The following is a 275,509-nucleotide window of genomic DNA, read 5'->3' as shown; positions in this document are numbered from 1 at the left end:
TCAGCAATATTTAATCTACTTCCAGATGAGATAGACAGCTAAAATTTTGACACGCTCTTGTTGTTGATAACATTGCATTGTGATATAAAAAATTTCTTTTATATTAAACATTTCTTTCATAATAATGGAGATTCAAACAATCACACATCAGTACAAAAAATTTTGATGCAGTGCTAATAAACTGTTTTCTGCTACACAAGAAAATGAACTGCCAATAATGTGAAGATGGGTTTATATGGATAGCTGTAAACTAGTGCCAGCGAATCACACACAGATTTATGCAGAAATGTGTTTGAGCCAGTTATTCAGTTTGCTACATCATTATGTTTCAGGAGAAATTCATCTACGACTGTATTTAATCGTGAAGAATATAATTTATAACATATGTTTGAAAGTAATAAAATTAACACATCTCCCTGAGAGTGTATCCAAGAAGTTTCATAATAATACACAGACTAATTATAATAGTAATTTTTTTTTTAGTCCAACTGAGTTTAAATCTTTTTTTTCTTTTATTCCCATTCAGAATAATCAGTGCCATCTTTTTATCTAGGATTAACAAGTCAGAATAAAATAACTTTAAGGGAAAAATAATTTTCAATTCATCATTAACAATAGTTAAAATGTTATCAGAGCCATAATTTCTCCACATTAGCAGCAGATACAAGTGAACATGGTGCATCTAATGCTGGAAAACCCAGCATCAGATTCATGATACTAGTTCCTGTCTGCCAGTCTGCGAATGGTTTGTGATCATCATTTAACAAATTTAATGTACATAAATTTATTTTTGGATTAAATTTCTGTTTTACAGAATTAATTTTTGTTAAAAAATAGAGCAATAAATAAATAAATTCTGTTCAATTATTTTAAAATCAAAACAGTTGTACCTTGTAAACGTTATATTATAAAGTTAAATCATTCAACGATATTTAAAAGCACTTTGTCAACTTTTTTACTTGAGAACTACTAAGAACAACATAAGGCTAAAAAAATTCCTAAACAAAATAAGAAAAAAAAATAATAGTACACAAGCATTTTTGGATTTCATCAAAAGAGTAGAAAATTTTAACCGATTACAAACAAAGATTCATCAGATATAATACACATAAATCATAAATCTAAGAGGAAAAAATTATTATTATTCTGAGTAGGAATAAAAGAAAAACCATCTTTACTGTCTTCATATGATGACACACTTTATCTTCTACCTATTTACTTTCAACATTTTTAAATGTAAGTGAAAAACAGGGTGATTCAAAGAAACAGAAAATTTTGAAAGTTGTGTTGGTAGCCGTGGGCGATTGGTAACACTTGATAAGTAGCGCCAGCCTCTCTAACCTAACCTGCCATTTAGTTGTCATGGATCCTTGGAGTGGTGCGCAACGTGCATTTGTTATCAAAACAATGACAGTGTGGAGGGAGCGCGTAGAGAATTTCGCCGTCATTTTAATCTGGGACGGCACGACCGTGTTCCATCAGCACATGCAATTAAAACATGGATATCTAATTTTGAGGAAACTGGTTCGGCAATGAAAAAGAAACCTCCAGGCCGTGAGCGAACCGTCCGTACACCACAGAATGTTCAAGCTTTACAAGATGCTGTCACATGAAGTCCACATCGGTCATCTGTCGTCTCTTAACATCTTTACAATTGCATAATTCAAGTGTTCGAAGAATGTTAGTGAAGGACTTGAAATACCATCCATACAAGTTGCAGATCGTCCAGGAATTGAAACCGAACGATGCAGTTGTGCGAGCACAATTCTGTAATGTAATGCTTCAGAAGATAAATGATAACGAAGAGTTATCATTTCCACCTCAGTGGATTTGTTAACAAGCAACATTTCAGATATTGGGCACAAGAAACTCCTACGCAGCTACACCAGCATCCGTTGCACAGCCAGAAAGTGACCGTGTGGTGTGCTATGTCATCTTACGGTGTTATAGGCCCTTATTTTTTTGAGGATGACAACGGTCTTGCGATTACAGTGACGTTGGCTCGTTACGTAGCCGTGCTTGAAACCTTTGTTGTGGAACAACAAAAGAGATTTCAACCAATTCTTAACACAGCCTGGTTTCAATAAGACGGAGCAACGTCACATACTGCGTGAATATCGATGGCAGCTGTACACCGATTGTTTGGACAACGTGTCATTTCACGAAATGGTGACATTAGATGGCCTCCCAGACCGCCTGATCTCTCAGCTTGCGATTACTTTTTGTGGGGGTCACCTTAAAATCAAAGTGTTCCACAGTGGACCTGCTACAACGGAGGAACTGAAGGCAAAGATCCGAGAAGAAATTGCAGAAATTCCAGTTGTGATGTTACATCAAACCATGAACAAATTAACGAAGAGACTTCGTGAGTGTTTACGTAGAAGAGGAGGTCACCTGCAAGATGTCATCTTTAAAAAATAAACTAAAATGAATGTATCCTAAAATGGCAACATTTGTACAATTACATGAAATAAAATTCATTTTCTAAAAAAAGTTTTGCATTAACGTTATTTCATTTTTTAAATTTCCTGTTACATTGAATTACTCTGTATTTACCAATACGATTGGGAATGCCATCCATATATAGAGCCTGTACTTTTGCAGGCTCTTATACTTGCACAAAAACCACTCTCAGAATACAATGAATCTGACCCTAGAAATGGCTGTCAAGTTTTAATATATATCAAAATGTAAACAAATTGTAATTCATGAATATTTCAATATTTTATTTTCAGATTAACAAAACTGCAAGCATGCAGTAAAACACTACTCTCTTTCATATGAGAGAAATTAGGATTACATTATATAAAAACTAGGACTAATCCGGTAAAAAATGGAGATGAGGTACGCATTTTAGTTATTAAAACTCATAAAAAGGAGCTTTAATTGTTAATAAAGGAAGCAAAGTACTGCAATAAAACTTTGTACAAGCTGGAATATCACACCACATTTCATACTCAATACTGAGCAATAACAGCCTTGTTCCTGCTATTCTTTCTTCAAGATATTATTGTTTTAAGCGATACTATTTTAACCCACAATTAAGTATAATTTCACTGCAAAACTAAACCAAATATAGGTATTACCCTACAGACCGGTTATGAAATTAAATACATTTTTTACTTTCCCAGCTAGATTTACCATTGCTGAAACAGCATAACTATAAAGGTTAAGAACAGTGACAACCAAAATTATGGGTCATCAAAATCTTTATAATGTCAATGTTTCATGACCCCCTTTTGTTGTCTGTATGTGTAAGTACATATGTGTGTTGGCTGATATATATCGATTAATACCTTTGGACTGGGCCAATACAAATTTTTCAAAAACAGTAAAAATGTTTCTATTCAAGGGGCAAGGAAGCATTTAATTTTAGATCAAATTAAAATGGAAAGGGATAGTTCTTACTATTCTTAATTTGATGTAGAGGTCTGATATTTTTTCAGTTAAATTTTAGAGGTCTGATATTTTTTCAGTTAAATTTTAATTATCCTTTATAACAAGTAATATTTCATTAAGGCAGCAATTTTATGTACAGTGAAATACCAATTACTTGGACTGATCTTTGCAAGGCCAAATCCAGCTTGCCAAAAAATCCGGTTAATTGGAAAATTAATCATAGGTACTGGACAGATCATTTTAAAGTGTAAAGGATATCATACTTAATAAGATGAAAATAAAACAAAAATTAATGTATTTCAGTAAAATTAAAAAGATATATAGAACACACAGTGTAATAAAAAAAAGATATATAAATTTATTACCCCTCTTTTAAAAAAATGCCACTTCAAAAACTTAAAAACATATTGAGAAACTGAGTTGTTGTGTTACAAAAATACAATTTCTTCAAAATTACAGTACATTTAACGGAACAAAACTTAGCAAGTAAATAATCAAAATATACCTTTAATAATACTATTTCTTCATAAAAAAAGAAGGTATAATCTGTAGTTTCTTTAATGTTAATTTTTGTTTGCAAGCTGCAATACAATTGTTTTAAAAAAGAATTGTGTAGAACTGCGTTCTTTTGTTGCTCTAACTACTTAATAGTGATAGTCAAACATTCTGAGCTTTTACATGTGGTGGTCCTAGATCAATTCATTCTTTTCTTCAGCTGTTAGCTGATGATCTATAATCTCATAGTCACTCAAAATTTGGTATCCTGTATCATTGTGATCAATGATAATTCATTCAACGATACTATCAAAGTCAGTCTGTACAGCAGGGTATTTCTTCTACAAACTTCCTTATATTTTCTACATCTTTAAGATGTGTTTCATCAGTCTCACTGGACATTTTTATTTCACATTTTTGCCAATGTCTTTTGACAGAATCCATGCATCATCACCCACCATAACAAAGGAACCTTTTTTAAATTAATGTCCTGATTGTCAAGATACTTCATCAGCCAAAAAATTTCTTTTCATTAATTCTTTGTGATCAGGGAAACTATAACCCCTTGATCCATTGGTTTTAAAATTTATTAACTCTTTGCGCTAAGTAACCATTACTATAGGTTGGATGCACAGATCGGGTGGCCAGCACGGTTGGCCGCAACTCAGAATTATTTTTCATGCATATGCGCTCGTAGCTTGGATGGCCAACATTAGATTACTCGAACACTCGGGAAGCCACCGGTGCTGGCCACGAAAATAAAGAGCATTTATAAATAGCGTAGCGTCTCGGCCTTTCACCCCGGAGGTCCTGGGTTCGAATCCCGGTCAGGCATGGCATTTTTTCATACGCTACATTTCCATATCCCACGCACAGGCTTCAAGCTTACTGTGGTGATCTCATCAGACAACCAAAAAAAAAAATAATATGTTTTTAAATTTCAGCTGTTATAAACCTACTTGGTACAATGTCTGGTATGTGATGCAACCTATGGAGTAGAAAGTGATCTAAATAACCATATGATTGTAAAACGAGCGCCGAATAAAGAGTTAGTTATTTTATCAATTAAAAGTGATTGTGGTTTTGTTTATTGTATATATATTGGTGAAGAATTTAAGTCGTTTTTCTTATGTAAGTGTATATATATTTAAGTGATTTTTTACGTAAATATTTTAACCTAAGAATGAATAGCGATTTTGATCTACCATCTGATACTGTGAGAGAGTTATTGTGTGAATCAGACAGTGATGAAGATTTTCTAGTCGATTCTGATCATGAAAGTGATATACAATCAGATGTATGTGAGGAGTTTGACAATGAAACCCAAGGCGACATATTGGACAATAATATAGACATTATTGACAACAGTGAGGATACTTTTGAAGATGAAGTGGAGGAAGAAGAGACAAACAGCGATAACACAAATGATTCTGGTTCTGATTGGAAAGAATGGAAGGAAGGCGATCAAGACTTCTGAAAGTATAACTGATCACAGGTTAGTCAATTTAAGCCACCAATTGGTGAAATTCCACAAACCCCTTTACAATTCTTTCAACTATTCTTCAGATACTTTATTTACTGAAATAACCAATGAAACCAATAGGTATGCCCATGAAAAAATACATATCCTTGTTGTGGAAAGACACCAACTTAGCAATATTAAGTACTCTATATGCTGATGGATCGACAAAGACAATCAGACGTATACGAAAGGTTGGTAAGGAAGAAGAGGTAAAAAAAGCCTAGGGTGGTCTGCGAGTATAATAAATTCATGGCTGGCATGGATGTGGCAGATGAATATATAGCTAGCTATTCTTTCACGAGAAAATCCATCAAATGGACCTTCAGATGTAGCAGACGAAGAGGGACCGAATGGCAAATTACATCTTCCGTACTCTCTTGAAGAAAGAAAAACCAGATTGTGCAGTGTGCAGCGATCGCACACCTGGACAGCAAAAAAACGAAGCAAATTTTTTTGTATTCTGCCAATCCAGGACTATATATTGGTATGTGCTTTGAATTAATCACTCACAAAAAGATTTTTAATTCACTCACATTGCAGCAATTTTTGTATTTATAATAAAAGTAAGTTATGTTAACAATTTTTTGTAACTATAAAAAACTGTAAAAGTATATTTCTGTTTATCTATTTCAACTATAAAGCTTTGTAAAAATAAAATATGATTAATTAAGATATAATTTTTATTTGTCATTCTTTCATCCTATGTACAAATATCAGCGAATGCTCTAAAATTAATTCCCAGCTGGTGCGACAGAGCGGTCAATATGGCTGCAGACCTAGCACAGAAAGTTTATGCGGCCAGCCCTGCTGGCTGTCCGAGCTGCGTGCTCAACGGCATCATAAATAATTCTGAGTAGACTCACAGAAGTACGTGGCAAGCAGTGCTCTGGCCTGACGAGCGCAAAGGGTTAACATTTGGAGGTAGAACAGAATTCTGAATTTTTCATCTTCCCTTTTTAAGCAGCCTGCTGAAGGATAAGTGCATTATTTAATATAAAAAACACTTTCCCATTTTTTACCCATAATTCACTGGTATTTTTTTAACCTCCAGTATGAAATAATTATCACACTAATCTGGAAAAATATCATATAAGTTATCCCTGCTTTCTTTTGATTTTTGTAAATAAATGGAAGATTCCAGACACCTTTAATAGTATGTGGTCGTTTTGATCTGTCAATTGGCATACGATTTTATGTGTCTCCAGTTTTATTATCACCAATCGACAATGTCACATTTTCTAGTCGGGTGCAGATTCTTGGCAATTAAAAAAAAAGAGCTTACAAAGAGCCTGTTCTATTCAAGGCCTATTTTGTTGCCTTTACAAAGGATTCGTCATCTTTCAAAAATCATTAATTTTTTAATAAATTCATTTACTGCTGGGACATTTAACAGAATTTTTTCTCTTGAATTAAGTTGCCGAATTTCATGATGTTTAAAATTTCAAAGCCCACCCCATACTTGTTTAAAAATTTTCATCTCTTGCAGTTTCCCATTAAAAATAATGGTTTTCTTTAATAAACTGATTCAGAAATTGGGTTTCAAGAGATCGCTTTTGAACAAATCATCAGAAAAAATCCACTTCTTCCTGGAAAAACTTTGTTCTTCATTTTCATGTTGTGACACGTAATTCATAATGGTGTTTTAATTTTTCTTAACATCTGAAATAGTTGACATTTCTATATCGATCTGCTAACTATTTACCACATCAATTTTTCTATGATGATCTACTTTTTCTTTCAATAATAAAATAATATGATGTTTTGTTGCAGACATGATGTCAAAAACCCTTAATATCAGTACAACAAAATTAACACAACAAAAATTAAATTAATTATGCCTACAGGACTTTTAAGATCAGTGAATTTATAGAGGTTTAAAAATGGTACAAAATTAAAATATCCTAGTTATGAAAATTAAAGTTCTGACTACCACACACACACACACGGCCTGTAAATAAAGTAATGATACTGGTTCAGAAAAACATTTTATTTACAATCCATTATATATGGTCTCTTTATCACCGTCAAAATAGTTCCCTTGGGAAGCTATCCCACGCTTCAAATGGTCTTCCCATTCTTCATAGCAGTGTTGGAACTCAGAAACCGAAATATCCTTGAGAAGGCTGGTTCATTTTTTTTTCTGCTGTTCCAAAATGGTGTTGCCTTTTGGGTGTCAGGAACAGGAAAAAGTCGCAGGGACTCAAGTCAAGTGAATAAGGTGGTTGAGGAACTACAGCAATGTTTCTCTTGGCAAAAAACTCATTAATTGAGAGTGCAATATGACAAGATGCAACATCCAGTTAGCTTTGATATTTGTTTATGTCTCACATGGCAATAATAGACTAAAAATATTAATACCTAATATAAATCAGCTGTTCATATAACCATATGTTTACTAGTAACTTTACAGTGTTGCCACTTTGGCTGGCAAAAAAACTACTCTACTTTATTTACAGACCTTGCGTATTAACTTAGAAAAATCAAATCTTGTTATTGTATTTGTACATATTCCCCTCTGTACTAATTATGTCAGACAAAAGTATAAAGTTTACCACCAAGAGTACAGAATTCAATAATCCCTCTTACCTTATTCTTATTATATAAAAGCACTTAGGATTTTCCTCATCATCAGTTAATAAAACATTCTTTTTTAAAAATTACACATTAAAACTTAAAATTGTAAACAGTCATAAAAGTTAAAAAGATTAAACAATTTTTTATATGTGGCTAGCCAGACACAGTAGAAGTATTGTACTATATGCATGGCTAGCCACATATAAAAAATCTTTAATCTTTTTAACTTTTACGACTTAACTAAGATTAACTTTTAATGTTTACAATTTTAAATGTGTGATTTTAAAAAAAAGAATGTTTTATTAACTGATGATGAGGGAAAACCCTCAAAAGCACTTTTATATAATAATGACAATCACAAGGTAAGATGCATTATTGAATTCTGAACTCTTGGTGGTAAACTTATAATTTTGTCTTTGATATATATATATTACAGGGTAATTCAGGAGGATAAGGCAATACTTTGACAACTCATTCTAGAGGCTAAAGAATAAAAACAAACATTACAGCATAGTTCATGCTCGACCAATTAATGTATTAAATCTTTTCAGAAGTGAATTTTATAATTAGTCTAACAGGCCTAAATTAATGTATGTTTATACAATCACAAGAAAGTCAGTTACAAAACTCAATAAAAAAAATCAATAAATTTACATTTCCTGTTGAAGTAAATCTTTATTTAAATATAATATTCTAGACTCTTTTAAGTCTAATAATTTGTTATTACATTATTTATCTTGATTTACATCTGTCCAGTGAGGATGTATGCAATTCAGATAATCAAGACATTTGGATAATCTGCGTACTACTGTACTGTTGAAATGTTAGTATTTTACAATTAATTGAAAAATGAATTTTTCTAGGAATTAATTTTTTTAACATGCCATATTAGAATTTTGATAATACATAAACTGCTGCCTTGATTAAGTTTAATATATGACCTAATTAAAGAATCTACTGAAGATTTATTATGGTATTGTGCTTCGTATTTATAGTAAAAATACAAAAGCACTTTAACTGTTTATTTGGTTTATTAAAAAATGTATTTAACAATTTTTTAAATTCAGTTATACCAATTATTCTGTAAGGAATTTTCAAAAAGGTTAAGATCAAAAATCTTCAACAGCAACATGGTAGTGGTAGACATATTTATGTAAAAGTACAAAAATTATCTTTTAATCAAACATGCATGTACTTCCCTCCTATTTGTTTTAGAACATATTTTTATAAATATAAAAACAGATCAATAAATTAGTTAAAAAACCTGTTTCCCCTTCATCTCAGAACTTCACATTAAATCTTGCCTTACAAGACCATGCAGCAGATTTTAATATAAATTCAGGATGTTGAGTAATATCTCAGTAGTTTAGGCTGTCATTCTGTCACTCCCATGTGCAACTGCAATTATTGGTTTGAGTATAATACTGTATTGTAAGCTATCACTTGTCTGTTCGCTGTAGCATGCCAATGATAAGCAATTAAAAAGTTTGTTGAGTCTTTGTTATTGATAACATCAATTGTAATGCTTCACAAATTATTCAGTTGAGTGAAAAAAAGTATTTCAGTTATATTACTCTCTAAGGTACAATACAGTTTAATGATTTTGTGAAGAGGATATAAGACAATTTATTATCTAGATGAAACTTGGGTTAATGCCGTGCATACTAAAAGGCATGGATGGATAATGAAATAAAGAGCACAAAAGATGCTTTTATGAAAGGTTTACAACTTGCATTAAGTTATTTTAACTTCATTTTTAAGTTACAAGTAAAAAGAAGTGGTTTTTTCTCAAAAGGATTGCGCTAAATTAAATTAGAATCATCATGCTGTTGTTTTGGTTTACTGCATGGTTTCGCAGTCTGGTGACTTCTATTTGCGGTCTGATTAACCACACACAAAAGTTTTTCATGAGTTTGTTATCAGAGCCATGATTTCTCCAGTTTTAGCAAACATAACAGAGAAGTAATCATGTTAAAGCTAACACTGGAGAACCCAGTATCACTTTCATGATACTAATGTGTATTTGCTAGTCTGCGAATGGTTTGTGATCATCATATAACAAACATAATTCAATAAATAATAAAAAAACAATATTAATTATCATGGTAAAATCATTTCTTTATCTCATAAACATAATTTAGTTTCAATTTATTTATTCAATAGTTAAACTATAAGTAATGTATGATATTTTACTTATAAGAATTTTGTCACATTTCTTCATGCTATAAAACTATGCGATACTAATAACAATACTCTTTAGAATGAAGAAAGAATAAAGGAGATTTTTGGCACTGCTGAAGGCATCTTCAGTTTACAGGGAATTTAATTTTTCTTCAAGGCTTTTAGAACTAACCTAGAAATTCTGTAATTTGCTGTTTCTAACACTAGTTCATCTGCTTAGGATCTCACATATGTTTGGCAGTATCAAAGGCGTTAATTTAATACGAAAAAGTAAACAGCAAGACTGTAGATTTTTAATTATTTAATCTAGTTATTATTTATTAACAAGATTTAAAATTTATATAAGTTAAGAAGATAATATTTAATGTATTATAAAGAAATTTCTATATAATTTTATAATGAACTAAACAAACTTTAAAGTAACTGAACAAAATACTTGCCTTTGACGGATGAATACCAACATATACACTAGCACCATTAGCTTTTTCTCTCTGGATTCTTTCAATATAAATTACAAATTTTTTTCTGTAAACCTGCACAACTTTACCAACTTGTTGGCCCTTGTAATGTCCACGGACTACCTAGTTTTTTTATTTAAAAAAAAAACAAAGTTAACAATGAACAAAGCATAAAAAAATAATTTTAAAATTAGATCCTAGTAAAGTTTAAAAAAAATATCGAATGAACCATCTCTTTTTGTAATTTGTGAAGAAAAAACTTTTTTAATTTTCTAAACAAAGGTTCAAAAATTTTTTTCTTTCAAATTCATGTAAATTAATGTTTTGAATAATCAACAGGGGTTTACAGCCGACATATTCTGTAAATATTTGACAAAAATGTTTTTTTTCTCATTATCTGCAAATTTCCATTATGGATCACAGATCTTGTAGCAATACCACGAAATGGAACTTTGCTATATTAACAATTCAATGAGAATATCACAAGCGTTGAACTGATCATAATCAGAAACTTAGAAGACCCTTTTAAAATAGTGTATTATATAGGTAGAGAGTACCACAAGTTCTAGGAAAGTCCTAGGCCTTTCATAAAACCTATTCTCATGAAAATGGAAAAAGTTCATATAAAAATATGTACTAAAATGCTTAGTTTGCGAATTATAGCTAGTGAAAGATTTCGCTTGAATTTCAGCTATCCCAGTGAAATGAGGTTGTACTGAAATTTTTGTGACATTAAAAAAAACTTGTCATTTCTTATAGACCTGAAAAACAGAATAAAATAGGTCTTGATTTCACATAACAGTAACAACTGATCACAATTCACCAAGGTCACATATGATGAGTGTCAAACAAGAATGGGGTCAATTGCTAGATATTGTTTTCTAAATTTAAAGTGTTTACCCTTTCAAAGTATAACACAGCATTGCTAAATCATACATAATTAAAGGTTCATTTTATAAATTTAAATCCTGAATTACTTTTTATAAATAGTTAACTTTTAATTGTCCAACAAATTTATGTTCAAAAACAGATGGAACATTTGAGATCACTAGAAATGATTATGAAAGAAATTATTTGCTTCTTACTTAAGAAGTGATACTCATCCACACAAATATATATATATATATATATATATATATATTACAGCTGACACAGTTTCAATTTTTAATTCATTACATATAAAACTTATTCTATTATTGTGCCCAATTGAGTATTATGATGTGCACAATAAAATGATCGTACTGTATAAATATGGCATCGATACTGAAATTTTAATGCAAGGAGAGAATGTCCATAATGATAAACGAACAGGTCACCTACCTCAATACAAGAGATTTATGTTAAAAATAAATATTGTTTGTTTCTGGTATTATTATCCATGGCATTGTCATAATTCATCTCTTGTACTGAAAAAGTTCTTGCAAGTTAGGTATGACAAAAAAAACCATATAGGTGCTTGTAACTGAATTACTATGCAAGATAGTGATGCATTCCTAACACATTTGATGGGGAAAAAACAGGGCTTTGTATGCTATGCCAGAAAGTAAATATCAGTCTATGAAATTGCATTGCCCGTGTTCACCATCCAAACCAGAAAAATTTCAGCAGGCTGGGTAATTATATACAATTAAGGAGTCGCCTCCAATTAAGATAAAATTTGGAATATATCTCATTGATCCAAGTTGTTCATTACAATTGAAATTTTTATGTACCAGAGTTATGTCCCTTGTAAGTTACGTAGTACAGCCACCAAAAATTACATAATTCAGCACTGTATATAAGTTATATACTTTATTTTATGGCTAAATAATTGATTATTGAATATAATTATGGACACAGCCTAACAATCAGCCAATTTAATATTATGGATAATCAGAATAGATTAGCAAGTAGGGGGAAGCGTTAGGTTATGTTGATAACATATGAAGTTCAGTATACTGAATTAGTTACCTAACCTAACTAAACTGAATTTCACTAAAATCAACTGGGCATTATTTACTCTGTAAATAATGGATGTCCCAAAAAATATATATAAAAGACTTAAATTTACAAAATGAGCCTTTATTTATACACAAATTGGCAAAGTTGTGATTTACTTTATTTAATTTTGTGGCAAAAATATATTTTTTTTGTTGTTTAATCTTGTGTAATGTCTGTTAAAAGTCTATTCCAACTTTAAACTAGTCATGTCATTGATAATAAAATATACTTTATTATTTCAGTCTAGCATGACATTTATTTGGTATAGTATGACAGTCTAGTGATGTATGTTTTTTTTTTTGTATCTTGTACAAAGCTCTTTTACATATACTTTTGGGGGTTTAATGGATAATCCATTAAACCTTATTACCATAACCTTAGAATATACCTTGTTCATTCAATCATGTTTTTCTTATATAACAATGTTTGTTGTATCTAATGAATTACTTAAAATTAAACTGCATAGAATAAGGATATGACAGAAATTGGTTCTCTACATAGAAAACGTCAGTATAAATTCAATACATTATTAATAAATATGAAACTATGTTATCAAAGCAATGTGTACCTGCACTTCATCGTCTTTCCTAATAGGCATTGTACGAACGTTATACTTTTGTCGTAATTCTTTAGATAGTGGTGCAGACATCAAACGTCTTCGTATATGTGACGGTGCAGTAAAATGCCTCTTGCGGTTTTTCCGCCGTGATGAAGTAACCAACTTATTGAGCTTCATTATAAACTAACCTAAAAGTAAGAAAAATAAGTAGTTATACAACTACAAAAAAAGAAACATTTATAAAGCTAACCATAAACCTACACTGTAAATATTCATTTCACATACACCTGATGAAAGTAATCACCAGAAATCTAAACACTATTTACTTTCAAATAAAACACATGATTCAAAGTCCTACGTGGGACGTAATGCAATCCAAAATCATCGGAGTTGGAAGATTTCAAATCTTACAAACAAATAATCAGTAATAATAAACAGCCTACTAAGGCCTTGTTTTTAAAATGAAAGAAAACTTAAGCATAATTTTAATTAAATATATTCCATCACAGCTTACCCGAGTTAACACGAAAACCGAGACACTCGCATCCGGAAAAAGGAAACGTTGTCAGTCCAGGTAGCCCAACATGACTAACAATATATCTCAAAATAATAAATGTTAGGAAATACACAATTTTAAATTTCTAAAAATGAAATTTATTTTGAGTATACTTTAAACACTAAAGTCTGTTTATTATAAACGATTAGTTGAAATATAATGAACGCATTTTCTCTAATAGTAGTTAAATATTTATTTGTAATCGCATAATATAAAAAGTAAATGAGATTTTACACTGAATCAAGTACATAAATAAAATTATTAACTCGCTAACTTATTCAGGATCAATTACTTCAGTAAAATATAGTTTTTATAATTTTATCTAATTTAAAACATAGGTTAGTATAATAAGCAACATTTTAGTGTCATCCTTATTCACTGGCTTCTTAAACCAAAGAAAATAACTGTCATTAAGAAATATTGAGAAATTGTAAAATAAGATGAGAACCGTGTTTACAGAAATTGGCATCGATTTTTCTAATACCTACAAATTTAATTTTATGTTGGCATTCCTGAACATTTAATAGAGATTTGAATTTTATTTAGATTAAAAGTCAATTTTACAAAGTTAATTTTTTATATGTACTACTAAATAAAAACTTCATGCTTCATTCTTAAAATAATAATTATATAATCAAAATGTTAATCTATACTTTAGATACCCTACTTGTATATCTGTAAGCAAAATTACATAAAATACTGTCCAAAATAAAAAAAAAAGTGTTTTTATTACTTTCATACACAGATTGTAACTTAGAAATTTAGGTCATGGTAATGTAAATTGTTTAGCTGTAACTATTATTAGAATACCCACATAATTTCATTTTATTAATGAAAAAGTATTTATTTTTTATCATCGGAGATGATTATAGTTTTTAACAGATTTTCATTACTGATTAAAGTTATCACATTTACGCCATTGTTGATGACCAGAAGATTCACTTCTAGATTGCAAAATGTACATTTAAGTTCTAAAACACACTTCTGCTGTACTATTAGATGCATCTTATTTAATAACATAGTACATCTTAATTGTATAGAATGTTAGTATAAGTATACCTAACTAATATATCTAACGTTAATATTTCTTATTAATCAGATGATGGTGAACAATCACTTTTCCAATCCAAGACTGCTTTATATTTAAATGCTGTCTCCAAGAAATTTATCAAGATATGGGATTAAGATATTTACACATTAAAGTAATTATAATTTTGTCACAGTCTGAGTGTAGTATGACTTCTCAATCAAGACCTGAATTTTTTCTGATAAAAATGTGTTTTCTACATGATGGTCTTCTGTAAAAATAGACAATCAATTATTACAATAAGAAACAAAAAGCTGGAAAAATACTGTCGCATGTTCACAGCTTAATCATGATATTGAGAGATTAACAGTTTGAAGTGTTTATATAATTACAATTTATTAGTTTATGAACATAAATAAAATAAGACAAATCAATAACAATGACAAAAAAAATAATAAACGACAATAATATACAACTCACAATAATAATCAGAATAAAACAATAATGAAAATAGCAAACAATAATAATCATAGTAATCACACCCACAACAACAATAATAATAATAAATGTCAATAACAATAAAAAAAAACTGTGATTACATACAAAACAGAATTTAAAGTAAAGATCAGGATTTACTTACAGGTAGTTAAATGTTGAAAACCAGAATTCAGTCCTACTGACAAAAGACATTAGCATGACCGCTAATCTTAAATAATTTTTAACCGCTAGTCTTGTATTAACAATAATATAATAGATAAGACAAGTATAAGTTCTTTAACTGCAAATACCTTTACTGTTCACAAATAAAACTAGCCTAAACATTTATGAATGAAATTTATTACATTATCTCTTTCACTTACAGTTTAACATAAACTCACTGAACTAGTTCTTGTTTTCATGTACTGGAATTACTTGTGACATCACCTTAATCACGTTGAATTTGTACGCACTAGAAATTTGTTCCTGACCTTCTTACAGAGTACTATCGCTTCAAACTCGCATAATAACTCCTCATTTAGAACTCTTGCAGAATTAATTTTCAACTTGTCTTCCCTGGAGTATTTATACTCCTATCCTCTTGACCTGCAGGATCAGACCCCAGCTGATCATGAGAACAATCAACCAGGCCCTCTCCTTTTCCCATGCATTGCTACTCTGGGTCCAGTAACTCTTCTCACGGAACAACATATGTTTAGTTGTGTCAGCAGGCAGTATTACAAAGGATGATTGTTAAACGGACCTGATAACTTTACTAAAAGGTTCCTTTTAGCCCCTTTCTGGATTCTTCCCATTATTATATTTTCTACTACCTTCCTCTTAATTGGCAGGAATCTGTTACTTAGGTCAGTTATACCAGTCTTGTTACAATACTTTATGAAATATTTTAAGGTTAGGAAGAGATAATATTTATTAATCACTAGGATTTCACATTTCAATTTATTAATAAAACAAAATAATTTATAAAATTAAGAGGTAAGGACAACAGTTGTTTTTTATTTCACAGATACACCAAGCATGCACGGCTCTACAGATACAAACATCCTAGCATGAACTTAGCAAATCAAACCAACACAATACCCACAAAACCAAAATGTGAAAGAGGGACTAGTGATGGAAAGGATGATGATCTTCTCTGTGGTTCACAGCATCAATCAAACAATCCACTTAGAGCAAAACAATCCATCCAGGTAGGGGCATTCATCCTACCCATAATCCCTTGGGAGATCAGGGTATTTTTCTATTGATGTTACTATTCAATAATTTTTTCTGGTCCAGTTTAAATATGAGCACATACTGCAACAAAAATCGCTTCAGGAAAAGAACCATTTGAGTTCAGGAACAGTATTCTAAGGAACAACCTCACCAACTTCTGGAATTATCCATCTGAATTATAAATCATTCATTCAAACCTCCATGTCAGCTAAATGTAGTGGATAAGTTACACAATTTGTAAGTACAGGTTGGAGACTGATTCAGTGACCAAAGCTACAAATAAGATGACTGACTCATTTTGTCTCATCTTTACATACAATTTTCATGTTGTTGAGCACAAACACCAGTAGTAATTTTGGTATGCAGAAGTGGATTCAATGGATTGAGGCATGCTTACGTGTTCTTTGTAATATTGTTCATCATTGATCCAATTCATCTTATGTACAACTTAATACTGGTTCGCTGCACAAGTTTATTTATCCCATATAAATCAAATCTTTTTAACGGTTTATGTATGAGAGTTCTGACAATGAATATTTTTGTTTTATTAATAAATCTATGTAGTGTTTTAACCTGCTTTATTAGACTAGTAGGACATTTTTTTCAGTACACTTAATGAAACAGAACAGAAAACAAATGTGTTCTACTACCCTACTTATTCCGCAGCCTGGATATCTTTCCCTTGCTGCTGAATCTTTCTAATTAATTGGCAATTATACATTTTTACTAAAATAAAATATATTAATAAAGTTATGTTTAAGTTGTTTTTAAGATGTACAGAGTTTGGGATTGCAATCTAATCCTGTTTTTTTGGATTGTGAGTTTGATAAGAATTATTTGGAGTTATTCCTTGGAAGATTTGCAAACTTCTTGTGTACTTTTCCTGAAGCAGTTCCCCTTAAATTCATCCTCAGAAGGTCTTTCGGTGCTACTAACTCTGGACTGGGTGGGGCCCTCGTATTGTGGAGGATGTAATGCACTCCCTTTATGAAAAGTTGCATAAGTTGTCTGGAGGTGGTTGCTTGCCTAATTGTATTTTAACGTGAAGTGTGATTGTTGATATAATTTGAATGTTATGAGTTTGTTATTACTGTCAATCCTAATCTGTATTTTCTTATTCATTCTGAAATTTTAATAGGAATTTTATATAAAGTCAAATGCAGCAAAAAGGTTTTATACCTTTTTCCAAAATTTATTGTAGTCAATTTTCAAAAATGTCCTATATTTAATGAATTGAAAAACAATGTCAGCAAATTTTAACATCTTTATTAATATTTCTTGATTTATATATTTCTTTTATTTTATTTGTTAATCTTCTCTTCTATAAGTCAAAAAGCAACAATGATATATATCACTGACAAATTCCTTTCCACATTAAAACTTGCCTTACTTTGTATTCTAATCTTTAAAAAACATTTGTAATGAACTAGGTTTTTAATAATCCTAAAAGCATGCAACAGACTAAAATTCAAGTCCTATAAGCTTGTGCTAAAGAAGAGTTTAGTAAGGAAGGCGTTCAGCCTCTAGACTTATATACAAATGGATAAATCCCATATACAATATTCATAAATATAACAATTGGCTATTGTTAGCTATCGCTGTTAAAACATTTTATTAACAGTGTTCATCCAGTAAAATCCTTCTAGACAGCTAAATAGTATACCATGTTCTGTAATTTACTATTACATTTTTAATGCTTTAATGGGTTAAGTGAACAAATCTTACGTAGCATCCAATTTTTCATCTGTTATTATGTAACTTATATGAGATTTTCATGAGTTTTTCCAATACTTACATGTTGGGGATGAAAGATTCACATCTGTACCCAGGCTTACTACTCAATTGCCCAGCTCCGTTTGTGTTCCTACTGTAACACCTCTTTCTAAACTTTATAGTTTAATTAAACAGCACTGTTTTAACTTTTTTTTAATAATTAATCATATGTTACAGTGCAGTTTACCACCATAAAGAACTTATTAAAAGTATACTACTGATTTAAGTTATCATATTTAGCCGACCTCCGTATTTTACAGTACAGACCATCTACAATATTCAACTCAAATGGGTATATGTGTGTGTGTATAAACTTATATACACACACATACATGAGTATGTATTGTGTATATAATGAGTATGTGTGTGTATACATGAGTTCAGCCACAAGCTCGAGCATGGGCATAAGCACAGATCTATTTATTATAAGCTTTAGCATATAGAGTGTGTTAGAACTATAGAAACCGCTAAATTAGCTAGTGCATGCTTAGTGTATCTGTGAAAATGAAAAACAATCGTCCTTACCGCTTCATTTTTTTCTTATTTAACAACTTATTTAGTTTTAATAAATTGATCTTTTGATGAGAAATAGAATTTCATCCCCTTTTTTGGGGCTGGGCCAGTAGTTGTAACTCAGATATTTTAAATGGTAACACCATTTGTGACAGATAGATTTTTAAAACAAAAAAATGGTATAAATAAAAAGTTGGTATGATGTCTGTAACCAAAATGGTGGTGGGATAAAGTTAGGATTTTGAAAATTACTAAATTTACTAACTTCACATAATAAAAAAATTATACTTAATTAAATTAAAATTTAATTTAGCTAAAATTTATTTTAAAAGTTAAATTTAAATTTTAAATGTTTATTTTGAATCATAAACAATTGTTTATTTATGTAATCATGCTGATCATTGATGATGGGCACTTATCACTGTTGTGTAATATTCCATTTAGAGTGTTTCATTATTACTACACTGTTACTTTCTTATGAGAATTCATTGTGATTGGTTGGCTAATTCATTTTGTCTACCTTTTGTCACTGAACAAAGCTATTGTACTAAAAGCCTAAAAAAATTTGTTTTTTGACACTGAATTTTGTGTTTTATGTCAGATAACTTAAAAAATACTGTATTTACAGTTCTTGGACCTGTTTTATCCTACTTCCCAGCTCAAATTGTATAAGAAACCATCCCTTTTGCTACTTAATTTGGGTCCCAAAAATTTCAGTAGGGCTTCTTTTTATTAGAAGAGCTGAAATCCGGGCGAAATCTTTCACTAGCTGTAACTTGGAAAAAAGCATTTCCAGACCTATGTTTCTATGAACTTTTTTCATTATTTTCACGAGTAGAACATATTCTGAAAGTTTCAATGTTTCTTCATTGAATACTTTGTGTAAAAATAATTTTACAAAATATTGTGACTGTGGAAAAGCACTAATAACAATGAAATCAGTACAAAAAATTGTCATGGTTCGTTTCATAATTCTTTTCTATTAACAGGTAAACATTTGAGTCTTGGTACCCCAAATTTCTTTTTAGACTGTCTATATTTTTTACCCTTTTTTGGCCTGACCCCTCATCCTAACATCTTCTGTTTTAACCAATTCTTCTTTTTTCAGAATAAATCCCAGTCAGTTAGTTCTCTTTTTTAATTTTTCTGATTAAGTTTCTAATCTTGTAAAAACTCTCCTCATTACTTTATTTTTCAGCCCATTTATTCATTTACAGATATTTCAAATTCTTTTAACCTTTTTCCCCCATTTTCCTAGAGTCCATGTTTCATATGCATATGGAAGTAAATACAAAAGATACTTCATCAACCAGCTCACTACATAATAACTATCTATTTTTGTTAAATGTTTTCTTACCTACTGCTGTTCTTTTTTTTGTTTCATTTTCACTTTTGCAATCCTTTGTTGATACCATACCTAAGTAATCAGAACTGTTTTACTTGTTCAATCCTTTTTTTTTGTGCAAAGGATTTATTGGCTTATTGTCTCCTAACTTCATTACTTTTGTTTTCTTAGCATCCATTTTCATTTTCTACTCTGCAGTAATGTATGATAATTTTGAATAACATGTGCTTCATCTCCAAAATAAAGAAAAAATGCACACAATTATTGTAAACATTTTACAATTTATTCTCCTTTTCCTATACTTATTCTTTCATCATATCTTCAACTAAATTTTAAATAAAGGTAGTAGCAACTTGCCTTATTCTCTTCCTAGATTAAACTATTCAATTTGAGCATCCTTTAATTTCATAACCAATTTCTGATTCAGTTGCAACTTTGCAAATCTTGTATCATTGGATTTCTATTCTTTAGCTTTTAATTATTACCATTAGTTCTTTTATTTTACACTGTAGACTTATTCCTTTACCTCTTGCTACATGCGTCACCAATAATTTTGATTAGTCTAATCATACCTATAATGCATCTACACTCCCCCCACCATATTCCATATTGTTCTTTTACCTGTTTGCTTCCTTTTATTCTTTTTGTTACTCTTCTGCTGAAGAGAAGATTAAAACAACACACTTCTTAGGAAATGCAATCGTGAATGTTTTAAGAAACTCTGACTACATTCCACTACTGCAAATCCAGTTTTGTTACATTCAGAAATCCTACTTTAAGACTAATCAATTCTTTTGACACTGATGTTAAAACTTCCAATTTTTTGTTTTGCTGCTCCTACTTCGTGTTTTTTTTAATTTTATTCCAGCCTTTGTAAGAACATCATTTGGCTTTCTCTTGAGCAACATAATTTTTCTATATGTTCATTCCACCTTTTTCCTCTTCTTAACACTACCATTTTTCAATTTCTTTAGAGCTTGTACCTTTTCTCTACTTATCCCATGTTACTGTTTTTACTTTTTTTGCATATAAGTTCATACCATTACACATTAGTTATTAATTTTCTATGTTTATATAAACTTTTTTTATTTTCATGAGTAGAATAGGTTATGAAAGTCCCAGGAGAACATCTTGATACATTCTGTGTGATATATATATATATATATACACACACACATTTTTTTTTTTTAAAGCATATATATATATATATATATATATATATATATATGTGTGTGTATGTGTGTGTATGTGCTCAAAAATTTCAAAGTTAACACTTAAAATTGTTATTTTATTGTATCCTAAAGTACTGATTGAAGATATTGATGAATTATTTTCAATAAACTATAATAGAATATAAATAATTAACAGTGGTTTGATGCAAATATTTTATTTTTCTTACTGTAGATAATATTAAGGATAAATAATGTTTTTAATGATAAGACTGTTGTTTTTTTATGGGCAGATATTTTAAGATTAAATAATATGCACTGCAAAACACTGTCATTTTTGCAATATGTTTTTGAAATAGTTAATTTTATTAGTTAATAGTAAAAATGATTAGTTGATACAAATAATTTATTAAAGAAAATTTAAGACACCCTAACTAAAATAAAATGAGAAGTCCAATGACATTATAGGTATTTAGAGAGATTAAAAAACTAGATAATTATTAATTGAATATTGTAACACTGATGTTTAGTTGGCTTGAAGCAAATTACTTCATTTTTGGTAACAGCCTGAGTTACACATTTAATGTTGTAAAACGATAAGTACAATTAGGGTAATAAATACGTAAAATTTAATAATAAATTTTATAGACTAATAAGCTTCATTAACTAAAAACAGCTCATTTGGGATATTAAGCACTCAGACATAATAACTGACTCAAAAGGTAAAAATAATCTAAAAATGAATCAAATACAATAAATATGATTTTAAAACATAGCTTTATCAATATAACTGAAGCAGTTAAACAAATTTCATGAAATCAGAAAAATATATTAAGTTGTTTATTCTTTCAATAGACATAAGATGATAGTTTATATCTAAATATTTGTGAAATATGGTAAAATGCTGTAATAGTAGAATATGAAATGTTTACCGAATTGCAGATCCCAAAACAATTAGCACAACCTTTTGCAATCAAGTTCACTACCTAGTATTCCTAACAGCTATGAACAATCTATTCAACAACACTGTTATTGAATTATAGATGCGGTTTGAAAAATTTGATTTTTATTTAGAAACAGTAGAAACTTTATATAGAAACTGAGGTGAATTATATGTACCAGGTTATAATAACTGTTCGGAAATGAGTCTGATCCATTTCTATGAGATATGATGATTTAAGCGAGTGCAAACGGCACAAGATAACTATGGAAGCGCACCATGGTGCTGGAAGTATACTTTGCGTCTTGCCGCTAGAGGCAAGAGGCCCTCAAGCAGCTGTGGCAATTCTTCTTGTTGAAAGTGCAAGTAGAGTCAACATTTAACTGGCTAGTTAAATTTTAACACAGCATTTAACATGAAGGATCCAAACAGCTAATTATGAAGGATGCACCAAACATTGAAGCTAAATCGGTGTTGAAAACTGCCTTACACTGTTTCATAAGGATTTACTTCTGCCCATGTATGCTCATTGCATACATTGTTGAGGGCATCTTGAGTGAAATTTACCTCGTCAATAAACAAAACATAATTGTTGAGTTGTCGATTTGTATTCCACCAATTGCAGAACTCCAAGCGATGTGGACCGTCTCCTGGGTGTAGATGTTGAACTGGCTGTTTATGATAAGGATAAAACCTGTTTTAAGGGTCCTCCAAACCATCGAATGAAAAATTCCGATCCGCTTAGAAAGACATTGTGTACTGATGCCTGAACTGCGCTAAACTGCATCGATAATATTTTCATCAATAACTGCACCGTGTAGGGCAGATGGTTAGCAGCTGGTAATAATACTAGATAGTGAACATGTTTCCCGAAGATTGCGGATAAGTCGCGCTAATTGTTTTGGGATCTGGAATCTTGCGATTCGGAAAACGTATTTCATATTCTACTCGGCAGCTATGGCATTACCATTACACATGCCCAAAATGAATACCATATCAGCGTATTCCTCTGGTGTAAATAAGTACGGCACTACTTCAATGACAAATCGATCACGTTCACACTAAAATTCACAGAAAACCGCTAACGACAGCTCAGTACACAATACTCGATATGCTTAATTTACCGTACAGAATGATAAAAACACATACAGTACTGCGCTTTGTTGATAAATTATTATTTTATTGCCAACTTTGAAAACAATTTTTCAAATAATTTATTCTATTTTTGCCATTAATAAAAAAAAATATCATCTAAGTAATTTATTTATTTTACAATTGTTAGGTAATTCCCTTTTTTATAAATTTTTTAATAAGAATTTTTAACAGTTAATTTTTTTACAATTTTTTTCACATCACCAAACAAAAATTTGGTTTTTGTTTACGGTAAGTAACTTTTCTGACAAATATAGTTAAGAACTGTTTCTAAGTAAAATTGGAATTTTTCTAACTTTTATTTACTCACTTATCTTGCTCTATTTTGTTCAGAATTAAATTCTCAAAAAGATTTTTTGTAAAAGTTTTACGTGTTTATTATCTACTTAACAAAGTTATTTTGTACGTCAAACATAAAAACAGGATTTTTTACCCCAATTTATTGATTTTCATCCAAATTTCTCAAAAACTACTTCAGATACGGTTCTGGAACTTATTTTATTCGATTTATCAGGTAGAAAACAAAAAAAAAATCACTAATTCTGACTCCCTAACTACCTAAAAATTTCAGTCGACCTCATTTCACCGGGATAGCTGAACCCGAGCGAAATCTTTATTTCATTAGCAAAGCTTTTTTTCCACCTCCGGGACCACAGCTATTTCACTAGCAGTAATTCACCAACGAAGCATTTTATGACATATGTTTAAATGAACTTTTTCCATTATTTCCACGAGTAGAATAGGTTATGTAAGTTGAAGGGGAGAACTTCGTAATATACTATATATATTCATATGATAATCAAAAAGATTATTTATCTTGATTAAAAGTTAAAGGAAAATTATTATTTCCTTTTTTTGTTGTTGACAAATACTGATCTCTGTTGGGAGACAGTAAACAAAACATTAACATTACACATTAGTGTAGGGTATTATGGCCCTGAAGCTTGGTAATTGGTAGAGTCCCATTCAATTCGAACCTTTTCTGAATTTTTAATATTATTCAATAAACACATTTTTATTTCATATAAAATAAGAATATAACTCTGCTTATTGCTGTAATTTATTTTTATTGTTATCCCAGATAACATTATTTGTTAATTATCTGTTTAATGAAAGTTCAAATAATTGTTTGTAGATTTCATACAGTGACAATGTTTTAAACAGACTGAAAATATTAATGACCTTTTACTTTTAACACATATCCTACCTTATAAGAATGATTAATGGTGAATGTGTGATCAACACGTGATGAAGCAAGTTTGTCTTATTCTCAAAAATATAATGTTTATAAGTTAAATACTACATAAACTGAAACAGAATATTGTAGAATTAATTAAAGCATGTTAAAACATGTTTTAAATATTTAAAAGCAAAAGCTATTCAAATTGTAATAAAACTAAATCTAATTATTTATGAATGATATCGACAATATATTATCACCTCCAACTCATGATCATAATTATGAGTTGGGGGTCATTACAAATAGAAGGTTACTTACAGATAATTTTAACTTAAATCATCAAGACAATTATTATTATTCAGAATTATATTGCCTCATTGAAGACTATACTGGTTTAAAGATTTAATCAACGTCTCTAGTCTAAGAAGTAATAGTCCTGAGATAATGCTGTTAGAGCAAAACAATAAAAGGACATGTATTATGCACAATAAAATTACATTAGATGCATATCAATCAATCATTCATCCTGCTACTAATTTGGATCTTAACTTTGGGTAATTACTCATTAATGAAAACCAAACGTTATAAAAACAACCAAACATCAGTTTTTGTATCTAAACCAAAAAATAATTATAAAACCAGAAATACACCTAAAGGTATTTTACTAGAAGCACACAAATCAGTTTTTAAGAAATTTTACATATGTAGTTTAAATATTTACTACTCTAAGATTGATAAAACAGGTTAATTTGTCTACAGTCTGTGTTTTCCATGTGTATTCTCTAACCAAAATATTTATTTAGTTAATTTCCAGTGGGAAATTTTATTGAAGTCATATATTTTTCAAAGATTAGATCAAAATTTAATTCTCCCTTACTTACCAAAAACATAAGATTCCCTTCTGATGAAGGTTCTATATTGTTAATGTTAGATGTATCTTCCATAATTTAAAAAAAAAAAAATTGCACAGAAAATTATCATAACCTACTTTTATTATTATATTTCTTATAAAAAACAAGTGTAGAAATTATCTCATAGTTGGATCTTAATATTCTTCAACCAGTAGGATTACTTCTGCAAATTGATTCACCTAACTCTTCCAAAATACTGTATTAATTTTTAGCACATTCAGTGAGAAAATGCCATTATGTTATAGCAAGTTCTCAGACATACAGAAGTTGTCGTGTAACTGAAGTTTTATGCATTTTTTCAATGATTCATGATGATCTTTAAACACAATAATCATTCCATGAAATAACATATGTACACATAGATTTCCCAGATATCCCATGGCATCTGCGAATTGATGTCTGTCTCTTCAACATCTTTCAACAGTCTTTGTTTGTTTCTTTCAAATAAAACTTTTTTTTTGTCTGTACTTTTTTGGACTTGCACGACTACCAAGAAATGTGAATGTTGAAAGTTTCATCACCTTCAAGTGCTAGAAAAATAAAGGACCATTATTCAGAGCACATGTGTATATACCCGGTATAACATAATATATCTAGATAACCATAGTTCTCAAAGCAATAATTCAGGCCTACTCCTTAGCATAATAATTCACACCTTAGGTTACAATTATACTTTGAAACACAACACAATGACTATGATATGTATGAAGGAGAAAACATTATTTGTTGTATTCATTGTACTGAGTATAATTCTGCTGTAGAGTAAATGTTTCGTGTCAGTGTAACTGTAGCCTGTAGAATAGTAACTGTTTATCAAACAAAAAATACAATGAAATTGTAAACTGTATGGTAAGAGTCTCACAGATATATTTTCTTCCGCTGAAAAAAAAAAAGATTTCTGTAATATAAATAAAACTTTTGTAACAAATTATTATTTTTTTTTGCGTATTAAATGGAACACATAAACACTGTTTATTATCTATTATTGTACACCTATTGTCTATTATATATGTTTAACATGTATTTTTTTAAAGAAAACTAAATAACAAATTTTGATAACAGAAATATATTGTCTTACCTTTTTTGATATCAGTATCATTTTGTTAAAAATAGTTTTATTTATATTACAGAAATCCTTTTTTTTTTTCAGCAGAAGAAATGATATCTGCGACATGCTTACCATAAGGTTTACAATTCATTGTATTTTTTTTTGATATCACAATGTTTTGTTAGATATTCTTTTATTTTTTTTTATTAATCACTGATTGTTATCTTGGATTTATTATTAAAATTTATTGCCATTCCAGAACTAACAAAAATACATTTTTTGAATTTCATGGCAATTTTTTTTAAGTTTTTAATAAAACTAGTACCTTCACAAATCGACGATCCATGATGTAATATTGGACTTATTACTTTGTAGGTGTAACACTCGATTTTTATCGTATCTGTGGACACACTTTTTATATTGTTACTAGCTGATCCAGCAATGCTTCACTATTGCTAGATTTGAGTATATACAAAGTGATTCAAAGAAACGGAAATTTAAAAAATTAAATAACGTTAATGAAAAATTTTTTTTAGAAAATGAATTTTATTTCATGTAATTGTACAAATGTTGCCATTTTAAGATACATACATTTTAGTTTATTTTTTAAAGATGACATCTTGCAGGTGACCTCCTTTTCTACGTAAACACTCTCGAAGTCTCTTCGTTAATTTGTTCAAGGTCTGACGTTACATCTCAACTGGAATTTCCGCAATTGCTTCTCGGATCTTTGCCTTCATTTCTTCCGTTGTAGCAGGTCTACTGTGGAACACTTTTTTTCAGGTGACCCCACAAAAAGTAATCGCAAGCTGAGAGATCAGGCGATCTGAGAGGCCATCTAATGTCACCATTTCGTGAAATGACACGTTGTCCAAACAATCGGCGTACAGCTGCCATCGATATTCGTGCAGTATGTGACGTTGCTCCGTCTTATTGAAACCAAGCTGTGTTAAGAATTGGTTGAAATCTCTTTTGTTGTTCCACAACAAAAGATTTCAAGCATGGCTACGTAACGAGCCGACGTCACTAATCGCAAGACCGTTGTTATCCTCAAAAAAATAAGGGCCTATAACACCGTAAGATGATATAGCACACCACACGGTCACTTTCTGGCTGTGCAACGGACGCTGGTGTAGCTGCGTAGGATTTTCTCGTGCCCAGTATCTGAAATTTTGCTTGTTAACAAATCCACTGAGGTGGAAATGCGCTTCGTCTGACATCCACAGTTCGTGAACAAACTCTTCGTTATCATTTATCTTCTGAAGCATTACATTACAGAATTGTGCTCACGCAACTGCATCGTTCGGTTTCAATTCCTGGACGATCTGCAACTGTATGGATGGAATTGCAAGTCCTTCACTAACATCCTTCGAACACTTGAACTATGCGATTTTTAAAGATGCTGAGAGACGACGGATTGACCGATGTGGACTTCGTGTGACAGCATCTTGTAAAGCTTGAACATTCTGTGGTATACGGACGGTTCGCTCACGGCCTGGAGGTTTCTTTTTCATTGCCGAACCAGTTTCCTCAAAATTAGATATCCATGTTTTAATTGCATGTGCTGATGGAACACGGTCGTGCCGTCCCAGATTAAAATGACGGCGAAATTCTCTACGCGCTCCCTCCACACTGTCACTGTTTTTGTAAAACGCTTTGATAGCAAATGCACGTTGCGCAGCACTCCAAGGATCCATGACAACTAAATGGCAGATTAGGTTAAAGAGGCTAGCACCACTTATCAAGTGTACCAATCGCCCACGGCTTCCAACACAACTTTCAAAATTTCCAGTTTCTTTGAATCACTCCTTATATATATATATATATATATATATATATATATATATATATATATATATATATATATATATATATATATATATATAAATTAAATGAACACAAACAAAAGTTTGGTAAAACATTACGGAACATCCCAAAATTTAACCATTCCCTTTTTCCCTTCCCATCTTCACCTTTTACCCTTTTTCCAATTCTCATTTTTCCCTTTTTAGCAAAAATAATTATTTTTATATAACTAATTTATATTCTGAATATTAGCCAATTTGGACCATAAATCAATTTTTAGAAATATCTCGACTGCAGCGCCACTTAGCGGGTCCATTTTTTGAAAAAAATATTTATTTTCATGTAACTAATACATATTCTGAACATGTGCCAAATCGGACCATAAATACAATTTTTTGAAATATCTTGTCACCAATACCACCTAGCGGGTCCATTTTTTGCTAAAATTTTCTTTTCACGTAAATAATATATATTCTGAATATGTTAAACAACTGAATATATTCTTCAACAATTAAAGAAACGAGTACTGGTTCTGCTGGCCAGGAGATATAAATATTGCCACAGACCAGTGGAGAGTTAGTAGTTCGGCGAGGCTGTGTTCAGTGCAGTCGTGATAACAAGTAATAACAGTGAGTAGTTCTAAGAGTCCATGTTCGGTACATTTGTGATAACTACAATATCAGTAAGTGTGTGGTAACAATCAGTGAAGAGTATGTCACGAGTATTCCAGTGTGGACAGTGGACTTGTGAATACAAGAAGTTTTTTGGCGAGTTGTTAGTAAACAGTAGTGAAAGTGACAGTATTATAATCATTCAAAAAGTGTTGGGTAGTTCTTTTATAAACTTTTCTTTTAAACTTTTATAAACTTTGGGTAGTTCTTAATAAATATTATTATTGCAGTAATAATATTTGCAGATAGTGAATAGCATGAATTTTATACTTTTCTATTATTTTGTTGTTAACACAATTTTAGTTTCCAGTGGTCATTATAAAGTTTTCAGTAAATTTGACTATATTTTGGTATTTATTAATTTAACTGTCATTAAATAAATTTTACCTTTTCATTTTAATTACTATTTTATATATGTATTGTCATTATTGTTATTTCTTTTTTTTGTTGAGGTTTTAGAAGCATCAAAGCCAATTTCCACATCAAAGAAAAAAAATTTCTTTTCCTTCCCATTAATTTACTAGGAATATAGACAGCAGACTCTTTTCTATCTTCCTAAAGGCCTCGACGTCAAATTTCAAGGTGTCCACAGCCTCAAAGATGTAATCATTCGATCCTCCACAGTAAAACACAGAGGATGTTTTGTTACAGGCATCAGATGATACCAGCTCAGATTCTGTGGTCAGTAGTGCATCAGAATTAAGACTCAATGCACTCCCCGCTAATGCTTGTGAGGTGGCTGAAATCCTCACCCTCTCAGTCCATACTTTTGGGGGCTCCATTTTTGTTTTTCCTAAATCTTCTTTTTCTAATATTATAATGTCTATTTTCTCAGTTCCCTGCACAGGGATTTTTGCAATTTCTACTTTGGCTTCAGGCTTCTTCTCTATTCTGCAGTCATTGTCCTTCAGCTTGGAACTGGTCGAAGGTTCATTCCTCAAAGGAGATGAACTCTTTTGTTTAATAGCTAGTTTGTTTTCCCGTTCTGGGCTGCCTTATCTGGTTCAATGATTTCCAAGTTTTTTATTAACAATACATTCAACCATACTTGCTAAAGCTGGTATTAGCTCTGCAATTACATCCATTATTTTGAAAGGGGCTGCGAAGTTGAAGCAGACTGTCCATATGACATTACCCTTTGGCAATATATTTTTAATGATTTTCTTTGCTTTGAAGTAACTCACTTTTTGAATTGTCTTAACTTCCTGGATTGCAACATCCTCTTTATAAATCATCAGACAGTTTCTTGATCTTGTTGAATGATTATTGTGACAGTTAATGCAGACAGATGGATCTCTGCATGGAACATCAGGATTCAGTGGTTCACCACAAACACAGTTCTGTTTCTTTGAGCAATGTGCTACTGTATGTCCAACCTCTGACATCCAAAGCAACACAATGGTGTCAGGATGAACAGGTCTAGTCTGTGAAAGCCAGTCATAATCTTTTCTGGACATTTTGGCTTGTTAAATGTCAAAACACGTGAAGCGGAGGGTAAAACATCTCCCTTGTGTTGGATATTCAATTGTCAAGATGCTACAACTCCTTGTTCATTCAGTTCCTTCATGATTTCCTCTTCAGTGCAGTTCAGCACACAACTACACCCGATTTCTCAGTATTCAAGAACTCAACACTCTTGCTCCTCTTTGCCTGTGAAGACGGAGGCTCTCCAAGACAAGGGTTTATACATGGGGACCCTCTGCCACAGAATTTGTGGATGTTGGTCTCCAGAAGCTATATTTTCACCAGTCAATATGTCACAAGATGCAAGCAGAGAGACGGTTGGGTGTTCTCAGATCATTGATCCTACCTGGGTTTCCCCAGTCAGTCATCCCCCACAAATTATACTTGGGTTGGAGAGTCAGATACTGCCTGATTTAAGATACCAACATCCCAGAGTTCGCACACAGCAGTAAGGTTTCTGATACTCTTACCCATGGGACAATCCCTGCCAAGGACCAAAGTAACTGACTCATACTGGGCAGCACAAGACTTCGGCGGAGCAAGCTCACAGTAGCCTATCCTCAACCTGGCTCCACAACCAGGGAGAGGAATGATCACTCCCTATCAGCACTCTGCCCAGCATCAGCAAAAACAGATCCGGTCATGTCTCCTGCCTGCCCATCAATCCTGCACTCCACAGGGAGCTCCTGAGCAAAACCATTGCCCCGTTGACCGACAAAAGTGAAGGTATTGAGGTACCATGTCGTTGCTCGCCCCAGATGTATGTATGTATGTTATTGCGTGAACATGGGGTTGGGTTTGTCCGGGGCATTTATTTTTTTTTTTGGTTTTAGGGGCATCAACTACTACAATAATAACTACAAAGTATCATAAGTGTATTGTAAGTAATACAGAGACGATAAAGTATTGTAAGTAATGATTAAAGGGGCTAATGAGCCCCTTTCCACATCAAAAAAAGAAAGTTTTTCTTTCCCCCCTGATAAAAACTACTAGCCTCATAGTCGGAAGACTAGTCTTGTCAAAAAAGGTCATCTAATAAATAGACTTGTGAAAGGTTTGGAAACCCCAAAAAAACACAAGATGACAAGTGTATAAATGAGTTTTGCCACTTAAAACATTAAAAATACTTCAAAAACACTTAAAACCCACAAACCATACTTGTCGAAATGTCAACAAAAAAAATCAAAGTAAATTAAAACATTCAATAATTAATCAAAAACACACAATAACTAGCTTCTTAAGTTCTATCACCTAGATTTACCCTTAGACCATCCTTTCTTGCTTCCTTTTTCCTCAATGTCAAGTTCAAAAAATTCTGATGCCTCAGATTCTCTTCAATAAATTATGGAGGATGTCTTTCTATCAACATTAGATGATAATGGCTTAGATGGTGGGGTCTGGATTTCATCAGAATCAAGACTCAATGCACTCCCCACTAAAGCATGTGGGGCAGCTGAAGTACTCACCCTCTCATTTAAAGGCCTCTGAGTTTTCGGAGGCTCCATAGTGTGTCATCCTACATCTTCATTTTCTAGTATTTTAATTCCCTTTTTTCATTTTCCTGAACAGGGATTTTTTCAATTTTCACCTTGGCTTCAGATTCTTTTGCAGTTTCCTTCGCCTCTGAAGGCTCATTCATCAGTGGAGAATTACTGTTTTGTTTTATCATGTCTGCTTTAATCCTTGATGGCTTTGGGCTGCTATCCCTATTTGTTCGATTCTTCATCTTTTGATCAATGATCCATTCTACTAAGTTTGCTAAGGCTGGCGCTAGTTCTGATATCACATCCTTTGGTTTAAAAGCTGCAAGAGCAGCAACAATCTGTGCATACAACGTGGTCTTTCACATCTAATTTTCCTCGCTTCAAAGTAGCTGACCTTCTTAATGGCCTTTATCTCCTGTACTGCTACTTCTTCCTTATATTTGAGACAGTTTCATGATCTTGCACAGTGATATCCATTACAATTAACAGAAATCAGTGAGTCCCTGGACGGATCATCTGGGTGCAACAGGTCGCCAGAAGTGCAAATTTGTTTTCTCATGCTTCTCACTAGTGTGTGTCTGAATTTCTGATATCGAAAAAAATGCAATTGTGTTGGTATGAACGAACATACATCTAACCTATGAAATCCAGCCTTTATTTTTAAGGACATTTAGGTTTATTAAATGTGAAGACGGGTGTCAAGGAGGTATGACTTATCATTGTATATTCAATTGTCAACATGCAACAACTCCTTTTCGACAGAATTCTACAGTTTCATCTTCTGTGAAGTTCAACAAATCCCTGCTCACAACCTACTCATTAGGAAGTGTTTAGTGTACCATATATGGTACAACCTCAACGTCAATGAGGTCCTACATTCTTCGTTTTCAGTAACCGAGACGACTGTGTCACTGATGGTCTCAACAAACAATCCCATCGCAGTCTTCCTTGTTTCTTTAAGAGGTGCTCCTGCAGCTTCTGAGACCCCTCGAGCGATCACAAAAGGACTGATCTTGGAAAAATCCCCTTCAGTTTTTTAATCACCAAATATTTTGGCATCACGCTGGCCCACGGGGTGGGGGGTGGGGGTCAACTATTACCTGATCCACAATACTGACATTCCAGGGGCCATATGTAGCAATAACAGCTTCGATACCCTTATCTATGGGACAATAGGCCTGCCAAGGGGCAAAGTAACTTTCACACTTGATGGTGCAAGACTTTGGCAGAGTAAGCTCACAGCAGCTCATCCACAACCCAGCTCACAACCGGCAAAAGGGATGAGCACTCCACCCAGCATAGGCAAAAACAAATCACGGTCATGTCTCCAATCCAGTGCAAACAGTGAAACAGAGAAGCTCCCTGCAACCAGCTCGGAAGCGTCAATCCTGTACTCCACAGGGGAGCTCCTGAGCATAACCATTAAACCTGTTGGCTGACATAAGTGATGAATACCAAAGTTCCATGTCATTGTCCTGAACATGTGTGTAGATATTGTTGCATGGATGTGAGGTTGGAGTTTGTCCGGGGCATTATTATTATAATAAAAAAGAGCATTCAACATTTAATTTAAATTATTCTGCTATTGCCAAAATTTAAAATCTGAGTATGGATGAATTTTTGAGTTTCCCCCAGTGGTAGTAAGAGAATTGAAAAAATAAAATCTAATAAAAAAAGGAAACCAGAATCACAGATTTCATAAAAAAAGGTGATAGGATAGAAATACTTCTTTTAAAAAATGATTGTTTTATTAATTTTATATGAAACTACCCTAACACATAACCTTACTTTCATCATGGTACACATAATATATAAATATATATATTTATATATATATAAAAACTAAACAGCATTAATACACCAATAAAGACAATAAATTAGGGTTCCTGGTAAATTCAACTACTCATTTTCTTCCAAACATAATGAATACATTAAAGAAGGTATCTTTTAAAAATAAGTAGAATTACATGGATACAAATCTATTTTTAGAAAAAAATACTACTTAATTTAAAAGAAATGATTACCAGTAATTAGGATTTATTTTACTCAATCTTATAAAATGAAATCAGCATTTCTATATATACAAATGCACATAAATACAAACCGCAAAAAATATTTCTTTTGATCAATAAGGATATAAAGCTTACAATAAAATATACTACTGCTCAAAATAAAAGTAAGGAAAATTTTAATAAGAAAAGATTATTAATCCTTTTAACTTGTTATCGTAAAATTTACATGTTAATTTTAATATCACAATAGTTTAAAGAAATTTTTTTCTTGTTCACGATATGTTTATTAAATATATAAAAGAAATCTAATTTATTAAAAAATAATAACTACAGCATTACTCTCTTCATGATTTAAAATGAAATAGTATATCAATTATTACCATAGTTTTTCCAAATATAGTGTTCACAACTTGCTGCTACTATTTTGTTTAGAAACATAAAACTTTATTGGGTTTTTTTTATTGACTGCAGAATTTCTTGTTATCACTTTACAAACAATCCCAACTGAATAAAGTTGGGTCATGCAATATGAATTTTATGTACAAGTATATATAAATATATATATAATTACTGTTCGTTATACACACATTACCAATGATTATTTTATCATATATAATTTTTAAAGTTTTATTTATACATATTCAACAAATGGAATTTGTGCAACACATTGAGCATACGTTTTATCTTTCTATCATACATTTTATTTCATACAGTTTTGCATTTTTTTTTTTAATTTAAAGTAATGTTAAAAAAAATAGCCAATCAACAGCTTAAATGTGATTATATTGCAAACTTCTGTTATAATGCTAAGACATTTATAAATTAATATACAAAACTGCAAAGGAACTGATTTCTTTCACAACAATGCTACCATCAGCTATCGAGGAAAGCCTAAGTCCCACTGTTGAAATGAACTGAACCATGATGAGTAAATAGGGTGCATAGGGCCAGTCTTTTTTCAGAGCTGAACTGTATATTATTGTATAATAACCAATCAAATATGTACACAATATTAATGTACCTCCAGCAACATGAAATAACCAGATATTATTGGTCATTTAGCAGTACAGATAAAAAAGTAGATAATTGTTTTAGGCATATAATAATAATATGCAAAAGGATTAACTTCAAATACATAAGTAAAAACAAAATGATTTAATAGGGAATAGATATTCTCAACTGTAAAATCAAAGAAATCTTAAATTACAAGACTTCAGACATACAATCATTTATTGTAATAAAATAAGCATTGTAATGAAGAACAAGCCTGTATTAAAACTAAGTATTTTTCAATTTAATTCCTAAGATGCATTATTCACGTACAACTTAATATACATTATATGATGTAATAACCAGCAAAATTTTTCACTACTTTTTTCCAATATTACAACTTTGGACATACTATGTACATAAGGAATGAAATGCATGAAATACTTGAAAAAATGCTAGACATAGCCAGAAATTGAATTGAAGACCAGCTGATCTAGCTAACCACTAAACTAATTAACCTATCAAGTCTTTCCAAAGATATAAAATCAAATTTACGACTTAACAATATATATATATATATTTCTGTCTACCTATGAAATGCTGTTTTTAATATCAAAGAGAGATTTTGAATAATACAAAACTTCTATACAATGTTATATTAAAGAGAAAAAATATATTATTAATGTAATAATATTTTTTTTATAAATAATTTTAGAAAAATAAATTCAAATGCAACTAGTGACATAATTGTATTCTTATTCTTATTTAATTTCTTATAAAAATAAGAGTATAGCAAAAATTTTTCTTCATGTAGGTTTTTCGGGGGAAAAACAGTAGGACTAATTTTATAAATAAAATAAAAATAATACCAAGGAACCCTCAACTCTTATCAGTAATATAATGTATTATTTAAAACAAAAAATATATATAAATGTAATTACATTTGACAGATACTTGAATTACTCATACATTTTTAAAGTTAATAAGTATCACATGGCAACAAAATAAATTTATAATAAATAAAAAAAATAACAAATGATTTTTTAATAATAATAATAAAAATATATTTAAATATTGCTTTGCTAGTAATGAATTCTGAATTTATATTTTTTCCACATTCTTATTTCAAATATTGTTATTACTTTTTTATGTGGCACATCATAAAAAGGAATTCTACTGAAATAACCTCATCGTAAAAAAAAGAATTATTTTTTACTTTATTTAATTATTAAAAAAAAATATACAAATATATTTACAAATAAAACTACATAAGTTAATTAATTTTACTAATATTTTTCTTTTTACACATTGTGCAATAATAACATAACAATGAGATCGCAAATTATGCATACTATGGTAATTAATATTACATAATTTATTATAATCCATTTTAAAAATTTGGCCCCTAAACTGTTCAAGATTAAAAAATTATAATTAAATGTAATATAACAAAAGAAAAAAGGAAAGATATACTTAAATTAAGTCAATTTTAGACTTAATATTAATTTTAAATTAATATTGTTTGTATATATATTAAGAAAGAAAAATAAAAATATTTCTAAATAATCATAAGCTTAAAAATAATAACATTAACAAATTTACTGAACTTAACTAAATAATTAATTATATGTTAACAAAATAAAAACTGATGAAGATGAACGTGGTAAACTTATAAATTACTATTTCACATTTACAAACAATTACTAGTAATAATAAATTATGATAAAAAAAAAATTTATATTAATAAAATACACAGATAAAATAATAATAAACAAAGTTTGAACTGTATTTTATTTATTGAATATTTTATTTATAGAATAATGTTTAATATTTCATTATTATAATACTGATAATAGGACTTTTTTTCTTTTTTTTCTGATAATAGGAAAATTGTTGTCATATGTGACCAAAAATGACAATACAGTATTAGATAGTGATGATCGCTTATGTCCAAATGTTTCATTCTACTTTTCTTCCGACGCCAAAGGTCACGTTCCAAGACCTGATGTCTGTAATTTAATGATAAATATAACCTTAAAATCAAAATATGCTTTTTCTCTTTAACAAGAATGGCAATTTGCTGGTTTGTTCTATGCACTCACATTTTTATTTTGAATGAAGCACTACCATCTAGCAGAAAAAATTGAGGAACTGTATAATAAATTATATTGTGTACTACAGACAGTAAGTTGTTTACATTTATATTTATTATAATTTTTTTTACATTTTGTTAAAAAAAAGCTATTGTACACATAAGTTTTTTGAAATTTTATAAAAATAAATAAGTATAGAATAAATGTTAACGTAAACAACATGCTGTTTGTAGTAAAAATACATTTTATTATACAGTTGTTAGTTCAATTTTTTGTCATTATTTTTCATTTTGATTTTTTTTTTGTATGGTAATGTTTTTATTATTTAATAAAAACATTATTTATGAACGATATAAAATTAAAGGAACTGATCCAGCATTTGCCTAGCTGCATTAGGAGAAACCACAATAAAACCATGATAAGAGCAGCACCATAAAACACTTAATCCTCCTGTATTATAAAATGGTAAGAAAAATGCTGAAAACTGCAGTAATTTGTGACCTAATTGATCTACTGGTATGGGCAGTGGCTAAAACACTTGGATAATCAAGTCACATCTAATGAGGTTTCACCCAAACTTTTTTGTTTACTAAAGAGAGCACTTGTCTTCATGCATGAACTAGTGAACAGGAGAAAAACATCATACCCCAGCACAATTAACAGAGGTAAAAAATTTTAAATTCCTGAGTAAAATAATTTTTTCAATTAAATCAGATCGACCAAATAGATTTTTATAATCTACAGAGTATTAGATATAATAAACATTCCCTATATTCCTCTGAATAACTAGACGTATAATCATTTCAGTCTCAATTTTTTTATTAGATGATAAATTTAATAAAAGGAAAGAATGTTTTTATTAACATAAAATAAAATATTTATGATCAGCAACAAAAAAATTTATAATAATTTTTTTTATAATCTTTTAAATTAAATAAAATTTTATCAAATGTTTTCTCTGTTATATAATCAAAGATAAAACAAAAATAAAATTAAAAACACAAAACCCACCCAAACAATAGGAAAAGAACACACAAATTGAAAATTGTTTTTATTGATTGAAATATAAAACCAATGTTTTAAATATAAATATTTCTCAGTATGTAAGGTTATGCTAAATGAAGAACATAACTTTCTTATCATTTATAAATAAGAAAATCATATTCAAAATCAAGACATTATAATATACCAATCTATATTTAAGGAAATTATTTCAAGAATTTACAGGATTATTAGATGATTATACACCCCAAAAACTATTTTTGTAATTCTAAAAGGAGAAATATTTTTTTCTTGTTTTGGAATTTATTTTATAATTTAATAGGACTTTTTTCTTTTTCTGTTTAGCCTCCAGAACTACCATAAGGTATTACTTCAGAAGATGAATTAGGGTGACATGAATGAATGAATGTAAATGAAGTGTAATCTTGTACAGTCTCAGGTCGACAATTCCTGAGATGTGTGGTTAATTGAAACCCAACCACCAAAGAACACTGGTATCCATGATCTAGTAATCAAATCCATATAAAAATAAAGGCCTTTACTAGGATTTGAACAATAGAACTCTCAACTTCAAAATCAGCTGATTTGCGATTCACCATCACGAACCCTTACCACCACCATTAGACCAACTCGCTGGGTTTAGGTAATCTATACCTGCCGTCAAACTTCAGTATAGCTAAATGCTTACAAAAATTAAAACTGATGTATACTACAATTTCTTAGCAAGGCAATTTATTAGAAGGAAAATCAATTGTATTGTTTAATTATTCCACCGAAAGGAAAAACTTTAAAGTGGAATACTTAAAATGGGTTCATGGACTACTTTTAATAAAATGTTAAATAACAAAAACTAATGTGTTAAAATCAATCAGAAAAGTTGATAAAAGTGTAATAGTTAACAAAATGTTTACTATTTTCCCATTTTACAGTTTTCTAATGCAAAAGAAAGCCCAAATAACATACCCCAGCAGAAAAAAAGTCCTGTTTATAATAACATTTTTTTAATATAATAATATTATGGCACAATAAAAATAAAATTCAGTTAAAATTTTGTTATGTAAGTTGATAAATAGTTACATACTTTTGATAAAAACACAATTGATAATTATAACAAAAAATATACATACAATTAACATCAGTATAACAATTGTTGAATAATCAAACAAAAATATAAATAAAAATGGTATCATTTTCATTGTATTTAACGTATTAACAGGAATTGATAATTAAATAAAAATTGATCTTCAGGTTTCATATAGTTATGCTTAAGTATCACACAATCCAGTGCTTAGATCAGCAAAACAAAGTAAAAGTGATAGAAAGATTATTCATAACCTTTAGCAATTATGCATTTCAATATTCAATGACTACTAAAATTAAAACTAGGATTTTCATATAATCATCATATTTTCAAAACAATTTTTTACTTTTTTTCATTTCATTTTTCATTTCATGAAAACTTCAAATCAGAAATATAGTATGTAAATATCATTTGAAAGTTAATGGAGAGACATTAATTAAATGAAATCCATAATCCATTATCTACTCAAAATAATATACTGTGCAATCTCAGTATAAGTTTGCACATAATGAAAGGTGTTAGTAAGCACAGACATTATGTTAATAAAAATATAAAAGAAATTATTTTTTCATAGAAGATAGCAGCAGTACTGTTTGATAGGGTTTGGATAACAGGTAAAGCATATAAAATCTTAATTGCAGCAACATTCCGCTTAGAATATCTACTTTAATTGTCCATCTCAATTCCAAATAGTGCTGTCAAAAGGAAGATATATTTAGACTTTTGATCTATTTTTATAAAAGGAGAAATTATTTCTGAAATTTATAGCCAATTAGTATACGTTAAACAGTAAATATATTATGAATCTATAAAACAAACATTGAAGAATCTGTCTAAGCAATAATGCTTGTCAAACACCGTTTGTCTTAGACATTACTGCAGGTCAAGCAGGAAGCTTAGGCCATCTTCCACACAACCAGGGCATGCAATAAGCAAACTTGTTATGGTTGCTTGCCAATATGCTCATAATAATGCGGTTACAAGGCAGAAAAATTATATGATTTTGGAATCAAAAAACTTATTCTAATGCCCACTAAAATCCATTGGCGTCCATGGTGACTATTAAAAATTAATCAAGACAGTTGTAATTGCATATTACAACTCAATACCATAATAAAATAGTTTTAAAATATTTTCTAGCCTTTGCATCTTTACTATGTAAATATCAGTCTAATAATCATATAAACATTAATAAAAAAAATAAATAATTAAAATAAAAAATAAAGAAAACAATAATAATAATTAATTCTTTGTTCAACAAAAATTTTACCAATTTAATATTAGCTGCACACATTTTTACAACCTCTCAAATAAAATAAAAATTTTAGCAACTTTCATAAAGGTAAAAGAAGTTTACAACAAGAAAAAGGAGAGTCTAATATGAAATTCTGAGTTCAACACTGAACATTACTTCTCATAATAAAATCCTGCAATAGCTTCATCATAATGTACAAAATGAATAACTAATATGTATAACATATATATAAATATATTAGATAAATGTTACAATTTTGAATGTATCTGCTATGCAGAATAAATCCTACATGTTAAGTCATATACGTTAAATATTAGGTTCCATCTAGATATTATAGGCTTGATAATGAAACTGTTGTAATCAGTTATTATATGCTTCTATTATGACATTAAAAAATCTAATTTTCATTACATGAGAGTTGACTGTAATTTAATTTTTTTTGGACAGAATTAGAATTTATGCCAAAATTATAAAACTTAAATGTGAAACCTTGTTGAGTATTATCAAACACGGATTTTTTATTTATAACAGTTATGCATTCAGTAAATAATAAACAATTATTAATAGAATGCATTAATTTAATATAATTTATTTATAACAGTTATGCATTCAGTAAATAATAAACAATTATTAATAGAATGCATTAATTTAATATAAAATTAATATTTCATGAAAAAGAAATATTACAAAGCAAACAATACTCAATTCAGAAATATTTCAATTATTACTACACTTTGAACTTCACACAGAACTTTATTATTACCACTTTTACATCAAATTTTAATCGGTTTCTTTCAAGAATTTTTTCTGAATGTATGGTAATTAATTTCAGCCAAAATCAAAATTAATTTTCAAAAAGTAAAAGAAAGTAGCTGATTATAAATAATTGGCGTATTTATTAATAAATAAAAGAAGATTCATTATATTTATCAAATAACAGCTGTAATAATAAATATTGAGCTAATGAGGCAGTCATTTATAACACACATATAAATATGGTGGATTAAAATGCAGATGAATTTAGCATTTAGTAGGATTTCATACATTCAATGTCAATCATACGTTATACCATACAAGAAATTCTTGATCGTTAGCCAATACCAAAGACCAGAAGAAGGCACAAGCAACAGTTACTATGTCAAAACCTACCTATCAGTAACAAATGGGGTGGTAACATTTATTTAGTTTATCTTGTTAACTGAATAATTTATTAACTATTGTATATCAATAATAATTAATTTTTAAAAAAAGAAATATATACATATACAAACTTTTTACTTTAAAAATGATTTTTAAAGTAAAAAGGTACAAACTTATTGAAAAAAATTATATTTTAATAAAATAATATCTAATATATACAACATAATTTATAAATGCTTTAAGCCATCATAAAGAAGGGCTCATTTACTGTATTATGAATGCCAGGAGAAAACAACATTTTTATGCATAAACTACATAATTACTTTTCTTTTTTTTTAAATAAGTAACTTATAAAATCACTACAAATCAATAAATAAGTCATGCACATTATAAATGTAATTCAATAGAACTAAATTAAAAAAAAAGAAGTAAATTCATATATTCTACCACAACATACATTAATTTAATTAAATTCATTGCATAAATAAATTAAATTATTTAATTGAGAAAATATCACCTATAACTATTTTGCAATATTATTTCATTGTTTGTAAAAAAAAATATTGACTACTTATATTAATAAAAAAGAGAAACACAACTAGTACCAAACATTTTTCTTTTTTTTTCTTTTTGCGATAAATTTCTAATTCCCTCCTGCACATAATTCCTATAATACAATGACTTGGAAGAATTGCAGGATTTTCCAAAAAATGAAAGAAGAAAAACATTATTTTAAAAACTGAAAAACAGTTTATTACAAAATATAACCTTTTTTTCTTTTTAATATTGAAAACCTTGACATAGATGTCAGAAATGTGCAAGAGTAAAAAAAGCAATAAAATTTATTAAAAGGGTAATATTTATAAAAAGGTAATTTATTTCTTAAAAGTAAAAAGTAAATAAAATCAGACAGACAGTTAAATTTGAAATTAAAAATGGCAATGTTATTGATACAGTTATTTAATTACTATATATTTAGTCAAAAAAAAAAAAAAAAAATTGAAAAAATATTCTTGAAAGATCCTGCAATAAAACTTATAAGTACAGCTTGCCTACAAATAACAATAAAAAAAAAATCTACACATATACTTAATACAAAATTAATCCTGTGAACACAGTTTTGATATTTTTTAATTGTCTAACTAATTAATGATTATTAAGTCTTTATTTTTATAAACAAGTCACTCCACTGTTACACCAAAAATTATAAATATTATGTAAATTTCACTTTTAACGCAAGGAGTCACTACAAAGAAGCACTTACATTAACATACATACATACGCACATACATGCAAATAATTTTATTTCATACACAGCACCAGTACGTACACATTTACAATTAATAATTACTACGTTTTCCATTTTAATATAAAGACAACATTTTTTTCAGTCAAAAATGTACATGATTTGACATCACAGTAACTTTCAATACACAACTAATTATATATTACAATACAATATAAAAAAGAATATTATTGTTAATATTATTAAAAATAAATACATCTAAACATTACCAAAAACATAAAAAAATTTATCTTTGGTATGTATGTATCAATTAGAAAAATGTATGACTTAAGAAAAAAATAAATAAAATTAAGTCCTTTGTCAAGACAGGAAGTGGCAATGTTCACAAAAAATGTTGTTTGAGAACTTATAAAAATATAAAATCATTTAATTTTAATTTTGTTTTTTTTTACATTTTACCACATTAGGTCAATAATTATGCTTCTAGTTAAAAAAAAGGTATACAAAATGAATAAATATGTAGTAATTACAATTATTTTGTGCAAAACATTCATTTCTAAACTGCTATATTTAATTTATAAAAATAATAAATTTTTTAAAAATGTTTATTATACTCAATCGATGAGCTCAGTCAATATTAACTATAAACATGTATTTTTATTACACATTTTTCATTCACATACTGTTTTGATTCATATTAATAACAATGAACAAAAAAGTCTCAGTAACATATTTCAGCCACTTCACAAGCTGTCTACAACATGTACATGTCTGTAGTTAATGGTAGCAACATTAAACAAATTCCATTGCATCTTCATTAATGTAATTTGCTAATTTAACAGCTAACTAAAGAGCTAACATGTATATACAACATATTTTTAATAAATTTCACATTAAGTAAAATAATCAGTATGTTTCACAACTGTTCAATAATAGTTTTAAATATCATTATTAGGCAAATATCTTTTACAAAAACGAAAAGATTTGCTTTAATTTTATAATTGGAATGTCTTTCATGTCTAATAGTTGATATTTAAAATCAGTTATCAACATATTTAATGGCAGTATTTGAATTTATCTTTTATTTAGATTACAAAAGAAAAAAGAAGTAATTTTGAACATAATTAAATTAATGTTCTTTTTTATATTAAAAAAGGCATTAAATTTAACAATAAAAAAATGAGTTGCTAGCTTTTTTTCTAAAAAAATAATTAAGTTGTTAACTGATTTCTTTTTATTCGCATAATATAAGTTTAAACTCAACACCATGATTCAGATGCTGCATTGTGATAATTATCCTCTTCATCACTAGGATCTTCTCCATACATATCAGCTAATTTACGAAATCTTGGGCCAAAATTGGATAAATAATCAAAATTGAGATCTGCTTCATCAGTACCTATAAAAATTAATAAATAATAATTAACATAAGAAAAATTAATAAAAATGAGTTTTAATAGAGCTTTATTAAATGGTTAAAATTATTATTATTATTAAACGGTTAAAATTAAACATTTTAAGGTTTACTGCACTCAGTGATTACAATTGTAATTGTAAACAATTTTTCATTTCATTTTGAGTAGGAACTCACAGGTATTTATCTATTTAAAACAGTCTTCACTTATTAAGTCAATTACTCAAAATCAATATCATTTTCAAAAGGATATTTTTAACTCTTGTACAATTCCAGTACTAAATTATAGGATGAGCTTTAATATGAATACATGATAATAAAACCAGAATACAAAAAAGTAAAATAAAATATTATAAAATGAAGTAGAGCAAGAAATGATAAGACTAGTAGAAATTGAGTTTCTTCAGAAGAGAAGGGAGTTTACTGAAGTATATTGGGCAAATATACTTCAGTAAACTCCCATTGAGAGTGGTAAGGAAAGCCTTAAATCATAATTTCTCTGAGAAATGATGATTTAATGGTTGTGGAGATCCACATTATTGGCCACCAAGATCACCTTATCTAACAAGTTCTGTTTAAAAGTTTTCTCTGTTTATTACCCATTTAACAAAGATACTGAATGTCAAACATAAAAACAGAGTCTTTTATCCCAATTTATTGGTTTTCACCCTCAATTTCTCAAAAACTACTGCTGATATGGTTTTGGAACCTATTTTATTCAATTTTTCAAGTTAAAAACCATAAGAATCACTAATTCTGTCCCTTAATTAATGTTCTAAAAAATTTCAGTACATTCTGATTTCACTGGGGTAGCTGAAATCTGAGCAAAATCTTTCACTAGCCATAATCACAAACAAAGCATTTTTGACATGTTTGCATGAACTTTCTCCATTATTTTCACAAGTAGAATAGGTTATGAAAATCCTGGGAGAACTTCTCGTTACATCCTATGGATGCAATATAATATTTTTTTCTAACATTATGTACCCCTGCATTAAATAATTATTAACAAATAAATATTTAAATTCACAGATACCGTTCAATAAAAGAACACTCGCTGCTAATCTGTCTGCAGTACTTTCAGAGCTTAACTCCATCACCAACAGATCAATCTTTATAAGATACACATAATTATAAATAAAATATAGTTATTATTTTTTTTTTTAAATATTGTTAAAAATTTTTAAATCGTTTGTATATATTAAAAACTTCCTATATCCACAATGGTTAGAATTAAAAATAGAATTTATCAAATTATTCAGTCTACCAATTTAATCATTTATCATCAAATTCAATTTTTTTTTTTAATTAATAAGTTTATACTTATTAATATAACATTTCTCCAATATATCAAATTCTTTATTGTTATTACTTATACCTAAAATTTCTAAATTATCATTGATGTCTATATAATTTGAAAATTTAATATAACCCTTCTTGTAATTATTATAGTGCTCTGGCAACTTTTTTTTCCTCTCTCTATATATATATATATATATAAGAAAAATATCATATGTGTGTGTGTGTGTGTGTGTGTGTGTATATATTTACATACATATCATTGCATTTGTTAACAATTGATTTTATAAATTATATTGTATTGATTTAACAGACATATAAGCAACTTTATCTCCTTTTTTATTAAATATATTCGTATTTATAGTACTGTTGTAAAATGAAATACATTTATTATGTGTGATATGTTTATGCTGTTAACAGCATTTATTTTATGGTTAAATTTCATTTTATAAAAAAAGTAAACTTAAAACAAACTATTGTAAAAAAACCAAACACAAGCAAAACATTTTTTTGTTTGCCATACTTACCGGAAGCAAGTGATGACAAAGAACCTGTTGTGTTACCATCACCTTCATATGCATAATGGCGTACATCATCAAATGGATTAGTTTCTGGATCATTATCAACAGTCTGTTTCTTAACATCGAGAAAGCCATGTATGTCAGGTACTTCATCAGGACCTAAAAATAATAAAATTAAATAAACAAACTGTATATAATCTACGTATATCAGATGGTGTAACCAAAGATTCATGAAACTGATGTGGCCATTTTCGAAGCAAACATTCAATATCAAATAGTAAGAAATAAAGTGGTTTCCTTTTGCCTTCATAACTGAGCCAAATATGGTATTGGACATCAGGATGCCAATCCCACTGAAAAGGAGTGTTCAGTATTCAGCAATGAAAGTCACACCTTCACTTAAATAAATAAATATTTTATTCTTATCCATATATAATAATACATTACATAGATCAAGTCACTAAGATAAAATACAAATAAATTAAATAATGTTAAAGTAATAAATCAAATTCAAAAGAATTACTACAAAATAATTCAAAATTCAAGTGTTGAAAATTATTTTGAGTACATATTTATGTACTCAAAAATTGGATGCACAAATATCAGTTTTTAACCATTTTTTTTTTTTAAATTAGCATTATTTAATTATTCATAGACACAGTAACAAGTTTTCTACAAAGGAAAAAAGATTTAATTATATTTTAAATAAACTGATAGAAAAAGTTTTCAAATGATTCAGCAATTTATTAAAAATGGCAATGGAAGCAAAGTAAGGTATTTCTCTTAAGCCAAATTATTGAGTTGAGTTATAAAAAAATTATTATTCTAAGAGAAAGAAATTCTTGACTAATTTTTTTTTCTACCTAAGTGCTTTACATGTATCATAGTCATAATAAAGAGCAAGATGGGCAGAAACTATGCATTATATAAACTGCCTTTACTCAGTAGCAATACACATATTAATTTATTAAAAATATAAATAATCACTAATAATAGAATAGAATATTAAGATTCCATACATCCGTATTGTTACAAAAAATGTTTTGGAGCATAGAATACAAATTACATAAGTACTGAAAAATTAACAAAATATTTTGAAGAAACATAAATAATAACATTATGTGTTTCGATTATCAATTTTAAAATAATGTATGAGAGATCAGCTTCAATTAACTTCTAATAAAGTATACTACTGACATATTTTTAGTGATGTAACTAGTTATCGTTAAATAGTTACACTTATTTCTCAATTCAATTAACTTTATTTTAATTTCTTACAAAACTAGTTTTACTTTACCTTTTTTTAATGTCTGTTATAAACAGACATTACTGATAGGTTTATAACGAACAGATATAAGTTACGGAACTTGATTTTTTCATATTTTCAGGTATTAAATCTATTAATAAAAATATAACATTCACCAAACACTTTATTCTCTAGGATGAAAAAGTTAAAAGAAAGTTCTGAAATTGAATAGTCAGAGATTTTAATATTATTCATATTGAAATGGAAAAATTCTAACGAATAATATAGAAAAAAATATTTCAAATGTATAATAAAACTAAACTTTATACTAAATATAGTAAAATAATTACCTGGTCTCATTATTAGATGGGTTCCAGGAGGTTGTTGTTTCTCAGACAAAGGTTCATCATAAGGACCTACAAGTCTTAAAACATTAAGATCATAAGCTGTATCACCTTCACCACCACCTTCATCTTCATAATTAATAATATTCTCTCTAATATCATCTGTGTCTTTGTATAAGTCTTCAGTTTTTCTTCTATGTACCAAAACTGCCAAAAGAAGAACTATAAAAGAAAAGAAAAAAAATGTTAAAGAGCCTTGTAAGTAATGAAAACTTAGAGACTAAAACTTGTGAGTTACAAGTGTAATAATGCTGAAAACAGCATTATTACACTTTAGATGTATTTTTTAATAAATACATCTAAAGTTACAATATAGATTTAAACAACCAGACATAAAACTAGAATGACAAACAGCTACGCATAGAAAGGAGAGAGTCTGAAATGACAGAAATCAGGTGGTGGAAGAAGAAAATAGGTTACAAAAACAAGAAATAATACTGAAGGGAAGAAAGGTTTCATCAATTAAATAATTTCCTATACAGCATAATAATAAATGATCTTATCTTCCTGTAAAGGAAGGCTTACTGCCTTCAGTCTCTAACTCATGTGATCTTAGTATGCCCAGCTTTGGGGAGGAATTTTTTTATATTTATGGTTCTGCTAAACAGGAAATGATACAATGATGTGATAAATATGAGTTCATCATCATAGAAAATAAAATAAACACAACTATTGTAATTGAATACCAGCTTATAAACGCTAAATTAAATAATCAATAATCTAATAAATACATAATGAAATACAAAAATGTATAAAAGATTTCTCTGAGAACTAATCTTTTGCAGTAGAACAGCTCTACTGTTCGATAAATTTTAAATCTTAAAAAAATTTTGTATTAATCTCAATTTTTAAGCAAATAATGCTTATGACTCTCTCACCTTTTATCCAATTTTAAAATATAGACCACATCAGTTGTGGATTAAGCTGCATGTAGCTTTGGATTATTATTATTATTAATAAAAGATGAGTCATTAGCTTTATTTTGGCAAAGCAAGTTATGTGTACACGTTTATGCGGTTATGATGTAAACAAAGAAAGACTTGAAGATTTAATATTATTAAAGTGAAGAAATATAAAAATTAATTTATCAAAATAATAATCATAAACATTTTTAAAAAGTAGTACAAAAATTGACTTATATAACCAATAAAAAATGTATTTCCCACATTAACAGATTACAGAGATCTAAACAATATTGTCTTAACAAAACTACAACAATAAAAAAGAACCATAAACATATTACTCACTTAATAATATCAAAAGACATATGAATATTGCAACCAAGAAACTTGGGTCAATACCAAACGTTACAGCAACTGCCATACCTCGATTACATCCAAGATCTACATTCTTCGATAAACTAGGCATTCCTAAATTATAGAGCTGAAAAAATTTATTCATGATTATTAAAATAAATTAGAATATGATTATAAACAAAAATAAGTTTAATAAGAGTACAACTTTAAAAATAAATAGCAAAGTAATACTACAAAATACTATATTCATTCAATTGTAAAAACTTCATTAATTATTTTTATCTGAATCACCAATCTAAAACTTCACAAGCTTTTAACTTTATAAAAAAATGATAATCTTTAAAATAATTAATTATTCTTTTCAAAGTTAATAAAATTGGGGGAGGGAAGAAATAGGCTTCTAAGAACTCTTAACCTAGTATATCAAGCTGCTGCTTAAGTAAGGGAATTGATGGTAGTGTTGGAGAGCAAACCTCTTTGGTTAGAAAACACATATATAAAATTACACAATTTACAAGTAACAATAACAATGTGTGCTGATAGTTTTACCTATTTTGAAACAATCAGGCACACAGATATTTAATACAAAACCTTAATAACAATCGTTATTAAAGTAATTATTTTGTAGATTTCATTCCAGTTGGAGGAAACTTTATAATAATTTATTTATATATTAACAACAGGTTTATGCCCACATACAGTTACTGATGGATGATAAATGAATTCTGTAACATGTGAAAAATGCCACTGGGATTCAAACCCAATGCAAGTTTTTGCTATTATACTCAAATTGATTTAATAAGTTCTTAACTTGTAAAAAAGTATTAGCATTTTTTACAAATAAATTGACAAAGTTTTATTTATCTTTAAGTAAACATAATTATCCAGACACCAACTGAGCCTCTATGTTGAGCTCCTTGTTTAGTGTTTATCCAAAACACTAAACAAAATTGCTCATCACAACCAGGGCCAAGGGTTTTCAAAGATTTTTTTTAAAAGTGGTCTTACAATATACTTATACCTAGTATTTTCTTCCCAAATGGAGAATTAAATCCTCTTCTTACAAACTTTCTCAATAGTTTTAGTACAAAATATGTTTTATTTTTATTAAGAGAAAATACAAAAAAAGTAAATCTAAAATTATTTTTTGAAATTAAGCATTCAATTCATCCAAGGTATGAAGTTTTTAAATATCTAAAAATAAATAATTAAAAATATGATGTTAATCTTACCTGTTGTAACAAAATATTCTAAATAAAATGTGCTTAATAATGAAAAACTGATAAGTTGCTTTACTATTTTATTGTTATTACTATTATTTATACTATTATAAACCTTGATATGATTTGAAAAGATAATAAATTAGACGACTTAGTCATGATAACACCAAAACATTATAAACAAAGTTTATCTAATTTTCATTAAACAATATCAAAAGTAAATCATTCTTTATGGCAGTCTTTAAGAAAATACAAATAACCATTAAATTTTTAAAAAAAGTAAAAAATTTTTTTTCTTACTAGTAATTTTTAATTTAACTGATGTTACCCAATTAATTAATTTCACCTTTCAAACTAATGTTACTCTACATGTTCAATATAGATTTATCAATATGAAGTTTGCCTTTAATAAAATAATGCCAAAGAATCAAAAGTATACATTATTTTCTAGTGAGTTAAATTAATCAGATCTTTCAATATTCCACTTTTAAGATATTTTTTGTGGTTTCAAAACACTTATCACACATTAATTTTAATTAATTTTTTTTTTCAGGAATATGGAAACATAGCCAACATTGCAATGAATTATTCAGATTAAAGTTATCCAGCCAATACACTGAATTTTCAAAAAACATGCTGTACTGTACACTTCTTTGAAGCTGCGTGCATTACTGTTTAAAAGAAATTCCACTTATTAATTGAAGGTAATAAGCTGTAAGTTGTAGCAGTTAAAGATATGATTTTTACTTGATCTAAACAAATTTTTTTTAAGCTATGTACAAGTAACATAATTTTAATAATTCAAAGTGAATGTACATAATTTGTTAAATATCATTAAGGATCACCTCAAATTATCAAAAATGTTTATTATAAGAAAAAATAAAGGAATATAAACATACAAGAATAAAAAAGGACTATTAAAAGTTGGTTTAACTTGTACTTTATATTTAGTTTTTAAATAATGAAATAAACAGAAATAAATTAAATCCATTTTTAAAAATATTCAAATATCTCTTATTTGTCTTAATTTTTTCTGGCTGTAATATCACATAATCAATTTATTAATATCAATTACATTAATATTTGTTTGCTTTTCCATATTCTGAAGTGAAATTCTGTAGCTTCTGACCCAATACTGAGTAGAATTTTCTTGTTTCAAGGTCAGCTGTTTCTTTTAAATCAGCTTTAGTATTTTTGCTGTTCATGTATCTCCTCAGAAACGTTGAATACCGACTATTTTATACTCACTAACAACATTTCATTTGTTATTACATCTCATAACTCAATTAATAAGACTTATTAAATTCCTCATCTTTTTCTTCACCCTTGTGACTCATCATTTAGCAAAATGTTTCATTTTGCTTTTACTCTGGGAAGACATTGGGACAGAGACAGAGTCAACTATACTTGACTTTGTCTAATGTTCGAGACTGTAAGTACTAATAATGCTGAATTAGAATTTTTGTTTATTTATTCTGACTATACCTACAGTTTTTTTTCTTTTTAATATTTGAAAGTCTAGCTTTAACAGGAATTCAGAATATTAGGACTAACTGTGTGAATTAAAAGAAATATTAATAGTTTTATAACATTACTGTATTTGTAACTGTTGAAAACACCAAAGATATGAAAAATAAAATATTGATAAGACATCAATCACACAGATGCAAAATTTCTTTTAAGGTAAACTCCAGTTAAAACCACACAATAGATTAAAAAAAAAAATTCTATTTAACTTACCTTATTATTAAATGTTAAATTTTGTACACATCCATCAAATCCAATATGTCTTGGTTTATGAGTCCAATTCATACCACTAGCAATAAATCCTAGATCAACATGAGTACCACCAACTTGTAATGGTCCATTTACATTAAGGAATTTATTAGAACCAACAGGAATTGCCAATGTTAAACAATTTTGTCGTTTACAGTTATCAACTTGTAACTCAATACTCTGGAAAAAATTCAAATTATAAATGCGTAAATACAACTGACCCAATGTCTAAATATTCTTAATATAGATATATACTTTCATATATTTTTTTATGAATACCAAAATTAAATTGTGGTAATCCAAATTCAAAATTAAAGAAAAGTATTTTTTTTTTAATGCATTACACATATAATATTATGTGTTACAATATAAACATGTTTATATTACAATATAAACATAATATACAGATCACTTTTCCTAGAACAAAGAAGAAACAGAGAAAATTAGTCTGAAGCTAATTTAATTAATCTGAAGCAGAGATTAGTCTCCTTTCATGATAAATCAATTCATAAAAGAATTTGTAAAACAATAGCTTATGAATTTATATAGAACAGAAGATAATTATGAATTATGTTAATGATAATAATAGTTTTATTTATTAATTTTAAGAATCTAATGTTTCACAGCTAAATCCAGTGATAGTCTGGCAGACTCTGTCTAGGCTCAGACTGATCAATATGTGAAAGTAATAACTCTTCTGACCTCTAGGGCAGAATAGTAGTATATATCTTTTATCTGAAAGACTGGTTTAAATCCCAATTTGATTTGGGTTTTTTTATATACTACAAATTCATCTTTCATAAAAAAAAGAAAGGTTAATTGCGAACATAAAAGACTAATTACACTATCACACCAACTGATTGAACTATTCAATGAAACCAGTAATTTTATTTAAAGAATATTAAGGGAGAACATTTTTATAAAAATTACTTTAATTTTTAAAAAAATTTAAAATTTTGTTTTTTTTGTAATGGCATTACATTACAAATGGCAAATCTTTTAGCACAATGTTCAGATAAATGACAATTTGAAAAATTAACTTCACAAGGCAAATTTAAAAATCAAATAATATTAGCATATTTTCGTTTCATATAAACTAACAAATTTTAATTTATATTTCTTATTTTTAAAGACAGTATGAAATTTGAGTTACAATTTAGACTTACAGCATTAGTCCAAATAATATCAATTCTATGTGTTTCACCATCTGTTAATCTGATTTGTTTCTGTTCAACTCTAGCAGTACCAGTTCCAAAATCAACTAACAAAACTGGGTAACCACCCTGTAGTTCTAATGACATGAAATCTAAAAAAAAAAAAAATGTATTAAAAAAATGCCTATCAATAAGATGCAAGATAAAAAAGAGATTAAAATAAAAATCTCTTTTTATAAATAAAAATAAAGATTCAAAAGAATTTACTATCATCTATACTACTACTACTTCTATACTATCATCCCCTTCAAAGTAGTCCCTGAGAGATGCAACACACTTATGCTACCATTTCTTCCAATCCTCAAAACATTAGTGGAAAACATCTTTTGATGTAGTCATAAGTTCACTTAGCAATTTTTTCTTTATTTTATCTATCACAAATCATTATCCTTTTATGTTCTCTTAGTCAGTGAAAACAAGAAAAAATCACAGGATGTGATATGTCCAGAGAATATGCATCAGTACAGGTGTTACTTTTGGCTAAATAATCATGAATTAGTGAAACTGTGAGCTGGAGTATTATTTCTATGCAAAATTAAAGAACTGTTTGCCTACTTTGTGATTGTTTTCTTTGGATTCCCTCATGTTAACGGTATAGATTGCTAAGTAATACTTTTTTTGACTGTACAACCTTGTGGTAAGAATTCATAATTGATTATAATCAAAAAAAAAATGATTAGGAGAGAATCTTAACATTCTACTGAATGCAGTGTGCTTTTTTGGTCTTGTTTCTTCAGTAACCTTTCATAAGGATAATTCGACCTTCATTTCAATATCACAACCATACATGTACATTTTGTCACCTGTTGTGTTACATTTAAGTAATTATAAGTCGTTAGTGATATCAGCTAACAATTATTCTGCAATGATTTTGTGCTGTTGCTTTTGTTGAAATTCAATAGTGTCAGGACAAAGGCTGCTGTTACTCATTTTACACAAGAAATATCAGTCAAAACTGTTTCACATGAGCCATAAGAGACACTTTCCTTTTTAGCAAATTTTCTAATAGCGATTTGACGATTGCTGGTCAAAATGGCCTTTATTTTATCAATATTTTTATCAACTGTTAATGTATTAGGATATCCAAGAATTTTGTAATCTTTATAGCGTTCTTAAAAACCATATCTGGACCACTCATAAACCCTTGGGGTCAATATAACATCCTTACAAAAGACTTCTCTAACATCATTGCTTTATTGCAGTTGATTTAAACTTTAACACAAGATTTAATGCATATCCTTCATTCCACCATTTTCAATCAAAATAAATTACTACTCATTTTTACTTTCTTGTACGAAGTAAAGGAAGTATTGTATTGTAGAGAAAGTATTGATCATGAAAAATTTCAGTTTTCAGATTTCAACAGAAATATCCATTTTGATCATCCCTGAATCCATTTTAACTAGTTACAGCATGATGTCTGTATGTATGTCAGTATCTCGCATAACTCAAAAACGATTAGCTGTAGGATGTTGAAATTTTGGATATAGGACTGTTATAATATCTAGTTGTGCATCTCCCCTTTTGAATGCAATCGACTGGACCAAAAGTGACCAAAAAAGTCCAGAATAAAAAAAAATGGATTTTGAACTTTTTCTTAACTGCAGTAATAAGCCCTCATTGAGAGCTTTTCAACAATATATCATAAGTTATACTTATTTTCATTGGTTCCAGAATTATAGCCAAATAAAATTTTAATTAATGAAATATTTGGGGTTTACAAGGGGAAGACACATCGGTTCAAATTCGACTTCATCCTCCTTTTTTTAATTTTAATATATTGATTTATTAATAATTATTAACCTTGGATTGTAAAAGCATTTTTACGATAAATAATAATTCAATAATTACAATAAAATAAAGTAAAAAATATCAGAAGTTATTAATGAAATAAAATTTTATGTACTTTTCATTTTACAAAAATGTGTATATGTAATTTAATAGGCGTACAAGGAAGTCATGTGACTTCAGATTTTTTTTTAGTTCTGAATTACAATAACTTCGTAAATAACTAATAAATGCGTAAATTTTATTATAAAATCTTATAAAAAATTTTAATTTTGAGAAAATTGATAAGAAAAACATGATTTGAATCAATGTTCAAATCAGACTTCATCTCTTCTTTTTTTAACTTTTTTTTTTTTAATTTTAAATATATTGATTCATTAATAATTATTATCCTCGATTGTAAAAAATTGTTTACAATAAATAATACAATAATAACAAAAAAAAAAAAAAAAAAAAAATGAAAAAATATCAGAAGTTATTAATGAAATAAAATTTTATGTACTTTTCATTTTAAAAAAAATGTATATGTACAATTTAATAGCTGTACAAAGAAGTCATGTGGAGTCCACATAATTTTTTTAAATAAGTTCTAATTACACAGCTGCTGTACAACAGTGCTATTATCATGTGGGATAAAGATGAACTCAGCTGAACAGACAAAATGTGCAAAATTAAACAATTCCTTTATTTTTTTTATCACACCTTGCATTTTGACATTATATACCACACATAATACATTACACATCCTGAACATCACATTACATTGCTTTTGTGTATATTCTAATTTTGAATATAAAAATCCTTCACTAGATGCAGAGTTCTCTGAAATACCACAATTATGAAACTAGATAATCAAATGGAAAAAAGGTTATTACAACATATAATGATACTTACTAAAAATAGAATATGTGCTCAGATTTGAAAATTATATTTTTCATAATTTTTAAGCTATTTTACAGAACGAATAAACAAAACTGCACAAAAGATCTTTGAATATCAAAGCATTACTGGATTTACAAAATTAAAAATGCTATCCATGTACATGCTTTGAAACATGAAATGAAAATGGATAATTCATTCTTTAAATAACTGAGTGCAACCTCTTACCTTGTACTGGAAGAGGAAGTTTATTAGTAGTTGGTCCGATATAAAATACTAAACCATCTGGTTTGTTTGAACGTAGCTGCAGAGAAAGGTGAGAATCAAGACACGATGGTAAAGGTGGATACAGTGCCCATCCTTCACCCCAGAATCCAATTCCTAAAATTTCACAATGAGGTCCCTCAAATCCTTCAGGACATTCACACCTATAAAAACAAATAAATTATGAAGTATTCTAAATAAGAGTAAATACAGAAAATAGAAAATTACTTCATAATTATTAAATACATTATTTCATTTTACAGTAACTCATATAAATATTATACAAATATACATAGCATCTAGAAATATATATATATATATATATATATATATATATATATATTGTCACATGTTATAGGTTCAACAAGGATGCTCAGAGATAACAAAATTAAACTCTTATAAATTCAATTTATTTACTATTAAACAACTTACTATGTTCAAAATAAGTAACTTATAAGTCACAAATACAATTCTGATTCTATTATGAAATTTACAGTGAGTAATAAAAATAAGCAAGTGATTATGACAGTGAAGTAACAATAATAAAATCAATAACAAGAACTATTTACTTTTAATAGTTACAAAAGGAAACTACCTTACACTTTTATCAATGAATAATATCACTTTATCCCCTGTTCACAATGAACAGTTTCTCATTCTTAAATGCAGACTGCCCCAAAAAGAATATTTTGATGCGCACTCTTCACTCATACACTTGACTGTTATCAGACATTCTTCAAATTTTATTATACACTGTTTAAAATATTCCCTGGTCCTTGGCAATATTTAAACCTTTGGACATAAAGTTAGACCTGTTGTAATAGCAACCAACCCACCCTTCTGTAAGTGAAACTGCTTCTATTGTCTAACCTTCTACACTATTCTAGAAATTCTTTCTATTGCACCTGTTTGTGTTATTTCTGAATTATTCTTTTTAAATCTGTTTATCAATTTACATTCTTTATTTGTCGCATGTTATAGGTTCAACAAGGATGTTCAGAGATAACAAAATTAAACTCTTATAAATTCAATTTATTTACTATTAAACAACTTACTATGTTCAAAATAAGTAACTTATAATTGAACACTTACTCTCACACTTTCCATAACAAGAAGCTTCTCTACCTATTACAATATATATATATAAACCAATTATTATGTATAAAATTTGAAGAAGCATTTGAGAAATATTATGTTTGGAGTCTTCTTCTCTATAAATATGAAAAATGGACATTAAGTAAAAGGAAAAAACTGAAGGTATTTACTATTTGATTATGAAGGAGAATGAAGTAAAAAATATGGACAGGCAAAGAGAAAATTTTTAAATAAATAGTTGGATGAACAAGAAAGGCTTAAGATCAGGAAGAACTAAGAATAGGAAACCTAACTGAATGAGTAATATTATGAGAGGGATTGAATAAGACAGAACTATAAAGACCAGTAGAAGTAGGAAAGCAGATAGAATAGAAATTACAAAAATTATAGATAATCTAAAAGGAAATGGGAGTTATTAGAAATTCAAAAGTTTAGCTAGAAATGGAGAAGAATGGAGACAACAGGCTGCCAGCAGAGTAACCATATGATAATGGCAACTTAAATATCTTACTGTATGTAAATAATTAAAATGAAAATGTGATAGAAAATAATAATTATGAAACTATATACAACAAGCACATTTACACATTTGAGAGGAAAGTTGGTAATGGTTTGATAAAATATTGTTACTAAAGAAATAAATATAGCCAACATTTATGAATTTAAAAAAATACTTGTTACAATGACAATAAAAATTCTAGTCACTGTTTAAAATCATTGGGAAAGGTAAACATTCATGTCACAGACTTAAGTAAATAAGTCAGTAGATATTTATTGGTGTATTTGACATATTTTGCAAGCCTGCACAGCAATGAGTGAAAACATTGCACATGGCTATTAGAAATAGCCATGAAAGTTAAATAAATAATTCTAATGATTTTAAATCATACTTTTTTTAGGCCTACAATATTATTGTAGGATAAATTATTACACAACTTAATATTTTGAACAATTAAAACTAATAAACTGACATAACTCACATTCAATCTGAGTTTGTTTTTAAATATGAGGAATGATAAAAAAAAAAACCAAACGTTTTAATTACGTGCCAATGCAGATATTTAGTGAATGTGGTTGGCAGTACTGTGTTCCGCATAACCTCCTCTGTTACCACATGTTCTTGGATTGCTGATATCTCATTTCATTTTCATTTTATTGTTATTTAAGTGCAACAAGTTTTAGTAGCAATTTTTTGGTGATTGAACTTTTGTCTCAATGTTGTAGCCAAACCCAGCTTTCGTCTCCCATTATGATCCTTTACATGAATGTTTCATTGTCATTGGCTCGTTCAAGGAATTGTCAGCAATTGTCCACTCAATGTTCTTTCTGCTGTTTGGTCATCAAACAAGGAACAAACTTTGCTGCAACTTGATGCATGTTCAATTTTTCAGTCAAATTTCATGGCATGATCCAATCGAGATGTTAACTCTTTCTGCAAGTTCTTTGACAGTCAATCAGCGATTTGCATGCACATCAGATTGTTGATTTTCTGAATTTATGTGTCATCAGTTGAAGTGAAGGCCTTCTTGGTTGAGGTCATCTTTAACTGACTGATGACCACTTTGAAATTGTGTAAACCATTCGTAGCATTACATACGACCTAGAGCATCATCTCTGTAAGCTTATTTCAAAACTTGAAAAGTTTCTGTGAAAGTTTTCCTCAGTTTCACGCAAAATTTTTCATTTATTGTTGCTCCTGAAAAACGCTCATTAAAAAACTGCTACTAATACTTAAACATGTTGCAATCAAATAACAATAATACGAAAACTAAACGAGATATCAATTCAAGAACATGTGGTCACAGAAGAGGTTATGTGGAACACAATGCTGCCAACTGTACATCACTAAATATCTCTGATGGTGTGTAATTACAAATATTTGATCTTTTTTTAACAAACCTCGTAGCATAAATTTTTATCAAACTATAGCCTTTGCTTTAAGTTACAAAAAAATGCATAATACTTCATTCATAGTATAAAATAAAGGATCACCAAATGAGTGAGTATGCAAAATGATAAATTATCACAATTATTTTACTAAAATGAAGAAAATATTTTTATGGGCACAGAAATAAATTCCATATATTTAAATTAACTCAGTGAGGTATTTTAATCAATGAAGATATTTCTCAATAGTGAGAGTATCTATTTTCTCTTTTACACTCATTATCAAAACAAGATGTTTTTTGTAAATAAAAATGTAAACCGTCACTAGACTATCCATTGTGTGTATAACTTTTCAAATATTTTCTTTAATATTTTTGTTCATAATCAAAAACGTGTGTTTATTATAAAGTGAAAAGATTTCATATATATTTTTACTTCAATTATTTATATCATAATTGTGATAATAGAACAATTGCACAATGTATTATTCTACAGTTGCGTAATGAATCAATAAATTGAAAATGAAAGCATCTGTTCAGGCACTAGTTGGGTTTAATCCTTATTCATACTTTCACTGTACAGTATTTAACATACACTCAAAATCACCTTCAAAAATGTTTTTCTTTCTCCATTACTTAAATCATTTTATTAGAAAATTAATAAGAATACAATTAATAGTCATAAAACTTTTAAAATTTTTTGTTAAATTTAAAAAGTAATTTTTATTGATGTTTTATTTTTCACTATTTTTATATGCTACATATGTTTTATGGTGTAACTATTCTAGACATGTAATGTTTTACAGTTCAATTGATAAATCAATTGCTGCTTATTACATGAAAATCAAGGTAGCCATTCTTAAGTACAATCTCATTGCAAACAAACATTGCATACTTACATGTATGTACATTGCATATTGCATATATACATATATGCAATAAAAACTATTCAAGTTATCTGATTTTTACAAAACTTTCTGAAGGAGGTTTAGAAGACCTTTCTTTAAACCTCAACAATTCATAAAAAGATGTTACTGAAGAAGCATCCTTTAATCTGCAGTATTTAGATGAAGCCAGATATAAGAAAAATAAATTGAATCTCACAGGATCATTCATCCATCATCATTTCATGCCATCACATGAAACAGCAGATACAGTGAAATATAAAACTAAATTACAAATACAAATTTTAAACAAAATTTAACTTACACTTCACCGACAGGTGTACCACCATTGTAACAAACAGTATTCTTCTTTATTATTCTACAGTTGCATAATGGATCAATAATTGCTCGAACACCAACAAATGATGTTGTATTAGTATAAACAGGACTTGGTACATTACTTTTATTCAAAAAATTTGTACAATCTGCTTCACAGTACTGTTTTTCCAACATGCATTCATCTATATTTACCATTAAAATCTTAGCACCTAGCGCTTTTTCAAGCTGTAACAATATAAAAACAATCAATACATATACTACACATATTTATAATAAAGGTTATCAAGATACATATTTCTTTTATCCTTGTCATTGTTTTCAGTGGTTAGATTTATCTGGAACAATTAATTTTTAATGATAAAGCAAACTAAATTCACCTCAAATTAATTTTTTTTGTCTGTTCATTGTTATCACAGTATCTTCTAGAGTTGTACACAGTAATGTTAACTAGTCATGGGTTCAATTCTTGACATGGATCTGATATGTTTCTTAAAATATTTGTAACACATCTGAGGTCAAAAAGTAATAATAATTTAGCATATCAGAATTGTGTTTTTGAATATTTTTTTTTAATGTATGATCTTTAAAATGTATTTTATAAATGAGTGTGTAAGGCGAGGAAAGTCCATTTATGAGTGCTCAATATTTTAGTGTTGAATTTTTTTATCTTCAGGTAACATGGTGTACAAAGTAGTAAATGAATCATGTACTGCAAGCCTAAATTTTGTAAGATACAATTTAAATGTTAATCACATAACTGTCAAACTACAAAGTTTACTTTATCAGGTTAATTTACTTTTTTAAGTTCTAACTTAAACCTAGTATTATTATTATTACTAATATTAAAAAGTCACAAGAACCATTGAAAGTGTTATGCAAATATATGTGTATATAAGGTACAGAACTGACCTCAGAGTGCTTCATACTAATTTAATCATTAAAAGCAACTCTTTTGGTATTCTATAGTTTATTATTAGAGAAATATATAATAAAGTAAAAATGTAAATATAGATAATGAATAGTAATAAGAAAATAAATAAGAATAAAGAACATAACAATAAAAACAAAGCATGCCAATAGAAAATCACTTAATTTTCTTTTACTTACTTCATTTTGATGTTCTGTTATGGCAGCATTTATTCTTTCGGGTTCATAATATGGTGATCCATGGGCAGAAAATCTAACATCTAATTGCCTTTGGTTTACGTTATGTGGTGAATGAAGTACAGTGAATACATCCACATTATCAATACTTGTATTTAAAAGTTTTGATAAGTGCCATTTTAGCACATTGTGTTTACTAATACCCTTCTGAAATTAAAACAAAATAATTATAACTTTCACAAACATACAAAAAGTATAAATTTAATAAAACAAAAAGCAATTTAAAATAAAATATTAATAGAAAAACGTGATTTTATTTATCCTAATAACAAAAGTATTTTTTTAAGAACAACCAAATGAACTCTTGGGGAAAAAATTACAATAAATAATGGATTTACACAGATTATACATGAGTGTAGTAGTTGATGAAAAACAATGGAACCCACAAACAACGAGCTCGCTTGTAACAAGTAAAATTCCAGGATTTGTTTGATTTTTTATCTCATTAATGATAAATTAACTTGCTTTTAGCGAGGTATCGACGCATCATAAATTTGGTTATTACGAGCATTTTCATTTTTTTAAATACTGTAATTCAAAAAAAGTTAAATAACCAAATGATCTCAACACAAGGGAAATTCCATTTTTTCATTTACAAAATATACAATTATGATTTATATGTAAAGATTTGGATTTGGAATTGCAAAAAAAAAACAGAAAAATTATATTATTGATTGATAATTGCCCTGCTCATTCATCACTGCACAACTTAAAAAATATAAATCTTGTGTTTATACCACCTAATACCACAACAAAACTGCAACTGATGGATCAGAGGGTTGTTCACAGTTTTAAAGTTCATTACAGATGGTTAATGCTTTTAAAAATTATTGAGAATATGGGAAAAAAAAGAATTCCAAATGATGGTTTTAGATGCTATCAGATTTAAGAAGCGAGCTTTGTGTAACATATCACAAGTTACAATTCGAAACAGTTTTAAGATATCCAATCTCATTCCATGCCATATTTTGTCGGAAGATTACCATGATGAAGATAATATACCACTCTCAGAATGGAGTCAAACTCTTAATTTGACAAAAAAATCAGGCTTTCCAGAATATTCAATAGATGACTAAGAACACCCAATGATGATGTACATACTACAGAAATTCAGACTGATGAAGACATTATTACTGAAGTAACTCATAGTTGTGAAGGTGATAGTGAAGATGAATCTACTGCTCTCCCAGTCATATCAATGACTGACGCCAAAGAATGTTTTAAAAAATTAACAGTTTAGACTAATAATGTAAATGATGAATTTGTGGAGTACTTGAATAAACTACAAACTGTCTTGATGATTACAGGTATAATATTATTAAACAAACAAAATTAAATGATTATTTTAAAGCTAATTAGTTTGTATGTGCAATTAAGTTTTGATGTATTTTGTTAGAATGAAGAAAAAATAATTAGAATTATTTTTTAGATTTAATAAATACAGTTTGTACGAAAGAACATGACATAAAAAGTTTTGTGTGGTGTTCATTTGTTACTTTCCTCGATGATTTTGTTAAGTCTTACTGCACACTTGTTACCAATTTTTTTGCTAATTCACTGAACGCTAACAATTTTGGTTAAAAGTAAAACGTATTAGAGTGTCTAAACATTGTATTACATCTAAATTTTATTTGTTAGTCTATAATACAAAAAAATCAATATTTTATTTTAAAATAGCTTCTTCTTAGATGTACAATGTATTTCTTATATTAATAATAGATAATGTATTATAATAGACAATGACAATGTAAAAATTTATGGTTACAAGGTGGCAACTTGGAAGTACTGAGCACTCAGCTGTAACGAGCATATTTGATCAGCCCCTTAAATCTCATTATAACCAAGTTTTACTGTATTTATAAGATGTTATCTTTAATACCAGTAAAATATTACTTTAAAACCTAGACAGTTATTTAGAATCAAATTTAACTTTTCAACTTATAGAAAACAAACATACAGCTATTTTAATAAATGAAAGTCTTAGATTTAAAAATATATAACATGTGTAGTGTACACTTTTGTCAATACTTACAGAATCTGGTGATACAAATTCTTCAGCAGTTATATCAGAAAACCGAATAGAACCTGATTTATCTACAGCTTCTTCAGGAATAATTTTTATTGTGACATTTACTACAGCATCAACTGTGTGTCTTGGAATTAGAAGAGCTTCTTCTGTAACCTTTAAAAATAATTGATTGTATAAACAAATAATGTTACAATATCGCAATTATGGAATAATAAATCTTCAGTTACTATTACAATAATTATAATAACACAACTGTAGGTAATTAACATAATTTAAAACATAAACAAGTAATAAACCGTAAGATATAATGTGATCAATAAGATTCTTAATTGTGATCACAGTATTACATTTTACATAAATTATTAAATCATTTTAAAACTATACTTTAACAAATAAATGTAATATGCAAAAGTGTAAGTAAATGAATCAAAGATATTTTATTAATGTATTAGCAGACATTTTTATTAATGTGTTAATAAAAATGTTAAAGCAGTGGGGTTGGATATGAGTCTAAGCAGTAGCTGCTGAGAAGCATATAAAAGGGCTCCAAGAGCTGTTGTTACTCTGTTTATGTTTAAACAGAGCTTATTACTTTAGTTAGAGGGTTGGTGTATATTGAGCATTGACAGTTAGAAGTTAAGTGACTTGTGGTTTCTTTCCATCATCACTGTTTTTGTCACATACAGCTTTAGCAACCACACACTTGTATGGTTGCCACACACAATTCTAAACCCTGTTATTACTATATTAAACAAGTTCAGTTTGAAATCTACTGCAAATTAGACGATATTTCTTGTGTCTAATCAGAAAATATTATGTGAATTGAGGTTCTCATTTGTTTTTTAATGTTTAACTTATATTTTTTTTTGTGTGGTGGTTTGTATATACAAAATTTACAGTTTTACTTTTTGTATTTGAAATGTGTTACTATTTTGCTAATAATTGTAATCATTGTGATGATCAACTAGAACTGATAGCTGCAGTAAAAGTGACTCACTGAGAAAGGATTCTGAAAGTAAGAACAAATATCCTGAACTCAGTATCATTACATCAAGTGCTACATTACATCAATGCTACATCATGGAAAACAAACTGTTAGTTCTATTTACTGAGGAAAATTGAACTATAGGTTGATTTTTACTACTGTTAAAAGTTGTATTTCTTGAGTACATGCTTTAGAGCTTTACTGTGACCCCAGAACTAGTGAATAACCCCTTATCACTCAGTGGAAATACATTGATGTCCCAGAACTAAAGATACTTATAACTCTGTTATTGCACATGAGAATTATAAAGCCAGGCTCCAGAATTATTCGAAAACATTTAGGATGTTTAAAGCTTCTCTTCTTTAAACAGTATATGAGATTTTTGTTAACTCTTAAGATTTTTAGAGTACTTTCACCAACAGATCTTCAGCCTTTAGAAAATTGATTGCTAGTCTTTATATCAGGCAGCTCATCCCACATTACAAATGGCTTGCTTCTAAAGCACAAGAAATGGCAACAACATTAATAACACCAAAATAGAATTATTTTGTTCTTTGGGTGAGATACATTACCAGAGCAGGTGAAAAGTCCTGGGCTTCACACAGAGATGGCATTAGTACCCTTAATTTCTCGACGGCATCGCACGATTCCATTTTTCATTAGTTTATAATAAGATTTTCTAGTTGCTGCATCACTTAGTGTAGTGTTTACAATTAATCAGGGCGAGAGAATTAGGGAGTTTTTTTTTAAATGGAGAAACTGGAAATTCAAGCAGTGATTTAATTCTTTTTTCTGTAAGGTTTAATTGCAAAGGAAATTAAAGAAGAGCTTGATACGTCATTGGGAGACTCTGCCATCAAATACAACAGTTAAAACATTGGGTTGCAGAGTTTAAAATGAGTTGAACATGAGCCATGCAGTGGATGCTCTTCTGAAGTGACAATGCCAGAAATGTAGAACATAAAATCATTTTGGTAGCTTGATGAGTGACACTGAACAAGTTAGCAGAGTCTGTAGGCATGTCAGCATAATGTGTGTGCAATATTTTGTATGAACATTTGGGCTATAAACAAGTTGTGCACTAGATGGGTGCTGCATTTGCTCACACCCGACCAAAAACAGTACTGAAAAAACATTTCAAGCGATTATCTTGAGCTCTTTCACGCAATCAGAGGAATTTTTACATCAATTTGTGTTCGTTGATAAGACTGACCTGGCTACCAGTGACTATCACTTGTTTCCTAACCTAAAAATATGGCTTGCAGGTATGAAATCTTTGACCACTAATGAAGTAATTGCCACCATAGATGGTTATTTTAAGGAGTTGGATAAATCGATGTACCAAACTGGGATAAGTGCTCTTGTGGAATGGTGGGCTAAGTGCATAGACCTTAATGGTGAATAAATTGAAAAATAAATCAAAATGTACCCAGAAAAATATTGTTTTCTTATTCAGGCTTGGAAATTTTCAATCCCACCCTCGTATTTAGAAGATTACCACACTTATAGCAAACTTTTTAAATCAAAATTTATAATTTAATATCTTTGATCATCTTAGTAACTTTGCAATAATAAGTACTGTGTTAAACTTGTATTAAAATTAATAAAAATAAGTACCTTAAATGTTAATAAGTAAGACTGCTCCATAATCCCTTGTCGCATAGTAATCATTCCTGTATCATGATTAAGATCAAAATTTGGATGAGAATCAATAGCCCAATCAAAGGATTTATCACCAACATCCCAATCATCTGGGTCATCAACATAAACTCTACCGATTTCAGTGTCTGGAGCTTCTCCCTGCAAAAAAAATATATTTGTAAGTTAATATCAAATTAATTATTAGTGTGGTTCAAATTTAAATGAAAAATCATAACACTTAATTATCGTAAAACATTCACATTACAAATGTAAGTTCTAAGTATTGCCTACCAGTTTTTGATTTGTATGGAACCTAACTGAGCAATTTTTAAACTAGACAAATAAAAAATGACACGTATCTTATACTAACAGTTGCTGCAATCACAGCTCTTAAAAATAAGTATTTAGGCTTATAATAATTTTTAAAAATACAGGAGCTATTCACAGTTAGTATAATAATTTGGTAATATATATTTCACAGTTAACTTATTGGCTCAAATAATATTTATAAATAAATTAGTACAGTGGCTTATGCAAACAGTTCATAAAATCAGCATGGGGCATAGAAAAGAATGGTATTATTCAGAGAAAATGAGAAGCTTTTTAAGTACAGGCAATAAGAAAGATAATAAGTATATGAAATAGTAAACAGTATAAATTATTTTTCCCAACCAAAAAAAAAAAAAAAAAAAAAAAAACTTTTAATTCTGTTAAAAATTGCATCAAACAGAATTGCTCATTTGAACCCTCTTGTCATACATAATTTTTAATAACAGTCACAAATTAAATAACAAAGAATGGATAAGAAATTATAAAAGATTCAAAAAAATGTTTAAAATCTTAAGTTGGATCACACTGAACTCCCTTTTTTAACAAGTTCACCGACATTTTTACTAGATACTACAGATTTTCCATTTTGAAAATTGAAGTTTAAAAAAATTGATATTTTAAGTATGGGTCCCATTCAGCTCCCTTGTTTTTCAGTGCTTAAGAGTATTTATTAGAGGAATTATCTATCTCAATAAGTTGGCAATATTATTTAACAAGGCTAAAAAAAATTGTTTCCTAGAAAAAAATATAGGTACTGTGATGTCCGACGGAGTCAGAAATCAGGCCAAAACTAGGATTATATGAAGCCAAGGCAAATATTTATGCCAAATTTCAACTTTTTAGTCTATGTGTTTTGAAATAATAGGACAAAAACTGTTTAGAGATAATTTTAAACATCCCCATTTCTAAATCTAATCAACTTAAAACTTTGGAATTTTAAAAACTTGATTAAGTACTTTCGTTATACACAAACTCAATTTTCTATCACCAATACACAAAAAATTAAATTCCAAAAATTTAATTAAGTAAATTAAAAAAGGAATTTTTTAATTTACATCAGACATTTAGGCATACAGAGATTCAAAGCTGTTTTTGAGGAATTTATGTTTTATGTTGAGAATTTATTCTGATATTAACTCAGGATGGCCAACATATACCTTTACATACATTTTCCAGAAATTTTTGTAACTTTTTGTTTTTTGATCAAGGGGATCTTGCAAAAACGCCAATATTCAAATTTTGGCTGAACACTATACTTTCCCTTCATAGATATGCTGCTGGAATAGCAAGACTGATAGAATTATAGCTAGGAAAGTAAAAATATGTAATTTATTATAAATCAAAATAGACCTAAAAAAGATAAAGAATTCAATAAATAACAAAATCTAATAATTATTTAATAGAACTAACTTAAATCAGATCACTGGAATTGTACAATCTTTTGAAACTTAAAATTATTACTAAAAATAGGGAAAAGAGACCAGATCTCAAGAAGTTATGGAGTAAATTAATAAATGTCATTTTATATACATGACAGTACATAATAGTTTGCCTAGTTTATCAGATTAATAAAACATAAAATAAATTACTTCATATTTTCTATTTTGCCACAGCATGTCAGATCATGGTGAGCTTGTTTTTAAGCATGGCTATTCCACTTTCAGAAATATGTAGTGTCTCAGATAAGGTTGCTGGCAACTATTGTAGTTATGGCACAACAGATATATTATGTAAAGATACATTAAATAAAAGTGTTATAAAATAAACTAATTCTAAGTAAATGTTTACTCTATAATAAAACAAATATTAAAAAAAAAAAAATACCTTATAATTATAAATAAAAATTGAACTTTCACCAGCTTTCATTTTATTGTCATTAACATCACCAATCACAACAAGTAGAGTGCTTGTTCCAGTCATAGGAGGATGGCCACTGTCAGTAATAGCAATTGGAATATTATACGATTTCTTTTCTTCTCTATCAAATGTAACAAGGGCCATCAACTGTTCACCTGTTTAAATCACATGAAAAAGAATGAATAAAATTTAAAAAAAGTAACTTGTTATTATAATTATTATCACACCAAAAAATAATCAGTTAACAAACTGATTTTTGTTTTTTAAAAATTATTTTTAAATTTCACAATTTTAAAATTGTACATTTTAAATTTAGTATTAAAGATATAATTTTACTGTTTTATAAAATAAGCTTATTGATTTAGTCAGGTATCGGGTTATAGATCTTGAATTAATGGAAATTTAAAACAATAAAAAAAGATCTCTATAAAATAGCACACATAACAATTCAATTAAATATTTCATAAAGTTTTTCTACATAAAAATTTAAAAGTAATTTTTTTTTCAATTATTTACACATTTTGTATATGTTAGCTATTAGAATAGATTCTTCTAAAAATACATAAAAAAATTTGAGTTATACAAACCATTTACGCCAAATTTAGATTGTATCTCAGAACTAGCAGATGATGCAATAGAAAATGAAAAAGGTGGACCATTTTCTGGGCCATCATAATCCTTTGCAACAAGTTTTGTTATAGGGCCCGGGTGTTGATTTTCTCTCCATATAACAGGCTGCACCTGAACAAACACAGATCACATGTTAAATAAAACTACTGTTTAATAATCTATTCACATCAGTTTATGTATGCTCACTATATATTACAGGTAAATAATGTTTGTTAATATTTTATTCATATGATATGCAATAACTAAAATTGAATATAATTCTTATTTTTATTCATTATCTTTATATAAAAATCATAATTTTTATGTTTAATGATGAAAACGAAAAATTTTTATTTAAAAAAATTAATCATTAAAAACAAAATTTGAGATTGAAAAATAACACACTTTTTCTTTAAATTATAAGATTTTACTTTTAAAAAAATATATATATATGTTCTTTACATCGCAGTTTGTTTCTCTTACCAACAGAAAAGTAGATCTAATTAAAGAATACTTTCTTGTTTAAACTTGGATTTCCTCTTTTTTAAGTAAAAGTAATTAAAACTGCAAGTACCTTTTATATCATCAAGCAATTTTCTGCATCTTAACACATTTTCTTTTAATGGATTGCTTTAAAATTGATGTCAACAAATTCAAATACAATATTAACAACTATAAAATATTAACTTACTATTAAAAATATTAACTACAATTGAGTAAAAATTAACTACTACTGAGTAATTATTTTTTAAATATTATAATTATAAACTAACAATAAATTATTACTTAAATTACCAAACTTAATTTTTTTTTCCAAGCTTTAACTTCATCAAGTAATAACAATCAACAACATATGCCTAAACAGACCTTTTTCATATTTCTTATCATTGTAACAATTATATAAAAAGCTAATTTTAAAAAGAATATAAAAACTCCATTATTAATACTTTTTTTGTCTGCTGAATAATCAACAGATAAAACATTTTATTTCAAATAATAATATATTAATTTGTTAAATTAACATTCTTAAGGTATTTACAATTTTTTTAATCTATTGCCTCTAACTCCAATAAAAGAAGTAATTACTTTTATATTACTTCTTTTATCTTAGAATTTATTTATAAAAGATATATTTACATGATATATAATAACACACACAAAACTGTTTTTTACCAGATACTTAAGTCTATCTCTATATTAATATTTAAAATACTTCCGTGTTTTTTGTAAATCCACATTTATGTTATAACATGTTTGCATCCATGTTCATTTTTTTTTTTATTTACCACCATAATTTCATTTTAGAATAAGGATTTATAAATATATACACATATATTTACCATATCAAGGAATGGAGCATTATCATTAATATCAGTCAATGTTATAACAACTTCTGTACTTCCACGTAAACTGGATGGACCTCCATCTTCATCACTTGCAGCAACTAAAACCTGCCAAATCTCAAAACCATTTGGTTGGTCTCTATCCAAAGGCTGTAAAATAATATAAGAGTCAATTAAATAAATAAATATATATTTAGATTCTATTAAATATGAATCTTAAAAATATTAATTTTAGTATATATATATATATATACATTTTTTCCTTTAAATTATAAGATTTTACTTTTAAAAAAAAATATATATATATGTTATATAAAATATAACATATATATATATATGTTATATATATATAACATATAATGTATAATGTATTGCTACATAAAATTAGAATTATGTTAATCTATTTCCTTAAACTATCTGTCTGTCTTTCTTGTGGTTGTGAATATACAAGTATGTGAGTTATAAGAGGCAAAGTTTCTTTGTATGAAAATAATGATAGTCACTATATGGAGAGTATGTATGATTATTAGGGTGGAGTGTCACTTGCAGGGCTGAATAGCACATACATTTCAATGGGTTTGCATGGTAATAGAGAACAGTATATTTGAATCTGTGAAAAAAGCAACAGAAAATCACTTCTCAGTTGACCTATTAAGCCTGGAGTGAGATATTACATTAAGGATGTGAGATCATTATGGAACACAAACACGCGCACGCGCACGAAGTGTATACATTAATTCATAAGTATATAATTTTGCTAACAGTATATAACTAAATTAAGACACTAACCAAACGAAGGATTGTCATCACAGTTTATGTTCTTTACACATAGATTACAGTAGATTATGAGATAATTAATAAAACTTTAGTCAGTTTCAGTTAAGCTCTCATGTGTGAAGGTTATGTATACATCTCTTTCAAATCTGTCACTAACAGAGCTGTAATTGATAGGAAGTTATGTAATCTTCAGTTGCAGCTCAATTTAAATGATAAAAGTCAGAATTGTTAATTATGTTTCACACCTGGAATTTTTATTTCATTGGGATCCTTAAATACAAGTATCAAGACAATATTTTTCATCAAAATGCCAATAAATTTATTATCTCAGCAATCTAACTCTTTTATATGTTTATCATCTTAAATGTTTAGCAAAAGTTACTTCTCTGTCTTTAACTTTAATTTCATTAACAATTTATGTTTTTGCTTTTGAAAAGTGTAACAAAATCTATGGATAGACATAAATTGAACTACATGCAAAACAATTTAACATAATAATATAATACACCATCTTTAAAATTATCGAGTAATAAAGCCACATTTATTAAACACAATAATAATAAAATTACTTTAATATTTAAGAGGAATGAATGAATAAAAAAAACAAAAACTTATTAAATAAATTAAAAATTATACCTTGATTAGTGATAAGCATCCATTCTTGTCAATTGTTAACAGTTTCTGCTGATCTTGTTTAACAACAAAATAAACAATACGCTGAGGAGCAGATCTATCAGGTATATCAGGATCATAAGCTTCAAGCTACAAAAAATACAAAATAAAACAGTGGTTAGTACTGAAAATCAAATAATTTTAAAACTATCAAAACTATAATATGAAACATGAAAAATTAAAACCTCTGTCTTCATAACTAAAATATGAAAAAATTTAATTTTCCAAAAAAATATTTGGTTCAAATATAAAAACTTATGAACAGCATAAGATTTTTCCTTTTATCTGAGTATCCTTGTCCTTATATCTGAGCACAGAATAGAAACAAAAAGAGATATTTTGAAGATATGGAATTACTTATAAAAAAATCATGGAAAAATCTACAAAAAAAAAGTATTTTAAGAATCAATAAATTTAATATTGAAAATGAAATGTAGCATTTATTATTAAATAACTGCTGATCTTAGAACACAATGGTTTTTTTGTAATTTAAAATATACATATATCAAAGCATATATTACATATGTTGGTTCTACTTTAATTAATTTTTTTTTAACTGCTTAATAAAGATAACATGATGTAAATATATCCTTATCACAAATAAAACCACCAATGGACTGTCTTTTGTGATTTATATGAGGAAACTATTTTCAGAAGTTTATAACTAAAATGTGATATTCAGTGAAAAAATGATATTTATTTGACTGAATATTTAAAAAAAAAAAAAAAAATAGTTTAAAAATTCAGGTGTCTGAATTATGTGATGACATGAATTACAGTATTAACAAAAATCATCTATGAACATACCAAAATAGCTAACTAAATTTACCACCAATTAATATATATATTTTTTAAATCCACAGATTAATGATCAATTAGAAAATACTACATCAAGTAATGTATTTCACATAAAAATTGAAGTTGTTGTGACCAGTAATTATATTAAATACTGTTTACAACTTTACTTATTTCTTTTTCTTCAATTTAGTTGTTTATGACAAGAATCCAATAGTATTACATGCAACAATAGTGATAACAATGTAAAACCTGTATTTTAAAACTAATTGTAAATTCAAAAATCAAAAGGCTCTTCTAAAAATTTATAATTATATAGTATATAGTTTTTAAGTATATCATAATGCTTTATTTCCTACAGAAAAATTACATTTAAATTCAAAATTAATAAAATTAAGAGTTTTATAACAGATATTAAAAAATAAGGTGAAATGTCATTTTATTTAAAAATTTACAAATTTATTATTTATTACGTAATTAAAAATATTGAAAACAACTAAAGTTACAAATAATGATGAGAGATAAATTTCATACCATGCAAAGAATAATAAGCCAATAAGGATTTGAATCCATTAATTTTCAGAATAAAAGTTAAAGATGCTTTTTAAAATAATAATAATATTTAAAATAGATAGACATAATAAATACCTGAACAATACAACCAGGTATCAGTTTTTCTTCTTCAATGGTAAAATTATTCTGGTAATTTAAGAATACTGGAGGATTATCATTAACATTCTCAATTTTTATCTCTACACGGCAAAAATCTTCATAGGCTCCATCAAATGCTCTCACTCTCAATGTATACTGAAAATAAAAATCAAATAAATAAAATATTTAACAATAATTATTTTTAACACGTTTTGGGTGAAATTAAACCATACATTTGATTAATAACAATATTATTATTAACACATATTATACATAAATATCAATTACATTATAGTGCAATAATAATTTCAGTATACAATAAATTATTTTATAACATTATAATTAATGCAATATTATTATTATATCCTTCATTTTTAAAAAGTATCATTAAATATATAAATAAATGTACTAACATTATACACCTTGGTATCCAGTTGACAGCTGGAAAACTGCAGCATTTCATGATACAGAAATGTAATCTACGAAGGCTACCCAGAAAGTAATTTATATTTTGCTGTTGTCAGCAAAGGAGTGGGAATACTGCTGCCATCTTGGCGGTCACTGCTAGCCTGATTCACACATTAATGTGCAATACATGAAGGACTATAAGAAAATAGTCCTTCCTTGTGTGCCACTATAGAAAATCCCACCAGTTGTGAAGTGAGATCAGTTATAAGATTTCTTTTTTTGGCAAAAAAAATTGCCAAAGATTTCATATAGTCTTTTGCATGAAGTTGTGATATAACAGTTTGGTTACCATAAGTTTTGCACTTGATGGGTTCCAAAACTTCTTTCAGAACAACAGAAACTACAGAGTATAGTATTTGCTTTGACTTTTCTTGAAATCTATGACATGGAAGGTGAGGTACTACATGATCAGTTAGTGGCAGGTCTTGGTGACAGGAACTTGGGTCTCATACATAAATGTTGAAACAAAACAGTCTATAAATTGGGGTCAAACACACTCTCCAAAAAACCTGTGAAAATACCGGAAAACACAATCAGTAAGAAAATTGATGGCATCAGATTTCTGAGACAGAAAAGAGGTAATCTTTGTTAAATAAATGGAGACCCTAAAAAAGTGTTTTGCTACAAAGAATAATCTAAAATAAGTGACACAGCATGGTGATTTCTGGGATCTTCTTCATCCATGCCAATATACTCATTGTACTCAAGAAATTTTGGGTGAGTTTGGATGGGAAATTTTTTATCATCCTTGGTAAAGCTCAGATGACAATGAAGGACTCTAGGAAGGTCCTTCAGGAAGAAGTAATAAACTTCTTCCAGCTTTTTTTTTATTCCAAAATATAAGTTATTTTCTGGATAGCCCTTGTATATAAATACAATGTACAAACATTATTCAATTTAATATCCTCTTGACAGTTAGAAAAGTAAAGCATTTCATGAAACAGAAGTTAATGTAAATTCATAATTGCTTATTTAACATAAATAAATAAAAGAATATATACATACACTACTCAATTCAACAAATAGTTTTAAAGAACAGAAATAAAATTTAGTTCGTAGATAAAAATATTACTTACACTAGTAATATTTTCATAATCCAAATGACTGTTAACTCTAATTTTCCCAGTTTTAGGTTCAATCAGAAATGCATTACCAGTATTTCCTTCAACTATACTGTAAGTGACAGGTGAAGCTGAAAAAAAGAACACCAATAATTATTAAATAATCAAACAAACAGAGAAATTCTTCTTCATATAATAACTTCAAGTATTGCTACATATATTTAATTTAAAAAAATTACTTTAAAATTAATTTTGAAATGTTACAACTACTGAAAGGGATAAATACTTAAAAACTATTATTACTTGCAAAAAATGAATATAAAAGTTATGCTGTTTTGAGTATAAATAGCTGGAAAAATTGAAAAATATCTTCACTAATATTATTATTGCATTTGTTCAGATCTGGTTTTCACCCAATGTAATTTTAATAATGCTAAATGTTAGGTGCCAAAACCATAATGATTGTGGATGATCTGACACGAATCAAGTCACTCTTGAAAAACACATAGACATAATCAAAAGTAACTTGCATTGTATACGAAGCTTAATAAGTAAAATGAAGAGTGAAGTAGTTCCTTGTTGCATTCATCACCAAATCAAATATATGGTTGGATATCAGCATGCTAAGCCTACAAAAATTCAGATGAAATTCATTGCTAAAAGTGATTCTTTCACTGAATTCAACACAAGGACTGACATCATTACTCTCAGAAAAAAACAGCTCTGATTGGTGCCTTTTATACGTCAGGTCCTTTACATGCATCACAGCTATAAATAAGATTTGGGCCGAGCACAGCAACAAATAAATGTTTCCTTTTATACTGCTTTAATTCAGCAAGAATTTTTAAAATTTTATATTTTAGAAATATACTGAATGTAAACAATTTGATAGGTAACGTAGAATAATTGTAAACTAAATATTTACCACAGTTTTCCATATTTTGTCATGGAAAACAATTTGATCTAAAGTAAATTATTTTTCATGATTTTCTAAACAAAAATATAATAGTCAAATTGTAAACAGTGGATATAAGGAATTTTATGAAAATGTTAGTTATGTTTACAATATCACTGTAGTTTTATATTTATGGAATTTTTCAAATATTCTTACCTGTATCATTATCTTCAGCTTTTATTTCAGTAACCAAATAATTTTGATTTGCATCTTCTGGTATTGCTTCAGCTACATAAACAGGTAGTGTAAAACGAGGAGGATGATCATTCTTATCTGCTATTTCTATCCTGAATACTTGTTGACCTAAAAAAATTAAATATAAATATGAATCAGCATGAAATGAAACTCTCATATCAATAGAATCAGTATCCATTTTTTATGACAGAACAAAATATTAAATTAAAACTTTCAGAAAATAACAATTCATATTTACTCAACTTCCAAATGTCTGTAAGGAAATAATAAGCTTGGTACCAATTTGAAGAATTTTCAAAGATTATTTTGTACGATGAAGTAAAAGAAAAACAAAAAAAACATTGTATTACCAATAATTTACATCTGTAACATAGTTTAATAAAAATGTTTAAAATGTCATTGAAGAAATATATTACTCCTTCTTAAGTTAAATAGTTAGGTAAGAAAGTAATTTGCAAGCAGAATCAAGTTGATGATAAAAGTAATGACTGAAGATTTGATAACTGGTGCAGATAACACCAAATAAGTACAATAATAACTTAAATGAAGCTACAAAATTCATACATACACTAATATTCACAGCCAAGCTACCATTGGTGTTAATACACTTTTGTTGTAGACTAAAAATTCTGGTACATTTTTGTTAACAAACACTGGAAAACAAAATTACACTCAAAAACTTTTGAGTGTAAAAACAAAATTTTTTTTAATTAAAATTTAAACTAGATTTCCATTTCGATAATAAAATAGTCATCATCAGTAGATATAGAGAAAAGAGTATATAAAAAAAATAATAGTAAATTAAATTAAAAAACAAAAAAAAATGATTTGATACATAAATAGAACTTACAAAGTATGGTAAAACGAGCACTTTAAACACTTATTTTCTTTTATTTATGTTTCCTCATTTTGTACAAATGATGATTGTTTTTTAATATAATTAAAATTATTGATTGGTTTTTGAGCTTAACAATGTTTTTCAACTTATTTCAATAATTATTTAATAGCATCGCAATTCATTATTTGTATTATAAAAGTGTAGTTATAACAGATTTTATATTGAATAAACATTGTTAATTTCCTAAATTTTGATTTTCTGTAATGGCTAAGAATTTTTTTTACAAAAGTTTAAACATAACTTATCATTTTAATTACTTAAAAGTTACAGTTTACTCTTACTTTTAAGAATATTTTCATTACTAATTTTTATAAAAATAAGAAAAATAAATAACCTGATTTCATTTTTTATTTTATTCTGCATTTTACAGATTTTAAAACTATTAAAAAATAATTTTGCAGAAAATTCATGCATATTGTTCAATTTCCATAGGTTTATATATAAATTATCAGGTTGCTGTACTTATAAATTACATCACATTTACACACATCTACGAATGAACTATCGCACATACAGTTCAGGTATGAGATCTCTGATAACCAAACATATGTGGGGGAACTAGTATATGTTCAGCTTGATAAATAATCACCAAATTTTATTTTTAATTATTCTTAACATTTAAGAACATCAATTACTCAAGAATGATTGAATCAATCTGAGGAGGAACGAACTAAGTCAAAATTTCCTTTTTTTATAGTGGAATCTGGTTATACAACCCAAACAAGCTTCATCAAACTGTGGAGAAGGAATCATGTTTGCTTTGTAGTTAGGTTAGAAATGTCTTCTAATATTTTTCAAACTGAAGAGAAATGTACCAAGTCGCTGATTTGCTTCCATTCTCCCCAGTACAATAATTTTATACTTTTACGTTGGCAAGACACTCTACTAGTGTGAGCAGTAGTTAAACTATCCAATCAGCTGTGGCTGTGTATGTTTGTTTATGAATATTTCAGAAGTTATAGTGAACGTTTTTCCCAATATTTATCATAGTATTTTTATTTAGTTTATTAATTTTGTTAAATTTTTTTACTACTCTTTAGAGGTGCACTACTTTCATTTTTTACTTAACAAATTACAAAAATGGTAAGAGTTAAAAAAAATTCACAATAGAAAACTTCAAAACGTAAGAGCATAAAGGAAGCAATTTTACATGGTTTACAGTACAAGAGTTGTTATACTGGTACAGAGGTAAGTGCTAAAGTTACTGGAAAAGAGTGTAACTGTCGTAATAAATATTTCTTAAAACTTAATGTTGATTCACAAAATTTTATTTTAACTGAATTTTTAAATCTAAGTAGCAAAGATTCACAAGATCTACATTTACAGAGACTAATAGAAGCTATGAAAGTTAAGCAAAGACGAACCAGAAAAGGAGAAAATGGTAAGAAAAAACTGCTTCTTTTAAATATTTTGTGATTTATATTGGAACAAAGATAAATGTTTACCAATAAGCATTTATCAGTTTGCATGCTATATCAAAGAAACATCTTTATAGACTTTCTAAACTACTGTTAGCTGGTAAAACTCCCAAAGATATGAGAGGAAAAATGTCTGAAAATAAAATTTCTGAAGAAATTTTGAAAATTATTAATGATCACATCTGTAGTTTTCCTACAAAAAAGTGAGATTACAATGGCAAAGAAATAGCATATCTAGATGCACGTTTAAATATATTACATAATATATTTATGCACTGTATATATGCATAAATTATTTGTACAAAAATTTTCTAACCTAAACATCAAATAAGACTGTTACAGGAAATACTTCACTGAAAACTTTAATTTTCGATTTGGCCGACCACAGGTTGATGTGTGTAGCAAATGTGAGGAATTAAAGTCTAAAATAAAAAGTTCAACTCTATGTGAAGGTGCTAAAAGAACAGCTGAAAATAAGCTGAACTTATGGTTCACAAGAAACGATCAAATAAGTTTTCCAACATGATAACTGAAGTAAAACAGAAATTGCCACAAATGATGCTGTTGGAATATTGTGTTTTGACTATATGCAGAATTTGCCTCTTCCTGCATTACCTGTCTAAGAAATTTTCTATATGCGCCAGTTGTGGATAAATATATTTTGCATACATGATATTAAGACTGACTGTTGTATGACATACCTTTATCATGAAGGTCAAGCAAATAAGAGTGCTAATGAGGTAGCCTCTTATATAAGAAAGAGGCTATTATTATGTTAATAACTTTTTGCCAACAGATGTTACTGAGTTGTGCCTATTTGCTGACTCTTGCTCTGGCCAGAACAGGAATAATAAGTTACTTAGATTTTGTGCTGGTCTGGCAGCATCAGAGGTTTCACAAAATAGATTATAAATTTCCTGAGAGTGGTCGTTCATATCTTCCCTGTGACAGTGATTTTGGTGTTTTTAAAAAGAAAATTCAAAGATCTGATCGAATTTATGTTCCAAAAGATTATGTTAAGATTATATGCAATGCAAAGAAAAATTTTGACGTTAAAGTTGTGGAAACTTCAGATATTCTAGATTTTCACAGTTGGTGGCAACATATTTTAAAAAAGACATCCATTCTTTAGAAACCTCAATTATTACGCCACAGTAACAGATGCAAAGTTTGATGCCAACTCTTTTCAAACATTTTGAATTCTCTTCTGAAAACAAAAAAGTCATTGTTGGGCATACTTATATTGAAAGTTTTATGAAACATACATTTTTATTGTTGGAAAGCCTACACTTTCAAACTTCTCTATGCCAGCAAGTCCTACTTACCTGTACAATCTTATTCAAATTAATGGGAAAAAGCTTCAAGATATCAGTAAGTTAATAGTGTGTGTGCAACATAAAAAAAGGCTGTTAAATTTTATTTAGAAATATCGAACTAGAAACTATCGAACTATTATTTAGATTAATAGAACATTAGTAAAATATTTTTCTTAATCTTAATTATTATTGCACTCTTGTATACTGGTGTAACTTTTTAGTAATATTCATTTAATTTAAATGAGAAATAAAGTTTATTTGCAAGCATAATACCAAACTGTTTTACTTTTATCACCAAAATGAGGAGAAAGGAACTAAGTCAAAATTAAAAAAAAAATGTCATTGAATTCAAATCTTAAGTAAAATAAGGTCCTGCCTTAAATAATGTTAATAGAACATATAAAGAAACTACCAATTTTTTTAGTATTTTTATGTTACAATTTTATAGCAGTAGAAAGTTTTATCATCCTCTTGAAAAATAGCAAATACTGACTAAGTCCCATTCTCCTCAGACTAATTCAATTATTCTTAACATAAATAAAATTAATTTATAAAAATACAGAGTAAAAGATTTCAGTAAAAAATGCAACATTAATAATAATAATAATAATAATAACCATGTTATAGTTTTAACTGTCTCACCTTTATTGTGTTCACCAGTGGAATATAATGCTGAAGGCGAATTATCTGTAGCAATAACTTTTACATTATAGAAGTCTTGTTTTTCTCTATCAAATGTAACTTTAGTTGTAATATTTCCTGTATATTTATCAATAGCAAAGTAATCTGTATTATCAGCAAGTTCATATGTAACCTGTACAACATTAAAAAAGAAATATAGATTTTACTCTTAAATTATTGTTTATATTTAAAAATTAGACATACAATTAAATAAGATTACAGTAGTATCTTCAAATAATCTTCCTGCAGAACATCTGCTCATTAAACATAATGGAAATAATGAGTAGAATCAATGAAATTACATATCACAAGTTTTAAAATTGACGATGGTGCATTTCATGAAAAAATACAAATATATATTTCAAAAGTGAAAAACAGAACACAGAAGAATCATATTTTAATTAAATAAAAACACAACAGACATAATTTTTTTGAAATTTTTTTCAACATTCTAAAAATGTTGAATAATTACTGCCTTGGTTTAGTACCTTGGTTAGGTTTAATTATTCTAAATATTTGTCTTACTGGTTCAATTAAATAAATAACAGCCATTAATTTCTACAGTAAATTAATTTTATTATAATATTTGAACTTGTAATAACATTGTATTAACAATGCTGAGTCATTGACGGCTGGCAGGAGACTGACCATTCTTGTGGGGGAACTAGCACAAAGTAAAGCTTTACTTTTAGTGTGTTTAAAGTGAATGCATTAATATTTTTGAGAAGTTGATTTCTCAAATTAAGAAATTCAGTTTTATTTTATAAAAATAAATAACCAAAGTATACCATTATACAACTTGAATTTTGTTACATACATTTTTAGAAAACCAACCATCACTCTTATATTTTAATTAAATAATATAAAATAAACTTAAAATTATTAGTTCATTCAACATTACCTGATTATGTTCTGAAGTACTATCAGCATCAATAGCTCTAACTTGCATCACAGGTGTACCAGGAGGTTCATTCTCAAGCACACTACCTGAAGCAACTTCAGTAAATATAGGAATATTATCATTTACATCTTCTAACTGAATTGTAAGTGATGTTTCAGCTGCTAAACTGTATTTGTTCTGAAAAATTAAAAACATTATATGCACAATTTAAATAATTTTGATTTCTAGTGGCATAGACTATTTAAATCAAGTGTCAATGAAACTACCTGTGCTATCAACACCAAGTGAAGCAGCACATAGCATTTAGATTTATTCAATTTCCAGTATTACACTCCTAAGTATATCAAAGAGTTGTGGAACAATCAGACTTTACAGGTGGGTGAGGTTTACAGTTTTAACCAGAACCCAATATACCTGTACTTGCTTATACTCAGAATACATATAATGATTTCTGGTATAAATGTATATATAATTCCTTACTTACATAAAATACAATTCCAATCAAAAGTTACAGGACTTTTACAGTTTAATAGATAAATTTATAGTCTCATTTTTGTTTAAATAAGAATACTGTACACTAAGAATTTATTTTATCTTTGTTAATTTTTCAGATTATTGAAAATCACTTTTACTTAAATATATATAATTTCAATTAATCTCTAGACATAACGTATTGCAAAATAATACTTTCAGCTTAAGTATTTTTACTTTTTGAACATACTAAAAGAATTGGCCAAGTTTTATCAATAATGTATAATAATAAATGGAAGAAGTAACAAACACACATATTGCTAGTATATTAAAAAACTCAGACACACCATACAAAAATTATTTTTAAAGTAAAATTTTAAAAAAATGGAAAAAAATGTTGTACAAAAATTCTTTCTTAAAGATTAACAGGATTTCATGTCTACCTATCTATGAATGAGCATATACATATATAATAATAATTTCTTTTCTACATTGCAAAATAAGTTTTCAGATAATTTGAAAATATTTTTAGATACTTATTAATATGCTTAAGGAAATGAGTAGGAAATATCAAGAATGAAAGGTTTAGCATTTTAATTCTGGTTTCTTTCTTCTGGTAGGTTTTTTTAGTTTATGAACAAATTATTAAAATGTAGGTCATAAGCTTTTTTATATAAATGTGCATTTGTAGTTTTATACAAATTAAAAAACCTGCAGCAATTTAATTAACCACTACATATATACAAGATTCAGTTTTTTTTGTGATAATATACAGAACTGTATCTCTACTAAGTGATTAAGTAATGGTGAACTTGATAGTTGTAGAATTAGAATATGCAATTTAATTTTATATATATTCCATCATTTTTTAATCTTTAGTATTCCATCCTTAAAGAGTGCAGTTAAGTATCAGTAATAAAATGATATTCTGTATAGACATATCTGTCATGTTTGTATTCTTCAGTAAAATTACTTGTTTAAAACAATGGTCACTGTGATCTTAAGAATAACATATTACTAAAAAAACTCCTCACATTTAAAAATGTTATACCTGTATGGGTTTTCTCAAAACTTTCAATACCGAGTCATAAATGACTCAGTAATTTTTAAGTTCAAAACATAATTTTTATTTAGAAATAAAGATTTATTATTTTCATTCATTACCAAATATCTATTCAATAATTAAAAGAAACAGAATTACATTTTTTAATTCTAATACTTATTTCATTAATTTGATGAAATTCTTTTTTTTTTAATTTTCACCATGATAGATGCATTTTTAAAACTACACACATAGTTTTAAAAATAGCTAAATATCTAACTACAGATGTAGTTTGATAGCTAAACATCTGAGCTACTAAAGAAACACACATCTAAGCTATTTTGATGATAAAATTTTAAATGATTTTTAATTTTTTATTGTAAATGGAATGTGACAACAGAACCAAAAATGTGGTATAAATATTAATGAATTCTGTTTACTGTTCCCACAAATCTATTCAAAGCAACACAATATAGCAAACATAAAATACATTAAAAAAGGTTTTGAAGTGTTACAAATACTCCACCAAATGTTTATGTATAAAAATAAATAAAAAGAACATATTATATAATGTTCATAGATTTGGTTCTTAAAAATTAGACTATGCAAAAAATATCAGAAATTATGAAGGAATTAAAAGAGATCAAGACTCTAATAAGCATATATCTAAATATTTGAGTTATTACTTTACCAATTCTTATAACCACAAAAGTTATTGTCAAATTTAAACTAATAAATAAATAATGCACAACATAAACATAAACCTTGAAATAATAAAATTTACCTACCTGTATACGAACAGTAAGTGAATATTCATTAATTGATTCATAATCCATATGGCCTGCCAAACGAATATGTGCTGTTGTACCTTCAGGGACAAGTCTGAAGGTATTATCTTTATTAGTCTGTTCAGTTCTTCCCTTTACCAGATCAAATACAGGTGCTTCTTCATCCGTATTAGACCTAAATTAATAACATAAAAAATAATTTCTAATTGAATAATCAATGTCAAAAGTATGTATAATTTACAAAATTACAATTAATAACACAGATAACTCAAGCAATATGTTAAAAACAAAATAAAATTAAATATATATAAAAAAAGTTAGAACAGTTTTATATATATACACGCGCGCGCGTGCGCGTGCAATCACACAGGGTTTATCATGTAATTCTCCCAGGCTTACATTACCTATAACCCATTCATTCTCAAAGAGAGATAATGCTCCCCTTGTGGGCGCTGTGGAGGCCTTCAGGGGGGAGTAGAAGGCCCACAGAAAATTGGGGTTGTTTAGGCAGTCTAGGAAGGCCGCCTAATAAAGGAATTAAATAAAAAGGGGCAAAGATGATGTTTTTCTGATATTTCAAACTAGCTTTAATTACTGTATTGTTACATTGAATATGTTACCACTATTGCTGTTATATAACTATATATATTTATATACAATTGTAATTTTTATTATACAAATTTTAATAAAAATACTTCCAAATATGATTAAATATGTGTTTTAATTGCTCTCATTGAAAATGTAAGTTTCAACTCAGTAATAGGATATGCCACATTTAAAAACAATAATTGCAATTCTTGTTTTTAAGAGCGCATCTTAAAAACAGCAATTGCAATTATTATTTTTAACAGATAGTAATTTTAGAAATTTTGGGGGTGCTAGAAAATTTTTTATTCCCAATGTGGGTGGTGGGATAAAAAGTTTGAGAATGAATGCTATAATCTATTCTACTTGTGAAAATAATGGAAAAAGTTCATATGAACATATATCCTAAAATACTTTGTTTGCAAGCTACAGGTAGTGAAAATTTAGCTTGGATTTCAGCTACCCTGGTGAAATGAGGTTGTACTGAAGTTTTCAGGATGTTAATTAAGGAACAAAATTAGTGATTTCATATGGTTTTTGACCTGAAAAATCAAATAAAATAGGTCCCAAAACCATATCTGCATTAACTTTTTAGAAATCTGGGGTGAAAATCAATAAATTGGCATAAAATACCTGTTTTTTATGTTTGACATACCATTACTTTCTTAAATGGGTAATAAACACCCATAATAAACCCATAATAAACACCTTTATACAAAACTTGTAGAGAATTTAATTCTGAACAAAAAAGTGTAAGATAAGTTGAATAAAACAAAGAAAAATTAGAAAGATTTGAATTTTATTTAGAAAGTTCATTATATGTATCTGTTTATAATAAATGTTCAAAAATAAGCTTGCCATTTTCAACACATTTCTTCGCATATACTTCTGTACTGTTTTTGTTGCTCTTTTTAGTTATTCATTGCTGTCCTTAAGTTCCTCAGCCTCATCCATAACGCAGACAATTAATGCCACATGAGAATATTTTTGTTTTGTATACAATATTTCTCATCCATCCCTAGACGCAAAAATCTAAATGTGATAGATCAGGCGATCATGGTGGCCAGGAATGTGGACTTCCATGACTGATCAATTTCTAAGGGGAAATGATGATATTGAGTGGAAATGGCACGGGAGAAGTGGGGAGGTGCACCATGTGCTGGAAGTATACTTTGCGTCCTGCTGTTAGATTAATATCTTCAAGCAGCTGTCAATTCTACTCAGTATTTACGCAGCCAAGTAATATTAACAGTCCAAGAAGTTAACTGAGAAGACTACACCATACATTTAAGCTAAATTGGTGTTGAAAACTGCCTTACACCGTTTAATAAGGATTTACTTCTGCCCATGTATGCTCATTGCATAAATTATTCTTGAGTGAAATTTGCCTCGTCAATAAACAAAACATTGTAGACTGTCGATTTGTATTCCACCAGTTTCAGAACTCCACAAGCAAAGTGGATCATCTCCTGGGTGTAGATGTTGAACAGACTGTTTATGGTAAGGATAAAACTTGTTTTGTTTAAGAGTCCTCCAAACCATCAAATAAAAAACTCCAATCTGCTTAGAAAGACATTGTGTACTGATGCCTGAACTGGGCTAAACTGCATAGATAATAATTTCATCAATAACTGCATCATGTTGGACAGATCATTCATAGCTGGTACGAATACTAGGTACTGAACCTGTTTCCTAAAAACTGTGAAAAGTCATACTAATTGTTTTCGAATCTGGAATCCTGCAATTCATAAAACGTATTTTATATTCTACTGTAGCATTACCATTAGTCACACCCAAAATGAATACTATATTGGCATATTCCTCTGTTGTAAATAAGTTCAGCATTACTTCAATGACAAAACAATCACTTTCAAACTAAAATTCACAGAAAACCTTCACTAACAACAGCACAATTCACAGCTCCTGAAATACTTAATGTACCTTACAGAATGATTCGAACACTAATACAGTATTGCGCATTGTTGATCAGCAGTTGTTATTTTATTGTAAACTTTGAAACAATAATTTTTCAAATAATTTATTGTGTTTCTGTAATTAATAAAAAAATTGTGATCCAATTAACTTTTATTTATTTATTTTTATTTAACTATTGTTGTGCAATTTCCAGTTTTCTTTAGATTTAACAATTTTTCACATCACCAAGAAAAGAATTTGGTTTTTGTTTACATTAAATAAGTACTTTTCTGTTAAATGTAATAATGTTCTGTTTCTAAATAAAATTTGAACTTTTCTGCATTTTATTCAACTTATCTTAAACAATTTTGTTCAGAATTAAATTCTCTACAATTTTTTTTTTAAGTTTTATGTATTCATTGCCCATTTAGCAATTACTGTATATCAAACATAGAAAAAAAGGTTTTTACCCCAATTTTTTGTTTTTCACCCTAGATTTCTCAAACACTATTGCAGGTATGGTTCTGGGATCTATTTTATTTGATTTTTCAGGTCAAAAGTCATAAAAAAATCACTAATTCTGGCTGTTAATTAACGACCTAAAACGTTCATAATGACTTAATTTCACCAGGAAGCTGAAACCTGAGCGAAATTTTTCCATTATTTTCATGAATAAAATAGGTTATGAAAATCCTGGGAGAAATTTGTGATACTCTGTTCATTAGTTCATTAATATATTGACCACTGTGCTAATAAAATTTAATATTATGTAAAGTATAAAACACAATAATAAGATAAGTTAAACTTACCCCTTTAAATTCAAAGAATCAATTTTCACAACATCCTGCATCTTCAGTTGGATATTGTATTTTTATAATTATCTTATAATACATAAATCATATTATAACATCATTCCAGAACTGGACAGAAAAATTTGCATATGCATTCATAAAACTTCAAGATTTCAAAAGAACAGATCTTCAATACCAACTGAATGTATAGGATCTACGAAAATCGATTCTTGGAAATTGATATGGTAAGTTTAACTTAAAATTACTGTTTTGGTGGTTTTTATTTCATACAATATTAAATATTTATATATATGTCCACAATATCATACAATATCTAGCACTGCACCAAAAGTTAAATACAGACGAAAATATGAGTTAAATGAAAACATGCAACATTTAGAAAAAAAAATCAACAAAACCTATTTATTAACAACTAATTATATTTTATATATAATTAGTTATTAATTACATTATTTAATAAAACTATTTATAGGGAGTTTTTCTGTAATCTCATAAATAAGATGAACATCATATTTTAAATATGCTTTCATATTAAAAATGCATTAAAATATTATTTTAATAAATTTGGATTCCACAAAATGCATCAACTACATATATGCATAAGATGTCACTAAAGGTACTATCCAAACTCATTAGGATAATAAATCTTGAAAACACGGAGATATATGAGAGTGGAAAAAACTAAATTCTTAAATAAAAGTAATTATTGTTTTATTTTAATCAGAATATAATAATAAAGCATTATATAAATCACATTAGGAATTAACTTTTATGCTATTCCTACTTCTTATTCATCTAAAGCTAACATTTAATAGATAAAGATCTATTCAACCAACATCTATTTGGAGTGAAACTGCTAATTTGACAGTTGGTAGCATTGGAAATCAACTATTCTGCAGGTATCTGCATAATACAGGCCTACTCCCAAGTGATATCCTACAGAATCTATCATCAAATCAGCCTTTGGAGATTTCAAAACAGATCAACTATGAATGTAAGAGACTCTTGAGTGGAAGTAATTCCATATCCTTGGGTCCTGTTTTTAAGGAGGTATAGACACTAATTCTCTAATCTGGGTGAGAAAGTCTGGCAGTAATTGGAGGTATAAGCAAACAGATTGGCTTAATTTCTTTGGAATTACACATTAAAATTCATGGCTGAAGTGCTCTGGAGTTTTCACACTCTCTCAAAAAATAAATGCATGTAAATTGGTCTATGCTTTAAGACATTCAAAATTATGTACAGTGCATCTCAAAAAGAAATTAACAGACTTTTGAACAGTGAACAACAGTGTACAAATTATCTGTCCAATAACTGTTTTCGCAATATAAAATATGTAATAAAATAAAGTAAAAAATAAATTCTAATAAGTCATTAGAATGAATTCAGTTTTCATATAATGTCCACATAAATCATTTTTATCATTTAATAATTGAATTATTTATTTTGAAAATTTGGGTACACTGTAGAGATCAAATGCTGCATTTTTAAAAAAAATATACATCATAATATAAAAATACATAATAATAGTAACTTAAAAACAACATAAATTTATACAGTTTCATATTCTGGATTATCACCCTTGTAAAACAAATTTGATTAGACAATTTTTTACGACTCTTAATATTGGAGAGTAAATTGTCAAAATGAAAAATCAGTTAAGAAATATTTCTACATTTAAAATTAAGAACTGATTAAAAAATAATAAATTACATTATGATTATAATTAAATCTGAAAGTTTATTATATACAAAGCATCCTTTATACAGTAGTTGTTTTCTTTCAAATGATTAAACAAAGGCTAACTCTTTCAAGTAACACTTTCATAGACAAGAAATCTTCAAAATAAATTATAAAGTAAAATCTGACTTATATTATTAAAAAATGATATTAACTCATTATGTAGAATTTTTCCTGGTAATGAGAAACCAATTTTAACACAGTAGCAAGAAGGCTATTGTCAGCATCTCAAATTTTCACAAAATAGTAAATAAACTAAGTGTACATAATGAAGATTAATAAGAAAAAATGTAGTTTACTAATGTGTATAGAAGTTTGTTGCAATTCAGACTCTGTATTTGGTAATTACCAGTTGGTATTCTTTGTAAACTGAATATTTTTCATTATCCTCATCTACTTTATGAGTTTTTTCAGATGTTTATTAATGGAACGAGAATAAGTTTTAGTAAAAATTAATTTAAGATAAGCTTACAATAACACAGGCATGGACACTATTGAAAATTTTTATTTTTTAATGAAATGATGTAAACAGTAATAAAATTCAGAAATAGGGTTGGCCTACTTCAAAATTAACCAAAATCTACACACCAACTAATCTAAAAATACCACTTAAATTCATAAGTAAAGATTAAAGCAGATTCATGCAACATTTGGAATATCATCGTACCCTAAAAACAATTTCTGTATAAAACAATGCTATCGACATTAACTGAAAAATTATTAAAAATTAACAAAACTAGCATGCTATACAAAGATAAAAAAATATTGTTATAAAAACTGAAAAATATTCAGTTTCATATTTTAAAATACAGAGCAAATCAAGAGTCGCTTAATACTCCAAAAAATAAAATCAACAGGGAAATTTTGTATCTAATAGAAATATGTTACAACTGGATATTAACCATACAAAAATAAGTGTCTCTAAGAACAACATGATTCAACCATTTCCCCAATTTCACACTGTAAAAGTCAATTCAGTTATATAGTGTATAAGAAACTTTTCAATCGCTTATTTTATAAAATAAAATAAAGATAAGAAAATTGATTATAGAAAATGCATTTTACCACATTATTTTTACATTTGTAACACAAAACCATAAAGCTACATCTTTTATCATCAACACCACCACCACAATCATCATCTTCTACATTTACAAATAAAAAAAAATTAAAAAACTATCATGCACAATACATTTTATTTAACACTGAACTAATCACACATTATTCTATAATATAAGAATTTAAATCATAAATTAAATTAAAAGAGTCAAATAAGCAATAATTTTACAGTCATAAAAACACAATAAACTAAATTCTTCTAGTCAGAATTAGAAATATTAAATATTTAATTAAAACTGACACTTAAGACATAAAGGTATGAGATAAAGAAGAAGTATATTTATATAGTCATGCGAGAGAAAGAAGATTTAAGTAGTTATAACATGAAACACACACATTAAATATTCATGACAGCCAAATATTGTCTTACCACGCTCTTTCACCCCCAAAAAGCACATCACAAACGCAGCATGTCATGAAATAGATATTGTATTTAAAAGAGTACATTCTATAAATATGGTACTATAATAAACTTAAATGCTAAAAAAAAAAAAATAATTAACCATGTAAAATAATTTATTATTAATAATGTTATACAAAGATTTAAATTAATTTTTTTTTTAATTCTCTACTTTAATAGTTATTTTTAATTAACAACAAAATTATTTCAGAGAAAAACCACTGATGTTATTTTAAAAAAGTTTTCTTTTAGTTTTGGTTAAATGTAATACATAACCCAACCATATAAAAACACAGAACATGTTTTTACTGATTAGAAATTACTTTTTTAAAACTTATTAATTCACAACAATTTTAAAAATTTTCATTTTTTTTTAATCTATATAATTTGATAATTACTATGTTACAAATTTATTTAATAATATATTTAAAACACAGAACCTTTTATTAACCTTTTCAGAAATTTTTAATTAACTGATAAAAAGCATACTCATTGTTCCTTTAAGTATATATTACAGAGAATTGGAAACTTGATATAAAACAACTTTAGTTCTACTAAGAAAACTCAGTTGCTTGTCACACAAAGTTATTATCTACTGGCCAAAAAGTATTCTTTACAGAGCAATCTTTCAAAGCACATTATCAGATACAATCTGATATTTCATTCTGATAAAAATTTATCACTGAATTAAAAACTTTAAAATTAATCTTAAACTACATACATTTCTAAACTGTATATGAAGAAAACTTATAAAATCTCTTTGTGGTTTATTAACATATCACAAAATCAATGTAAAATAACATTCTTACAGAATGATAAAGTAAAAAATAATTTACAAATTTCTAACTGAAGAAAACTGAATTTATAAAACTTTTTAATATATGAAACAGAAATCATACATATTATTGTACTGAACTGTCTAGATGTTATAAATTTTAAAATATTTTAATTATATTTTAAAATCTCTTTGCTGGTAAGTTGCTTGGTGTCACAATTAATAATAAAATTATAAAAATTAAAAAACGTGTGAAGTTTAAAATGTACCATAGATGACTTTTCTGGTTTTGACGTAATTTCATGATTTTTCTTAATACATATCTCTATTTTTAATGCAGTGCATAGATCAGTAATTTGTTGCAGTGCCCAAAATTGGGGGTTTAGGATTTACGATAAGGTTGAGAATCTGCAGAGATTTTTTATTGAGACAGTGGTTTGTTTACGCTAGTATACACCAGCTTATAGTTTGTATCTGAAAACTGGACTGGAGTCTATCTTTTTGCATACAATTAGACTCCATTTAAAACACGTTCAGCGAATTTTGAAGCTGCCAGAAACAAGATATAAGACACATTATAGAAAAAAGAATAAATTTTTACAATGAATGGAAAGAGCTTGTTTGCAAGCATAACGTACCACTCAATTATGTCTACCTACCCAGAATTTAAAGTGAATTCTTTTGCAGAAATGATTGAGAATAAAATGAAGTCCGATTTCATAGGTATTTTGAGCAACAGTTGCAGTCGTCTAATTTACAAAGAACTAAACTTGGGGTAAATTATGTATACAGTAATGAAAATTTTAATTTAATTAAATGGTTTTTTAGAGCAAGAGCAAAATTGATATATCTGAACAAGTACTCATTTTCAACTAACTCTCAGCTTTGTTCTATGTGTAATATGCAAAGAGAAGAGGACATTGCGCATTTTGTCCTATTCTACGGGAGATGAGGCTACAGTTTTTTAACAAGGAATTTTCGGAAATGGAGGATCTAAAGTGGTATCATAATGGAAAAGGTTGGTCAGTATTAAGTAAATACTGTAAAAAGGCTTGGAAATATAGATTTTCTTTGATTTAGGAAGTTTATTTTTAATTATAAGATTTTTTTTTTAGTTGTACAATCCTTCTGATGATCATAGACGAAAGAGTATTGTCTTTTGTTAAATATTTTCACCGCAGCTTAAAATATATATATTATATTATATATATATATATATAAAATATATATAATATATATATATATTGATTATAAATATTATTTCAATAAAGGCTGTTATTATTATTATTGTATTTCTCTTTATGAAGCATCATTATTAAAAGTTTTATATAATTTTTTCTATTTGATTCCAATTGACATGAAATATAATAAAATCTTTACACTTTTTAAACTTTCACAGATTGAAAATTTATATCACCTTAGTTAAATTTAATTACCATCATATAAATACTTTAGCCTCATCAATTTGTATTAAGCCTGTGATAATTTAAAAATGTTTTATCCTCTTCTGAATTACAACACAGTATTTACATTAAAAACTCAAAAAGTAAAAAATTAAATCACTTAGCAATTTAGTAAGATCATAAATACAATGCAATCATACGCTTAATATATTGTAATACTCACATAGCACTTAATGTGGCAATGTTGTAAGAATAATCAGTAAGATTTTCTTTCAATATAATTGGAGAAGCAGGTATTGAGGTAAATACAGGTGCCTTCTTGTGAGATTCAACGACTAAAACTTCAAGATCAATTGTTGCTGAATTTGGTGATGTTCCTTGATCAGTCGCTGTAGCTCGCATTCTGAATCTATAATTAGGGTCTTTCTGTAATCATAAACAAATTAAATATAACATGTTTGCAGTTATCCACTTAAAATTACTACTTGCTTAGAATTACTAATTACTGTTTGCAGTTACACAAAATTACTGTGCATAAATGCAACTCTAATAATCACTATTGAAGAAGTTACCAAGAAAAAAGCAACAAATATTCAATATGCAACAGAAGCATAGGTTTTTAGCCCTGAGAGAGCTAACTAATCAGCTTGGTAAAATACATACTATCAAATTACTGTCTAAAACATGATGAATGTTAACCAGGGAGCTTTAGATGATTAAACATAATATGAGAATAAAGAATTTATAACATTTTTTTTACAGTAAAATAAATATTAAATTTTATGTATAAATTCCTTGATTGGGACAGTGTATGTGACCTGACGTGAATCAAAAATCACCACTGAAAATAACTATTTAGCCTCTAGCTCACACTTTATTAATTTGTGATTATTTAAAATAAAATAACACTGTATTGACAATCTAGCCTCTATATTCTCCAGTCATGGCATCCTGTGAATCTGTTTTGTTACCAGTGATTAAGAGAACATCAAAAGGACAATAATTTGCAATGATAGATGAAATACAGAAAAAAATCACTAACTGAATTCAAGGTTCTATCAAAATCCACTTTTCACAAATGTTTTGAGGATTGGAAGAAAACCTGGCATAAGTCTGTCACATCTCTGGGGGTCTACGAAAGGGACAATATCAATGTAGAAGAATAAGTAAATTCTTTATCATAAAAATTAAAACTCTGGTTATTTTTTATTTTTTTTTTATTAAACCTCAGACATAAGTGTTTTAATCTTTAGTATATACATTAAATTCTCTTACAACAAAATGTATTTAACTTGCTGTACAAATAGGACTTCTAATTGTGTATAACTTTTGCAAGTTTAAATTTCTATACACTTGATTTCATTAACATATTTATAATAAATCCAGTACATAAACAATGACATTTAATTATTTTATTTAACCTAAGAAAAAACTTAATAGAACTTTCAGGATAAGCATATGTACAACCAAGGTTCCTTGGCTTTTGAGGTAAAATATTGATTGAATTTTCTCAGATAATCATGGTTCTACTGCAATTAAAATTAGAAAAAACTATCATTATTATAATAAATTTTCTTACATCGATAGGTTTATCAAGAAATATAACACCAGTGTTTCTATCAATGTGGAAGTATTTATCATCCATCTTAACTCTGGGTTCAAGATCATATAGAACAATGCTGTTGTTTCCATCATCAATATCTGTTGCCGATATTCTCATTACTTCTCGCCCTGGTGCAAGATCTTGAGGAACAGATTCTACATAATTCTAAAACAAAAAATTAATACAAAAAAAAAATCAATAAAACAATAATACTCAAATTAAAAACAACAGAAAATTATATTAATCCTTTTTTAAAAACAGTGAATGTTGTATTCGTAATGGTTTGTTATTGGTTTAAAATATCAATATCAATTTATCAAAAAATTTCAAATTTTTTATAGAAAAAACAAAAGCCTATTTCCTGTAATTATTTATTTGATCAGAACATGAAGGGATCAAAAAGGAGAGAACAATATTAAATTACTAAAATAATTTTTATCTTTATAAAACGCAATAATCTTTAACATATGTATTCATACATTTATCTGTAAGTTCAAATTAAAATACAAACTAAAAAGCTAATAAGAATTCTCAAATTATGTAATGAATTTCTTAATATCAACATCAGAAGTATTTTAATAATAATGTCATATTGTGTTATAAAATAATTAAGAAATTGTTACTTTTTTAAATTTTATTCGTTTTTAGCCCAACTTTTGGAGAACTTAAGGTGACAGGATTTGGATACAAATTTTTATAGTTGAGTGCAGTTTACTACAAATATACTAGAGACTGATGCCATAACAAATCATCTCTTAAATTCAAGTTTCTTAAATTCAGTTTTACTATTGGAATGGAGGATGCTTGATCATGATTAGGCTCATTGTCAAACTGCAAAATGTAAGAAAATCCCTTAAAATAAAAAAATTATGAATTTTGTTTTTAAAATTACATTTTTTTAAGACAACATTTCTTTACTAATACAGATTCTTATCTTACGAATAACTGCCATAATACTTATATTTTAAAAGATGGTTTCTATTATGAAAGAAATGGAATTTGAAGGATTAAAAACACATAAGCTGAAGACATTATCTAAACCTATAAACTTTGAAGATCCCTCTTCAAAGTGAAGATTTTGACCCCAGGTAGGTCGTGAGAAGGTATGAGAGGGCCACAAGATGTTTTGAGCACATTACTAATTGTAAAGTAATGATATATAGAATCAATTCTAATAATGATCGATCAAGTAATGATATCAAACAATCAAGAAAAATATCCAAACATGTGATTAAGGTAAATATAAGAGAGTGTTGATAATGAGCAACAGCAAAATGTTGCGGCTGTCCATGCAGTATTATAGTGTAGTGATATAACACCATTCTCAGGAGTGATTGAGCAGTCATTGCACAGCTCTGATGTGTTTCGTGGTTTTTCCGCGTAATTTTTATAAATGCATTTTTGAAATACTTGTATTTTTAAAAGTGATTTTACAATTTGGTATTTTTTTTATAATTATAATAACCCAAAGTAAAAATCAAAAGCTATCCATGGAAACTCACATACTTACTAACTTGAAACACTTATAAGCATTGTTTGAAGCCTTTTACTTAACTGCAAAGGCCAAAATTCATTTACAATCAGTGAAGATTATGCTCTACCAATAGCACTCAGATGATGAAATTATCCATGGGCAAAAATATGCAGATGACTTAAGAAAAATTCCCCATCAGATACTATGGTGACTAGATGAATTTTGGGTTTTTGCAAAGACCAATTTGAGCAACTAATTGAAAGAATTAAAGGAAATTCAAAATTTGCAGTCGAGTTGGATTAATCAACAGATGTTTAGAAAATGACACAATTATTGGTTATGTCAGTTATTGCTACAATAACAATGTTCATGAAGATTTACTCTTTTGTTAGATGGACATACATTAGGCGAGGAAATTTTTTAAAAAGTAGATGATTTTTCTTAAAGAAGTATGATTAAAATGGGAAAACTGCATTGGAGTTTGCATCGATGGCGCAGCCAGCAATAACAGGAATAAACTTGACTTTCATGCTAAGGTCAAGTCTGTAAGTAATGGTGGTATATTACTCTCACTCGTATGATTTATCTAGAAGTACTTGCAGCAATGAAAATGTCTGCAGAATTAAACACAGTATTACAAGATTCAGAGAAATTTGTTAATTATATTAAAAGCCATGCTCTCAATATCACCTTTTGTCAAAACTAAGAGTATGTGAACAACTGGGTTCCAAGTTCAACACTATTTCACTCCACAGAGAAGCAAGATGGCTGTCAAGGGGTTGGAGTTTAAGAAGGCTAGTAGGTTAAAAGATGAAATAATGCTATTTCTATCTAAAAGTAACTCAGATCTGGTAAAATAATTTCAAGAAGGTGTAAACTGACTTTGTAAACTGTTATTTGTCAGATATATTTGGACATAAGCTTAATTTATCTTTGCAAGGAGAAAACACCAGTGTTTTATATTGGTATCTAAAATTCAAGCTTTCATGAAAAAATTAACATGTGATTATAGAAAGTAACAAATAGCTTGTACGACGTGTTTTCATGCATGAAGAATTTCATCACAGAAAATGAGCTAAGTTTTGATGCAATCAAACAAATAATAATTGACTACTTGGTAAACCTAGAAATTTATTTTGAAAAATATTTTTTCAATTACATGTCAGCCAACTTGACTGGATCCAAAATCCATTTGGCATTAAACTAGAAAAAGTAAGTCACCTCTCAGTAAAAGCACAAGGAGTGTGTGCAGAACTTTCATGTGATTCTATTAAAAAAAAATAATTTTTCAAAAAAAGAGCCTAAACACCTTCTGGATTAACAACAAAGCAGAATATTCAATATTGTCAGAACTAGTCATGAATGTCCTTTTTCCCTTTACTTCCATGTATCTATGTGAAACAGCTTTTTCAGCATTAAATTCTATTAAAAAAAGCATCTATCAAGTTTGAAAAACAGAGAAATGGTGTTGAGACCTGCTATTACCGAAATAGAGCCCAGATTCGATCTTTTGTTCAGTAAGTTTTACTTACTTTTGTTGTTGTAAAAGTTGTTACTTTTGTTTTGTATGCAAGCACATCAGTTCCATTAAAGGTAATATTAATCTTATATTTTAGTTTTTAAGATTATTGGTTTTTACTTTTATTCTTATGATAATTTGAAAGGGGGTCGCAAAAATATTTGACTGTTGAAAATGAGTCGCTATGAAAAAATTTCAAGAGTCCTGATACAGGCATACAAAATACTCCAAGAAAGTAGAACTTGATGTACTTCTATGTCAATGAACTGAAACACTTCTCCTGCATAAGAAATTAGTACTTAACTCTCAATACCTATTGCAAATTTCTAATTACTGTCCTAATATTTTTTCTTTTTCATTTACATCATTAAATGTAATTTATTATATTCTCCGATATATATGATAGCTACTATATAAATGACATTCATGCCAAACAGTTTAAAATTAACTCAGGTTTTAGGTAGCTGTTTTTCTTTGAAGAAATATAAAATAAATATCTCTAGTCCTAGCGGTGAAAAAATTATACTTTCAAAAAATTTACTATTCATGTATAATAAATGTTTAGCTGTTAATTTCTAAGAGGTTTCAAGACATTTTGGAAAGAATTTTATTAAAAAATAATTGAAAGATTATGTAATTTTGTTTAATGATTATTAAGGAAAAAAATTAACTAGGAACTAAAGAATGTACAAGTGATATCAAGATCATTTTCATTAAAATCAGATTAGCCACTGCCATCATTGTTATTACCTACAACAAAATTCATCATCCAATACACAAATAAAATTCACAATTGGATCTGTTTTGTTGAAAAAATTATTTACATACATAAGAAAACACTATGTCAACAGAATACACCAATGTGATGGCTCCAGGGGAAAAACATTACATTGTTATACGTAAAAGCATGTAATTCATACCTTTTCATAACATAGCAATAATTCAATAACTATATGATTTAAGTTATTGTATAGACAGAAAAAAATGTAAAATAATCAGTGGCTCAATTTAGTACAAATATAAGGAACCATACATAACAGCTTGAAACAAACAAAAATTTATTTGAAATTAATATCAAACTGAAATAATAGAAAACAATTATGTAAACAATGTAAATTGTATTACACTGGTTTTTCTACATAGCTTTCAAAACATATTTAAATCAGTAGAGGAAACTGCAGGCAAATTATGATTTACTCCAAGGTGAAAACATTAAGACTTTTTGTTAAATTTTATCCTAAGTAAATTATTAATGTTAATTATTATAAAACTGATTAACAAACATACTTTTAAAACATTTAGTTATGGAAACACTAAGACATTCAGTGTTAAAAAATTGATTTTTATAAAAAAAAAATCACATTTCAGTTAGGATTTTTGTAGCAATTCCAATTTAGTTTGTAACTCAAGAAAATTAGCTTTAAAAACATAAAAAGCAGATGGAATTTAACATTAAAAAAATTTAATTTTTATGTAATTACATAATAATGTATGAAAATTGAATATTTAAAACTAGAGTATAAATAATTATTACTTAAGAAGGCAATTTACTCAAATAAGTCTTCTCTCATTTAAATACATGCTGAAAAAAGGTCATAAAATACTACAAAAACTGATTACCCTAACATTATGGACAGTTCAAATTTACAGCCTGATCTTCCCTGGTCAAGTTCATAAAATCAAGGATTTGCTACATGTCAACACAACGACTAAGACATATGTATGAACTTAATGAATATATAATGTAATCGGTATACATGAATATATAACAACATCAATCTTGTAATGCTAGGTGTAACAGGCCAACAGTAACTATATCTCACTAATACAATAATATATACATATTACTAACAACACTCACACACCCATGCATCAAGCATCAACCAAAAAATTTAATTCATCATAAGTTTGAATTAATTTTATAAATAATAATTTAATTTTTAAAAAACTACACCAATCACTAGTAAAACAAATTCACGAAATTCTTAATGCTACAATGTTCACCAAATTTTCTGTTCTGTGCTAATCTTATAATCTCAAACAGATTTATTATACTCTCAGTTATATGTTTCATACATTTCAGGGTTTGTTTCCTCTACAGATTTTACTTATATACAAACTTCTGTATTTAAATTAACTAAATACTTATATGCAGTAAAAATCTATGAATTATGCTTCTCTAGATGGATACATAATGTATGCTGGATTTATCATATTCAGTCGACATTTGGAGGTATTTGCTGAGGAACAAGTGAATGTTTCTTGTATGCTGAACTGAACCAGTCAGCAGAAATACTTACAGAGGTGATCACAGCCAGCATTCTACCTGGCCCAACCATCATATCTTGACAGATAGAAGGCGTTTGAGGAAATATAAAAATAAAACATATCCCTGCAATGCAATATGAACACTACAGTGTCAATAATTCAGAGAATTTTATTGATTCAATTACGGGATGCTACTAAAAGAATTGAATTGCTTTGGGCTGCTGCAAAACATAGAAGAATGAGAGATAAACAGGGGAATGATACATTCCTATTTATAGAAGTTTACATGGAGAATTCATCACAAAAGTGTGATCCTGGATGAACAAATGCTACTAGATGTAGAAGTGGTGAACAATGTGTTCATTGAAGAGGTATACGCTCGCTTTTGATTTAGTATCAGTCACCCATTTCTGCACCAATTCTATTGAAACTTTACAGACCTTTTAACAAGGTTCTAAAAATGTTCTGCGAAAATGTCAACCTTCTATGATTTACAGAAACAAAATGGTCGCTTTCAAATAAAAACATCAATTTCAGATAAACCACATTTTTTATTCATACAAAAGAGCTGGTAAAAATTATTAAAATCAGGTGATAATTAGAACTAAAATAATTAAAAACAGTTAGATAATTATTCATAGTTATGACTTATAAACTTGTTTTATTTAATTTTAACAGCTGTTTAACAATACATTATCTGTTTTTAATCATTTTTACCAGCAATTTTGTAATGAATAGAAATATGGTTTATCTGAAATTTGTGTTTTTATTTGAAAGCTGCCATTTTGTTTCTATAAATCCTAGAAAGTTGAAATTTTCACAGAACATTTTTAGAACCTTTGTTAAAAGGTCTGTAAAGTTTCAATAGAATTGGTTCCAAAACTTGTGAGTGATACCAAATCAAAAGCATATACCTCTTCGTGGTAAACACTTTTATATCTCCTGACAGGTGAGGGGCATGCTTAATTATGGCATTAGTAATGGTTTGACAAAGTCAAAGGGCATTCCAAAAAAAAGGCCCCCATAAAAATTTTCTTTATGACAATTTGCCTTTGATATATTACTTATTTTATTTATCCTTATAGTAAATAATATTTTTCTAACTAAATAATAAAATTGCATAACTTCAGATCAACTTTTCATATTCTTTTTATAACATCACATTTAAGTATTTTTATTTATTTTCAAATAAAATTTCTCTCTGAGCATTATTCTCTTCTTATTAAATATTTCCTTTTACTTAGATTTATTTTCAACAAGAAAACAATGTTTTCAGAAAATGTTAAAATAATTATTTTCTCTGTTTTGAATTATTTTTACTTTTTACTTTTTATTTGTCTCAAAGTTTTCTTTTAGTATCTGTCAATTCTTCTACAAACAATTTGAAAAGCAATTAGGACAGTTTACAGCTTGACTCAACTGTTTATGAATAAGGATCTAACCTTCCTAGTTTTCTATCTTTATTATTATATCTGGCTGATTGCTGTGTAGATTAATTTTTCTTTGAGTAAAAGATGGTGTGTCCACAGAGGATATGTAAATTCTATATGCAAAAATTCTCAGTTCCTCATCACTCAAATGAAATATACATATATATATCCTCTACATACTAATGAAAACAACAAGGTAAAATAATAAAAAATGAACCAACCAATGAAGCAAATGAAAAATTCATTACAAAATGTAACAACTTAAGAAAAACTAATGTTAAATAAAGTTAAATCAGATGACATAAATAAATTAAAATAAGTACAAGAGAAAATTAACAGGTATAAAATTACCATTAGAGAAGGTTCTACTGTGCTTGAAATAGGTTAAAAAATTAAATATAATATTTTGGAAGATAAAAGAATCAAAAATAAAATTATCATTAATATGTGATATTCACAAACTTAAAAAAAATTATAAAAAGAATTTCTATAAAAAAAAGATAAACATTTGAAGAACATAAAAAATATTCATGCAATGTTTTACATTCATGAACTTTATACCTTCCATGTAAATCCACGTAAGACCTAAAATGTCAAAAACATTGAAATATTTTTGTATATGACTTTTTATCACAATAATTATTGTCACATCTATTTTTTGTGTTAATTAAATGACATTATTTTACACAAATCATTTGATAATATTAAAAAATACTGTCCAATAAATAAATAAATTCAAAAGAAGCAAGAAATAATATTACAGGCAGTGCTTTTTCAGATGATGTTACAAATACTAGAAAATATTACAAATTGCATGTTATAAAAGAAGTATATATATTTAATTAACTGCCATAGACAAACTTATAAAAATGTTATATAGAACAAAGTATTGTATACAATAGAAAGAAATTAATTAAAAATGCTTATTTGTACAGCAATACTGATCTGACCTGAATTTACTGAACAGAATTATTATTATTCTCACAGTTCAATACACATTCTGAAGTAAATCTCTCAAAGTAATGACACTAATTATTATATTTAACAAAAAATTAAAATGAATAATATTCAGTATTAACAGTTTAAAAAAAACAGGCAAATATAAAACTTTTCTGAACAAAAGGAATTTAAGGAAAAACATTAAGGCAGTAAATGCCATAAAAACATAATCATCAACTTAAAATTTACAGCAGTCAATAATTATACAATGATACTTTAAAAGTTTTAAGTATTAAAATGTGCAAAATTACATTTAATGTGTATCAAATATAACTGAAAATCACAATCTAAATCCATAAAAAGTTCAGTGAATTCTAACTAGTTATACTTAGAATTTAATAAATCATTAAAAGTAGTTTAACAAATGAGAGACACATCTTGATAATTTTCATTAGATTAATATTTACATTAAGTAATGAAATCAAAAATACAATTTTGTGAAAAACAGTAAGTCATTTGTTTCATACACACACAACTCCAGGGCGATGCCAAATTACTGCAACTCTTTTTTTTCTTAATAATGAAAAATTAATTTTATAATGTAAGGAAATGCCAAGCCTGTTTAAAACCCAGAACATTTCAAATGAAAGAGATAGAAATACTATCAGTCAAGAGGTTTATCTGCCAAGGAGGTCAGGATTATATAAACCCACTGACTTTATCAATGATAAGCCAAACCAAATGTATAATTAAAGTTTACTTACATCTTCATCTTAATTAAATTTTCTACTTACATCAGAATACTTTCAATTATTCTTATGATCTTTTTGTTTTTGATTAAACAATTAGAAAAATATCTTCACTTCTGTATAACTTATAAAATAGATTAATTACATCTTTTTTTTTAAAAAAATGATTAATTTGATTTTTTATAAGTTTGGTAAATTAATTGGTTTGATTTGTATGATATTCTGGAAGTTTCCTGACATCCAGAGTAGCTTTCTTGTTTTGGGAAAATCAGTCTTCCTGCCTTATTCACTGATCGCCTCACAAGGATATACTGTTAGCTATAATGCGATAAGAGAATGGCGGTCAGGGACAAAAATCAAATACCATATTTTAAAATACAATTGTATTTGGCCAAGGTTCAATCTATCAACCATGGGATCAATCTATCTAACATGGGAAGTTAGCACGTGCTTTAGCTACCTGTCCCAATCCAACACACATACTGAATTAAGACATTAAAACATAAATAATATAAATTTAATTAACTGGAACGAATAAATTACAATAAAAAATTTTTTTATGGATGTCAAATACTGAATTTCCACTTTACTGTAACTAAAAAAAACTTACAACAAATTTCTACATGTAACTAATTAGCACGATACTTTATAAATTTAATAAAAAATGAAATCTAAATCAATTTAGAGGTCACAAACATCTGTTACTTTATATGTTCATTAGTAAGTACTATACGCAAACATGGAAAAAAATATGACACCAAGATTTTAATACTTACAACTTTATCAAACACTGGTGTATTGTCATTTATATCTTCAATCGTTACTTTTATAGTGCAAACATCATCTAATCGGGGTCGGCCATTGTCAGTTGCTCTAACAGTTAAATATACTTCTTTCTCTCTGCTGGGCTCATCTCTATCAAACATCTGTAATAAGAATAAATAAATACATGTCTAATTACAGTAATAATTTGTAAACATATACGATTTATAATAACAAAATTATTTTTATGAGAATATATTTTTTTATAAGAATTAATTTAAGGAAGTAGTCCTATCTCATTCTATCAATTCAAAACAAAGTTAATGGCTTTACTTTATTTTTACGGTATAAAATAGACAAAAGGAATGAAAATTAATAATAAAGAGAATGCCACAACTCTTGGCTGTATTTTGTTCACCTTCAAATATATTTAAAAATTTTTCTCAAAGTTTTAATTGAATTTTTAAATCAAAATAATAAATAATATCAAAACAGTAAAACTACAACCTCAATCATTCTGAAATGATTTATTTATTTTAAATAACATTAAAATTAAGGAAGTATTTAATGAAAATTATTAATTTTTTATCAATAACAAAGAATAATAAATTATTTTTTGATTTTTAATCATGAATCTAACCGAGGTGGAGTACAGAAATGGATAAAAAGCATTTAAAAATAAATCAGAAATAACAAAGCTCAGACAGATAATAATAAAACAAATGTAATATTTACAACTATAAATTTTGATTGTTATTAGTGTAATGGTATTTTTTTAGAATTGTATTTTTGTTTGGCAGCCTACACAGAACAGCTTAAAGTAAAACAAAAACAATGATAATCTTTATTTTGTTTTGTATGAAGAACTATAAAAATATATATATGCTTTTTGTTAACATTATCTGCGCTTCTCTATAGTTTTTTCCTGTATAATCCGTCTACATTTCTAACTAAAAAAAAAAATGGAAATAAAGAAAGCCTACATGATATATTTTTATAAAATAGAGATTCATAAATGAGTGAAAATATTTCATTCGCACGTGTGCACACTCACACAATGATTGATTCTTTTTATTTTGTTTATTTCCTATTTAAAATTAAAATAATTACAAACATCACATCAGCAAAATAATAATAATAATTAATAAATAAAGATATAATCTGCAGTTTGTTATTTTATATTTAATTATTTTTATGACCTCAGATTATGGTTTTGATGCATTTTAATGGAAGATAAAATGAAATAACACATGAAAAAATGTCAAATTGCTGCCATGAATAATCTAATCAAATCTTAAAGTTAGCATGCTAACCACTACACCAAATGGCTACATTTTAAAATTAATTTATGTTTTACTGTGAATTGTAAGTATAGCATGTAAAACAATAATGGTGTTTCAAACAGTGATATTTCTGGAACACTCCTTTAGTTGTCCTATAGAAAACATGATTCAACCTCCTGTCATACACAACAGAAAAACATCTGGGGTGTGGTAGACAAAACAACTTCAGTGATCTGTTCTTTTAAATAATCCAATTTTTTTATTTGAACAGAAATTAAGTGTGTTTTTATGTAATCCCATAAATAAAACTCCATAAGTTAAGATCTGGAGATTGTGAAGACAGACTACCCACTCCTCTTGTCCATTTCTGATACTATGGAAATGTTTTATTTAGGTAATTCCACATAAATGTGGCAAAATGGTGAAGAACTCCATCTAACTGGAAAATGGAATTCTCTGGCATTTGAGTCACAGCATATCCTTCTAACATATCTGGGAAGTTGTTTCTCATAATTTTTTCACCAAAAAGAAAATTACCAATATCTTTGCCTCATTGAACTGTCCCATTAATGCTCCAAAATGACGTGTAGAGGTTCAGTACATTACATTTGAACATTATGCCAATCTACTAGTCCCAAAACTGATTTTTTTAATGAGAAAATTTTTTTTTTAAACTTTGCGGTGAAGAGTTGTTTTTGGAATTTTTCAATCTACAGAAAACTTTCACAATGATTTTTTTTTTGGACTAAGCAGATAACTTGTCACACAGTATCAACAGGCTCATCAGAACTGCTGGTTGAACTGGTCATGCTTCTTCAACAGACTGCCCAATACAGAGTTGTTTGTCCCAATGGTGAATATTACTTTCATGTGGTAATTCTTTATTTAAGACATCACAGTATTCATGCCTGGCAAGTATAATTGACTCAAACTTAGCAAGTCATAAAACATGCTAGACCTTCCTTTGCACTGTAATCATGGTGATTAACGAGCTTCATGGAATTATTGTCCTTGTAATGCAATGCACATGCACTGATTCTTGAACATGTTTACGTATTAAAAACTTGGATATTTTCTCTTCATTTTGACATATACTTCATTCTTTGTTTTGTTCCAAAACTACGACTGTATGAAACCCCACCAATATTTTATTGACAGATTATATATTGCAACTAGAATGATCTAGTACAGAAGGCTTTTCAACTTATACTTTTAAAAAATACTTCCATATACTTCCATCATTTTACTTAGATTTTAAAATAGAAACATTATTAAGATAAATAAAATCCTTACATACTAAACAGTATTTTCTAAAAAAAGATTAATTAATTTTCTCAAACTGTTGCAAACAAAACCCCACATTATATTAAGCTTAATAAATGCATCCATGCTTATCTTACCATTTTTTGAAAAATTCTGTCTTAAAATTACCCCTCTCCAAAAATCAATAAAAGTTATCTTTTTATTTATTGCATATTTTTTTAACGACACTTTTATTAATGTTTTCCTAGGCATAGTAGCAGCAGCAGCAGCAGCAGTAGTAGTAGTAGTAGTAGTAGTAGTAGTAGTAGTAGTAGTACAAGCAACCCAAAAAAAACTTTAGGGGAATATTGGGGTCCAGGGGAGCTGATCAAAGTTAAATTTTTTTTTTTTAACTTGTTAAAAATTTTTTTCTTTTATTTAAGCTGCTAAAGGTTTATTATTTAAACTTTTAGTAATAATATTACAATAAAGTTCATCATAATTCACCACCTCCCTACAATAAGAAATAAATCTTAGGTAACCTTTTATTGGTTGTACACTTTTAGAGGATTTTTTTTTAGTTTCTTCTATTTAACATAGTAAATGTAGAAAAACAAATTTAATATAGATATGTTTAATATGTTTTTAAATAAATTTGTTAAAATAAATATTTAAAATTATATATAGATAATAAAAATTGAATTAAGAGATGTATAAAACTTACATGTTTATTTGTTCTAATTATTCCAGTATCTGGATCAATATTAAATTTTACACGTTCTCCAGGATTTGATACAAATGTGTATGTAATTTTTCCACCATTTTCTGGAGGATCTTTATCAGCTGCTGTAACCTGAAAATAAAAATAGAAATTTAATCAAACATTCTTTCTAACAATTAATAATTAAAATTTCTACCTGTAATGTGCTGATTAAAAAAGTATTTTTTACGGTTTAAATTAACAGATTAAAAATGAAAACAAAGGCTTGTGATGTGAATTCCGATAAGTTGGAAGCTTTTTAAATCTCTTTTTCATATATACTTCAGAAGTTTATTCACTGATAACTTTAAAGTAAGTTAAAAAAAAAAAAAAAATTATGACTAGATAATATTACTGAAGCCCATCTACACCATAAAAACATGTTAACATATAGAATACCTTAAAAAGCATTGTAATCGAGTGTTTCTTTTAAAAACTCAATTAATAATACACTTTTTTGGATTTGTTCAGTTTTAAGTCATCCATTCTGCTATTCATAATTTTATCATGAAGTTTGATAAATTTAAAGGTGGCTTTTTCTTCTCAATTTACGCAAGAAAATATGAACAAATAAAAAACTTTTACTTCAGCTAAACCTTAAGTAATAATATAATCTTAAAACTCCATCGATCAAAATAAGAAACAAAATATTTTACAATTCATCATTATTTTATGATTTAATTCGGAATTATATATTACTTTACAACTTAGTAAAAGAGTATTAAAAAAAATAAACAAATATTTATAAAATACAAACAAATGACAGCTTTATGAAAAAAAAGTATATATATATATATATATATATATATATATATATGTATATATATATATATACATTATTTTAAACTTTTTATCTTTTCATATATAGAATTCTTTCGCATTAAAAACTTTTAATTTCTTTCTACCTACTATTAAAAGATAACTTTTTAACAAATATTTAGCATAGACTTTAAACAAAAGAAAATTGATAAAAATTAAAACAGAAAAACAGTAATGAAAAAACAAACTAAATATCTATCTCATTTCCTATAAAATTTTAAAACTTTTATGTCTGATGAAAGTTATGAATAAAATCTTTTGAAATATGAACTTCTATTATTTAAATCTTACAAAAAGTTTTAAAACATACGTCACTAAAAGATGTTTTAATTTATTCCAATTGTTTTTACGTTATACATAACAAAAATACTATTTAAAATAATAATAAATTTAAAAATTTAGGCTGAGCTAATATAATAGTTGTAAAAGTTACTGAGACATTAATAAATAATAAGAAAAAAAATGTAATAAAATAGCTAATTCAATTAATTAAATTATGTTTAAAAAGATTAGGATTTGATAAACAATAATTTTATAAAAGTATTAAAAACTTAAATATTTCAAACACGGCACCGTTGGTATATTAAATTAGTTATAAAAATCAAATTTACCAACAATTTATATTATATCCCTAGCGCTTTCGGTCATTCGACCATCCTCAGGAGAAAAATCTTTTTGTAATTTAAAACATAAAAATTAAGAGCATAACAACTGGTCGTCATTATATAAAAATAATTACGTCAGCTAAGTAAGTGTCTCAATTGTTATGAATAATAATAGTGGCAGTGAATAATATTAGTGGCTATAATAATAATAATAATCAAGATAGGAAACTTGATAATTATTTGTTTAAATAGAATATCATATTCAAATTTGATTTGTTCGTTGACTGTTTTATTGTTATTATAATATATATGAAATTTTTCGAGAATGCTGGTTTTATAAAATTGTTGGGAGAAATCTAATAAGTTAATAAAATTATTAGGGTTGTAATTATTTTTATTTTGTAACATATGTTCAGCATAATTGGATTTATTTAAATTGCCTTTCTTAATACTTATGTTTTTTTATGTATATTTTATTCTTTTATGTTCTTTAGTTCTAACAGAAAAAAAGCGGTTGGTCATACAAAAAAAAAAAATTGAAAATGATATTCTATTTAAACAAATAATTATCAAATAGCCTAACTTGATTTATTTTTATACATTGACGACCAGTTGTTATGCTTTTAATATTTTACAATATATTTAATTTATGTTTTAATTTTTATGTTTTAAAATACAAAAAACGTTTTCTCCTGAGGATGGCCGAATGACCGAAAGCGTTAGGGATATCATATAAATTGTTGGTAAGATTGATTTTTATATTTTTTTATATTATAACTAATAAAAACTTGAATCAGTTATTTCCAAACATTTTTGTTTGTAAACGGTAAAGGAGCGTGAAAATGATGTCTAGTCCCAAACAGATTTTATACTACAAATGAGGGGTGAAAATAAAAAAAAATACATCCAGACTAAGAAAAAATTCTTCTGAACATTTAATTTAATAATTACAAAGTTAATCACCCATTACTGAATAAAAAATTGATAGTTTACGAAAAATTATTCATAAAATAAAGGCGAGTAGGATTAATCCTAATTTCTACCCTTATAATCCAAGGATCTTTTTATAGAAAAGTTTATCCTAATGCAAAAGAGCATGACAAATTATTATCATTGTTTATTTGAGCAAAAACTAAGCTTACGCTGTTATGACAAAATTCCTTTGAAAAACAACGTTAAAAAAAGAATATGAATAAAACATTTAGTCCTAAACTCAACTATACTGTATTCAGTTAGCTAATAGTTTGAAACCCACCGGGTTGGTCTAGTGGTTAACGCGTCTTTCCAAATCAGCTGATTTGGAAGTCGAGAGTTACAGCGTTCAAGTCCTAGTAAAGCCGTTATTTTTACACGGATTTGAATACTAGATCGTGGATACCGGGTGTTCTTTGGTGGTTGGGTTTCAATTAACCACACATCTCAGGAATGGTCGAACTGAGAATGTACAAGACTACACTTCATTTACACTCATACATATCATCCTCATTCATCCTCTGAAGAATTATCTAATCGGTAGTTACCGGAGGCTAAACAAGAAAAAAGAAAGCTTATAGTTTGAAAAATAAACAAACGCTGCGTTTGTTGAGTTAGTCATGATTCTGCTGAGTCACGTCTCGTGTATCAATGCCGATTCACTACTGATACCGGGTTTGTCAATGGTGATCTCTGAATTTCTGAATCTAAATCATTCTTTATTTTTCCTGTTTAGCCTCCGGTAACTACCGTTTAGATAATACTTCAGAGGATGATATGTATGAGTGTGAATGAAGTGTAGTCTTGTTCATTCTCAGTTCGACCATACCAGAGATGTGTGGTTAATTGAAACCCAACCACCAAAGAACATCGGTACCCAAGATCTAGTATTCAAATCCGTATAAAAGTAAAATGTCTTTACTAGGAATTGAAAGCTGGAACTCTCGACTTCCAAATCAGGTAATTTGGGAAGACGCGTTCACCACTAGACCAATCCGATGGGTTGAATTTATGAGAATTGTCCACAAAGTAACTTAAGTTTTAAAATAATAAACCAAACAAATAAAAAAAAAGTAAATTTTATTATTCATTTGAAAGTGACAATCTTAAATTATTGTTCTACATAGTCGCCATGTAAATAGAGGCGTTTATCACAACGATGCACAAGCTTTTCAACTGCTTCTCTGTACAAATATGCTGCCTTAGATTTTTGGTACAAGTGATAACCAAGCTTCCCCGATACTATTTCATGCAATAAGCTTCGTGAAATTTGAGGGAAATGAAGCGAGAATTCCGTAATCGGAATGCGGCAATTTTAACGAATTTTATCGTTGATTTTCATCTCAGTTCATCAGTTACAAGGCTAGACCGAGCAATGCGGTCACACAGTTGCCGATGAATTTCAATTGGTTGAGATTTTTTTTGCCAGTAAAAACCTAATCACTGAACGCACGTCACAATTCGCGGGATTTTCTATTGAAGCGGACATTTCAATAATTCACAACGAACAAAGTAGAAAGATCACAGTCTACACGCTACGACAGCTTGATGGGTACTGAGTATAGAAACGTTTTAACGCCAAGATGACGGCTCTTCTTTCTTTCTTTTCTTGTTAAGCCTCCAGAAATTACCGTTCAGGTATTACTTCAGAGGATGATATGTATGAGTGTAAATGTAATGTAGTCTTGTACAGTCTCAGTTCAACCATTCCTGAGATGTGTGGTTAATTGAAATCCAACCACCACGATCTAGTATTCATATCCGTATAAAAATAACTGCCTTTACTAGGACTTGAACGCTGGAACTTTCGATTTCCAAATCAGCAGATTTGGGAAGACACGTTCACCATTACACCAACCCGGTGGGTTAAGATGGCGGCTCTATCCCCACCCATCTCCACGCTAGGCACAAACGTAAGTTACTTTCTGGACCGCCCTCATATTATTTGTTTATTATCAAAGAAATTTAATCTAAATTATTAGGGAACTTTTACTGTTAGTGGACAACTGATAATATCATAACTCTTAGAAAAACTCAAGGTAAAAATAAACAATTTTAATGAATAAAATTCTCATAGGTAATCAGATGTGTTGAATAAGGTAAGAAATATTTATTGATAATAGCGCTTGGTTACTAATAACCACTTGGTTATTAAAGTTGAGTAGTTTCTTTTACATGGATCGGGATTTACAGGAGATGCTTATGAATCAGCCGAAAAACCAACTACTTATCTGACTTTTGTTTTTATAGGCTGTTAAATTGTAATCTAATATTACTAATAAAAGTAATAATAATATTTATTGCACATTATAAACAAAAAAAACCTAAACATTAAAAATATCTAGACTTTTTAATTATTAATTCAAAATGGCGAAAATTACCTCATCATTAACTTTGTTAAAAATTTATTGCCAGTAATCTTCTATATACTGAAATTTTTTGAGCAATTTTCAAAAAAATTATGTTGAACCAACCCAGAGATTTCAAAGTACAGGCCAACACACACACACGTATAGAATGTATGCAGATACGTATGTACGTAATACATCTTCTAAAAATTTCTTACTTTTTTTATTGTTTTATTTCTGAACTAACTTGAAACATTGAAATCAACAAAAACCCCGATATTCAACATTTTGTCTGATCGCTATACGTTTGCTTTACAGATGTGCTGCAAGAGAAACTTTTAAATACAGCCGACAAAAAAAATGAATTATTGAATATTTACCGAAGGCACCGTTTGTAATAGGAATCACAGATAGTTAAGTGTTTTTATATTTGTATTGGCATTCATTTGTCTGTGCGTTTTATTAAAAAAAAAATATATATATATAGTGTTCCGGGACGTATTCCTCGGGCTTCAACTTCAGATACAGATTCAGGACACCAAAATGTTCATATAGACCTAAGTCCTATTTTGCTTTGTTTTCCTTCTGGACGCCATTTTGTGATTTTCAACAATAAAAATATATTTTACAAGAACGGGTAAACCTACTTTAATTAGATTTGGTAGATCTAAGTCTTATTCTACAAAATTAAAAATTTTGAAAAAGTCACCTTCAATAATTTCAAAATGGCGGCCGTCGTAATTTTTTAATCTTCAATATTTTTGTAATTATTTGTTTCATTAAATTTTTAGTTATTACTAAATTTATTAAGCGTTTTATTCTGATCAAAATATCACCTTATTTGTAAAAGTCCGTTGGCAAACAACCGAGCTATTGTAGACAATTAACCTGGCAGTACGGTTGGGCACCGTAGTACAGTAGTACAAGCCGATAATTTTTATTAATTTATTATTTTTATCTATTATGAATAATTTTTATTACGTTTAGCAGAGGAAATAAAAAACACGCAAAAAATTATTAGCTTACAAGGAGCATGTAACATCAAGTTGGAACCCGCAAATTCCTCATTTTGGTACATACATGTATGTTCTTACCCGTCGCTATTAAATAAATTTAACTGGGTTTCATTGGGTTGTGGTTAGAGGGTGGTGAATATTCATTATATATATATTTTTTACTTTTTGGGGTTGTAGATTTTTTATTTTTATTTTTTTCGTAGAGCTAAAAAGGTTGAGAATCACTGTTCTAGACTAATAAAAGAGATTGATGTTTGATAATAAATATAAAATATTCATATTATGAAGAGATTTTAAACAGATAGATACAAAATAATACATAATGAATTGTGATACAAATGATTTCTATTTAACTTGACAGTACACTAAACTATAAAAGCAATTTAAAAAAGACGTAATATATACGTAATAATAAATAATTCAAAGCAACTTTGTGCACATGCATATGACAGCTCAATGCTTAGAAATATGAAAACATTAACATAAATATTTTCCACGACAGAGAAAAGAAAAAAGGAAAAGAGAAATAGGCGTCGATATATATATATATATATATATACATAATACGAACTGATAAAACAGAATGGATTAAATAACAGTAGGGTATAGAAAATTTGTAAATAAAAGAATGAATTTCACAATAAAAACAAGTAGTAAATAAAACAACATACATTTGAGAAAAAATAAACATATATACATACATAAAGGATTGTAAGTAGATAAACAACATACAAAATAAAACTGAATTCAACTATTTTAACTAATCAATATTCTAAAAAATCCTTTAAAATACTTTAATCTTAATAAATTTTATTTTTTTTAAATAAAATTTAAAATTGAGCTCATTATTATTGTTAAAATTTATAAATTAAAATTCTATATTTAACTAAATAAACTTCAATTAAAAAAAAAAAAAAGAAATTAAATTAAGAAAAATAATCTCATTAAGAAGAAACATCGATTCTAATACCATATTATTCACGCGCCTTGACAAATCATTACTTAATTTAAACACGTATACATGTCTAACAAGGTTTGGGAGTTTAAATTACACTAAAACTACTATGACAAAAACATGCTCAGCTTCAGAAGAGTTCTTTAATGGATATACCGAGTAAGTAATAACAGATCAGAATACAGAAACAAAAGGAATGGAAAACAGTCATATGATCTTTTAATGAAAATTTACGTACGGATTAAGAACAGAAAGTAGTAGTAATAATATGACATCAAACGTGAAAAAAACACATCGGTGTTTTTTTTATTCACCGATACAAAATCGGTTATTTATGTTCAAAAAAAAAACTTCCTTCATGAATATAGTCTTTCGATAACACTATTAGTGATTGGTTAGCTGGCATTTCTCCCACCACCACCCCATTCGGTCGCCCTAGAGCATAGACCAAATGTTCCGTGCCAAAAAACGGCTACTGTGCCTCTAAAAAACGTTATAGCGACCTCGATCCTATCTGCTCCTAATGAGCTACCTAACTTGCGTGAGCGAATTAAGCAGGGTGTCGTTACAGCACCCGCTTAAGTGTCCCAGTCGCTCACTTGTCAACAATAAAACTAAATCGGGGAGGCGCACCCCTTGTTACAATTAAAACTATTGAAGTTCTTATATCTAAAAGCAAATTTAGGCTGCCACGCCTCGGTCGCTGTATGCCAGCTAGTACCTGTCCACCATTTAACAGCGCTTGGAGCTAGTTTGGCTGGTGGCCAACCATTACCTCAAGGAAGGATTCCTACAACAGAACTTAGGAGTCATTATTACATTACACAACCCTTAAAATTAACGATGACGGTTGAATATAGCAACCTCATCGAGGAACTCCCACACGGTCCGACAATGCGGCTCTCGCCACATTGACTCGCCGTTTGCGAGCGGCCAAGTTTCCCCCCGACCTCTAAGTTCCAGGGTGGCTCGATCTCTGCCCCCCCCCCCCAGAGCAGGGCAGTCGAACATCATATGCACGTTCGACTGGACCTCCCCGCAGACACACAACTCATCAGCCACCAGGCGAAACCGAAACAGATATTGGTTCAAGTTTACATGGTTGGTGAGCACCCGGGCACCCGACGTCCTTAAAAACGAACTCGAGGCATACCATCCCCCCAGATTCTGTATATAACCATACAAGGAGCTTCCCTTAGTCGTGGTGTGCCATTCAAGCTGCCATGTCTCCATCGCGAGGCTCCATAGCCTCTTCCGCAGACGGGAGATGGGCAACTGTACGAAATTTTATTCCGGTGCATTGTGATCACCGTTCCGCTCCGGTTCTGGCCCGGCTCGAAACCGCATCCCAAATGCCTCGGCCTCCCGACCTCTTCGCAACTTCCACATGATTGCTCGAATTTTCACCACTAAATCGATTGGGAGAGCCTTTCCCAATACAGTAGTAGCCTCGTAGGAGGTTGTTTTAAATACACCAGTGCATACTATCATGGCTCTGCGCTGGGCACTCCTTAAATTTTGAAGCAGTGCTCTATTTCTTTCCAATCTATGCGCCCAAACTGGCGCCGCGTATGCGATCATACCTTCGAAAACGCCTCGGTCAACACTATTAGTGATGAAAAAAAAGGAACAAATTTTGAAAGGAAAATCACTTGGCCATTTATATGTTCAGGTCTCTTGTATTTGTTGTCCAAGATCGCCGCATGCTCAACGCGATTTATAGGTGAGAATTTTTTAAACCAATTATTTTAGAAAGTGACACGTAAAAATCTTCGACTGAAAGTACACGAGATATTTTTTTTAAAGAGAATCCGAATCCGCTGGGTTTATCATCATCATCTCGTGTTTGTCTTGCGGATGGTTTCTTACCAGGACCGGATTAACTAATAGAAAAAACACAAATGTCTAGGGCCTATAAGTGGGAGGCACGGCTTCAGAAGAGGAAAAGAGAAAAATATATTTTTTAAATTTTATCTTCAATAATATAGATTATTTAAATATTATTTAAAAATAATACAAAAAAAATATTATCCTAATAATTGAAAAAGTAATAGAATCAGATCAGTGCCACTGAAGCGGGGGGGCCTTGGCCCCCTTTATTCCTTTTATTTCCAATGCGCACTTCCGAGGCTTCTGTCACCATAGTCCATAGATAATCTGTAATTTTTTTACTTTTTCTATTCTTTCTTCACTTGCTCGATCCATGTTAAATAAATTTAAGATGAAAACCTTTTTTAAACTGTAAGACAATCATCATCCGTAATATTCACTTGATTAATCGAAACTATAGAATTTGGAGATGAAATATTTTAATAAACACAAGGCTCTCTATAAGTTTGGTTGATACGATCGATATCTGATCATTTATGTAAAAAAAAGAAACAATTTTCCAGTATTGAAGTATGAGAAAACTCCTTTTTGTCAAGATTCTTTGATTCAAAATATGGATTAATAAGTTTCCTTAATGTACATGATGATTCCAACTTCATTCAATTAATTATTTCAATATAAAAATTTAAATTTAAATAAAGAACCAATGAGAGATTTAGAAATTGTATCCCAAGATTTCTTTGTAGAGATATGTGAAGGATGTTGACTGCACGGAGAAAATTCGTGACTTGATACAGGAGAGAATAATCGCATCTATAATGATATTCTCTGCAGTCGCAAATATGGGCCAAAATAGAAAAAAATTCACGTTTTTTCCCTCTCAAACTATCAAAAATAATAATAGAAACGAGTGCGTCGATGCACGGACACTAGACGGAAGCGAAGCTTCTTACGTAATATTATATGAACTATTAATGATGCAAAATAACGTATACGTAATGTACACAAATGATAAAATCTTTTATTAATTAGAAATATAAACTAATATAGAAATACACATATAATAAAAAATATTTATTTCACGCGTTTACGCATACGCCATGTATAAGAGTGAAAAAAGAGAGAGACAACGCTTACCGAACACGCGTATTCGGTAATGTTCGATTTACATGACGCTCGTTTTTTCTCAGTTGACTCCCCATCTTGAAGCCTACGTTAAGAAGCTTCGCTTCAATAATATTAAGAGATAAATTTCTATCTAGATAAGGTAAACGTTAGATTTTTTTTTTTTTTTTTTCCTCACTATTTGTTTATTTACAATCGATTCCGCTAAAGTATAAAGTCAATCGTATTTACAAAAGGGGTTTCCAGCTAACACCATCAATAAAATGTACATATACATAACGATATAAACAAAGTACAAACATTTATAAATGCACTCGTACTAATAAGAACACATAGGTGCAACAGTTCACAAAGGGCAAATGCAAAACAAACTAAAAAAAAAAATTATAACATCATTAAACAATAAAAAAAGACAAACAAATAGTAATATTACAATTTCATGGAAAGAGGCTAGGCTCCTCATGAACGTATAAAAAGGTGCTCATCACATATGTGACACTGTACCAACTTTAGAGGCATTCACATTTCCCCAAGGCAATTTGTTTTTAACTCTTATTTTTAATTAATAATGACACTTTATTATTTAGAATTTTAACCCGAAATATTTTCTTTCTACGAGCTATTAACTTTACGCTAAATAACATAGCGCCAGAATTGACCCCTTCATTGCACTTTTTCTGTGCTGCAATAAAAGAATGTGGTTTTATTTTAATAACATACATCCTAATTTCTTTAAAATTATTGATTATACTGTACAGAGTTTTTTTTGATTCATTGATGATATTAAATTTGAAATGTTTCTTTTTACTGAAATGAGAGAATCTCTTTTCAATTTAAACCAGACTTTTTCAATTAAGTATACTTAGATATCTTTTGAGAAGATCCAAATTACAGAATAAAAAACCCTAAGTTATAGCGGGCGGCATATTGCTGTGCACATAGGCTGACGGCTAGTTTACCGTGCTATTAACTAATCTGAATAACTCTGAACTATGTACTGCATACTATGTAAGTATACGAAGCTATACGAGATGTTTTTGTAAAGGAATGACTATTTAATTGTTCCACCCGTACTAACACAATGTGCATAGCTATATGCCGCCCACTCTAGTACCGTGTGAATCCCGATAGTTGTATGTATTGTTATTATTTCTACTAACTAAAAGATAAAATACGACGTCTAAAATACAATATTATTCATTTTATAACTTGCACCGCTAAGAAGAATATAACAACATTAACAATAAGACAAAATTCTTACATTTCGATATTTATTCATCCCGTGCTATGGATTTAAATTTCTTCACCAGAACTATATTCCTGTAATTAATTTAATTATATCCAAAGTGATAAGAAATATAAATTAAACAAAGATTATTCAGTAAAGATCCAGACAGTACTGGGAAGATATTTTTTCACTTAATTTGTTATTGTTTATTAAATAATTTTTATGTTACATATACAAAATCTGAACCAAGTTATCACACAGATTGAATTATTTTATCTCCATAAAAACATAAAAAATTGTTTACAATAGTTAAAATCCATCAAAATCTTCATGTATATTTTATGAATTTATTAAAATTTTATATACGAGAATTTACTTTATATTAGTTAACTCCGAAGTATTAAAATATTATTCAAAATTATTCTGGTATAAATTTTATCATCACATTCTTTAAAAAAAAAAAAAAAAAAAATACAATTGATAAATAATCTCAGTGCTTCATATTTCAGAATATGTGGGTCTATTATTATAAAACTTCTATACCCGCATTTTTAAGTAACAAAAGATTCATATTATCACCAACGTAACTGTATATGGAAAACGAGGCTACGTATTGTTCACGCTAGCAAATTATTATGAGCAAAGCTATCTCATATTAAGATGAAACTTACTTATATTAACTAATTTTTCTTACCAAGATTACATTTTTTACTTAACAAAAGGTTCTGCTTTATACATATCTGCTATTAATTTAATTTATAAGTCGATTAAAAACATTTACGAAATTAAAACAGATATTTTTTTGAATAATTAATTAAAATACCATTTCTTTATTTTTGTATAGTACGATTTTTTATTTAGGACTGACACTTGATTAAGAAAAAAAAATTCATTCATTTCTATCAAAACAATATCGTCGGACTATTTTACTTCCTTGTACGAAGTAAAGGAAGTATTGTAATCGCGAAAGATTTCGGTTTTCAGATTTCAATGAAAATATCCCTCTTGACCATCCCTGAATCCTATTTGACTAGTTTCGGCGTGACGTACGTACGTACTTATGTATCTCGCATAACTCAAAAACGATTAGCTGTAGAATGTTGAAATTTTAGAATTCAACATGCAAACTTCTTGCAAGTGTCTATAGACAATTTAGTCGCAATGAAAACTTTCCACAAACACTTTATTTGGTATGTAAAGTTGTAATCATACTAAATTTAAAAATAAATATGTAATCCAAAATTCAAATGTATTAATTTATTGTGCGCCACCGTCCTATACATTTCATAGAAATAAATACAGATTATGAATATACGGTTTTATGTCTTTTTGTCTTCAGTCATTTGACTGGTTTGATGCAGCTCTCCAAGATTCCCTATCTAGTGCTAGTCGTTTCATTTCAGTATACCCTCTACATCCTACATCCCTAACAATTTGTTTTACATATTCCAAACGTGGCCTGCCAACATAATTTTTTTCCTTCTATCTGTCCTTCCAATATTAAAGCGACTATTCCAGGATGCCTTAGTATGTGGCCTATAAGTCTGTCTCTTCTTTTAACTATATTTTTCCAAATGCTTCTTACTTCATCTATTTGCCGCAATACCTCTTCATTTGTCACTTTATCCACCCATCTGATTTTTAACATTCTCCTATAGCACCGCATTTCAAAAGCTTCTAATCTTTTCTTCTCAGATACTCCGATCGTCCAAGTTTCACTTCCATATAAAGCGACAATCCAAACATATACTTTCAAAAATCTTTTCCTGACATTTAAATTAATTTTAGATGTAAACAAATTATATTTCTTACTGAAGGCTCGTTTCGCTTGTGCTATTCGGCATTTTATATCGCTCCTGCTTCGTCCATCTGTAGTAATTCTACTTCCCAAATAACAAAATTCTTCTACCTCCATAATCTTTTCTCCTCCTATTTTCACATTCAGTGATCCACCTTTATTATTTCTACTACATTTCATTACTTTTGTTTTATTCTTGTTTATTTTCATGCGATAGTTCTTGCGTAGGACTTCATCTATGCCGTTCATTGTTTCTTCTAAATCCTTTTTACTCGCGGCTAAAATTACTATATCATCAGCAAATCGTAGCATCTTTATCTTTTCACCTTGTACTGTTACTCCGAATCTAAATTGCTCTTTAACATCATTAACTGCTAGTTCCATGTAAAGATTAAAAAGTAACGGAGATAGGAAACATCCTTGTCGGACTCCCTTTCTTATTACGGCTTCTTTCTTATGTTCTTCGATTATTATAGTTGCTGTTTGGTTCCTGTACATGTTAGCAATTGTTCTTCTATCTTTGTATTTGAACCCTAATTTTTTTTAAATGCTGAACATTTTATTCCAGTCTACGTTATCGAATACGGTTTTAATTGTTCACAAAAGTTTTGAAATCTACGTAAATAAAGTACGTAAAAAAATATTTGGTGGTTTTACTGATATTTATATGTGTAATCAAAGCCTACTTTTTTGTGATAATATCACTATTAGTGTATAAAATCCTTAAGGGAACAGAAACAGAAAAATTAGATTAAATAAAGCTGATCTACGGGAAAAAATATGTCGAGGCAAAAGGATTAGTCAAAAGTTTAAAAAATGGAGTACTACTTAAAACCACTTTAAAAAAATAATTCAACAAAAAATAAAAACAATCCGTATTTTATTTATACGTGCTATTTCAATTACAATACGATTCCAATTTATGTGTTTGAATAACGCGCTGAATGCAGAATGATTGCTTTGTTTTATAATGAAATTGTATAATGTTGCGATGAACAATGTATGGTAACACTGTCCTTCAACCTACATTTGATAATAATATAGGTTGAATATACTTTACGGGTAAAATGAACATCCACCTAGACAGTAAGCGTAGATGTATGTCATGTAAACCGTAAACCTTGTTTTGTTTTTAAGAGAATTTACACGTATAATTGTCAAAATAATGTCTATTTCTGCGTTAACAGATAGAATTTTGAAATTCCTAAACACGTTTATTTATAACAGAAGCTTTTTCAAAAATGTTGTACAATAAAACAAATTGCAATTCAAATTAATCAACCAATAACCTACAGTTAGAAAGTTGCTTTTCTTTTCTCCTTACGTAAATTTTTTAATTTAAAAAAAATACAAATTAATAAAAATAGAAAAAATAGAACTCAGATGTAATTAGGTTAATATTAAAAAAAAACAAATAAAACTTTAATGAAAAAGGGAATCTGGGTTTAAAAAGTCCACACTTTTAAATTAGTCATGAACGGGTGGACAGGAAAATCATACTCTCATGTAATACTTTAATTTCGGTATATGAATTGATTTTAAAAAAACTATTTTCTTGTATGCTTATCTTATTTATATATTATGAAAGATTAGCATACCGTATTGTATCCGATAAGCACTCAACTATCTGGATTATTATACAACTGTAGGACATGAAACAACAGAAATTGTTTACAGCCGCTCCCTCACTAAATCAATACCGAAAAATTCTAGGTAGTGCACTACTCAGAATCCTAGCTGGAACCTTAACAGGGTTCGACCTAATACCCAAAACAGAAAAGAAGGGATTAAGGATAAGGAAAACAGATTGGTGGTGAGAAAGCTCGATTAAACAACGGGAGAATCGCAATATAAGGCAACAACCCTATTCAAGGGATAGTTCTCCAAGAAGCGAAAATTCATCCCAAGGAAAGGAGGTTTTAACCAAGATAGAAGCAGTACATTACTGATTAACAAATTTGAATTAATCAGCTTAAATACACACTAAAAAAATTATATTTCCTTTAGAAAGTAAAAAGCTTGAAAACAGGTACAACAAGGTTCCTTAAATAATAATCTAGCTCTATCTCTCTAATAAATCTCCTTTTTCGATATTATAAGACATGTAGAAATATCCGAGGGAACCACAAATTATTCACCTAGAATCCCAAAGAATGGCTTTACGCAGATTAAAATTGTTATTTAAAAAACAACAACAGATAAACATAGATTGGGTTTTCAAAATACACTTGCACGTTAAAAGAAACGTTTTGGTCTTAATTTAATCATGTAAATCTCGTATGAAAATACTAGCTTATTTTAGCCCTTTCACAAATTTAATCAATAATTTATTTTTAAATTTAGTTTAAAAAAAAATAAAAGATTGCTAAATCATGGGAAAAAATCGAAAAATTTATTAACTATAAAATATGGTTACATTCTTAGTTGAATGTATCAGGCTATTCTAAAAGGACTTCGAAACTTTAAAAAAAGAATATAAAAATTTATTGAGATAACTTATAGCTCGGTTGAGGCCTCATTTCATATAAAATTTGTCACTCAACTTTTTTTTCACTTTGGTTCGATATGGCTTCGATAAATGTCATTAATCTGATCTTTAATAAAACCCCAAAACCAACAAGAAAAAACCTAGCGGGTCAAATTTGGTGAGCGAGGTGACCATGAAATTGGACCTTCACGACGAATTCACCGACCGGGAATCGAGTATTAAGAAAATCTCGGACTTCTAGGTGGTAGTAAGGTGGTGCCCCGTCTTGGTGATAGTAATGGCGTTCATCTTGGTCATCATCGTCTAACTAAGGAATTAAAAATTTTGAGGCATATCCAGATGATAAACGATACCATTTACGGTTGCCACCTGGAAGATAAACAATCTTTGTTTGCTTAGGACACAAAAAACATTGACCAAAGGGCTATCTCAAATGCAGTGCAAAGTTTCATGAGGGTTTTTAATACCCCATATTCGGCAGTTACGGGTTCACCTTGCCACTGATGTGAATTTTTGACTCATCAATAAAAGTTACATCGTCTAAAAACGTACCGTTGTCTGCAATTTTATCCAGCAATCACATAAAACTGTAGCCGAGCAACATTGTAGTTATCTGTTATGTGTTGAACTACGATTAGTTTGAATGGCTTCAAGTGCAGTAGTTTACGTAATACGCACTAAACAATCGTTCTCTTTTTCCTTTTTTTTTTTTGTTTTAGTAAGTCGGAGGAACTCCATTTACGGGCAAAGTGTTGAGGTCGCTAACAATTTCCGCAAGATGTTACTAAGAGTGCGTATGTGTGCCTGCGCCTACCGACTAAAATCGCACCAATCCTATCTCACCAATCCCTCCTTCCAGGCCTGACCCTTTCTTTTTCCTGTTTAGCATCCGGTAACTACCGTTTAGATAATTCTTCAGAGGATGAATGAGGATGATATGTATGAGTGTAAATGAAGTGTACTCTTGTACATTCTCAGTTCGACCATTCCTGAGATGTGTGATTAATTGAAACTCAACCACCAAAGAACACCGGTATCCACGATCTAGTATTCAAATCCGTGTAAAAATAACTGGCTTTACTAGGACTTGAACGCTATAACACTCGACTTCCAAATCAGCTGATTTGGGAAGACGCGTTCACCACTAGACCAACCCGATGGGTTCCAGGCCGGACCCGCAATTAAGCATTATCCCGGCCCCGAGAGGTGCCACCGCCTCTAACTACCAGGATGGAGCAGGCCCGACTATGCCGTTCCCAGCCGCCCCAACCCAGTAGCCGAGACTCGGCCCTTTATCGTCATTGCCTCTAACAGGGACACCCCAGCGAGGGCGTTCCAACCGGGTCTCGATCTTTTCAGCTCGAGGATCAGGAGTTCCTCTGTTTCCACAAACAGTCGTTTTTGGAATGCCAGTCTCACGTCGAGTTGATTTCTTTGGATTACGTTCAAAGTTTTCTCTGAGTAGTTCCGCAGTAGCTTCAGGGACGCGTGGGCGTCCCAGTGATTTTGTATGTTTAACAGAACAACCTGTCTCAACGAAGGTTTGATACCAAAAATAAATTGTGCTACATAAATTGAGCCTATTAGGACGCTCACTACTGTCCTTTCTTCGAAAATTATGTTGAACTGCAGTTGCCGACTGCAAATACTGAAACCAAAACACACAGCGAGCACGTTCCGCAATAGTAAATATAAAACACTGATATCCCAATTCGGTACTAATGAACTCGTGAGTCAAAACTTCATTTAAGAAATGAGACCTCAACCAAATGTTTAAGTTCTCTAAATAATTTTTTATATGCTTTTCAAGTTGTGAAATTCCTTTTTTAATCACCCGATATTATAAAAGCAGATGTTTTTAGGAAGTAAAATAGCTGTTTTATGTATTGATTATTATAAACACAGAATAATTTAACTTTACAATATATAAAGTTTTCATTAAAAAAGTTTTATAATCATGAATTATAAAATCTAATAATTATATTTCACGATAATAATAAATAATAATAATAATACAAGTAAACAAAAAAATTAGATAATACTGTGATTAATAACGTAACTGATACGTATTTTAAAAAACCTTATATAAAAAAGTAAATAAGAAAACCAACAAAAGTTTATTTTACAATAAAACGTAACAAAGTAGCAAAGATTCAAACCGTACTTCTATTGAACTTAAATAAAAGAAAAAGAAAAAAAAAATATATATATATATTTATAAAAGTACCCAATATTATTTGATAGAAAGAATGTATCAAGAGGATTAAAAAAATAAGAGAAAAGAAATTGGTGTACATTTTGATTCATTATCCCATTACGTTAATTACATATCTGTATTTGACTTATATCTTTTTTTATTATAAAATAATAAATTTAGATTTTCAACAGAGAAAAATAAAATAAAACAATATAATACATTACTATAATTTTTATCTTTAATTTTGATTTATTTTATTTTATATACGAATCTTAGTATTACCATTATACAATTCCCAGCAACCAAATTAAAAAATAAACCATTTTTTTAAACAAAAAAATGTTTAAATTGTCTCGAAAAAAATTTACATAACGATCTTAAAACAGAAGAAAGCACAGTTGCAGGACTTCCCCGGAACGAGGATTTAGCCGCGTGGGTAGTTTCTGATGCACGGCTTACACACGCAATTAAATTTAAAACATTTATCATTTTATTTAATATATATATTTTTTAATTTAATTAAAAGATTCTAGATATAGCGCGCGCATACCGAATTTCATTAGAACGGGTATGGCGGTACTAGCGGCCACTTTAACTACTTTTTTACACTTTAAATATTAGTAATTGTTTAATTCTACCGCTCACCTGTGACGTCACTACAAAGTAGACGACTACAACAGCTGTACGTCTGTACTAAACTAGCGCTCCTTGTGGTGAAAGGGGGTACTATTGACGCAGTATACCCACTTTAGCCATTAGTTGATTTACAGAATTTTTGTCGTAGGGGTGTAATTTCATAAAAATGTTCATCTGCAAATATTGTTATTTTTTAATCGTTAACAAACGATTTTTTTAAAGTATCTAAAAAAAATGATTTTAATTAGGCGAAATCTCGAGAAACGAGGGTGACCTTGCTCTACAACCTCACCCCCTTGACCCTTTAAGTTGAAAATTTAGTGGCCCATATATAGAAGTAATTTGACCAAGTTTGGTCAAAATCGATCCAGCAATTCTGGAGATATAAGGTGATTTAGATGGCGATACCGAACACACACACGTTCATATGTACATCCGGAAAATTTCCCTCCGGTTTTTTGGTTTTGGTTTCTTTCCTTAAGTGTGAAAACGTCAAGATCCGGTGAAAACCGCATATGCCCAAACTGGACCGATTACAATACGTTTTCTTCTGGAGTTATAGCGCCGATCTAAACGGGAAAATATGATTTGTTATAATATAAAAAAGAATATATATAATGACAAGAATGCCGTAATGTTAAAAATCTAAAAACTACATATATAGACATTTATAAGTTACGAACAGCAATGAAAAAAAACCAGACAAAACGTTGCATTACTTTCCCGGCTTCGCACCTGGCAGATTTTTATTTCATATACAGAACGGATTTTTAAAAATCCGTTGGATTTTTAAATATTTTGTTGTTATTATTAAAAATAACTGTTGTTATACTTAAAAATCGATAAAATCAATTACGAAATACATTTTTATAAAACTAATAAGTATCGCTAAAGGTTCTAGCGTTATTTCACTAGGTAGTAGAGAACACTGAAAAAAATTATATTTTAAGAACGCACTGCGATATTTTAATGAAATTTGGGTCTACATACAACCAAACAACATCTTTTATACAACAAATAAGTTTGAAAATTTTATCTTTGAATATGATAAAATAGCAGTAATTTAATTTTTTAATCATTAATAGCTCCGTTGATGTTACTTTATCGAAAAATTAAATAAAATATTACGCCTTTTATTCCGAACAAAGTGACCCCTAATTTGTTCAAATCGGTTGATAAACAGCTGATATGCGACTGAAATTGTTAAAGACGATCCAAAAATTATACGTAAAATAAGGTAAAAAATTGTCAGGTTGCATAATTTTTGAAATCCATTTTTAACAATTTCTAAAAACGAAGACATTTGTAAAAACCTCGAAAAAACAAACATTTTGGCTGTTCGCTGAACTTTCCTTAATACTACTACAGTGATATAGCTCTGCAGCTTATAGTTTAATAGAGATATAGGTGTCGAACAAATTGCCGCCTTGGTTTAATACCTCGGTTGAGTTTAAATTATTGTATTATTTTATTCGCCGATTCATTGAAATAAATAAAAGTCTTTGTTCTGATTATATCTCAGATTATTTTTATTATAATATTCAAACTTATGCTTCATATACCTTGAATAACTGCCGCCTTGATGAAGTACCTTGGTTAGGTTTAATTATTCTAATTTTTTTATTTTCTAGTTCAATTAAATAAATAATAGTCGGTTATTATTTTAAATTGTAAACTAATTTTATTATATTTGAACTTGTAATAACATTACGTATCTCAAAATTGTATTAACACATGTTCAGTCATTGACGTCTGGAAGAAGACTGACCAACAAGAGCGTTAGAACTAGTTAAAAAATTCCTTTAAAAAGGAGTATCAAAAAAAGAGAGAAGTTATAACAAGTGAGAGATTTAAAGAGTAATAAAAAAGTGAGAGATTTGAAAGGAGTAAAAAAAATTGAGAAATCTTAATTTAAAAATTACATATCCTCATTTAAATACATCGTTTAAATAATCCTGAGTCTTAAGAATAGTTATATAATAAAATATAATTTATGACAAATAGATCATTTTATTACGTCGACGGCACACTGATCGTAATTTTTAGTTCCATCCTAAAGTGTCTTCAATTTATTACTTATGTATTAATATACTATATAAAATATTATGTAAAAATAATATTATTTTTAATAAAACAATATATCTAATATATCAATTGTATTTGAGGCTTAAACTGGAGACGATCTACCATCATTCAAATTATCTATGTTACCCTCTCAAAAGTATATAAAACAGTGGTATTCGTACGGGTTCCGGAAGATTGTGGTATCCTCGGGAACGAATGAGCTTATGAGACTGTCAAGGAGCGAGTAACAAACGGCCTCCGATTGGGACTGACGTATGAAAGCGACTTCACGAAGACAGTCCGTGTCAAACAACGCACAAAATGGAATAAGTTCTGGCTACTGAGTTCTCCCACGGCTTTACATGGCATCTGGGAGTACGTCTTCGAGAAACCTTTTATCCAAACAACAGAACAGACCAAGTTATCCTAACTAAGGATTGGGCACACAAAACTAACCCACGCTCATCTATTTGGTTTTCTTCAGCAGAACTGTGAGGCTTGTATAAAGTACATATACTCTGTGTGTGTGTGTGTGTGTGTGTGTGTGTTTAGTTATATAAAAAGTAAAATGGTCCGTAAACCATTTTAGTTTTCCCAATGTTCGGGATTAAACGTCATCAATTAAATCTGGGTTCAGATATGAAGGGTTTGCTTAACCGGGAAAAATGCATTAAAAGACTGTTGGCGATAGTGGGATGAAGAACTCAATTTTTGCTTACGTGAGTGAGATCACTTACGGAATACTGTGCGAATAGTGAAAATAGTTTACCGGCCACATTCTTGTTTCGATATTTGTCATCCGATGTTTGGTATTTATTGCATAATTATTTATGAACACCTAGTTTTATTTAATTCGCTAATGACTGTTGTCGTTGATGCGAAAACAATAGGGAAAAAAATACAAAACATCCCATCAAACTACATTAAAAAATGTTCCATATTAGACATATTTTGGATGGAGCTGAAAATAATTATAGTAATAAATGCTTGAAATATTCAATAAAAAAAAAAATTCAACGGTATAATTAATATAAATTAATATAATATGCAGAACAGAAGGTACACTGCATATGCTTCGATGGAAAATTCATCGTTTCTAAAATGATATTTTCCATTTCAATGACTACATTTAATTAATCAGCGGACTAGTATTAAGTGGTATTTTCTAACGTGCTGGTATTATTATAAATGCATTACTTTTCAGATCAAATATACTTTTTTTTCGCTCATTAGTTTTTGATTTACTGTTAAAAAACTATCAGAAAACAATAATAAAAATTAGGTAATATAATTTGAGAAAGCTATTTTAAAAAGGTTTCTTTATATATATATATATATATATATATATATATATATATATATATATATATTTCATTTCTCATGGATATTTTAAAGGATCGTAATTGTTCAATAAATCCAAAATAGCTAACATTGGAAAGTTATTTGTTAAGTTTTAAAAATCAAAATTTTTGATTGTTTTTATTTAATTAATTATTTACACAAAAAGTTAGACAAAAAAAGGTATTTACTGTAAAAGAAATCATATTTCAGTTAAATTTTTATGTAAAATAATAATACGAATGAATAAACCAAATTAAAAGTAATTTTATAGCGGTATTTGTCGAGATATTTCCAAAAAAAGATTTCTCTAGAGTGAAAAAAAATCTGGGAACTCAGTTTAATACAATGTAAATATATTTTTAAAGTGTATTCAAGGTTTCACCAATTTAATTTTTTTTTTTTTTTTTTGTTATTCTGATGAATTTTATACTGTTTTTTTCCGCTTGACTGCTTCTGTAGCATAAAAATTATCTTTTAGTTATCTTATTACTTCTTCTACACATAGTTTAAAAAGCAATGGGAGATTATGTAACACCGTTATACCATATTTTTTTGTACTGTACCTCAGTATGCCTTTCCTTTTTTTTCTAATCTTATCTTATGCATGATAATAGTACTAATAATATATTCTTTCTTCATAATTTATATTCCATTTTTCTTAAAGTAAAAACATATTCCATATGAATAAAGAAAATACATTTCAACTTTTATACTTCAGATTTATCGAGTTACGACAATACAGAAAGAAAAGACAAATATAAATAAAAATTTAATTATTCTGATTTAAAATAATACTAACAGTGCAAAGTTTTTTTTTTTAATAGCACTTAATCACCCGCAATTTAAAAATAAAAATAATTTTTTAAAACTTTGTTGCTGCCATCCGTGCAAAATTTTTATAGATATATATTAATATAATTTTTATTAATTTACAAAGTCAACATAATCGGAAAAAAAATGATTATATATTATGTCAAGTCTTAACTTGTTACTAACCGTGAGGAATATGGAAGTTACAGAGATACAGCACTTAAGTGTTTTACTAAAGGGATCCGAGGTTCAAATTCAGGCTACGGCTAGGAAAATGTATAACGAGTTAATTCCAATACAATCGCTAATATCATTAACAGCTGATGCGACTAAAAAACGTTTTTTGTATGCGTATAGTTGAATCAGTTTTCTGAACATTGAAACTATAAGTAAATTGTACAGAATTATGACGTGAAAGGGAGCCATCCAGTAACACATCGCAAGACAATACAATAAAAGGTATAACGAATAAAAATATAACTAAGCATAACAAATTACAAACAATTCGAAAATTAACAGTTAAGAACAAAATAAAATTAAATGGTAACACAACTTAATATAGGCATTGAGAAAAATAAAATTAAAGGATTAACAAAACTGAACGAACAATTAAGTATAAAAAAAATTTTACAAGTCATACACGAGAAAAAAGAAGACATGAAAAATTAACACTGGTCATATAAAAAAAAAGTCAAAACCATGAAACTTAAACAATTCATAAACAAAAAATACAGAATTCATATTACTAAATTAAAATAATTTATAAATAATAACAGAAAAAATTTCAGTAACAAAGGATGATATTCAACTCGCAGCAGTTTCTAGATCCAATACATGCAACCTCTTTAGTCGTCACATCTTCATTATTATCGAAAAGATTAAAAGGTTTTCGTGCGCGTTAAGCTTAAGTACATAATTTGAACTTAGTCGGTAAATTTCTTCACGAATAGATGGCATTTAGGTAATTGTGGATCTCCTTGTTCTTCGAAAATCATGTCGCCTCCGAAATATTCCTCAGCACTTTGTTCTGGAACCTTTGGATAATGTCGGAACTGCTATTACTTGCCGTACCCCACGTTGTATCCCGTAGGCTCATATTGGCTTAAAAAACGCCTTATACAACAAAACTTTGTTATTTAACAATAACAAGGACCTTCTTCCTAAAAAACAGTTCAACCGTCTAAGCTTGACATTTGTTTCCTCTTTTCTCTCACATGATTTTTTCATGTTAGGCAGTGGTCAAAATGAAGTCCTAGGTATTGTACGTTGTCCAAATGAGAGATGTGAATTCCATCTAGGCAGACTCGTGGGCAAATTCCCCTCACCGCAAACGTCATATGACTCGACTTTGCAGTATTAACATGCACCTTCCATTTGACTAGCTATTCACTGAGAAAGTCTAACTCCGATTGTAGTTTCTCTGACGCTATTGTTAGGTTAACGTAAACCCTATAATCACCTGTCATCAGCAAAGGACGCAAGGGTGATATTTTCCATGCTAGGTAAATCAGCAGAGTAGATTGAATATAAAGCCGGGCCTAAGACTGAACCCTGCGGAACCCCCGATGTCGTATTAAAAAAGCCTGATAACTCTTGGCCATTTTTAACTTGCGAGAACCGTCCATCAAGGTAGTTGTATAAAACCAAATAATATGGTTACAGTTACAGATGTATTACTACAGTTTATGTGTAAATATAGGTAAATCATAACCAAATGTTGTAAATTAGTGTAATTTGGTGAGGATCCCAAACAACTGTTTATAAATTATACAAGGGAAACAATGTAAGTCACTGAATGCGCTGTAATCAATTTTTACTTTTCGGCAAACCATCAATAGTTTAACAATCAAGATACTGGTTGGCACACCATGTTTAGCTCGCTGGGTGTATAAAATGATGAAAGATTGGGATTCCCACATTCACACAACATTTACAATAACGTAATACCAATCGTAAAAATTTCGAATATCAAACAAGTGAAATACTCTTATTTATTTAATTAATATCTCAATTTTATAATCACAGAAGTATCGTATTATAAAAAAGTAACTGAAATAATTTTTTCATAAAAAAATTATGCAGCCCTAATTGAACATTATTTTTAATTCAACTTACACCAAAAAGAAAAAAACAAATTGCACTAAAAAGTTATTTTTCCACTACGCCGTAAATACAACCTATGAAACTAATTTTTTTTAAGTCGATGCCAAATTTTAAATGAATTACAAGTGTACTGATTACGATATTAATTTGAATAAATATATTAAGCTAATTCCAATATTTGACACCGATTTCAAAAAATAAGTTTGAAAGATTGTTTTTGTGACGTAGTGGAAAAATAACTTTTTACTTTTTTATTTTTGTAATTTTGTAATTTCTTCGAAGCGAAAATATGTTTAGGCCTTCAAAAGAGAATGCTTGTAAGAGAAAAGAGCGTTCTCTTGTAACAAGCTCGTTCAAAACGACTTAAAATTTTATAGGGAAATGATAGATAAGATGCGGAGTCAAGAGTTTGATTACATAAGTAGAGGTTGTCTAAAATGTAGGAATACATAAAATGTAAGCTGTCAAAAGAAACACAAACTGAAGGATACCTAGGCATGATTTAATCTGTTAGTACCTTTCAAATGGGAGTCAAGAATAAATAAAGATCACATTGTTTTTAGTTGATTTTCAAACATACTTAAAATTAAATCAGCTTAAAAAATATTCACATCGATTGACTGTTGTAAAAGAGGGGGTCAATGTAAAAAATTGCAATACAAGAACCGATGAAATTCACATGGTTTACAGAGAATGCGTCAAGTATCGACTAATCTTAAGGTGCGTATTCAATGCTGAAGCTTTTCGAAAAGTTATAATAATCCGATTCTATTGCCCACATCCGGAGTTCTTTCGCAATTTTTTTATTTAATAGTTGTAGGAATACTGAAGTATTATCCTGTAATATCTAAAAAAAATTCATTAAAATAGATGAAAAATTATGATCGAAGAAACGGGTCGAATTGAGAACCTCCTCCTTATTGAAATAAAAAAATGTTTAGAAATGCTAAGAATTTATAATAAATTGAACAAAAATACAATTAATAAGTTAATTTAAAAAATTAATAAATCAATAAGCAAGTATTAGTACATTTATATAAGCAGTAAAATCTTTAAATTTCTCAACTCTTCATTTAAATCGCTTAAATAATACAGTATTAGTAACCATATTTCAACATTACTATTAACACAACGACAAAACTAATTCCTAGCAGACATGCAAAGTGCTATCTACAACAGTTCTATAACTTTCAGAGAACAACTGTTAGCAAATGACATTAAATATGGAATGTTATTATAATACACTATCTACGTAATAAAACAAACTTTATGTAACTAAAAATTTACAAAAAAAGAAAAAAAAAAGAAAAATAACGGTTTATAAATTTCATTTTATAATGACACTTGAAACATAGTATAGGTGAGCAAAAAGTTATGCAACCCATATAAGAAGCCGACCTCCGTGGCGCGAGTGGTAGCGTCTCGGCCTTTCATCTGAAGGTCCCGGGTTCGAATCCCGGTTAAGCATGGCATTTTCATACATGCTACAAATCATTCATCTCATTTTCTGAAGTATGCCTAACAGTGAACCCGGAAGTTATATACCCATAGAAGAAACAATGAGCGGCATGGATGAACCACTAAGCAACAACTACCGCATGAAAATAAACTAAAACAAAACGAAAGTAATAAAATGTAGTAGAAATAATGTAGATGAACAACTGAATATAAAAATATAAAGAGAAAAGATAAGGGAGGTAGAAAAATTTTGTTATTTGGAAAGTAAAATTACTAAAGGAGGACGAAGCAGGGGCGATATAAAATGCCGAATAACACAGGCGAAATGAGCCTTCATTCGGAAATATAATTTGTTTACATAAAAAATTAATTTAAATGAAAGGAAAAGATTTTTGAAAGTATATGTTTAGAGCAAAGGTTTATATGAAAGTGAAACTTGGACGATCGGAGTATCTGAGAAGAAAAGATTAGAAGCTTTTGAAATGCGGTGCTAAAGGAGAATGCTAAAAATCAGACGGATGGATAAAGTGACAAATGAAGAGGTGTTGCGGCAAATCGATGAAGAAAGAAGCATTTGGAAAAATATAATTAAAAGTAGAGACAGACTTATAGGCCATATATTAAGGCATCCTGGAATAGTCGCTTTAATATTGAAGGGAAAATCTGTGCAGGCAGGCAACGTTTGGAATATGTAAAACAAATTGTTGGGGATGTAGGATGTACGGGGTTATACCAAAATGAAACGACTGGCACTAGATAGGGAATCTTGGACGGCTGCATAAAACCAGTCAAATGACTGAAGACAAAAAAAAGAATGGGAAAAAGATACATGAAAACCAATATATTATGAAAAACTTTATTAACTTTTAAGAAATAAGTAATTTAATAACTTATAATAAATAATTTTGTTAATAAATTTTGAAATGTCCTCCCTTTGCAGTACAGGCATCAACACGTTTCTTCATGTTAGCAACAATATTTTTTTATTAATGATTGCAGCGCTGATGTCGGATATTTCGACTGTTGCGTTTGAGTCCGATCACTTGTTTGAGATTATTTCTGAGGACCTTTTACTTTTAATAACCCAAAATAAAAAATCCAAGGGAACATTCTGGCGATCTAGGTGATATACGTCACAGGAAATGACTTTCTACCGAAGAACTCACACAACAACATTATGTTATTCAATATGTGGATCGTCGCACCGGTTTGCTGTAATCAGCAATCGCGTTAATTTTCTAGCAGCACTATTATGTCAATTATAATCCGCTGGTAGCGTTCAGATGTTATTGTTTCCGTGAAAAATATTAGACTTCCGAGAAATCGTGCACCAAATTTCGATCTTTTCTGAATATAATGTAGTCCCGTGGATAACGTATGAGTTCTCTGCACTATCGGTTGTTCTGGCTATTCTCACAGTCACTTAGATGAAACCATGCCTCATAACCTAACAAAATACAAAGACACGTCTAAAAAATTCGTCATTTAAAACTTTTGGCGGGCCAAAATACCGTTTTGGTTTATCAAAATTGTGCTACTGACTATGCGTGAAATTATTGACTTATCGGGTACGTTTGATCGAGGAAAAACTACAACAGACGTAATAGTACTTTAAAAACGAATACGACTTAAAGCTCAAGAATAAACGCACATTGAAACTGTGTAAAACGCATAATAATGTGCAAATAATGTGTTGCGTAATAGTATCAAAATTGCTAAATGTACAGTAAATAAATACATAGCAATCTATTATTTCTGCTTAGAAAATTACTTAAACGAGTCCTATCATTATTATTATTATACGGCCGCACAATGAAGCTATATACATTAAGTTTATAAATTTTTCACTTGTAGAATGTGTGTAAGCAAAATGCATTATCTCACATTTCTATTCAATTTTTTTATACAAAAGATTTTAAGCCGTGGACACTAATAATAATAGTGAAAACTTAGTCCAGCACTGTTAGCAATTTAACGAAACTTTATAAATCGTCTTATCTCCAGACAAGACCTGGCGTCAGCAGTGATAAGAAAAAAAAAATATATAACTAACTTATTAATAAAAATTTAAATATAAAACATTATATTTTTATTATACAAAAATTTTTTTTTAAATACTGGTACGTATCGAATAATCGTTTTCAGTGAGCTCACGGACACAACCCGTCTATAACACTTTTGGTCCAGTCGATTGCAATCAAAAGGGGAGGTGCACAACTAGATAGATGTATGCATGTACATACGTACGTATCCATGTCACGCCGAAATTAGTCAAAATCGACTCAAGGATGGTCAAAATGGATATTTCCGTTGAAATTTGTAAACCGAAATTTTTCGCGATCACAATACTTCCTTTATTTCGTATAAGGAAGTAAAAAGTGAGTTGATTGGTTGATTCTAATAAACGGGTTAACGTAAATATTTATATTTATTTAACTAACTGTGTGTCTACAAATGGGCTTAATCGCTTCATGTGGCGGAAGAACAATTCAACCAATAAACCGTTGTTATATATTCCATGACTTTTGATCAAACTAAAAAAAAAACTTTCAGAATAGATCTATATGCACGATTGAATTTTTTTATACGATTTAACTTACTATCGTTTATGAGTACAAAAAATCTAGCATATTTATTTAGAATTTTTAATTATATACATCTGATTTAAAAAAAAAAAAATATTTAACATTATTTCTATATTAATGAAAGGTCTGTCTATGAAGTTAATATTACCTCCAAATTTTTGTTTTTCTTTTATTTTAGAAAATTTGTTAATTTTCTTCTTTTTCTTGTTATTTGACTGAAAAAGAGTTAAACAAATGTAAAACAACTCACAGTAATTTTTCTTCTATACGATATTAGACTTTATAGTCTGTAGTTTATATTAAAAATTTATAGAAATTATTTTTTCTCTCCAGGTGAGAAACTATTATTGGTGGTGGTTAACAATATTCTTGATTTCGGTTCATTCAACAGAAAAAAATTGAAAACTATACAGTTCACAATGTTTTCTAAACATGAAACAAAATTATTTGAAAAAAAAAAAAAAATATATATATATAATATATTATTTTTTGAAATTATTTTCGAAATATTTGTCTTCAAACGCTTTACCTTTAAGTAGAAATTTTATTATTAGGAGCTAATGTTTTTATTTCCAAATTTTGGTTCGTAAATAGATCATTCACTGCCTTTGTAAATGTTACGGAAACAATGATAAATTTACAGTAAATAACCAGCTGTCAATACATTACAACAGCTGTATCGGACATACTGTAATAGTTTAGATTACGATGCTACTAAAGAGCATAATCACAAAGCTAACAAACGTTCTGTGCAATATCTTTAGCAATATATTCAATACAACGAACGAAATTACCCCCCACCCCGCATAACCAATTCCATCGTGTAATTATCATTCTATCAGTCACTCTTCATAGATAAATGTTAAATATATATTGTAGTAGAAATAACATGTAGATCATTTCGAATTTCTTGAGAATAGATCTAAAAACTTATTTTGGAGAACAATTTCTTTTCGTCTCATATGCTCTAAGCTACAAATTGCGCTAGAATCATTACCTAAAAATATTATTTTCCAATACTTCTCATGTTAACGAAAGAAGCCAAGAATCATTAATGAAGTCAATTAAAAACTTCTTTGCTGCTCTTACGAATATTCACCAGCCCCTAAAGTGGTACCTGTGTCCATTTTTTTAATTAGGCATCATCTTCGGCATGTGGTCATCTTTCTTTTTCCTGTTTAGCCTCCGGGAATTACCGTTCAGATATTACTTCAGAGCATGAATGAGAATAATATGTGTGAATGTAAATGAATTGTCTTGTACAATCTCTTAGTTCGACCATTCCTGAGATGTGTGGTTAATTGAAACCCAACCGCCAAAGAACACCGGTATCCACGATCTAGTATTCAAATCCGTATAAAAATAACCGACTTTACTAGGACTTGAATGCTGGAACTCTCGACTTCCAAATGAACTGATTTGGGGAAGACGCGTTCACCACAAGACCAACCCGGTGGGTTGGATGTAGATATCTGTGAGAAATCTACTACACTTTTCCGTTCTGTTGTCCTTTATTGCTTTCGGAGTATATATTTTTTCCAATTATCGAGTACTGTAATGAACAACCAGAAATAACATAAGCCAATAATCAATGTACAGATAATATTGGATACACTGATGAATCCGGTGCACAACGATGATTGAGTTAGTAATGACTGTAACGATTTGCCGGCCTTCGTGGCGCGAGTGTTAGCGTCTCGGCCTTTCATCCAAAGGTCCCGGGTTCGAATCCCGGTCAGGCATGGCATTTTCACACACGCTACAAATCATTCATCATCCTTTGAAGCGTGCTTAACGGTGGAGTCGGAGGTTAAAAAAAGATAAAAATAGAAAAAATAAAACTCGGAACTACTTACTATTCTTCTTTAAGATAATTTATCTAGCAAAATAGAAAAATATGTTAAAAAGAAAAGTGAACTTGTAAATTAAATTAAAAAAAAATTTTCTGCTTACGATTTATTAAAAATAAATGCACTGTAGAAAAAAATTAGTTAAGAAACTGACAATCGATAAATAAAATTTAAGTTCATTATTTTGCAATACTAAATAAAAAGAAAATAAACTTTGTGGACATAAAGTAAAACATTTACCTGAAATACAAAAACATCAGGATTTTCTTCCTCTTTGACAGTTGGTTGATACCTTGAGCAATTAGTAAACATAGGTTTATGGTTATCTTGTATCGTTAAACGAGTGCCCGTTGGAGGGCCACCAACAGGATACTGAAATATAAAAAAAATATATATATAAATTAATATGAAAAAAATTATTAACTAAAATAGTATATATAATAATAAATTATAAAAGTATGTTAATAAAATTAATGAACGTTATCTATATCTAACTAAACTGTGATATCAATAAATTGGACTGGGCTGTATTTATAGCAACTGCTCCTTTTTATAAACAGAATACAAAGCTTGGCGCTTTCATGTGTAACAAGTAATGGTTTTGCTGTAAACACCATCTGCTTTACCATTTCTCTTTTATTTTTCATTTTATTCTATTACTTATATTTTTTATTTTCATTTTTTTTAATTATTATTATGGCATAAATTTGTCATACGAATAGTTTACTTTATTTAAGAATCTCCACCGCCAAAAAAATATATATATTAAAAAACAAACAAAAAAGTGTTGATGAGCGGGTAGATGACAAAAGTTTAACTTTAGTATAGTTTCCCCTATTCTAATGTTTGAATGGGTGGCCAAAATTGTCCTTTTTTTATCTTTGAGACTAAACTATATATCTTCTGATTCAATTCAAAAAAATTCTAATGAACAGCTGTTGAACTGGAGATTAATCTTTATTTTTAGTTAACATTTACTTCAGTAATTAACGGCGATTGTATGTGGATGAGTCCACATCACACTGTTTAGATAATTTGAACATGAAAGGATTCATTTTTAACTCCTTTTCTGTGTATAAATTCCCACCTGTAAAATATATTTCGTTTCATAAAATACGTTTAATATATTGAAAATATTAGTATTATAACAAGATCGGTATAACGGACCTGGATCGTCGATTGGAAGGAATCCGTTGATTCCTTTCAATTAAGAAGAAAGTACGAAAAAATATTTATGAAAGGAATCCAAAAGGGTACTAAAAGGGATCCTTTACTCAGGCTAAATTCTGTCAGCGACACATCTCCAAAAGCTGTTATTCGACGAGAAGGGTTACCGTACCGTAATAGGAATTCATGGAAAAATGTAAGGGACGATGAGGGTCCTCACACGCTTCAACAAGGTATATAAACCTTGCTCCTACCAGTGAGAAGATGAGTAAAGCGAGTGCTGCGAATTGTGTTCGATGCGATTGTGAGACAGCGTTATAAGTCAACGTGTAGAAACAATGTGTAAAGTGTACGTTACAAGCATTCCAGTGTGGACTGTAGGTGAATACAAGAAGTTGTTCGGTGAGTTATTGGTAGGCAAAAAATGAAAGTGAGAGTATTAAATTCATTCATAACATTTTTGGGAAGTTTATTGTAAACAGCAAAGGTATTTGCAGTGAATGGAATTGTATGAACCTTACACTTGTATAATTTTATCTTGTTATTAATGAAATATTAGTTGTTAAAGGAGTTAATATTAGCGGTCATTATGTCTTTATCAATAGGACTGTATTCTGGTTTTATGATTTAACTATCTTTAAATAAATCCTGTCCTTATTTGGAAAACTATTTTTTAATGTAATTTATTCATTATTATTAATAATATAATTGTTTGTTGTTTATTATTTTTATTTATTATTATTGATTTTTCTTATTTTCTATGCTGTTAAACTAATAAACTTTAATTATATAAACATTTGTATCTGTTAGTCTCTCAATATCCTGGTCGAGCCGCGAACACGCGACAGTATTTTAAAACAGAAGTTTATATAAATCGATCAAAACGTATGAAACAAGTTATGTTAATTATCTGGTAACTAACCAAAAGAAGTGAGCATTACACTGACAAGTTTTACACTTTCGGGTTTGTTTTTTTTTTTTTTTGAATATGTAATATATGTCACAAGAAATACATAGAGATATTTGTTTTACAAAAAACTCTAGAACTAGGGATAAATTTCAACAAAAACTACGGATTGTTTGCAACAAAACTTAAAAAGTAAATTCGTTAGATCAGAAATCGTAATATGGATAGCGACTTAGAACTTTTCAAAGAATATTGATTTTGTTTTATAACACCTTTCCAGCATAGTAAAAGTAGATTAAAAAAAAAGTGCATATACAAATATGCCTAAGATTATATTTAATAAAGAAATTTTTAACAAGTTTCAGAGTTTTTTTCCACTGAATTAATACTATTTTTATTGCTAACAGCACTACAAAATAAAAAATTAATTACATAAAATGAAAACAAAAATATTTCATTTTAAATCATCAGTAATCTTCGACATTAAGACTGAACGGTTAAGTTTAAGTTAATTCTTACGACGTTTCTCTCATAAAAAGAAACAGAGATGTTAAGATAGGTTTTCATTAAAGAGACGCCATCAATCCAATAAAAACTGGCAATTAAATATTTATTAATGGATAATTATTTTAACGACACAAATACCAATGATAAGATAATAAATGCTCTTAAACAAGCCAATATTTCAGAAAATATGAAACTTAGAAAATAAAGAAAATAATAATTAATTTCGGGCTAATGACAATCGTTGTTGATCGCTGCTCTTTCATAAAAAAAAAATCATTATTAAAAAAAGTTCAGGATATTTATCTATAAATTCAAATTCGAACAAGAGAAAATCTTTTTTTATATAATAGATAAAATTACATTTTGGTTTAATTAACTTCACTGTATACTCGTAACATATTACAAAGATTCATTTAAAAAAAAACATGTTTGCACTTCACAATAAACGCACACGCGAAACAAAAAAAAGTCAATTACTAAAATTTAATTTGTAATTTGAATTTTAAGTGAATACATTTAAAATAAAGATTGAAAAATCGATAATCGGAAAACGCCTTTGAACACAGATAAAAGAAAATCATTTTGCATCAAATTCCTTTTCGCTTTGAAGCGTAAACGTTATTTCCCCAGACTACAATAACAATGAGTGAATTTGGTTTTCGTTGTTTATAAAAACTCCCAATAATAAGGTTTTATAATAGCAATATAAAGAAAAAATAATTTGATATAAACTAACAGAAAAGAGAACAAAAAGAGATAAAAAAAGTATTCTTTTCAACGTAATATCAAAGGTGTATCAAATGTTATAAGTAAAAAAAAAAATATATATATATATATAATAATACAGGCAAAATAAATTACTAATTTAATTGTTGTTAACTACTTTAAAATACAACAATTTTACGTAATATTCGGTTAAAAAGGTTTTATGAAAAAAGAAACCGACAATCTTATTTAACAAACATCATTTTCTTGAAAAAAGCTTTTTAACATAATTTCTTTTTTATGTTAATTTAACTATGGTTATTTAAAATAAATGCGTTTCGTTAAAAAATATAAGAACGTAAAATTTAATTTACAGTTATAATTTTCTATGTTAGTTTAATATTTATATGTATATACACACACACACACACACACACACACACACACACACACACACGTATATCGTATATATTCAACAAAAATTAACCAAAACTAGCTTTTCAAACCAAATAACCGTAAAGTTTTAATAGATTTTGGAATTTTAATAAAAATAACTTACGTCATATATAACCTAAAATTTATCTTCTAAATTAAAAAAAAAAATTCAAGTTTTATTTTTCATTAACAAAATATAAATATTAAAGCTTAAAAAACACGACTCCTCCCCCCCCCCCCAAAAAAAAAACATTGCTCTTTAATATACGATAATTACTAATATAAGATAATTAAAGAGAGCGTGCGGATGAATATTCTGCACGTAATAAAGTGAAACCTCTACAAAACGGAACCTCCAAAGACCGGAAACCTCAAAACGTACGGTTCTCAAGTCCCAATATAGTTTTATAGAAATTAATCTCTTCAGAATTACTAAAGATGGATGAGCGATATAAAATGCCGAATATATAAATATATAAATTTGCAATTTATAGATTTTCTCAATTTATGATTTTTTTTTTCACTTAAGATTATTTTTTTAATTTTAAGAAGTAAAAGATTCTAAGTAGAATTTAAAACATTCTGTAACATAAAATAAGTTTGATTATAAATAAACTGGAATTTTAAGACAACCTAATTTTTGTTACCCGATAAAATATCCTTATGTATTTTTATTTTTATATCAAATTTTGGGTGAAAAGCATTTTATTTAAAAATAATTTAACTTCTATGATACATTGGAAGGGGCTTACTAATACTAATAGACGATAAAATAAATTAAACCGTTATTACTTTAGCGTAGAATAAAAATTCTTTACTAAATCAAACTATTTGTAACTGTACTCTATTACATTTTAAAGAAAAAATTAAATTTTCTCGTAACGGAATTCCTTCAACAATTCATACGGATAGCGAATTAAATATTTTATTTAATTAAATGAATAAAAATAAATAAAATCAAAGATTCTTGGTCAGTCATAATACTAACAACTTTATATAAAAAAAAATTATGAAACGGCACAAATATCATATATTTGTCAAACAGAAGCAATTTAAAATACAAATAAACAGTAAAGTGAACAGGGAATTGAGCAACAGTTGATGCTACGAAATATAAAGGATATAGTTTTCAGATATATTTTTTACCATTTTTCATATTGCTATAAACTATATAACTGATCGTAAATTACTATAAAAAGACGGAAAAAAACATCTTTCGTATCAATGAACTGAGCAAAACTAACTTTTATTCGTTATTTTCTCTAAAGATATAAACTCGTCGAAGGTAAAAATAACGGTCTAGAGTTTCATGATACAGTAATTTAATTACGCTTCATTTAATTTTTGTTTTATAACAATTAATTTCGATGAAACTTTCCATTTTAATTAAGATTAAATATGAAATATCTATTACTGTAATTCGTATTACTTTTTAACAACTGAAATTATTGCCATCTTATTTGTGCATTACAAATAAAATTAAAGATGATTAAATTTTTTTGAGGTTAAAATATTTTATTAATTTATAAAAAATGAAGATTAAGCTGGCAATAATGTTAATAAAACCTTTCCGGAATTATTTAAATTTAATCCTTAACAGTAATAAAAGTTGCGGATTATATTTATATAAATTGTTTTCGTTTTTAAAGAAAATATTTTAATGAGTAGATTTGTTTGTAATAGAGAAGAAATTTAAGTATCCATTAAAGAGAAAAGTTGAGGGGGGGATACTAAGGGAAAGATTAACAATAAAACTTTACTTGCAAAATTGATTTAAAAAAATAATAAAGGTTTTAATGTTTGAAAGGTCTTTGAAAAGTTTTTTTTTGTTTTTTTATTATTTTATTTTGGCAATAGATCTACGACTATTAAAGTAGTACAGTTCTGATGAGAAAGTTTAGCGATCAGCCAAATATTTACTAATGTATCGGGTTTTTACTAATGTTGACGTTTCAAGACACCCTTTGTCCAAAAAGTTCAAGAAGCTTCCCGAAGACGAATGTACGTAGGTGTTGGTTTGTATTTTGATTAGAACTGTCTTAACAAAAATTCTTTGAAAATGTCTCAAAAAACGTGTGTATATATATACAATCTAAAAAGTAGTGAACTTTTTGCGCACGAAATAACGTTAGCGTCCTAAATCTCAGGGTATATAAGTCGCATTGGATCAGGCCGAACATCATTTAAAAGCTGACAGTTGAAGCTAGTAGATATATAAAAACTTTGAAATACTTAAACTCAGGCGTAAGGCATTGCGCCGAGAAAGTAAGTGAACATTCCGCAAAACTGCACTAGATTTCACAGCTTTATTTCGATAAAGGCGCAACTGCTACGCAGGTCTGTAAAGAAATTTTTGCAATTTATGGGTAAGATACTTTATCAAAAGCAACAGCCAAAAGATGGTTCAATCGCTTTCTTTCTGGAAATTTCGATGTCCAAGTTTCAGTGGGCGATCAATCCCGAAAAAAGTGAATAATATTCTGGCAAAATTCAAGAAAGACCGGCATGTAAGTAGTGATGCAGTCATGACAATACCAGTGACCTAAACATCCATTTACCAGCGTTAAACCATTTGGAGAAAGCTGGCTACAAAAAAAAAAGTTCAACGTTTGAGTGCCACATGATCTGACTCCGAAAAATCTACTCGATCGAATTTCTATTTGCAAATCTCTACTGAAACGTAAAGAAATCAAGACATTTCTGAGGCAATTGATCACCAGCGATCAAAAGTGGATAACCTATGACAACAATGTGCAAAAAAGATCGTGATCGAAGAGAAAGGAGAAGCTCCACAGTCTGTGACAAAGTCCACACTGAAACCCAGGAAAATTATCCTATGCGTTTGGTGGGATTGGAAGGGCATCGTGTATCACGAGCTGCTGCTGCCAGGCAGAACGATAAGACTGTTAGGCAGTACTGTCGACAGTTAGCGCGATTGCACCTAACAATTCAAAAGAAACGGCCTGACCTGGTCAACAGAAAGCGTATCGAATACCACGCCGACAACTCCAGAACGCATGCATCTTTAATGACCCGTCAGAAATTGACAGAACTTGACTGGCAGATTTTAATGCATCTAACTATATAGCCCAGAAAATGGCAGGTCATCGAAAAAAATGATGCATACGTGGACTCATAATGTTACTTTCCAGTAAAAATAAATATATTCTCAATATTGGCTTTCGAAGGTTCAATACCTTTTAGACCACTTGGACTTAGACCTTGGAAAGGTGTGTATATATATATATATATATATATATATATATATAAGGCACTGATGTTAAATTTTGAATAAAATTATAAAGGAATAGGTCATTTTCGTATTTTTTAATTTTTTGGTTTTTATATAGTGGTAGTAGAAACTGAGCTTTAGTATGATGAAAGTACTTATTAAGCAATTTAATAATACAGTCTTAACTCGATCGGATTTAGCAGTGAAGAGTTATTCAACAATATTTCTAAACAGTTTTTGTCTCATATCTCATAAACCTTTTATTAAAAAAGTTGAAGTTTGGTTATTATACATCACAGATTTGGCCTTATTCTCGACCCCATCGGTCAAGGAGATATCAGGGTACTCAATTTTTCTATTTTTTCCTTATTTCCCAGGGTAGTATTGACCTAATTTAAGGAATGACTCAGGACATCAAAAGAAACAAAAACGTTCATGAGGATAAATGCCCTATTTTGTTTCATTTTCTCCTCTATCCGCCAATCTGTGTTTTTTTTTTCAATGAAAAAAATTTGTCAACAAAAGCTCTAACTTGTGTTAAATTTTGGTCCCGATCTGAGAAGCGGATACGACCGTAACCAAAATGATTGTAATTTTCCTTAATATTTCTAACTGGTTTAACCTTTAAAGACCAAATTACGCCAAAGTATTTACGTGCATGAGATCTCAACAAGTTTTAGGCCCGTAAAGTCAAACGGGTAAAACGGTATCCGCTTTCTCATTTTGTTAATTCAGTTGTAATATCATTAAACAGATTTTATATGAAGGAGGGAAATGTAATTAAAATATTTTCTTATAAGGGAATTTTACAACAGATTATTCATTTTTCCATGAGATAAACAATGCTACATTTGGTGGCCTCTACGACTCGGTGAAATAACTTCTAGGACCACTCTGTAGAAACCGATATCTAAAATCCGAGTTTACTAAATTTGTTATATAAAAATGATTTTCAAAATCGTTTGCTATTTTGATTTCATAATTGATTAAAAAAAAAAAAAAATAAAAAATCAAACATTAATTAACCAATTACGTATTTGAAATAAAAATCTGTCAAGGGCTTTTTTAGATTAGAATTTTCATTCTAAATGTAAACTAAAATAAATTTTACAGGCAAACAACAAATAAAATAGAGGTAATTTTTATATTCGAACCATTATACATACCATCATCAATGTTCTGTATCCTCCCTCTATATACCATAACGTATTCATTTCAGAATAATCATTACGACGTTCTTACAAAAAAACAACAAATCTAAATTATTAATCTGAATTTGATTAAACATAGTCTGTAATTACTATTCGTATTTTTATTTCTTGTTTTGCACCACGGCAATCATATTGAACATCATTAACTGGAAAAAATAACTAAAACTACAATTTAGTGACAAAATTAATTTATAAACGATATTGTTTTACGTTCATAAAACTTGTAAAAAATAGAGTTATCTGTCATTAGAACGTCTAAATAACCTAAGTTTCTTAGGTAACCTGTAATACACAACTTTCTTTACTCCCCTCTCTTTCTAATGAATAATGATCTTCACCTGACTGAAGTTGTCAACTAATTTCCGTCTATTGAAAACTATTTACCACGAACGTTCAATTTATCAAACTGGAGACGTGTAACGGCCGTCATTACTTATTCCACAATAACAGTGACTACACCATTCGAACTAGAATTGACTGTACTGTTTAACATATAATTCAAGAGGTCTGTTATTATACATAGCAAGTAAATAAACTGAACTTCAATAGTTAGTTGTATGCATAAAATTAACATAATCAGTTAATGGACGAACTTTTTTCTGTTCCAAGTAAATTAAAATAAATAAAATTATGCGATATGCAGTACACTATTATTTAAATTTATAACATATCTAAGAAGATGTTAAAGAAAATGTCTATTAAGGAATAAATCGAAACTGGAACTGAAATTACCTAAATTATATGAACAAAAATTATCAAAAGAATAAAAATTCTGATGTGGGTACCACATGACTTGTACGCCTATTAAATTACATATACACATTTGTTTGAAACGAAAAGTATATAAAATTTTATTTCGTTTATAACTTCTGATATTTTTTCAAATTTTCTTTTTTATTATTATTGAATTATATTTATCGTAACAATGTTTTTACAATCTGAGATTAATAATTATTAATAAATTAATATATTTAAATTAAAAAAAATTACAAAAAATGAGATGAAGTCTTGATTCGAACCGATGTGCTTTCCCATTGTAAGATCCAAATATTTCATTAATTAAAATTTCATTTGGCTATAACTCTGGAACCAATGAAAATGAGTACCACTTATGATATATCGTTAAAAAGCCTCAATCAGGGTAGTTAAGAAAAAGTCCAAAATCCAATTTGTTTTGGATTTAGGGCTTTTTTGGAGACTTTTGGTTCAGTCAATTGCAATCAAAAAGGGAGGTGCACAACTAGTTGTTATAACAGTCCTAAATAAAAAATTTCAACATCCTACAGGTAATCTTTTTTAAATTACATACGTACTACGTATATACAGACGTCACTGGTAAAAATGGATATTTCCGTTGAAATCTGAAAACCGACATTTTTTGCGATTACAATACTTCGTTTACTTCGTACAAGGAAATAAAAATGTTCATTTATTGTGAAAAAAGCTGACAACACAGTTATAGGACTTTCCCGTCAAGCGGCTTTTTTTGATGCACGGCTTACACACACACAGCATAATTTAAAATATTTGTAATTTTATTTAAATACATGTTTTTTTAAAATTTAATTATAAGATTCTAACTATAGCGCGCGCATACCGTATTTCATTCGCTCAGGTGTGGTGGTATGAAGTACTTTTTTTACACTTTAAATATTATTCATTTATTAAATTCTACCGCTCACCTGAGACGTCACTACATAGCGGAAGACTACAACAGCTATACGTCAGTGCTACGCTAGCCCTCCTTTTGGTGAGAGGAGGTATTATTGACGCAGTATACCCACTTAGCCATTAGTTTATTTAGAGAGTTTTTTGGGGTGGAGATGCGATTTTCCAAAAAGCGTTTTTTTTCAAATATTGTAATTTTTAATTTTAACAAATCTGCCTAAAAAAAATATGATCTTAATTAGACGAAATCTCGAGGTACTGAGGGTGACCTGCTTTACAGTCTCTCCCCCTTGACCTTTTAAGTTGAATATTTAATGGCATCAATGCCCCATATATAGAAGTAATCTGACCAAGTTTGGTCAAAATCGGTTCTGCAGTTCTGGAGATATAAGGTGATCTAGAGGGCGACATCGAAACACACACACACACACGTACGTATGAATAACCGGGAAATTTCTATCCGGTTTTTTGGGGTTGTTTAGCGTTAAAACGTAAAGATCCGGTGAAAACCGCATGTGTCCAAATTGGACCGATTACAATACTTTCCCTTCTACAGCTATCTAGATGCGAAAGTAAAGTTATATCAATAAAATACATTTTTTCGTCGTACCCGTGTCTAAAAATCAACTTTTACACATTCAATAAAAGATCCTTTCCTACTTACTTTATTTATTTATTTTTACTTACTTTAAAAAAATAACTTTTAGGTTCAAATTATTCTTTAAGCTATATCGTATCCATTACTATTGTAAATTATTTTTAGATAAAGAGCCCTTTTAACGCAACATAAAATCTTATCAAATAAAGCATTCTTTGGTTTAATATTTCACTGATCACAGAAAATAATAATTTCAAGCAACAAAAATAATAATGAGATGGATAAACTTGACAACATTACAAAAAATAAATAAATAAAAAATTTAAATTTTTTACATAAGAAATTATATAATACTTTGGCGCAAACAATTAGATTATAGGACAGACGAGGTTCTACGTTACTTAAACAATACCATGATCATTACGCAAATAAAAGACGGAAGAGCCACACAGGTTAAAATTATGTAAGTTTTAGTGCATTAGATTACATAATAAAAGCTGAAACGTATTGTATAAATAAGGTTGCTGTACTTAAAAGTATCTATTTAAATCAATTATAAAACCTAAAAAGATAATAAATAACTAACTTATTCAGAATAAATAAAGTTTAATGAAAATAGCTCTTGCAAATCAATGCCCGAACAATAACGTTAGGAGAAATCTAAGCACTGCATTTGACATGTAGAACAATATAATAATATATTTCACATCAATTTCTAGAGTGAAACTGGCTTAAAGCAATTTAATCAGAGGTATGACCTAAAATTAAAGTAATAATTTTCTTTTAATTAAAACTGGACTTTATCAATGTCTAGAATGTATTTAATTTATGTATTTTAAGGGAAATTCTTTTATAGCTTTACTATTGTAATGAAATTTGAACCCACTGGGTTGGTCTAGTGGTGAACTCGTCATCGCAAATAGCTGATTTCAAAGTCGAGAATTTTAAGGTTCAAATCCTAGTTACAATTATACGGATTTTAATACTATATCGTGGATACCGATGTTCTTTGATGGTTGGATTTTAATTTAACCACAAATCTCAGGAACGGTAGACCTGAGACTGTACAGGACTACACTTCCTTTATGTTTATACTTATCCTCTGAAGTAATACCTTACGGTGGTTTCGGAGGATAAACAGAATTTGAAAAATTGTCATGAAATTTACTTATGGCTTTTAATCTACGAAACCGGTTGTAAATATAATTTTATACAAAAAAATAGTAATTAAACCTGTTATTTCCAATGAAATCGGATGAACCATTCAGAAATTACCTCCAAATGAACGAATATACAGACGAACTTCAAACAAGTAAAATTACTATTAACGGGTAAACAATTAAACGATCACTAATCTAAAGGGGAAGTGAAGATAAAATAAAATTTACGTATACGATGGTAGTCGGTATATGTTGGAATTTATATTAATCTGTGAATCTATTATAATCTGTAATATTTATTTTTCTGTTTTAGCCTCCGGAATCACCATATCAGTTCAGAGGATGAATGAGGTATTATATCAGAGGATGATGTACGGTTAATTGAAACCCATCCACTAAACACCGATACTACCTAGTATCCACGATCTAGTATTCAAATCCGTATGCCTTTACAAAAATTTGAACCTTAGAACTCTCGACTTCGAAATCAGCTGATTTGCGATGACGAGTTCCACCAGCAGACCAACCCGGTGGGTTTATAATCTGTAATCTATTATAATATAAGTGGTCAGTATACTGTTAAGGCTTAAAATGAAAGCAGTGATGTAATAAGGAGGTTCGATATTACGAAGTGTTAAATGCGCAGAGTTGTATAGTTTCACTAATATATATTGATCAGGTTTTTTTTCCAAATAGGTTTTAATTAATTTAAAAAATATTACATCGATAATGTTCTTGTTTCATAAGTTCATAACATGTACAATAAAGAAATTAATTAAAGATTTATTTTAATTAATTAAAATCTATTTTATCATTTTAGCCATTTATAACAACCAAGTAAATATTTACCTACATTTTAAAATACATAATATTACAAAATGATTTAATTAATATCGGTATTATAAAATACATTTTACTGTTATTTATAATATATACACTGCCTCATTTATTTATTGAGATGCTTATATGTTTAATTTCCTACTACATTCTTCAGGAAAGACCAGGATTATTAAAAAAACCTTAAATTTTCCAATAAATCTTTTTTATTGGTAACTCATCTAATTATAATAATGATGTCTTGTGCTAGTTAAAAAGTTAATTTCTGTATAAATACTGATGATAAATAATAAAATTTATTTTCAAATATACAAAATAATTATTAGTAAAATGAAACAAAATATTATTATTTTTCTCTTAAATATTAACATAAAATATACGTTATATATTTAATTATTTGCGATAACGTATATCATCATTTTTCTTTCTTATTAGAAATATTGAAAATCAAGTGGATAACGAGAAAAAATGGTTGTTTAATTATACCAATCGAAGCGATGGCCGTTTTACTGTATTACTGATTCACATAAAATAACTAAGAAAGTTCTGTTAATTTATATCACTGAACAAGATGTTAAACTAATAGAAAATAATTCAAATTAAGCGCCGAGTGGTTGGCGAGTCGGCCGAATTTTGAGTGTCTTCGGTCCGTCGAGCTTATGGGGCAACGCAGAACGCCACCGTTGTGTCTACGTACGGTGTTGCGAAGAATTGATTGAACACCGGATTAAGGTCGGCTGGATGAATTGGCCACTTGTGGGAACCCGCGGGTATGCGTTATTTGTGGAAAGAAGGATGAGTGTGTTGCTCGCGAGTGAGTTGATGTCCTGGTGTTTACAGGCTTTGTGGAAGGTGACTGTTGCCCAGTGTCTGGCTTTTCAGTTTCTCCTACGAGGGGGCGTTCCGGTTTATTGCAGTACCGTGAGTGGTTGGGTAGCAATGGGGTGCTGGACAGCCCCTTGTGGAGTCGGCGTCTGTCCACGTTTGGGTGAGTGACCATCGATGATGAAACACGGGGACTTTGGTGTCTCGGAGCCGATAAGACCGAGTCCCGTTAGATACGACATGTACGTCGCGCTTGTTAGAAGCAGGCGCTTGAAAGACCGAGTCCCGGCGGAAGTGACCTTCGAGCTGGCTCCGTTGGAGGCAGGCAATGAAAGACCGAATCCCGGCTTACAGGATGGGGTCGCTCGGAACGACTTTGTCGGTCCTGGTGGCTTTGCACTGAAAGTTAGGGCAAGGAAATTAAGATTCTATCGGCGGGCCTGCCTGTCACGCCAGTCTTACAGCCGGCAGGCTCGTTAGAGTAATGATCACTCCCCCGAGCTGTGTTTATGCTTTACGTTAATCCAGCTCGAGGGAAATGAAAAAAAATTCAAATTAAGGATTAACACTGTAGAAAACCCTAAAATAAAATAAAATAACACCCCCCAAAAAAAAAGGCTAACTTGAGCTAGCAATTGTGTTATAGAACTTTTGGATGATTAATAACTCTAGGAATTTCAACTAAAAGGAGGATTTACTATTAAACTGACAGATTAAAAGAAATGAGCCAATTAAGTTTTTTTAATTTATTTTTCTAAAAAAAAAAGTAATATAATAAGCATGTCAGATGAATTTTGTAATGATAGTTTCCTTTTTTACGACTGTATCCTTAAAACATTATGTTATGGTAGCTATTTTAAGGAAAATGAAAAGTAAATTCTAAACTTGCGTGCACAAGATATTCTGTTTTTTATTTAAAGGAAAACAATAAAAAAAATATTATACACAATAAATGTTTCTAAACGTTTTTTCCATGTTACATAAAAAACAAATCATGATTTAATTATAAACGGAAAAACAGCTAAATAATTACGTTACAATTTTTTTTAATTTACAATATAACCATTCTTTCCCTGAAGTAATTATTTCTTAAAATAATATTTCGAAAATTATAAAAATTGAGGGTCAAAATCCGTTATATACCCACTTAATAGCCGTCCGCTTAATAATAATAACAGTCATCGACCAATAATTAGTTCTTAGATTGCGCCACTGAAGCGCTGTATTGAAATAAGAAAATAAATAAATAAAATTTAATCTAAGCAAACTTAACCTCTGCTCGCTAGTCAAAGTTAGCGAGCGAAACGAGTGTAGGTTGTCTGGTTAGATTATATTTATAATTTTATTTATTTATTTTCTTATTTCAATGTAGCGTTTCAGTGGCGCAATCTAAGAACTAAGTACATGGTCGACGGGCTATTAAGCGTTGTGGGCATATAACAGATTTTGACCAAAATTGAGCAAGGATAATGAAAATTATTTAAATCCGTTATTTTCATTTAGAAGATGAAATACGTTACCAAAATTATTAGATTTTTTGCATGTTTTACACGAGCATATTTTAGTAATCAGGTAAAAATGATCAATACTGGTGAACGCGTTTTCCCAAATCAGCTGATTTGGAAGTCTAGAGTTCCAGCGTTCAAGTCCTAGTAAAGTCAGTTACTTTTATACGGATTTGAATACTAGATCGTGGATACCGATGTTCTTTTATGGTTGGGTTTCAATTAAACCTTTCTTCCCAACAACGACTGGATCTACCCAAAATTCTCGTTCTATTGGTTCTCCTAACTAAAACCTTAGCAGCTAATCTTTCGTTCCTAATTTGCAACACGTGTTCCGCTCAGCGCAATCTACGTCTTTTCTAACAATATCAAGACTAATATAATATACGAAGCTCAAATTAATGGCGTTTCCTCCATTTCCCAATATGTTCATCAATTATAGGACCAAATATTTTTCTCAAAATTTTATTATCAAAAATTCTAAAGATCCTTTCATCCACTAACCTCAAAGATTAACTCCCTCACAACCGGTAAAATTATGTTTTTCATATCCTAATTTTAACTCATTTTAATAATAATCTAAAGTTCAATAACTTAATAATAAGTGTTCTACCCAAAGGCAGTTTTTCACATAGCCCCCCTCCATTCTGCTCGATTCTGTGCCATCCGTTTCATTTTATAGTAAATTACTTCCCTTTTTATATTACCTATCATTTTCATTCGTCTCCGACCTCTTGCTTTCCTCCCCGTTACAAATCCTTCCAATGCCGTCACCAATAGACAGTCACGTCTCAGCCAGTCTCCCAACCAACTGCATTTTCGTCTTTTTATTATTTCAATAATCGCCTTCTCTTCTCAGACTCTACGAAGCACCTCCTAATTCTGAACTCTCTCTGTCCAGCTGATCTTTTCCATCATCCTCCAAACCTACATTTCTAAGGCCTCCAATCTTCTCTCCTTTCCCTTCCTATTAATCCATGTCTCTCCCCCATAAAGGACCACACTCCATACAAAACATTTCGCAAGTTTTTTCCTTAGTCGCAGATCTAATTTGCTACATAGCACTCTCCTCATTTTGCTGAACGCTTCCTTTGCTCTAGCAATTCGTACTTTAACTTCTTGATCACATTTCATATCTTCCTTACTGATGCACTTCAGGTGCTTGAAGGATGTCACTTGCTCAACTTCATAAAGGAATAAAAATATAACTTAATCATGGAATAAAAATATGTATTCTCCGAATGTAATTTTTTTCTGAATTTCCTTACAGATTTCATTACGATTCGTCAAAATCGTCCCTAAATATTTAAAATCCTAACTTCTTAAAGATCTCCCATTCACACAAGACCCTTCCATGATAAATATTGAATTAATGAAATGAAATTTTATAGGTTAACAAAGAGTGATTTTGGAGTTGATGTCGATTTTTTATCATAATGAAATAGGGATGAAATAGCGTGCCAAACGAGTTTATTTTTTGCATTTAATTTTTAATAGAAACAAACAATTAAGTTACGGTAAAATAAATATTATGCGGAATAACTTGATGTAAAAATAAAAATGCAATTGTAATTAATTAATCATTAAAATTATTATAATGATTTCTTTAAAAAAAAAAGATAACCTCGAAATATTGTAAATAATCAAAACATTTTAATTACAATAAAAGCTACTAATTAAGAATAAATACAGTGCATAAAACTTTATTTTTATAGACATAAAATAAGTCTTTTAAATAGAATATAATATTTTAATTATTAACAATAAAAACATTTCTATTGGCAGAGTCACGGTCACAGTAAATCATCACCATTATGTTTTTTTTTAAACCAAATATAGAAAAATATAAAATTTAATTAACAATACACTTTAATAATGTGGAAAGAAAAAAAGAATAAACTTTGCACAGAAAATTGTTATCGTTGTAACATGATGTCATTCTATTTGTCAAGATAATACGGTTGATATGGATTTCTTAATCGGTTACAATTAACTTACAAACCTTGCATCAATGCTAAAGTTTCACGGTATTTGCATAGAGATTAATAAAAATTATCTTTGTTTATGGTAATAAACTGAAATTAACTTTTAATTAAGTAAACAAGGAAAATAAAATTAACCACAAATTATAAATAATTTATAATTTAAAAAAAAAAATCTTATATCATAAGGTGCACTTAAAAAATCATCAAATGAACATGGGTTTCATGAACAAAACAAATTATTAAATAAAATATATATATATATTTTTTTTAATTTGTGGCCTTTTTCTGAAAAAAAAATTAAAAATTACTCCACATTAAAACTGTTTAGAAAAAAACTTAGGTTTAATTCAATAAGATGAAATGTATAAATTAGAAAATTTTTAGGAATCCTTTTTTACTTCTTTGTACGAAGTAAAGGAAGTATTGTGTTCGAGAAAGATTTCGGTTTTCAGATTTCAACGGAAATATTCATTTTGACCATCCCTGAATCCATTTTAACTAGTTTCAGCAAGACGTTTGTACGTACGTACGTATGTATCTCACATAACTCAAAAATGATTCGTCATAGAATGTTGAAATTTTGGATTTAGGACTGTTGTAAAGTATAGTTGTGCACCTCCCCACTTGATTGCAATTGACTGGACCAAAAGTGTCCAAAAAAGCCTAAAATCCTATTTTTTTTTTATTTTGGCCTTTTATTAACTGAAGTAGTAATCCCTCATTAGCTTTTTAACGATATATCAAGTGGTACTTATTTTCATTGGTTCCAGAGTTATAGCGAAATAAAATTTTAATTAATGAAACATTTGGATCTTAAACGGGAAGGCACATCGGTTCGAATTCGACTTTATTTCCTTTTTTTTAAATTTAAATATATCGATCTATTAATTATTAACCTCCGATTGTAAAAAAAATACAATAAATAATAATACAAGAAAAATATGAAAAAAAATCAAAAGTTATTAATGAAATAAAATTTTATGTACTTTTCATTTAAAAAAAATGTGTAAATGTAATTTAATAGGCGTTCAAGTAAGTCATGTGGTGTCCACATCAGATTTTTAAAATGAGAACCTTTTTCTAAGGATTAAAAAGCGTCACTGTCCTGATTATAAAGAGAGATCCAAAAGTCGCGAACATCAAACTTATAAGTGTCTATAAATTACAGTATAGTTGAAAACGTTCTTTCGGCTACCGCAAGATGGCACAATGGACATTAACAACAACAAACCTAGACGCCATTATGATGTGTATTGATCTCATGACGCTTGCAGTTATGCTTTGTTTATTGCTTGGTCGTTTTCCATGAGCAACAAGTTTGTATTGTTGAACATTATTTTTCCAGTCGTTCTTATGTACTTGTAGACAAATTTCGTGGGAAATATTCGGATGTGGCAGTGCCTAACAATTCGACCGTAACGAGATTAATCGCCCGTTTTAGAGAATGCGGATCGGTTGCAGACAAGAAGAGAACCGGAAGACCGGTCATTTTTAGTGATGCTTAGCGGGTTGAGGTTAAGAATGTGATGCAACATTCGCCTTCAAAAAACTTGAGAAGACTATCAGCGCACTTTAAGATTTCGTATGGAAGTGCTCAGAGAACGATGAAGCGGTTACACTTTCGTGCATATCATGTTCGCACTGTTCAGGAATTGAAAGAGCCGGATAAAGAAAACCGCGTAGTATACTGTACATGGTTTCGGTCTTTTGTTAACAACCGTCGAATTGCACAGCTTGACCGTTTTTTTTTCACTGATGAGGCGTGGTTTCACCTAGTGGCTACGTGAACAGTCAAAACACTAGAATTTGTTCGACTAAAAATCCATGCATGACGTTACATGAAAACAACTTACACTCTCACAAAATGGAAGTGTGGTGTGCCGTATCACGTCGTCGAATAGTGGGCCCCATTTTCATCGAAACTACAGCAATGTTGTGTAGCAAGACATCATTACACTGTTTGTTGCGATTCTTGAAAATGATGAACGCGGTCGTTGGTTCCAGCTGGACAGTGTCACATGTCACAGGTCTAATGAAACCGTGCATTTCTTGCGCAAGTTTTTTGGCGAGCGTATCATTTCTAAAGGGTTATGGCACCAACGTTCAACCTTACCGGATGTCCCCATATTTCTTCCTATGGGATTATCTAAAAGGAAAGGTTTATAAAAACAGGCCACACACATTGGAGGAACTAAAGATGAACATAATAATGGAGATTAACATCAGTATACACATGCTCTACAAAGTGGTCTCAAACACTGTAAAAAGAGTTTGTACATGCATTACTAACGGGGCAACCATTTTGAGCATATGTTGAGAAAATAAATAAATATTTAAATATTATTAGTTAATGTCTTATTTTTTTAATTATTTTGATGTGCGCGAGTTTTGGCTTTCCTGTAGATCTATTACCCTGATAATAACCTAATTACTCTGGTTATTTATAGAAAATTAATTTTAAACCAGTAATTTTCATTGGTTTTAATTCCAAATTTTTTATAAAGAAAAACCACCGACAACTGGCTTTATTCTCCTATTATATGATTTCAACACACATTTAGTACTCTTTAAAAGATCCTGAGAGGTAAACCTAAATATGTGCGAATATTCGTACAATATATAAATTAATCAACGGTTTTTTTGAGAGTGGAATATGAGGATAAAACGTGAAAAATATTTCTACCTTAAGATAAGTTTTCCTACTTGAATATCTGTCGTTTCATATTCAATACACAATATAGGCAGGGTTAAAATTAGGAATTACCACTAAGGAAATCTTATCAGTGTAATCAATAATTTATATATTAATTAAAAATAAGTTATTTCTTGAAAAAAATTAAACTTCCATAAGTATTAAAAACAAATAAGGAATAACTAATCAATTCTTTATTCAATTCTGGAAGTTACTGTACGCGTGCTATACATGCTAGATGATGGTAATGAGAAAAAATACAATTTTTTTTTTCAATTCCAGGAATGTACACGTTCGAATGACCGGCATACTATAAAAATTTTTTTTAGAAATTGGAATTTTTTGTTTAGGGACACTTAATGGCAAGTAATTTACTGTTTGTTTTCAACAATAAAAGTTGTAAATTATTTTTTATTTTTTTACTTTTGTGAGCGTTATTTCAAAATTTCCCGTTTTCTTGTGCCATACTGTATATCCACGTTGATGCAAGTAATAGTGTCTATATATAACTACAATCTTTTTTCCTGTAATAAAATTAATTTACGAATATGTATATAATATCTGTATATGTAAGATTATTAGATTAATGTAAGGATCAAATTTGTACATTTTTGTTATGGTTAATTAAACATAAATTATTAAAAATTCTATCTAACAAAGAAAAAAACATTTTTTGTTAGGTAAGCATAATTTATGTTGCCTTAATACAAATTTTTATAATATAATTTAATAAACCAGAAGTGATTAAAAAAAAGGAATATTGTCTTTTTTCCAAGAGAAAGTAAAAGAACTACTGCCCATTAAGACAATTAAAATTAATTTGTTACTTCTTCTAAAGCAATTTAAAAAGACGAGATCTTTTTCTTTTGTTAATTTTTTTTTAATAAGAGAAACGTTCCATCCAGTCTTCTTTTACATTTGTAGGAGGCGTTACTCCCCACAAATTCAGAAGGAAATAAAGGGAAAAGAAATAAAATTAAACTAACAAAAAAGAGAGAGAGGAAGTCCTTAAATATTTTTCTCCTTAACACGATTTATGACAGATATTTATATAGAACAACAAATGAGATCAGGTGAAATCCTGCGCGTTTATAATAAACATAAACATACAGAACAAAAAAAAACTGTCTCCGAAAATTGTTTTAAAATTTTCTAAGTCCTGAGTTTATTTAAAAAAATTAACGGTTTATCTATGTCACGATAAATTAGATTACACATAAAAACAAAATATTAAATAATCTAACTCATAACATAACAATCTCGTAACTTTTTCACTTAACTATTATTTTTCAGTATTAGAGCCTGCATGAAAAAATAAAGAATTAAACACATGTCCTTTTATAAATTTAAAGAAATTTGAATTGAAGCTAATATTCATATTTTATACTGGTAAAGTATTTCGTGATTAGTTCGCGAAGAAAGTTAAAAAATAATTCTCATTTCTCATCAATATTTGTGGTACAATCCTAGCACCACAATCCATTAAGAAAAAAAAAACGTTTTATATGTTAATGAACTTAATCACAATTTCATTAAAAGGAAAAACTAATTTAAAAATATTGCTATGTTAAAATTACAGAAAAGGTTTTAGACTATGGAATAGATAAACAGGTATGAAACAAAAAATACGGTGATTTAATAATTAAAAAACACAAATAGTTGTGGAGGGAAAACAAATGGTAAAAAAGTTATGATGCTTTTACAACAGTAAGTTGGTAACTCTGTGATGACTTTTGAACAGCTTTTTGTTTATAACCTAAAAATTTATGATGGCGAGTCCACCTGAAGTACAGCAAAAGTCCACCAATAAATAGTACAGCAAAACCACTTATTTCAATAACTTTATTTTATTTTAATATGGATCGTTATCAAGATTATAACTTGATCTGAAATGTATTTTTAACGAAATTAAAAAATGAACATTTAAAAAAATTCGAGAGCATATTTTTAATTGAAGTTTTAGCATTGTATTTACACGAAAATAATATTTACGAAAATGCTCTGTTCCTTTTTGTTTACAAAAATAATAAACAAAAAATTTAATCCCCTTTTCCATTTTTGTCATAACTTTTTTTAAATAATTTTAGTTATAATTTTGACTTAAGGTTCTTTTATTTTTGTTGAGTACTGTTCATCTTTCTTAACTCCATTCTTTTATTATATGTTGACGCGATTTGGAATAACTCCATTACCAAAATTTATTGTACTGGTACTTTTAAATTTCTGTTAAGTCTTTCTTTCTTTCTTTTTCCTGTTTAGCCTCCGGTAACTACCGTTTAGATAATTCTTCAGAGGATGAATGAGGATGATATGTATGAGTGTAAATGAAGTGTAGTCTTGTACATTCTCAGTTCGACCGTACCTGAGATGTGTGGTTAATTGAAACCCAACCACCAAAGAACACCGGTATCCACGATCTAGTATTCAAATCCATGTAAAAATATCTGGCTTTACTAGGACTTGAACGCTGTAACTCTTGACTTCCAAATCAGCTGATTTGGGAAGACGCGTTAACCACTAGACCAACCCGGTGGGTTAAATTTCTATTAAGACTTATATAACGTTTACTCAACGCCCCTCCATTTATTTGACGTCAAGCCTTATCTGGCCTTCTTTTTTTATTTGTTATTAACGGTTATACTTATATTTTAATTTTATTTATCTACTTCCTATTTTCAGTAAACTGATGTTCTTGAAAAGGACATCCGCTTGATTGTTAGTCTGTTCATTTATGATGATCATTTTATCATTACTTTTTAATTTGAAAAAGTAAGTAAGTAATAAAGTCTTTTATTTATTATAATAGATAATTGGTACGTACAGGAATTAGTTAGTTCAATTTGTAACAAAAAAAAAAAAATAATAAAAAATAAACAATGTAACATATAAAACTGTTTTTTAAAAAATAATGATAAAAAGTCCAATGAATAATAAAGACGAATCCGTCGTCTAATTTTAAATTAATCCGTACACACACACTAAGCCATATAATAGATACTCTTTCACAAACACTTCAACAAAACACGAAAGAAAAATCAGATAAAAGATTAGTATTAATTTGATAATATATTTACTAGGATTAGGAAATAACATTAGACAAATGATAAATAAAGAAAGACTAACGCGCAAGCAATTTTAGATATTACAACAATTAATAACGCCCTAGAGCTAGTGTTCATTCGGCCATCAGTGAAAACTAAATGTTCCACTGGGTAATTTAAGCGATGACCATAGGAAACCCATGCGCAAATTCAAAATCACGTATTATGCCTTATCCCTGAATCTATGTTTATATTCATCCATAAATCAGTAAAGATAATAGAAAAAATTAATAGTAATAGTACTAAAATAACTATTACTTTATATATATATATATATATATATATATGTACAGCTTATTTAAGAGCTACATTTGAATATCCAAATACTACTGTATGATGATATTGAATTCTTTACTTCAGATCAACCATCTATAACAAAAAATAATAAGCTAAAATATGGAATAAGCTATTGTAAAACAATAAGCAACCCAAAATAAAAAGAAAGTAATTGTTACTGAAATGGTCATAATCTATACACAGAAAATTAGATTATCTGTCCGTGCAATAAATATTTTAAGTTTTTAAGGTTTTTTAAAAATCATATCACGTGAAAACAGATTTCATAATTAAAAAAAAATTTGTCACCTGTTTGTAACATTATATCTTAAAAATCATTAATGTGATTTGAAGGAAACGTTTAACTACTGAAAAGCTTGGCCAAGTTACTTCCGGGCGCACGCTAGAACTGAATACCAATGAATTAAATCTTGGCAAATTAGATGGAACGAGTCTTCTGATGTTCGTTACGCACGACATTTTCCCAGATACTGCAGGTTTGTAAGCTGCTAGGTGGATTCCCCCAATCGACGCATTACTTTGTCTGGACATTGTGCATTCAGGGACAAATTAACTAGGATTAGTTTGGTAAGGACCAAACTAATCCTACTAATAGGATCACACTATAGAATCGAGGACACTGACGGCTACTTCCCGTACGTTTGTTCTTTTCTCATAAAAATTGTTAGGACACTTGAGAAAGATGATGCTTATTCAATTGAAATGGCTTGAATCAGAGAATGACTTGTAATTGTTTGATTCCTAAGGTTTGTGACGCTATAAGGAGTTGCTGAAAGGGTTTCATTCTGTGATAGAATAGCAGCTTTAGTATCTATAGACCCGTTTGAACATTGACCGAAGATAGGCATATTGGCATCAAGTCCCGATTAGAATATAGGAATTAATCAATTTAATTTTTACTCTGCGATGGAACTGTGTGTGTGGAAGGATGATGGCTTTGACTTCACTTCGACAGCAGACCGGACCGGACGTAAGTTTACTTAATTCAGTGTTAGGGAACTCTATGAAGGAGCTACGACGTGGCAGAGTGAAGGAATTGATTTCGCTCCCGAAAACGGATCAGATCGGAAGTGAAGTTTTAATTCAGTAAAGAAATCAGTGGGGAATTCTTTGAAATTATTGAATATTTGTGGAAAGGAGTTTCTAATTAGCATGGTTTTATTGTGTTTTGTAACTAATTAAATTCAGTGGATTTCGAGGCAGTCTTACTCAAAATTCGTAGCTGTTCGTTAACAGTAGTTTTATAGTATGAGATTGAGGCCATTTAGTTTTATTTAAAATTAGACTAAGATTAATCAAGTTAGTGTTCAGCAGTCTAGCAGTTTAATATAAAAATTAAATAGTCTTCTTCGGTCTGAATTTGAATAGAGTATAGCTCGGACAATTCTAACAACTGTTATGGGTATGAAATAAGAAAAAAGTGAAGATGTCCGAAGAAGCCTAAACGAAGACAAAAACAAAGAATAAATCACTGATGGAAATGCCTAACGAGACTTTTTTTTATACCGATGGAATCCTCATAGAGGCCTAGCTGATGACTGCAAAATGAGAGACGGGAGTGGCGACCGAAATTGCGATGAGGCGGGTGTATTTATCCTAACGATCATGATGTTGAAAAGCTTGATTATCTGAAGTAATAACCTACAGACAATAAAAAATTAAAAATATATCTTTGGGGCAGCACATTCCCTTTAAATGTTATTTACTTCCATTTTTCGTTTGTTTATTTTGCGTTCTATCAAATCTTAAATCACAAAAAGTTTTCAACAACTTTTATTTAAAATTTCAGGTCGGGTTTCCACCCCTCTACTAACAGTAAATATTTTTCTGTGATTTTTTTATTTAATTATACGTATAATGGATACTATAATCTGCGAGGTAGGTAAGTTTACTTACGAAAATGCCATGACTATTCCTACTAACATATACCCCATGCCAAGCTTACTAGGGAACGTGAAGTAGTTCTCCGTTGTATTTTCAACTTAACCAAACGTATTATAATGTATCATATGCAAATTTTTTTGAATTAGAATACTGTTATGCGTTCAGTCCTATAAATTATTGCTTAAAAATCTAATGTTCTAATGCGAGATAACCGTAAGAAATACAGAGGAAAATACTGGAAAAAAATATTCTAGTATTATAAAATTATGAAATATATAAACATAGAAATAACATACAACGATATAAGATTATAAATGCACTGACGCAATTCAAATCACACAGACATTTTGACTATTTCTTAATATATATCTGCCGAGTAAAAAAAAAAATATCTGTCGGTAGTAACACCGGTTAATACTACTGAGAAAACAGCAGCCACAAAATACAATCCTGAAGATGACTAAAAACGTTTTAAAATGGTGTTATAATACTCACGGCCCGCCGCAAAACTGTTGCATGGTTTATGTTTCATTATACATGATTTTGTTAAATGTTTTTGCCAACAGAACCTAAATAACTTTCATGAATTTAGCGTACTAACAACAACAAAAACTTTTACAACGAAAAGTTTCAAAATCCTGAAAATTTTTAGCTGTTTCTTGAGTTTGTTTTTAATATAGCTCAACCTAATGATTTCCTATTTATCCTCAAACACAAATATAATTTTAGATAAATAGTTAGTACCATGAAGTATAAATCGTTCGTGTGCTTCATTCAAAATAAAAATATGAGCACATACAGCAAACAAGCCAACGCACCATGCTTTTTTATTGGAGAGAGAGTTTTTATTACCATAGACGATTTTTACGGTTTAATTACTCTTCTATTTAAATAAAAGCTTAGAAACGTTGAAAAATCATTAGCTTGGATATTATTTTTTGTTTACTGCATTCAGTTTTATACATATTATCTCTTACATATTTTTTTCTAGAATTTTTTAAAATATTTCCTTAGATACAATCTTTTACGCATGGTCGTTTCTTCACATTATTAAAATTCAAAATACACTACAATTAAACAATATTTATAATTAATATGTTTTTTTTTAATAAATAGACATTTTATTAGAATATAGGTATTCGCTTTAATAAAACACACGATATAAAATGTAAATTAATATGGTAAATTTGCAAAACGATTTTTATCATTAAAATTTATTATGTAAATAGAATAAGATTAATCCAGAAATGAAATATATAAATAATCTATAATAACGTACATTTAGTATAAATAATACAAAATAAAGTCAAGTAATAGGTATACGAGAGAATTTAATAACGATTTTGCTGAGCGCATTAAAACAAAGCAAATATTTGGGTAATAAAGGACGATGAGTATTTTACCACATTCCAAGATACAGAAGGAAACTACAACGGAAGTTTATAGTCCAGAATTCAGAAAACAAAAGGGAGAACAACTTTGAAAGTACTATCTCGAATCTCCACAACAGCGAATAGATTTAACGCATCTGTTAAATTAATTCTCAACTGAATTAATATACATCGTTTGAGTCTACCTTCTTTCGTTTATAACGCAATTTGTCGATTCCTTTGATGAACTATTCGTTGGAATTTACCGATATCAAATAAATCTCAATAATATTTTGTTAAAATTACAAAAACAAAAGGAAAATTTTTAAACTATATATATGTTGTTAACTAAATGAAATTTTAAAGCAATACACATTTTACATTTGTAAAATCTATTATCATGTAAAATAATACATAAAACTTACCGGAGAATAAGATTGGCCGATTCCATCATCAGAACGATAGTTATCGGAATGTATCGATGCCTTATCTAGATGTCGTGAATGTCGAAGCCTAGCGCTATTTCTATGCATTGTAGGACCTGCAACAAAAATTAAAAAGAAAAAAAATTAAATTATTCCGGTAAAAATCGTAAATAATTAATAAGCTATATTTACTATTAGCTGAAATATTGCTTGGTGATCCATTTTTAACTTCTTTATAAGTATCGATAATAGAAGAGCTATATAAAATGAACTGTTATAAAAACTAAGAAGCCGTCCTGGATACATGAGTTACACCAATTCTTATTTATTCCTGAACAAAATTGTAAGATAAATTTTGTCATAATTATAACGTAATTTCAGTTAATGGGGAAAATCAAGGTTGATGTTTGAAGAAAATTAGTAGAGTTTAAGGAAGTACATGTGGGGGGTTATCCACCCCCTCCCCCATGTACTTTAGGGTATAACAATAACCCCATGTACCCCATGTACTTTAGCCCAAGTAAACAAGTTATATCCTAATTTATAAAATTAGGGTATAACTTGTTTATATGCAACTCGAAAAAATTTTCGCTAAGTGGACAAAATGGCGACCGTTCAAAGGTGGTGAAAATCGGTTTTTCAATTGTGTAGGCCAAGGTAAACTTCCTAAGCGAAACAGTTATGAATAAAAGTCGTGAGCATTTGGAGTAGCTGTAATTTAAGCCCTTAAACGTTGAATTTGGTTGATTAGTTACTCAAAAAAAGGCCGAAAAACAGTTAAAAATGGCCGTTTTTTGCGAAGCCAATATTTATTGCAAAATAACTTTTTACTATTCTTATTTCTTTAAAAGCTAAAGAGTGTAGTAGGTACATAAAAACCGAGTGTATCTGAAATAATATGTAAAAACTGATAGCATTTTTTTTCGAGTTATTCCAGTTAAAAAAAAAAAAATTGTCTCGATCCGTCAAAAACTCGTAGAGATAGAGCGATTTTTTCGCACTCTGCCGATTTGAAGTTACGAATTCAGTTTTATTCGTGCGCGGCTGCCGCAACTCGCTTCCCCCTGCGAGAATACCGCGCGAACACGCTCTATTTTGCGCTTATTTTTAGAAGAAGTTTAAACAAGTTTTACATAAATGTTTGGTCTAAACTCTTCACCATTTGTAAGCACAAGTCTTGAAGAATAGATTGCACTTGAAATTGGTACGGAAATGTTCTTAAAAGCCAGAATAATTACAGTTGCCTGAAGAGTCTTTTTATAAACAAAGTATAATATCTTACCGTTGAATTAACAAATTTTCTTCTGTAACCATTCATTGAATTCGGAATTTTAAGAGCTAACTTTTAAAATAATAAAAATAGTAAAAAAGGTTATTTTTGCAATAAATATTGGGTTTGCAAAAAACGGCAATTTTTAATAGTTTTTAGACTTTTTTCAGTAACTAATTAATGATATTCAACGTTTAAGGGCTTAAATTATAGGTACTGCAAATGCCTACAAATTTTATTCAGCATCTTTACACCTAGGAAGTTTACCTTGGCTTAGAAAATTAAAAAAACAATTTTCACCACCTTTGAACAGCCGCTATTTTGTCCAGTCGCATATAAACTAGTTATACTTACCCTAGTCTACAACCCCATGTACTTCCCTAAACTCAAATTTTTTAACAAAACAATTTCCATTGACTGGACTAATAATACAAAGGGAAACACAAACATGTGATGATAAAAAAGTACAAGAGAGCAATAAATAATGTTTTCTAAAGCAATAAAAATTTCATCAATCGACTAATAACTCTTTTCCGGAAACCAACAACTTATACAAATCGGTGGTGTTATTATTCTATTCTTACATAGACAATCGCTAATTTTTATTGCTGAGGCATTCCAAGGTTATTTAGGAGAAAATAATCGAAAAAAGAAATTATTTTAACAAGTACTTGTTATTAATATTTGTTTTATATTATTTGGTAATGAAAGAATAAAACAATTAGTAGGTGAATTAAATCTCTAAATTAAAATATTAAATAAGCTTATTACAAATTGAAAAATTAAAATGGTATAAAATAGTAATGGTAAAAAATATACATTACGTCATAAAATAAACTTTTTTAACGACTTATTTACAAAAAAAATATTTTTATGTTCCGTAATAAAAAAAATTAAAAAAATCGATTTAAAATTTCAAATAAAAATAACACAATAATAATAAACTTTATTTAAAAATATTTCACTACATTCTGTAGTCGCAACTATGGGATCCAACTACGGACGTTTGCAAGCAAGTCCACTGCCTAAATCTTACAGCGGTTTCAAACTAAATTTGCAAGGTGATCAAAGAGGCACCTTGGTTTGCAAAAAACAGTGAAATACACGAATATTTAGGTTTACGATACGTCCGGAAGGAATACATTTCAATTTAAAGTACGAACTGAGACCTAAAGATCACATGAATAATTTAGTTTGAACCTCCTAGAGAACGCGGATACGTAACAAAGATTAAAAACGACTACACGTTACCTGAGTGTCTATAGTAACCAATCGGATTGATCTAATTAATGGTAAACTCGTCATCACAAATCACACTGATTTCAAAATCGAGAGTTCTAAGGTTCATATCCTAGTACGTATAAAAGTACAGTTTCTTTTATACATATTTGAATACAAGATTATGGATACCGTGTTCTTTGGTGGTTGGGTTTCAATTAACCACACATCTCAGGAATGGTCGACCTGAAAGTGTACATTCATAAATATCATCCTCTGAAGTATATATATATATATATATATACATTTCGGTGGTTCCAGAGACTAAACAGAATAAAGAGAGAGATCATAAAACGGCTAAAATGTAAAAAAAAATTTTTTTACCCTTATGTTATGTTTTATATTTTACCCTTAAAATATTAAAGTTGAAAAAATCCGAAAATAATTTTTATATATCTATCTAAAACATATATTTGCAAGCCCAAATCGGGTGGAATATCTTGTTAAGTATAATCAGAAATGGGAAAGATTTGCAGTCATTGTTGGCAATTTGTTTACCTTCTTTACTTCTTTTCAAGATCGAATTTCAAAAAATCTAGAAATTGATTTTTAAATATTCACATGAAGATTGCACACATCAAAAATCAAGACGATATCTTAATTTGTTACGAAAAAAAATAGTAAATTTCATTTTTACTTCATTTTAACCCGGAATTTAAAAAAAAATGCCTTCTTAGTGTGTACTTCATCATTAAGAACATGTAAACACATTTTCATCAATTTATCTTCAGTAGTTATTATAGTGGGGGGTTATTATGAATTACAAACATATTCACTTACATTTACAATTTACCTTATGATGAAGTGGTGATGAATATATAGTGCATTATTTTGGACCGATCAGAATAAAATATTTATTTTATGAGTAAAACTATTAATTATTGTTAAAATAAATTTTTGACTACTTAATTTCTCTTCAAAATTATATTTTAATATATCCTAAATTTAAAAATGACAAAATACTTTTTTTTTCTTTAGAAAGGAAAGGGCGTCATAAATACAAATTTAAATCATAAATTTATTATACATATTACGGATTCCAAATTTATATATAGTCTATCCACTCCATGAAACAACAAGTTTTTTTTTTTACAAAAATCGAATTGAACTCGAGACAAAAAGAAAGATTTTTTTTCATTAATATGTTACGTTAAATAAGTACACTGTATTTAAACTTTTACTTTTAACGAAGCGTTAAATTACGAAACACAAAGAAATATAAGACAATAATCCCACAAAATCGATTGATTGGTATAATTCAATGAACAATAACGCAATGATACGATTACTTCTTTGTCGTAAATAAAATGCGCATACCGGGAGTAAGAAAAATTTACATGTGAATAATAATCGTACATACATACGATAACGTTTTAAAGGTTATTCACGCTATCTCTCAAAAGAATAAATACAAAAAATAAAACATTAAAAAAAATACTTGGAATTGTACTTGAAATGGCGTAGTTGACAAAGGTTATGGAATCGGTGCGAAACAATACACGATAAAGACAGTAAAGGTCAGTTTAATTAAATAGTATTTTCTGTAACAATATTTGATAAGTAACTGAGTAAGCATTGAAAAAAAAATAACTAAAAAAAAATCAGACAAAATTTTTCTACAACTAAATACAGGGTTCCTACCGAATTTTAAGATTCGTTTTTCCTGACTTCTGACAAATTCAGTAAAAATTTCCTGACTCTCATAATGTTATGCTAGTGCCATTGACTCTGAAAAATACATACATATTTTATTATTTTACAGCCTCTACCATCCACAGAGCTGCTCAATTCACGCCTTTTTTTTATTATTTATGAATACATTCATTTTTGAAATTTATTTTTACTTCCTTACACGAAGTAAAAGAAGGAAGTATTGTTATCGCGAAACGGTTTTTAGATTTCAACTGAAATATCCATTTTGACTAGTTTCGGCGTGACGTCTGTAGGTACGTATCTCGCAAAACTCAAAAAACGATTAGCCGTAGTATTTCGAAAATTTGGATTTAGGACTGTTGTAACATTTAGCTGTGCACCTTCCCTTTTGATTGCAATCGACTGAACCAAAAGTCTCCAAAAAAAAGCCCAAAAACCAAAATAATTTGGATTTTGGACCTTTTCTTAATCGTAGTAATAAGCCCTTACTGAGAGCTTTTCAACGATATATCAAGTTGTATTTTCATTGGTTCCAGAGTTATAGCCAAATAAAATTTTAATTAATGAAATATTTGGATCTTACAAGGGAAAGGCACATCGGTTCAACTTTTTTTTATTTTATTTTTCAATTTTTTTTTTTTTTTTTTTAATTAAATATATTGAATTTATTAATAATTATTAACCCATTACTGTAAACAATTTTAACAATAAATAATTATTCAATAATAACAATAAAAAATATGAAACAAAATCAGAAGTTATTAGTTAAATAAAATTTTATGTATTCTTAAAATGTGTATAAGTAACTAAGACATTATTTTAGAGTTGTAAAACATCAGATTATTTAATATTAATTGAAAATTATAATTTAGAATCGTATTATTATTTTTGGATTTTCTAGTTTATATAGAAAATATATTGCACGCAGATAAAACTATGACTGCACTTATAAAGTAGAAATAATTACGTAACCTATCTAGAGGTTAAACATGATTTACCAATTAAATTAACAAAAATATTACTGCGAGATAAAAAAAAACAATTATTATCGGTAAACATTTTTACTTCCTTCTACGAAGTAAAGGAAGTACGTACTGTGATCACGAAAAATTTCGGTTCTCAGATTTCAACGGATATATTTATTTTGACCATCCCTTAATCTATTTTGACTAGTTTCGGTATGACGTCTGTACGTACGTATCTCGCAAAAATAAAAAACGATTAGACGTATTATTTTGAAATTTTGGACTTAGGCCTGTTGTAACATCTAGTTAGTTGTGCACCTCCTTTTTTAATTGCAATCGACTGAACCAAAAAAGCCCAAAATCCAAAAAATTTAGATTTTGGACTTTTTCTTAACTGCAGTAATATGCCCTCGTTGAGAGCTTTTCAACGAATATCGTAAGTGGTACTTATTTTGATTGGTTCCAGAGTTATAGCCAAATAAAATTTTAATTAATGAAATGTTTGGATCTTACAAGGGGAAGGCACAAGGTTTCAAATCCGACTTCATATCCCTTTTTTCAACTTTTTTTTTTTAATTTAAATATATTGACTTATTAATAATTATTAATTTTTTACTGTAAAAAATTTTTTTACAGTAAACAATTCAATAATTACAATTAAAAAAAATATATGAAAAAAATCAAAAGTTATTAATGAAATAAAAATTTATGTACTTTTTATTTAAAAAAAAAATGTATATATTTAATTTAATAGGCGTACAAGTAAGTCAAGTGGTGTCAACATCAGATTTTTTAATTATATTTTACAGTAACATTTAAGATTAGGCTATATTTTGTGATAAATTATTTCAATAAATTACATTGTAAAATAAAAAAACAACAATATTTAATAAGTTTCTTACATAGAAATGAACATCATGGTAACTAAAAGTAATACAGATAAGAAATTAAAACTAACTAATGCAATTTTTAAAAATAAGTGGCTTGCACCTAAGATTGTTTAAAAACTTTACATTATTAAAGTTTTATAAAAACAAAAACTAGCCTACATTATTTGTGAAAGTAAATCAAAAAACGTTATTTTATAACTTGGATTGCATAAAAATTCTAAGAAATACAGATCTCAATTTAACAAATGATTTATGATCAGACTTAAAGGAAAACTAATAAAATCACTGTGACTAAACGTAATACAGATAAGAAAACTAGAACAGAATACCTTATTTTGTACAGAAAACTAATATTATTAACGTTAAATTGAAAAATATTTTATCATTATTCTAACATATGCCTAAAAAAAAAAAAAAAAAGAATCATGAGATTTCATTACAACACAGGGCAACTTTTCTTCAATATCTTTAGGTCCTAATGGTGTGTCTTTTTCTAAAAGTTTAATTTTGGCGGCTATCTGTTCTGCCAAGACTGTAGCTCTCAACCTTTTCCGTTCTTCATCCCGTTTTTAATTTCGTATTGCATGTTCTTTTCAGAGCTCTATTCTGCTCTTATTTTTTCTAAAAGACATTCTTCATGTCATCTTCTAGAGCTCAAATGTTCATAATCCCCCATTTTGAGTTGCTGGACCACCAGAATTTTATACGGATGGAATTTCAAATCAAGTCGTAAAATCTTCCTCACACAATCACGGATTATGTTTAGTTCTCGTGCATGTTTGCGTGAAGATCGACTCGGACTCTTGATTAATGTCGCTCTCACTCGGCGATGTTTTCGGGCGTCCTTGCGATTCTGGCAGGGCCTAGCGCCTTTTTCTTTGTTATTGTTCCTGTTGGTTCTGAACGCCTCAACCCATCTTAACAACGTGCTTCGGCTTGCAATTGTGCCATTCCGTCCGATGTTGAAACGGCGATGAAAGATCCGCTGTATTGTGACAATAGACTCATCATTTCGAATAAAATTTTCGTACGCGAAAACACGATGATGTATCGTCCACTGCTCCATTGTGACTAAAATGGTAAGCCGCCACTCAAGTGAATTACCTAACATCAATCTCCCCACCACCTGTTCAAAAATGCATTGACCGTTCAAAAAACATCCGTTTCCCGTAAGTCCACCCTTATACAGATCGGTAAAAAAATGAATTTTAAAGTTTTGTGCTTTAAGGAGATATTTAAAAATAAAATTTAAGGAAAAAAATCATCTTAATAGAATGTAAGGAATCTGCGAAAAAAAATTTATCCAATTTTCACAAATCAAAAAAAGATTTTTCAGTCAAGTCAGACGTTTGTGCATTACATGTATGTTGGCCTGAGTTTGGTCTAATAACTTTGAATCCCAATGACCGATTTTCTTCAAACCTTCGGGAGGGGGGAATGTATTAATTTTTTTGAAAACATTAAAAAAGGGGTGGGAGTGTATTGGCCGAAATAAATTTCACATTTTTACTTGAAGTTATTAGAAAAAAATTTTCTTATAAAAGTTTACGTTTTTTAATAAAAATTGCAAATTATCAAAACCTTTTATTTAATATTCACCTCCCTTCCCAAAAAATAACTTTATATATTTTTCTTTTATTACCTATATTTTGCTTTAGAAAAGGAATTAATGGGAAGTCTTTGCTTCTACATTTTCTCCCAACGATAGGCTTTCAAACCACTACAAAAACTTTTGCCCTTTCCATCTAATGATCTGTGGTAACAAAAAAATATATTTTTTAAATTAAAATTTTTTTTTTAATCTATTTTAAATTTAAATCCATCTCGTAACTTACCCATTGAATTCTAAATGTAAAAATCTTAATTTTTTGATAGATCTTACTCTTTAATATTTCTTAAACAAAATAGTCAAAAATTTTCATCCCTTCTTAGATTTTAAAAAGTTTTGTTATTTAAATTTTTTTTTTTCGTTTTTCAAGAATATAAAATAGACTCATCGTTCAACTTTCATCTTCAGGTAATAATTAAGTTCTCGATAATGTATTATAAAGCCCTTTACAAGTATAGACATAGGTTTTTTTTTTAATTTATGTATCATAAAATTATAAACAAATATTTTTACATAACGTGAAAAAAAATTCATAATTTTGATCATTGTTTTTCAATAAAAAATAATTATTGTGTCATAAAGATACAAATAGAGCATAAAATGACTGAAAAAACGTTCTGGCTAATGAATTTCATAACTTAACAAGCGTAGTCGGGAAAGTTATACAACTAATCTTCCCGACTACGCTGGTCAAGTTATGCAACTAACTGCCGGCTTTTTTATTATAAAATAAGAGAAGAATTAGCTACAAGAATTCTAACACAATCATAACACAGTAGAAGTTTTATCTTGTTTTACCATAATTTTAAATAGAATGAGGATGTTTGGATTAACGTTTTAGGAAGGAAGATTTTTCGTATTTTTTATAACATTGTTTAGATTTGACCTTGAAGTATATTCTGAGTTAATTCTTTTTATATGAGAAATATCAAATTTTATCAATTTAAAAAAAAATAATTGCAATAAAAATAGTATAATAATTACTATACAATTTTAATGATTAAATAAAATCATTAATTTTGTTAAATTTAATGGAAAAATAGATAACTAACAAAAGAGAACATTAACTACCGATAAAGACAAAGAAATAAAAGAGAAAAAATACGAGTTGGGTGCAAAATAAACAATTTTTATAACCTTATATAATTAAACAATTACTCTATTATTTAATTCAGTAAATGTACCAAAAATAATAATTACAAGTAGAATCCTTCAACTCAATAGTCAAGATAACCTAATTATTAATTATTTTCTGTAACTGGAGCTTTGTTAAGATACAAGGCAGCTCTGAAAACACACCTACTTGCATTAGTGAGACAAGCTGTTTTTTTTTTAAATTTGAAATTAAAATGTTTTGTAAAATTATTTCATAGTTTAAAATATACAAAATCATAACGAATTTGTTAACAATTTTAACAAATTCGTTAATTTAAAAAAAAATCGAATGTGAATAGTACAAATTTTAATTGTTTATTTTTTGAATATATTCCGTTAGTATAATTCTATAAACAATAACCGTACAAATACTGTTACATCTTCTGAAAAAGTGGTAAACTTTGTCACATAATATTACTTGACAAACAGTTCATTTTTACGAAGGAGTAATACTCATCTACTAATATTCAGTACTGCATTAAATCTCTATCGGATCCTAGACAAAATTTTAATTTGGAACGCCAGTTATACAAGTTGCGGGCAACTTCAATTAATAAGTTTGACCTGTCGGACAAGAGTTATGGGCCTCCCTCGCGGACGGGGAGGCCCGTTTCAGTAGATAACCCCCTGAGCTGCGCTTTTCTTTGGTTTGGACCGCCCCGTGGGGTAGGGTGAAAAAAAATTCAATTAATAATTGTAAAATAATCGGGAAATTTATTTTTTAATTTTAAAAGTATTGTTTTTTATCTTTTTAAAAAATACATCATGTTAACCTACTAGGGGTGCCACGGCCCCTATGGCCCTCGTTGGATCCGCCAGTGGCACTAATCCAGTTTTATTACTTAATCAATTATTATGATAAGATTTATTTGTATTATACAAAAATAATAACTTACTCTATATTATTAAAGATAAAATTTAAAAAACATATATTCTTTTAATTTATTTTACTTTTTTCCTGTATTGAATTCCCGGGCCCCTCCGAATTACGGATCCTATACATTTGTCTTCTGGTTAATCTTTAAAATAAAACAGATTACGACTTACTTGGTATTACACACCAAATAAAAAATCAATTATCTTTATTTTATTTTGTAAAAAAAAAAAATAATTTTTAACATGCTGTTGTTCTCGTATTTTATTTAATTAAATTGATATTTAATAAATTGTAACTTTCGCGAAATCATTACACAAATATATTTACTCCATAATAATAAAAATACATATGATTTAAAAAGTCTGATAGTGATTTAAAAATCTGATCTGGATACCACACGACTTCCTTGTACGCCTATTAAATTACATACATGCATCTTTTTAAAATAAAAAGTAGGTAAAATTTTATTTCACTAATAACTTCTGATTTGTTTCCATTTTTTTTTTATTGCTATTATTGAATTATTATTTATCGTAATTTTTTTTAACAATCAGAGGTTAATAATTATTAATAAATCAATATATTTAAATTAAAAAAAAGGAGATGAAATCTGATTTGAACTGATGTGCCTTTCCTTATAACGCAAATATTTCATTAATTAAACTTTTATTTGGCTATAACTCTGGAAAAAAAAAAATAAGTACCAGTTATGGCACATCGTTGTAAAGCTCTCAATGAGGGCTTATTACTGCAGTTAAGAAAAAGCCCAAAATCTGATTTTTTTAGATTCCGGGCTTTTTTGAACATTACTGGTCTAGTCAATTGCAATCAAAAAAGGAGGTGCACAACTAGATGATACAAAAATCATAAATCTAAAATTTCAACATCCTACGGCTAATCGTTTTTGAGTTTTGCGAGCCTTTGAAGGGAGCACAACCTATCGGAATTAGGTAAGTTTTATATAGTTTCTTTTTTCTATTATTTTAGCTTTTATACTTTAAAGACTCCGTCTGCGATATTAGTTTTGAGTTTTATTTCACTTTTTTGACTTTTGTTTTAATAAATTTTTATTATATGATTTATATTAATTTTAAACCTTTTTATGTTTTATTATATTAGAGTTATTTTACCTTTTTATTAAAGCAAATTCCGAGCGATGATAATCCAGAGGCGTTTTCGCCCCCCCCCCCCCCAAAAAAAAGGTTTTGCAAGATACATACGTACGTACAGACGTCACGCCGAAACTAGTTAAAATGGGTTCAGGAATGGTCAAAATGGATATTTCCGTTGAAATCTCAAATTTTTCGCGATTACAATATTTCCTTGTACGAAGTAGAAGGAAGTAAAAAGATTCCGCAACATTAAAAGCATATTAATTATTTAGATAAGATATACCTTCGGTTGCGGTCTGATTTCATAGCACAACGAATAAACTTATGACTCACGTAGTTCATCAGTACCGAATTCAGGCACTAGCGCTGTCACCAGTGTTATTAAAAATTGATAATTTACTGGTGCGGAACGTCTCGCTGTGTTAATTGTTCCATGATTTGCAGTCAGTAAATGCAGTTCAACGTAATTTTCGTAGAGAGTACGATAGGGAGCCTGCTAGTAAGCATACATTTTACTCTTGACACCAAACCTTCGTTGAGACAGGTTGTTCTTCAAGGCAGAACGGCCTATTCTTCTCCCAGGAGGCAACTGTAAATGATATCGTTTATCTGAACATGCTTAAAAATTTTCTAATTCCTCAATTAGATGACGATGACAAGATGGACGCCATTACTATCAGCAAAACCACCTCATTACCGCCTAGAAGTCCGAGATTTTCTAGATATTCGATTTCCAGATCGGTGGATCTGCCGTGAAGGTTAAATTGCATGGCCAACTCACTTCCCAGATTTAACCCAGCTAGATTGTTTTCTTGTGGGGTTTCATTAAAGATCCGGTTTATATACCACCTTTGCGTACAAATCTCGTTAAGCTAGGACTAGAATTAACGTCACAGCTGAACAGGTAATGCCCAACATGCTGGATGCATTCTGGAATGAAATCTACTTCAGGTTGGATGTATGCAGCATTACAAATGGAAGTCACATCGAACCAAAGTGAATGTTGGGTGACGAACCTGAAGTGTTTTTCTATTACTTGAGACCTCTCCTGAATCTGTAAGTTATCTCAATAAGTTTTTATGTTTTTAAAGTTGTGAAGTCCTTTTTTAATCATCTGATGTTATTGATAAAACTTATTTATTTCATTTTATAATATTTTTATTTTGAACTAATTTAAAGACGATTATTTCTAGTAGCTGTATTATTTCTAGATATATATATATATATATATATATATATATATATATATATATGAAATGAGACCTCAATCGAATGTTAAGTTATCTCAAACTAAATAAATAAAATATGTGCTTAAATTTTTATATGCTTTTAAAGTTGTGAAATACTTTATATATATAAATATAGATCATACTTAAAACACGATGTGTAACTTATGTGAACCATCTGATGAGAATAACAAAAAAAAAATCCCTTCTCACAAATATAAGATTAAGCAATAAGGAAAACACTAGTGTGTATTACAATAAGAAATACTGTTTCTGCTTATAATAAAATTATCTATATACAATACTTCACAAGTTATATATATTATATAAAACTTATTTAGAATTTTAAATTAAACAAACAAATCTGTAGACAATTTAGTTCCCATTCTCAATTTTTCTGTTGGACAGATTGATAAGAAACTGATTAATTATTTACGTCAATATATTTAAATAGTATAGTTATAATGGATGATAAATTCAGCAAGTCATATAAAAATTCTTTTACAGTAATCACCGGTAATTCTTCAATCGTTATATTTTCCCCCATAATATGGGGGGAAAAAAAATATATATATAGGCAAACATTGTTCTGCAATTTGCTGATGCAATATCAGTAGGTCAATATTACTACTATAAATGGACAAGCATATACCGTACCGGTGAGTTAGATAGAAACAATGCAGCGTTGTGTATCGATTCTCCTTCTATCGAGTCACAAGACTTCAAATCACAGTACGAATACAACAGTGAAAATTTATGAATTATTCAAGTTAAACTGACATTTTATTAGACGTTTTTACTAATCTAACATAAACTTAAAATCAACTTGCTATCAATACAATTCATTGGATATAAAAACCGATTAATTTTTAACAATTTCAAATGTTATATTTCTTAAAATAAATTGATTATTACTTTTGTAAACTATAAAATGACTGGGTATAGTTTCAAGAACTATTGAAAAAATTATGAGGTGAATAAAATAAAAATTTCGTTTAAAATAAATTTGGAATGGTGTGACAATAATATTGTAAAATCAATTTCCTTTTAAGAAATGGATTTTTTCTATAAAAAAATATCCTACCAACATTATTTTATACTGTATTCGTAATAATTTCATTATTATGATAAATTATCAATCAATCAATCAATCACCTTCATAATATATTCGCTTAGTTTTTTTCTTGATTTTTTGGATTTGTTTTTTAATAAACAAATTTGGAAAAACTTCGACCTAACAACATTATACTATAATATATTATTCTTAAATTTAGAAAATTCTTTTAAATTTACAAAAATTTATTCCTTTAAGTATCATTTATCGATAATAATTTGATTTTTTACATTATCTGTCGTAGATCAAAAGTTATAGGTATTTGTTTATCGCGCGTGCGTTTGTGTTGAAACGGTGCCGCCGGCCACTTCTCCGCATAGGCAGTAGCTCTACTGTTTATTGCGCTAGCTCGTTTATTTTTGATCTAATCGGAATGTATCCATAGATAATTTGTGTAGAATTTTCTGCTCTACATTTTGGACAAGAATAATATTTTCTGTAAAATCAATATTTAACGACCTACAGCCAAAATAGTGAAAAAAATATTGTTCTTAAATTTTATTTTGTTTATAATCAAATGTCGGAATGGTAGTGGAGTAATCGACCTTTAGTATGTTAACTGAAGTATGTTTAGGGAATTTTTCTACCTTGGTCTGTACGGCAGGAAAATTATGCCCCTATATTCACGTTTTTAAATCTAATGGTCCTACTTTATCTAGTATAATCTACAAATTATCTGCGAATTTATTTATTAATTTTTTTAAGATTATTTTTAATGAACGAAATTTTACATTATCTTGAACAACTCTTTTAAGAAACAAAGTTATATTTTTCAGTCACGATCTAAGTAATAAAACTGTAATATAAGCAAATAATTGAACTTTTTTATATCTAGAATTATTTTTCTCTTATCACTGTAAAAAGAAAATCAATAAAATTCCAAGAAATTTCCAGTCTAGTTCCATCATCAGATATATCTCATCTTATACTTATTTTTTAAATCTGAGAAAAACAGAGAGAATTAAAGCAATAAACATGATTTGTTCTGCTCCTATAACTTTTCTTAAAAAAGTAATAATAAAAAAAATATTACATCTTTTGGATTCTCGGAAGTTGAACAAATTAAAGTTCAGTTATACTGTTGCATTTCTTAAACTTTCTTTATAATTTCTAGTTGTAGAAGATTGTTAATAACAAACACGTTTAAAAATTAATTAGAAATTAAATTTAGAACCAATCGAAAAACATTTTTTAATTTATATTTTTTACTAAATACGTTGAGCAATGTTAGATAAAAAACAAGGGATTTGTAAAATTTATAAACAATATTCATTTATATTTACGATTTACGTTAGAATAACAGAATTATTTTAGCAATATTAACTGCACAGTTGTAATTCAGCTTTAGGAGTTAAATCGTTATTTTAAAACAAATCATATAAAACGAATAAATTTTAAATAAATAAAATCACTGGAAAGAATCATGAAATAATAAATCCCAGTTTGCCAATATGTCAAATTTGAATGAAAACGAACACGTTATAAAAGAGAGAACAAAAAAAAAAATACTCATTTTGTATTTAATTACGGGACCATAAGTAATGGCTTAGTAATTGTTTTTTCCTTTTCTAACAATGACGGATGGCCATTTTCACGATTCAACTAATAAATTACGTCATTTTCAAATATAAGTGGAAACCAATATACAATAACAGCTTATAATCCTCAATAAAACTTGACACCGGATGAAATCAGATTCATCGAAATTGAATTGGTTTTTGTTTTCTTACAGATTTAATTATAAAAAAAAATTAAAATTCTCGCTTTTTTTGTAAATATATTCAATCTATTAATAAATAAATAACCATCTTTACAATAATATTTTTATTATTATTATTTATTCGATTATTAAGATTTCACTACAGACAACTGTTTATAATAAAATACATCTTCAGCTGAAGACAAACTAGGCATTTAAATAGCTTGCACAACCACTTTAATGAAAATGAAATGGATTCTGAGAGACAACATAAAGGATGATTGTAATATATTAACCGGAGAGATGAAATGATAACATTGTATCATTAATGTATGTAGTACAATATTGAATATTAAATAGGAGATTCTACAACTAAGTTCGGTTACCCCTTAAAGGACCAGATCTCTTGCTAAAAAGAATGGAAACTTAATTATTCAATCAGTTAATGAAAAACAGATTACGTAATTACAAACCTAATTGAAAATAATTCAGTAATCGAAAGAAATAATTATTAGTTAAAAGAAAAGACAAAAACAGCAATTTTAGCAGAATATTACAGATTGAGCGGGGTGATCGATACATAATGTCGATCAACTCCTGCTCTGGCCGATTGAAATGACATCGACATATCTTACTTATTGTTCAATAAATTATTATTTTAATATCGTAAGCTGATGTTTTCAATATAAAATTTATACGGCCGTGAAAAAATAAATCTAAACTATGGAAAAACTTTAGAAAACTATGGAATATAACTTTAACGTGTTCCCTCAATTACCGGACAACCTTTTTTAATTGGTACTAATCCTTTGGGAGGGGACTGCTTTAATTACGAACACAATCCCAAGGGAAAATCAGGTACTCATCGCGATATTCTTCCGCCATCTTGGTTCGTATATTGAGAACAACATTTCGATACCATCTTCCACAGTTCTTCACCATACTCCCGTGATATTTTCGAGGAATAGTAAGCCGGATTCTCTCAAGCATACTTCACTTTTTCGCACGATGTGCCCACAACCCGTGCAAACACGATGCGGTCTGCGGGAGGCCCTCTCTCCTGCAATAGCTGGATTTGACGGAGGATCTGAATGCCCACGCATAGAGGTATGTTTTAAAGCTTCCGTGACAAAATAAGGAATTTGTTCAACACTCCAAAACCCCATGCTTCCGCTGGAGCCATATCTTATTTGTCCGTCTACCCTTGGTTGGCCGACCCAATCTCTTTTGTCAATTGCGAAGGAGTGAGTCTCCTCCGCTTTGCTTACCTCCTGATATATCGCCTACCTCTTTCGAACGATGAGATCCAGGGTTGCGAGGCCGGCCGCTACCCTGGTGGCGTCACTCGAGATGGTCTTGTAGCTGCACCATATCAATAAGAAAAAACAGCCCATAAGAATGAGATTCAAAATTGCACGGGTTCTACCTTTTTCGACCGCGACAGACCAGGCTGGAGCATCATATAACATTTTGGAGAGCTCCGCCTGTGACGTAACTTTCCTCTCAAGTGTGCAAGGGACTCCGATGTTGGTCATTAGCCGATCGCCAAACTACCGGGGAAGCTAGATTATTTCTAGTGTCTGATCATCGTACTATTCCGGTTTAGTAATACATTAACTGTAATATTAACATAGATCTTGCATAATAGTTATTTTTTTGTATATTTGGCTCTAGGGTTTCATTAACAATAAAGCTATTTAACTTAAGGCATCTAACCCTAAGATCTTTTAACATATAAAGCTACGTAACATTGATAAATTACATTATCTGCGGAAAAAACAGATATTAAAAATACAGCTATTCTTTATCCCAAAGGTGTTTCTTTGTAAAAAAAAAAATCTTTTGAATGGTTTTTCTTTGATCTATGGATGATAACCTCTTATCTTTTTAAGTTTGAAATTTCTCTAAGGATTTTTCGTTTCTTTTTTAAACATTATAAGTAATTCCCTTGTGCCTTTAGTTTAGTACCGATAACAACACGGTTATTCTATGGATATACACATGCCTTTCCACTCTACAAAAAAAATCTGATATACTTGATCGTATTTTTATACTACTAAAACTGCTGCTAGTTTCTTAGAAATATCTTTAAAAATATTTTCCTAAATATTATTACATTTTTAAAATTCCAATTCTTTCGATATATGAGAAAATTTATCTTTCGGTTGCTTTTTTTCTAAAAAAAAAAAATTGAAGTATTCTAATAAATCTTCAACGTCAGAATAGTCTCAAATAGTAGAACGTTTGGTAAAGGATCAATAAAAACCACTTAAATTTATTTAGTTAATTATTTAACTGAATAAATTAAATTTCCAGTTACTTCGCATCTGGAAAATAGGATTGATAATATTTTTAGAAAGTAAGTAAAAATTGTAAATAGTAACGAATAAAAAACATGCAATTCATTTACCTACAAATCCAAATCATAAGTAAAATAAAACCAAATAATAAGTGTAATTATAAGTAATTTTTTTTTCTTATTAAAATAACTAATAATTATTAGTTAATATGTAAATTATGTATACAGATTAACAAATAACATTTAAATATTGTTACGTTTACTAACAATTTTTTTCCTCCCACCAAAGATTCGTTAAAAAAATTTATAAATTATAATTTTTACTTGGAATAATAATAAAATGAAAATTTACGTGATACTCTGCATAAACTAGAAGTAATTTCATGGTGAAAAAACAATTTAATGTTCAGAACAAAAATCTTTAAGTAAACAAAAACGTTCATCAAAACCTATGAATGTAGAAAACAATGGAATTAACATACTAAATCAATAAATTTCTCGTCTTTATCAAAGTTATATTGAATTATTGTTTGTCTTTCATATTATGAGATAAAGTAGTCGTTTGATCTGAAAAAAATAAAAATTGTTAATAATCAGGCTTACACGGATTACATAAAAATATTAATTTTTAATATATATTTAACTGATAACAATTATCAAAACAAAATTTGTAACGAAAAATTATAAATTAATTTATGGTTATTTTAATACAGCAAGAAAAAATTCGGTAGAATTTTAAAAATATATATCAAAAATTATTAAAAAAAAAAAACAATTAAAACTGCAATGATATAAAAAAGAATGATTTTTTAAAACAATTTTTTTTGTAATCTTGTTACTTTTTAGTAGAATTCTTTTATGTTATTTTAATTATAAAGCTGACCTCTATAACAGATGACATGTAAATAATAAATATAAAGATAAAAAAAATGACCGAATGGAAATTAACTGTTCAAACGATTTAAAAACAATTATTTTAAAACAAAACTCAAAAGAGAATATTTAATAATGAAACAAAGTATTAAGTACTAAAAAAAAAAAATACTTGTCCTGAAAATTAAACTCGTTTGTTTGAATAATACACCACAAAACACCGATAAAAGGCGAGAAAAAAATGAAGGATTCGAATAATATACATTTCAGCACTAATTCTGCTTTGTTTAGTTCAAAGCGGATCGATCGAAATTTTAAGTTAAAAAAATGATGAAATCCTGGTCATACTTCAAAACATATTAAAATGTAATTCTTAATACTTTATTTTAACAAAAGTAATCCCAATAAATAAAATAATAAAAATATTAAACAAAAATGATTTATTTTCCTAACGTGTAATTCGCTATCTGTTAAACTAATAAACAATAAACAACCTCCACACAGGCTCAATGAGACGAGGATGATATGAATAACGTGCAAATAAATTTATTCTTGAACAGACTCAGGTCGACTATCCCTGAATCGTGGATCCCGGTGTTCTTTGGTGAATGGAATTCAGCTAACCACACATCTCGGGAATGGTCGACCTGAGACCATTTACATTCATACATATCATCCTCTGAAGTAATACCTTAGGGTAGTTCCGGAGGCTAAACAGAAAAAGAAAGACCGACCTTCCCTGAGACGTGTGGTTAATTGAACCTCAACCACTAAAATACATCGGTATCCACTACCTAGTTTCATATGCGTATAAAATAACTAACTTTTACTAGGATTTGAACCTTAATCTTCGAATCGAAAATTAACTGTTAAACAACTGATTTGCGACGACGAGTTAACCGCTAGATAAAAATTAAATATGTTTAATTAAAAATAATTAACAAGTTATTTATACCATATGCTTAATTATTACACATAAAACATAGTGTGTTGACTGACTGACTCATCAAAACGCAAGTCAAACCACTTAACCTAGGTATATAAATTTTGGAGGATACATTGTTTTTATAACTTACGCACCCAATAAGGAAGGATTTTTAAAAAAATTCTGCCTATAAGGGAGTAAAAAAGGGAGAAGCAAATTTATTTTTATGAAAATTCTATACCGCAGAAACCAACGAGATAAATTCCTGAAAACTCGTATTTAAATTCTTTAAAAATTAGGGATGTGCGTTTTAAAAATCCAGTTTTGGAGCGATAAAGGTGAGAAAAGTTTTTCATAAAAATGTTGTACCTCAGGAAGCGAAGATGTTATAGTCGTTAAATAAAGTTATATTAAGATTAGTAGGCACTCCTCTGAAAATAAAATTACACGTAATTTTATTTATTTTTTTTTTTTTTACAAAAATACACCCACAGTTTTTAAAAACTCCAATTTGTGGAAGGCAATGTTTTTCATGAAATTATATGAAGCCTTTAGGCTTTTTTTTTTAAACAAACGGTATATTTTTCAAAAATCCAATTGGAAGTCAAGAAGGTGGACCGAAATTTTGTATGAAAATGCTAAATCTCAACAATATGTAATGAATAATGATTGTATTCTAAGAGACGACTCTAATCCATTTTTTACCGTTCAAATTCGATACAAAATATTGTTATTTGACACTCAACTAAGATTTAGATCAATTTAAAAGTAAATAAACCAATCTGGCTATGTGCCCACTAAAACATCAACCTTTAAATTATGATAGAATTTAGAAAAAAAATTATTGTTTCTTTCGAAAACTTTTTCTAGGTAAAAAAACAAAATTCACGGGAGCGAAGCCGTGGACAAATTTAACATATAATAAAGGCACCATTTTCTTTTTTTACTGTTTTATATATTTACTAATCCTTAAAAAATAAAAAAATATATATAGATAGAAATAATAAGTTAACTAAAATAATTTTTCCAATCAGTTTCCGGAAAAATATTCATGCATACCTCATTATATTTTTATCAATACTGCAGCGATCCCTGTCGACTATCAGAATAATCGTGGGGATCATTGACGACGACTCATACATAAATCTCTAAAGGGTATAATTTGCTTTTGTTAATTTTTATTTATTTATTTTTTAACTCATGCTAGTAGTTAATAAATAATCACAGTTACAAATAAAGTAAAAAAATGATCCCATAAACGTATCCCTTATCTTATAAAAGGTTTATTTTTAAAAGAACCAGTATCATTAGCTGTAACAAACCTATTGTGTCATTGACCGATTACAAAAATTAATAAAAATTTAAAAAAATGATTGATTGAAGTTAAAAATAAAGTAATAAACTTTTCTACTGCATTTTTATCAGTATTTTCTTTAGTAAAAACGTTTCGTTAAACCGGTTTTATCATTTTTATAGGTTAAAAATGTAAAAATAAAATGTTAAGCTCTACTCGCTCTCAAGTTACAAAGCCAATAATAAGAACCGGAAAAGTTAGGGTAAACACGATAAAAGTGGAGTGGGTTCGCTCGATTTCTTTGAGGGACATAAGAACAGATATAAAAGTAGGTTTAAACTAGATTAAACCGAATAAAAAGCGTGCTGAATGTTCAAACATAATAAGTACCAACGCAACTATCTTCAACCTTTTAATTTTTATTCATAAAGTTACATATTAGTTCAAGAAAATTAAAATATCAATGCTCGATTTTAAAAAATGCTTCGTACATTTTTATAAAATTTAAATATCGTACGTTTACTTTTATAAGAATTATTATAAATCATTATAGAATTTATTTTTTGCAGCCATAACAAACAAATTCTTTCCTCACTTTAACCTCTTTGAGTATTAAAGCAATAAAGGGTTACAATTTCTGAAACTGTTGGGAGATGTGCTCAGGTATAAAAGAGCATAGTGAAAAATAAAGTCTTTAAATCGAAAACAGATACAAAGATTAAAGGGAATTTATGTGACAAATGATCTTTTTTGTATTAAAGTATATTAGTGAATTTAAATTTTCGATCAAAGACATGGAATAAGATGGAAAGATGTGCGATGGAAATTACTAGAAAGGATAAGAAGAGAAATAAGTAGGTCATCAACAGACACCAAACAAGGCTTCATATAACAAAACATAGTAACAATCGTAACAAAAATGAAGTAGGACAGGGCAGGGTGCATCAATGGGAAGAAATAGTGTTTCCTATCGGTGGACAAGAAGGATTATATTATGGAGACCGCGGGAATGGAAAAGAGATAGAAGGCGCCCAGACAGAAAATGGGAAGACAAGAGAAAACTCAGTGGAGGGACAACTTAGCCGAGAGTTGTTTGGGGTAGAACAAAGTGAAAAAGTTAAAAAAAGAAAATTATTTTATATTAATTTTTAACTGAGGAGATTGTTGTGTAAGCAAATCGTTTTTTTAATCTCAGCAAGGATTATTTTGAATATTAATGCAAATTTATTATTATTAAAGCCCTCTCACAAAATTAACTCCCACAGTTAAAATATTCATTGAAAAATCTTCATAAGATTTCAATGTTTTATCTCAATAATTAATTTACTAGTAATTCTATGAAAATTAAACTCGCCTATTTTAAACTGGAATCATTAAAAATGTTTATCTCCATAACGACAATGAATTTCAGAGGTAAAAATAAAGTATTATTAGGGTTTATAAAAGGAAGTACTAATAAAATTGGAAAAAAAATATTAGGATTTTCAAGTTTACAACACTGATTGAAGTTAAAAACACCAATCCGGTTGATATGCGAGGACCTGTACATTGCCTGTACTGTCCAAGGAAGAGTGCGCAGTTGTCAAGGTCGCGTCAGGTGTAAAATGGTTTTATTCCAAAACCGTACTGATCCGTAATTTGAAATGGAATATTTTTTTATTATAAATCTTTATAAATAATTCTACATGACTAATAGCACAACTATAAAATTTAAAAAAAAAATTGAAAAACACATTTGAATATAATAAAAATAAAAAAATGTGGACACTACATGACTTCCTTGTACGCCTATTAATTACATATACACATTTTTAAAAGAACATAAAATTTTATTTCACTAATAACTTCTGATTTTTTTTTTCATATTTTTTCCTTTTTTGTTATTATTTATTGTAAAAACTTTTTTACAATCAGAAATTAATAATTATTAATAAATCAAAACATTTAAATTAAAAAAAAAGGAAATTAAATCGGATTCGAACCGATGTGTCTTCCCCTTGTAAGATCAAAATATTTCATTAGGCTAAAACTCTGGAACAATGACTATAACTACCACTTACGATATATCGTTGAAAAACTCTCAATGAGAGCTTATTACTACAGTTAAGAAAAAGTCCAAAATCCAAATTTATTTCGATTTTTGGGCTTTTCTGGACACTTTTTGTTTCAATAGATTGCAATAAAAAGGGGAGATGCACAACTAGATGTTTTAACATTTTTACATCCAAAATTTCAACATTCTACGGCGAATCGTTTTTGAGTTATGCGAGGTACATACGTACATACAGACATCACGCCGAACTAGTCAAAATGGATATTTCGGTTGAAATCTGAATACGGAAATTTTTCGCGATCACAATATTCCTTTACTTCGTAAGGAAGTAATAAATAAATAAAATAAAAATACGAAAGTTGGAAGTTATAATTAAAACAGAACCACTCTTACGTCAGTCAATAAATGTTTTATTAAAACGGATCAAGTAAAATAATCTATTGAAAGAGTGGATACCGTACTTAGATTATTATATACATATACATTCCCCGACAAGTGCATTTAAAAATGTTGTTGATGACTGGAAACGAATTTTTTTTTCACAGCGATTATAAATAAAATACAATAACCGTTATAAGTAAATTGATCATAAAAAATTTTTTACGTATAAATGCCGGGTAGTTAAACACAAAAGTTTGAATAAAATTAAACTGTTCATTAACAAAAGATAAGTTTTACAAAGACTCAAGGTCGATTTAAAATTTAATCATTTAATAAATGAGTTAAAATAAAGGCTTATATACGGGTTGGTGTTAACATGGGTCAACCGCATTCGTTGCCGCAGCACGAACGTGCGGTTATCTTTAGTCCTCCAGTTCGCACATCACAAATCACTGAGATGCAATCGAAATACTCACAAGTAAGACGCGACTAAAATGTAACTGTAACTACTTTTAAAATTACATATCCCAGACGACATAAAATAGAGAATATTAGAATTTATATTCAACCGAGTTCTGTAAATAAAGGATCTAAAGATGCTACATGAAGTCTATAATAACTAGGTCGTATCCACTATTGCTTTGAACATTATAATCAAACAAAACTATTAAACTATAAGTAATTAAACCTCAATTAAACTCTGTAACTAAGTTGTTAGTTATTAATCAAATACAGTATTATAATAACAAAACTCAAATTTTTGTATTGAAACAAATACGATTAAAGAAGTATGAGAATTTTTTATCTCTGTGTTTTACCTCTTTCCGACTGAGTTAGCCTTGACAGTCGTGTAATTAAGATGTATTTTAAAACGAGTGGCGATTTATTTTATTTGAAAATACCGTAATAGAAAATTTGAATTAAATTTCAAGTCAAAAATTGAATAAAGTGCAGTGAAGTGAATAAAATGTTAGAGAAGTCTACTGGTGAGGATTTTATGTTAACACCAAAGTTTATAAATAGTACTAACAGTTTCAAGAAATCCGCGAAGATTTTGTAGACTACTAAAGGATTATAAATCCTAACACATCAACAACCGATGTAAATATAGGCAAAACAACGGACATTGTGATTAATAATCATTGAATAACTATTAGAGAAGATTTTGAAGAAGTGAATCTTACTGTTTGTATGAAATAATTTTCATTGAGATTTTGGTTAAGAAACAAGTAGCAACAAAATTTGTTCCAAAACTGTCGAATTTTTAACAAAAGTAGCATCGCAGAACAAGTAACTGATATCGCTGATGATTCGTAATGAATTAAACGTATCATAACAGGTACTGAGACATGGGTGTAAAGTTATAATATTGAAACGAAAAACCAATCAACCAGATGGAAGCTTCATGAAGAACCAAGACCGAAAAAACACACAGAATAATCCTATTATAATCCTTACTTTACAATGGCGTCGTACAAGGATGTACACGTCACAAATGAGTATTAATTGGTAGTTTTACGCTGTTTTTAGCGAAATAATCCATAGAAAACGATCATAAATATGGACAAACTGTACTTTAATTTTACATTATGATAATGCTTCAATTTACACTTCACTATTAATTCGTGATTATTTAAAAAAAAAAAAAAAAAAAAAAAAACCCGTAGTAACGTAGTGGCTTCCGTATTCTCTAAATGTAACACTCTACGATTTTTGTCTTTGTTCCTGCTGTTTAAGAGAACATTAAAAAGGTAAAAATTTGAGACGAAAGATGAAATTTAAAAAATTTGCTATGTGAACAACTTCTTTTTTTCTGTTTATCCTCTGGAACCACTCTAAATATTACACTAAAAAATAGTTTCCACAATTTTTTCAGGATTGGAATAAATGCTGCCATAAGCGCGTCATATCTATCTGGGGGACATTGAAGGGACTATAAATATAGAAGAATAAGAAACTTCTTTTTGATAAAACTATAAATTCTCGTTATTTTTCGATCACACCTCGTATAGTTCAATATCCATATAATGAAACTGATTACCTGATCCAAAAATTTATTGAAGAGTTCTCATTGTTGAAAATTGAAAATTATTTCTTGCACCCAATATTTTGTGAGTCTATGTAGAATGATTTATGTTTTAAATTGAAAAGCCACACTAAAAATATTTTATTATATTCAAATAACACTGTTAATTTATTAAAATGTCAAATTAATGGAAAATAGCTACATACATCCTTTTCCTTTTAAAAAAATCTATGATAAGTTAGTTTTAATCAGAGTTTTATTTATTTTAATTTAAACCCTAATCAAAAAACACAAATTATGTAAGCATTTGTCAATTAAAATGTAGTACTAAACACAAAATTATATAAATGTTCTCATATAACATGTTAATAATTGAAATAAGATCTTTGAATTCTATAAATTAATTTTTCACTTATTATAATGCAAATTCTTTCCACATAATTAGATTATACTATTATTATTTTTTATATAGAATAATTATATTTAAACCAATCGGTATTTCTTTTTGATTTAACTTTAAGTACAAAATAAGTTTTTACATTTCTTATGTTACTTTATTACGGCCTTGGACATGCTATACAAATATTGTTAATACAAAATCCTGTTCAGATGGATGAAATGATTGCAGATCCTTACAAATAATAAACACAAGACTACATGATTTAAAAGCAATCATTTTACCTAACTTCTATATCAACTAGCCGGCTAATTTCTAATCAGTGTTTATTTCTTTAAAGCTAATTATTGTAGAACAAAGTCGATATTTCTATAACAGTATCAAAGATAGGTAAATTATTACATAATTTCTCATATCCTACAATAAAATTCTATCCCCTCCACGCCAAATTGCTGTTTAAACCATATCACCATAAACACACATACAAGTAAAAGGTTCTATTACACGCAGTGGCGGCTCGCGTATACGCACTGTAGAACTGCACCCCTATTTCCACTTGATATTATCGATAACTAATATAATGAGTCCTTTTTTCTTTAATTCTTTCTTTATACTTTTACAATATATAATCCTTAAGCTTAATATCATTATGAGATCCAATGTTACCTAGTGTCAAATGCGCAGAGTCGCACCGTTTCACGGATACATATAATAAGGTTTTTTTACAAGTAAGGTTTAACTAATTTAAAATATAGTGTAAAATTTGATAAATAATAATATCAGTAGTCATCCCCCAGTTTATGAAAAATATACAAATTCTTTGTAAGGAACTGTGCGCTTCACAGTTCCAGCGGCGTGGTGTTTGGTTGTTGTGTACATGTACACATATGAAGCTCCACGCGAGGCTGCGAGGGAGAGAGAGCAGCCTCCCGCAGTGCCGACCCTGGCGTGCTGGTGGAAGGTAGTTTTTTTTTTACTCCGCGTGTTGTGCTTAAAAACCGTGTACCATATTCTTGAGTATGATAAAGTATAGAATTAGATTATTATCTTGTTTCCAGCTATTATATTTGATTCATTTTTTTCGGTTCTTTTATTTTACAGAAAACTTTAACCATTGTCTTGAAAAGGCAGAGAAAAACGTTTTCTGGAGCAGCACCTCTCCACTGTTTACTAGTGCAAAATTTATACATATGTAGCGTACTATATTGTGAATATTTTGACGTATTTGCGTTAAGCTTTTTTAATTTCCCTAACAAAGTGCAACTTTTAGTGCCCGTGCTATAGTATAGGAAAACTATCAATAATAAACAATTTATAGGCATATTAATATTTTTAATGAAAAAAATTTAAAAATACGATGTAATTTATATTAAAAAAATTATTTATTGGACATTTTTCACGCGAATTTTTTCTTTTTCTTGTAAACTTATTAAACAACCACATGAATCCATCTCAGGACAAGACGTTAAACTTCATCCCATAAAGCCTGATAATCCGCAAACACACTTTGGACGTCTGAAGAAGTAGCAAACATAAAATTTAACAGTCATGAAGAATGAAATAACAACCCCCCTCCCTCGGATTTTCTTACATCATGAGAGACGGACGTGTTGTTTAGGGATAGTGGTCGACTATATATATATCATAAAATGAGGGTAATATAAGCACTATTAAAAACAGAGAGCTGGTCCGGTAAATTTGATAAGATCTTCACGTGGACAGATCTACTGAAGAACGTAAATAGTTCACGTAATTCTAAAAGAAAAGAAAAAAACCATTCAACACTGTAACACAAAAGAAGTAACACAATATAAATGAGAAGGACTTTAACAAATTAAAAAAAAAAAATAATAATTAATACATTTTTGAACACAAATTCTTTCTAATTGGAATAGATTAATTGGTCATTACAAAGAAAGAAAAATTAAAACTTTAATACAAAAAATAATTCGAAATTTACAGTGAACAATCGAAATTTGTAAACTGTTTCGTTTAAGTATACTATGTTATTGAAACTAAATAGTTTATTTTCTCACCGTAAGGAAATTACGTTATCATCGTTAAAAAGTGTTTAAACCATTTTCAAAGCACAATAATATATCTGTGATTGAAGTAATTATTTCAAAACTATTAAAAATTTAGGAAGAAGAAATAACAGTTTCAATACCACGGACCTTCTTAAAAATTCTATTAAATAAAATTCAGGAAGTTCTTCAAACTTTAATTATTATTGGATCCAATATTTTCCTTAGAATTCTTCTTTCGTTCTTTTCTAAATCTTCTATTTACCTTTACATTTTATTAAAAGAAATGTTCTTATCTGTAATGTTGTTCTTATAAGTAATGTTCTTTTATCTGTAATGAATTTCTTCAAACAACATTACTTTTAATAAAATGTAAAGGTAAATAGAAGATTTAGAAAAGAACGAAAGAAGAATTCTAAGGAAAATATTGGATCCAATAATAATTAAAAAGATGAGAATTATGGGACAAAATAAAACTCTAAAATGAACAAATTTTGTCCAAAAATGAAGATGAAATGAGAAAAAGAAAAATTACATTCTACGGTTACCTTCAGAGAACGGAAGAAGATTGACTAAAAAAATATATAATTCTTTTGAAAAAAGGATAACAACCCCAGACAACGGTTGGGAAGGACAAAATAAAAAAGATCTAGAAGAAAATGGAACTAAACAAATGGAGTTAATATTTGACAGAAACAACCTCAGAAAGAAAATTTACTTACTTAAAGGTTCCCAAGAAGAAAATCCCAAAGAACAATAAAAGGGGATATTCAGAACGGAATAAAGGTCTTCTCTAAAAGTATGAAAGAACATTGGAAGAAAAATTAAACACAGTAGTCAGTTCAACATATCCATAACTTTCTTTCTATTGGTTAGATCGAGGATTTCAATTGCTTTAAACCTTCTTCGCCAACGCAGACAATTTTGCAATAACCCTCGCGTATACCAGTTCAGTATTTTTTTAGTCTATAGCAGACACACATACAAACATTGTCTTTTATACATATAAAAGAAGAGGAAAGTCCGTTTATATATTTGTCTGTTTCGTAAAAATCTCTACACCGGTGCCACCTAGATATAATTTTTGCAAAAATCTTTCTTTTCACGTAACTAATATACATTCTGAATATGAGCCAAATCGGACCAAAAATACAATTTTTCGAAATATCTCGACCCTAGCGCCATCTAGCAGGTCCAAACTAATTCAAAAACTTTCGCGGGCGTGCGCACAACAACTCACCAAAGTTTCATCGCAATCAGATGAATGGTACAGGAACTCATAAAGGACAAACAAATATTCATTTATATATATATATACACACACACACACACACACCGAGTGTGTTACAGACCTTTTAAAGTAGGTTCTAAAAATGTTCTGTGAAAATTTCAACCTTCTACGATTTATAAAAACAAAATGGCAGCTCTCAAAATTAAAATATATATTTCAGATAAACCACATTTTTTATTCAACACAAAATAGCAAGGAAAAATGTTTAAAAACGGATGATAATTAGAACTAAAATAATTAACAACAGTTAGATAATTAATCGTGGTATGACTAATTATTAACTTGTTTTATTCAATTTGGATAGTTGTTTAACAATACCGTTTTTATCATTTTTACCAGCTATTTTGTAATGAATAAAAAATTTGGTTTATCTGAAATTGATGTTTTTTTTTTTATTTGAAAGCAACCATTTTGTTTCTATAAATCCTAGAAGGTTGAAATTTTCACAGAACATTTTTAGAAATTTCGTTAAACGGTCTGTAAAATTTCAATAGAATCGGTAACAGAATGGACGAGTGATATTAAATCAGAGTATACCTCTTCGCGGGACACATAAATCAACGGAAGATTTGATACATCTTATTTAATTTTTATTGGTAAAGTGCATCCTTAGTAAATAAATCCAAAATATTGATATTCTTCCTAAACTAGGTGGTTCATATAAATAATTCAACTTAAAATAACCTCAATGTTAACTCAACTTAGAAGGAAGTTATCTTAAAATGTTTATTAAATATGAGAGACAAACAGAAACAAGTTCATAACGTTTATTTGTTTTATATTTACTCGTATATAAAATGTAATGATATAAATTGGGAATTTTTAATACAATTAACGGAATAAAATTGTAATTTGCATGATAAATATAATCTTCTTTTTTTATTATGGGAGTCGAATCCGATACCTGTCTATAAATTTAAAAAAAACAAAAAACAATAAGTGTGTCGTTATGGTGAAATAATATTTTTTATGAAAAAAGATGTATTATAGCGTAAAATATCAATATTTCTGTATAAAAATAAAAAATACTGTAAATAAATAAATCGGTTAATAATGGTACAAGCACGTTAAATCTTTGAGAATGAAGATTAATCGGGTATTTCCCATTTACGTACACGGATCCTGTTTTGCCCGATCGTAATTCGAGCAACAAGGCAACGAGGAACGGAGACTGTACTTGACGCATGACGCAGTGCGCGGTCAACCGGCGTAGAATAGTATCATTTGACCGATTAGTAGCATTATCAACCAGCTGACTCCCTGATTTTCGTAGACGCGGTAACGTACCGTAGACAAATGGATGCCATCGTTTACAAACAAGACTGAGACAAATTGCCGTTTATCGCCGCATCTGAATTGTAACCTCCCACCAAAATACAACCGCTCGATTTCAACCGACCCTCTTTAACCATCAGTTACACTCGTCAATTTACGTTTCCTAAATTCTTTCTTTTGTCTCTGACTAAAGAATAACAATTTATTTTACTGTTTATGATATTTTACGCTAAAAAGAAAAATGTTCTGCGATCAAATCCGTGAACGAATCGACTAAACGTAATTTTAATGCAATCTTGAACTTTTGTAAATGCCAAATTATATCCTCCCAAATTGCTACGCTTGGAAAAATGAAACGAAATAACTCATCCAATAAATTTCGTAAAACATTTTCAATCACATAAAAATATGGCTTTATCATTTGCGACATATTAACATTCCAAAATAACATCTATTTTAACATAATTTAATAATAAATTATACGTAATATTTTTAGATTTATTTTAACGAACAACAATAATTCATTCTTTTTCTGAATCACACGTTTGATTGAACCAATAAATATAAAATAATAATCATTTCATATATCAGCACAAATGACAGATGAAATTTTCTATATATCAATACCTGCCAATCATTAACTACAAACAAATTAAACCACGATTTATATTTTTACTCAAAAAAATAAGAAAATTCAGATTAAATCTGTATACGTTCATTGTACACGTTATTAAAAGTTAAAAAAATTAATTTTTATAAATACACGATATTGTATTCCAGTCAACGGTAGTAATCAAAAAGTAATCCTAGTAAAGGCAGTTTTATACGGATTTGAATACTCGATTGTGGATACCGATGTTCTTTGGTAGTTGGGTTTTCAATTAACCACACATCTACGGAATGATCGACCTGAAACTGTACAAAACTACACTTCATTTACATTCATATAAATCATCCTTATTCATTCTCTGAAGTTAATACCTTACGATGGTACCGGAACAGGCAAAGAAAAGAAAAAAATCAATGCGAAAAATCATTCACAGGCGGGATTTTACAGAAAAAAAATGGGTGGGGAATACCTGAAACGTACATCACTGAATCATCACAACACATACTATCATTAAGATAAGTAGAGAAAAAAGAAGAACGAACGAACGCCTTTCATCCGAATATTTCATCTTTTTCACAAATTCAACATATCGATTCTGACTGATAGGTAGACATCTGCCATCAGCAAATTCTATATATTTTTCCCGAATGGGGGGCGGGATAAACATAACAAAACTTAGGACCCCTGCATTTTTGTGAAAAATCCTTAATATTAAAGATCTATGATCTACAAGAATCAGAAAGCCATTTCTTACCTCTATATATTTTTATATAGCTGTGATTATCAAACGATTTTAGAGGAACCAGCAAAGAAAAAACGTCCTGATTTTGTGATAAAGAAATCCTCGATACCCTCGTATTTTGTTAACAGGTTATAATGCTAATTGTGGTTGTAACTAATCTAACATTTCACAAACTTTAAAACATAAAATTAAACAAAAAAAATCCGACAAAGGTTGCATAACTTTCAAGGATTCGTCCGTGACAGACCTTTATTCAAGTAGACTATATTTTTTTTTAAATATTAATCACTTTATTATTTTTACACAAAATTGCTAAAATAAGTTATGAAATATAGGATTTTAGACAACAAATTTAATAAAAAATTTTATAAATCGGTTTCTAGAGTTCCTGAGGTTCTTTTTATACTCACAGGTAGAGTGTTCTCAGGTAGCAAAGGGTACCAAATTAGCAATATTTAATTCAAGTAAAAATTAACAAAAATTTAACAAGTAAAACTCGTTGAATTATAAAATTTGTTTTATAATATTAAAAAAAAATTAACAAACACGAAATCGGATATTACCTTACCCATTTGTCTGTGAAAGTGCAGACTTGAAATTATACTGCATGACAATTTTATACCTGTTGTTTTCATACATAATTGTTGCGTTCCAGTTTAACAAAAAGTCCACGGGCTGGTCTAGTGGTTAACTCGTCGTCGCAAATCAGTTGTATAATAGCTGGAAGTCGAAGTTTCTGAGGTTTAAATTTTAGTAAAGGTACTTGCTTTTATTCGGATTTAAATACTACTAGATAGTGAATACCAGTGTAGATTAGTGGTTAGGGTTCAATTAATCACATATCTGTACAAATCTGTAATCTGTGCAAGACTACACCTCATCTACACGTATCATATCATCCTCAACTCATTAAGCCGTGAAGGGGTTTGCTTACTGTTCACTAGTTGAACAGATTGCAACGTACACATTAGAAAAAAAACTTTTAACAATCCCAGATGTTTATAAATGGTCTGGAATAAATGAGTTATCATTTTGTTTACAATAAAAGGCTTAACAATTTATCTAATAAATCATTAAAAGTAATATTTACAAAAGTACTATGATTAATAAATTAAATAGTCACTTTTTATTTTGTAATTTTTAAAAGTAAGATTTTCAAACTTATTTATATTGTAGAAGGTGTTGGATATACATACTAAGTTTCATTAAAATATTTCAATCCGTTTTAAAGACAAATTATTATTGAAAAAACATAAAATGGGATTAGAGGGAAAATAAAGTGTAACAGGGAATTTATCTACTTGGTTTTTTGTTTACTTTAATACCCTAAATCAGTCCCGTAAGTTTGGCCGACAACTCTCAGGACATGCCCGAATAGCTGCTATTGCTGTCGAGTGGGAAATGGTAGACAGAGGGAAAATGAAGCGAGATAGGGAATTTGAACACATGAATCTTTTTGTTTACTTTGATGTACTGAATCACTCACTTAGCCAACATCTCCTGGGATATTCTGCTGGAGAAAAAGTATAAGTAATACTTATACTTATGCTAAGTATAAGTCCTTGTTCGATGGGGTCAAAAATCAAACCAAATCTGGAATAAGAAAAAAAAAATATTGTGCAAAATTTCAACTTATTCAACGGGTTGTCGAGATATTGGAAAAAACTGTTTAGAAAAATTGCTGAATATTCTCCCACCCCTAATTCCAATTGACTTAAAAGTTTAGAATTTTAAATAACTTAAGTACTTTCATCGTACTAAAGCGCAATTTTCTACGACCACTATATAAGAAGTAAAAAATTTAAAATGGTGAAAACTACACCTCTTCTTTTTTAATCTTTCCCAAAATTTAATATCATCAACAATTCCTATACGGAAATGTTTTGAGCCGTTTTTGAAAAAAATTGTGTTCAGCCATTTCGGCGATATCAAACATAATAAAAACCAACAAACATACGAGGTCTGTAAATAAAGTAGTGAGAACAGTTTCTTTGGCAGCCAAAGTGGCAACACTGTAAAGTTACTAGTAAACATATATATAGTTATATGAACTGTTGATTTATATTAGGTATTAATATTTTTAGTTTATTGTTGCCACGTGAGACGTAAACAAAGTTTTCGGGAAACGAGTTTTTATGGCGAGTTAGAAAAATGAGTGATACTAATTATGAGCAATTAAGTTTTGTGTTACAACTCTGTGAGAATGCTACTAAAGCCTTTTCAAAATTGAAAAGGGTGTATGGAGGTCGATCTGTTACGAACGCAAGTTTTTAGGTGGGTCAAAGCGATTTCAGATAGCCGGGAATCAGTTGCGGACGATCCACGCTCTAGAAGACCGTTAACGTCAAAAAGTGAGGACAATGTTTGAGCGAATCAGATACTTTTAGAGTATTTGTCTATAGGACAGATTGTAAATCAATATGTTTACCGAGAAATTCTTGAAAGACTGCGGATAAGAGTTGCTCGTGTGAGACCAGCCATCAAAGACAACTGGATGCTGCATCATGACAATGTACCTTGTCACACTGCACTCTCAATTAATGAGTTTTTGGCAAATAAAAACATTCCTGTAGTTGCTCAACCACTTTATTCACCTGTCTTGAGCCCCTGCGACTTTTTCCTGTTCTCAATTTAAAAAAAAACAGCTTATAAAACATCATTTCGAAACAGTAGAAAACATTAAAAAAATGTAACCAACCATCTGAAGGATATTCCGGTTTCTCAGTTCCAAAACTTCTATGAAGAGTGGGAAAACCATTTGAAGCGTTGCGTGGCTTCCCAAGGGAACAATTTCGAAGGTGATAGAGTTCATGTGGATTGTGAATAAATTTTTTTTGAACCAGTATCATTATTTTATTTACAGACCTCGTATCTACAGGTACCTTCAAGAGATTTCTATTTCTGTAACTTCTTTTTACGTTTTATAGTTTCAAAGTGTCGTGAAAAGTCGATATTTTCATAAACTCCGGCACCCAAAATCGACCATAACTTCTTATATTCTTTATAGCTTCCATACAGCAGCATTAAAACCATACCCGGGAAAATAAAAAACTATCCAAAGAATTGAATTGTGCGCAAAAGAACCCACAACGCTCAGGATTTAGTCGAATTAATGTCAAAATATTTCTAAAAATTAACGTAAATCATAAACAGTACGTGAATAGATTGAGAAATAAATTAGAAGATTATCTGAAATAACTACACAGAATTCAGGATAAATTAATTCATAAATAAGCAAGAGATGATGCTTAAATATTTCAACCTAGAAAGTTAATTAAAGTTGCACTGTTGATTCAAGATGTACTCGAATCAACAGTGCACCCTAATGTCTAATTGGACTAAGAAATACGCAGCAAGTTACTAAAGCGTACGGTGCGGCACAGAGCAATGTAAAAGGATATAACACATAGGCATAATTTCGATTAAGTACACCCATGTTTTGATTCAATTAGCTGATATTCTAGGAATGAGAAACGCTTGGTAAAAGGGAAAACGCGTTTCATAAGTACGCCTAGATATTTCAATCACTAAGAGCATCAAATTGCTTCTAAATCTGTAACCACCTAAACTCGGTTTTACAAGATGACGTAAGGAATTTTAGAATATTAGTACAATACAACATCAAAAGATTTAAATAGAAAACTACAAAATTAAAATCATTCGTTAACCAGAATTATCATTCCATGATATTACATTCATAAGCTTAACTTAAAATAGTAACAATTAACATAAATATAAATTTATTCGTTTGCATGTTAATAACCGTATCAAAGTTTAACGTATACCTGTTCTTCTAAAACCGGTTTCTGTTTTTTAACCTTGAAAAAACAAATTATAATTCAAATAGCTATTTTTATGGGAAGGAGAAGATAAAAATTCCAGATAGTCTGAACAAATATTTGTTTAATCGAATAAGAATTTTTTTTATAATTAACAAAAACCCTTTTTTTGTTATTATCACTGTTATAAAAAATAAACCGAAAAAACATCATATAATATTCTGTTTGCTTCTTTACATTTTAGTTTATTTTAATTTTATTAAAAAAATGTAAAAAATAATTAATTAAACTACCATTAATTTTTATTCCATGAGAATGATAACATATGAAATGAATAGAATAAAATAATCGGTCCAGAAAATAGAACAAGTCTTTTCAATAAAATAAAAACGTAGAATTATTTCATTATAAAACAAAAAGCATGATAAAGCTTTTATCTTATTATCATTATTTTCTTTAAAAGGAAAAATGATATTCAAAATAAAAAAAAAATTCACTTATTCTGATTCTGTCAACTCAGTTCATAACTTACGCGACCGACACTTTCCAACCGTACTTAACACACCAACTTACCTACCACCCCGTCGAACAAAAATCATCTTTCCAAAACAATTCATACCGGAAATCGATTACTCTAAAAAGAGAAATATAAAATGAATCTTCCTTAAACTCTAATTGAAATAAATGTGCAAAATAAGGAAACCTTTCAAACTTTTATTTTAGGTAGATGTTTTTTTATCACATCTTACCACCCTAGAAATACATCTTAAATATTCCTTATCACCCTAGAAATCGGGAAAAAATTTACCAAATTAAAATCTTAGGAAGAAACTTGACTATAATATAACCGGTTTAAAAAGACGCTATCGTAGCGATGCAAGTTAAAATTTTCAAAACAATGAAACAAATGAAATTTAGTTAGAATAATGTACTGAATAAAATAATTAATAATGAATAAAACTGATAAAAAACACTTAATATCAGTAAAACTAAAATAAAATCTATAAAAATACAATAAAATACGTTTGTTCTAGTAAAAAACTCTGAAAATATCCAACTAAGAAATGAAAGCAAATAAAATGGAAATAACTTATCAACAAACAAAACATTTCTCACTTAAAAAGTCAAATTTAGATACTAAAATAACCATTAAACCAGATGCTTATATGCTGTGTAAGCGATGATTTCGGTCAAAGAGTGGAGATTGGAAAAGACAATTAAAAAAGAAATGAGAATTTTAAGAAAGATATTTACACCTGAATGTAAAAACATTTTTTTTATCACTACAGTCCGACTTGGCCTTTCAACTCGTCTCCATTCGTCTCTAATCTGCGTCAACTCCCTCTAGATTACAACACCCGTACTCCTCAAATCTCCTGTCACATCCTGCAGCTATAGAGTTTTGGGTCTACCTCTTCATCATGCACTCTCAATTCTGCATCCAAGATTTGTCTCTATTGTTATACTGCTGGTATTCATTGTAGATGGCTCAGTCAGCCAATTCTCCTGGATTTGATGAATTTCATAATACTTCTTTTTTTCAATACAGTTTCTATTTCTTTATTATTTAACCTCCAGATTCCACCCTTATATATATATATATATATTTTTTTTTTTTTCATTTTATTTTAAAGACTAATAAGATTATTTTAAAGACTAATCTGCTACATTCAGCCACCATGCCTAGCTACCAAACTTATTAATGTTGTAAAAACAATAAAATATCTTAAGATAAAATGAAGAAATTCATCAGAAATTACAAAAAATAAATAAATAAATAACGGATTCTATAAGAGAAAAAAAAAGCAACAGATTAACAAAAATAATCTTTTATTATCTTTATAAATTAAAAAATAAAAATAACTTGTTTCAAAAAATCGAAAATAATCTAAAGGAAAAAATATTAAAGAAGACATTTTGGATAGAAATAATTCCAGAAATAAGATAAAATTTAAAAGCTTACAGAAAGATCAAGAAGAAAAAGAGGAAGAACATTTTCCCAAAAAGAGAGTCGAAGTTAGTCGAAAAAGCACTGGCAGAAAAGGAAACAAAAATCCAAAATAAAGTTGCTTTTTAATACATACATTGACGGTCTAAACTTAAAATCTTCTATTGGTGTAAATAATTAGGTAATTCTTCTGGAACAGGTATAAAATGATATAAAAAAAAAACTTAGTTGTGATTGTATGACAAAAATCGAAGTTCATATGTTCTTTTGACAGATATTACAGATTCCAATACTTTTATAACTCATTTTACTTATGTGTTTAGAACTGATAAATAAACTATTCCACCACAAGACAAAGTGAGTAAAAAATTATTCCTACCATGACCGACAAACATGTTTGTGTATGCATTGTTGTCTCTCTCTCTCTCTCTCTCTCTTGAGAATATTAAATTTTAACATCGAAAAAAAATTACCTATTTATAAATAAACACTTAAACGTTGTACAAACGGAATACAACCATCCCCTATGAGTAGAACTCTACGGAGTTTTGCGTTTTGTTCCAGGGTTTCTAATGTTCTGGAAGGTCACATATAAACAACAATTAGATCACATATAATTATTATTATTATTTGGACATTAACGACAGGACTGCGTTCAATTCCTTTAAATCAACTAATTTCTATAGAAATTAAAGGAAAACTAAACGCATTAATCATTTATCTGATATTCTCTATTATAAACCAAAAGTATAGAAGAACTTGCGAATAAAATTGGACTTAAAATTTCTTACGAAAAGACTAAAATGATGGTTATAGATCCTTTAGTTATTAATTCTGTGAATATTAATGGAAACAAATTAGAACGCGTAGAAAAATTTAAATATCTTGGAGTGATCATTACTTGTAATTGTAGCGAAAAAAAAATTGGACTGAAAGACTTAACAAATTATTTAAAGTGCTACAAGCAACCAAAAATACTTACAACAAAAAATCGCCTTCGATTAACACTAAAACTAGACATTACAAAACTGTGGTTAAACCGGTAATTACTTACGCGAGCGAGACTTTATTTAGATTAAATCAGAAAAATAGAACTGAACCTTTGCTTAAAGTTGAACGCAGGATTCGTGTTGCATAACCTGCATAAACACGAAAATCAGTACAGATTATTGCCTAGTAAATTTCTGTACGAAAACTTGGAATCCTTAATTGATACTATGAAAAAGAAGAGAATTTCCTTCTGTGCACACTTGTTTTTTAGATTACCACAGGATAGGATTACTAAGAGAATTATCGATCGATTTTGGTCTTTAAAAAATCCGCCATTATGGATCAAAGAAATTAAAGAAATGCAAGAATTAAATTTGACTTACGAAGATTTATTTAATAAATCCGAAAAATTAAAATTTGTTATTAAAGATCCGAATACCTACTTTAAAGTATGAACTTTTAATTATACAAAAAGGGTTTATTCAGAAGAGGATCGTAAAGCAAGATCATTAAGAATGACTAAATATTGGGAGAAAGTATGATGAATACTGAAAACGACTTAAGACTTAGAAGACATATCAAGAAAAGCATAAATGATGTATGACAGCATGTTGTCTATTTGTAAGAAATTTAAAGAAAAGTGTTTAGATCTGGGAATTAAATAGTGAAGATATAAACCACTGAACCGGTAACATTTTCTGATCTTAAAACTTCACTTTGGGTATTATAAGTTAATTAATGTTGAATAATTTAATAATACTGGATACATTATGATTAAAATTTTCACTTAACTCAAAGACAAAGATCACCAATAATAATTAAACTTAGCGTTCGTTTACGTAAGTGAGAATGGACTTAATTATTATTGTAGTATGATAATATTAAGGATTACTCATGGTATTGAAAATACTCTTTCTTCCAATTTAAAAAAAATTAATATTTTAATCGCGTATTTGACAATGACATTTTTTCGCAAACGTAAAACAAATAATTAGCCGTTTTAATCTAAAAATCCAGTACGGTGTAGATTTTTATTAAATGTGAATTTATATAGAAATTTTTTTTGGTTGCTATTATTCTTTTTTCCTTGTAGGAAGTAAAGGAAGTATCGTATCAGAAAAAATTTCGGTTTTCCGATTTCAACGGAAATATCCATTTTCACCCACTCTGAATCCATTTTGACTAGTTTCGGCGTGACGTCTGTAAGTACATATGTATCTCGCATAACTCAAAAACGATTAACCGTAGAATGTTAAAATTTTGGTATTAGGATTGCTGTAACAACTAGTTGTACACCTCCACTTTTCATTATAATCGACTGGACCAAAAGTGTCCAAAAAAGCCCTAAATTAAAAAAAAAAATTGGATTTTAGACTTTTTCTTAATTGCAGTAATCAGCGCTCATTGAGAGCTTTGCAACAATATATCATAAGTTGTACTTATTTTCATTGGTTCCAGAATTATAGCCAAATAAAAGTTTAATTAACGAAATATTTTGATCTTACAAGGGAAAGGCAAGTCGGTTCAAATGCGACTTCATTTCCTTTTTTTTTAAACTTTTTTTGTAATTTAAATATATTGATAATTATTAACCCCCGATTGTAAAAAAAGTTTACAATAAATAATAATTCAATAATAACAATTAAAAACACACACACACACACACACACACACACACATATATATATATATATATATATATATATATATATAAAAATCAGAAGTTATTAGTAAAATAAAATTTTATATACTTTTGAAAAGGTGCATGTATAATTTAATAGGCGTACAAGGTCCCGGGTTCGAATACCGGTCAGGCATGGCATTTTCACACACTTCTCTGAAGCAATACCTAACATTTGTTCTTGTTCTGGAGGTTAAAAATAAGGAAGTCATATGGTGTCCACATCAGATTTGGTGAAACATCTGATTATTTAATATTAAGTGAAAATTAAAATTTAGAATCGTATTAAAATTTTATATAATTTTCATTTAAAAAAAAATGTGTATATGTAATTTAATAGGTTCAAGGAAATCAGTCATATGGTGTATGTACACATCAGATATTTTATTCTGTTACAAAAAGGATCATAGTTTGTAGTATTTATTAATAACAAATGTCAAGAGAACACGGTTAATTTGTTTCTCGAATTCAGAAAATATCATTCGTTCAAAACTACATAGATATAATAAATTAATCATTACCCCGTATTGGGTTGATATTGAAGTTTAGATCTAACCCCACTTCTATTTTTATCAAGCCTTGACATTTCTGTCAACTAAACGTATATTAGATTTTTTCAAATGTATTAGTTGGATAACATTACGATGATTCTATCGATAAATTATTGACAAGGGCTATTTTATACAACTGAATCTTAAATTTTTTATTAGAATATTTTTTTTTTTTAATTTATAATTCTATTGTATTTAACTAAGTAAAAAAATCATATAAAAAGTTAGAATAGATTAATAAAAAATATACCTTAAGCATATGATGTATTTTTATCTAATATGCGTTTCGAAATAGTATGCGAGTAGATTATCTATTATAGATAAATATTCGTAGAAAATTGAATACTTTATTTGTAAATAATAATAACAATTAAATTTTTATTTTAAGAAACAGAACCTGATATTCCCTAATTTCATTATCCATGACCGTACTATATCAAAAGTGATATAGTACGGTCTTTATGTTACTTTATGTTATCATAAAGATGATAACACGAAAAAGATATTACAATCTAAATCATGAAGTACGTAAAAACGTAAAATAGACGTAACATTTAAGAAAGATCCATAATAACAAAATACGTTCCTTTCATAAAAAGAAACCATAAGATTTTGTAAACTGTATTGTTCCAAAGGGAACAGGTGTAAAGTACTTGCAAAGCCATTTTTACTTTCCCGTCTAGATAGCCTTATAGCAGAGAAGGGAAATATTGTAATCGACCCAATTATAAGATTGTATTAATTAATTAAATGCGGTTGACGTTTTGACACCTAAGGAATCCAAAAAAACCGGATGGAAATTTTCCGGATGTTAATGATAATATGTGCGTGTGTTCGGTGTTGGCCTCTAAAAGATTCTCTAACTCCAGAACCACTGGACCGATTTTGACCAAACTTGGTCAGATGACTTCTATATATATATATATATATATATATATATATATATTTGGGAAATTGATGCCATTAAATTTCATCTTAAAATGTCAAAGGTGTGAGGCCGTAGAGCAAGAACACCCTCAGTATCTCAAGATTTCACCCAATAAAGGTAATATTTTTCTCAGGCACATTTGTTAACAATTAAAGAATAACAATATTTGTAAAATGAAAATTTTTGAAAAATAGCATCTCCACCCCAAAAATGCTGTTGTAGTCTTCTGCTAAGTTGTAACATCACAGATAAACGGTAGAATTAAATAAATGAATAAATAATATTTTAAGTGTACTCGTACTATAGAGTAACATTTTTTTAAAAAATTACTCTTATTTAAAAAAAAAACAACATTTTTTGGACCGATCTTAATTATTCTTTTTGAAAAATAATTTTAAAAATATCAATAATGAAATAAAAGAGTCAAAATATTTTACTTTTCTTTACTTGGACACTTCGATATCTCACAATGTTGTTTGGACAAGGATTTTTTTGCAGGAAGCCTAAAATGACTGTTTTTGTATCTGGTGAAATATTTTTATAAAAAATCATTTAAAATGCCCACTGCTCACGAGTTAGGGTAAATATACCTCAAATCTTCAAAGGCGGGATCGATGCTTACTGCTTAGAAGGGAAATGAGTAACTTATTTAAATAGGAAAGTTAAGTCTTTCGCGATCAGTTCAGTTGATCGTTCTTCTACCTGCATCTATCCCTTTCCCTAATCTTGATCCTCGAAAAAATGTCTTTTTCTATACGCTAATTGGATCCAAGTTAAAGATATATACATCCATTTAAATTATTACATGCTTGGTATTTGTCTAATTTGACGGATGGTGGCTCTGCCTGCAGACCTGTTTGGAGACACTCGTTAACTATTCGATCTGAGACAGCTGCTTTTCGGGTACATCTAGACCAATTAATCTTACTTCCTAACCCAACACAAAATGTAGTAGGAAAATGTAAAGTTTTTGTTTGTATTTTATGATATTTATTGAAAACATTTTATTAAGAGGAGTAAAAAAAGGTTTTAGAACCTAAAAATAAAATAGATTTTTATAAATTTCAAATTATTTGAAGTTACATTTATCTTGTTTCAAATTTTTATGATGGATATATTTATACACACATTTCTATCAAACAAAGAAACAACCAGAAAAAAATTCTAAAAAAGTGGGAATGATTTAAAAATATGTAGTATTTTATAAAATTAAGTCTAAACTATAAAAATGGCTAAAGTTATAAGCAGTTAAATTTTTAAAGTGATTGTTTTTACTTTTTCACACTCTAACAAAAGAAAAATTTATCAAAATTCTCTAACAATTAAAAAATAACTATATCTGCAAAGAGACTTTTTTCCAAAATTGCACCCCACCCCAAAAATGTTGTAGTTGTCTGATATGGTGCAACGTCACTGGTGAGCGGTAGAATTAAATAAATGAATAATAATTGAAGTGTAAAAAAGTAACTCGATCTGGTTGGGTCTCAAACTCGATCACCCAGGGAACCAAGTACCTGGTGCGTTAAGTGTCACAGCTATACCAGCTGCCGACCGTACAAGAGAAATTTGTTCTATGCAAGTTTGAAATTGTATTAGTTTAGTACCGAGTCGCCGCTAGTACCACCACACCCGCGAAAATTAAATACGGTATGCGTGCGCGCTTCAGTTAGAATCATTGAATTAAATAAACGAAAAAATAAAACAATTAATACTTTAAGTTGTGTGTGTATAAGCCGTGTATCAGAAATAACCCACAGTAACTGTGTTGTTAGCTTTTTTTTTAATGATTCTTAACCGACAAAAAATAAATAATTTTGTCAACTAAAGAGAAATAATTAACTTTTTGATATTAAATATTTTCTGAATTCGATTAATTAAAAAAAACTCTGAACCGCAAATAAGAAATAAAAACAATTACGGATAGGATAAAAAAAATGCAGTCCTAATAAATAATTTATTATTAATTAATGATTTGACAATCACTGATAATGTTACTTTAACAATATCTATTAATTTTTTTTCTAGAAAAGTTAATTAAATATTAAAAAAACGAACAGAATTAATAACGGTTTGAAACTTGCAACGTTGATCTTTACATCAGCTAGTTCACCAGGCTACGTGAGACCGGACCTCCCTCTTACGCCGTCAGCATTCCTTAGCCTGTGCACTTCTAAGAATTGTGTACATCTTAAGGTATCTTTAGTTATAAAAGGTATGCAGTTTCTTCCTCTTGGCTTCACTGGAACTCATGTAAAGTATTCTTGCATATCCGAGACAATCATTGGAATGCAGATATATATATATATATATATATATATATATATATATAGAGAGAGAGAGAGAGAGAGAGAGAGATTGAGAGAGAGAGTGTGTGTGTAAATATGAGAAAGAGTACTTTACTGTTCTGTAAAATCATATCTCTTAAAAACGACATAATATTTATTCTTTCTCTAATAAAACTCAAAAGAAAATCAACAAAAAGATAATTTAAGAAAATAATTAATTTAAAACTAAGAAAAATTAGTAGTAAAGGAAAAAATACTGTAATTAAATGATTTACCCCTCCTAAAATAATACCCACATCTAGCCAGATTATTTCTATTAAAGAATAAAATACAATATAAAAAATCGAAAGAAAGTAATAAAGGAGGAGAAAAAATCAATGATAATGAAGGTGAAACCATATAAATAATACCAATATTTTACATATAAATTTTAATATTTAATTTATCTATTTAGGAAGTATAATAAATTGTTATAGAATCATGCAACTCCTGAATAAATGCATTTATAATCATTTAGATATAGTGACACATAGTCCTATGGGTGCAAAGCAAAGTATAAGAATGTAGGGTGTACGGTGATAAAGAGGAAACGAAGAATTATTCAGTTGTCAAAAAGTATATGAAATAACAGAGCTATAAAAAAGAGAGAAAAAAGACCGGTATGATAAAGAGAGAACTATAAAAGAATAGCTCAACAAATGTTTTTAGGGAAAAATAAATTTCTATTCAGGGACGCATAAGTCTGACAACTATTTAGAATTTAGGTACGAAGAGTAAGAGGAAGCAAATTAGAAGATAGATGTGAACTGAAGCAGCGACATCGTTATTCCCTCCCTATCTCGGCGAGTAACCGTGCTCTTTTCTCCTTCTAGCTACCCTCTAGTACTAATAATAGTACTTAAGTGATGATGACAGTATGAAATGCAATAGAAGGAGGCAAGAAGTGTAAGTAATCTACTAACATAAAATGCTAATTTCAAACATTAAGTTGTAATGGTTGATAGCACTTAACTGGATGCAATAAATGGAACATCTTGATTTACATCCAAGGTGCAGTGCAAATTCTCATCGAAATACGTATAATTAACCATCGGGTATTCCAAAGAGAAACTTAATTAAAACTATATCAAATAAAATCATACAAATATAACACGGTAGGTACAATAATATATACAAATAAGCTCTTTCCCCTAATTCTCTACTAATTAAACTGAATAAAATAAATTTTACTTGAAGTTATATATCTAATCAACTCGCTTAATAAAGAATTCCTGTAAGTACATCCATTTCCTCTTAAATGAACGTCATCAGTTTTTACTTTCCCGTCAAGATAGCGTTTTAGCAAAGCTATAGCTCTAGAAGGGAAAGTATTGTAATCGGTCCAATTTGGGCATATGCGGTTTCCACCGGATCTTCACATTTTGACACCTAAAAAAACACAAAAAAACCGAATGGAAATTTTTCGAATGTAAATTTCGTATGTACGTGTGTTCGGTGTTGGCCTCTAAATCAACTTATATATCCAGAACTACTAGATCAATTTTGACCAAACCTGGTCAGATTATTTCTATATATGGGATATTATGCCATTAAATTTTCAACTTAAAAGATGAAGGGGGTGAGGCTGTAGAGTAGTCACCCTCAGTATCTTGAGATTTCTCCTAATTATGGGCATATAAAGCACATTTGTATTTTGTTAAAAATAACAATATTTGCAAAATCGTACCCCCACCCCACAATATGCTGCTGTAGTCGTCGGTTATGTTGTGACATTACAGGTGAGCGGTAGAAACCCACCGAGTTGGTCTAGTTGTGAATGGGTCTTCCCAAATCAGCTGATTTAGAAGTCGAGAGTTCCAGCGTTCAAGTCCTAGTAGACAGTTATTTTTATGCGGATTTGAATACTAGATCGTGGATACCGGTGTTCTTTGGTGGTTGGGTTTCAATTAACCACACATCTCAGGAATGGTCGAACTGAGACTGTACAAGACTACAATTCATTTACACTCACACATATCATCCTCTGAAGTATTATCTGAACGGTAATTACCGAAGGCTAAACAGGAAAATGAAAAAAGAAAGAAAAGATGAGAGGGAGAATTAAATAAATGAATAATATTTATGTTTAAAAAAATAACACGGTATGGCTACGTCTCCAACTTGATCGTCCGGTTGACTCGATAACTAATAAGTTAAGTCTCACGGCTACACCAGTCTGCCGATCGTACTAGCAAAATTAGTTCTATGTAAGTTGTGAAATTACATTTGTCCAGTTAGTGCCTCCCGTCGTCAGTTAGTACCGTCTCACACGCGCGAATTAAATACGAAATTCGCGCGCGCTTTAGTTAGAATCATTGAATTAAATAAACGAAAAAATATTACACTGAAACAAAATGATAAGTTGTGTGTGTAAGCCGTGCATCAGAAACAATCCACAGTTATAGGACTTTCCCGGAATGCGACGTAACGGGAAGAAAGCCCTACAACTGTATTGTCAGCTTCTTTTTTTTTAAATAAGTTCAAAACTTACTTTACCAGTTGTACTTTTCGAATTTGTATATAATATACTTTAAATATTTTTATAATAACTTTAATCGAGTTAAATAAGCGTAAACTGTAATAAGGTTTTTCAATATTTATCATTTGTTTTTCATCATGCGTATAAAGTTTCATTATAGAATGGACCAGGTACATTAGCAAAAACATCGATTGCCGATTTAAAAAATGTCTTCACTGTAAAATAAGTTTTTGGTTAAACTCCCTTGACATATAGTTTGAAAGCTATTCAAATTGATTTTCGTCAGTTGTTTTGTTAAGTAACCTCAAGAGATTTGGTTCTGTGCAGCGGTTAATCGGTGCGAATGTTGTTTAGTAGATTTTCATTAATTATAATGTATCATTTATTATTTGTGGCGGCTAGTGTATTGTTCAGTAGACACATCTGATATACACGTTGATGAATTAATTATTATTAAGCTAATGTTTTTTATCGATTGCTTCTTTAGCTGCCTTGTAATTAATTTATTATAGAGATCCTTAGCTCACGCTTATTTTTGTAAAACTTTGCGTTTATTTCAGACGGTTTTTTAATACTATTTTTTTAAAGCAGTCATCATTTTTTTAAAAAGCTTTATGGTTGTTTTTAATTTTTTAAAGATTATTTTATACTAGGATAAATTATTAATATTCTTATAAAAAAAGTATAAGATATTGACAATAAAAACCCAAAAATAATAAAAGGATAAACCACTATTATGTAAAGTCTGAAGTGTTTTTTATCAGCATACAAATTTAATTATTAAATTGGATGAACAATTTTATAAGTGTTCATTTAATCTACTCAGAATCTACAAAATTATTAGATTAACTATCAAAAGTAAGCATACAAATAAACAAATATGAAACATCCAAACTTTTAAGTTGTTATAAAGATAACTTATTAAATTAAGAGAGATAACATCGGTAAAGAATATAATTATAAAATTATCTAACAATTTAAATTACCTTAAAAACTTATATCGTCCAATAAATCATCTAAAATGAATTTACTTTATTCATCTCTACAAAAAAAAAAAAAAAAATGTAAAAACCATTACACATGGAAAGTTTACTGTGAATAAACATATAGATATTTGAGAAGAAATAGATAAAATATATTTTGGACGAGATCCAAATGTGACCAGCGATGAAAACAAGGTTTTAGATAAAACAATGAACATTTGAACAGTTCAAATAATGCGTTGAGAAACTCCCAAATTCAAATATTTAAGAATTACGATCTAATAAAATTATATAAGTTCATTGCTAACGTATAAATATAATAATATAATTCAGAAATATTACTCGTATTTATAAAGAACTACTGTAGTTATCAATATCATTTTTGTAATTGTTATTTATCCCCTACATAGTAAGTATTATAATTATAATCGTATAATTTCAAATTTGTCTTTTTTCAAAAATTTATATTTCTAACCTTTAAAAATATCAAATACTCAAAAGAATATTGTGTTTTATCTTCCTTGTAGGAAGTACCGTGATCGCGAAAAATTTCGGTTTTCAGATTTTAACGGAAATATACATTTTGACCATCCCCGAACCATTTTGACTAGTTTCGGCGTGACGTCTGTACGTAAGTATGTATCTCGCATAACTCAAAAATTAGCCGTAGGCTATTGAAATTTTGGATTTAGAATTGTTGTAACATCTATCTTGCACCTCCACTTTTGATTGCAATCGACTAGACCAAAAGTCTACAAAAAAAACCCAAAATCCCAAAAAATTAGGATTCTGGACTTTTTCTTAACTGCAATAATAAACTATCATTGAGAGCTTTTCAACGATATGTCAAGTGGTACTTATTTTCATTGGTTTCGGAGTTATAGCGAAATAAAATTTTAATTAATGAAATATTTGGATGTTAAAAGGGGAAGGCACATCGGTTCGAATCCGACTTCATCTCCTTTTTTTACTTTTTTTTTAAATTTAAATATATTTATTAATAATTATTTACCTCCGATTGTAAATAAAAAATTACAATAAATAATAATTAATAAAAGAAAAATACAAAAAAATATTAAAAGTTATTAATGAAATAAAATTTTATGTACTTTTCATTTTTTTAAAAATGTAATTTTATAGGCGTATAAGGAAGTCATGTGGGGTCCACATCATTTTTTTAAAAATTATACTATTCTTTTTCAAAACTATCTCGTTTATTTTTTGTTATTTAAACTAAAAAAAAAATTTTGACATTTGTTTTTTGACGTTTTAATAACAATGAATAGAATACTGGAAGATTAAATCCTTTGAGATGAGATAATTGAATCTTGATTAGATTTAGCACTCCTGAAATGCATAATTCCAAACACTATAAATAGTGAAGGGGAAGGTTTCTCATTCTATTTAACACAAGAATTTAAATTGGAATGTTCGTAATTGACTCCCATATTACTGGTTCTTTTTTTAAACCCCATAACATCTTGGAATAGTTTTTAAATTTTATCAGATAAATACTATTTAAAAAATAATATAATAGGGTATACATACCGTTTAAAAAAGATATAAACCACGACGATCCAATATTCACGGACATTATTTTCTCAGTAAACTAAGACGTGACAGCGATGTTAAAATTAGAAGGAATTTTCGAAGAAAAATTATACCTCGGATAGCAGGATGATGGCCTTACCGTTCCTGTATGTTCATTGTCGCAAATTTTTCACAGAAAAAATTGGTTTTTAATTAGTATTTCATTTAATTTTTTTTTTAGTTAAACTATAAATTTAAATTTTTAATATTAAAAAAAACCCTGTACTACAGTCGCCGTCAAGTAACGGTAAGCTTGAAGTGGCGACGATTACTACCCGGCGTAAAAACATGTTCTTCGCTCTTAGTAATCCCCTTACCAAATTTTATTTTTAACAGATTAATGCAACAATTTTAGTCGGCTAATTCTGTATTGTACATTGTAAAATGTAATAACGGATGACAAAATATTATCTATTACTAATTACACGGTAAATATTACGATAAATGATTATTATTGTAACTTTAATTACTTACTAAAAAATGAATTATCCGTTTAATTCCCCAGCTAGACCGCTTTTCTCGCTGTCATCACAATCTTCATTGTAATTGTCATTATTATCATTCTCACTACAAAAGAGACAATGAAAGATTCTGTCAGAGAATCTATTAAACGATTCTTGACTCTAATATTCACATTCGATTTATTTAACCTGTTTAAGGTTTCCAGTGTTCATTGCTCATAGAATTCATATTATCTTCATACAGTTTCTGCACTTGTGACATCTTAAACGTTGTACTGTGGCTCGCAAAATGTAGTTTTACCTATGACCATACCATCTCGATTGGATTTAAATCAGAAAGGTAAGTTGAAAACCGCAGAACTTGATTCCCACTTCTTTCCAACTATTCGTCAAATTGGAATAGTTTTCTGTTACTTTTGTTCAACTTAATTAGTTCATACGACTGTGGTTTATGAATCTGAGACGAAAATGGAATATGATGTTTCGGTAGCCAAACAGTCATGTCTTGTTTCTTGCTTGATGACACTGAAGTTTTTCAGAAAAAATATTTAGGATAGAGAGCATTTTCAATAACTACTACGGACTCAGAAGGAAGTTTAGGAACTTAATTTTTCTTCAGCCCATTTCAAATAATTTTTAGTATTAGTCATGCTATCATGGTAATCGTCACTTTTTGATTTGGACAGGGCCATTCACAGAGTGTGAATGGTTGTGATTTTGGGTACAAGCCTACAATGATAAACATTGTATAATGTATTATTATAAAATAACGATTTATTTATAATTACCAACAAAAGCTAAATCTATTAATTAGTTAAATTCATTACGTAAAAATTATATATATATATATATATATATATATATATATATATATATATATATATATATATATATATAAAATTGTAATGTAATAAAATTAACCAGGGTACACTGGGATCAAACAATCAGTCGATAAGAAACATTTTTTTTTCATATCTTGATAAATAAGGTACAGTAAAATAAAAATCCGCCTATCACGGATTGGAAGTTCATGAATGTTTTATAAATTAGCTCTTAAAATATTGAATAGTTTGGATGAAGTCATACAATACAATTCAATTAAAATAATTAATTGATCTTATATTATTGATTATATCATCTTATTGATTAATCTTACAAATCATAAACCATGAAAAGTTATGCAGGCAAACTCTCAGAATATCGATTTGAAGACTTAGTACTATAAAATGGTTTTTTTTTTTGTTGAAAAGGTGGAGGATACAGTTAACTACACCTGATTTATCAATGTAATTGAAACGGGATATAAACTGATTGCACAACGTTCTGATTTATCATCGTATTAACAATAAATTAACTTTATGATAATTAATTTTGGCTTTCATAATAGAAAATATTTAATTAAGTTATATAAAGTTATAATGATGTAATATAATTAATAATAAGGACTTTAAAAACGGATAAAATACGTGAACTTTCTTAACAGCTGCCATTCACGGATGGTGAATTACACATCAACCCTCCACAAACCGTCTTCCTAAAACTTTTCACCGACCTTTATATTTATCAATATCAAATTAAAAAATAATAATTTTTTTTTATCTATTTGTAAACAGATTTATTTACTTTAATTTTTTACAAGATAAGTGAATGATCTTCAAAAATATAATTGGGAAAAACTGTGTAATAAGAACCTTTTGATGTTTTTAAAAAATTTTTAATTGTAATATTATAAATAAATAAAAAATACTGAGTGTTTTACGATGAAATGGAAAAGATTTCAGGACATATTCTGAAAGATAAAATAAAGAAAGAGGTTCACATAAACATGGTCTTATAAACACTGCGTTTCTGTTTATATCTTATGAAAAATTTTGCCCTGACTTTTGAATTCTTGTGTAAATACTTTGTGTTACATCCTGAAATGTAGAAATCCACAAGCTTCTCACATACTGGAAAAAAATGTAGAACTTCAGGAAAGCTATGAAGAAAAGCAATAAATCACGTAGTATCATTGATTCAAAGAACACGTTTTAAATTTATTCCAGCCATTATCACGTTTTATCTTCTTTCAAGTAGATTTCATTAGAAAAAATTACCTATTGTAATGGGTACTAACATTCGACTTCCGGAAAATTTCGACGTTTAACATCCCCCAGACCCCAAAACCACTGTCGTTCAAAAGGTTATATATACATTTATATATATTTCACTTTCTTGTGGACACGATAACAACCGTAATTTTTCGCTACTAACTTTCAAATTGATACATAAAATATAACGACCCAAAATCTCGATCGTGTTCGTTAATGGGAAAAATCGGACCATGCGGGTGAAAATTGGGGCTTTTTCGAAAAATAAAAACAACAACAATATATCGCTCTAATTTTGTTATTAAGTAAAATATCGAATTCGGTTTAATCTCTCTCCTACTATTCTTTGGATATGGGCCTAAAACTTATCTAAATAAAACATATTGATATCACCAACCATTGGCCCAGGGGGTGGAAAAAATAAGGTTTCGAACACAAAATCATAACTCCCTTAATAGGCACAGTATCAAATCGGTTGAAGTGGTCATTAGTCCTCTAAACATTACCTAAAACTTTTGTTTTAAACAATCTTTGGTATTATCAACCGTTACGGCATGGGAAGACCAAAATGATGCTGGAATTGTAAGAAAGTGGGGTTTGTCGTATGCTAAACATGTGAAACTTTTTTCACGTGCAACCATTGTCGTATTGAGTAAATTTGAAGTTTTTCTTAACTTTAAGGTAGAAATATTTTTTATCTTCATACTTAGCACCGGTGAAATCTACCTCCGTTTTCCGGCGTGCCGAAAGGGATTTCTTATACTTAATTATGAAAAACGAATTTTTTTTGTGCTATATTTCTGTAAATACTTTTGTTAACAGTTGGTAACGAGAAATAATTAATTTTTAAAACTTAATTTTAACATAATGTTTTGTAGCTTTATAACTATCTGTATAACAGACAAGCCATGAAGATTTTACAATTTAGATGCAAGGAGAATTCTTTCGCAGATTTTTCAGTTCTTTTACTATTTGGATTCCGACAACATTCATATGATATTTACATAAATTTAATAATTGCATTCAGATCATTATATATTGAACAATTTATTAGCAAATTAAAAAAAATTATCCTTGTACTTATTAAAAGTACTACAGATACAGTATCACTTCATTGTGTACAATTCTTTGAGAAAGCTGATGTTTTTAGTCAGAGCATTACAGTGGTATGATCATTTTTAACTAGTATACAGGGCTCTATCTCAGACTATAAAACAGACGTCAAACATATTTATAAAATAATTATCACTAAAATACGATTATTAATTAAATTCATTTATGCAAATTCCTTTACATTTATAAACGAATAAATTTTTAACCTTACGGAACTAGGAATAAAAAATTATGAAATAATTCAGGATGGAATCGTGTAATTTTATTAAAAATAAAAGTTAACAATGCTTCGGACAGTGCAAGTTTTGTTGCAGCACCATCTTACACAAAGACATAGAAATGGTATGCCGGTTTCTATCCATTACCACAAACACACTTATTATAAACATATCCGGTCGCAAGCGATGTTTAAAATAACAAACAATACCTTTCCTGCAGGTACATTTCCTTTTAACATATGCGAAACAAAAAGACAAGTCATGTTTCAGTAAACCAAAATGAGACTAACAAATTATAATAGGAAGGAAGGATACTAAAATACTATATCAGAACGAACATAGCCTCCAAGGATGTCCCGCAAATAAGCTTTATCATTTATAATAACCGTAATAACGTACAACTGAGTTTAGGGACCAAAGCTTAACTGAACTAACTAATCCACTCTGCAGTCACAGACATTGAGAACATAGTACAAAACAGTAATTACAACTGTTCATGTTTACAATGAAACATAGCGAACGCAGTTACCATCCACTAAAACATACATATATATATATATATACACACACACACACAAACAATAATATACCGTGCTATAGAATGATCTTCCATTCTGTTAACCTCAATTATACATATATGTACAAAACCACAAACCTAAAATTTACTGTATATGTCTCTATTATTAAGCAATATCGTTGCATATAATCTGATTACTCGTACACAATTGCTATTACAACGGTAGCAATTCCAAAGTAACAAACTACCGAATCATACACGCTAACAAGTAATTATAATTATTTCGATTCGCTTTATAATCGATAAAAAATCTTAATACTTAAAAACAAAATATAATTCGATATTTTCTTAACAGAAATTTTCTCCCGTACGTCATTTGAAAAATTTTATGTATTTCTCCTCCACTACTTTTAATTTATAAAGCACAGCCTAAAATTTCAAATAAAGATTCTTTACATATTTTAATATTTTCTTCCTTGATTTGTATTATTTTCCGGATTTCTTTAAAAAACATAATTTATTAATTCGAAAGATATGCATATGGTCAAACCTTTTCTACACGACTGCCCAAAAAGGAATGTAATGTATTTAGGGTGTACGTACTTACGTATGTATATGTGTTCCACCGTAGCAGCTCAACGGCTGAACTAATTTAGACGTCTAACCCCGCCTTGGAATCCTTCATTAACGGGAATGTAATATGCTATATAAAATATGTATACACGCATATATATATGTACTAGTGGAGATTTGCCGGGTGAAGCACAAACTTTAATGAATTGAATTAATGAAGCTTCTATCACTATGTGAGCTGGGTTTGAACTGTATGATTCGAATGAATAATATTACAAAAATAATAGAATTAAATTTGCATTAAAAAAAAAAAATAATATTAAATAAATTAAAAAGATTTCTGTTTAATAATAATAATAATGGGCTTCCCGTGGGGAGTGCGTATGAGGCTAGAATGGTTAGGTAATGGGAACTCTTCGTGCGAAGCTAGACCGACCAAGCATCACCATCAACTGATAACGGGGTGCCCCTAGGGCGCTGTTTTGGATGGTACAATAGAATACTATTATATCTGTGCAAACAATCGTCCAATTTTCAAAATTCAAACGGAGTTTTGTTAGTTGGTTGAAGGCAAGCTTTTGCATGCATCAGGTACACTCTCCAACAGATCACGGTTATTCGGAAATGTTATATCATCGAAACCGATCTTTCGATTTTCAAAATTCAGACGGGGTATTTGCTAGTATAATACAAAATCACGATAGAACCAAATCAAAACAAAAAGAACAATGTTATTTGGCAATTTATTTCGGCAGTCGTGTTGTTTAATTTTTAATATTTATCTCTTTTTGTAACCTAATTAAAAAAAAAAAAGTTCTCAAATCGACCCGTAAATCTTTTTCTTATACAAGTTCAATATTTATTCAAGGATTAGATTTCAATTCAAAGGATTTTTTTTATTCAAATCTTATCCTGTACAACAATTTAGTAATATTTAGTAATTTAGTAATTAAGTAATATTATCTAGAATTACTAAAGATGGACGAAGCAGGAGCGATATAAAATGCCGAATAGCACAAGCTAAACGAGCCTTCAGTAAGAAATATAATTTGTTTACATCAAAAATTAATTTAAATGTCAGGAAAAGATTTTTGAAAGTGTATGTTTGGAGTGTCGCTTTATATGGAAGTGAAACTTGGACGATCGGAGTATCTGAGAAGAAAAGATTAGAAGCTTTTGAAATGTGGTGCTATAGGAGAATGTTAAAACTCGGGTGGATAAAGTGACAAATGAAGAGGTATTGCGGCAAATAGATGAAGAAAGAAGCATTTGGAAAAATATAGTTAAAAGAAGAGACAGACTTATAGGCCACATACTAAGGCATCCTGGAATAGTCGCTTTAATATTGGAAGGACAGGTAGAAGGGAAAAATTGTGTAGGCAGGCCACGTTTTGAATATGTAAAACAAATTGTTAGGGATGTAGGATGTAGAGGGTATACTGAAATGAATAGCACTAGATAGGGACTCTGGGAGAGCTGCATCAAACCAGTCAAATGACTGAAGACAAAAAAAAAATTATCTAGACAGATTTTTTTTTAATTTTCAGACAAAACCTTTGTAGAAAATTAATTAGAAAATATATATATATATATATATATATATATATATTTTAGCATTCCAAAGAGATACTTAAAGGCCAATCATTATTTGCAAAATGTGATTTTATAATCCTCACCGTCTGAGAATAAATCGTGATATTTTCTAGGAATCCCCCATTAAAATGTACTTGTCATGTAAGAATCTTCTAGAAAAATTTTTAAAATAAAATGTTATGATTTATAAATTATAACTAAACTAGCAGACCCGGCAATGCTTCACTATTGCTAGATTTGAGTATATATATATATATATATATATATATATATATCAAATGAATACAATTGAAAGTTTGGTAAAACATTAAAAAGATTAACTTTACCGAACTTCATAAAATTTAACCTTTTACTTTATCTCTTTTTCCCTTCTTCCCTTTCAACTTTTTTCTCTTTTTACCTTTTCCCTTCTTCTCTTTTTCCCTATTCTTTTTTTTCTCTATTTCCCCTCTTTCCTTTTAAATCGGAATAGTAGCGTAAATCGGTCCAGTAGTTTTTTAGTCTATAGCGGACACACGTACGAACATTGCCATTTATATTTATAGAAGAAGAAAGTCTGTATATTTATTTCTTTGTTTCGTAAATATCTCAACTCCAGCGCCACCTAGCGGGTCCAATTTTTGTAAAAGTATTTCCTTTCACGTATCTAATATATAGTTTTAATATGAGCCAAATCGGACCATAAATACAATTTTTCAAAATATCTCGACCGCAGCGCCACCTAGCGGGTCGAAAATAAATCAAATACCTTCGCGGACGTGCGCACAACTTACCAAAGTTTCATCGCAATCGGATGAACGGTTTAGGAAGGTATAAGAGACATACAGACAGACAAACATTCATTTTTATTTATGTAGATAAGTAAATCAAACATTTTTCTATAAAAACAAAGCAATCTTTTTTTAATTTTTAATCATTATTTATTACTTATATACATATATTTAAATTAGTATAATGATGGAAAGATTATAAAGAAAAAGTATTGTGATTATTCTGTATTTAAAATTTTATTTTTTACCCACAGAATTATTTCCAGTAATTACAGTTTTTGTTTTTAAAAATAATGCTTATTACGTACATATAAAAAAATTATATACGATTTTCAGTCTACTTTTCATCTGTTTTGCTTCAATAAAAACTGATTTTTAAAAGTTTCTATTTACTTATTATTGGATGTATTTACATTAATTTTCTACAAGTTTTGTTACTAAATCTGCATTTATTAGTGATTTAACAAAACTATTGTACTAGTCGTACTAACCTAAAAAAACAACTAGTTTTTGACACCGAATTTTGTGTTTTATGTCGGATATCTTAAAAATTACTGAGGTTACAGTTCTGGGACCCGTTTTATCCTATTTCCCAGATCAAATTACACAAGAAACTACCACCAACTTTACTCCATGATTTGGATCCTAAAAAATTACATGGGGGTTCTTTTTTATTAGAAGAGCTGAAATCCGGGCGAAATCTTTCGCTAGTATTAACTCGAAAACAAAGCGTTTTCAAACCTATGTTTATACAAACTTTTTCCATTATTTTCACTAGTAGAACATTTCACCTAATAACAAGAATAATAATGAAAAAAACAGCTGAAAGTTTCTCCGTTTCTTTGGGAAAAATGCTGTACATTAAAAAGAATCGATTTTTTTTTTACTATAAAAAGTTTGAACTACTGTATGGGAATACGGTACTTATTTTTTTAGATTATAAACAGATGCTAACGGGGATTTACACCCGGAAATTTCCAAGTGAGATACTGCCAATTCTACCATGGAAATTGGCACGGTTTTTTTTTTAAACTTCTGTCTATTTAAAACACAATTATTTTTATTTTTAAATAAAAATAATAAAAGTTTGGTAAACTTTTATTAAAATTACTTTATCGATAAATATTATCATAAAATTCAATGAAATCAAAAAAAATTTTATTACTAATAGATATATTACGAATGGAACTTAAATATACTTCACGACAAGAGAAGCACCGGTTATGTTACATTTACCTCCAGTTACTGCACTAACTAGCTCACAGCTTCATTATACTTTCTAAGTAAATCCGGTTCGATAACTCACTACATTTTGCATTTAATCATTATAATCGATTAACGATTGAATAATTATGTATTTAATTAAGATCTGATAAAAAGAAGCTAAGATTATTTTATAAGAAAATAAATATTAAATAATAATATAATTATCATAAGCGAATAATAAAAATAAAAAATAAATTGGCCTTATTTGTGTAACTTTTATTAATATAAACTTTTATTTATAATCGTATAATTATAAAGTAAAATATTAAATTAATAGAATATAACTAAAAAAAAGAAAAAGAATGAAGCTAATTTAGTTTATATTACTTACCAGTTCGTTAAGATAGAAAAGCAAAGTGCATCATTAAAATTAAGAGATTAAATTCTTCCCCCCTTCTCTATGGTCACTATTATTTTTATTAACACCATCTTATAAAACAACATAAGTACAAAATAAACAATAATTGAGGAAATATTTTATCACAATTTTTTTTTTTTTTTTTGTGGCTTTAGGTTAATAATTAACTATTCTTATATATATATTTTTTTTATGAAACATTTTTTTAGGAATAAATTGATTTTAATGGTTCTTTTCATCAAGAGTGACCTTCAAAAATTTAATAAAAAAAAAATATATTTGAACAAAAAATAATCATTAAAAAATGAAGATAGTTGCCAACAACGAAATATTATTAAAATTTTCAAAAAAACTGTTTATACAAAATCTGATTGAAATGTTTTACACTATATTTCTCTAATGATGCCATTTATATGGAATTAAAAGTTTTCTTATAAAAAAAAAATAACTTTATTATTATAATGATTAACAAAAGAAAATATTAGAGGAATGAACTGTTATAGTAATTTTGTTATATAAACGAAAAAAAAGCATATTACTTCTGACTAAAAAATACTATACTTCACTACTTTATTTAATTAAGGTACCAAATAATAAATAAAAATCTCGTTTATAATATTGTCATGTGTTATCGGTTCAACAAAGAATATTGAGTTGTAACAAAATAAAATTCTTACAAATACAATTCATTTATTTCATTTTTTTGTTACGAAAGAGCAGGAGTCAACATCTATGGTCCTTAGTCCGAAGGAAATTGGTATCGTATGAAAAGATACCATGCCTGATCGAGATTCGAACCCGGGACCTCCATATATTTGATAAATAAATAAATTATATGTCCTCTCACGCGGCTAAAGCCGCGTTCCGATAACATCCTAGAACTATTGGTTGTTTCTGATGCACAACTTACACATACATAACTTAATTTAAAATATTTATCATTTTATTTATAATATTTGTTCGTCTATTTAATTCAATAATTCTCACAAAAGCGCGCGCACATAAGTTGTTTAATTCGCGCGGGTGTGACAGTACTAACGGCGACAGTCAGCACTAACTAAACTAATGTAACTTTACAAACTACGTAGAACAAGTTTCGCTTGTTCGGTCGGCACAATGGTGTAGCCGTGAGGTTTAATGCACCAGGTACCGAGTAAACCGGGCGATCGAGTTCGAGACACATCCAGACCGAGTTACTTTTTTACACTTTAAATATTATTCAGTTATTTAATTCTACCGCTTATCTGTGACGTCACAACACAGTAGTAGTTTAGAGCATTTTTTGGGGTAGGGTGGAACTTTGCACAAGTTTTTTATGCAAATATTGTTATTTTTTTAATTTTTAACAAATGCGCCTAAGAATAATAAGATCTTAATTAAGCGAAATCTCGAAATACTGACGCTGACCTTGTTCTACAGCCTCACTATCTTGACCTTTTAACTTGAAAATTTAAAGGGATCAGTGCCCCCAATTTGTATAGAAGTAATCTGACCAAGTTTGATCAAGATCGGTCCAGTAGTACTAGAAATATAAGGTGATTTAGAGGCCAACACCGAACATACACACGTACATACTAACATTAAAATCTGGAAAATTTTCATCCGGTTTTTTAGGTGTCAAATGTTAAGATCCGATGAAAATCACATATGCACAAATTGGACCGATTACAATACTTTCCCTTTTAGAGCTATCTAGAGGGGAATGTAAAATGTTAAAGATGTAATTCATTAAAATTTTCGTTAGTAAATATTAGTTTTTTTTTGTTTTTTTTTTAAATATTTGATTAAGTTCAAAACAAAATGTTTAATTTTATAGATAAGTTAGAAAAAAAAAATTAAATACAGTTCGGAAAAGTACCAAATTTTAACATATTTTGAATTATACATAAACTAACAATTCTCTGACTATTCGTTTGTAACACAAATGGTAATTAGAATAAATAAACAAATTGTATATATATATATTTTTATAATACTTTTCATATAAATTTACTCAAAGAACTTTTAAACTACTTTTGTATATTAAATTTTAAACCCTTTCTATTTTCCTTAAACATGAGCAGTTTAAAAAATATTTAATAACATAAATGTAAATAAAACATTTTATTTAAGAATGAAAATACAATAAAATCAACGAGAAAAATATAATACAGAAAAGTACCTTTTTTAAGTATGTAATACCTTTAAGTAAAAATGAAATAGAATAAATAAATAAATAATATAAGCTTTGTCTAAATGGTAAACTATTCCACATTTAAATTAAGAGGATATACAGCCACCCTTTTAAATCTATGAAGCGAAAAGATATTTCTGTAACAGAATTAGACTTATAAATGCACTTGGTAAAAGGAAAAAACAAATTAGATGATTTTATAAATAACTTAGTGGTTATACTCACGAATATTTAAAAAACAATATGGATATTAACGACAGTTCTCAACTTTTGTATTTCGTTAATAAGGTAATGCTTTTAAAAAATTTCAAAAATAAACTAAAAGGAGATAGTTTATAACAAACATCTTTCACGTTAAATTTGTCGAACGATTGAACAGAATTCTAAAATAGATTTATTCAAATAATATGTTATCGCTTAAGCGAATAATTCCGTTATTTCATAACAATGTATTCAAAACACTACCGTCTTTATTTTATGAAATTAGGGGTCGTAAATAACGGAAATAAAGCGTTATTTTACAGAACTAACCGAATTCACCTTTTTTAGTTCGATACCGCATGAGGATTTTATTTATATTTTATTCGTCGAAATAAGAAGGCAACAGAAATAATATATATAATATTTATGGAATAAAAAGATTTTTTTTCATGACATGAGACACATTTACTTAAATTTAAGCAAAATATACATAAAAACCAAAATCGATTAAATTCAAGTTCTGTTTTTTAGAGTTAATTTACTTAAACTAATAGATTTAATGCAAATTTAGTGGAATTAATTCAACTAAATTTTGTAGAACGATTAGAACCGTTAAATTACATACATTAGCAACACCATTATCGTTATGCTATGAAGAAACAAATTTCTTGTTAATTAACAATTTATAAGACAAAAAATTTCTATAAAAAAAAAAAAAATAAAATCAATTAAATCTAAAAGTAAATGCCTAAATAAGACTTAATCCTCTGCGTAAAACTCATTTATGAATGTAATGTTATAAATTGTATTAACACAATCAGTACAAGAAAGAAAAACTAACAACACAGTTATAGGACTTTCCCGTCGCGTGGCATCAGCCGCGTTCCGGGAAAGTCCTACAACTGCGGGTTGTTTCTGATAGAGAGCTCAAACACACAACTTAATTAAAAATATTTATCACTTTATTTAAATATAATATTTTTTCGTTTATTTAATTCAATGATTCTAACAAAACGCGAGTGCATACCGTATTTATTTCGCGCGCATAGGTCGGCACTAATTAAACTAATGTAATTTCACAACTTACATAGAAAAAATTTCGCTTACACAGTCGGCACACTGGTGTAGCTGCGAGACTTAACGCACCAGGTACCGAATCGACCGGGCGATCGAGTTCGTGACCCAACCAGACCTAGTTACTTTACTACACAAATATTATCCATTTATTCAATTTTACTGCTCGCCTGTAACGTTATAACATAGCAGACGACTACAATAGCTGTACGTTAGTGCTACCAACCTTTGAAATATTAACTAATAAAAATAAAATAAATAATTAATATTTAAAATGTGAAAAATAATCTGGTTGGCAACACTATGGAATTTCAAATTTCCCGGTCCACGAGGACGAAGGAAAAGGGTATTCTCCACCGGGAAAAAGGGAAATTCCAAGATGGCTGACTACGAAACTAAGCTACTTGTGGAGACAGGGGGTACTATTGACGCAGTATGCCAGCTTAGCCACTAGTTTAAATCATTTTTTGCGTTTTTAATTTCAGCTCGTTCATATAACTCAGTCTTGTTAAAAGACTCGACGTAGATGTGTTTTGTTTTAAAGAGTTCATTTCCTAGTAGTGCACCGATGCACCGATGGGAATTACTGGCGACCCTCATGCGGCGACCGAAATTGCCATACGCAGGGTGTCTTCCCCTACGAGGTCAAGATGGGATAGGAGAGCGATTTTTCAAAAAGGTTTTTTTTTTCTTGTAAATATTGTTATTTTTTAATTGTTAACAAATATGCGTAAGAAAAATATGACCTTAATCTTAATAAATCTGGAGATGCTGAGAGATGCCTTGCTCTACAGCCTCACCCCCTTGAATTTTTCAGTTGAAAATTTAATGGCATGAATGTCTCATATATCTAACCAATTTTTGTCAGAATCGGTCCAGTAATTCTGGAGATATAAGGTGATTTAGAGGCCAACACCGAACACACACACACACACACACACACACACACATGTATATATATATATATATATGCGCGCGCGTACATGCACATTAACATTCGGAAAATTTCCATCCGGTTGTTTGGGTTCCTTCGATGTCAGATTCCCTAAATACTTATCACCAGAATCATTTGGTCTAAGCATGTTTTACACTAACAGCTAACAGCTAAGCATAAAACTAACAGCTGACTTCGTTCACAATTGATTTCAATGTTTAATTGTTAACAATACTTTTTATTTCTATAACTATTAAAGCTTTTGTTTCCAGTGTATGGTAATGATTTTAAAAACCAAAGCTTGCAAATTTTGTTGGTTAAAAATGTATTTCGTCGTGGTAAGTACAAAAAATATATGACAGAAATGTTTCATCAACGTTTTCCACATATCGAAGTTCTACATCGCAATGCTGTATGGAACTTTATAGATAGATTCCGAAAAATTGATTTATCAAACGCAGCCCAGTCCGTAAGGCCATCTACCCTCAAAGAGGAAAATGTTAGATTATATTTGTGATAACATATCTAAAAGTACAAAGAAATCAGGAAATTGTGAAAAATCTCTCACGGTGTAGTACGAACGCAGCAGTGATGTTTAAAACAACACCCGTATAGAACAGCCAGAACCGTCGGGTTTGGTCTGAGTGAATAATCGTCGACAGATGTTAGAACTCAATTACGTGACAAAACCAATGGAGTTTGGTGTAATCTATTAGCTATCGCTCGCCATTCCCCATTCTAGTCAGAACTGTTATGATTAATTGCTACCTTCATGATTGTAAGAATAATACTGATAAATAATAATTAATATATTCAAGCTTTACAGAATCCTGAAGAAGAAACTAAATTACAAAAGACTGCATAATAGTAACTGTGTTAAGGTAAACAGACTTTGTAGAAGGAAGGTTTACAACTTATTTCTGTTGCCATGGTGACTGAATTATTAATTTTTTTTTTTAATAAATATTTTTAATTGACTTCATTTCCAAAGGGGGCTAGGGTCTCGGTCTACGACTTAAAACATTCCTGGGATAAGACGAATGTATCCTGCAAATTTGAAAGGAATCAGGTTGGTTGGTTCACGCGTGACACGAGATCATATAAACAAAGAAAAGAAAGATAGACAAACTTTCGGCTTTATAGATAAGATTATGAACTGTGAAATAATTACAATTCATAGAATAAGATCTAATTTTAATTTACTATAAAATTCAGCAAAAAATATTCATATTTAATTTTTAATAAGAAAATTCAGTACTAAGTTGGCAATTTTAGTTTTTATAGTCATACTGTGGATATAAATGACATTTTTTTATTTTTTATAAATATCGGGCTAACATGTCCTGAAAATACATTCATTTCAACTGCTTAATAGTTAATACATTAATTTTTTTTTAAACCATTGAAGAAATAAGGCATATTCTTAATCTTTTAATAGTTTTTATAATATTTTTTTTTTTTAGAATAAAAGAAATGTCCGTATGACAGTAAGGGATAAGTAACATATTAATCATTATTAGATTATAATAACGATGGAACTAAACGTGTACAGTTCAAAAATCATTGTTATTTCAGATTTTATTCACCTTATAAAATCTGAATGAAATGAATTTCAAAGTATTTTAAAATTTTCGTAGGTTGATATGATGTCAACTATACTGCCATGTTAATAACTATCAATTTATTATACATCTCATTTTTGCACATGCTAATTTGCAGAGAATAATCTACAATGAAGACGTCTCTATTCAATCTTATAAATTTCAGCCAAGTTTAATAGAACTGATATAATTAAAAAAGAAATTATAACAAGTTTTTAGGACAAGTTACTAACTTTATATACCTTTATCAGCAATTATTTTTATCGTTAAACAAGAGTTAAAATAAAATAAAATAATAAATCTGCTCTTTTTACAGTTAACTCAATTTTAATATCATTTGCAAGGTCAACATTATTATAATTATGTTACTAATAATATTTTATGAATTAATTAATAATAAATTAAATAATATAATATATTTATTATAGTAAAAGATTACTTTATAAAATAATAATAATATGCATAATGAAAGGAAATAAAAAACGATAAATATAAATGTAATATAATAAAATGATGTCCTTTATATAAAATTACAATCCATTTTATTTTCATGGTCTGATAACGCAAGTAATATGGACATGAATTTAACCAACATCATTTGTCATCATTTATTATTATCATTATTTCTTTGCTGCTAAAACTTAGTCGAGCAAGACAAATGAATACTACATTAAATTATAATGAAAATAGTCCGTGAAAGTATAGAATTAAATTAGCAAATAACTTGTTAGCATTATTATGAATACTAAGATAATAATCATATTTCAGTAATTTATTATTAAAATTTCAAATATTTAATTTTTAAATTACTTAAATTTAATCGACTGAATATTAAGGAAAAATAAATCCATAAAATACCGACTTAGTCCTGTTTTTAAAAAAAGTATAAATATATACATATACATACATACAAGCGCGCGCACGAGGTGTGATAAAAAATAAGTAAATTTTTTTAATTCATTTGGAGAAAGCTGACTACCAAAAGAAGTTTTAAGTTTGGGTGCCGCATGATCTGACTCAGAAATATTTTCTCGATCGAATTTCTAATTGCTAATTTCTACTGAAACGTAACGAAATAAGAGTAATTCCTGAAGAAATTATCACTAGTAATGAAAAGTGGATAACCTACGAACACAATGTGGGAAAAAGTCTTGGTCGAAGCGAGGAGAAGCTCCACAGTCTGTGGTAAAGCCTATAATGATGCCCAGAAAGATTATGCTGTGTACTTGATGGATCTGGAAGGCATCACGAGCGCTGCCGCCAGGCAGAAAAATAGACTGACCTATACTACAGAAAATTAGCGGGATTGCAACTAGCAATTCAAAAGAAACGGCCTGAACTGGTCAACAAAAAGGTGTCGTATACCACGCTGACGACGCTAGACAGCATACATCTTTAACGATCCGTCAGAGATTGAGAGAACTTGACTGGGTGCCCATACCTGGCACCGTCTGTTTCCGTCTCTGTAGAAATTTTTTGACCAAAAATCACGGTAGTTCTAGAGCGACAGGATAATGGTGTTGCCAGGTCATCGAAAAAATTATTCATATGTGGTCTCATAATGGTATTTTCCAGTAATAATAAATGTGTTTTCAATTTTGGCCTCCAAAGGCTCAATACGTTTTTGACAAATTATCAACATTTTCTGCCAAATTAGAAGCTAGTTCAAATTTGGCTGCTGAGTAATTTTATTAAGACTGGCGATTTATTTTCATCGAAAATGACAAAACAATTGATTTGTACAAAATTTTTCATTAAAAATAGGTAGGAAATTGGTGAAGTATTAGAGAAGGATATTGGCGAGGATGTTATATATCGATAACAACGGTTTTAAGAAAATCGTGAAGATGACAAAAGGGTTGAATATCCGGAAAGATTGACAGCCGATGAATATATCGATAAAATAAATGAAACTGTGATCGATAATCATTAAATCACAATAAGAGAAGCGGCTGAAGAGTCCGGAAATCACTTATGGCTTGTATGAAACAATTTCGACTTTTTGGAATAAAACGAGTAGCAGAAAATTATTTTCAAAACTCTTGAATCGTCAAATATAAAGTTAACAACGCAAAAGAAAACTGTTAGCTGACGTTGCTGATGACTCAGAATTACTCAAATGTCCCATAACAGGGCAACAAAACGCGGTGTACGGTTAAGATACCGAAACGAAGATCGAATCATCCCAATAAAAACTTTCTGAAAAACTAATACCGAAAAGAGTAAGCAAAGTTTGACCGAATGTAAAGGTTTTCCTTACTGTTTTTTCTTCAATTACAATGATATAATCCATTATTAATTATTACCAAAAGGTTGTACGGTCAATAAATAGTATTACTAAGCAGTTTTACGACGTTTAAATGAAGAAATCTGAAGAAAACGATCACAAATATGGACAAATTATGATTTAATTATTATTTTTTTCACCACGATAACGTTTCAATTCGCACTTCACTATTAATTCATAGTTAAGAAAAAAATAACACTATATTCTCCAGACATAGCACCCTGCGATGGTTCCTTGTTTCTACTGATCAGAATATTAAAAGGGCAACGATCTCCGACGATACACGAAATAAATAAAAAATCGCTAAGTGAACTTATACAAAAAGATTATTTGAGGATTGGAAGAAATGTTGTGTCTATTGCATCTCTAGGTGATTACTTTGGAGAAGACAATTTCAATAGAAAAGAATAAGTAAATGTTTTTTATAAAATAAAGAATTATCTTTATTTTTCTTATCACATCTTGTGTGTTTGTGTGTGTGTGTATGAAGATAAATATGATTAATCCGCTAATTACATGTAATTTACCTACCAGTGAATTTATTTAATCGTCTCCAATGTTATAGAATCTTTTACGTAAATAAAAATGAATTTTTGTTCCGTATGCGTTTCTATACCATTCATACGATTACGATGAAACTTTGGTGAGTTAGGCGTACTCCCGCGAAGGTTTCTGAATTAGTTTCGACCCGCTAGGTGGCGCTGGAGTCGAGATATTTCGAAAAATTGTATTTATGGTCCGATTTGGCACATATTCAGAATATATATTAGTTACGTGAAAAGAAAGTGTTTTGCAACAACTATACCCGCTACGTGGTGACGGTGTCGACATATATGAAACAAACAAATATACAAACGGTCTTTGTTTGTTTTATATATGTATATATATAAGCACCAACAATAGTAAATAAAACTACTCATATACGTACACACACAAAGGCAATGTTCGTATGTATGTCTGCTATAAACTAAAAAACTACAGGGCCGATTTACTTGCGGGTTTTTACAAAATGTTCTTGTTGTCCGGAGAAGGTTTAAAGCTATTGAAATCTTCGATCTGACCAGCAGACAGAAAGTTACGGGTATTTTGAACAGACCACTGTGTTTAGATAGTAGTTTGAATTAAATCCCATAGATAGTGCTGTTGTTTTGCCAGTTGGATTCATTTACATTCTGACATTTATAAAGTGAAAGGTTAAATTTTGTGAAGTTCCGTAATGTTTTGCAAGTTTCTTAATGTTCAATGTTAATTGTTATGATTTTGCAGCCATATTTTTGTTTTAAAGTTATTTTTTATCGACTATTCTGTTTAGAGAGTAGTTTGAATTAAATCCGATAGGTGGTGCTGTTGTTTTGCCAGTTGGATTTATTTGCATTCTGAGTTTTATAAAGTGAAGGTTACATTTTGTAAAGTCCCATAATGTTCGGTTTTTAATATTTTATCAAACTTTCAAAACTGTATTGATTTAATCTATATAAATACTCAAATTTAGCAATAGCAAAGCATTGCCGGATCTGGTAGTAACATAAAAATTTGTATATTTAATGTTTATTAGACGAGGTAGCGAGCGAAACGAGCGTAAGATATGTAGATATACGTACAATTCGTCATTACACTGAATCAACATAATCTAACCAAACATAACCTACGCGTGCTATCCTCGATTAATTAATAGTAATGTTTTGATTATTTAAATAATAAATTCAGTAATTACTGGTTACAATCGAGTTGATGCTTTAATATATAAAATGACCAGTACATTTAATAAATTGCTATATATTTATTAAATTTTCCTACATTGGAGGCGATTAATGAAATTCATCGGTAATTAAGCATAATCACCGGATAAATAAAATTGACTGTAACATATTTCAGCGGTTACTAATTACAAGCATAAAAAATGTAAGTAAAAAGATCAGTAATATAATAAATAAATAAATAATTATAATAAATATTTAACTCTGTAATTAAATTAATTTATATTTAAAGTAAAATTTTAAATGTTTAAAATAATAATACAGTAATAAATAGTTGAGAATTAAAACTTTATTGAACATAAAATCGGAGAAAAATTAAAAAGAAAAAATGAAAAATGATTTAGAAAAGTCATAGAACTCATAAACCATACAAGTAAAACCGACAGGAAAACACACACACAAAAAAAAAAATAATAAAAACTACAATTGAATTAGTTTTTGGTTGTGTTAAAAAAAATAATAAATTTCTCTTTATATATATATATATATATATATATATATATATATATATATATAAAATTGCAGCATGTATTTACCTCTTCTATAGACATTTAAAAATAACAAATAACAGTCATCACCACGTTTATTATTAGCTAATAAGAAGGAATATATAATGCATTAAAAAGGATGCGAACTCAAAACACGAATACAAATTATGGCGGTTGCATTTTATAAAATGAAGAATAAGGGTATCATACGGTCAGCATTGTCCAACAGCGCTCACCTGTGTCTTGTTTCCCATGGTAATAATTCTTCTACGGTTTCTTCCTGTTGGCCGACAGAAACTTTAATTTGTTCACATAGATAAGACTATCTACAATAATGCAACTTCCACCCTTTAATTCATAAATATTCTTCTTTTTCTTTAATAGTGAACACTGGCTGTAATTGCATACAAACTCAAACAATTAAATAAGATATATTATTTCGTAAAAAAAAAAAAAATATTTTTAGACCATTTAATATTAGGCTTTATATTATCAACTGTATATAAAGTTAGTTTATACCTTGACATTTTACAGGAATTGCTCAAGCTTTTTTTCCCCTTCGTAGCACAATTATGAAATATAAAAAAAATGTAAAAACATTTTCTACATACACAAAAAAAAATTATGTTTAATATATGAAACATATAAAGATAAAAGTAAAAAAAACATCGGAAGATTTTAAAATTCTACCATCTATTTATGAAAAGTATTTAGAAGAACTGTAATAACAAACAAATAGATCAAAACGTATAGACTAACGAAAAAATGTTTGATTGTTAGGGATAGTTCAAGTTTATGGAAAGAAAAAATTTTGGAACATTATTTTTTTGAGCACGAATTTTTGCCTCTGTTTATTATTACCTAGTAGACCCGGAAATGCTTCGCTATTGCCAGAATGTTTATCGCAGTTCAAACATCACCAATATCACTACTATATAAATCATAAAACAAAGTATAAAAATTAACCTTTTCTTATCTTCCCTTTTCCTGCTTAGCCTCCGGGAATTATCGTACAGGTATTACTTCAGAGGATGAATGAAGATGATATGTATGAGTGTAAATGAAGTATAGTCTTGCACAGTCTCAGTTCGACCACTCCTGAAACCTAGTACTGTTTTGACAATGTATTTATTTACATTCTGACTTTTATAAAGTGAAAGGTTAAATTTTGTGAAGTTTCGTAATGTTTTGTAACAAATATTTCCGGTGTTCTTTGGTGGTGTGGTTAATTGAAACCCAACCACCAAAGAACACTAGTATCCACAATCTAGTATTCAAATCTGTATAAAAGTAACTGCTCTTACTAGGACTTGGAACGCTGGAACTCTCGACTTCCAAATCAGATGATTTGGAAAGACGCGTTCACCACTAGAATAACCCGGTGGGTTATATATATATATATATATATATATATATATATATATATATAAACTGAAAAAATAAAAATACTTCTATTACAAACTGTAATGTCATTGCCTATATCGAGAGATATCTATATCGATGGTTATCTGTGTCAATATCGACTTCTTCAGACAGTTATTATGTTAATAAATTATTATATACTAGCTGGAGAGGCATGCACGCCCTCCACTGCTAGACCCTTCGGCCGGGTTGCCCTGGCGGGCGACGTCTTGGAATTAGATTAATAGGTGAAAAAAATTGATTTCTTCTTTAAGTTAAATTAGAAATTTAACTTTAGAAACTGATACTAAAGAATCAGGATTTTCCGCTAGTGATCAGTAAATTCCGGTGCCTATGTTTTGGTTTTAGTTAATTATTTTATGAAGAAAAGCAATCACAAAAACAAAAAAAAAGTATTATTAATGTATTAATAATACTTTCGCACAACATTTCACAATACATTACAAATTTTTGTATTTTCGCAATACAAACTTTTGCGCAATACATTTCACATATATGTTGATATATATGCTATATATAATACCGTAACAAGTAAACACCTGACCACCACGATAAATGTAATAAAGAATCGGGATTTTCCGCTAGTGATCATATACTCCGGTGCTAAGCTAAGGGGGACGAACACACACACAGACCCACGTACAATTGCCCTTTAGTAGGGTAGCGTTATTGAACTAATAATATGTAAACGCTCACGGCACAAATAATAATAATAATAAACGTGAAATTATCAACGAAATCGGTTTACTAGTTTTTGAGTTAAGGCACATACAAATCGAAGTTTGTCTTTTATTAAAAAATATATTGAAATAACTTATTTTTTAATTTGCAATACTTCGCTTTGCTCCTCAAAAGAACAATTTAATCCATCTAAGTTTTCTAGCAACGACCGAAATTTAAACAAAGAAAATAACTTTATTTACATGTTTCATCAGCATTTAATACTTCTCAATACCAATTTTTATGTTGTTTGTAATTTCATAAAATAAAAATTAAAAAAAAAATTGATTTTTCAAAAATAGATAAGGTCTAAAAACAGCACTTGCTGTGTTACTACCTTGCTACAACAAAAACGTATTTTTAATTTTCTGGTATCGTAGCTCTGGAGCCACGCTGCAAGAAGGAAAGTAAGGTAATCAGTCAAAAAATGGGTTATGGATTTTTAACATATTTCCATGTTTCATGATCTAGGGACCCCCCAAAAAAAAGTGGGAGGGTAACGTTCACTCGTACGTATGATTGCGTGTTTGAAGCTTAATAGCTTTTGACTGAATTAACCAATTTTTATGAAACTGTAAAGACTCCTATAAATGGGTCAGTCAATTTTTTGGTAAAGGTTTGGAATCAACATCTTTAGGAGGTAGGGCAGGTAGATTCTTTAGCGATCAAATTTCTCAAAATTTTACACAAATACAATTTATATAAATTTCAGTACATACTTATCTTAGAATTAAAAAAATAATTGCCCCTACATTCTTTTCTTCCCCAACAGTCGAAAAGTACATCTGTCACCTTTTTATTAATTGCATATTTTTTAACTGAATTGTTTTTTGTCTTCCTAAATATAGTAGTAGTGAAACGACCCCAAAATAATATTTTTGAAGCAATATTAGGGGAAAGGGAGCCGATAAAAAATTAAAAATATCGATTTTTGGAATCTTTAAAAATTTTTTTTTGGTTTATTTAAACTTTTAATAATAATAATTTTACAAAAAATTTCATCTAATTCACCCCGATCCCCAAAAAAGTAATCTTAGGATATTTTTTATTGGTTTGGAATTATTTTAACAAAATAAACGTAGACAAATCAGAAGATTTTCTTGGGAGATGATTTTGATGACGGGGAGCAGCAAAAATAAAAAAATACTTTTTTTTTTCTCAAACTCTTTTCATGTGCCATTTCTTTTTATATTTCCCCTATATAACAGTAATTAACCAATGCTAGCGAAGTATAAGAACTTTGTTGTCAGCCTTTTTTTTTTTATTTCTATTTCTCTTATTCGAATAGTGTTCATTACCATTTTTTTTTTCATTTGTTAATTATTGTTATTATTATAATTTTACTACCTTGTTAAAATACAAAACATTTTCTTTTAAAAATTCGGTACTTATCTTAGCATTACATGGTAATAAGTTAAATAATTTTTTTTTAAAAATCAGTACTTTCCTGTTTATTAAACCCTGTAAAATTTCCCTATTACAACAGACTTGGGAAACATGTAAGAGAATCATTATAAGTGCAGGTTTTCAATTGCCGCTTGGGGTTGGAGATGGAGGAGTATACAGAATTTTACTATGTACACACCACCACACTCCACTTCGAAAAGTCTATACCACTACATAATACGGGGAAGTACGTCGAAACATTAAAAATACTTCAGAAAAGTTAGTACAAAAAATATATACAGTAGCCCGCTCCCCAAGCATTTATTATTATTATTCATTTATTTAATTCTACCGCTCTCCTGTGACGTCACAAAATGTCAGACGACTACAACAGCTGTACGTCAGTGCTACACTACCGCTCCTTGCGGTGAGGGAAGGTACTATTAAAGCAATATACTCACTTATGCGCTAGTTTATTTAGAACATTTTTTGGGAAGGGGATGCAATTTTGCAAAAGTTTTTTTTGTAAATATTATTTTTTAATTAACAAATGTGCCTTAGAAAAATAATACCTTAATAATGCGAAATCTCGAGATACTGAGAGTGATCCTGCTCTGCAGCCTCATCCTCTTGATTTTTTAAGTTTAATATTTAATGGCATCAGTGCTCCATATATAGTAGTAATCTGACCAAATTATGTCAAAATCGGTCCAGGATTTCTGAAAGACCAAACAGACATACATACATACGAAAAATTTCCATCCGGTTTTTTTGGGTTCCTTAGGGGTCAGAAAGTCAAGAAACGGTGAAAACCGTAAATGCCCAAATTGAACCTATCGCAATACTTTCTCTTCTAAAGCTATAGCACTAGACGGGAAAGTAATACATATAAGCAGTTTATCAATGATGCCTTGACAGACTCATAAATTTATTTACGCAAGCACATTAAATAAGTATTACACAAGCAGTTTTCATAAGTTTCAGTAACTATATGAAGCTACATTTCTTTTGAAAACATTGAGTTGTATCTGTAGAATCCATATGAATTTCTAAAACATAGACTGCAGTAGTTTATAAGTAACGATGATTGCATTTTATACAGATTATCTTCGTCCAACAAATCTAACATTTTTTTATATCGTATTCGTAAAATGTAAAATAATAAAAATAAGTAATTTGAAATAAATTTAATAATTACGGGACTATACGATCAACGTAAAAGGAAATTTACTATACAAAAATGAACTAAATAAGGATTTAAACTACGCAGATTATAATAATACTATAGACTGGCTTTAAATAAAAAGAATCGATATATACTACTATATGAATTCAATCATTTCCGAATACTCCCGTAAATAATTTCGAGTAACCGATCCGTACAAAGGAACAAACAAAACAAAGGGTATAAGGCCGAAGGGTAAGCTAAGCACAGAAGCAAAACCGTCTAAGTTACTTGTAAAAGTAACAGTTACTGTTCCCAACAATAGGAACAGAATAGTAATTTAAAGGGAGCAGTAGTATTCAATTAGAAAATGTAGGAGGGGTTTCATACTACTGTGCCACAATGGAATTCATAGTAGTAACATGTTTTCAAGAGGGCGGAGACAACATACTCTTCGGTTCTATATAGCTACTTCTTGAGTAATATGATTGCCTTTAGCACCGCAGTAGTCTCCCTACAATACTTATATGGTTTTCCCGTACTATAAACAGCCTCTGAGAGTAATTCGAATTTTAATTCAGAATGCTAAAGAAAATTTTACATGTAATATAGGTTATTTTGTATAAGACCAGAATTTATTAATTTATTTCAACAAAAATCATTACCGTTAACTATTAGAAACAAAGGATAAAAAAAAATTAACAACAAAATATCTGTAATATATTAAGTAGACGAACAACTAAAAATGAGCTGGCTAAGTATTGCATGATTTTCTCGAATATTAGTCATATATTCTGAAAGAGTTAGCGCCTAAAAAAATATACATTTTTTAGAGGTGGGGGATTAAATTAAAAAAAAAAATTCATATATGTAGGTTAAGCTTAACAAATTTACATAAGTAAAGTTTTCTCTAAATTTAATACCTCCTATAATAAAGACTAAAATAAGAAAAATAAATTTTCAAAAACGTTTTTCTGCATCTTAGGTTCGGGATCTATAATTTTAAACAAATTGTAGATATGAGATCCATTGGTCGCTCTGCAAAAATCCAGACGATATGTTTAATAATATTGACGATGATGAAACATTTTAAAAACATGTTATGTTTTGGATGAAGCATATTCCATGTCAGTGGTGGTGTCAAACGGCATAATTTTAGGATATGGGGATCTCAGCAACCGAATGAAATTTTTTAGTATGTCAGAGACTTCCCAAAAATAAAAGTGTGGTACAGCTTAATGTCCGATCGTATGATTGGCCCATTATTTTTTCATGAGTCTACTATCACAGGGAATGTTTATTTAGATATACTATAACCGTACATTTTCGCGCAAGAAGACCAAATTGAAGAAGAAAGTATCGTTGCTGTAATGTTTCAACAAAATGGCGGGCCTCCAAACTTTAGTCTAGGCGTTCGACGCGCTCTCAATGAAAGATTCCCTAATCGTTGGATTAGTAGGGCCGATCTTGAGCTTTGGTCTTCGAGAAGCCAAGATTTGACACCTCTAGACTTTTTTCTATGGGGATACCTTAAAAACATTGTCGACAGTGAAAAAATCAGGGATATACAACATTTAAAACAACGGGATCACCGCTGCTATTACCAGAGTTACGACTACGATCCAGCAGACCTGGGCAGAAGTCAATTATCGGCTGGATATTTGCAAAACGACCACGAAGCTGTTATTGAAACATTCTAAGGTATGTAAAAAAAAAAAATTTTGAGTTAGCGAATTTTTAAAAAAAATTCTCGTTTGATTATCTGTAGTAGTTTCTGAGATACGATTTTTAAAAATTGCTGCAACCTTTTTTGATGACCTGTATTTCAAACTTAAGAGCTAGGATTATTTACATATACGTTGTAGGAAACGAATTTGCTTTAATACAGTTTTCTGTAGAATTTCTTAAAAGAAAAACGAAATTTTTTTTGCGATATCCCCCACCCTCTAAACGAAGTCTGAAATTTTTTTTTGAAATAATCAATTCCCAAATATACAAATATTTGAGCCAAATTTGAAAAATATAGCGTTGGTCAATCCTGAGGTATAAGGCTAAATGCAATGTAATACATATGTTTAAACGTTTTTCTGATCTATATGAACTAGTTGGACCGTAAAAGATTTGCCAAAAAAAAACCCGAACACCATTTTTGACATCATCAACTTTCATATTCCAGTTACATTTGCCGGAAAGGAAAACTGATTAATTAATTGACCATGCATATTAAAATTGAGTTAAAGAAAAATATACTTTCTAATAAAAAATAAAAAATCATCATAGATATGTGAACATGATAGTAATTAATGATTTTCAAGATAAAATTACAAACTAGGAACTAATTGTCTCTCATGAGTTGTTCAGCAGACGGACTGAAACAGAATAAAGAGTGCATCGATTATTATGTAGGCTTTTTATTTCTCATTAAAAGATGAGAAATTGTATAATATATACAATATTTTTAGTTGAGTGAGTATTGCGTTATTGCTGCACAGTAATTCCTCTTCTACAAACTGATTACATAATGTGTCCCGACAGTTGTTCAATAAGACTTCTAGTTACTTTATCCTCCGTTTTGAACACGAACGAAAAAGGATACTTCCCTTTTTCTAAAGTCTGATTAATGTAAATGTGAAGAGTAAAGAATAACTCCTTCTAGAGTCGGTGTCTGCCCACTCTCGGGTGAGTGGCTGTCAATGATGAAACACGTGGACTCAGGTGTTCCGGAGCTGATACGACCGAGTCCCAGCAGGTGCGACCTGTGGGTCGCGCTTGTTAGAGGCCGGCGCTTAAATACAGAGTCCCGGCGGAGGTGTCTTTCGGGTTGCCTCCGTTTGAGGCAGGCAATGCAAAACAGAGTCCCGGCTCTCAGGGTGCAGTCCCTAGACACGACTTTATCGGACCTGGTAACTTTGCACTGTGGGGAGGGGGGTTAGAGAAACAGCAAGGAAATCAAGATCCTACCGGCGGATCTGCCTGTCTTGCCGGACTTACAGCCGGTGGGCTCGTTAGAGTAATGAATACTCCCTCGGGCTATGTTTATGCTTCAAGCTGATCCGGCCTGAGAGAGAAGATGACAAAAAACATAAAAAAAAAAAAAAAAACATGAAGAGTAAAGATAAATAATTCCCAAGATTTCTTGGTGTAAAACCTAAAAAAATACGATTTTCCATCAAAAAAAATCCTAAAATGAAGTTTACAGAATTTTAAAAGATTCCAAAATTTGCTTGGGAAACTTCTTTCTTTTAAAAATGTTTATACGTAAATAGAAAACATACCCATACATTAAACAATAAATAAGTTACACGATTGAAATACAACGTTTCAAAATGAATATCGGAGTTGTAAAGCTAAGCTATTTCTCAAGTTTCACCACGTAGATTGATTAATTATGGAGGAAATGAAAGAGAAACTCAAACAGTTTTAGATGCGCACAAACTCTAAAGTCGACAGATTATGGTGTACGTGCTAGCTTTACAAATGAAATGATGCACCGTAACGGTGACGACTTTTTTTATCGTGTCGTATTCAGTAACGAATCAACATTTCATGTTAACGGAAAAATAAACACTCATAATATGCGTATCTGGGGATCAGAAAATCCTCACGAAATATTTCAGCGTGAGCGAGACTTCCCAAAACTGAATATATTTTGTGTTGTATCACGACGGCAAGTTTACGGACCGTTCTTTTTCGGGGAAGCCAGTGTGCCTGAATTGAACTCCTTTGATATGCTACAACTATGGATATTTCCTCAAATGCAATACAAACTGCAGAACGTTTATTTGGAAACAAGATGGTGAACCCCGTCACTGGCATAGCTCTGTACGTGATTGTTGGAATGAAATTCTCCCCGACTGCTGGATAGGTGGCCGGGGACCAGATGACAGGAATTGTTTACCGTGGCCTCCACGTTCGCCCCATCAAACTCCGTGCTTTATAAAGCACGGATTTTTCTTCGAAGGTTTATAAAGGATCAAGTATATATGTCACCTTTACCAGCTGATCTACCTAATTTGAGATAGAAGATGGATTGAAACATCTATCGCAACAATTACTCCAGACTTGCTGATTCAAGTATGGGATGAACTCTCCTATCGGCTGGATGTCGAAGGACATCCACATGGAATGCTCACATTGAACACTTATAGGAAAAACTGTTTTGAGTTGCTCTTTTATTTCATATATAAATCAGTGTAAGTAAAACTTAATAAATATTACATAACGTTAAAACCCCGATATTCATTTTGAAATACACGGTATGTTAAAAAATATTTATTTTTTAATAAAAATATTATTCAGTGCAATACATCTCAAAATATGTTTAGATTTGTTTTTTCTTAAATTTTACTAAGTTTTAGGCTTGTTAAAATTATTATTATTTTACTTCTTTTAAAATAATTATGTCTTCATTTTATTAATATAAATATATTTTTTTAATTTATTTTATCTGTTTATAATTTCCGATTTTTTTGGTGCACTTTCTCCCTTTGAAATTTCAGTAAATAAACATGTAGTATTATTTTATTTATTTATTTTTTTTTATGGCGAGTTTATTCGTCGGTATAAATTATTAAATTTTTTATCTTTATTTAAAATAAAATCTTTAGTAATAAAATCCACTATTATTAATTATCAAATAAAAAAAGTACTGTAAGGTACAGATGACTTACTTCTACAGAAAAAAGGTCAGATAGAATCTCATATTTCAAAGGGGTGAAATTTTATCTTTTAATAACATTTATTGTCAGAGGGACACACACACACATACACGCAATGTAAAGAGAAACGGAGAATCTAACGTAATCGGTCGCAAATTTCTACAAAATCTACTGATAAATAAAATATACGACGAAAAATATACTTTTTCCTTTTTACTGCTAATCATTCAAAAACAAAAACAAAAAATACTATTATAAAAATAAGAAAATTAATCAAAATATTAAATTCCAAAATACCTGAATAGGAAATAAAGAAATGATAACTTATTAGATAATTACTTGAATATTAATTTCTTAATTAACCTAAGAAAAATAAAACAAAATAAAGAACTTAATAGACAAAAGGAAAAAAACAATAAATTACAGACAATATAATTCATACATCCTATTGATTAAAAATTAATAAATTAAAGAGAACAAACAAAATGAAAAGGATGCAACGGAAGACATTTAACTCTCTTTATTAAATAGAAAATGGCACCTGTTTCGAAAGAATCGCTCTTTGAAGAAGAGAACAGCACGCAAACAAAAGACAGAATATTCAAGATACAACCTTCAATATTCTTCTATTCTTCTCTCTATTTCGACTAATACAGTGGTAACTGGTGCTTGATTCCCGGCCGCAGGCAAGAAACACCGTATTCTTTTACAGTGAGATATAATTGTTATTATTATAACACAATGACAAAAGAATAAATATGAACAGCTGAAAATAATTTCATACCTTCATTCGTTTCTTAGTACAAATAATAATGCTTCAGGAATCGTCTTTAAATTAGGTCAAAATAACAATATTATAAAATGAAAATAAATAAGTTTTATCAATAACACCAGATGATTCAAAAAGGACTTCACAACTTTGCGACATACATCCCACCACAAGTCGATTTCATTCTAGACTCCAGTCAGCAAACAGGGCGTTACCTCTGCAGCTGCAGCGTTAATTTGAGTCAGCTCGACAAGATCAGCAGGCGAAGGAAGTTATTAATCCGATCATTAATGAAACCCCACAAGAAGAAATCAAGCGGGGTCAAATCTGGGAATCGAGGTGGGAATGCAATTGGACTTTCACGACCAATCCACCGACCTGGGACTCGAGTTCAAGAAAATTTCGGCGGTAGAAAGGTAGTGGCCCGTCTTTTTGATAGTAATGAAGTACATCTTGGTCATCATCGTTCAACTGAGGAATTAGAAAATTTTGGAAAAAATGTTTTGGAATTTTCCAGATAAACGATACAGATCAACAATATTTACGGCCTTCGAAATCACTTGTTCATGAAAATACAGATCCAAGAAAGTCATAGTGTTGTTGGCGAATATGTAGTGCTCACTGTTCCCCGTGCTAAGAAAGAATGTCATGCAGATTCGCCTACGTGAAATTACTCACCTACATCACTCACTTTTTGTCCAGGCAGAGGAGACTAGTGCAGCTGATATGGATTTTCCGTACACTAAATGCCTGAATTCTGTGGACTCACGTAACCATCAAGGTGGAATCATGCCTTGTTAGACCCAAACCAATCATCGAGTTCTTCCCAGTCTGGGGCAACAGATGATATGAACCGCTGACAGAAAGCTACAAATTATCCAGTATCTGCAGGTAACAACTCGTGAACAAAACGATTCTGTACGGATGCATCTTTAAACACTTGCGTGATACCACGCAACTACGGCGCTACTTACGGAGAGACCAGATTGGCTAGATAGGCATCGTACAGACTTACTAGGACTAACAGTATATGCAGCTTGCAGGTCCATCAACAATTCTGGTGTTAGTACTTTCGGTCGACCGCTTTTGGCTGCACCTGCCACATTCCCTGTCTCTTGAACTAGTCGTACAGCCGCTTGACGGAGGGCTTGTTTGATCCACCTACACCATACTTTTCTGCGAAGGCATTCTCAGTCTGGGCATAAATGGTACAATATTGGGAGACGATGAATATTCTCTGCTGCATTGTGTAACCCATTTTCCCTCGATTAAACCTCCAAGAAAAGATTAAACCTCAAAGAAAAGAAGGAAACGTTCTTACACAATGTTGGGTCACTTTTTGAACCCTCTCTATATTTCTGAAAAGTAAAGATATATGGGACTCATATTCTCTGTTCACATGGTACATAGAATATGCACAGTATTTTGCAATGAATCAGGTACCACGTATATTAATGTAATAAAACCAAACTGGTATATCTCCAGTATATTTTACTAAAATCATTACATTATGATCCTAGAATGACATAACCCAATGACCTAATGCATCATTCAAAACTTATCCGAGAATATAATATTCCACTGTTAAATAAATAATCGTTACAGACTAAAGAAAAATAATTCACGAACATTTCACAGCATGACATAACAATTACATTCCTTTCGAATGTTTTTTTTTAAAAAAAAAAAAGAAATCAAAATATATAATCATAAATCATACATATGTTTTTATTTCACTACATGTTTACTAACATAACACACTTAGCTATTATATTCAATGACTTACTCAGTTGAAAAAGAGAAGCTGTTTAGAAACGTTATATTGAGAGGGAAGAGAGAGTGAGTAGGAAAGAGAAAGAGAGCGATCACCAACATTAAATATCTGGAAACTGGCCAATAACAAAGCGAAAAAGAGGAAGAGAGTAAAGTTTAGAATGGTACAATGGTACGTGTTAGACAGGGTACAAGTGTAAGATGAACTAACGAGTAAATCCCGAGGCGATATCACTAACTGGCAACTTAAATCAAAACAAGTAACAACATAGTGCGTAATGCGGTGATTATTTCTGATGGCGCTATAATGGTTTCAATTCAATTTTCTTGTTAACTAAATAGAATATGTGTTTAAAATAAAGCACACAGTTATACATCTAAAATTTATCACGTATATTAAATCATTCAAAAGATTGTTATTTATCTCGTTAACAAATATTTTTACAGTAAAATTTTATGTTACTTATACCTAAAAGATGATAATACTTTATTAGTTTAACGGCTCTAGCTCTATTGATGCAGAAGTAGCATAACTATAAATGAAAGTCTAAAGATCGGCCAAAATTTTGAATATTGGAAGTTTTGAAACGACGACGTTTAAAGATCCATTAGTAAAGAAAAAAAAAGGTTATACAAATTTCCGAAAGTACGACAATGTGTTAACCTGTATTATGTATGATTAATGTCTCTGAACTTGCTCAACGTAATTTTTTTTTAAAAACGGCTTGGAAAAATTTCTATATATGGAGTATTGATAGTATATTGGTCAAAATTAAAACGGGGGAGGTAGTTTTTCCTTTTCAATTTTTGTTTTTACTTTTTTGGATACTGAATCTAGAAATTGAGGTTTAGTACAAGAAAAGTACTTAAATTATTTAAAATTCTTTAGTTTTAAGTCAATCGATTACCAGGTTTGGGGATATTCAACATTATCTCTAAGTAGTTTTTGCTCCATACCTCGAAAAGTTGACCAAAAAAAGTTGAAATTTAGGACAAATATTTGAATATATATATACATGCATTTTATACATAGCTTTAGGATGATTTTCGATCCAATCGAACCATGGGGCATTACGCTACCCATAAATACTACCATGTGTTTCAAAATGAATATCGGAAATTTAAAGTTATGTAATATTTATTAAGTTTTATTTACATTGATAAATTACAATGAAATGAAAGAGCAACTCAACAGTTTTTCCTACAACTGTTCAATGTGAGCACCATTTATCACATGAAACACATCAAGCCGATAGGAGAGTTCATTCCATATTTTAATCAGCAAGTCTGGAATAACTGATGGGACGGCTGTTTCAATCCATGTTTTATCTCAAATTAGGTAGATCAGTTGGTACCGGTGGCACATATATTTGATCCTTTATAAAGTTCCAAACAAAAAAATCGCACTGGGTCAGATCGGGAAAACGTGGAATCCACTGCAAACAAGCCCTGTCACTGGTCTACGGCGACCGATCCAGCGGTCGGAGAGAATTTTATTCAACCGATCACGTACAGAGTTATACCAGTGAGGAGTCGCACCATCTTGTTGCGAAATAGAACGAAAGTTCTGTGGTTCGTATTGCAGTTGAGGAAAGAGCCATAGTTGTAGCATATCAAGATAGTTCAATCTAGACACAATTGCTTTCGCGAAAAAGAACGCCCAGTAAATTTGCTGTAAGGAAACGCCACAAAAACACTCAGTTTACGGGAGTCTCGTTCATACTTTAACATTTTGTAAGGATTTTCTATTCCTCCGATACGCATATTATGAGTGTTTATTTCTCCGTTAACATGAAATTTGATTCGTCACTGAATACAACACGATAAAGAATGTCTTCATCGTCACTTGCGAAGCTAATACGCAAACCATGATTTATTGGATTTTAACATCATGATTTTGGAGCTTTTAACATCTGTAAACGAGATGGATACAAAACTAATTAAGTTATTATTTCATTTCATGAATAATTAATCAATGTACGTGAAAACTGAGAAATATTACTTAGCTTTAAAATCCCGATATTCATTTTAAGACACACGGTACTTTTTTTCCTCGGCAATATATATACACAAGAGATCCGGCATAAGCTAAACTTAAGGGACGATTAATAACACCAAAATGAACAAAAATGTTAAAAGTGAACAAATCCTTTAACTCTCATCATTTTTCCTCCGGCCACCATTTTGTGTCTTATGAAAAATTTGATATCTTTTAACTGATTGAGATATTTTAAGGAAATTTGATTTATAAGTACCCAACAACATCTTCTAAAAAATATATAAGTTTAAAAATTTTACCCTTAACAATTCCAAAATTCGAACGAGGATTAAAATTGTTTAATCATTAATCGTAAATATTAGCTTTATCGAATGTTTTATTGTAAATAAAATGACACCTCGTTTATTTTAATTGACTGATAAACAGCTGCGCTATGACTGAAATTGGTAAAGTATAATCCAAAAATTATGCTTGAAAATAGGCAAAAAAATTATCTGACTGCATATCAATTTTTATCCCTTGAAAAAACCAGGTAAGGTTTACAATTTACAATTATATTAGATTTTTTGGAATATCATTAAACGAATATTTTATTAACATTTAATTAAAATGATTCCTTGTACGGGAAATATGCCACAGGTTATTAATTTTTATATGACGTAAAACTGATAAATCCGGGATAAATCGGGAAAGTTACAAAACCCATTGCCGGTGTTTTTTTGTTACTTCATGCTTTAATTTCTTTATTTATCCTTTTATCATCAGTGTAGTTAATCTTTCTTTATATGAAATATCGGGAGAAGAGACAACATTTTCCCCTTAGGTAAACTCAATCAATTCGCCGATTTCTCTGCTCTTATACCTCTCTTACAATAAATCAGAAAATAGTATTATAAATATTTTTAACTGATGAGATAAAATTCAATGTTACAAACAACAGCACATCTTTGTTTTAATCCTGTTTAAAATAGTACTTTTCTTTTATAACTGAAAAAATATTTTTATCGTACAATTTACATTATTAGAACGATTCCAGATGAAGACGTTATTTTCTGAAATACTATCAGTTAGTTTTAAGTTTATTTCATCTCGTATAAGTTTAATGTGCACGGGGTTACTTGTATAACTAGTATTACTATTTTAAGACATCTGTAATGTTATGACACCATTAGTGTATTACATCTACCATGAGACATAAAGTTTATGATTACTGTACCGTCTTAAAATGTTAATGAGAATTTTCAGTACGATTAGATTGGATGAGACAAAGATTTAAAAAAAAAAAATATTAGAAATAAGTGTGTTCTTTTTCACTTTAGGTTTTTAAATCATTTAAAATTAAATTTATATATAAAATTAAAGCGGGTTACAAGATATCTAGAAGATAGGTATGGAAAAGTATAAAAATATTGTTTCACAACATTCTAACTTAAATATGACAAAAAAATTAACCACAAATAAAAAAATTAAAAACGTTTTAGAAAAATTTAGACAGCGTTTAAAGTGGTAGTATATGGTACAATATTTCGTACACATTTAAAAGGAGTAAAGCATGAGTGTAAAAACAAAGGTCAAACCAGCTTTTTAATAAAAAATTACTTTGTATAATGAATTTTTTTTTCAAGTAAAGTACGAAAGAAACATAAAAGTTAAACCTTTTTACTCTACCAGTCATAAGTACAACGATAAGTTATTTTTGTTGTTTTTTTTTAAATTAAACTGTAAGCAATAAAATTTTATTAAATTAATAAGCAATATCTAATTGCCATTAAATAGAATTACGATTTATTTTATTTTTTTTAGTGTGAAAACCGTACGATTGTAGATAACCTGGCTAGAATTACAAATCACTCTCGAAAAAGATAATATTAACAAGAAAAATCAAGTATTTAAAAATATAAAGGTTTCCCACTGCCTTTTTCACTGAGCCAATACATTTGCATGTTAAGTTTGCAAAACTTATTGAAATATTTAGCTCTAAAATTGAAATCTTCAGTCTGTTCACCACAAGGAATTTTCTATTGAAGTACATAGACAACTAAATAAAAACAGGTAGACTATGGAGCGTAAAGTCATCAAAATCTTGTCCGATTCTTGATCAAAAGTATGTATTGAACAACGAGAACTAAATTTTGCTTATGAATATGCTACAGAAAAAAGAATAGAAAGGAAAACTGTTGTCAATATTTTACCAGATACAACAAATACATGTCAATCATATACATCAGTTCGTCAGCCCTCCCAATCTGTCTCTTAAATATTTTATTTCTCGCTTAGTTATTCTGAATATCTAAGAGTAAATACGTTTTTCCAACTTTACCAGTACCTTCAGTAATTACTTTACAAGTGATTTTTGTTAGATTACTTGTACAACGTAAAGAAACTTATAGTGTGATAACATTTTAAATACCAAATTTAATTCTTCTATATAAATTTTTAGAATAAAAAAAATTTATTTGACTCTTTAAGTAAAGGTAAAAAAAAAAAATTGAACTATAAAATTATAATATCTTTTATCAAAAATATACTGTAACGTTTGTACAAGCCAAAAATTATGATAGATCAAGTAATTATTCAACGTTTAGTTATTTTTGTAAAATATCGCTGATTTCCAAAAAAAAAAAAATTAAATATACAGAAAGTCTCACGAAGAAACGGTTCAGAACATGTTCTACTGGTTAAAATAATGAAAAAAGTTCATATAAACAAAGGTCTCTGGAAACGCTTCGTTTTCGAGTTACGGCTAGCAGAAGATTTCGCCCGGATTTCAGCTCTTGTAATAAAAAAATCTCATAAAATTTTATGTGGACAACACATGACTTCCTAGTGCATCTATTAAATTACATAAACATATTTTTTTTTTTTAAATGAAAAGTACAAAAACTTTTAATCCATTAAAAACTTCTGATATTTTTTCATATTTTTTGTTATTATTGCATTATTCTTCATAGTAATTTTTATTTTTTACATTCGTTGTTTATAATAATTAATAAATCAACGTATTTAAATTTTAAAAAAAAAAGTTAAAAAGAAAGGAAAGGAAAAAGGAAAGTCTGATTCGACCGATGTACCCCTAAGATCCAAATATTTAATTAATTAAAATTTTATTAAGCTATAACTCTGGAACCAATGAAAATAAGTACAAGTTATAGCGTTGATATAGCGTTGAAAAGCTCTCAATGATGGATTATTACTGACGTTACAAAAAAGTCCAAAATCCAAATTGTTTCGGATTTTGAGCTTTTTTGGACACGTTTGGTTCAGTCGATGGCAATCAAAAGGGGAGATACACAATTAATTGATACAACAGTCCTAAATCCAAAATTTCAACATTCTACAGCTAATCGTTTTTGAGTTATGCGAGATACTAATATATGTACGTATGTACAGACGGTACGCCGAAACTAGTCAAAATGGATTCAGGAATGGTCAAAAAGGATATTTCAGTTGAAAACTGGAAACCGAAATTTTTCGCGATCACAATACTTCCTTTACTTCGTACAAGGAAGTAAAAAGCACTTCTTAATTTTTTAATCCAAATTAAGGTATAAATTTGGTGGTTTCTTACGTAATTCACGAGCTCTCTCTCTCTCTCTCTCTCACTATATATATATATATATATATTTAGAGTTTTTGCAAAGATTGGCCTTAACTATTGCCTTTTAAATTTGTGAAAGCACAAGTTACAAAAGAGATACAGAAAGAGAAAAAAAATTAATATGCAGGTAGCGAGAAATAATGAAAGTAAAATAAAGTAAGTAAAATAAAATTAAATTTAATACTCGACTTTTATTACAAGTAATTAGGAAATTGTCTTTACAAATGCACCTTTATTAAAAAGTGGTCTATAAAACAGAAGCACATACTGTACACAACATTTTCGGGCCCATTATTTTGAACAATTTTTAAAATTGGACCATTATTCTTTTTTTAAACAATAATTATACGTAGCAACTTCTAAACAGTTCCAATACCGTAGTCTTAAAATAAATCTTTAAAACAAAATAACTTTTCTTCCATAAACTTATGTAAAAAAGTTTATTTAAACTTAAGAAATCAATTCTCCTTTCAAATATGTAATTTTCGCTAAAGAACACTATATATTTACTACAGGAAATTCAAACATTTTATGAAGAGTAATCATAGAAAACACGAACATTATTCTTTGTACTTTGTACTCGTGCACGCGCGTGTATAACTAATTACTTTTTCTTTTTTATAATAGACAAGCTTTATAACATTACAAATATTGACATTTTTATACAATAAAATTTCTATGTACGAAAATAAATAATAAAATGTATTATGTAGAGCTAATAACAGAAATTTATAAAATATATATTTATTTTTGTATAAATGCATTGTTGTCGTCAGCAGAAGTTACAACTACGTTCCATGTGACTCGGATCATAATAGACTACGGTTTATACAGGTATATCGCTTAACGCTTGGAAAGGAGGGAGAGAGTAAGGATAATGTTGGGAATAACTTTTACGTTGCTTCTGCTCCTATATACTCAATTTAAATACCGCCTCAAAATTTTACTTATTTGTTTATTTAATTATTAAAGTCTCACACACGCTACACGCGTAATTTAACAAAGATGAAAATGGATGAAATCCAAGTAAAAAAAAATTCCAGACCCTGACCGGGAATCGAAATCGAAACAACTGAACTGGAAGTCGGCCTGTTAAAATAGCACTACACTAACATTAATTATCCAACTAGTTGATGTTTTATAAATAGCTGATGTTTATGTTTGTGTTAGTAAATGATGTTTTTAGTATTATTTCATGCAATTATTATCTTTAAAAAAATATACTTTTTATTATTAATTAATGTTTTATTTCATGATGATTTTCTCTCCTTCCTTAATCATTTCACGTATATGATGGAGCAGCTGTTTTTTTTTTATCAACTTTATCTAACACTCAAATCCATTCTTGAAATTATCAGCTATATAAAAAGAATAAATGAATAGTAAACGATAATTTTTAGAGGAGATGTTAATGTTCAAAAAACTGCAATGAGAAAAAACACAATTTTTTTAACAACAGAAAATAATTAATTTTAATAAAAACATTTCAGTAATTTTAATAATTAAATACATACGAGGTCGGAAGATAACGTAGAATAGTCGAGGGAGAAAGCATTAGCAACTCTTATTAAAAGCTATATAAACGCGATGAAAGACTATAGTTGTTAAAAGCGGAGAAAAATAAACAAAATAAAAAAAAAACAGTGATGAAAGATTAAAACAAAAAAAAAAAGTAGAAAAAACAAAAATGAGATCCCACATAACGGATAATAAAACCAACCAGAAAGAGATGTTTATAATAACCAGAAAATAGTGCAAGAGTGATGTTTTAAAAAAGCTGAATAAAACATTATTTCCTGCAAATATTTTCAAACAATTTACATGACTAGAATTTCTCAAGAGTTTTTTAAAAAGCAAACAAATAATGGAAAACAATTTTAAACATTTTTCTTCTACAAATACCATCATACTAACCTGCACTTTAGTACATTACATTCAATATATTAAACTCGTACGCAAATGAAAATCTATTAGATTTGTTACTGGTGTGAATACACAAGATAATGGAGATATAATTGATTTTCAATTTAGTTAAAGTTACTTTTACACCGTCAAAAGTTTAATCGATCATATCTTTTTTTTTTTTTTTTTTTAATAAAACGATTTATATTGTTTAAACATAAAAAATTAATTTAATAAAAGAATATATCGATAAATTTCACCAATATCACGCTTAGAAAATGTACATTATTACTACATATTTCAATAATTAATTAATTCTCTATGTTCCTCTACGTGACAAAAGTTTTGAATTTCTCTCACTAAATACATTATTCTAAGCGATAGATGAATGCCATTACCTGTAAATAAAAACGACAGCTAATAATGTTATATACAGAGTGTCACAGGAATAAACGGAAATAATTTAACATGTTCTACGATTAAAAATGCAGTAAATGTTCAAGTAAACAGGTTTCTTTTTCGAGTTGTCTTATAACAAATTTCGTCCCGTGGGTAAAATGAACTCATACTGAAATTCTTGGAATTTAAATTAAGGGCTAAATTTAATAGTTTTTTACTGGGATTTTTACGCGAAATTGAATATAACAGTTCGTAGAACTGCACCTATAATAATCTGTGAGTAAATTACTGTAAAACATAAAAAAGACTGGTATCGAAAAACATATTTTTTTTGTTACATCTTTCGTACAATAACGTCGTTATATTATAGTAAAAAAAAAAAAAATATTTGCAACAAAATTTGTATAGAATTAAATTCTGAAAAAATCTAGAACGTAATGTAAACCGTACATGAAAAAAATTAAGAAATTTTACTTTTATTACGAACACAACAAACCGAAACGAAGCACAAAAATACGATATCATTATTTTAGGTGGAACAAAATATAATAAATATCTAACAACTAAATCATTTCGATTAAAATATCTAATAACTTTAACTTTTATTAAGTAAAAAGGAAAAGTTAAATAAAACGATATTTAATTGTATTATGTTTAAAATATTAGGAAACGAAAATTCATTATTTAGAAATAATTTTTCAAGTGTTAATTTGAATTAGTAATCATATTTTGGAAAAAATCATTTTATACTATTCAGAAAATATTTAAGTCGTAATCAAATTGTGCTGCTACCTACAGAGCCAAAATAAATGTTTACTACGTAAATTTTAATACACTGAGAATTGTAGAAAATCTCGGTTTGAAGTTCACGAGAGCTTTCTGAATAATTTCTCTTCGGTTACCCAGACTGTATTAATTATAATAAAAATATCAAACCGTCTATCTATCAGGAAGAGAGAAAAGAGACTAAATATAATAATGAATATGTATTTTAGGGGAAAATATTAATGAAGGAACCAAATAATAACAAGATTCCCTGACAGCAAATCCTCCACAGTCTTAACTAAAATTATTATTTTTGTCCATATTCAGGAAGTGTAAAATTACTTGTAAACATCGTATTGCAATATTAATCGCTGACAGTAAAAAGTAACAAAATTTGTTAAGTACTTATCACTAACTAAAGACCTTTCAAAATATGTACATAGGAGCCTTTGGTTAAAAACAATACACACATAAATGTGACTTAACCACACAATCCATTAACTTTTAGTAGAAATATACTATAAAAAAAAGGTAACTGTTTTTATTGAATTAACTAACCTACATTGCAAATGATAGATTTCTCCTATGTACTGAGAAGTCATCAACAAAATATGCTTTTGATATTTTGTAAGCGTACAGGAAGATAAGGCTCTACTATTATCATATACTCCGTAATTTTTTCTTGCATCATACGACTAGTTTTTTCCTGTTTAGCCTTCGGGAATCACCGTCAGGTATTACTTCAGAGGATGAATAAGGATGATATGTATGAATTTAAGTGAAGTGTAGTCTTGTACAGTCTCAGGTAGACCATTTCTGAGATGTGTGGTTAATTGAAATCCAGCCACCAAAGAACACCGGTATCTACGATCTAGTATTCAAATCCATATAAAAACCTTTACTAGGATTTGAGCGATGGAACTCTCCAATTCGAAATCAACTGATTTGGGAAGACGCGTTTACCACTAGACCAAACCGGTGGGTATCATACGACTAGTTACATGTGTATTCTATCGTGTAAGATTGCTTCAATTTTTAAACGAGAACATCAGGATAAACAAATTTCGTCATCAAAGATTCATGCTTTGATTTTTTTTTAAATGCGGAATCAATATTTTCCTAGAAAGTGTACATAGACAGTATAATTAATGATGAATCGTTTTTTTATTTAAAAAAAAAAAGAAGAGAATCATTATTTATTAGCAAGTGTGTAGTTAAATAATATAAAATATTAAAAAGAAAACGACCCGATTTCAAAACCATTTGCAACATTTGAAAGTGTACCGCCTAAAGTTTCAAATACCGGCCGCCAGACTGCAATACTGGCGCTCAAACGTACGCTAACCTCACTCGTAAACGTAGCGTCTATGCAACAACGAGGCCCAAAAAAGTCCACTCGTCGCACTAGCCGAGAACTCACGATCCCCCATACTATTGTTTGACGTGTGTTAAGACACTTACATTTCAGACCATACACATCACAATCGGTACAAATTCTTCGTGTAAGTGACCAAAAAAAGTAAAGATTACTGTGATATCCTCTTAGTTCATATGAAAGACGTTAGGTTATTAACGCGGTTAATTTTTGGTGATGAACCAACATTTCATTTAAGCGGTAAAGTTTCACGCCACAATGTTCGCATAAGGGAACTAGAAAATCTGCACGAGATCGAACAGCAAGCAGAAGCTGCTGTTCGAAGTGAATCTAGTAAAAGCTAGATACACTAAAAATTAAATGTTCTTCGTGCGGTTTTGTTTATAAAAATTTATAGCCGTTACTTTTTTTAACGAAACACAGAAATAGGGCAATCTTCTCTTAAAATTCTACAGTACTGGCTTTTTCACAACTAAATGAAAAACTTTGAACAATTCATTTTTCAACAAGATGAGGCCGCGGCACATCGGTACAACCGAGTTTGTCGGCTTTTAAAAAGAAATATTGTCCCAATACTGGATAGATCACCAGGACCCAAGATCATCAGTGCCCAAAGGCACTTCATTGTTGGTCCCCGAGATCTCCTGAAAATACACCTTATGACATTTTCTTGGGATATGCGAAAAAGAGTGTTTATGATCCACCATTGCCTGATGATTTGGAAACAGGATCATTATAACACTAAAAACAAGGTTTACCGCAGTAACTTCTGCAACAGAAGATTGTTTCTAACACGTTGCGGAAGAATTCAGCTATCGTCTTGAAGCTATCCGTGTAGCAGATAGAGGCTGTATAGAAAATGTATAAATTGGTACGTGAAATTTTAAACATATCTGAATAGTAAGTAATTTATCTTGAAATTGTAACATATTTTTATTATGAAATTTATATGTTAAAATTGGATCGTTCTTTTTGATACACTCTGTATATAAAAAAAAAATTATTAAACGTCAAGTCGACAATATCTCACGAAAATATTAATAGTCCTTTTGAAAAGAAAAATGGTTTGCTACTACTTGATATTATCTATTCTAATTATTATTTTTTTTGTCGATTGACGATTTTAATTCTAAAGTAAAAATCAAACCTTTGAAAGCTATGAAGGCACAGGTATTTTAACGATTTTATAATAAAATCATTAAAATATTATTAATATGTAATTAAATTACTTGCTCAAACAAAAGCACAGTTATATATTTTCAGTTCATTCTGGAAATCCTAAAGAAGATATATAATGTTATTTAGAGCAAAATCGTTAGCAATAAACAGGGAAAGGGCCACTGTACAAGTAAGTACATTGTTGCAAACTTAATCTCAGTCCAGACAACGCTGTTGAACTGTAATCCAATTTAGTAATGCGGTTAAAGAGGGTTTATTTATTTTTTTTTAATTTCATCTACTCTACCTAAATTTACACATTTACAGCTTACTTCGGTTGAAAGTTTTTAAGTCTTCCACAAACATTAAATCATGACTATTATTTCCAGGTTTTTTGTAACTCTTTATTATTTTATCTTATATTCATTTATTTTTTTTTATTATTTATACACAAACCAAGTAAAGCAGAAATATGTCTGACTTCTTTGAGAAATTAAAAAAAAAAGAAATTGTATAAGTAATAAATTGTAATTTAAAAATCAAACCATAAAGTAATATTATTTCAATAATGGTATACTTTGTTAAGTATAATAACTAACTTCTTAACTTTGTTAAGTATGACTTTTATAATCAAAATAACGTAATCACTCTGATAGCATAGTTATAGAAACTTCAGCATGAATTAGTATATGCATATTAGTAATTAAACCCTCTATCAAGCACCCGCCTACTTAAAAAATATTATTTTACATAACCTAATCTTTACAAATGAAAGTTCTTCAAAAATTACAAAATATTTTTTTAAGCTTTGCATATAATAAGTGTATTATTGGTATATTGAAGTACAAATAATTTAGATACTCACAATATAATGAAAATATAAGAGAATAAAACATTATGTTTTTCATGATAAATCATAGATAATTCTCCAACTTTAAATCGGTTAAAATTTCAGCCAGCTGCTTACCTGTAACAGAAAAAATATATATAAGTAAATCAATGTGGCAGAAATTATTTTTTAAATATCGTACAATTTTTACTTGATTTCCAAACAATATTATATTAATTTTTTTTTATATCACTGACTGTTTAGTTTGAATCCACAACCTGGAACTCTACGGCAAGTTTCTCATATTATTTGTAGTCTCTGAGTTGAGTATAAAATAATCCCTCTATACTAAAGTACGACGCTGTCTTATCTTCTTAATTCTCTCTATGCTCGAGGAAATTCGCTATCGATTAAATTTTTAACGAAACAAGTATAATGTTTGTTGAATCTTCCTACATCTTAGCGTTTCACAGCAGGAGTAGTAGGGAGGATTCATCGTTATGTAATAATCGATGATTATTATAATAAATTTAATGCTTAAAAATTAATAATATTTTTCTATATAAATCAACATAAGAAAAAACTACAAAGTATATTTTATAATATAAATTAACAATTAGTCACTTATAAAAGATAATCGTGTATAAAGGTTACATTTAAAAATAGTAACTGTATCAAATTTCGTAAGCGTAATAAAAGAAATCAACTATTTACTATTTAACATCATAATAATGTATTGTAATCTGAAAATTTACGGTAAATAGTAGACATAAAATAATTATTTAACATTTTGTAAATTATATTTTTATTATTTTGATTATTTAGTTTAGGACTTGTAAACGTCTTTGTTAAACTTAATTAAAGTAACTAATTTAAAGGAAGCTAAGAAGGTAATTAAGTCACATTTCAATTATATCCACAGCTTAAGATTTAAGCTTAATACAAAGTTTCCCGTGGGAAGTACAACACAGCAAAAGTTGTGCGTCTTACTTCGTCATGTTGACGCAAAACAACAAAACTTTAATTTATTCCGGGTTTGAAAGTCAATGAAACAAACTTTGCTGCTGTACAAGAAACACAAACTCCAGAAAGATAGTGTATTATCTACAAAAACAATAGGAAAGAAAAAGTAACAACGTGATAGAAATAGTGAAAAAGACTTCGAATTATCATAATTGATTGAAATAAAGTGCACACGTGCAGTAAATTTATATATTATATTAAGGACACGTGTTTTTATATATTAACATTATTGATGAGATTAATGATAACTTAAATTTGATGACTCGAATTTAAACTCTAATAGTTTAAATAACTTTAGTGCGACGAAATCAATTCAACCACTTAATAATAGCCTATCATAGAAATATTAAAACTTTTATTTACAATTTGATAATTTAATCAATTAAAATAAAACAGATAAAAATGTAATAAAAAAAAAATCACAATTAAGGATGATAAAAATAAGCTGTTTCCTTATTATGAAGTGAATATTTGATCAATCTTATGTAATTATAAAAATGAACGTTTGTTTTTTTCTTTGTTTGTCCCATATGCGTTCCTATTCCATTCATCCGATTACGATGAACTTTGGCGAGTTATACGCACGCCCGCGAAGGTTTCTGAATTAGTTCGGACCCGCTAGGTGTCGCTGGGGTCGAGATGTTTGGAAAAATTATATTTATGTATCAATTTGGCTCATATTCAGAATATACATTAGTTACGTGAAAATAATTTTTTTGCGAAAAAGGACCCGCTAGGTGGCGCTGGGGTTGAGATATTTACGAAACAAACAAATAATACACTGACAGATTTTCTTCTTCTATATATATATATATATATATATATATAAAAGGCAATGTTCGTATGCGAGTCCCCTATAGACTAAAAAACTACTGGACCGATTTAGGCACGGGGAAAAATAGAAAAAGGAAAAATATGTAAAATGGGAAAGGGGAAGAGTGTAAAAGGGGGAAGGGGAAAACGGATAGGTTAAATTTTATGAAGTTCCGTAATGTTCATTTTTTTAAACAATTTATCAAACTTCCAATTGAGTTCATTTAAGTGTGTGTGTATATAAATCAAATCTAGCAATAGCGAAGCATTGCCGGATCTGCTAGTACTAAATAAAATGTTCATAGTTCTGTTGTAGAAAAATAAAAATTCTTTTACTAAATTCAGAATTTAAGCAAATTTATACAGATTATGTCAATTTATTCAACAGCTTATTAATCAGAGCGTTGTAAATGAAATAAAAAGAAGCTGTAAAAATAAATGAAAATCTCACAAATTGGTTATAATTAGGCAGAGGAGTGAGACTAAGCTGCTGTTTATCACCAACACTGTTCACCGTTTTATGTTGAGGAAATGTTGAAAGAAATATTGGATAATCAGAAACGAGTAAGCATAGTTGGAAGAAATATAAATTACGTCAGATTTGCTGACGATCTGCTGATTGTAGCTAAACACACTCAGAGACATACAAGGAATGATAAAAATATTGGAAGTAGGAATGAAGGAAAATGAGATGAAAATAACTGTGAGGAAAACAAAAATTATAAAGATGAGTGAGAGGGAAGATATAGATGTTATAACGGAAGAAGGAAAAAGATACAGACATCTCGGAACAGTACGAACTGAAGACCGGAGGAATAAAGAAGAGATTAAGACGAGAATTGCAATGGCAAAGGAAGCCTTTTTTAGAAAGAGAAACCTATTCTACAACAACAGGGAACTGAACCTGATGAAGACACTGGTAAAATGCTATGTTTGGAGTATACTTTTGTACGGTAGTCAAACACGGACACTGGGGGAAAAAGGAAAAAGGCAGAGATCGAGGCTTTTGAGATGTGAATCTGGGGGAGGTAAAATGGGTTGACGAAATAAGTAACGTAGAAGTATTAAAAAGAGTAAATGAAGATAGAACAATATTGGCGAATATCAGAAGGAGGAAACGAAATTCGATCGGGCATATAATTAGGGGAAAAGAAATAATAAATCCAGCTCTTGAAGGCCCCGTTAAAGGGAAAAAAAGAGAGGAAGGAACAGGATGAAGTTATCCCCAAAAAATTGAATTTTGGACTTTTTCTTAACTGCAGTAATAAATAAGCCCTCATTGTGAGCTTTTCAACTATATATCATAAGTAGTTTTTATTTTCATTGGTTCCAGATTTATAGCCAAATAAAATTTTAACTAATGAAATATTTGAATCTTACTATATTTGAGACTTAATCTCTTCTTTTTTTTATAGGAAAGAAATTCATGTGGTGTCCACATCATATTTAACAATTTTTTTTGTTTGTTTAACCATCGTAAGATATCGCTTTAGAAGATGAGAAGAATTATTTGTAGCGTGTGTGAAAATGTCATGCCTGAAAGGGATTCAAACCCGGGACCTCCGGATAAAAGGCCGAGATTTAAAAAAAATTTTAAATTTAGATTTTTTAAATTTATTTAAACATATATGTATATATTTATATAGTCTGTGACACTCCCAGTAACGTAAGGATTCCAACACGGGGTCATACATCTAAATCGGTTCAGCCGTTGAGCTGCTGAGGTGGAACAAATATACATACCTGCACCCTAAATACATTAACTTCCTTTTTGGGCAGTTGTGTAACAAACACTAAAAGAGGTTTTAGAAGAATAATTAGGGTGCACTTGCCCTAATATCAATTGTATATTATAAATATTAATTAAATTTTTTTTAAAATCAGATTTCGTTTATATTTATACATTTTTTCCTTTAATTTAGCACTCAAATTAAAATTAATCAACAAAAAAGTAAAGATAAGTGTATAATTATACATGATTAATAATAAGTTGACAGTAAAGTAAGAACAAGCTAAGAAGTTAACGTTGATCGGGCGCGGCACAGGTGTGACCCTGGGCGAGGCCATGTACAACGCGAAGATGGTTCAACGACCTGGGTCGCCAACCTGCCCCTTTACAAGACCATAAACTGCACAACCACCTTTTCTTATCTCGCTTGCATTTGACCAGTTTAACGAGATTGTCATACTCAGTTTTCCAATAACTGACTAGTAACAATGACGCTTCTTCACCCGGTTTCTACTACTGCCCGACCGCTTAAAGCTCCGTCAAAAATAAACAATATTTGTGCAGAATACTGAACAACATAAAAATTAAAATATTCTATAACATTAGTAAATTTAAAAAAAAAATTCTCATAATAAAAGAAGTGATTTTATTATTAAATAATTGAACAAGAGGTAAATGCCCTTCAGATAACTGAGAATATTATTAGCCTTCCTTATTAACTCAATTAAAAATAAATTAAACATGACTCATCGTGTAATTCATGAAAAAGTGTGTGCTTTCTTTATTTTAATTTACCTGAAAAAAAAAGTCTGATCTAATTAAATGATATGATAATATCAAACTCAGATTTTTAATTTAATTTAAAATTAAAAACTTTGTTGTGGTATGACAAAGAGAAAAAATCAAGTAGATTTATACAAACAAAGTAACACAAACAGATGAATAAAAAAAAAATGAATACGTAAGCACACGAGCACACACAAATAAATAAAAAAATTAATTTAAAAGTCCTGTCGCTATAACAGGAAATTTCTAACTTAACCTTGATGCTAAATTCCACTACATGTCAGACTTACGAACAATCTATATTTATCTATTTGTCAAGAAAATTGTTTTTTGCTTGTTGAATTAATTTACTACAGAAAATGACAGGAGAAGCTTGTACATGGGAATAAGGAAATACGTAGCTTATAAATTGATAGCCATGCTTGACCGAAATTCGAACCCGGGAGCCCCGGATGAAAGACCGAGACGCTACAACGCCACGGAGATCTACTCTTTGCAATAGAAAACGATTTACGAGTAATTTAAAGGAAACATACTTTCTTTTCTTTTTCAATATGATACTTTACCAATTATCTTAGTTAATTCAACATTACAAACATATATAAAAAATGACATATTTAAAAAGCTTTCTAGACTTGGCCTGAACTACTTTAGTAAACGGTAATCGACGATTAAAATAACTGATATTAAATTAGTCTACTGAAGTAAAATTTAGTATTCGGCAGTAGTAACATTTAATTCACCTGTGATTACAAAGATTATGTCATTTCACAAACGTAGATAGAATTAACTGTAAGCAGGTATACCATAATAAATGTACAATTAAATTATATTAAACAGTGGCATTAATTTTAACTTGATTACTTGCAAAATCACTAACTATAAAAATTAACTTTATCTTGCTGACTTAACTTAATAAATATACATAAACAAAACCGAAAGTTTATCCGTTTTTGTTTGTTCTCTTACATCACGCGAGAATCAACCGACCAATTGCTTTCAAATTTTCAGGATACATTCGTGTTATCCCAGGGAAGGTTTTAATCCATAGAAATGAGTCCCTAGCCCCCTTCGGGATGAAATTGTTAATTAAAGACATTTCTGTCACCATTACAACAGAAATAAGTAATGAATTTTTCGTCATTAAGTAAAATGAAGTACACGATTTTGCTAATCTGTTATCTTTGTTTTTATTAACTAATTTATTCGTTTGTGTCATGAGAGATGATGCATATTATTAACATTGTATTAGAGATGGGCTATGTGAACTGAGATAGTACAAGACTACACTTCATTTACAATCATACATATCATCCTCTGAAGTAATACCTGAACGGTAATTCCCGGTGGCTAAACAGGAAAAGAAAGAAAGAACTACTATTCTAAACCAACCTGGTTGGTCTAATGGTTAACTCGTCATCCAAATCAGCTGATTTCGAAGTCGAGAGTTCTAAGGTTCAAATCCTAGTAAAGGCAGTTACATTTATACGAATTGGAATACTAGATCATGGATACCGGTCTTCTTTGGGGGTTGGATTTTGATTAACCACACATCTCAGGAACGGTCGACCTGAGACTGTACAAGACTAGATTTCATTTACATTCACTCATCCTCTGAAGTAATATGTTACGGTAGTTCCGGAAGCTAAACAGAATAGGTGAGTACTACTATTCTATCTTTTGTAATTTAGTTCCTTTTTCAGATTTCTATAAAGCCTGAATACTTTAATTGTTATTTATCAGTATTCTCACAACCATGATGGTAATAAACACTACTGCAGGGGGCGGAGCTCTCTGGCTAGACGGAAATGGCGAGCGAAGCGAGCTGTTCCCGTCGGAACTACTACTACTAGCCGAACGACCGGCTGGTGTGTGTGTGTGTGTGTGTGTGTGTATATATATATAAAAAATAGTTTAGTAATTATTCGAGACACAATTTTTAAATTAAAATAGACAAATAAATAAGGAACTGTTAAAGTAAATATTTATATCTTATGGTAGTACCATTTTCATCATTAAAATTTTTGGATAAACATAAATAACAGCAGTCATTTTCACTATTACATAAACTAACTAAAAATAACATCTCAATTAAAAAAAATAAAAAGTATTTGTTAGGAAAAACCACCAACAAGCTTGACAATGATAAACAATCTTCTCGAATTAATTAGAGATAATACTACAAGTTACTTAAATTAAACTAACCAATCTATCAAAAGAATAAATAAATTATTTTTATTATAAATAAAAATAAGAAAAAACTACTTTATTTTTCTAATTTTGCGATGGTTACAACCGGAACTGCACCGACATTTTTTTGTGATTTAGAAGAATAGAATTTACTCTTTAACTAGATGGTCTTCTTGATTTCAAACTACTTAAAGGAATCAATTACAGTAATTTTTAGTGTGCTAAATGATACACCTCCCAGGATTCAAATTCGGAACTTTCAAATTCACGTCGAGATAACTTCCCTTCCAAGGAAGTTTTGTGTGGCTTGATAGAATAATTCCTTCAAAATTTCCAAAGAGAAAAATAAACAGACGCAAAAACACAACCATTTTGCTACGGAGATCGGCTTAGAGGTAGTGCCACCCCCATTTTTGCAGTACTTATTTGAAACATTTAAAAAAATTTAAACATTCAATCCAGTTTGATAATTATTACTTATTTTTATTGAGTTTCGTTTTATCAATATTTTCATAGTTTTTTTAACAAAAATAATTTTTTTAATTTTTCATATAATGTATAGACAATTATAAAAAATCCAAAAATGTTTAAAATTCTTGAGTCCCATAGGGAACCTCCTTTTTTTAAAACATATTTCCAAAATAACATTAATACTAGATACAGTTGGATCAATCCTGAAAGTTACATTTTAAAAAAATTATATTTTAAGTACGGGTCCCATTCACACAGTTTTGTGGGGCTTAAAAGTTGAAAAAATGAAAAAAATAAGTTAAAAGTAAAAATTTATTTTTGAGTAATTATTTATTCAATAAGTGGCCCAATTTGGTACAACTCATGTATTTATATATTGTTTTATGGTTTTTTTTTCTTTGACTTGTAATATTATTTGATTTTTTGTTAGTTTTAAAGATTTTGTACTTTTTATGGATAGAATCGGTGCAAGTGCATTTATAAAAATGAACTATTGTCTTATGTACATACGTTTGATTGAGGGGATTCATTGAAAACCTTTATATAAAGCCTCTATTGTAATTCTGTTTACTTATTGTTCCTTCGTGGAACTGATTGTAAATAAACGAATTAGGTGCTTCTTTAAACAAAAATGTGGGTACCGTGATGATCCCTTGTCCAATAGGAATTAAAATCAAGCCAAAATTGGGATATAAATAGGATCAAATATTTATGGGAATTTACAATCTTTTTTTGTCAACGAGTTTTCGGGACAAAAACTGTTTAGAAATAATGGTGAATAGTGAGAAACCCATAAATTCGATCGATTTCAGAATTTTATAAGTACTTTCATCGCACTAAAACTCAATTTTCTACAACCACTATACAAAAATTCAAAATAAAAAATGGTGAAAACTATCCTTCCGCCTTTTACTTTCCAGGCTTCTGAAGGAAAGTATCGGTCAAAAAAGGGGGGTGTGGTTCTTTATGAATTTATCCAAATGTCATGACCGAGGGACCCCAAAAATCAAAATAGTAGGGAATAATTTTCGTACGTAGTAAGTATGTACAAGATTGGCCTACGTGGGACGAATGGTGGCGTCTCGGCCTTTCATCTGGAGGTCTCGGATTCAAATCCCGGTCATGCCTGGCATTTTTGATACGTGGTAAAATTGCAATTTCATCGCATCCTCCGACCGAATTTCCTAACGGTGGTCCCGTATGCTGAAAAAATTATGTATATGGCGTATTTTTTTGATTGAATAAAGCGTAACGTTTGACTGAATAAAGCGATTTTGATGAAATTTATGAAGAATCGTGTATATGAGGCAATTTACTGATAAAGGTTTAGGGTCAATGTTTCCCGGAGATGGGGTAGATATTTTTTTCGGGGTCAATCTTCTCAAAATTTTGCAAACATAACCCCAGTTAACGCTCAGTACACGCGTATATACTTATCTTACTATTAAAAATTAAAAATAAACTGGACCCAAATTATCCCCAAATATCGAAAAACGCTATCGTCTTATTTATTGTATATTTTTAACCGATTCTTTTTTGTTTTCCTAAGCATAGCAGTAGAGTAAGTGGCTCAAAAAAAGTACTTTGGGGCAATATTGGTGGGTGGGGGAGTCGATAAAAGTTTAAAAATATTGACTTTTTTAATCTTTTAAACTTTTTTTCATGTATCATTATTTTTCCACTATATAAGATCCAATGTTCGGAATGTATTAAAAATACGTTATAAACTTTTTTTTAAATTTTGTTCAAAAGTTAATGCAACCAATGCTCCAAACACAGACAAATTTTCTGAGCCATTTTCGAAGAATTTATGTTGATCCAGTCCGGAGATATTAAAAAAAAATACTGGCCGACACAATACACATCTACTTAAATCTTCCGGAAATTTATGTACACTTTTTTTGTGTTTTTTGGACTAATTTAAAACGTCAACATTGCAGAAACAACGGTACCTAAAAGTCTGGCCAATCTTATACTTTCCCTTTATAACTATACTGCTGCAATAAAATTCTGGTCACCGATAAAATTATAACCAAGAAAGTAAGAAATTTAAAAACAAATGCTGGAATATACATACAGAGTTTTTAAGACTGATCAACTTGTTTAAAATACCATTTTTGTACAGAATAAAACTGTACTACATTCTGTATTCAGTTTTAACATTCAATTAACAAAAGATTACTAAAAAAAATCAAATAACCTAAATAAATACAAATGAAATACTAACAGCAAATTTTTGCTTACCTTTATTTTTAACGGCGTCAATAACGTAGAACATAAGGGTACCATAATAATAAAGCACAACGAATCCGTAACGAAAAGAGAAACAAATGTTACCGTGCATTGTAAGGTCACCAACTGCCCTAGTCTACTAGTGTAGTATATACATTATAATACAACATGAATTCAACGGGGATGTAAGTTATGGGAGGGGAGGTAAAGTGGTACATAGTACAAAAAAATAAAGAGAGAGAAAGATATTGTTGTACAAGATAACAATGCAAGTCTACCGACATACAGTACAGTACTGGCTTATTATTAAAAAGTATTGTATGGAACAGAGAAAAAATAACAATGAAAATAGACGACAAACTTCTCATTAATTCAGGGGCTATTTTTTAACAAGCCAGTTAAAAATTCACCAACATAAAAATTTTTACAGAGAAAATCTTATTTTCAAGTTTATTCAAGAAGCATTAAACAGATGAATATTTTCATCTGTAACTAAAAAAAACCACAATTTAAACAGAAATTATTATTAAATGAATAAAAAATGTTACAATTAGTAACAAAATAAATTTAATTTGAATTTTATAAATTAAAGATAGATTTTTTGATAATGTTAATCTAATAATCTCAGTCTATTTACATTTGATAAACTACAAATAATTCACCAAATTATATCAATTTTATGAAATTTCTTTAGATTATACGAATGATAAAGAAAAATCAAGTAATCGTAAAAAATGCTTAATTTTTTTTTTTTTAGTCTTGGGACCATGGAAAATAAGAATTATCTATATATATAAAAACAAAATGATATCTAGGATCGTATCTGTGCACGCATCACGCAAAACTAGAGGATTTTAGTAAAACTTCGCAGATTTATAACTTAGAGGCTTGATTATTACATCAAATTAGAGTTATCACCAGTGGCAGCTCGGAGCTAAAATTAGTGGGGGTTCTACTCTATAAAAATTTTTTCTTGGCCTGTACAAGCCATGGTTAAAGTTTTTTTTTAAAATAAAAGAACAAAAAAAAAAAGAATCAAATAGAATAGCTGGAAGCAGGATAATAATCTAATTCTACACTTTATCACATTCAAGAATATGGTACGTATTCGGTTTAACCGAATAATAAAATATCAATAAAGTTAATATTTTTTTGTATTATTAGATAATAAATTAATAGAATGTCGCTTAAAAACACTATAGTCCAACGGTGCTTAATTTAAATTTCTCCGTACACAGGAACAAATAATTAGTTTTTACTAATTAATTACCTTCTCTTTCGTCCTTCCAGCGTGTTTTTGAACAGATTTTGCAAACAAGAACCCTTGCTTTCCGCCATCTTCTGATAACTACTGAAAAAACAACTAAACCGCTTTCATATTCCTTCCACCGACTAAACTAGAAAAGGGAACGAACAAGGAACGTTCCATACACAGGCAGAGTAAAAAAAAAACTACCTTCACCAGCACGCCAGGATCGGCATTACGAGAGCGTCGTGCTCTCTCTCCTTCGCAGCCTCGCGTACAGTTTCCTACGTGCGCATGCGCACAACAGCTAAACACCACGCCGCTGGAACTGTGAAGCGCACAGTTTCATAGAAAAAATTTGTATCTTTTTCATAAACTGGGGATGGCTATTGACTTTAATCTTAAGGATTATATATTGTACAAGTATAAAGAAAGAATTAAAGAAAAAAGGACTCATTATATTAAACGTTATCGATCATATCAAATGGAAATAGGGGGTGCTGCCTTTCCACAGTGCCTATACGCGAGCCGCCACTGATTATCACGATATTTCTAATGAAGATTAAGATATTTAAAGATATTCATTAAAGAAAAAAAAATTAATTCTTTTATTTCATTATACTTCTATTTGCATTTGTAAACGAAAAAAATCTCTAAGTTCAGATCTATATACTAATCATCTAATCTAATCTGAAAATTATTTAATATTTTATTAACAGTTTAATTTGCTCAGTACATTTAGCAAACTTTTATGGGTTTTGATTGATTATTTTTCTGTCTATATCTGACAATCAAAAATTAAAAAGATATGCTTTCAATAAAGAGAAGTAACCTTTCTTATTCTTCAAAGTATGCTAAAAGAACGAGAGTATCTCGGTCCTCTGAAATAGCTAAGTGAGAACGAGGGAAACGTTGGAGTAAACAGAGCTTTTCAGGATTTAATTGTTATTTATCAGTATTATTCTCACAATTATGAGGATAATGAATTCAGCGGGTGTCCAGGGTACGGAGCCCCCTGGGGCTAAACGGGAAGGCCGAGCGAAAAGAGCCATGACAGGCTAGTTTCTTCATAAAATGATTGAAAAATATATTATTTTATGCTACAAAAAAATCAATTAAAATTAAGTACTTAGTTTTACCAAAATACTGCATCTAAAATCTTCGCTTTTAATACATTTAATCAAATTTATCATTTACAGATCACAAAATTTACAACATTCCTTAAGTTTATTACAAACGTCTAACTCATAATAAACTAAAATTATTACATATTAATCATGTCCAGAAAAACAATTAGACAAATGCATAATATTATATAATGAAAAAATAAAATGCAATTATTTTGTTTTACAAAGATTTCTACACTCACCCGAGCATAACATAACTGTTCACTGTTCTTACTAATATAAACGAATTTATGACTTGACTATGAGATTCTCAGATATTATTACGTTATATATGTATAGATATCATAGTGGTAGTCAGCTACTAATGACGTTTATCTGTTTGTATGAAGTTTTATTACTGAAAAGATTCAGTGAAGTCACGTAGATAATGAATATTTAACTTAAATTACTAAAACTTTATGAATGAACTTCAGAATTAAAATACGAGTACATATAAACCAGTTGGAAAATATTATATTATTAAACAAAACAAACTGTTTAAGAACTCGAGGAATCAGCACAGGTTTAGTTTACGAGAGTAAAGATATAGAGTGTTCCGGAAGTTGTTGGGCAAAGTTAAGTTACTGATTCGCTAATTGAATTAATAATAATTTCTATTATTAAAATATGAAAATAGGCAGAAAACTGCAAGACTGCATAACTTCTGTGATCCATTTTAATAATTTCAGTCATATCTCAACCAATTTGATCAAGTGACGGGTTATTTTGTTAAAAATAAAAAGCTTTTCTTTTTATATAATAAAATATTATTCGATAAAACTAAATATTTACGGAACTTTTAACGATTAAAATATTTAAACGGGCAAAATTTCGGAATCCTCAAAGGTAAAATTTTCAAACGTTAATATTTTTCAAAAGATAACACTAAATTTCATTAAAATATTTCAGTCCGTTCATAAAATATAAACTTTTACTGAAAAATAAAATGGCGGATAAAGGAAGATAAAGATAGATAGGGCATTTGTACTATCCTGATCTTTCTTTCTTTGTCCTGAATCAGTTTCTTAACTTTGTCCAACACTTCCTGGAACATATAAAGACTACTTTTACTTTTGTATCCTCGTTTACACTAAATGAGCCGAAGGTTTGCCCCTGTCTTTTTCAACCGAACTGTTGGATGGATTCGGCGGGACTAGTGAGCGGGATTGGTTGTACTATCTAACCAGATGACATCATCTGATTAGTAATAACATGACACATTTGTATATAAAATGTAAACACAGCAGACTGACTAGTACAATACAATGATTAGTACACAATACATAGCAGTTGAAGAGGAGCAAGCTTTCAGTTCACGTATTTTACGTGAGCACAATTTATTTAAATCTTTATATTATACACCAAAGAATACCAAAATTACTATAATAAATAAAAATCTTTATTGGTCAAATGCAAATTTAATTTAAATTTAACTATAAAAAAAAGGCTACTTTAATTTTAATAGCCTTTTTAGGTGATGAAGAAAGATACAAAAAAAATGTATTAATAAAAATGAAAAGAGTTAGACCCAAGAAAAAACGGAATATATATTTTTTATTGGTGGTGAATAAATTTTAAGAAACATTTTTCTATATATATTCATATATGGCTTAAGCTAAACAAATTTACTCCATTTATGTTTTCTCTAAATCTATCATCCTCTTCAATAAAGGCAAATATTAAAAAAAAAATAAAATTTGTAAACATTTCATAGGTCTATGTATGAAGTATAAACTTTCAAAAAATTATTTAAACAGAAGGGAAAAGAACAAATGAAATTTCAGTTTTTTGTGGTGGGAATTGGTTTTTAAAATCCTTTTGGATTATTTATATATAAAAGGTAAGAAATTTACTTTAATAAATTTACTCTAAAAAACTCTGAAAAAAATAGAAATTATTTTTTTCTGACATCCCCCTCCGTTAACAAATTAAAAAAAAATTTATACGATCAATGCCTTATAGAGAAATATATGAGCCAAATTTGAAGAAAATCGGTTTGGTCAATCCTGAGATGTAAGACCAAAAGAAGTGCGACATACATATGTTTTTTTGATGCAGATTAATTAGTTGGACCCTAAAAAGAGAAGATTTTCAAATAACCCGAACCCCTTTTTGATATGGAACTTCATACTTTTTCCCTTTTATATAGATAACTATTCTATCTACATTCCTATAAATATCTGAAACTTGCCCGAAATCATCACCCATAAACAATATACTATAACAAAAAGTATAATACACTATAAAAAAATACTTTTCAAAAATACAATCAAATTAAAAAAAATATAAATATATAGATTTATTATCGTAGATTAGATTAAAAATTAACAAATAATATTAAAAGACAGCGTAAAAATTCACCATATCTATTTGTTACCAAACGATTTTGAAATTGTAAGATCAAATTCATACAAACAAGCTTATTTTTCCAAAGAGCCGATTAAACGGATCTTAACCGATTAAACGGCTCTTTAAGCCGATTAAAGAGCCAATTAAAAGATATCATCTTTGTCTAATAATATTAAATGTTGATATGAAAACTATTGTCACGTTGTTGTGCAGAATTTATTTATTCATTATAAGTAAAAAAAACTAACAAACAATATTATGGAGTCGTTTTATATAACTTTCATATTCATAATAAAATATTAAACGTTAACGATAAAACAAAAACATTGATTATACAGATTTTTGATAATTTTACAGTTACTTGATATATAAAATGTATTAAATTACCGGTGAAGACATAATGCCCAATAAATTCCAAAACTACAATAAAAAATCAAGACGCAAAAGTTTATGTGAAAAAATCGAGGGGCGTCGCTAGCGCCGCCTCTGGCAACTATGACACAGAGGCGGCAACGCCACCTCTATAATTTTTAAAACAGGGTTTCTCGACACCTTTCGTACCGTCAAATTCATTTTATTAAATAAATAAGAATGATGTATTTATGAATGATTGTGTTTAAGAATAATAAATGAAAATTGGAGCGCATTATAGTCCCACAGTAACTTCTCCAAAAATACTCAGACTTCAGAAGTGGTCCGACCAAGATCTGATCGGTCAAGAACGACTTAATCAATTTACATCAAATTTTAACATGCATATCTAAATTTCAGTGAAACTGATGATATATACAACACATAACTATTTTTCATGATTTATTTAATACTTATATTGAACAATGTTCACGCATACAACCACGCTTTTTCAAAACAGAGATTTATCTCCGAATTTATTTTCAAAATTAGCGATCATTTTTTTACAAAACTAATTATTTAAGCGCAAGTACGACTTTATCTACATGGAACTCTATGGACAATTCCATCTTCACTTCCGCAAAAAATAAAATCATAACACAATTCTGTCAAGCTTAAACTTCCATTCGATAATTTTCCTTCTACATATTTTCATTTTTATTTAACCATCATAAAAAATTCAAACTATTCAAATGAAAAGATAAAAGTGAAAATTAGTAATCCATTAAGAAATTCTTAGCGTAGTTAGATAAAGTTATATTTTTTAGATGCTTCAATCGACCGGTAAAGAATGGTCAAAGTCCTGTGCGTTTTCGATTGAAAGAGAACACATCTCTTTCGTTGAGATCTAGTATATAAATGGTTGACAAAAAACATTAGTACAACATAAATATGTTCAGAGTTGTTTGTAGATAAAAATGACTTATATCGAAATGTAAAAGAAACTTCATGTAGTAGTGAAATGATTGAATGAAAATTTAAGCTTGACAGAATGCGTTTTGATTTCATGTTTTGCATAGAATTGAAGATAGAATTGTTCATAGAGTTCCATGTAAAGTCATACTTGCTCCTAAATAATCTTTTTTTGTAAAAACTTTGATGTGGACACCACATAACTTTCTTTACGCCTATTAAATTACATATACACATTTTTAAAAGTGCATAAAATTTTATTTCATTAATAAATTCTGATATTTTTTCGTACTTTTTTTTTTAATTGTATTGAATTACTATTTATCGTAAAAAATTTTTTACAATCAGACGGTTAATAAATTATTAATAAATCAGTATATTTAATTAAAAAAATAAAAGAAAAGGAGATGAATTCTGATTCGAACGGATGTGCCTTCCCACATATCCAAATATTTCATTAATTAAAATTTTGTTTGGCTATAAGTCTGGAACCAATGAAAATAAGTACCACTTATAATATATCGTTGAATAGTTTTCAGTGAGGGCTTATTACTGCAGTTAAGAAAAAGTAAAAAATCCAGTTTTGTTTTTGGATTTTGGGCTTATTTTGGACACTTTTGGTTCAGTCGATTGCAATGAAAAGGAGAGATGCGCAATTGTGCAGCAGCCCTAACTTCAAAATTTCAACATCCTACGGCTAATCGTTTTTGAGTTATTCGAGATACATAAGAAGTATGTACAGACGTCACGCTGAAACTAGTCAAAATGGATTCAGAGATAGTCAAAATGGATATTTCCGTTGAAATCTGAAAACCGAAATTTTTCGCGATCAAGAAAATAAAGTAGAATGAACACTAATTTTGTTATAAATTACGTAAAAAAACCCGTGAGAAGCGAATTCTTAGGAACAAAAATTAAAAATCTTATTTTTATAATTAATTAAAAAAATTTAAATAGTCGTTATTCTCATATAATATGTTGTATGTAATTTAATGTTATCTGATTAAACCTGCTTTGTTATTTGTTATAAAGAAATATTTTTAAAACTAAATAAACGATGGAAAGGAAATCTCTGTTAGAAAAAAACATCTTTCATTTTTTGTATAAAATTGAATAAAAAAAAGTTGTTTTACGATTCCATTAACTTTTAGCGTTTTGATAATATTATCACAACAATAGCTTATAAAAAGAGCTAATATTAAAAAATGTCTGCAAATAAAGACAAGATCTACCGAACAGATTCCGCAGAAATTCAGAGATTTCTATTGCTATGAATTTCTTCTTTTTTTTCAAGAAAAAAAAAGCAGTGCCTTTTGTTATACAATTTGCCATAGAAATTTTCTTAGTTTACTTTTTCATACATATTCTACTTCTTTATTTTCAAATATTTGATTTTTTGAATTCTAAGAGAAAAAAACAGTTTCTTGTACAAACATAGACATAACATACTAGGTCAAGGTGATAGAATTGATTCAGACCTTGAATCTAAATGTTTTTCAGACTACCTATTTAAATTTATTTATATATATATATATATACCATCATCAGTTATATGAATCTCATTTGGTGTATATATCGAACGAGTAAAATACACAATTAAATAATTAAAATAACCAACGAAAAGCAAAAAATTACCATTAATTTTTCACAACATTAAACTGAAAAAATTTATATAGAATAATAAACCAACTTTAGGAAAACGTAAAAGATAAACCTTTTTTTCAATTCTTTACATTTCGATTTTTAGAAGTCGGCTAAATTAATTTAATTCTATTTTACAATATTTTGGATTTAGTTTTATCTAAAACTTCCCGGTGCTTGAGCGTGTTGCCCTAATCACTGAAGCAACGACACGGCTGTTACGGGTAAGTATGTTAGTTGTGTGCATGTTTTGGTAGACGTGTGTGAGTGTGTGTACGCGGCGAGTGCATGAGTGGTTGATGGGCGCCTCTTTCGAAAGTGCTCATCAATGCTTGGGTGTTTCTCTCCACTTGAATTCTTGCGATGTCTGTGTCAGTGCGTTGACGGGGTCTGTATTCGTGCGTGTGTTTGAGGAGGTCTCATGTGGCTGTGGGAGTGTTTCTACTTGGTTGGAACTGCGTTTGATAACATTTTGTGAAGTGCTATGTTTTGTGATGCGCGTGATGATATGGCTTTGATGTTTCCTTGTGGTAACCAATTGCGTGTGTGGGGGCGTTATCTAGGGGGGAGGGTCGCCAGTGGTGGAGGTTTAGTCGGTAGTGCGCAGGTATATATATTATGCACGTAATAACATCCTGCCGAACCTGTTAGCGAGCCCGAGACCGCTCTGGCGCTCGTAAATGGGGTCCTCTACCTCTAAAAAAAGAAAATGTTTCGCTATTGCCAGTTTACCACTGTTCTCACCAAACTCACTACTGTATAAACATATTAATAAATAATCTCAAAACATCTACTAAATTTAAAATCGTTGTATATATCGAGAGATATCGTCTACATCGATTATCATTATCTGTATCGATCGTTGTCTATGTCAATATCGACTTCCTCACTGTTATGTGATTAAATATTAAATTATTATATTATTAACTATTATGAAACTAATAACAAGTACTCTCGAGACAAATAATAATAAATTGGGAAATTTTCAGCGAAATCGGTTAAATAGTTGTTTTTGAGCACACACAAAACAAAGATTGTGTTTATTTATATAGATATGAAGAAGTCTATTAAAAAGACTGTCCACATGAAAATTTTACAACTACAAAAAAAGTACATAAATAATGACGAACAACCTAAATCTTAAAAAAAGAATGTTAAGAAATGTCGTAAATGGATGTTACTAAAAACGAAAATAAAACTCTCTCAAATCTTGGAATGCTCATTACTATTTTACGCTAAGTTTTTTGATTAATTTTCTTCAATTTTCCGATGAAAATACTTTGAATACCAAATGACAACAGGCAATATATCATTACACTTTAATAGTATTCAAATACAAAAAAAAAGAATTTTTACAACTTTTTCACAAAAGTTATACGGGAAAAGATACTTTGAAAAGATACTTATACGGGAAAAGAAATCCAAAGAAACTTTTTCTAAAAAGTAAAAATAAAAGATATATCAAAATCAGTCGATCAGTAGACAAAATGTTAAAGTTTCAAAATATAAAAAAAATAAATATACTAGTATGAACTGGCTTTTTCTTTTTTTGAATTAAAAAAAATAAAAGAATGATTTTGTTCCCATATAAAACAATTGATTTTATTTTATGAGTAGATAATTTTTTATTGGATTATTTTTCAGACAATAATCTGACTTATATGGAATTTAAATCTTACGGATATGAAATACATTTAATTTGAAAGAATTTTGAAAAACCTAAAATTTGTTACACTATTAAAAAATTTCAAGTTTTATTTTCGATTTACCGATATACAGATCGGTAAAAAAACTGTTCTTTTTATGTTTTATAACTTAAGGAAACATTAAATTTTTTTAACAAAAGAACAAAAATAGATTTAAGTAAATTGTAAATAATCTATGATTATTTATTCCTATTTTCCAGTCCAAACCAAAAAAAAATGATGTGAGCATCACATAACTTCCTTGTACTCCTATTAAATTACATATATACAATTATTTTAAAATGAAAAGTACATAAAATTTTATTTCACTAATAACTTCTGATAATTTGTCATAAATTTTTTTTATTATAACTGAATTATTATTTATCGTAAAACTATTTTTACAATCCGAGGTTAATAATTTTATTAACAAATCAATATATTAAAAAAAAAAGGAGATCAATTCTGATTCGAACCGATGGGCCTTACCCTTCTAAGATCCAAATATTTCATTAATTAAAATTTTATCTGGCTACAACTCTGGAACCGATGAAAATAATTGCCACTTATGATATATTGTTGAAAAGCTCTCAATGAGAACTTATTACTGCAATAGAAAAAGCCAAAAATCCAAATGTTTTTTTTTTTTGATTTTGGCCTTTTTGGCACTTTTGGTTCAGTCGATTGCAATCAATAGGGGAAGCACAAATAAATGTTACAGCAGTCCTAAATAAAAAATTTTAGCATATTCCGGCTAATTGCTTTTGAGTAACGCGAGATACATATATACGTACAAACATAACGCCGAAACTAGTAAAAATTAATTCAGGCATGGTCAAAATAGATATTTCCGTTAACATCTGAAAAACGAAATTTTTCGTGATAATAATACTTCCTTTACTTCGTACAAGGTAGTAAAAAAAGTATGTTTTGTCATACGAATGTTTATGCGTCTGTATTTTGGTCTGTAATTAACTCTGGATCTCGCTGACTGATTTACTTCAAACTTGGTAAACATGTACTACCTTTGGGGAAGTAAAAATGAAATAAATTTTTGGCAAAAATTGGAAAGGGGTGGGGATTATTTTGGACAAAATTTCAAATCTTTATCGGGTCACTTTAGCAAAAAATCATTTTTATAAAAGTTGAATTTTTTATCGAGATCACAAATTACCAAAGTTTCTTCATTAATATTCATTCTCTCCCCAAAAAATGGCTAAATAATTTTGTTTTTTTAGTTATATCTTGCTTCAGAAAAGGAGTTAGTAGGAGTTTTTTGCATCTATATTTTCTAGATCGATAGGAATTCAAAGCACTAAATATTTTCGTCCATCCCACTGCAATGATCTGCGAAACACAAAATATTTTTTTAATCTAAAAATAAACAAAAAAATGAAATCTGTCTACCAGGTTACTCGTTGCATTATAACTTCAAAAATATTAATTCTTCGATAGCCCTTACGGTTTAGTACTTCTTGAAAAAAAAATTATTCAGGAATTTTCACCCCCTTCCTAGAAAATTACTACTTTGTTCACTTAATATTATAGCTGTATCTTTTAATATTTTTTAAAATTAATATGTTGTTTATTTAATTTTTTTATCACCCTTCGGGTTATTTTTTAAAAATTAATTTTACCCGAATTCTTAAATGTTGAGCCCACAAAATGAAAAATATTTTTTCGCAATTTAAAATTTTTAATGCTCGAAACGTTAAAGAATGTTAAAGAATAGTCATTGTTTAAATAACTTAATACTTTTTCATAATAGGGGAAGTTCCCAAATTTAAAAAATACTTTTTTAATTTAAATTCATTTTAAATCTTTTTTTGTAAACATTTTAATCATTAAAAAAGCCCCCTGATATATAAGCTTCCAAATAGCTTAAAATTATTAATTCAAAAATATTTTTATGGAATAGCCAGAAAGTTTTTTTTTGAAATTATTGCATAACTTTACCGGCATAACCAGTAATGTTATGCAATTCAATGCCGATTTTTTTCTTTCTTCGGATATCAGAAAATAATTTGTTTTGGTGCTAACAGAAGATAGGAAAACCAAGAACTAAGATTTTCCACAATTAATTACCCTCATCTTTTTTTTCTAAAACATCTAACTTCTAAGTAGTTTTGTACTGTGTAATTGTTTTGATCTATTTAAATTATCCGATACGAATTTTAATGACTAAAAGTTTTGTTAATTAATATACTACTGTTTATTAAAAATACAACTGATATAATTTAAAAATATTTAGTTAATTTAATTAGAAATAAATCAATAATATTAATCAATTTACTAAAAACAATTACATTCAGCGATCAGTATTTGTTGTTATATAGTAACAGAATGTAAAACAATACTGCATTATCTGCTAAACAAACACAAATT

The 275,509-nt window shown here is 29.0% G+C and overlaps 2 protein-coding genes and 1 pseudogene across 2 annotated transcripts in view; 1 reads left to right on the top strand and 2 right to left on the bottom strand.

Moving 5' to 3' along the window:
• The window catches only part of RpL26 (ribosomal protein L26), a 14,838-nt gene extending 1,063 nt beyond the window's left edge, over nt 1–13,775 (bottom strand). The window contains exons 1-3 of the mRNA XM_075365789.1: nt 13,683–13,775; nt 13,178–13,356; nt 10,608–10,752 (exon numbers count right to left, since the gene is read on the bottom strand). Of these exons, the coding sequence (XP_075221904.1) occupies nt 10,608–10,752; nt 13,178–13,345 (313 nt within the window). The 5' untranslated portion in view covers nt 13,346–13,356; nt 13,683–13,775. The remainder of the gene's footprint in view (nt 1–10,607; nt 10,753–13,177; nt 13,357–13,682) is intronic.
• A 19,871-nt stretch (nt 13,776–33,646) lies between these two features.
• On the bottom strand, nt 33,647–162,898 carry LOC142324791 (DE-cadherin-like). Its single transcript, XM_075365788.1, has 27 exons — nt 162,788–162,898; nt 136,517–136,648; nt 106,013–106,141; nt 102,778–102,927; nt 93,599–93,787; nt 92,243–92,445; nt 83,272–83,446; nt 80,971–81,147; nt 80,031–80,202; nt 75,718–75,864; nt 74,622–74,737; nt 73,075–73,233; nt 71,596–71,721; nt 70,180–70,332; nt 68,818–68,971; nt 68,198–68,385; nt 66,020–66,202; nt 63,421–63,570; nt 61,332–61,535; nt 60,211–60,449; nt 55,985–56,184; nt 53,042–53,181; nt 51,840–52,055; nt 48,871–49,006; nt 47,570–47,785; nt 45,980–46,132; nt 33,647–44,138 (listed from the first exon to the last, which is right to left on the bottom strand). Exons 1-27 carry the CDS (start codon nt 162,893–162,895, stop codon nt 43,999–44,001), a joined length of 4,455 nt encoding a protein of 1,484 aa, XP_075221903.1. The 5' UTR covers nt 162,896–162,898; the 3' UTR covers nt 33,647–43,998.
• On the top strand, nt 76,006–78,984 carry LOC142324619 (uncharacterized; annotated as a pseudogene).
• Nucleotides 162,899–275,509: the final 112,611 nt, after the last annotated feature.

The sequence above is a fragment of the Lycorma delicatula genome, chromosome 5 (genome assembly GCF_047948215.1).
Source record: "Lycorma delicatula isolate Av1 chromosome 5, ASM4794821v1, whole genome shotgun sequence".
NCBI lineage: Eukaryota > Metazoa > Arthropoda > Insecta > Hemiptera > Fulgoridae > Lycorma > Lycorma delicatula.
This window is presented reverse-complemented; position numbering and strand designations above follow the sequence as displayed.

Bases quoted from the DNA above. Each gene is read 5' to 3' on its own strand.
- LOC142324791 (XM_075365788.1), bottom strand. From the start codon at position 162,895: ATGCATAGAAATAGCGCTAGGCTTCGACATTCACGACATCTAGATAAG. The intron at 68,972-70,179 runs GTAAATATATGT...GTGTTTGTTCAG, and splicing joins ATGCTCCATTCCTTGATATG to GTGCAGCCTGTTATATGGAG. The intron at 53,182-55,984 runs GTAAGAGGTTGC...TTTTTTTTTTAG, and splicing joins ACTTCCTCTTCCAGTACAAG to ATTTCATGTCATTAGAACTA.